Genomic DNA, 288,358 nt, shown 5'->3' with positions numbered 1-288,358 from the left:
TCTCCCATGTTCCGCCAGTCAACTCGGTCCTGTGCTTGCTGTTGCCACTTTATACCCGCAAGCTTTCTAATCTCATCTCTTCACCTGACTTTCTGTCTCACCTTAAACAGCTTGCCTTCTCTGGGAATAAATTTAGTTACCCCTAATGACCAGTCGTTATCCTACCTACGCGCTACATGCCCGGTCCATGTCCATTTCCTCTTCTTGATTTCAACTATGATGTCCTTAACCTCATTTTCTTCCCTGATACACGCTGCTCTCTTCTTGTCTCTTAAGGTTACACCTATCATTTTCCTTTCCATCGCTCGCTGCGTTGTCCTCAATTCAAGCTGAAACCTCTTTTTAAGGCTCCAGGTTTTTGCTCCGTAGGTAAGTACCGGCAAGATGCAGCTGTTACATGCCTTCCTCTTGAGGAATAGTGACAATCTACCAGCCATGACTTGAGAGTGCTTGCCGAATTTTCCCCACCCCATTCTTATTCTTCTATTTCCACGTTTATTACCTGTCCTAAGAAGACGTAGCCTTTTAAACTGCAATTGCACTATTGCCCATCTCAAAGCGCTATTCTCTTCCGAGGTTGTTGTAACGACGGTCATTTAACCCTCAATATGCATTCTATAAACTGGTGACAAGTTGTGGCATTTACCCCCCCCCCCCCCCCCCCTTCACTTTTTTTTTCATGCATAGCCGTTTGTGATTGACCGTGACGACATGACACGCCGACAAGCTGAGATCCTGTGGTATTTCGCCCCTAAAAGCAAATAAACCTACGCTACACGACTGCGCAAGGCGTGCAACGCTCTTGACCTCCAAAACACAACCGGACTGTAGCCAAAGGTAAGCGGACGCGCAACTCCTAGCAACGACTACTGTGGCGCCATCCCTCCGCCAGCTTGGACACTAGACCTACCGGCTGGCGATCTCTTCCACGCGCCGTTATTTTGGCAACGGAGCAGTGGAAAGTTCTGTGCTAGCAAAATCGCTAGCATGTCACACATTGAAAAAAAAAAACAGGGCGAGGAATGCACGTCAATGAGCCTTACTGCGTAATCAACGCGTCAAAATGAAAGTGGAGCAGTTCGTATGCGATGCTAATTGACCGTGAAATAAATTATGACAAGCATACACGGGCGCCTCATCCTTTGTGGCAGATCCCTGCCAAGTAGCTCTATTGACTGACTTTTTTTTTTTTGGGGGGGGGGGGGGGTCTGGGGAAGAATTGTACGTTTCTTATCGCGATTTTGTGCGATAATTTATATTATGGTGCTTACTATCATTACCACGGCGTTCATATGGATTATGACATGATCGGTAACGGTCAACCGCACATTTGTCCGACGGTTCTCACCTGCCCGGCTGCTCAGTAGTTGGCATCATTCTAATCGTGGTTTTGGGACATTGAACTCTAGATATCATTTTTATTGTGATAGACATTATATGGACACTCTTGGCTGGATTTTTTCGCCAGCGTGTACGTAATTCAACCTATATGCATACGTATCTATCTATATTAAAATGCAAGGAAGAAAGCTAGTCCGGAAAAAGACGCCAGTGCGTGGAATAGAACGTCCGACCTCTTGCTCGTGAGTGCGAGGAGTCACCACTATTCACCTTTTCATAAACGCCTCCCTGGGCGCCGCCATAGCCCTCCGTGGGCTGTGCAAATTGGCGCGTCCCCTCGAAAATGCACTGACAACGCTGCGCCCTTAGTCTTTGTACTCCCGCGCACAGCCCATCATGGCGGTGTTTTTTTTTCCCCTTCCTGTGAAAAGGTGTATAGGCAGGAACGAGGACCTTCTTTAAAGTTGAAGCGGCAAGCTATCTATATCTACCACTTACCACTGGCAATGGGCATCTCGGGGGAACTATCATGTTTTCAGCATTACCAGCGAGATGGTCAATGAGCGCGCGTCGCCAGATCGTCACGACGCGGCGGCGCGCGCTCATCTCCAACGCCTACTTGGCCCCCCCGCAGATAGGGCTGGGGGGGGGGGGGTGCATGAGAAACGCATGAGAAACGCGGGGAACGTTTCGATCTACTTGCCGATTTTCCCATGACCTTCCAATTTGTTGCTATCGCATTCATTGCTTCGCCTTTGTGGTAAAGTCGTGACATTTAGGGGCGTGGCCTGTGCGTCCATCGTAGTACGTAACCACCAGTGGCACATACCCGAAATAGCGGTCCTTACAATGTCTGCTCGATAGGGGCACTTGTATATGATAAATACATGATGAAAAGATGTAAGATGGCTGTGCTTGAAGTTTTCTCTAGACATATGGACGGACGAACGGACTGACACACGCACGGACGGACAGACAGAGGGGCGTGCGGACGGATGGACAGACAGAGGGATGGCCGCAAAAAGAGATGGATGGACAGACAGACGAATGAACAAACGGACGGATGCACCAAGGATCACACAGATAGGCGGACGCAAGAACGAATGGACAGACAGACTGACGAACGCTGCGCCCCACCAATCATCATTTACTCTGTGGACATGCTGTGATTTTTTTATCTATCTTCCATTGCGATTACATGTCAAGTGACGGAGAACGATCATCACCCTTCTCAATTCATGTCTCAAAAAACACGCTCAGCGAGTTCTAATGGACATAACATTTATTAAAACATAAATAATTAAGGCTACGTGATACTACCTTCGAGTCTAATTTCTTTAATGAATGCAAATAACCATTCCGGAGGCAATGAGGTTAATTGAAGGTGCTGCTTTCGGACTATTTTCTTGCACGCGATGTAATCTGTCCATCTTCTCGACTTCGCGGACCTTTTCCTATTATTTACAGGCCCTAGCGAATTAGCCGCACTACGCGACGCAGCACGTCTAACGTCTTCATACAGCGAACAACAGCACAGAAGAAAAACCTTTCCCCGCCGCCCATCTTTCGAAGCGCTGCCGAAATGGCCGAGACAGAGTGAGTCAGAAAACAATGAATGCCTGACCTTCATCACCCCTTCGCCTAAAGTCCGAACTTTCTTTTTCGTCCTGTTTCCTAGCTGGCCTACTTTTCTAAGCTCTCAAAAACAACCTCCGAGGGAACGGGAGGCGTACCTTTTACTAACCTGCTTTGCAAAGTCCAGCTTCTAAAACTTTGTTTACACGCAATAAAAAAAACAAAAAAGAAGAAAAAGCACCGTAGGTCCGGTTGTCCGGCGCTAAATGCGTAATGAGTCGGTAGACTGGTTAGAGCAGCGGTGGTCGACACAGCATTTTTGCTGCTTCGGGGCAACGTTTGCTTCCCGGGGTGGGAGACACAGTTCTCACGGTGACAGCGACTGTAGCATACGTCTCACCTGTGTAGCGCGCGTTAGAAACTGGAACGCACGCTGTAAGCACTGTTCTCGGGCCGAGGGCCGATGCCTCGCGGGGGTTCAACAAACTGTCGGGTAGCTTTTCTGCGTTATTCGTGCGCGCTCTTAAATATTGTGAAACACCAAGATGTTAGTACCCGCGGCGTGGTAGCATACCCTTGTGAACTAAAAAAAAATCTTTTCGGGCGGACAAGCAACTCTGACTGCACTGAGACAGAAAGAAGTTCAGGGGAAGATTGGGTGGGAGAAGATTGATGAAAAAAATATTGAAGGATACTTTATAAGTTCCAAAGCGTGTACGGCGAAAGCCTGTGGACCCCAGCCCAACTATGCCATGCCTTTTTCTTTCTGGTTAGAAAAAAATGTTGAACGATTTAGAGTACTTGGTACTCAACTATGGAAGAGCTTGTAGCCGCCGAGTCCCAAAAAAAAGCTAAGGGAATGAGCATTGTTTCTTTCTTTTTGCATATATGGTTTTGTCTACCGATGTGGTTTAGTAGCACTGATGGATCACAAGACCTTTAGAAAATAACCGCTGATTTCATACAGTTTTCTTCCCCATATTTGGCAAAATATATTCAAACAAATGTTCTTTTGAGTTACATAAAAATTATGAAGCATTCCCTTGCACTTCACGCACGTTTCTTTTATGTGAAAAAGCGAAAGAGGGAGTTTCCTTACGTTTCAAAGGAAATTGAAAACGTGCTTTCAGTTTCGATGTTAGGAGCTGGTAATGAGGTGGCAGGAAGTTTTTTCGGGTACAACGCTTGTGATCTTGAAACCTTCGTTTGTTGTCGAAGGAATCCACTAGAGGGCCTTGATTCCCGCTCCTCGCGCATCGAGGCAAGCTACAACCAAGGAGGATTAAAAAAAAATTGCTGGAGTGGAAGCTCCCGCAATGCCTTGCCAGCAGAAGTGAAGCCACCTTTTGCCCCTGCCAAGATGGCGGAAACTTGTTATTTTCTGATAGTGCCCACTTAAAAATCTAGTGGCTTTGATACGTTATGTAAGTGCTACGTTAGTTTTATATTAAAGGATAGTTGTTCCCGACAAAATAACACACAGAAACGAGTATGGGTGACTGAACTTCCCAAGAACTTTGCGTCCACTAAGAGGCTCACTAAGGAAAACTATTAACACTAAGACGCGCTTGGAGCACTGTGTGACCCGAAAAAGTTACCACATTACACTCGTTGGGCGTGCGAGGGATACGCTCTGTTCTTAATCGCTTAACGGTGATTTACCATGGTACTTTACCATGCCCCTAGTAAGATGGCCACCGCAGCCGCCATCTTGCCAGAGGCGCGGCTTCACTCCTAGGCAGTGATTTCCACTCCAGCAATTTTTTTAATCCTCCTTGGCTACAACCCACATTCTTGGGGCGAATCTCCGAACAGCTTGACGCGAAATCGCTCGCCGGCGCGCCTGCCCTTCTGCTGGGAACGCCAATCACGCTATCCGGGTTCTGCAAGCACTGTTCGTTGATGAATACAAGACTACGCCTATTATCCATAAAAGGTGTTTTTGCTACTTCAACTTTATTACGTTTGGCTGAGCAGCAATGTTGTAATACCAAACGGTATTTACCAGAATGTCTAAGTTTTCGAGAAGTAACCAGTGACACAATTGTGGGTCTGTATCATCACTAGGCACAAACAAACCCGTGTTCATATGAGACGATTGAGTCATTGATGAACGTAATCCTCCATTGTTCGTAGAAAAGCTAGTTTGTCATGGTAGGGACGGCGTAAGCTCTCCCATAGTAGAGTACCTGGTACTCTAAATCGTTACCCACCTTTTCTAACACCCCCCCCCCCCCCCCCATTGTGTCAGGTTATTATGGGAGGCTGTTAGCGGGACGGCTCAGTGCTCTCCCATAGTTGAGTACGAAGTACTCGAAATCGTTAAACGTTTTTGTCTAAACACATTGTGTCAATGTGCAAGGTTTATCTGACTTACCGGTGCGGCTTTGGCCCGCGGGACAGATTTAAGCTCTCCCGTAGTAGAGTACTCTGAATCGTTACCCACTGTTTTCTAGCCCGCTGTCATGTGTGAACTCATCAGTGCGAGACACAAGAGACGGCCTATAGTGCTCTACTGTAGTAGAGTACCTAGTACTCTAAATTCTAAATCGTTCACCACTTCTTGTGAACACAGGTCGCCACATTACTGAAATGCCATGCCGTGTCGTGAACTCGTTCACGGCATAATTTTTTTGTCAACACGGTTTTATTAAGTGTGAGGCCCGCGGGACGGCTTTATGCTCTCCCTTAGTAAAGTACCGAGAACTCTAAATCGTTACCCACTTTTTGTAAACCTTCTCCCATATTAGAGTGTACCGTAGTATAAATCACCGAAAATATGTTCTGAACGCTTTTTTCTGTGTCGGTTGTCGCCTTGGCGAGCACAGTTGCACTTGTCGAAAACATTGGTGCCAGCAGTATCCACTGCTGCAGGATTCCAGATCACGTCGCGCCACAGTTTATTACGTAAATTCTTGGATTGACTGACTCATAAATTTTTGTTAAGATAAAAGGGACGTGCAGCCCGTATTAAGAGGCTCTAAAAGGGGTGGGGGTCCCTATTCCGGGACCCTATTGGTAAGACTCGCTAGCTTAGCCCTCCGAACCGAGGACCTCTGGATCTTAATGTCTCAACAGGGCCACCTCCCACTCCTTTTGGGTTAGGTCATAGGTTGGTGGCAAGAGCTGAGTTGAGCTGGCAAGCCCACATGACGTGGTAGATGTCAGTTACCTCCCCGCAATATTGACACATGACCGTGAAGGAAGATTCGAAATGGTTCAAGACCTCCGTTAAATCACTAGTATCTGAAATCCAAAGGCAGATACCTCCTCACATTCAAAGACATCACGACCTACTTCAGGGACAGGCATCGACGATAGCAACCTTATAAAGGGGCTGGTAAACGCAGGTCGCGGGATCGAATCCCGGCTGCGGCTGCTGCATTTCCGATGGAGGCGGAAATGCTGTAGAACCGTGTGCTTAGATTTGGGTGCACGTTAGAGAACCCCAGGTGGTCGAAATTTCCGGAGCCCTCCACCAAGGCGTCTCTCATTTTGGGACGTTAAACCGCACATAACAATCAATCAATCAATCAATCAATCAATCAATCAATCAATCAATCAATCAATCAATGGGCTGGCAAAGACTCATGAACGCATCGTGCGGCAAATTTTCATTAAGTTCTTGGGGCCCACATTAATGTCGACATTTACCACAGACCGAAATCAACTCGTCTCGAATAGAGGTTTCTCAACTAGTACACACCGACTCACATGCTATCAGCAGCTGCTAGCGTGGGTTGCCGCTGGGCCGAATGAGATCAATATAAGCCAGTACCGGCTTGTATTGGCTGAGCGATCATTGTATTGGTTGAGCGATCAGTGTTTTGGCGATGTCTAATGCGGTGTAGCAACGGCTGAGTGGTTACTAATACACGAACTGCTGAGATTTTCCGTAAGGTATACTCGTTCGCCACATGTCCGCTACATGTCCCATCATGCACACCAAAATTTCCAGCGTATCCACCACAAATTTTATGCTGAGGATAGATAGAATTTTCAGTGGGTTATAGTGGGAAAAAATGTTTGCAAATCCCAACAATGTCCTTCATCTTACTTCAGACAGACCAACTCTTCATCTCGAAACCAGTTGAAGAGTGAGGGGGGCGGGGGATTTAGTGTGGAAAAATAGTAGTTAGTTCTACCACAGGTAAGCCGACTCACACCTAGCACTGGCATGTCTGCTTGTATATCTTTCCTAATACTGACTGCTGCTGGCTATCCGTTCTTATAGCAGCAACACTGTCCTGATTCAATCCACCTGCATAGAGCAGTCGTCTGCCAATATGAATTTTTTGTCTAGCCGTGAAATAAGAAAACTATTACGTCAAGGCTAAGCTCGATTTCTCTGCCTCACCGGTCAACTTTTTTTCCAGCTTGGCTCAACAAGGCTTTCATTCTTTGGTGTCTTGCACCATTTTCCTTCTCTTTGTCTCTTCGCTCCCACCCGGAGACATCGTAGCAGACGACTTGAGACTCGGCGGTAAGGTAGGCAGGCAGACGATGCTGCATTACGCACCACGCAAACGCGCTCCGAGGCACCACGGCGTTCTTCTCAGACGGAGCCGGCCACTTGGTTCGCTTCTTTTTCCCACGCATTTCCGCTATCTATCCACTCACACGCGGCGCTATGTACCCCTCCTGCGTGTTTAAGCCGAGCTCGTGGCGATTCCAGCCCGCTTCGTTACCCCAGAAGCACGCCTCTTCCGTTGTCCATTCCGATGCAATCTGCGACCACTTCTCGGGCTCCGTCGTGCGCACCGAGCCTTTTTTTCTCACACTAGCGCTGCAATCCTCGGAAGGGGGGGAGGGGGGAGGCAGCTACTGTTGAAAGAGACCCGAAGACCTTATGTACCCAGTTTCGGGCAAGTTCTCGGCCCCACTATGTGATGTTAAGACGTTAGTACGAGCCATATATTGACTACCTCTGAGTCACGTTGACATCGACTCATATTTGACCAAGCGACGATGTGATTTTATGATGGCACTACGCGGCAGGTATTGACGACCTGTGACGTCACCATGACTCCGCACGGAGAAGTCATCACGCGATATTTTTTCCTACTATACACTAGAGGGAACTCTGGCGCTATAGTGTCTATGGGAGCTGCAACGAACGGCGCTTCAGCGAGCATGGGAATGATGGGTAGTACACACATTTGTCCAATTTTCGTACTTGTGGCCTGCTTCTGGCTCCGTGTGTGTTCGTGTGGCTTAGAGCTGTTTTTTTTTCAAAAAAAATAAATTAGCAAATTTTCAGCGTTTGCGCTTCACAACCTTATTTTTCAGGGGGTATTATTTTGAATCGAGTCACCAAGTTCAACAGGGTTTGTTCTTTCCTTCAAAACAAAACCGTAACCAGCAGTAAACAAAGCCGCAAGTACGATTCGCCGCCCGCAAGTACGAAGACTAGGCAAATATGTGTACTACCCATCCTTCCTCTGATCACTGAACGATCGCAGCGCCACAGTGCCCTCTAGTTAACTTTAGGAAACTCTATGCTCGGCCCTATACACGTGCCTTCTGAGCATGCGCACGTTGAGGTGCCATGTGTTTGGTTACATAGAGGACCCCTTTCTGCACATATATACAACGCATCGGTATCTACGACATTCTGCGGGTGATGGACGGAGCGAACTTTGCATTTTGATCGCACCGACTGCTGCTCTGTCTATAATACGCGCATTACACTTTCATAGGATCGCGTATTTCTGTGCAGCACTGGATACTGCAATATACACCGAATTTCTTCTTAAACGTGAAGTTGGGTGATACCAAGGCCTAGCACGTCGGAGCTACAAATGTCCACGAAGGCCACTGCTGTGTGATTTCCGAATGCTACCAGAGTGGCTGACCGTCTGTGTTAGAACACAAAAGTGTAAGACCGTACGTTCGGCTACATTATCAAGTAAGGAACTTTCTCTTCTCTCAACTCTCTTCCTTGTACAGGGGTTGCCCGGAAAATAATAGCGCCGACTTTTTTTTTTCCCCGCCAGAACTTGGTAAAGCAGGAGGACGTACTTGTGCTGGTTGGGTGTGGTTGGGGGGTGAGGGGATGGGAGTTAGCTACCAGCGAACCAGTCGCCAGTAGTCTCCAAGCGTTTGCGGTGTGTAGATCGAGTTTTCGATGAACCCCAATCAAAGTGCCTCGTCTCCACAATGAATTTTGTCGGAGAAGCGCTTCACGGTGAAGTTTCACTTTAAACTGGATAAAACGGTGTGTGAGACAATTCGCATGATCAAGTCGGCTTATGGGAGTGATGCCATGCGCCCATGAAGTATTTTTTTTTTAGAGGAACATACTATTTCGGGATGGAAGAGAGCAATGGTCAGGCGCGCCCTTCAACGGCAAAATGGCGCGATAATGCGCCGGTCCACGTACTTCTCGTGGACTTCTGGATGACGCATGCCACCCTACAGTCGTGACGTCACTTCTCCAGACTTCTTCCTCTTCCCCTGACAGAAAAGGGCCACGATATGACTTCACCACGGCTCAGTCCGGGTCATTTGAGAGTTCGCAACGACGGAGCTGAAGAGCATTCCAGTTTCTGCACTGCAGAGAGCCTTGGTTGATCGGCAGAGTTGCTGGAAGCGCTGCGCTGATGTAGAAGGGACATATTTTTGAGGCTATTAAGCCGACATGTCGCAGTTGTTATTATCTTATAAAAACATGGCATATCAAAGATGTGAATGATGATGAGTGGGCGAAGCCATAGGATCGTTCGATGTTATCTTAAGTCACCCGTGACACTGATCACTAATGCATGTAAATGAGCGACAAAAGCGACGCACAGTTATATGCAAGGTTTATCGGTGCTGAATGGCATGTCGTGTCAAGTTGGCAATTTCGTTTTGTCTTCATTATTATATTGCTTTGTGGTATCGCATCTAGCCTAAAGAAGGCGAAGATGACGTTTGTGCACGTTACCCTGGTTATTATTAGTTGCTTCCAATCGTACGAAATGCATCGTAGAGCGTATCGAGACATCGTCATATATTGCTCAAGCCAGTCGCTATTCGCGATCGTCATCGTCATCACGGCTACGGCGCGCGCCAACGCCGCCAACGGACAAGCCTCTACGTTACGGAGCTTCGCCCCTAAAACTGAGTCCTACAACTTTTCCTAAAGACCGGGTATATCTTCTTCCGAACTGCAGGGTGGCCAATCAGGCTAAGCTTCGTGCCCGTCACAAGCGCCCCCTGCGGTCGTTCACTGCACTTTCTGCCATTTTCAGTCAGACCCGGCAGTCAATCGTCGGGGTCGCGACCCTCTAAAAGAGAAATAGTAATAAAACGAGGCGCCATACAGGCCCATGACACCTCTCGCAAAAAGGCGCCGCCCCCGATATTTCAGAGCTATCTCATCCGCCTCCACCGCGCACTTCTGGGCTGTACGAATTCAGATTAAGTACGCCGTGTTCGGGACGTGTTGAGGCAGGAACGAATGCAGGTTGGTGCAAGGGTATACCAAAAAAAAAGTTCCTGCTGCGCGCGACAATACTCTACATGTCTTAAGAACGAACGACTGGTGTTGATGGTTGCGAGTGTCTTAAGTAAGGTTACTGTATAAAGGCTGAACAAGGCAGCGGAGAACACACTCCTTAGAAAGAAAGAAAGAAAGAAAGAAAGAAAGAAAGAAAGAAAGAAAGAAAGAAAGAAAGAAAGAAAGAAAGAAAGAAAAGAGAGAAAGAAAGAAGTAATAACAATCGAAAACTACGAAAATGTCACGTCGCGCCTGCGTAGCTCCTTTCAGCGAATCCCGGTCTGCGAACCATATAAGAAAGAAGCTTGAGAGCCATTTCAAAATAACACACTAAAATGGAGCAGATAAAAAATGAAGATATACCAAGCCGCACTTGTATGAATATATGGCTAGACTGAAAACCGAAGAGCAAAACCGTGCAGTGACAGCAACAGTACAACAGATATATAAACGGTAGCGAATGTTCTCTTCCCACCGTCTTTTGCAGCTTCTTCGTACCGGTAACAGCTAGTCCTCGCGTAAGATTCGTGGGTAGGGGGGAGCCACTGCTGGATCATAAACCGTGGCACGGCGAGAGAATGGCGCCGTGCCATATAAACTTCAGCAGAGGAGGTTCATGCGGTACGCCACTGCTCTACATAGGACGCATTCCGCCACCCCTCATACATCCTTGTTTCCACACGGACGTTCAACTGCTTTCTCCGTCGCCGCTTTTCCCTCCAAGAAACGGTAGACCGCGTTGGCGCGCGAGGGAAAACTCAGTGTCCCTCGGTAACCCCAACCTTCGAGCTCAAAGAGAGGAAATTGATGATCTTCTTCTATGGCGAATAAACTCTTAGCTGACTCGTGGAACGTGCAAAGTGACTGCTAGCGTCAGTGGCGGCTTCAGGACGTGTAATGCAAAAACAAAAAAAATATCGTGTGATGACTTCTCCGTACGGCGTCATGGTGACGTCACAGGTAGTCAATATCTGCCACGTAGTGCCGTTATAAAATCACATCGTTGCTTGGTCAAATGTGAGTCGATGTAACCGTGACTCAGAGGTAGTAGATATATGCCACGTACTAACGTCTTAAGATCACATCGTCGCTTGGTCAAAGGTGAATCAATGTCATCGAGACGTCACAGGTCGTCAATATCTCCCACCTAACGGCGTCATAATATCACATCGTCGCTTAGTCAAAGGAGATCCGATGTCATTGTGACGTCACAGCTCACCAAGAGAGAGAGAGAGAGGTTTGATTCATATGTGGGGTTTAACGTCCCAAAACCACTATATGATTATGAGAGACGCCGTAGTGGAGGGATCCGGAAATTTAGACCAACCGGTGTTCTTTAACGTGCACCCAAATCTGAGTACACGGGCCTACAACATTTCCGCCTCCATCGGAAATGCAGCCGCCGCAGCCGGGATTCGAACCCGCGCCCTGCGGGTCAGCAGCCGAGTACCTTAGCCACTAGACCACCGCGGCGGGGCAAGAGAGAGAGAGAAAGAATGGAGGAAAGGTAGGGAGGTTAACAAGACAACGTCCAGCTTGCTACCCCACATGTGGGGAGAGGGAAATGAGGGAGTAAGAAAGACAGACGTCACCGTCACGTGATGATGCCATCACAGATTGCCAGAACTTGTGATGGCATGCATCATGGCGTACGTAGCTACGTCACCAGACGACGTCATCTAACAACGCTGTCCCCCGGGTTACAAGCGGCTTAATCGATGTGGCAGTGTAAAACCACGTGTGGTGCGGAAAGCTTTCGAAGGAGGGGAAGGGGCGTCAATAAAATCGACTGAGAAGCAAAAAAACATGGGCTTTTTCATCGAAGCCTTGTTAGGCAAATGGATACATGGTGGTGGTGGTGGTGGTAATAATGTTGCAAAGGCGGGGTGGCCTAAAGAGACAGAAATTGTTCCGCTTAACAGCAACTTGTAGGTTCTAAAGAGTTAGTTCACGATGTGAATTACTTGCAGAAGCGCGAAGAAACGATAACAAAAAAATTACAGCATATCCACGGAGTGAATGATGGATAATGGCGCGAAGCATCCGTCCGTCCATTCGTTCTTGCTTCCGTCCATCTATGCGTGTGTCTGTGTGGCCGCCGATGCGTCCATCCATCCACCCGTCCATGCGTGCGTCTGTTCGTGCATCCGCACGTTTACCTGTGCGTCCGTCCCTGCTTTCGTCCATGCATACGCTCCTGCGTCCGACTATGCGTCCATCCATCCGTGCAGCCATCCGTTCGTCCGTCCATGATACTGTCTGTGTGTCCGTTCGTCCACCAATTCAACACTCCAAGTACCACCATCTCGCATCTTTTCATCATATATTCCTCATATAGAATCACCGCCATCCAGCGGACATTCCAAGGACTGAACAAGAGGAGGCACACGCACACTTTCTTACGGCTTGTACTTCGTGTCTACTTCCCACCTTTAACCACCTCGAGTTCATGGTATAACTAGGTCACTGTGTTTATGGCACTGCGGTCCAACGCTCGCTAAACATTTCTAAAAACTAGGAGGTTACGCCCAGCGAGTATAACGTAGCAACCCTTTTTTGTCTTCTGTGTGTTGTTGAACGCCCCGCCGCGGTGGTCTAGTGGCTAAGGTACTGGGCTGCTGACCCGCAGGCCGCGGGTTCAAATCCCGGCTGCGGCGGCTGCATTTCCGATGGAGGCGGAAATGTTGTATAGGCCCGTGTGCTCAGATTTGGGCGCACGTTAAAGAACCCCAGGTGGTCGAAATTTCCGGAGTCCTTAACTACGGCGTCTCTCATAGTCATATGGTGGTTTTGGGACGGTAAACCCCACAAATCAATCAATCATGTGTGTTGTTGAACAATAAAAAATTCGCAGTGTGCGCGTTAACTAAAAGCCGAATTCTCCTGTCTCTCATTCTCCCTTAGCAGTCATTGACATGTACATTGAGCACTATCTTTTATTGTTCAACAACACACAGAAGAAATCTCTCGCTGGCACCACCTTGGAGGTCAAAATGTTATATTTGTTACACACTACTACAACGGCTACGAGGGACGAACGGGTGCCGCTATAAGGAGCTTCGTCCCTAAAATAGAAAAAAAACGCACGCACAACAAGAATAGCGCTGTACTACCGACCGAATGTTTATTGAAAATTCACTACTTACAGCGATGCCATCAAAAACGACCTGATAACAAAAACCCACAACAAATTATCCAAGAATGCAAACATGTTTACTGCTATATGAGCAGGTTCTTACTGAGAAAACATCTATCCCGTGTAGTCAGAGTATACGTAACGTAGCACTTACACGCTTAAATTCAGCTTTATTAATATAATACGCTTCAACTATTCCTTTCTCTCTTTTTTTTTGTATTTTCCAAACTTCAAAAAAGTTACTGTTGCCACACTTGAGTATGCATGCGCATTTTACAGTCGAAGTCTAGATGGCTGTCATACCCGTTTTCCACCTTATGTTGCCTAGCCCTTTCGGTACGACAGTGCCAACTTTTTCCTATGTACGCACCGTTCACCGTTAAAGGAAACACTCGGACGAGCACCTTTCATAATGGTAGCCCTCTGTTTGCAAGCGCACGTTAAAGGATTGTTCGTACATGGCACTATAGTCTGTCAAACGAAGTGTAAATTCCCAGACACCAGTAGTCTGATAGACATGCAAGCAATTGTGCCTTTTTTGTAGGAGAGCTAAACTCCGGCACGCCTTGCAGGCAAGTGTTTCCTTTAACAGTGGACCCGTTTACGCACTCTCCTACAACACCACGGTATCTCATAAACAACACGTGTGCACTTGGTGAATTTTGTTTTCTGGTTAGTAGTACACGGCATTCGTTTGCGATAGTTATAGTGTCAGAACAGAACAACGACAAAAAGACAAAAAGGACTTTTTGTCGTCGTTCTGTTTACGCGCTATAACTATCGTCATGTCATACCAACTATAGCCCAAACTGCCACACTTCTAAGTTACATTCGTTCGCGACTTGTCGTAGCATTACACGGCGTTATAAGTTTACGGGGGCCGGAAAATACGAGGTTCGCTTGCTGCTTGTTGGCGACATTTTTCAGGTTACGCGATAACCCACGAACATACGGAATCAAGTGAAACGGTCCTTGTCCCCTTTCTCGCTCGTCGGTTTGGCTTCTTGAACGTTTCAATCTTTGTAACCAAAGTTTCACACACAGCTGGGATGAAGGAAGTTGGATGTCGCACGTCATTGGTCCACGTGAGCTGTGACGAGCGCCGTGATGTCATCTGACCAATCTCGTGCGGCTCTATAAAAACGGAACACGCCTCCGAGCTGATTTAGAATTCGTGCAAGATCGCGCCACACATGGTCGAAATTTCCGGAGCACTTCGCTATCTCGTAGTCATACAGCGGTTTTGTGACGTTAAATCACAGATACGCCAAGACGCCGCCGATGAAGATAGTGATCACGGACAACGACTGGCTTGTGCAGGATATGACGTCACGATATGCTCTAAGACATGCATTTGGTATGGCTGGAAACAACCAACAACCACCAGGGGAATGAACGTGCACAAACTTCGCCTGTGCCAACTTCGAGCTAGATCCAATACCACAGAGCATAACGTAATTCACAACTCCACACAACACAGCATTTATGACCAAGAAACCTTGTATATATATACTGTACACTACACCCTAAAAAAATATCGAGTAAACAGAATGTCTTTTTGCCCCACAACAATAATCGTCGTCAGGCTTGCGTGCGCTTCCTTTCTTGAAAACTCGGCGCTGGCCACTTTCCTATCGAGAATGCAATGTAACCCTGATAATGGGCATGTCGATCGTGGCCGGAATGTACCGGGTGCGGGACGATAGCGCAAGGATGGAACGCAACATAGATGATATATTGTTGTGGGACAAAAAGACACCCTTTTTACTCGCTCTTTTTTTAGAGTGTACTTAGTCACTAATTTACAACCGGGAGTGGACAATGCGACGGGTGATTTACGGTAACACCGCACGGTCCCACTGCTTCGACCACTCATGACCATTCACCTGGTGGATGTGCCTTGTTCTTATTATTATCAGGTGTGGCCGCGGTGAACAGGAATTGAACCGGCGTCGTCCTCGTCTCAGCATGCGTCGCGTGTGAGCTGAAAAGCTGGGTGCACGGAAAGCTTACTAAATGACGATGTTTATAGGGTGCATCGCTAGGATTCTTGTCGCATGTATAGACGCGTCGCAAGCTACCTCGGCTATAGGGCGCGTTCACCGTCAGTATGCGCCGTGAAAACGTGCGGCGTCCTCGAACAGTCTTCGTACTCGTATGTCACGGCGGGGCTCGATCGGTGCTGCGCAAGAGAGCGCCGAGCCAGCTCCGCACTGTACAGAGAGTCGAAGAAATACGCACCCGGTAGAGAGACGTGCTTGTTGAATATGAAATGAAAAAAAAAAAATTCAAACCCAGCGAACGTATAGAAGGTGATGGTGGAGAAGAACGCGATTCAGAAAGGGTAAAGCATTTTCGTACCGCATTTTCTCGTCTAAGGCACGTTTTTTTTTTTCTCTGGAGTGTCGACAGAGTGGCGGTTCCTGCGTGGTAAGGATTTGCGACTCCCACTGTTATATCTAGTATGCCAACAGCTTTATAACGCTTTCGCTTTTTTTTTTCTATTTCTCGCTGTAGTATACACTCCTTTTCTGCAGACATTGAGGACTGGCCAATTTTAGACACCGAGCAGAGTGAAATAAATATACGGGAAGGGACCACTTTTCGAAAACGCGATTCGTCTCTTGAAGAAGACCTTTTTGAAGACAACACCAGTTGAAGGCTTGATGAATATAATGAAGGTCCCTTATGTAAGCTCTCTTTCCGCAAGCCGAACGTGGCATCATAGCTTTGAACCACTGGCCCATCATATATGATACAAAACACGCACAAGCTTTTTTTTTTCTTTTTTTTCATGGACCCTTTCAGAATGAAACTCTCTGCCCGCACCAAAGCACATGTGACCACCTTGGTCACCAGTACCTCTTTAAAGTATTCTGTTGAAATTTCGTTATGTTCTTTGGTAAAATGTACGTGTGCCAATTATTGCGTACTCATTTTTATATATATACACGTTTACCTATTATGCATTTAGATATGCCCACCCTGACACCACCGTAATGTTCTATGCTATATGCACTGAATAAAAACAACCAACGACTTCTTGTCGAAACGGTGGCAACAGCGACATCCCGAATCGAAGAACTTTTCGTGTCTTCGAGCTTCATTCTACCTCTGAACGGATCTTATTTGGATAAGGGAGGCGGGGTTCTTACAAGAACAAATACGGTAACTAGGACGGGGTTGCTTGCAGAGGAGCCAGAGCGTTTCATTTTTTTCGCATGTCTCGGGTCCTCTCCACCTCCCCTTAGCCCAATTCTCTTTGAGGTATGCGTATGTATTGACGCTCGCACGGGGTATATGTGTGTACCGGCGTGGATATGAAGACCGTGACTGTGAACCGCGTGGTGAAGAAACCGGGCAGAGCAACTTAGGGCGACTCGCAGGGCTGCGCCTTCGCCGGGCGTCTTCCCGACAGAGGGCACTGACTCGACAGGAGACATCTCTTTTCGATCGCTTCTGGTGTACAGCTCGGCCTCGATTTTGCAACTGCCTTTCAAGCAGAGCTGCGTGGCAGCTTCCCACCTCGTCTCATGAGAGGCTGCTTTGTGCAGATTAGGGTAAGGGGAAAAACTGAGCGTATATTAGAATATGATGATGATTGTTGGAGCTTAAAGTACCAAAACCACAAAATGGTTATGAAACAAAAAAGGGAGTAGGAAGGGGAATATAAAAGCTTGCGATAAAAATTCGTAAACAAGGGTTGTGCTGGGCTGAAAGTTTGACAAGTGAATTTGTATTGCTCAAAGAAGACAAGGGTTCTGTTTTATAGCCTTGCAAGGAAGACAGGTCCGCTTTTCGAAATGTCAGCTCGACACAATCCCTGCTTACTGATTTTTCATCGATATTATAATGAGGGGCACCGTAGTGACTCTTGAAAGGGCTCTGGAAATTTCGACTACCTGGGCTTCTTTAACGTGCACAAAGTGCATGGGTCTCCAGTGTTTCCGCCTCCATTGAAAATATATCAGAATGGGGTGCTGCAATCCGCTAACCCGCCATCCACCGGTCACGTCTATCATTAATGGTTTGACGGGCACTGCTGGGATTTTTTTTTAGTAAAGTAGAATAAGTTCCAGCATGTACAATGCATATCCCACCCGAAATGCTGAACAATTCATTATCAACCGGTTCCCTCAATACGTGAATTGGTTTACGTATATTACGTATACCCATTAAAAGTTCCAATATGCCCACTCTCATTCTCGGTCGGTACGCCACATTTCCCATCGTACTCAATAGTACCCAGCGTATGTACCGCAAATTTCATGGCGGGATATGCTGGAATCTTCAGGAAGGTGAGATTACTCGCCGCATGTGCACCACATGTCCCATGACTCCCAAGAAAATTTCGGGTGTATCCACCACAAAGTTTTAGATGAACAATGCTGGGATTATTCGTAAGGTAGACTCATTCGCCGCATGTCCTCTACCTGTCCCATCATGCACACCAAATTTACAGCGCATCCACCACAAATTTGATGCTGAGCATAGATAGGATTTTCAGTGGGTTAGAGTGAGAAAAATTGTTTGAAAATCCCAACACTGTCCTTCACCTCCCTTCACACAGACCAACTCTTTATCTCGGAACCAGTTGAAGAGTGAAGGGGGCGGGGGATTTCGTGTGGAAGAGAAAGATGGTGACTATTGGAGGCTACAAATCCGAAATGAAGTCGCCATTGTTTTACTGTAAACCTGAAAGTCATAATTTACGTGCGTTCACAACAGAGACCTGTTTACGTGCCTAGAAGAAGATGCAGTTGGCTAACGGAGCAGTCTCGTGTTTGCGGCCCGCAAAGATAGGGAAGCTGTTGGCGAGATCATGCGCAGGACTGTCAACACATCCCTGCAAAGAGCGTCCATCGAACACCCACGTCTGCTACCCAATATCGCAAGTATATACGCTAAAACACTATCGCTAAACTGAAGGTCCCCAATAAGCGGTAAAAAGTCGCTCTCGACGCTTATAAAAGGAGCTCGCTGGAATCGTTCACTCGTCATATCTCCGCAGCCCGCGTTTGATCCCCTCTCCCAGGTGGCCATCTCGCCCTCTGAAACGTCCTCCTCTCATCGGACTCGTTCTGGGCGCGCACGGGGACTCGGGGAGCAGGTCGATTAGCGACAGTCGCTAATCGAAGCATGCGCCGATAACGCGCGGTTGCCTCGGCTCAAGAGAGGCCTCTCTTGAAAACGGACGAATTTTCCCACGCTTCGCCGACGTCGCGCGTATCTCGCTCGTCAGTAGCGGCGGCAAGAGCAGCAAGCAACAGGAGAGACAGCTTCGGCGGCGGCAGCACACAAGTGTGGAAGCGGTGACGACGTCCCGGGGACGTACAGCTACTGTGCACTCCCCCTCCCCTGTCACACATCCTCTCCACATCTGTACTCCGCCGAAGGTTTGCGAGCCAACTGCTACGCGAATGACGACTGCGACGTCTTGACGGGGAAAGAGGAGCACCCCTTCTCAGGACTTGTCTTTGTCCCCAGTACTGTGCAATGTGGGAATCTATCAAAGAGCCCGTAAGCGTGCGCAGGATTCTTAAGGGGGCGGGAGTGGGGGGGGGGAAGGTACGTCAGAGCGTCCCCTTCCTTTTCAGTTAACGTATAGGGTAAGCTTTCACACCCTCCTCCCCATCTTACGTAACTAGGATGACGGCTGGCTTCCGTACCTTTCCTCATAGGACGAGCGTAGGCAGAAGCTTCTTTTGGGGGGGGGGGGGGGGGTCGGTGACCTCTTTGATTTCGGGGGGCACCCCCTTAAAATAGTCATTTTTTGCACTGTGTGCCATAATGAAATAGAGAAAAAGATGTCAGCGGAGGGGGGGGAGGGGGAGGACGAGCCCGATGTGCCACCCGCCTGGCTACGCCACTTCCCCATGCACATGCTTATCCAAGAGCCAACGGCCATGGCGGAAACAGTCATTGTCATGATTCAATAAAAGGTGAGGTAGGGGTCAATGGCGTTCCGCATAATCAGTAAAACGGTCATATAACTGTGACCAGCCGCCGAAACTCAACTGTACATGGGCCATGTCGTTGTTCAGTATATGGGCAACCGCTGCTTTCATCCACATCGATTTTCTGTACCTACAGTTCATCTAGGTGGCCTGTGGACTATGAATATCGGTGGTCTGAAGCTCATCGCGGGCAGGGGGCCACCGTCGCAGAATTTAGTACCGCAAGGGCTGATTCAGAAAACAATTTAAGAATGGGGAAAGAGGAGACGGGAGGATTGGTTCGTACACGTTGTCAGCAAACCCTATAATTGAAAAGAGAACTTTTCCAGTATCACACACATGGGTCATTTACGTGCAAGATTTGCGCTCAGGATACCGTCTAACATGTCAATACCGATCTTCTATGAGTACTATATGTATGCCGATTCTGAAATACTGTTTTTGTTTCACGATTACGCTTCGACAGATGCTGAAAACATAGGATGCTTCGAGAGAACAATGCTTTATACCAGTCATGCCTGTGTAGTACACGAGCGTACACCACGTCTTTAAAACCCCTCATTTGATAGTACTTCACAAGACTACAAATCCGAATTGTCAGAACGTGGTTTGAGGAGGCACACGTCTTAAAAGTCCAGTGTGGGATGTCTGTAGCCTTAAGGTAAAAAAAAAAAGAGTCAGAAGACATGTATGGAAACTGAGCAATTTTATAGTTTTATCAGGTCACTTGGTCACTAAAGATTTTTCGTATTTCTTTCATCTTTTTCTTCCTTTTCTTCTGAAATCTTTTAGTCCCCTCTCTCGTCCCTGTAGAGAGTAGCATGCCAGTGACATAGAGACGCCTGCAGAAATCTGTTTTTCTAATAAAGAGTATATCTCTCTCTAAGATCCTTTGAAAAGGGCCCACAAAACCACTTGAGCCTTTACAAGAAATTGAGTGGATTCAGCTAATGCAAAGAAACGAGGTTATATGCAATAGGTATAAAAGTAAAGGCTTCGCACAATCTAACCGATGCAACTTGGTAGCGGCTTCCGTGTGGCTGCACTGATTTACCCAAACAGAAATATGCGTGCGCATCCACTGCTACATCCAAGAAGAAGGACTGGGTGGGTTGTGAGACATTTAAAAAGAGGAAGGAGAGGTGTTCGCTAACGATTTCTATTCACGGCAACTCAAATACACACAGAGAGAAAGCGTTCTGAGAGAAGGGTTGGAGAGGTAAGCAGTGCAGTCGAGTCGACGGAGACACCGTGTGATCGTCAGCGCCCCCTGCAGCAGTGACAGGTCGCGCACGCTTTGGATTTCAAGAGCGGACACAGGGATGCTGGTGGTATGGCTCGGATGCACGCGATCTAAAAGACCTGGCGTCCCCCACACCCCTCCACTCCCATCGGACACACTCTGTCTTTGTGACGTGTACGCAATGAAGACGGACCGGTTCCCGAGATCGGCCACTAGCACGCGAACACTGCAGGACCACGTGGATGACGGCTATGGGGCGATGACGGTCACCGACTTCGTGTCTTCATTCTTCTTATTTTTGTTTCGTGCAGCGCTCGCGTCGAGAAGACATGGCTTTGTGAAAGTACAGGGCTCCTCCGGTCCGCGTTCGGAATTGACCGGTAGCGGTTAGAGCCAGCGAGGGAGGGGCGTAATGAGCGAGGTCGTTGGCTCACTTCGTATATCGACCCAGTACCGACGAAGGTTCCGTGTGTTTAGAAGAAGTGCTTAATGATTTCGAGTACATTGTACTCCACCATGGGAGAGCTGTTAGCCGTCCCTTCTATAATATGTTTGGCGACGGAGGTTCTGCGGCCTAGTGTTAATCGATGACGGTCTCAAACAACGTGCTCACCAATATGGCCGCCACAATCTTGGCCACAAGGGCAGCCGCTACATGTCGGCTGAAGGTAACATTCCTTAACAAACTGTCGTAACGCCTTTGCAGTGGTAAGTATTTTGTTACTCAGATAGCCTTTTCAGTAGTGGCAAGTGTCTCGTAGTCACGGTACGGTTTACCGTTGCCTTGCTTCAACACTCTCACTCAACGATATATTATATAGCTGTGCCCTGGTAAGATGCAAAGGTGAGAAGCATGCTTTCAGCGCTACGATCTAGCACACCTTCTGGCGAATCAACTGCACACTTTTTTTTTGTACTCGAGATTCATTCATGGCCGCGAAAAGCATGGGAACTTGAGCTTCTCGGTATACATTCACCGTAGAAAACAGCGCGATAGAACAAAGACGAGAAAGACCCAACAGAACCAAACATACCAACCAAATTGGAGCCATTATTGGCATCCCCCAGTGTTACGTTCAGTCATAGTTACTTTGGGACAAGCACCTTCTGAGAAGTAGCTGGGGAAACCCAGCGCATCAAAAGGGTGAGGACGAAGGACCACAGTGGGAAACACGTCAGGGCTCATCCTGTACCTTGTGGTCTTTCATCCTCGTCCTTCCGTTGCGCTGTGTTTTCCCAGGTATGTATGTGCGAACTCCCCTAAATCAAAGCATTTCTGAGACCTGTGGCCTATCGAACCTCAAAAGGTACCTAAAAAGGCCCACACTCTCGACGACACTATGCAATCAATCTGCCCAAACCGAGAGACCTTGAGGCACCGAATGAAGAGAATGAAACGGCGTCTATTCATTCAGACTGAAACAACTTGAGCACCGGAGTTGATAGAAACAATGCGTTAAGTACTGCCAGACGAGAGCGCCTCCACTGTCGCAGTCACGAGTACAGACAACGTGGTCATTTCGACCCTACAATAACATCTTGAACTGTAGAAACACAAATAAAACTGATTTCAGTACGGCCAAATCTGGACGTCACGATGGTCGAATTGGATATACAGACGATTAATCTAGTTCGTCAGACCAGGACGCCTTGAAGGCCAGGAAAACAGGACAGCTTCGAGCCCGGCCAGAGCATCTTGGGTATCAGATAGAGAAATGCAAATGCTCAATACAAACGCCTCACCCTGCTTTCATGTCAGTTTCCTGAAATTAATTAAAGAGGACTCTGGAGCTGCGATCATTAAGTCACAATAGGTAGTACACAAATTTGTCTAGTCTTCGTGCTTATTGAAAAGTGCGTGTGGCTTTGTTTATTGTAGCGTTTTGGTTTTGTTTCAAACAAAAGGACCATTGTGAACTTCGGGAGCCAATTTGAATCGGTAAGCCTAAATGATTCACGTGGCAAAGTTCAACTGCTGAACATTTGCCAATTGCCGTCTTGTGGCAAAGTAGCTTCAAGCCACCTGTAGCCAAAGGGAGCCGAATGTACGAAGATTAGACAAATTTGTGTACTACCCATCATTCCCAAGCAAGCTGAAGCTTCGTGCGTTGAAGAGCTCCCGTAGACGCTAGCGCCAGAATTCCCTCTAGTGTATTTATAGGAATCTCTTTGGTGTCAGTAGACAGTTAGTAGTTTAACGTTAGCGTGATAGCGGAAGTTAAGGGAATGGCGTTACCGTGCAGCAAACGTTCGTTAGGAACAGTGTCTTTTAGTTTAGCGGGATAGCGTTTACGTAGTTGCGCCACCTATGGGAGGGTTGGTAAGTAAAGAACAATGAAAATGAAAAGAAAACGAGAATGTTTGACTGTGTCACCGCGCGAAGCATTGTTGTAAGCTTATTTTAGTAGTAATAAAGTTAGAATAATATAAAACACGCACCAAACGCGAAAACATTTATCTTACGGTAACGTCAAATCTGAAAAATAGTGCGCGTACGGTAAGCGGTACGGATAACGCAAGTATCTGCGCATGCTCACTTCGATCCCGCTATCACGGTACGCCCGGTATACCGTAAGTTCGGTATACTGCAACTCTCTAGTATACCACGTGGTCGAGGTAGTGGCATCTTTCCTTTCGACCAAGCACGATTGGAACGCGTGTCCACGTTTACGCGAAATCGAGTAGCTTGACACGCGAATTAGCAGCTTCAAGAAAACATCCCCTAGAGATTAGCAGCACGAAGGCCGAGTAGCAAGCTTAGACATACGAGAGGGGGGATCAAAGGATCAAGTGTTTACCTTAGTCCGGTCGCTTCTCACGGTACCGTGTTTGGCGACGGTGGTGGTCGATAAGAAGGCAGATACGCAAGCAGGCTACCGCTGCTACGCATGGAAAGAAGAACGGACGCAGAAAGAGAAGGAAGGTTGCTTCAACCAGGTAGGAAGAGTCGATAATCTGTTGACACGAAACGCACCTATTGATACAGAATAAATTCTGAAATGAGTAGTGCTTGGGAGCACGGACACTGGAAGATAAACGGACACACATACGGAAGACCATCCAACAATTGTGACGTTTGATTGATTGATTTGTGGGGTTTAACGTCCCAAAACCACCATATGATTATGAGAGACGCGTAGTGGAGGGCTCCGGAAATTTTGACCACCTGGGGTTCTTTAACGTGCACCCAAATCTAAGCACCCGGGCCTACGACATTTCCGGCTCCATCGGAAATCAAGCTGCCGCAGCCGGGATACGAACCCGCGACTTGCGGGTCAGCAGCCGAGTACCTTAGCCACTAGACCCCCGCGGCGGGGCCACTGTTACGTTTCTACAACAACAAAAAAACATGTCTTAGAGCGACACAGCCCCCTGAAACGTTGCAAAAATAAATCTAAACAATGGTCTTAGTTTGACTATAGATGGAGTACATTCAGAGCAATGGACCTGTGAACTTGTGAACCCCGAGGGTGAAGACTTTGGAGAAATTGATAATTATTTTAATAGAAAGCTATAGAAGCTGAAATTGAAATTTTATTTCGCAACAAAGACATGTTACGAGGAGGGCAGGTAAAAGCTGTGAGTATATAGCCCTGACCCCCTATTACAGCTTGAGTAGCCCTGACCCCCCCGTACACAAAATAGCGCAGAAGACGGGCGGCAAAGGACAACCAAAATAAATGTGTTTCATAATGTGCATTAAAAAAGAAACAATGAAAGTTTATAATACAGCAATAAAAGATGTAGTCACCATGTCGCATCACTATATAGACACTAATCGCAACTGTTTAGGTGATATGTTAGATATGTCAATGTTATGTTCTCTAGTTAGGCAGTTAAGAAGTGTAGACAGTTGAAACTTTAACATTTGATTTCCGTATTTTGTTCTACATTTTCATACGTACCACACTTCAGGATGATGTACATTATAAGCAGGAAATTTTTCCCCAGCATAGCTATTCTAGCAATCATCATTATTTTTCAATAAACCGAATTTATATCAACAACTTTGTTTGCAATCATATATTGATGCAACCTGAATGATGCAGTGTTCTTTAAACAATTTTGCTGTATGGCAGTGATGTGATACTTTGCAGGCAAGACACAGAGCTTTCTTTCGTAAAATGGCAAGTTTGCTAATGTTTACAGTTGTCGTTGTGGACCATAAAAGAAAGGCAAACAATAAAGAAGAAAACAACAAGTTTTATATGAACATGTTTACAGGAACAGAAAAGTAGCAGCAATGGCGGTGCATAACACCGATCATCCGGGATAGTTTAGTAATAATATGGTTCACGTGATCATCCCAAGTCATGTTTTGTGAAAAATACACTCCTAATGATTTAAAACTCTTGACGACTTGAATGTCTGTGTTATTTAACGAAATGATGTGAAACTGAACTTATCTGTTGCGGGAGTGAAATAAAACAGCTTTTGTTTTATTTGTATTTAGTCTTAAGGAGTGTTCTTGGGCGCATAAGGTAATTTTAGACAGTGAGTTATTCGCTTGATACCTAGATCGCTGTTACATCTGCCTAAAAAAAAAACTCGCATCGTCAGTGTATATAATGTAATGGGTCGATTCGTCAATACAAACTACTTCATTAACGTAAAGTCTAAAGAGAAACGGTACCAAGATGCTTCCTTGCGGGACGCCTGTTTTAATGGACTTTGTTTCGAAATTATTGCCTTCAATTACGACAAGTTGAGTGTGGTGTTGCAAGTATGAAGTGATCAATTTGTGCGCAATGCCTCCTATACCATGATGGTTCAGCTTTTGTAGGATAGTTTTACGGTTAATGAGGTTGAAAGCTTTGGAGCAATCGAGAACAAAACTGAGTACCATATTTCAGGATTCAAAATTTTCTAGAATATATTCTTTTTGCGCGAGTAGCACGAGCTCAGTAGATTTATTGTTCTGGAAGCCATACTGTACTGAAGTAATCAAGTTGAAGTTGTCAATAAAAGAGGTCAAACGTTTCAAAATTATTTTCTCCAAACCCTCCGAGAACACATGTAGAATCGATATAGGACTGTAGTAGGACATGTCATTTCCAATTCTGGTTTGCCTGGTGTTTCACCTCACATGCTACTCCAGATGCCGGGGGATGACTATGATATACACAGCAATAAACACATAGCCCATGCAGTCACATACACGCATATCTGTCAGATAACACATACATTCACACACACACACACACTCACTACACTATTTAGAACGCTTCGTTCAGGCCTGTGGCCCGCAAGAATGCCAGTAGCGCTTTTGTGGCGTGCGAATTACTGTAGCTGTTCTGCCGTGGGCCAAGCACCATTGAGGTGGATTAACCGTTTAATATCATGAAACGTCTTGGTGTTTTGGCACTGGTGAACAAGGCGTCGTCTCCTGGACATGATTGTGTCATATACGATGACTTGATGGTGGCAGAATGCGACTTCGAATGAGAGCTCCGTTTGGCAATCATGCAGCTACTTGAGTTACCGTTTAATAGCTTGTTACAGCAGCTGAGTTGCGAGAAGCACTTCCGCCTGTGTGTCGATGTGCCTTTCTGTAGTACGTCTTCACAAGCGCTACGCTTTCCAGAATTAACTATCAACTCGCCCAAGAAACAGACATTCATATGTTGATAGAGAGGTGTTTGTGAACGGCGTTCGTCCTGATGGTTTTGTTCTCGTGCCACGAAGAGCTTTTAGTGCTTATGACCTCATCTATGTGTTGCATGCGTGTGTCACTTCTTGTGGCATGTATCAGTAACTCTCTTCGGGAGTCAAGTGGTATAGCCTCCGGTTTGGGGAGTCATAGCAATCATGGCACACAGGTAGTCATATGCAGTAACTCTCTTTTATCAGTCATAACCTTCCACTCCCCTGTGGGAGTCATGTATCAGCTTTATAGCTGATTGAGTCTATGAATAATTATCCAAATAATCTGATACAGTAATTTGAGCAGGTATACCACTCCCAAATTGATCTCCCATTCGAAGTCGCATTGGGCAGCTTCAATACCATGGCCTCAAGGTTTACAAATTCAATGGTCAATCAATCAATGTGATGACGTTCCGTCTGATAAAGCTAACGACATTAATTCGGTTATTTGCAATCTTTCGGGCACTGCTTTAAGTTATGTTTATTTCAAATGCGAAGCGTCTCTTTGCGTACTGCAAGGAGTTTTGACGTCTGTCTATCTATCTATCTATCTATCTATCTATCTATCTATCTATCTATCTATCTATCTATCTATCTATCTATCTATCTATCTATCTATCTATCTATCTATCTATCTATCTATACAGACAGGTCTGTCTGTCCGTCCGTCCGTCCGTCCGTCCGTCCGTCCGTCCGTCCGTCTGTCTGTCTGTCTGTCTGTCTGTCTGTCTGTCTGTCTGTCTGTCTGTCTGTCTGTCTGTCTGTCTGTCTGTCTGTCTGTCTGTCTGTCTGTCTGTTATCTATCTATCTAGCCGCCTACGTCTGGGTGCTCTCGTGTTCACCCCTTGAACTTGGGTAAACCAAAATTAGCATCAGAGGGTAACACAGTCTGATGAATACGACTCACTGGTCATGACACGGATAATGACGCAATCCTGTCGTGTACGTCATCAAACGGTTTCCGCCAGGCAGGGGCGGAAAGTGTGGTGTCGCACCTGTGTTACATGCCCGCATACCAGTGGCACCTACCCGTGAGCCTGTATGTGGCACTGGTATGCGGGTATATGCTGCAGGTGTTTGACACTTCATATCTACCCAGGAACAACGAGAACGCACATGGGTAATTTTGCCGCGTGGGTATTAAACAAAACATGACATCCGCTATTACAGTTAGAGTTACAATATATGAAACTATTGTACTTTGACAAAGATTTTAGCAAGGCTATTACGTTAGATTGAGCTGTTTGAGACAGTTCGCTCTTATGTGAACTGTTTCAAATCATTGCAAATCATTGCGAAATGTCTTGCAGACTCGGGGCTACTCATGGTTACCAGAATAAATCCTTAATTTACGAAGAGTAACCATAGCAAAATGTCTTGCAGACTCGGGTCTACTCAGGGTTACCAGATGAAATCCTTGATATAGATAGAGTAACAATGGCAAAATGTCTTGCAGATTCAGGGCTATGAGACCTACTCAGAGTTAGCAGAAGTAATCCTTGATTTACATAGAGTAACCATGGCTAAATGTCTTGCAGACTCGGGGCTGCGAGGGCTACCTAGGATTACCCGAAAAAATTATTTTTGCTTATAGGAACGATGGCAAAATGTCTTGCAGATTCAGAGCTATGAGGGCTACACGAGGTTACCAGAAGTAATCCTTGATTTACATCAAATAACCATGGCAAAATGTCTTGCAGGCTCGAGGCTATGAGGGCTACACAAGGTTAGCAGCAGTAATTCTTGATTTACATCTAGTAATTATGGCAAATGTTTTGCAGACTTGGCCTACGATGGCCACTCGGGATTGCCAGAAGTAATATTTGATTTACATCAAATAACCATGGCAAAATGTCTTGCAGATACGGGACTACAAGGGCTACTCAGGGTTACCAGAAGTAATCCTTGATTTACATAGAGTAACCATGACAAAATATCTTGCAGACTCTGGGCTACGAGGGCTACTCAGGGTTACCAGAAGTAATCCTTGGTTTTTATCAAATAATTGTGGCAAGACGTCTTGCAGACTCAGGGCTACAAGGGCTACTCAAAGTTATAGCAATCTTGGGGCAAAAACATGGTGCGTGGGGGACTTAGGGCCTCAAAGGCTGCTCATGCTTACTACACCCGTCTTTGAGGACGCTTTTTTGAACTCCGGACCACGAGGGCTACTCAGGACAACCGCAAGGAGTCATAGGTGTAAAGCAAAATGTCTTGCGGGTTGAGGGACGCAAGTGTTACTAAAGGTCACTGTGAACCGTTGCTATACCCACTTTTAAACAGGAATCGGAAAGCGGCGAAACTTGTTCAAGACATCTGCCTCCTGCTGCTTCGCTATCAGAAGCCGTCACTGTGACGCGTCGTGGACTGCCAGTCGTCATCGCGGAGACTTGCGTGGTGTCGGTTTACGCGTCATCCAGCCAGCGCCAAGAAAAAAAAAGTTCAACATCCCACCCATACGCTGTCACATGTGGGGATGCGTGACGCGTGTCCCGGTTGCGTCAGAGAGACAGCGGTTATCTTTAGAAAAACATCTGGTATTTTAATGGAAGTCACAAGTTGTGCCAAGAATGGAAAGACGCAAAAAAAGTGCAGACACTAACTTGCGCGAAGGTGACAGAGGGGTAGGGTTGTTGCGGAGACTACGAATAAGTATGCCAAGCTTCATTACTAGGTGTCACTTTTCAAAAGTGAAGGCGCCATTCGTGCATACTAAAGATTACGACAACATTATGCGTGCATGGAGAGTGTTTGGATGCTTTATGACTAACATCATTGTGTTGGGAGGGTGATGTTTTGCAGGAAATATTTATGAAGTGACGTAAGTGAGTTTTGAAGGAATCTTACCTTTTGATTTCCCTCGGTGTCCAATAAGAGCGTAGTTATTCCGAGATGAGCGGATGACTAAAGCGCTGCGGTAATCCAGGCAAGCCGGGAAGTTCTGTGGGCACAGAAGTGATGACGTCACTCCAGATTACTACACCCTGTCCTGTTCTTATGCAGTCCCACTGAAACAAGTGTCACACAAAAATCTTCAACGAAGAAAAAAAACAGGATCGTCGCTTGCTGTTTCTGCAGGAATAACGGCGAGCACAAATCAGGCAGATGTGCTGATTGCGCTGGGCATTGCCGACATGCCGTAGACTGTAGTGTCTAACATTGCAGTGACGGTATGTACCCGGCAGTTTTACGGAGTTAACGGCACGCCGATGACGTCGATCCTCGTGGAACTGACCGCACAAGCACGAACCTGAATGCGTTCACATTTCAGACCCCTCCGGGCACGCTGAACTCAAGACGATTATCAAATCCTGGAAACAATCAGTTCATGGGAGTCCGTAGAACTTGTCTGAAGAGAGTAGCGCCTTCGAATTATGCTGCAGTGATTGCGGTGACGCGACTTACGCTATCCATGCTTCGTATGTTCCAGAGTTATACCGCTAACGCCCAGCTGGGAACGTTAATCTGAATGAATAAGTGAATAAGTTGGCTTGATCATTGCTCCTACTAAGTTCATATACGACGGGGATGCCCAATCCCAGGAATCCGTTAGATGCGCAGTGCAGAATCAGACGATGCTGTGATTTATAGCTGCTGACGGCGTATTACACTGCGGCAGGTGACCTACGGATGTAGACGTCGTATTTACGCTTCAGACAGCTGTATTCCAATCGGTGCACGCTGCATGGGATCTGCGCGCTGTTTAGCAGTAGTTCTTAATTGCGTGGTTCGTTCTTGTCAGTTACGTAGAACAAGCCGCTCACCGCAAGACGAGGAAAGAAAAGTGCCTATTGGGGTGGTCAATTACAACGACGAACTTGACCCCGGGGCTGGGCACGCACAACGACGGTTGAACAGACGACATCGCCGCTGCAGCAGACGACGTTCCGCGCACTTCGCGCACATCGAAACAGACGACGCGTTCTTCGCCAGCAGACGAAAAACCGAGCTGAGAAGGTGTGTGAGGTCTCTGCAGACGCCAGTGCTCCGAAACCAGAGGGCTAGGTGGTTGCCAGACTGGTGCGCATTTTTTTCCTTTGCGTCACTTAGCTTTCCCTTTTACTCATACGCTCAGAACTGGAGGAGAGATAAATAATAAAAGCACGAACAGGAACCGCGAAGAACGAGCGGTCTTTCGCGCACTTTCTTCGAAAGGCCGGAGATAATTCTGTCCCTCTTAGGTACACCCTCCCTGGCCTCCTCACGATGTAGCTTACACGTGCTGCCCTCCTCCCGTCGTTGTGCGGCGTGTCCGTTATCGGGCCTGCGTCAACATTCCCGTGTTTTAACACTTTTTTCCCACGAGAACGGGGCTTCGGGTCGGAGCACCTTCGATTGCGCGTAGCCTTCACTTATCTCTTGTCTCGAGTCCCGTACGCGATAAGGACCGACTGTTGTCGGAGCGTTTAGGGCGTGGGACTGCAGGTGCACTATGATCCCCGCGTTCTTCTATACGGTATTGCACGAAATTACGTGGCATCCGCGCAGTGCTGTAGCGCTGTTTTATATGAGAAGCTGTAGAATTCACGCCCGTGGCTAGTGAATACAACGTCCAGGCGTTAAGGTTACGAGAGATAAAATGTTTTAGGTAGTTATGTTAATTACGACAGCAGCTTTAGATTGTGTAGCTCAACGGGTCTGGCGAATGCGAGGATGCTAGAGAGACGCGAAGCGCAGCTATTGCTAATTTATATGAGAGGCCATGGCAACTCCCTATGCGTGAAATATAGTACACAAGAAACTGCATCACATATCGATTACGGTAATCTATTCGGCGTTTGGAAAGCTAAATCCACACAACAGGGAAGCAAAATGAACTGCGAAATTGTTTAGTAAAACACAGGAAAACAAGAAATGAACCATCTCCCCAAAGGAATCATGACGGGATGCCAAGCAGCAGCAGTTCGCACGCTGCTGACCCGGCTGAAATGGACATTGACGCGGGTGCTGGAAAAACGGTTTGAAACAAAACACGATGTAGCCTTTACACGAGTAAATGTTTCTTCGAAACGCATGGACACGGGAGGCAGGTTGGGGTTCGTGCAAGTTTCATCGCTCACAAACGAGCCAAAAAAGTGTTTCCACTCGATGTACGGTCGAGCGTTGCGGGTGGGGGAGAGGGTGGAGCGAGAGAGAAGTGTGTTGCGAGTGGGTGGAGGAGCAACGCCACCTAGTGGAAGGAACCAGCAGCTGCTGCAAATGAGGGAGAGAGAGTGACGTCGACGTGCAGCTGCGACAAGACCTCTGCTTGGCATCGTTCCAACAACTGCGCCAGGGGGAACGCGGTGCGGCGCGTTGGCACGGAGACACGGACGGACAGCGTTACACAGGCTAGTCACAGAGTTACTTCACATCTAAAAAAATTTGCGTGTAATAAACAGGTGTTACGAAAACTAACATGGGTCTCTTGTGCGTTATCCCACAACGGCTCGCAGACAAAAACCATTTTGTGCATGTCTCAGTGCATGTACTGATGCTCTTCCGCCCGTGCCCGAAAGCCCTTGTGGACCTGTTTTCCGCGGCCTTCGTGATCCTCCTACTTGTGACAAAGAGGCGATGTCACGTGATTTCTAATGGTGACGTCACCCCGCAATGACGGCTCTTTATATCACTCACGTTGACGCCGGTGATCAATTTTCACCCTCCGCGAGGCATTTAAGGCTTTCGCTTCAACGATAACGTAAACACGATAGCCATCTAAGAAGTAGAACTATCACATTAAGAAAGGAAATGAGTGTTCGTTGTTCTCTGTGGGACACGATATTAATGAGAACTAACATGCAATGACGCCAAGGAAGGTATAAGGGACGTTATTTGAAGTAATCGTAATGCAATCTGAAGAAAGGAAAATGGTCCAAAAGGTAACTAGCTGTGCTCAGGGAGCGAACCTGCGACCTTCGAATGCGCGGCCGATGCTCAACCACGAATCCCACTTCCAGGTACAGCCCACACACAAAAACACAGAAGACAAGCAGAACGTGGAACCCAAGTGGAACTGACCAGTAATTTCCCATGTGACTGCCACATAGTGGTCCCTCCAACACATCATATGTCCCGCCTAGCGGAAACCGCGACGAAGAACTTTCTTTATTACTATAAGTAATAAATAATAAAAAAACTCCAAGCAATAAAGTAAAAAGCTAACCCGATTCGGATCGCCATATGCCACCATAGTGTATACACACGTACGCCGGCAGGACAAAGGCCCGAAAAGTCGAAATATATTAAAAACACGACACGCTATGACGTTTGGACGGCGATCACGGCATTCATCTTTCATGTGCGGGGAGGGCAGCGGAATAACATTATTCGTGGTTGGCGTGCTCACCGACTGCAGAGTGCACGCCACGCAGTCGCGATCCCGAACATAATCAACACTGTCGCAAGCTGGCAAGTAACATTGACAAAAAAAAAAAACGAGAAAAGGAATGGAAAGAAAAATATTATGCATAAAAAATGTAGCTGAAAAACATTCATCGAAGCTGCCACAAGGCGGCGCGAGTGAAATGAGATGGGAGAGCACGACACGTATGCAGCGCCCCCGTTCCATATCTGTTTTGGTTGCGGCGCGTGTGTTGATCACGTACCGTACGTAATCGTGCGATGGCCGCACATTTTTACCTGCAGTGGCAATATCAGGTCACGTGACTGGTCGTGGTACGCAAGAGCCCAACACGCGCAAACAGTATTACTCTTATACACCAGCACACCTGCTTGAAAACACTGCGAGATGAAGATGGCTTGAGCCATTCAACCGCCGTTAGGCTAATAGGTAAAGCTGTATACACACGGTGGACGTGGTCGCGGTGGGCTATTCAGTCACGTGACGTGCGACGTCTGAATTTTCGGCGATATGCACCAGCAGTCTTTCCGCAGAACTCTACGTAGCCAGCATTCACACGACTTGGGGAGAATCCACGCGATACAAGCAAAAATGTCGGCGTTGCTCCGCGAAAATTCCAACTGCTATTTGTGTCCACCGTCGTTTCACGGATCACTCAGCACGAACCGAAGTGGGAACGGCTGACGCAGGGTGTGACGTGGTACACAATCCGCAGGCTCGAATCGCGATTCGGTCCGTCGTGTGAATAGAGCTTAAGGGATCTTGCCAGTTTAATCCATAGCCGAGATTATCATTGTTTTTTTTTCAAAGGTCGTAAAGATTACTCTGAATTCGTCGACTCTTGAAGGGTCACTGAACAACCTCTGACTCCTCCCGGCGTGTCCTGTCTTTGCGGCCCACTTCGTGAGACGCCATCTGTTTGTTCACGTGGCATCAGGGTTGAATAAGCCATCGACTGGTCCATGTACGAGTTACAGTTGTTACGAAAATTTCGCCTATCCTGTTTCGCAATGGAGCCTCATGCCAGTACTGCCTTGCCTCCCTTGACCATCTCGCGATAGATTGATTTCACTTCGTTCTCTACGTTTGCGACTGCGCAGGCGGATAGAGCATGCAGCGTGTAGTTGAATAGCGAGTTATCCTGACCTTCTCAACACTTAGTGCTGACAGTCCACGCGTTCTAGGAAGTAATTTGTGGCGAGGAGAACAAAGCGCTTGTAGAAAAAGTAGTGAAAGAGGGAAAGAAACCACTGTCTCGCCTTTGAACTCTGTGAGGTTTAGGAGCCCTTTCATCATCATCATCAGCCTGACTACGTTCACTGCAGGACAAAGGCCTCTCCCATGTTCCGCCAGTTAACCCGGTCCTGTGCTTGCTGCTGCCAATTTATACCCGCAAACTTCTTAATCTCATCTGCCCATCTAACCTTCTGTCTCCCCCTAACCCGCTTCCCTTCTCTGGGAATCCAGTTAGTTACCCTTAATGACCAGCGGTTATCCAGATACGCGCTGCATGCCCGGCCCACGTCCATTTCCTCTTCTTGATTTCAACTAGGATATTCTTAACCCCCGTTTGTTCCCTAATCCACTCTGCTCTCTTCTTGTCTCTTAAGGTTACACCTACAATTTTTCTTTCCATTGCTCGCTGCATCGTCCTCAATTTAAGCTGAACCCTCTTTGTAAGTCTCCAGGTTTCTGCTCTGTAGCTAAGTACAGGCAAAATACAGAAAGTGCTAAGAATCTCTGGATCCGGACAGGCCGCCATTGGAACCTGAACATTGCCCATATAGTGCCTACTTTATCGTGCGATGCGTGGATCATATCATCATCATCATCAGCCTGACTACGTCCACTGCAGGACAAAGGCCTCTCCCATGTTCCGCCAGTTGACCCAGTCCTGTGCTTGCTGCTGTCAATTTATACCCGAAAACTTCTTAATCTCATCTGCCCACCCAACCTTCTGTCTCCCCCTAACCCGCTTGCCTTCTCTGGGAATCCAGTTAGTTACCCTTAACGACCAGCGGTTATCCTGTCTACGCGCTACATGCTCGGCCCATGTCCATTTCCTCTTCTTGATTTCAGCTATGACATCCTTAACCCCCCATTTGTTCCCTAATCCACTCTGCTCTCTTCTTGTCTTTTAAGGTTACACCTACCATTTTTCTTTCCATTGCTCGTTGCGTCGACCTCAATTTAAGCTGAACCCTCTTTGTAAGTGTCGGGGTTTCTGCTCCATAGCTAAGTACCGGCAAGATGCAGCTGTTATATACCTTCCTCTTGAGGGTAGGAGGTAAGAGCCCTTTAAACATCGCTTAAAGGGTACCGTTGGTATGGACAAAGTTGGCTCGAAATTTTATTCCAAGTTGCGCGTGTGGCCATTGCACGAGTTTATGCGGCAATTCCTCTCTGTCCGTCTCTTTTCGCGTCGTTCCGCGGCGTCGCCTTCGTGTTGGCGTCCCATGCCGCCTCGCCGGCCGATCTGCGTAGTTTTCGCGTGATGGATGACACCGTGGGCGCGTGTGCCGCTGACCTCACAGCGGGAGGGAGCAGGCCAGGGGTTGTTCTGGGGGGGGGGGGGGGGAGGTTGTCGAAATGGCCAGCACGCTACGCCTTGCGACAAAAATATCGGCTGCTAGAAAAAAAAACGGGGAAGGGAAATTATGTTATGAAACGGAAAAGCAAAAGAATGATTCTTTCGTGTGTCGGTGCGTGACCGCGACAGTGTTATCAGCCTCGCACCGGCTGAAACATCCAGGAAGAGAAACCTCAAAATTTCGCTGTTTTTTTTTTTATCAAGTTGTGGGTCTGAGATTGATTCGTTCACGTCGACAGACATAGAACTAACATTAAGCAGTGTATCTAGATCCAGAGATTTCGTCCAGATCTCTATCCCAAATTAGTGTGTGGAAATACGGGGCTTTAATGCGTAGAAAAGCGTGCACCCGATCATTCCATTTATTCGTCAAAACTCGACCTGGTGCCGATCATTGGCAAAACGGAGGTAACGTTTTGATGTATCGGATAACATTGATAAATGTTATCCGATGCTCTTTGTTGTGTAGCAGGCGTCTTATCTTCATCCAATCCCAGTGTATATGTCGGCTAATTTATACAAAGTTATATACAAAGTCATATATAATTTTATACAAATTTATATATGACACCTATCGGAGTCCCTCCGATAGGTGTCACTAGCGTTCGGAAGCAATTCTTGCCGTCACAGAACTGGGAAATGACGTGCACGAAGTCGATACATGAAAGATGGCGACAGCGACGTGGGAAGGAATACAATCTGATTGATTGATATGTGGGGTTTAACGTCCCAAAACCACTATATGATTATGAGAGACGCCGTAGTGGAGGGCTCCAGAAATTTCGACCACCTGGGGTTCTTTAACGTGCACCCAAATCTGAGCACACGGGCCTAAAACATTTCCGCCTCCATCGGAAATGCAGCCGCCGCAGCCGGGATTTGAACCCGCGACCTGCGGGTCAGCAGCCGAGTGCCTTAGCCACTAGACCACCGCGGCGGGGCAAGGAATACAATCTGAATTTCCCCTTGGTGTGTGATTTTCACGCGCCTTATTTCAGATGATTGAAGTCTCGAGTAAAAACTGGTTCGCAGCTAAAAGAAACACTTTTGCGTGCACTATGTCAAGAGTTCCCTCTCTTGCAAAAGCACAGTCGCTTAGGCTTGTATAAGAGGCCCCGCCGCGGTGGTCTAGTGGCTAAGGTACTCGGCTGCTAACCCGCAGGTCGCGGGATCGAATCGCGGCTGCGGCGGCTGCATTTCCGATGGAGGCGGAAATGTTGTAGGCCCGTGTGCTCAGATTTGGGTGCACGTTAAAGAACCCCAGGTGGTCGAAATTTCCGGAGCCCTCCACTACGGCGTCTCTCATAATCATATGGTGGTTTTGGGGCGTTAAACCCCACAAATCAATCAAAATCAATCAATAGGCTTGTATAAGAGGAGCTTTGGCTGACTGTTCTGACTCCTTTTGATAGAATAGTGCCGTCCCACCAAACAGTGTTTCTACGTCTGCTTGCAGTTAGGAGGCCCCCAATATACCAAGGTGTTCCCTTTTACAGTGAACGATACCGTACAGAGGTCGGCAAACTCGCTCGTGAGTCAATCACTCGGACTCGCTCAAAATAACTTGGACCCACAAAGGTCGAGTGAGTCCGGGGGACTACTACTTTGGTGAGCTGGAGTCTGAATAAGTGCAGTTGAGTAAAACAGTAGTGAGTCTGAGTCGGAGTGAGCCTTGAGTGCACAATATGTTTCTCGAGTGAGTCTGAGGAAGCTCTAATCTTTATGCCGACCTGTGCAGCCGAGTATGATCAAGACTGAGCTCATCAACTCGTACAAACAAGCGAACGCGCACTTGAGTGTAGTCAAGGCAGTTCGGCTCACTTTATAGTGGCCGCGTGATTAAAGCGATGCTTTCTTGGCTTGTCCTGACCTCTGACTGAATCACTGCGGTCTTTTCATGAATAATATTAATAAAAATAATTTTTGGGATTTCACGTCCCCAACCTGTACGACATCGTCACGAGGGACGACATTGTTGAGGGCTCCAAAATTGCGACCACCTAAGGTTCTGTAACGTGCTCCTAAATCTAGGTACACAGACCTCTATCATTTTAGCCGCCATCGAAAGTGTAGCCGCCTCGGCCGGGATGTGATCCTGCGACCTTTGCTTTGGCAGTCAAGTACCATAGATAAGGCCATCGTGGCGGGTCGGTACATGCTTCAACAATCAATTAGGGTGACCCTATAGGTTTTTTGGCATTGGATAATTACCACTTGGTGGTAGTTCAGACTAAAGTGTGCCTTTACATCTTCGTCAACCTTAGCCTGCGCTACCATTGTGCATTATGCAATACGAATCCTCAAAACAGCGAATTATTCCAGAGGGACACCGACGACTTCAAGACTTCGGTGTTTTTTGAGCAGGGGCGTCAATGACTGCCGCTAGATATATCTAAAAACAGGATCGATCGAACCAACGAACGAACAAACGAACAAAAAGAATTCACTCGGGGTGGCGTCTCTAATAAAGGCACAAAGGAAAAAAAAGTACGGGCGGGTCCGGAGATGCGCGCTGGAGCGTTGATCAATGGTGGCCTTTGTCAGTCCCGGCATGCCACCCTCCGTTGCTTCCCCCCTTACCCCCTTTCACCCCCCTCCCCGCTTTTCACCCACATGCTTGCGTATATCCTTAGAGGGGTGAGGGATGTGCATTGTCAGTGCGGTAAGTAAGTGATCAGACCACCCAGATCGTCCTCTTTAGCACTGACAAATTGGATGAGCTTTATCATGTCAACCAGCTCTCACCCCACTTCCCCAAGCTCCTTTCTTTCCTTCTTGTCCGCTGAACATCGCAATACTGGAACTGCCTAGGTCGCCTGTAGTCCGTGTGTACCGTTTTAGGTGAGTCGCTGGACCGCTACAGGACGTCTGACAAAAGACGTCTTCTAGATTTACATTCCAGGGCACACGAAAGAAGTATTCGACACGTACAACAGAGGAGTCGCGAACTGAAGTTGAATTGTACGTTAGCCCTTCAAGTTTTTGTCAATGCTCTGAACAATCTGTGTCCTCAAAATGAGACGAAAAACATTTCTGGAAGACGCATGATAGACTTGCGGTCTAGTTACAGACGTTATGGGGAGATAAGGCTAGGTTTAGTCAGTTGGCAATTGTGGTTGCAGACACATAAACGACCACGGGAACATTGACACGTGTGCGTCTTTTTGTGTGTTAGTTTACACGTCTATAGAACTGCACACCACACCTGCAACCACAACAGTCTTGCATGAAGGGATCGTGCACTGGTGGACTCCCGAAAAAAAAAGAAGGAAATGTTCTTGGCGAAGCCATCGTAGCAATAAAAGATACAATGAGAAACGCATCTGTATTTAGGTGCTGCCTACCTCACAATTCGCATCTGCTGCAATCAATTTTCCGTCTCCTCTTTTGTAAGATCATGATACAGCTTCAAATATCGCGTCTGAAGACCTCCGAATTCCACCAGACACCGCAATCGGCCTTCTACTAGTCGCCACAATGATATGAGGCGCAATTTCATGAATTGTTTGGTCATGTTTCAAAGATATATTAGCGTTGGTTTTTTTAAGATGATAGTCTTTCTTGGTGACCTTTGACGCAAAAATTTTGGTCTATCTGTCTGTACACTTGTCTGTTTGTACGCTCTTAACAGCACCGGGTATTTGAAACGGCCCACCCATTCCGCCGCGCCCACCAATGTTGCTCAAGATGTATTGTTCATACTTGTGAAATTTTCTATAAAGAGCAATTATTGCGCATGTCTGGGGCACCATAACAACACATTTATATTCTGCATGTGCGTCTTTTACTAGAAAAGGCATGCATAAATAATTCTAAGGACCGTAGCGCTTATCACGCTGCGCTGACCATGCAACGCTTGCACGAAAAGGCGAGTGTTTCCAACGCTTTGCTAAGACGAGATGGTGGTGGCACCTACCCGTTGCCTTGCGTTCTACACCTTATTCTTCTTGATGTGTGTAGTGGTTATAGCCGTACTGTTCAACTTCTGCATGCAAATTATCTGCACGTGCTGTGATATTGAATGCGCTATTTTGTCTACATGTGTGTATTATATGTCCTTTGCTGTGCCCCTCGTACAAGGGGGCCCAAATCCTCGTCAAGCGGAAATGGCCACTTTCTGTTCGAGCCTTGCTCCCTGTCTAATGGAAAATACGCGGGAAAAAAAAAATTTCAAACTCAAATCTTCCTCGATCCCATCTTTTGTTCGTTCCGTTTGCTAACCATGAGAGATGTTCCGGCTGCCACCATATCTGCAACGAAACGGTGAAACACGCAAGGGTGGAACACCCAAAGTATTTGGTGTGTGTGTGTGTGTGCGTGTGCGTGTGCGTGTGCGTGCGTGTGCGTGTGTGTGTGTGTGTGTGTGTGTGTGTGTGTGTGTGTGTGTGTGTGTGTGTGTGTGTGTGTGTGTGTGTGTGTGTGTGTGTGTGTGTGAATATTGAAAAACTGGTTCGTTACAGCAACAGCCTACATATGCGGGACATCTTTAGAACCTATAGGTTTCCAATAAAGTCCAGTACTTCAGCCTGCAGGTACTCAACTTTCGGGTGACGCCGTCGACATACCATAGTGAACACACGTAGGACTCGTTCTCACTTTTTCTTTAGACCCGCAGGTGGCGGGATCAAATCCCGGCTGCGGCGGCTGCATTTCCGATGGAGGCGGAAATGTTGTAGGCCCGTGTGCTCAGATTTGGGTGCACGTTAAAGAACCCTAGGTGCACGTCGAAATTTCCGGAGCCCTTTACTACGGCGTCTCTCATAATCATATGGTGGTTTTGGGGCGTTAAACACTACAAATCAATCATCGCTTGTTTTTTAAGTCACCACCAAGAAAAGGTGGTCACTGGAGAGAGCAGGGGGGGGGGGGGGGGGGCTTATGCGCATGCTTAACGTTGCCACTTCATTCAAACTACGAGCTTTTTTTTTTTGCTATGGTTACATCGTTAAGGATAAACCAAAGAATATCCCAAGGTTATAAATCTGTACCGGGATCTTCTGTATATGATTACTTTAGAAAACTACGAAATAAGCTCCGAGGTGAAAAAAAGTAAGTGAACAAAAAGAAAAAAAAACACGGATGCAATAATTATACAGAATGAACACTGCGATAACAGGAGGCAACATTAAACAACGTTTATATGCATATAGATTTGTTTTCTGATTGTAAAAATATTGTATAGAAACAAAATTTCAGGCAGCTTGACACTATAGTGCTGCCAAGTGCTAAGGAAATGCGAGGCTGGGCAGCCATCTTTATTTCTTTTCAGTTCTCTTTTTCTTTCCTCCTCTTTCACTTTGTTCTCTCTCCCACCTTCCTCTGACATTTTTTTTTTAATCTCTGTCTATTGCTACCTATTTATATTTTTTCCCAATTGTTTTCTTTCCTTTTCCCTCTCTCCATTTCCTGTTTGCTTCCTCTTTTGTTTCTATTTTTAGACGGGATTTTGCCTCCGTTACGATTAGCAGCGACAGCGTACGACGTCCCGCGCTTTAAGCCCGACTATTGGATTATCGCATTGAGGAAAAAAAAAGACAAACAATAATAATTACAACGACACCAAATCTAAGAATTATGTGTGAACGACCGGCAAACGTTTATAAGAATATGGTAAGGAATCGAAATGTCAAGAACGCAAGTGGCACACCCCATTAGTAGTGGCAAACAGGATACAAGCATATTAGCCCCTTTTTGTGCTATAATTTACGTCTTTCTAACGACTCACACTGTTCCATATTAGTGTTCAGTTTAGTTTCACGTTGTATGCTTACGCCTCTCCTGCTTGGGCCCGTAGTGAGGCCTGCATTATTGTAAAAATGAATAAAATGAGAATTTAGAGAAGCATATACTATGAGAGTGGCCGTCGCGAGCTTGCCATTAACAGAAGGAATACGACGATCGGGTGTGCGCTGGCGTGGCACGTGCACGACGGCAGCAGATGGCAGCACGGAGTTGCGGGGACCGATACTGGGTTTGCCAGTGAGAAAGTTTGCGAGGCAGTGCAGAATTACCTGAATTAAACAAAAAAACTAATATTATTCTTCTGTGTGGACACACGCAGAACTTCACCCCTTTTTTATATATTTTTAAAGTTAGATTCTGATCTAGGTTATTATCTGTTACTAATACAAAATCTTTATATTAAGTACAGATCAGTGATCATCACAATTTCATTCTAAAATTTGTAACGTTTTTCAATTTGTAAGTTCCTTTACTCTAATATCGAATAATACTTTATAAGACCACTCAATTATTGGTTCATCCCCCACAGTGGGTGTGAGCCACAAGTTAAGGGCAACAAGAACAGTTGCGGCCCGGGTTCCGGTCAATAAAGAAGGCTCCTGGTCTGGCTCCACGTCTTTCCTGCGGGTATCTGGGCCGAATAGCCTGGAAACCCTTTAGAGTACTGAACGAAAAAGTGGAAATTTAAGGGCTCGCTTTTTTTTCTTTGTTATAGAGAATACTAGTGAGAATAGACAATGACGCCTAGAAAAGTGGAGTGAATGTTATTAGTAGTAATTACAGTGCAAATGTGACGAAAGAAAAGTGAATGAAGAGATAACTTGCAGATAGCAGGGACCGATACTCCGACCTTCGAATAACACATTTCATGCTCTACCGATTGTACTACAGAGGCAGCCAGCTTCTCCTTCCCCACCCCCACCCCCTGCACTTTATGGGGTATATATGAGTATTTTAAAGCTGGGAATGTTAGTCAGCGCCGCTAGTAGCCAACACGGCGAGTGTGGAACACTATATTTGTGGCTGTGGGAATCACGTAGCACGTGATTTTCGCCGCCAACTGGCAGCTGATTCATAATCCCTCGCATTATACTACCCGAAGGCTTCAAGTCACCATTGCCGGTTACTTCTAGTTAAAAAAAAAACATAGATTGTTAATGCGAATATAGAGGTATTTGAAGAAGAAGAATAAACTGATCATTCAAAAAGAGTTTACCCGTTCCCTGTGGCATTGTCTTAGAACGAAAGTCCGTTACGTTTCCCTTATAGTTACCGTTCTGCCATGTTTGATTCATTTGCTCCGTTTTATGGGCAGAGAGGAGATTGTCGTAGCGTGACCGAGTGTAAAGTTGAAAAGAAATTTCTAAGAAAAAAAAAACAAAACATGCGGCAACAGCTTTCACGGTCGCACGCCATGTGCTCACGTGACCTCGAACGCGGAGCTACGACGCGCACGCGTTGCCGGAACCAGCCGCGCGGTGGCGCGCGACGCGGGCGTTAACGTTGGCGCCATCTGGCGCCCGTCGTGACCCCGCCGAGATTTCGCGGTGGCCGACATCGGCGGTCTCGCTTGCGCGAGCGCCATGATTGGTGAGCAGATACGGCCGCGATGCAAATAATTAAAGAAACAACAACGCCGCGTGCGTGCGGTACCGCATGCAACGATTCGCGTGCTGACTTTAGAATAAATATTGAAGTGGTAGAGGGTCAACTTCCTGTTATGAGAAGTCTGAAAAAGCAGTGCCGTTCGAGAGGTAAGCCACAGGCGTAAAGCGCAGAGCTGTTTTTTTTTTGCATAAATAATTTTTATTTTTTTTTATTTGTTGAATTATACAATACAAAAGATCATCAGACTGCTTGGACCCGTAGCCAATGACTAGTCCTGGATCGAAAAAGAAAATGTATGCAGTGATGCAGGCTTACTGTTACATAAAAAAGAAACTAACACTCCAAAACAGAGGGTGTTGCACAGTACTTTATTTCTGCGACCCCAACGTATTCGGAAAAAATAACTCGTTGATTATCATATTCATTAAATATTTCTTGCACAACTTCAGCCAGCAAGCTGTAAGAGTTTTTAGGTGTTACTAAACGCTGCAAGCTCTAGGCATCTCATCAAAAACGCTAAGGACGTACGCGTCGACCCGAAATGGTTCTAAAATTTATCGTCACTCATAACAACGTCACAGGTCGCCGAAATTTGTGACGTCTTCGAAATCCGGACAAGTTTGTGTGACATCTGCAGAGTTATGGAGAACGAAGGACGAGCGTGTCCTTCGTGCTGCTCAATTTTGCAGATGTCATTAAGGCTTCGTAACGTCCATATGTGTCGGTGAAGAAGTTGGACCTCACCCACTCACTCACTCACTCACTTACTCAATCACTCACTCACTCAAGAAATACATTTTGCTCTGAGTACTCACTCGGACTTCCTGTATTTTTTATCGACCTGATTGGCTCGGTCACGAACTCGCCAACATAATACTCAGCCGGACTCGAGGCTTTACCTGAGTCTCGGTGAGGTGAGTGTCAGTAAGTCGACTCGTGAGTCCGTTAGCGTAAAATTGGCTTTTTTATTTTTCAATCTTGCCTTCAATGCTCTTTAACGCCAACACCTCACGTGATCGGTGCTCTTCGGCACGTCTTCACATCTTACGCATGCAAATACACGTTTACAGTGGTTTCAATTCAATAAGGACATTTGCATGAAACTTGCCAGTCGCACGAGATATCTTTATCGAAAACGTCCCCTGAAAAAAGCTTTCGGGGGAAGCTCGTGGTACCTTTCCCCCTTCCCCGTAACTCACGCCTCGGATCAAGAAATATGAGGTACCGCATCGCTGAGATATATGTCAAAAGACTTGAGTGCAAGCTTAAGCTCGTATAAGGCTGATTGTTTATGCTGAATATGAGTCGATAAGCTCGACAAATAAAGGTTTAGCTCACTCAGAATCCCTCGCGATATATATATTGTTACAAGCTGCCACTCTAGCGTCGCCAGCGCGAAGTCGGCGACGGGAATGACAGCACGTTGGTTCGTTCCGTACGCAAGCAGAGACAGTGAAGAGATCAGAGACGTGAGAAAACAAAACAAACTTTACTCCAGTGATATTGCAGCACACGGGATCTAATACAACACTTCAATACAACTAACAAAATACATCAACACTTGATACAACAAAAGAAATATATAACAGAAACAATAGATCAGCTTACGAGAGAGAACTATCACAAACTACACAACTAACAATAATCGACTACGGAGGAGAAAGTTCGAAGATATAAACAGGTGAAGGCATACGTGTGATGACCGGCAGCGTTGCGTCCCCGACGATCGGAAGCGAGAAGTCGAAGAGAGTTCTGGCACGACTGCGATGTCGGCGGTGTTGCAACGCTGGTGGCTCCGGGAGGCTAGTGCTTGCAGGTGACTTCGAGCAGGTTGAGCTAACTCGAAGCGAAGTCCCGATGTCTACGTTGCAGACGTTAATATCGCGTCACAGCTAGACGAACGGCTAAGTTTAGGTGGCCAGCCGATACAGAGCCACACTAAAAACTTCTAGAAGAGATGCTTGTTGATCTGTTTCTACACCATCTTGGTCAGCGACTAGTCTGTCTAGCAGGGCAAAATCCTGCGCTTAAATCCCCCTCGTGTCTCCTCGCTCTCTTCCTTGGGGACAAGAGACCTTTGCCTGGGTCCAATCATGCACGTTTAATTGAGGGGAAACTCCGCCCCAAAAATATTTCGACCCCACCCCTTTTTAATAGGGAGAGGGCCCGCAACTAGAGAGAGTGACAACCTGTCGGGTTGTTGTCATACGGCTTGGCCACCAGAGCGTTTCCCACGCTTTTCTCCATGGGAATGGTCAACCACTTAGCTCTCAGCCGGCGTCTTGTAGTCTAATCCTTGTACGAGGTATACCGCGGCCTTCTACGTCCTTGCAGACGTCGCCACGGTTACAAAAGGATTAACTGTCGGCGGCGACGTTCTAAGGAGAGCACCCCAATTTTGCACTTATCGGTTCCCTTTCATGTGCCGCCGTTTCTCACGGTCAGTCGGGGAGTACGGCGCCCGTTAATTGCCGTGACGTGGTGTCGCCGAAAATAGCCGTCCGTGACATTGCCCCCCACTTTCAGAATGTTATTCATAACATTTGCTCGCACGGAGGGGAATTTTTCCGACAACAAGGAACAAAACACCACCAACAAGGGAGGCATGAGGACTGTCCCTCTCATACACAACATAAATAGGCAGAGTGCATCAAAGTAACAACAAAAGGAAAAACAAACAATGGTTAGAGTACCAGCTTCATTTACACGCAACAATATCAATGCGCCATACAAACAAGAAGAGACAATAGCCGTGTACGGCAGCCATCAATACAGAATACACTGCACGAATGTATACTACGAAATAAAACGGAACAGTTGCGCTCCTCTACTGTAGGGCCATATTTCAATGTGCATTACAACAAGTAAAACAACCAATGCACCAAGCAACAAGAAAATAACTCAAAATACACTTCTTATACAATGAAATACGTACATACAAACAGAAAACAACCGGCGGAAGGGAAAAAAAAACAACATGCTCATAGACCTCAATTCTCAATGCGCGCAACAACAACTCCACTGTGTTGCGCCAAACTTAACCATTTTACGAAATCATCTGGTCTATATTAATATCTTCTTCCTTAAATGCCAATTCACGCCACATCCACATGACAGTAAAGGCATACGGTATCAAACTAAACCTTTGAAACACTAAAAAAAACAGAACAATTTAGTTTTTTTTCCTTCTCGGTATATTCGTACAAATGATTACCGGACTTCAATTTTCAGCCTTTAGTTCGGCGGTTTTCCTTTTCAAAAATTTACTCCGCATCATGTAACTTACAAAATTAAAATGACTCAAATTTGCATCTCCAATGCAACACTCAGTAACAATATTTAACATGCCTGTGCAAAAGTTACTCATACTGAACGTGAACTCTCTTCTCATCGTGCTTTTAATCGCACACGATGGGGTCGCGGTCCCGGCGGTTTTCCATCAGGCCTTAGGCTACTAAACACACGAACGTTATGCTGTGTTTTGCCGTCACGCCTCATTCTGCACTTCGGCCGGCTTTCTTCGGTAATGTGAAAGGGGTACGAGAAGCAGGGGGGAAGCCTGTGCCATTTTTCTTTTGTGTTCTCCCCTATGCGGTATTTAGCCACTCTGCCCTTTCGACTCTGACCCTTCGGCAAAGGCCGCTTTCCCGAAGTTGTCGAACTGAACCGCACGCTGCGTTGGGGTGGCGTACCTCGTTTCCTCCCTCTACACCTGGCTCGCCGCTTGTGCTTCCCTGAACGCCACCATTGACGTTCCTTGAAACGGACTAATGGCCTACCCTCTCGTCTTTCTTGCGACTGAGTGGGGCCTGACCTAGGCTTGCGCAGCGCAGTGCGCTTCCGCTTCTTTCGTTTCCGGCGAAGTTTGCCTGCGCCCTTTCTCTCGATGCCATCATCAAGTCGCGTCGGGAACTGAGAAGTCGGGAAGCTCGTTGGAGCTTGTGTTACATTTTGCCCCACGCTCAAACATTTTGAACTCGGTGTCACGACGGACTGCCGGGCCAAATTATCTTTGTTAATGCTGATGAAACCATTAACTGGGCCCTCTCCGATGGCATCGCTGCACTCCTGAAGCGTCGCGTTCTCGCTGTGTTTAGCCACTGTGCTAACCCTATCTGCATGTGACGATCTCGAGATGTCCTCTCGAGGCATGAGGATGGTTTCCAGCTTCTTACTGGGTCCATTAGGGCTGCTGGCACACACCTCATCCTCGCTAGGACCGTTTTTTAATACTGTCTCTACCTCGAGACCGGCCAAGGCCTCGTTCTCTACATCATTTATATGGATGCATTCGAGAATATGCGGGCCCTTTTCTAGCGCGATTTCTGGTTCTGGCGTTTCATGACGCGCTTCAATGCCCAACGCTTTCCGACGCGCCTTGCTTTCAGACTCTTGTCTTTCTCTTTCGCGCTTTCTTTCAGACTCTTGTCTGAGCTGCTCTTCTTTTGTCGAGACCGAAGTTCTGAACATCCGGAGCATCTCTGCCTTAACTACCTTGTAGTTGTTCGCGTTCTGCTGACTGAGTTGCGCAACAGCTTCATTTGCCTCGCAAGGCAGACCCGTGAGTAGCCCTTGACACCATGTGTCTCGCTCAAATGACAGTCCCTCGCCGGCATCGCCGTGCTCACTGCTGGATCGGCTCACCCTGCTACCCTCACTGAGGCGAATCTCTAATTGCAGTAACTGCACTTCCCGTTCTCCAGCTTCCCTTGCCGCTTCTCGTTCTCTCTCCCTTTCTTTTTCCCTTTTCTCCCGGGCCCGTGCCCGCTCTTCTCTGGCCTGCGCCAGTTCCTGCTGCTCCTTAATCCATTGTCTCAGTTCGGCGCCCTCGAGGTCTAACTGTTTACCGTACGCGATCCACTTATCAAAATTCATACACTCCATACTGCAACTGTCACTATAATGCCACTATAAAAACAGCGCAATCATTGCAGGATGCAACTGCTTCAACTCTGCGGCTCTATCACCACGCTGTCCACACGGTTCTCGTTCACCCCTCACTGTCTTACTCTTGTACGGAACGTCCTGTCTCGCGGACGCCAGTTTTGTTACAAGCTGCCACTCTAGCGTCGCCAGCGCGAAGTCGGCGACGGGAATGACAGCAGGTTGGTTCGTTCCGTACGCAAGCAGAGACAGTGAAGAGATCAGAGACGTGAGAAAACAAAACAACTTTAATCTAGTGATATTGCAGCACACGGGATTTAATACAACACTTCAATACGACTAACAAAATATATCAACACTTGATACAACTAAAGAAATATATAACAGAAACAATAGATCAGCTTACGAGAGAGAACTATCACAAACTACACAACTAACAATAATCGACTACGGAGGAGAAAGTTCGAAGATATAAACAGGTGAAGGCATACGTGTGATGACCGGCAGCGTTGCGTCCCCGACGATCGGAAGCGAGAAGTCGAAGAGAGTTCTGGCACGACTGCGATGTCGGCGGTGTTGCAACGCTGGTGGCTCCGGGAGGCTAGTGCTTGCAGGTGACTTCGAGCAGGTTGAGCTAACTCGAAGCGAAGTCCCGATGTCTACGTTGCAGACGTTAATATCGCGTCACAGCTAGACGAACGGCTAAGTTTAGGTGGCCAGCCGATACAGAGCCACACTAAAAACTTCTAGAAGAGATGCTTGTTGATCTGTTTCTACACCATCTTGGTCAGCGACTAGTCTGTCTAGCAGGGCAAAATCCTGCGCTTAAATCCCCCTCGTGTCTCCTCGCTCTCTTCCTTGGGGACAAGAGACCTTTGCCTGGGTCCAATCATGCACGTTTAATTGAGGGGAAACTCCGCCCCAAAAATATTTCGACCCCACCCCTTTTTAATAGGGAGAGGGCCCGCAACTAGAGAGAGTGACAACCTGTCGGGTTGTTGTCATACGGCTTGGCCACCAGAGCGTTTCCCACGCTTTTCTCCATGGGAATGGTCAACCACTTAGCTCTCAGCCGGCGTCTTGTAGTCTAATCCTTGTACGAGGTATACCGCGGCCTTCTACGTCCTTGCAGACGTCGCCACGGTTACAAAAGGATTAACTGTCGGCGGCGACGTTCTAAGGAGAGCACCCCAATTTTGCACTTATCGGTTCCCTTTCATGTGCCGCCGTTTCTCACGGTCAGTCGGGGAGTACGGCGCCCGTTAATTGCCGTGACGTGGTGTCGCCGAAAATAGCCGTCCGTGACATATATATATATATATATATATATATATATATATATATATATATATATATATATATATATATATATATATATATATATATATATATATATATATATATATATATATATATATATCGATCTTAATGCTCAATCGAACTACGACTCACCAATATTAACGTCAACCGGAGTCACAGACTAATAATAACAATAGTAAATATTGTTGGGGTTTCAATTCCCAGAATCACCATATGATTATGAGAGACGCCGTAGTTGAGGGATCCGGAAATTTCGACCACCTGGGGTTTTTTCGGGTGCACCTAAGCCTGAGCACACGGCCCCCAAGCAATTTTAACCTCCTTCGAAAATACAGCCGCCGCGGCCGGGATTCAAACCCGTGACCTGCGAGACCAGCAGCCGAACCCACTGGACCACTGTGGCGGCTTCGAACTCGAACTCTCGGCCTGGTATGAGTACTACCATTGGATAATCATGTTAGCCTCCTCTAAACAAATTGCACATTGTGAAAATGTCAAATCCTCCGGCAGCTTGTCTACAGAAGTTGAGCAGACTTAATTAATTGATTGATGTGCGGGGTTTAACGTCCTAAAACCGCCATATGATTATGATAGACGCCGTATTGGAGGGAAGCACCTGGGGTTCTTTAACGTGCACCCAAATATGAGCACACGGGCCTACAACATTTCCACCTCCATCGGAAATGCAGCCGGGATTCGATCCCGCGATCTGCGGTTCAGCAGCCAAGTACCTCAGCCACTAGACCACCGTGGCGGGGCAAGCAGACTTAATTACCTGCGCTATTCACGGGGTGTAGATATGCTGGCCAATACATATTGCGCAAAGCAAAACCAATAGACGGCCTACGTGTTTCCGAAGGAAAGCCTTTATCTCAATGTACCAGGCTCGGGCGGTGTGCCTTGGCGCGTATAGCCCGTCTCCCTCGTTCGACGGCGTGGTTCGGGAATCGACAAAACGCGCACAAGTGAATCAACCAACGTTTTTCGGTGGTCGGGACGGGAAGGGAGGCCCGTAGGCGCGCGCTCGTGATAACGCCGAAATCTACGGTCTCCCCTACGCGGCCCACCCCTGTACCACGACGTCTGCGATCTGTAAAAAAACGGAGAGAAAGAGAGAGAGAGAGAAAAAAAAGAAAGTGGACAGGCCTAGTCACGATCCTTGTTGCACCATTTTTTTTATGTTCCCTTATGCCTGTATTCGCGTGGATATACGCTTCCCGTCTCTAGTGGTGCAAAAGAGTGTTTCATTTCGATGCGTATCTGGCTGCAAGTTCATATCTGATTCACTTTGTGTTGCAGTCAGCGGGAGGAAGACTGGCACGGATAGAAAGGTAAGAATAAAAGATGGAATCGCTATAGCAACAAGTAAGTACGTGCGGCGCAATAATAATAATAATAATAATAATAATAATAATAATAATAATAATAATAATATTTGGAGTTTTATACATCCCTACACCTCGAGATGATTGTGGGAAACGCCGTAGTGAAGGGTTCCGGAAATTAAGACCATCTGGTGTTTTTATGACGCTTTCTGCCACCGCACAGTAAACGGGCTTCTACCATTGAAGCCTCGATAGAAATGTCACTACCGCGGCCGGGATTGAACCCATGACCTCCGGGTTGATGGCCGGGCGCCGCAACCACCGTGATCCACAGGGGCGGCCATTCTTCTTATGAAGCCTTATCCTCGAAGATGAAGGCTTGTTCTACGTTCATGTTCTAACCTCTAAGCTACAACGCCACCCTACGATGGGATTATTTATTTATTTATTTATTTATTTATTTATTTATTTATTTATTTATTTATTTATTTATTTCTATACACGGATACACAAGGATGTAATCATCGTAAAAACCAAGAGAAGAAAGTCAGGAGCTCCTGTTCTGTTGGGTAGAGGCAAGCGAGGTTTGGACTCTGCGTACATGATGTGTTATCTATCTATCTATCTATCTATCTATCTATCTATCTATCTATCTATCTATCTATCTATCTATCTATCTATCTATCTATCTATCTATCTATCTATCTATCCATCTATCTATTCATTTATCTATCCTCATTTCTTGCTATATTTCTTTCGTTTTCTCTTTCAATCTTTCTATCTTTCTATGTATCTTTCGTCCTGCCTTGCGTTCTCTTTTTCTATTTATTTATCACACTCGCTGATATTTATTTCAATGGGACCTTTAACCCCCGTGTTCAGCAGCACTATACGCCTCAGTTGCTACAGGCATCAACGACAGTCATCATTCCCCATAAAGCCAGGCAACAACGAATCGTGCCAACGTAAAGTCACGAGCAACCTCAATAAAGAGAGCAGATTTGCATATCAGAAGCGGCTGAGTACCGACAACCTGGCGACGGATAGAACGTGGGAGATTGAAGAACAGCGCATACAAACGCAAAATGCGAGCGGCGCCCCTTTGAGGGCCGAACTCTTTTGGCACTGAGCCAATTGTTGACTAAGCGGAGTTCCTTTAATAACGCACTCAACGGCGTCGATGAGGGTGGGTGGCACCATGTCTTGAACGGTGCGTCTAAGTTGCACTGGGACGGCTTTTGCCCTACCGTGGTAGAGTACCGAGTACTCTAAATCATTACACACTTTTCTTAAGCACGGCGCTGCCGAAAAATGCGAGTTATGAAAGCTTCAAGGATCCAAACCTAATAGGTTGTACTCGTTTGCCGTCCCGCACACAACGCGGTCGTGAGCCAAAACTGTTCGCAACAGGGATGCTTGGAGGATAAAAAATAAATCAATAACATAAAGTGACGTGTGGAGCGCTCCTGCGGAGATACTAAGTGCACACACGCGCGCGTGCATGAAGTGTTGCGAAACACCGTTAAGTGACGACGCCGGCTGTCACACGGGGGCACCACGTGCTAGCCTCACGGCCAGCGGCTCTCGCACACACCGTGTCACGTTAATTGCGTGCAGTGCGGCAATTCCACGAAACCTGCGCTTAGCCTTTCAGCGGCTACGTCGCGGCAATGCAACAACGACAACCGAGGAAGCGACGCTAAGGTGCGATTTGGGTCCGTTGCTTTGGCGTGTGAATGCACAAATCAAAATAGAAGACGGGGCTAATTGGTGACTAGTGATTGATAAGTACTGCACGGTATAGAACGACTTGTACTTGACTGCTATTAGTCGGTGTACCACGCAGCATACATCGATCGTGAATGCAAAAAAATTCACGCGGCTTGGATTGTATTGGATAAACTTTTATTTGGTCCTCCAATCCAATCCAAGCTAGACACGAACGGAAGAGACACGATTAAACAGTCGAAGCGCAAAACTTACGAGTTATTTTCTGATATACGCGCGACCGTTCTTGTGCATGCAACCAACACACTACGCATGCCTCGATATTTCACGCTACACGTGTGCACGCGTGGAGTGTATAGGTGTCCATTAATCGTGCGCTGTTAATCGTGTAAGGGGTACGGTTAATCGTGTAATTAATCGTGATTAATCGTGTAGGGGTACGGTTATTTATTTATTTATTTATTCCTTGTGTAGGTATCATGTGCACTGAAAGCACATGTTATGGAGGTTTGCCCATCAAAGTTTCTGAACCTGGCAATATTGTGCGAACAGAGAGGATTCCGTATAATACGACGGACGCTACAAAGCTCTTCATTCCCTTTTGTATCTGGTTGGGCGTGAAGATAGGGGTTGCTTTAAAAGAGAGGCGTCTCTTCACGCTTATCAATAAGAACCTGTCGAGCGAGTCGGCGGGCAGCTGACATTTCAATTTTCGCGCTAATATAAACTGATTAAAGAAGACAGGACGGGAGCGCCATTCCATGTGCTCTGGCACTATAGTGTCTACGGAAGCTGCAACACATGGCACTTTAACCAGCGTGGGAATGGTGGTGAAGTGTGTTAGAATACTTTTTTATTTTACTTTAACGATGGGTAATGCACGGATTTGTCTACGCTTTGTTTTTGTGGCTTCGTTTGGATCGTTGTGGTCTGCATTCCTGTTTTATTTTGCTTGACAAAGTTAGTCAGCAAACGTCCAGCAGTTCTACTTCACCGCCGAAACATTTTCAGGCTAATTTTAATTGGGTTCAGGAAGTTCACAAAAAAATGCACCGTTTTATCTCGAAGAAGCACCAAAACACAGCGATAAGCGAAGCCACAAGTGTGTTCGAAGCCAAGCCGCAAGCTCGTAGGCTAGGCATACCTGTGTACTACCCATAATTCCCACGGTTGCTAAACAATCGCAGCGCCTCCGTTTCCCCTACGTAAGTGAAGGAAACTCTATGTTGTAAGATTGCTTACGATTACCTAGAAGGAAAACTTGTCCGGCGAGCTGTACGCATGGTAATGCTGGGATACGTCGCATTCAGACTCTCCCCGCTGTGGTGGTCTAGTGGCTAAGGTACACGGCTGCTGACCCACAGTTTGCGGTATAGCATCCCGGCTGTGGCGGCTGCGTTTTCGATGGACGCGAAAATGCTGTAGGCCCCTGTGCTCAGATTTGGGTGCGCGTTAGAGAACCCCAGGTGGTCGAAAGTTTCTGAGCTCTTCACTACGGCAGCCCTTATGATCATATGGTGGTTTTGGTACGTCTAATCCCACATATAAAATCATCAATCACATTCACACTGGGTCCGGACCTCGAAGGAGCTTCGCTTCAACTAGTTCCTCGCGTCAATATGGTTTATTTTATACTGAAGAAACACATATTAACCTATTTCTTTTTGGTCGTCACAAAGAAACTAGTTTCATTTTACTTTGAGATTCAGCGTCGATGTACCGTTTCGCGAAGCGTAAAATGCGATGAACTACGGCTAAACTTGGAAGGCAGATGGCAAGGACAGCGTTCATCCTGCCAACATTTCTCACCCGTTTCTTTCTTTCTCTCACCTTTTGGTTATATTGTAAACTTAAGGAGACATTTGTTCAAAAAAAGTAATACGCACAAAAGAGATCCGCTTGTAAACGTTTTGATTCGGACAAGCCTTATTTGTGCTGTCGTATCCTCTTTTTAGCTGAAGCCTCACTCAACGCCAGCCAACACAAGCCTCGCAGGCGTATATACCACCATTATTATCGCAGCTCAGTGCCTTTTAGAAAGTTCGCCTAGAAGGTGGCGCCAGATTTATGTCTAGGTATTATTGTGCGAAACTATGGTGCGTACAGCGTCACCGCTTTGTCGATCAACATTTCCAAGAAACTCTAGGGTGGGCACAACTTTCGCTGCACGATGCACGTTACTACCAAGTCCAAGCCTTCTCCCCTATTCCGGGACCAAGCAAGGTTGCGCGTGCTCGCAGTCCTCTTAGAGATATAACGGTACCTCCCGCAGCGGATGGCCCAATTAACGAAGCCATATGCCACGCGGCCGCCGATGGTGGCGCCCTCGCCCGATAGCCCGTGGCATACAGCGGTCGCCTCCGCAACCTCCTCCACTCTTCGCCACGCCGCGCCACTTAACCCCATACGCGCGCCTCAGGAGTGCGCTGCATCTATGCAGAAAAACAAAAAACAAAAAAAACACGTCACGCTTCGCTAGAGCTGACGCGCGTGTTCGCTCGAATTTTAATGGTCGGCAGCGTCTATTCGCGAAAAGGTGAGAACGGGTGGTTGGGTACACGTCGGTGCACTTATGGCAGCGCAGCTGTTCGACGGATGCATCGCCACTGCAGGCCGGCGCGTTTTACCATTGGAGCCTTTAGTTATCGTTCCGGTCAGGGCAGTAAAAGGTGCCACCGTGATATAAAGGTGAAGACCACAGAAGATCGTCATCATCATCAGCTAGAGGGATGCTATTGAAGCTGACTTTGTTGAAGCTTAGGGCTATCTTGGGTGAAAAGGTAGCAGAGTTGCACGTCTTCCGCATGTCGTTAGCAACCGTGCATTGTGCAGAAGCCGATGCTCGGGCCAATTTCTGTATTTATAGAAGCCTCTGCGGAGTCACACCGGTCATTGAGAGCCGAGGTAATCACCGGCCTTCGACACCCGCGAAGGCATGTCGATCGGTGACACGCTAGATACGTTTACACATTTAAAACGTGGCGGGAAGCTACAACTGAGAAGAGAATGAAATCAGAACGTGCCTCACACGTGTACGTTCCCTTTAGCAGTGGACCCGTATATACAGGATGGTCCACTGTTAAAGGGAATACTCGAATGCACAGCATCTATACTCCTGGCCCTCTAAGAGTAAGTGGATTAAGAAACAATCTTCATGCAGGTCAATAGTCTGTCAATAGAAGTCGGAACATTTCACCGCCAGTAGTCTTAGGCATATCTAAGCCACTACGATTCCGTAAGATGGCGAACGAAATCCGAACATGCCTCACGCGTGAGGGTTCCCTTTAGCAGTGGACCCCGCCTGCACATGCCAAAGCACACCGACACGTTGAATGAAGCGCGCAATCGTTCCAGTCCGGGGCTCAACAGCGCCGACTTCCACACCTCACCGCGCATGCCACGCGAACGGGTGTAGTGTACACAACGCAGCAGCCGCGCTGCTCTGAATGGTCTCGCGAGTAGGCACACAAACGTAGTACAGCCGTGCCGCGAGCGCGTGCAGCTCCGTGACCGAGCAAACTCGGGAAGACGCGCGCAAACTCCCAATACGCGCGAACTTGCGCACGTGTACGCTGAAACGCGCCCTGGCGGCGTAACGCCTCTACGAGTGCCCCACAAGCTTGCGTCGATGAAAAAAGAAAGGAAAGAACAGGCAGAAACCACTCTTTCGTGAATGTATATAGAGTCAATTCTACACACGCTGCTCTCCAGAGATTGACATAGCGACGAAAAAAGAAACCAGGAGAAAAACAGAATGTACCAAGCGTGCATTCGGTGACGTGCTTTTACAAGAAAGATATAAATAAAAGCAAAAAAGCTCCGAGGATGCGCAGCGATTGGCACCACGCCAGTGTGCCGCCAGAACCGGGCACGCGATAACGCCACTTAGGCCTAATGTGGCGGCGTCCTGTCAGAGAAAGCAGACGACAGGAGGCGCTGCTGAAAAAGGATGGATCCAGGTGGGAGTCTGCTTGGTCGGAAGAAAGCTCTTACAAGAAGACTGTATCACGTTTTTTCGTATTTGCGTACGTCTTTTGTGTTACGCGTATGTAAAGTGAACGCTTGGAAACCAAGGCAGTGTTCCGTTTCAAAACAGCAATCGTGGACAGTCGATGCTCACGGCTCAAAAGACTTCATTGAGTCCATGTTGTCCGAGAAATTGAACGCGTCTAAGTGACGAGACGACGCTTGGAGAAAAGCAAGCTAAGATAAACGATGAAACAACGTGACTAGTATTTTTAGCTTAATTTGTGCTCAAATCTACGAAACATTCAACGTTGCTCCCATCACTGAGCGTCTGGAAAACCTTGTTTACAAACAATCATTCCGGCGAGATCCGAGCAGTTCGCTGAGCCGCCATCTTTTTTTGGACAGCAAAGTAGCCTGCGTCATTTTCGTCTATACGAGGCCATATTTTCGAAGCTGTATGTTTTGCCAACTGCGTGAGAATTGGAATGGGACTTACGATGCCTGCTGTCCAGTCCACCTTAGCGGTCTATTCAGCTGTCTACACATTGGAGCACACCCCAAGTATCAGTTGTAATGGCCGTTATTACGCCCCATATGTCTGCCAGCAGCTTCGATAGAATCGCAAACCAAGCACTGCATAGCATGAAATGTTATGAAAGTAAGGAAAATGTGTCACGTAGACACAGTAGACAGTCCATACTGCAATAACTGCGGCTGTATAAAAACTGTAAAACATATCTTGTTTGAGTGCCGAGCGTATGCCTATGAGCGTGCGCTCTACGAACACTGCATGCATGTGTTAACCCAAAGAACTTTATCATTTGATTGTGTCCTGGGCCCTTTCCCCAGCTTCACGCAACAGTGGCAAGAGATGAAACTTTTATTCGCGTATTTAGACAATATCGGTCGGCTAGACAAACTGTAGGGGCACCTTGAAAACTGAAGTCATGCTGTCAGCACACGTCCCCGCCCAAGAGACAGAACAATGTCTGAATACTTACTTTTTTTCTTTCCATTTTAATTCTTATTATTTTCTTTCTCACTCTCTTCTGCCTTTCAGTCCCCAATGCCCTTCCCCACGCAGAGTATCAAGTCAGCGACACACACACTCCGGCTAAATTCTCTGTTTTTCAATAAAGAGCTCTCTGTCACGTATATACAGATCAGCCGCACTTCATGTTTCAGTGAGTGTTACAAAATGCAGGCATGTTGGTTATGCCATTCATCTTGTAAGGTTGGTATCGACTGAGGCGTGGGGAGTCAAGCTGAAATAACTGCACTGAACATGAGGTCTAGTAATTATTTCTTTTGCTGTAGTCAGAATTACGAAGTTTTTCCATGTTCACTACTGCATAACGCTAAATGATGCAGCCCCCTTTTGGAGTGCTTAGATAGGCGTCCCGGAAGGGCAAGGGTCACCGAAGGGGCAAGGGCTAAGCATAGCCACTAGACCACCGCGGCGCGGGTAATACTGCTCTTTCCTCAAGCAGCGCAGTATTTTTTAATTGTCCCTTTAATGTTTACTAATAATCGACCAGTGTTAATATGTATCGTAACACCTATTCCAATACTCACACGCCAAATGCGTCTGTAAACACAAATAACGTGGCTAAAACAGCACATTCGTGCAAGTTTGAAATTATGTCTACCTGTGTGTAACAAATTTGACTGCAGTCGTCAGAAAGTTTAACACGGCTGCTCCGGCGCATGACCAGGACTACTTTGACTGGTGCCCGCCGCGAAGCGCTGGACGCTGTTACAGAGATAATACCTCGGTATGCACGCATAGTATGTCGGCGCGCATGGATAAAATATCACCGACTGGACACAAAGCTACGCGGCGCTAGCGTCCACCAAACTGTTTCAGTAGACGCAGTGAAACGTTCTTGTTAAGCATACAGATGACTGCATGAGGTATGAAAGATGGATGGATGAACTGATTGACTGAAGTCTTTTTTTATTTGCGTGGCGTGGCTTCGTGGCTTTATGTTAGAAGGTTCCCCCTTTGGTGTGACAACTAGTGCCATCAAGAACTTTATTAGCCATCTCTGTGTTTTTTAGGCAGTACTAACGAGTCAATTACGACCTCCCAATGTTCAGTGCATGCTGCTGTAAAACCTTTTCATTCCACGCGTTCCACGCTTTTCCGCCACCACTCCTTCAACTTGCAGGTCTCTACAGCATATTCACTTGTGTTCCCAAAGACTGTCATTTATACCTGGTATCTCCTTCATACATCATCATCAACATCATCATCATCTTGATTACGTCCACTGCAGGACAAAGCCTCTCCCATGATCCGCCAGTCGACTCGGTGCTGTGCTTGCTACTGCCACTTTATACCCGCAAACTTCCTAATCTCATCTACCCACCAAACTTTCTGTCTCCCGCTAACACGCTTGCCTTCTCTCGGAATTCTGGGAGCTATCCTTAATGACCAGTGGTTATCCTGCCTACGCGCTACATGCCCGGCCCATGTCCATCTCTTCTTCTTGATTTCAGCTAGGATATCCTTAACCCCGGTTTGTTCCCTGGTCCACTCTTCTCTCTTCTTGCCTCTTAAGGTTACACCTATCATTTTACTTTCCGTCGCTCGCCGCGCCGTCCTCAATTTAAACTGAACCCTCTTGGCAAGCCTTCAGACTTCTGATCCGTAGGTAAGCACTCTCAAATCAAGACTAGTAGATTGCCAAGATTGTCACTATCCCTGAAGAGGAAGTCATACAACAGCTGCACCTTGCCGGTACTTACTGTTATACATACGCCTCCCTTTATCATTCGATGGAAACCTCTACGTTCGACTTCAATATGCGAAGCCGACCACTGGCGACATCCAGTGGTGGCGATCCGCGTCGGTGAAAAAATAAAAATGGCCGTGCGAAATGCGCCACACAATGTTTGCACGCTCCCCGAACGAGGCCTCGTCCTCAATTTTCAAGATCTCGGCGCGCTCCAAGTGTTCAACGAGTTGTATACACGCCAATTCATCTTACGGCTGCGCCTGTGTGCGAAGTGGAAGCCTTCGCCATAGCGCAGCGCGACCGGTTTGGCTAGGCATTGCACGCTGCGCACATATCGCACTGAAAGTCCACTGCGCTGAGTGTGGGGGCGTGAGAATCAGTTCGCCATGACCGATACTCGGCACGTGGAACAATGCCACGTGGGGAAGGACAAATTGAAAAGTCTGACGCATAATCAGACACTGAGGCGTTACGCCATAGGTAAGCGCAGCGTATGGTCTCTAACGCACAGCTAATGTAATAATGGGGGAAAATGACTCGTTATAGAGAGGGATGCTTTTGCGGTGTATTAAGATGTATGCACTCAGCTGCAAGCCATATTTTGAATACTGTTCTAATCAGCCACGGTGGTGTAGCAGTTATGGCGGCACACAAACGCTGACCTGTAGTTCGCGGGATCAAATCGTCGGCCGCGTTTTCTATGGAAGCGAAAATGCTTGAAGCCCGTTAGCCTATGTTTAGCTGCACGTTAAAGAACTACCACCGGTCGAATTTTCCGGTGCTCTCCACTACGGCGTCTCTCACGACCAAATCGTGGTTTCGGTGTGTTGAACTCCCCAAAAATTATCACGAATGCCGTTCTTCTGAACGGTCACCACTGTGTTAAAATCAGCCGACGATTTGAGCATGTGCGTATACTGAGACAGCGTCATGAAAGCTGGTGTCCGCAGGAGAACGAAATTTCGGGCCCAAATAAATTGTGAATGCCGTCCTTTGGAGTAGGCTAAAGGAGCTGAAAATCAACGATTGGGACTTCCCTTCAATAGCAGCACCATGGACACAAACCACCGTCTATAGCAGACACAATTGAGCCCAAGTAAATTCTAAATGCTCTCCTTTGCAGCAGATGGGAGGAACATGCAGACTATCACCGGATGGAAACAGAGTCGTCTGCCAAGACAGGAAGACTTCGCGAATGCCCACCCTTATAGCAGAGCACTTCATGTATTTAGGACTCAGTTTTATAGTGAGAACGCGTATTAATATCAACAACTGTCGTCTGCTACAGGTAGTGCAAGTCGATCAGCTCAACTTTGTGGTGTATGCCGAAAGTGTATGCATTTAGTGAAATATTGCATCGTAAACGTTATCAGTACTTGCTGCAATTCTTGCCAAATGACCGAAATCGAAGACGATCATTTCGTGAATACGTCATGCAGATTATAATTCGTGTGGAGACACTATGAGCCATTAACGACGGCTTCTGTTGTAGGCGTAATTCTGATCACTAACACTCCGGTGATTATCGACATTCTTGGACCCTTGATGAGCAGTATGATTTTCGCTGCACATAGAAACGATTGACTCGCAAACAAAACGTGAAGCTTATGAGCTTGTACCACATATGACGGCTCGCGGAGACGACGGAACGATACGGGAGTACATTGTCCCAAATACTTCACAAATGTTTAAGAAAAAAAAATCATCGTTTGTTGAGACTGTGCGATGCATTTGCCGCTGGTATATACTATAATGTAGCGTAAAGCTTACAGTTGGATGACTCATAAAAGCTGTCACAAAAGCAGATGCCATAGAACGAAACTGGTGAAGTCTAGAAAATTGAAGAATATTCGTAAAAACACAATGTAGTGATGCACCATTACTTGAACCATATTCGCGGATATTCTTTATTTCATTGTAAGATTTCGTAGCGCCGAAGCTGTAATCGTGGCTCTAAATTTCCAGTGATACAGCTATTTGCCATTATCTAGAAATATCCACAAACAATTCCCATTGTCCTAGCTAGCTTGATATTTTGTATTTCCGATCTAACGATTGTATGTTCCTGCTGTATATAGCTACAAAAAGTTCAGTTAAAATGAAGGCTCTGAGACATGAAAAATACTTATGAACAGGGTGTCGCTGGAGTCAATGAGCTGACAAGTTCATGGTCTTGTCGCCTGAGTACTAGGAAGACAGGACAACTAATCGAAACATGACTTCAAGCAACAACTTGTTTAAGGATCCCTCATCCTAGTTGTCTATGGTACATGATCAGCAAATACTTCTTATAAGAAATATGTTTTCTTAGTTCGAAGAAGGTTTCAGAAAGAAGGCAGATATGACAGAGCGCAAAAGTATATTTCTTTTAAGGTGCAATACCAACAAGCCCTAGTAGCCGTTTTTTTTTGCAGCAAATAAGTTCCGCTAGATCCCTAAAACGTGTTAGGTCATGTGCCGTATCAAGAATCTATATTATATCGGAAAAGGAGCCATTTAACCGCCTGCACCTAAATGGAACAGAATCTCAGACTGTTCAGTTCTCCACCAAATAGTCTGTGGAAGTTCATAAATTGCGGGCTAGAATTTGACACATATTGGTTCCAACCACGGTCATAACCAGGGGGGAGTTAAGAAGGTTCTCATCCCCCCCCCCCGAATTGTTTTTATGCTTTAACTTTTCGAGTAATGCTACACTATTCACACGCCTTCACTATGACCACCAGTTGCCAAAGTCAGACGTTCGACACACAAACATCCCCGAATAGAATTCGCGGGTACGGTCTTGGTTTCAACTATGCTGCATCGCAAAAAGAAAAAAAAAGATCAACAAAGAAGCGAAAGTAAAAGATCGTCTTGGTGTAGGCCAATCTGGCTGTACTACCACTCACGAAGTGCTGTTCACCATAAACCTAGCTACGCACCGCCTTTTTAAAAAAAATATATACATCTCAGATAGAAAGCCTTCCCCAGAGCTGTAGCTGGGCCTGAATCGAAGTGCCAGTTTTTGGCATGCAGCGGTGGCCTCGACTTTCACACCACATCAAGTCGTCTCCACGCACCGGAAGTTTTTGAGCTGATTAACAATACACGACAGGCCGTTGCAACCGAGAACACTTGCATCGAAAGTGGTATACGCAAAACGCGAACGGCAAAACAAACACAACCCCCCAAACAAAACGTCTGCAACCCCCCAAACAAAACGTGCGCGTCGAGAAGCGAGTCAATCGAATTCTTTTCTCTCCAGAACAGATCCATCACGCTTGAACGAGACACAATAGAGCTATCACATTCTAATCGCGGGTCGTCTGCTCTCACTCGTCTCAATAGAAGGGCGTTGCAGCAGACGATTTGCGCCCGAATGGCAGAAGATTCGCGCCCGCGAACAAGAGTTGCAGACGACGATCGCTTTCCGCCCTCTTTAAAGCGCGCCGGCGCGAAGCAGAATTGAAAACGCAGCGATTGCAGACGCCGCGTCGTAGCAGACGATTCATGGCCCTCCTTTTCAAAACGAGCTTGCCGCTGCTCGTCCTCCTCGTTGAAGCGGAATTATAGGGTTCGACTCCCGGCCAACAACAACTGCAAAAGAAGCCGCACGCGATATAGAAGAAACCGGGACTGCACAAAGGGTTCCGATGAGCCTCCGTCAAATAAAAGAAGAAAACAAAAAGCAGACGGCATGCGGCTCTTCCTTTTCATATTTGACTGATAAGCGGCCGCCATTGGCGCATCTTCTTCTTTCTTGACTTTTGTCGGATCAACGACTGGCAACCACTTTTGTTACGCGAGCAGACGACGCCGCTGCCGCAGCATGGTCTGCTATATGTATACACAGTGAAGGAACGGGCATTCAGTGACAGCGTACGTAATTTCAAACCCCAGAGAGCATTGAAATGTCAGTGGACCTGGAATCCATGTCGGGACATTCCTCTATTACAGCCATACCCGGTTGGGCTGTTGGAAGGATCTATTCCGAGGGCGGTGTTAAGAGGCGGGAAGGAGCGTCAACGGCATGTACATGCGCCAAAGTTAAACGCCGAGGTGTCAAACGAGTGGGATGACTGTATCTATGTGCACCTGGGCGGTCGGGCATGCTGTGAAAACGGAGGCTTAATGAACAACTTCACGGTGGTCTGGGCAGGTTCCATTCGAACTGCGTTTTGACGCTCCAAGGTACTTCTGCAATGGCAAATTAATTGTTTATGTATCTTGCTTGCAGGTGCTGGATTTTGACGTACTTAAGTAGGTCTGTAGCATCATTCTGCTTGTGGATTGTTTTAAGAACCAGTACTTTTCGTAGATGGCGCCTAATCATGCGCTGCCAAGACACACGGCTTTCTTTTTTTTTTTTTTCGCGAAGTCACGAGGCTACAATAGGACTTGTTTGTCACTCTCTTCAAGAATACCCATGGTATCATACGTAAACGAACATGCACATGCAGACACAGTTCAAATGCTAGATGTCCTTGTACTGTGTGACGTCAGTGCATGTAAGGCAACTCCCAGATTCTATACAATATCCGGAGTGCACCAATATAGCGCTTCTCAATAGCCTCATTTTCAGCGCTATTCAACCTACAGCCAACTTGCTCGAGGGTAAGTTCCTGAAATTTGCCGCTCACACAATATATACATATATATATATATATATATATATATATATATATATATATATATATATATATATATATATATATATATATATATATATATATATATATATTGTAATGTAAATGTGAAGAAAGAAAAGTGAGTGAAAAGATAACTGATGAGCAGGAACCGAACCTGCGACCTTCGAATAACGCGTTCGATGCTCTACCACTGAGCTACCACGGCGGCTATCCCCCCAGTCACTTTATTGCGCATCACTAATACTGCTCAGTGGTGGTTGAATGAGCCCCAATATTGCACAGCACTGGATAATATAACGTACTCCAGGCAAACTGTGCACTAATGATATCTGGTGCAGGCTAAGGGATCACTATACTGTTGCCAAGTCTAGGTCAAATGATTTCTAATGTTGCCTAGTGCAGGCTAAATGATCAGTATTATTGCCTAGTGCGGGCAGAATGATTTCTAGTGTTACCTAGTCCCGGCTACATGTCACTAATATTGCCTAGTACATGTCGAATTTATTCCAATATTGTATAGTGCAGTCCAAATGTCACTAATATTGCCAAGTACATGTTAAAATGTTCGTAATATTGTCTAGTGTACTCTAAATGTCACTAAAGTTGCCTTATATATGTTAAAGGATTTATGATGTTGCATTGTTCTCATATATTGCAGTGTACGGGGTAAATGATTGCTAATGATGCCTGCAGGTAAAATGATCCCTACTATTGCTTATTGCGGGCCAAAATATTAATAAAATACACGATGCAGGCTAGATGGTTAATAAGTATGCGTAGTGCAGACCTATTTATTACTACTATGCTACCTGATATTGATTGAATAAGGACTTACATTTCTTGGTGCAAGCAAAATGACCACTAGTGTTGTGTAACACCGTCCTGTGTTGGCTGAATTACAGATTTTATCGCCTAGTTTTCTGTAAATGATCGCGAATCTGTGTTCATTTGGCTACAGTTGGCTAATGCCGGCTATTCGCTTCCACGGTTGCTATATTATTGTCATTCAATATAACTACAACAATTGTCTGCTACACACTTACCTACGGAACTAGTCCTGCGCGAATGTTCTTCAACAGTTCTGACGTAACGACACTTACGCTTACACCATACAGCGTCGCAGATGTTACTGAGTCATTACTGATGTTTATCATCTCTAAAATGTAACAGACGGCGCGAACAGCACGTAAAAGCAGACGACGTTAGATATTAACAAAAAAAAAGAAGGGGGGGGGGGCGTCTGCTTCTTGCCAGTGCGCGCTAGAGCATGCACACAATTTTTATGTAGTCCAGAGGTGTACTTCGTGTTCAATAAGCGATAACGAGTGAAAGCACTCCACGGACGCGTGTTAGCAGCGCGAAAACACCCCGCCTCATCGTACTTTTTTTTTTAAATCTTTATGACGAATACCACGCGTCGTCTGCGAAGCGGTGATTAACCGTTCACCGCGGGTCTATCTCTCGCGAACACCGCACAAGGTTGCTAACACACTACCTCCTCTACGGAGCTCCACTAAACGCGTGCACGACTTTCGAAAGTGTGCTTCCTGCGCGGGGTCTTTCTTGAATATAAAACAATGTAAAGGAAAGTGCTGGACGCAAAAAAAAAAACACATGATTAAAAATACACCGTCTGCCTTTTTGGCAGAAGCCGAAGCCAACGTCAAGTCAGCCAGGCCTTCGCAGCCTGCCAAGCAGCCGGCCCTTTTTTTTACTTTCAATCTAAAAAAAGCAGCTGCCCTTTGTTTTCTTCGAAGCTTGCACGGTTGAGCTTGAAACAAAAGAGGAAAAAAGGGGGGCCAAGTGGACGATAACGTTTACGATGCCGCTTGCTTATTGAAAGGAAAATGTTTTTTTTTTTTTTTTTTGGCGTGTCCGCTATTATTTTAAAGATGAGGCGTGGGTGTATGTGCTTCTTTAAAGATAGCAGACGCAGTTTCGCACCAGACCAGACGGCAATGCCGGCTTACCAAAAAAGAAAGAAAAGCTCACTGGAACGAGGCGCTTATACTGAAGTCACTGTTGCTTGCACGGCTGGTTTGAAAAATTGGGTGAACGGTTGTCTCGCCCTTGATTTCCATCCTTTCTTTGAAAGTGGTGGAGACGGTTTATTGGCGGTATTCGGCAGGTGTAAACGATGCGCGCGGCGTGTGGGCCACCCGAAAAGGATCCGTCCGTTCCAGGGACGTCGCTTTCTGTGCTAAATGCGAGTAAGACAGACGCCCTTGAAACGTCTCGTTCTCCTTCCTTTCTTGCGGGAAAACGACAGTGGTGCGTGAAGACTTAAGCACGGTTAAAAATTGGCTCGGTAGCTTGTTGCCGTAAAAAGGTAGCTGCTACATGATTCATGGTCACGACATTTTTTTTTTACCAGACGTTCGAGAGCAATGCTTGCACTAATTCAGTTAGCAATACGAATAACAGCTAAAAAATAAAAAAAAAACATTCATGCATGTCGGCTGCGTTCCTGCTTTTATGCGACCTTTGATGAATGCCGGTCCCCTGCCGAAACGTTATCTTTCAGGCACCACGATGGTTGTCTGTCTACAGTCGGGTCCACTGCTAGAGGGAACACTTGCGCGTATGGCATGTTTGGATTTCATTCTCTTGCAAAAACATGATGGCTTAGACTTGCATAAGAGTACCGGTGATTGACAGTTTTGACTTCTTTTTACAAAACTGTTCCATGCGTAAACATTATTTTCTTATCCACCTCCTGTTAGAAGGCCGGCAATATGAACGGTACTCAATGTAGTGTTCCCTTTAACAATGTACGGTACTGTACATAGCTTAGTCGAACACTAACAATGATCAACGTATTTTGCGAAGTAAACAATACGATCATATCATGAACAGCGTTTTGGGTCCACTTCAAGCTCGGGATGTCTGTCTAGTTCATCCATGAGCTACTCGCTTCATGTTTGTGGCTGGACGAAGTGCATTTGTTTAAGTACTGCGGGTGACGATAACGAGTGGCCTTAAACACCAGCCTTCATGCTTATGTGTTTGCTTGCTCTTATGCCTTCCCTGTAAGAGTATACTGTCAGACTAATAAGAAATGGCTCTCACTGTGACTTCTTATGTGATTTCTTTCACGTCAGTTGCCGCATCTATTGTTCTCTGAAGAGAAGTACTTGGAGTCAGCTGAAGTACACCAGCATCTCCGAAACGTCACGCACCTAAAACACTAACGTAATGGTTTAAAATGGACAATCGGGTTCATTGCGCGTTCAGTGTGGCTAGACATTGCGCCTGGGCGATCACGTGACCCCTTTCGGCGTTCTCTTTTGCTGAAAGTTCGGTCTCGTTGGGCATTCAGGCTTTGAATCTAAATTGAACCATGGTAGCAATGGGCCGAATAGTTCAACGGTACAGCAATAGTAAAAGAACTGTAATAAAAGTACGTCCAAAATGTGAAACGATATCATTTCAAATTTGACGTCTCTAAGACGTCCCTTGTATATCTAACATGGGAATGCAGACCAATGTGCTGGTTATCTGCAGAACGGTGATGAATATTAGCCCCATGCTTTGAATGTGACGTATGGTCACATTGTTATCACTTGAATTGTACCGGAAGGCGTATTGTATTTCAGGAAGAGAGATGTATAGTTGCGTGGGCGACCAGCGAAAAAAAAACTGACAAAGCACCTAGTTCTTGAAAACCGGAAATCCCGCCATAATGATACAATCTTTAGTGATACAATCAAGAATGTAATAGATGTATAAAAATATCAGCATAAATGACCATAGATGTATAATTGATGACTTGATTAGCACAGGAGTCAAGGAATCAATATACATGAAAAATGATCGGCTCCAAGTTTCGAGCACATATCTACATGTCAGTGTGATATGAATGTCATTTGCCGACATAAATTTTCAATAACACACACAAAAGTATTTTAGACTACAAAAGAAAGCTTATGTTTCTTCATATAGCAAGTGTGGGTGCACATTTCTTTTCAAAATTTGATACGAGCCCACATTCCAGATCACAGGAACCACAAAATCATGATTTACGTGCAACAAGTGAACGTGCAGCATTTTGGAAGTCTTTCTCTAAAGACATTAAAATTAATATTCAAGTAGCCCCAGCTTCTCTCATTCGATGTTTTTTTCAGGGGCGAAGCTCCTTAGGGCGTGGGCTGTGCGTCCCCTGTAGCCTGTATGTAGCCACCTCTAGTTTAGTTCTTGCAGTGTTCACTAGATGGCGGTACCGTCCCCTGTATGTAGCCACCTCTAGTTTAGTTCTTGCAGTGTTCACTAGATGGCGGTACCGTCTCCTGTATGTAGCCACCTCTTGTTTAGTTCTTGTAGTGTTTACTAGATGGTGGTACTTGTAGCTGATGATGAAAAGATGCAAGATGTTATAAACTAGAAAGCGGTACTTGTAGTTGATGAAAGACGCGAGATCTTATAAAATAGGAATGATGTCACATATGGCGCGTGTCATTGGTTGAAGGCAATCGTTCGATTTAGTGCGGCGACGTACGCTAGGGGGAGCGTTGTAATAAAATCCGTTCGCTGTTGGCGCGCGCTCGGAGTCACCGGATGGATAAGGCTGCACAGCGGAGAGAGCGCAAGGCTGCAGCAGCGCGCGCTCGCAGACAGAATCCCGATGTGCGAGCGCGCGAGGCAAGGGACATCGCAAGCCATCCATCGTCTAAGAACAAATAAAAGTTGATTTGTGTATATACACACACAGCGTTTCTCACGTCTTTACATGATGATCGACTGGGCGAATTACACGGAAGATTCACAGTTTACCGATGAATCCCTCCGGAGCTTCGCCCATTCATCATCATTCACCCCGTGAATATGCCGTAATTTTTTTTCTCGGAATAGCCGGCCGGTTTCCTACTAAGCGCTAACAATGTGCACAGGAGTAACAGGGTTTTTCCGAGCGCAATGCTGCACATGCATCGTCACGGGTTTTCCTCCGCTTCGCACCGTTTTTTCATTGTTACTGGAAACAGAGCACGATCTGAGGAAAGAAAGCTACTTTAAGTCACAGCCAGTGCATGCACCGTTACTCTCTCTGTAAGTTGGATTGTGCAAAGTACGCAATGTGGGTTTAATGCAACTACTCAAAAGTTTTCGTTTGCTGGGCTCTAGACAATGATAAACACTATCTGCCAACTGTCAAGCAGAAGTGGCTTGAACGCTATGGCAGACAATTTGGTATCATCTGTCACTCGTCTGAAATTCTGTCTGCATTCGTCTGCTACAATACTTGGGGAAAGACGGCCATTATAAGCCTCAGACAGTGTAAGCACACTTACTCTATGCGTGTGTTATTGCGCAAAGCACGCAGCAAAAGCTTAACTCAAATACTCAAAATTTTTGTTCGGTAGACTAAAGAAATATATATAGACCATCTGCCAACCAATTGACAGACGTTCCTTCAAAGCTATGGCAGACGATTTGGTATCGTCTGCCATTTATCTGCAACTCAGTCAATTTGTGAGCAGCTCGGTCTGCTTTCGTCTGGAACACGAGTTGTAGAAAAAAAAAGGCATTTTAAATTTCAGACAGTGTAATTATATCACTCTATACACGTTGTATTGTGAGAGCATGGCATATGCGCTATTAAAAATTTTTCGTTTGCTAGGCTTGAGAGAGTGACAAAGGCCGTCTGCCAACCAATAGACAGAAGTGGCTTGAAAGGTACGGCAGAAGATCTGGTATCGTCTGCCATTCGTCTGCAACTCGGTCCCAACCAAGAGTTCGGCTAAGTTCGTCTGCTTTCATATTGCTTTTTTTCCGTCCAGCATACAAGTAATGATGCCTATAAGTAAAAACCAAAAAAAAAAACAGTTCTCCCGTAGCGTTCCCCTTGACAGGCCGCACCCACTCAAGCTGGAAGTGAAACTTTATAGTAGTTCAAAGTCACGCTCGCTGTGAGCGAAACCGCATGCAATGGTTGGAAAGAAAGTTTGGGGGAATCAATAAAAGAAATAACACGTGTAAGGTTCGACACACGCCAGGGTCGCACTCACCGACGCGAACAAAAAAAGGAACGAAACAAAATGTGGAACGCAACAACGAACAGAAGCGTTTCATACGGTATCGGGTTTTCGCCCGACCCTCCACCCCGAGACCTACCCTGGCTCCCTCAAGCGGCGGAGGGGCGCGAAAATGGCGTGGGCGGCCAAGCGGCACACGCCGCGAAGCCGAGAATGGCGGCTGCTGCCAAATTACCCAGTTCCGCATCGCACTAAACAAAAAGAAATAAATTGAATCCAACCGCATTTTTTTTTCGGGAGGGGGCGGCAAGGGCTGGAACGAAATCTGGGTTATACACGGATTGCAGCTTGCCGTGTTTTTTTCTGTTTCATGTATTTTTTGTTGTAGTTATCGCTTCGGCTATTACTCGGAGGCCGAGCAAACGTGGAAGATGATTTTTAAAAAAAAGGAGCAAAAGTGCGTTCAGAAAAAGGAAAAACAGCGTGTACTTTTCGATCTCCGGCAATGTACCGTTGTAACTTCGAAATTCGAACACGAACTGAGGTTAGGGTGGAGGAAAGGTTGGGAGGGGAGGTTAAGAGCGATTTCACTAGCGTACGTTGTATCACCTGGATCCGCCAAGAACCGCAGGCAGCGGAACAAAATTATGAAAGAAATAATAAGAGTTGTAAAACAAAAGGAGCCCTCCTCCTCCCTGCACGGAGTTCCGAACCCACTGTTAGTGGCTGCACCGACCCCATTGACTAGGAGAGGGGTTCGCACCCGACTTTTTTAAATTACACTGAGTCGAGATGCGGGAACTTGGGGGCCCGTTTTGGGGGGAGGGGGGGGCGAATCGGCACGGGGGCTAGACTTTACGTGGCCAGTAACAACTGTACGAACTATTGAGGGCTGAAGAAGCGGACGTTACGGAGAGGGGATCGAGGTGTACTTATTACATCATCTGTAACCGAACTCCGAAAACCCCGGACCAACTTTCTCTACATGCAGCCCCACGCCCCGTGTGCTTTCGGACTATAAGTTCCCCCCGAAATTAATAAGCGCTCTCCACAAATCCCGCACTCCCGGAACTTATTTTGCCTATTGCCTATCAGAAGAGGATTGGGGGAAGGGAAAGGAGGGGGGGGGCTTCCTTTCTATTCTCATACATTCGGAATGATTACAAAATCCATTAAGGTTCTGAATCAATATTCGATGATTTCGGCCGCTCGCGGTGTTTTAGGCCGAGATTTCTACAGCGAACTGCTTTGTCGTGCTCTCGCGGTGAGCCTCGCATTGAAAAGTATACCTCCACGTGTAATTACTTGTGGGGTCGTTAATCTGCGCCGTCATACGTCCGGCTGGCTTAGCGTATACAGCGATACAGTTCATGGCTGGTCGAGGTTTAAACGGCGTTTTATAAGTAAGCTTTCCCGTATGCTGCCAACCTAAATTGAACGTATTTACACGATTTTAAATGTACCTTTATTCGTTTCAGATAAAATCTGCCCTCTTTCAGCAGCTGCAATAGAACTAATATATTATTCCTTATAGGGCTGCTCTCCCTTTGCACGGACTATGTGCATGGAAGTTCAGGAACAAAATGTGGTGGCTTGACGCGACGAGAAATCGCTTGACAGTGAATGTCATTGGGCGGCTGCGTTTCCGGTGGAGGCGGAAATGTTGTTGGCCCGTGTACTCAGATTTGGGTGCACGTTAAAGAACCCCAGGTGGTGAAAATTTCCGGAGCCCTCCACTACGGCGTCTCTCATAATCATATGGTGGTTTTGGGACGTTAAACCCCACAAATGAATCAGTGAATATCATTGGCGCCAAACTTTTGACAAGATGACGTGTGTTCATCAGGCTGTGACGTAGGCAAGTCGTCACGTTGAAACGTTGGCTTCAGCGTGTCCTTATAAAGGTAAGTGATCCTGTCCAAACGACGGCTTCGGAGGCATAACTTGGCGAAAACAAGTCCTTTTGTAAGAACGGTGGTATAGAGCATTACTGTCACAGATTCTTAATAATTTTCGAATCCTCGCTCTGAATAAAAGCACTGATGTCAAGAACCCTAAAAAGAGAGTTTTGTGGTGTCTGGGAACGCTTCGGATACATTTTAAAACCATCAACAATTAAAGAAAACAGAAAAAAACGCTTCCGGTTTGGAAATCGACAGCTCGGCTTCTCAGTGACGCGTCATCCCAGTGTGACGTCACGGGAAGCAGAAACCCGTGACGTATGCTAGCGGCAGTACGTCGTTTGTTCGTGGTGCACGCAAACAATTGTCGTTCAGTGAGCCCCCACAGTGATATCTGCGAATAATGCCGCACGACGGATGCGAAATGCGCAATATCCGTGACTACGTCAACTCGTCGCGATAACGGTCCATTGTGGAGGGTTCGCTAACGCTCAACGATGAAAAGTCTAACACCAGGATAAGATATTTTATACGTGTTTTCTGACTCTGGCGTGTCGAGAGCGCTAACGCTGCATAGCAACGTTGCTTTTATGGTGTCTCAAAATAGAGTCGGTACTCCTCTAGAACGAGAAGCCCCGACAACGACAATTCCTCCCTGTCATAGCCTCATCCTGTCAAAGTGTTCACTCCAGCGACATACCTTGACAACTATACAATTACAGTGTGGCTTACGCTGTACCAAGGAGAATTATGTTTAGAAAAGCTGTTCAAAGATTCAGAGTGCATTCGGGAAAGCAGAAAAGCGCCCCAGTCAAATCACCTAACATGCGTGCTTAGAAAAAGTTGTTAACGATTTAGAGTACTTAGTACTCCATTATGGGCGAGCAAAAAAGCCATCCCGCGGGCCTCACACTTGATAAGGCCGTGTCGACAAAGATTTTCAAGGTTCCATGTACTTGCAGGGTGTTCCATTCCTTGATGCTCGAAATGTTTGATTGTAAAATGTGTTTAATGATTTATATTGATTGGTACTCTACTAAGGGAGAGCATAGAGCCGTCCCGGACTGAATTGTGTTTGGAAAAAGTGGTTAACGATTTAGAGCACTTGGTACTCTACTATGGGAGAGCTTAAAGCCGTCCCGTAGACTGAAATGCATGTTTAGAAAGAGTTTATTCTATCATAAGACGCAACAAACCTAAGGAACGAGCGTCTGTACGACAGGCACAATAACAAACAAAAGACAAAGTACAACATACATTACACATTTAAACAAAAGTGTCCAAGTCCATAGGATGTCCATAGTTCATGGTACTAATAACTACATACACTACATACATGCACTAATCGCGATATGGACAATGTACATGATGATATATGTACAGAATTTACAAGACTTGGTGAAGATGTCAGAAAATATGTACAACAGGTATCAATATTCATAAGGGTTACAAACCTTACAGCGTTAGAATGAAGTGCATATATAGAAGAGCTCACACCCATATGGGACATACACAAACACATAGAAATAGTAAACACATACTGATTACATGCACTAATCCAACATTGACAGGTGACCTGGCTATAGGAACCAGGCCAGGTGGAAGACTAATCGAGCGTGTCTGTCAACTACGGACAGAAAGCGGCACGACCGTTGTCGCAGTTCTTCCTGCCCAAGGAAGAACTGCGACAACAGAAACCTCTGACAGAAACGATAAGAGTTCAGAGTAGAGGCGTTCCAGAATCGGAAAGAGAGCACGACGACGATGACCTGCCGCAACAGCTTCGCATCTATTGCGCCACAAACAAAAAGCTCCCGCAGCTATTAGAAGGCGTGCAAAGCAACTACGCGAGCAGCGACCAGATGTTACAAAGCGATTAACACCTAAGCCACGAAAACTAGTGTTAACTGACTTCCAAAACACCTTTGCAATGACACATTGCTGCAGCATATGCTGGTTAAACTCCTTTAACGGGCAGTTAGGACAAGTGGAAGATGGGACCATGCGCCACCTCTCCAGTCTGTCCCGTGTTGGGAGTACTCTCCATCCAAGATGCCACATAAAGTCACGGAGGTGACCAGGCAAAAACGATGCCGTTATAGCGCTCCACGAGACATGTCTCGATCGTGCTAGACGGGCTGGAGGAACCAGAGGAAAGAGAAAAGCCGCCGTTGTATCTACAATGCGACTTTCGAGAATGTCCACATCGGGACAAACTTGCTGCGTGTGTCGATAAAATGCTACTGCCGTTGAGTAAAATGCAGGCGCGTTAAGTGTTGCGGTGCTGAATTAAGCCGTGCATCTGGTAGTAAATGTGCGTAGAGAAAGTTGTTAACGATTTAGAGTACGATGTACTCTACTATGGGAGAGCAGAAGCCGCCCGGAGCGGAGTTCACGACTCAAACGTTACAGCGTAGGTAGTAATTGTGTTTAGAAAAAGTGGGTAACGCTTTAGAGTACTCAGTACCCTACTATGGGAGAGCTGAAAGCGGTCCCGTGGACCGATGACGTTACTAAACTGACGAGAATGATGAGTTTAGAAAAAGTGGTTAACGATTTAGAGTACTAGGTACTCTACTATGGGAGTGGTGATACAGTCACAGTCCGAATGGCGACGACTAATGCGGATGGGTACTCTATTTCCGACATCATCTTGGGCCACAGACGTCAAAAAAGCACCACTTTTAGGGCTGATATTTTTATTGATACAATTCCATAACCCCAAATGCGCTACACGAACGCTTAGCAGTAGTTACCAGCATTAGCACCACTCATGTCTTTTATACTACCTTGCCTCTATGAACATTAATTGATCAATTAACTAGTTAATACAGGCGGTTTTCTGCACCAAAATAACGATATGAGTATGAGAGATGCCGTACAAGAGGGCTCCGGAAATTCCAACCATCGGATGTCCTTTCGCGCAGTACACGAGCATCTATCCTTTCGCCCCCATCGAAATTCGGTGGCATCAAACCCGCGACCTTCGGGGTCACAAGCAAAGCACCGTAAGCGCTGCACCACCACGGCGAACTGTCTTCGCGAACAGCGAGATCTGGTTTAACTAACGTACGTCGTGCATGCTGTTTACTAACATGTCTCCGTTTTCTTTTTTTTTTTAATTGTATACTCGCCGAGTCCATGACCTCAAAGGCAATCACATTAAACGAGGAACGCCACTTTATTAGGCTGATTTGCCGAGACGCCATCTGGATGAAGTTGCACTAGTTGTGTGCGCGAGAAACAAGGCACATAAAACAAAAGGAAAATGGAGGGAACCATATAGGTGCCGTTGCAGGAGGCGGTCATAAAGTCGACATCTTGCACGGCAGCTGCGTCCGAATCGTCGGCTGTTGGAAACCGACGTCAGTGTGCGACGCACGCGCCCTCTCTCGACCACTCTCCGTGGCATCGCCACGTCGGAAACACTCCATTTCCGAAAGCACCGGCAGCTGCCCCAGAAAAGTCGAGCTTTTCTCTTTCCCAAAAAAAGAACGTACAAAAAGAACTGATGGCAAGGACCCCGTCACCTTGCAGTTAGCGAGTCATTGGAGCAATTAGGCCTAACTACACTCGGTGGAAGACAGGAACATACCAGATAGAACTCGACACTAAAAAAAAAAAAAGAAACACGGGAGGTAACAAGGTCAAAGATGTCACCGTTACGTGTGTGACGCGCGTTCTCGCACGAACTTTTCTAGCGCACTTGAACTGTTCAAGGTACTCGAGAGAACACGGCACAGCAGCTATACTAGTTCTTGTAATTTCAGAGTCGTCTGTTGCCAGACGACATGCGCACAAACCGAAACAATCAATTACCGTAGCCCACAAACACCGTACACTGCGAACAAAATCTAAAGAAACTTATTCTTTATTTCTTTCCACGGTGTTAGTGTGCCGCGTCGAAATGGCCTCATATACGTTTAAAGGAAAACAAACGTAAAGAGGAAATGTGACAGGGAAAAAAAAACGGACCCACGGCCCAGCGGGGTCCGCCAAAATTTGTACGTCTGCTCCCGGGGTCGTCGTCTGCTCGAGGGCCAAGACCTCCCCTGCGTCGTCTGCTAGCTACTACACGCGCACCGTTGTAATCGTCTGCTACTGGGTAGGGAGGGAAGGAGGGGCTGCCGGGAAACATACCGTTACATGAGTGACGGCACCACCGCCTGCAGGCCTGACATGACGGAGCAGCTTTTTTGCCCAGTTACCCAAAGACCCACATACAACATCCCGCCCATTTTTGTTGTGCCGCTTTTAAGGGGGCACGCGTTCTTTTTGCAGAACATGTGCGTCGGCATCTGTTGGCCGTACGCACTACATGCCTATACGGGCTGGGGCCGTAACAGAACACTCCGCTTGGGGGCTCGCGGGAAAAGAGCGCGAACGTGGCTGAATACTATTGTGCCTGTCTTCAGAGCTGCTGTAGCGTATAGTCTTTTAGAATTAAATATATTTAGGTCTCAGTGTTTCCTTGGTACTTACGTTACATTAGGAAAAAAATGGCGGGCTGAAAACTTCACAAACACCAGATCGCTATTAAATATTAATACATATTACTTTTCTGACGCAGCTGTGTTCGGTGCAGCTGTGTATGTTTTGTGTTTTGCAAATGTGCTTCTTCTCTCTTTTTCGTTTCTTTACACAAACTTATGTAAACTTATATAAACCTGTAAATTTTTATGTTCTTTCCTTGTAACCCCCCCCCCTATAATGTCTGTATGTGCGCTGTGGGTATTAAATAAATAAATTAATTAATGCGTGGGCTTTTATGCCGACTCATCGAGTAAGCTGTCCTAGCGTACCCTCACAACGTAACACATTCATCGCCATAAAGCAATAAATGTACAAAAGAGTATGATTGATCTTGAAGGTGCTCGGCTGGAAGCTGGCCCCCTACGCTCCAAAGGCGATAAACAGTAAGCAACTCTCCCGAATGTGCCTTAACCGTGAGAATGGGCTCCACCACCCTAGTGCGGAACAAATGTAAAAGCGAAACAGTTTTCGCGGCAGCTTCGCTGAATTTCAGAGTTCTAGAATGAAATACTCTTCCTGGACAACACGTAACGCCGACATGGAGGATTCTACACATCCGCAACGCCACTGTACATTGTTGGCATTGCAGCCAAACTTTCCGAAAACATATTGCCAAACTCACGATTCAGTGGCCCGAACGATGCGGGGCTTTTCAGGGGTCAATCCAGGCGCTGAAGAACTCTGGTATGATGAAAGACGACGCGTCTATTCCTCCCACAATATAGCGTTCTATGGACGGTCGCAACCTAACTCAAGGCTTGCGCACCCGACAACTTGATAAGGAGGTTCTGAATATAATTCTTAATTTTACACCCGCTCAACAGCCCTTTGTTTGTGACAAGCCAAGTGCCCAAAAGCATTGGGCGGACCACATCTGGGTACTTCCCTCGTAGCATTCCATCGGGGAAGCGGGACTCATTCTCTGGTTCTCTAACAGAGGCTGGCGTTGAGAGGCAAGTATGGTTGGTCACAACGTATCACTCCTGGGGTCTCACATGCCCCTTTTTTAAGTACGCTATGGTAAAAGTCAGATTTATTTGTTTCTGTGCGTTCACTACGTCTATTGGTCCTCCACCGGCCGCGCTTCTCTTTCGGCACCTAACGAGGTCTTCCACTGTCTTCAGGTCGAAGGCCTTGCAGCCCTTCTGCACCTAACCTGGCTTTGTCCAAGAAGATTGAATAACAGTTAGTGGTCGTTGAAGTTGTTATAGTAGAAGCTCCCGCAGTGTATAGTCCGCAACTGCGGAGAAAGCATTTGACTATCAAATACGTCGGAAACATGCGCTTTTTCTGGTAGTGGCCACCTAGAAATTAAGTGACTTTGGTCTGTTGATGTACAAGACAGTTGTTCCCGGTGAAATGAGAGAAGTACTGGTGGCTTTTTTGGAGCCTTGATATTTACCGATACGGCCTCACCAAATGGGAGGCCCACGGTACCGCTTCCAGCTCTCCCATAGCATAGTACCAAGTACTCTAAAATGTTACCAACATTTACTACACGATCTCCAATAAAACTTGCCAAGAATTCGAGGCTCTCCAAGAAAAACTAGTAACCCAAAAAGGTTCGAGCAGTATCAAACAAAGTTGCGACGTTGAACTTGTCGGGCATGCGAAAAAGAAGCGCTCCACTTTCTTCGCCGAACACGGGCAGTATATCATGCCCCTACTAAGATGTCGGCTGCAGCCACCATCTTGTAGTGGCCATGGCTTCGTTCAAGGCACACATTTCCATTCCAGCAATTTTCTTTTAAGACCTCCTTAGTTTTGTCACTACCTCTCTGATCTGCTCACATATCACCAAAAGATAATATCACGCGATTACAGCGTTATGTGACGTCAGAGTGGCATTATGTTGTCATGATGACGTCAACATTTCGGTGATCTCTGTCATCTTGCGGTGAAGTCATCAGGCGTTGATGAGTTTAACTTCAGTCCTGTTGACCCCGATTGTGTATTTCTGAATATCATGGGGCATCAAAGGTTCTCGCCTTAACATGAATACAGGCTGGGCCCCTAGAACCATGGCACGTCTGTCATTCCTCTGCTCAAAACGTCGGTCTAGGTCCTCACTGTAAGTTCCGTCTTGCTCCCAAAGTGAATACTACACGTATTAAAAACAAAACTTTTGTTGTCCTTCCTTCAAATATTAAGTTTGCCGGGTCATTTATGTTTACGAATTTGTCAAAGCTTGACAAGAAGTTCACGTTTTCGAAAATATGTGACAAGAACACTCTGCATGGAGAAATAGTGCATCTGAAATACGCGAAAAGTACTTGTCACGAGAATGAGCTAACGGTATTGGACAGGACATCCCTGTGAATTTTGTCTTGGAGAGATTTCGGATGCTGTGGACTGAGTTTACATTTATTTTTAGGTTGTAACCGCAGGCGTGCGCACAAAGAAGGCAGGGGGAGGGGGGCATCAAGGAGGTTTTAAAAAATTACTGGAGTGGAAATTATTACCCACGAGTGAAATTGTGCCACCCGTAATATGGCGGCTGCGGCAGCCATCTTACTGGGAGCATGATGAACTGTTAGTAGCAAGGAAGATTGGTTAGCATTCAGTGATTGAGAAGGTGCGTTTTCCTCGCACGTCCAACGAGTTTAACGAGGCAACCTTTTCGGGTCAGACAGTGCTCAAAGTACCTCCTTGTATTACCAGTTTTCTTTAGTAAGTCTTGAATTCAAGGCAAATTTTATTGGAGATTAAGTCACCGATGCTAGTCCGTGCAGATTATTTCTTCGGAAACAACTATCTTTTTATTTATAAAGCCTGTAGACTTACAAATCAAAGCCACTTGATGCCTTAGTGGGCACCGCCATAAAATAGCATGTTTCTGAGATCTTTGGAGGGCAAACGCTGGCTTCACTAATGCTGGCAAGGCATTGCGGGAACTTCCACTCCATGACATGACACGACAAGAACTTTATTAAGGTCCTCATGAACAGATATTGGCTTAGAGGATATACCGTGGCGCCACTTACGTGATGACGTCACTCATAGGATGCCGGGTTGTGTTGTCTGCTAGAACATTGCATTTCCTACGCTTTTGCTGTGGACACCATGCATTAGTGCTTCCCTTTGTTTTGAAGCTCAGTGCGTAAAGAAGCGGTAATACCTACGGGCAAGTAAACTACGAATCGGTGTCCCCGGTGGCACTCTCGTGTCTGATTTGCATCGTAAAATCGCATCCAAGAACCGGTGCAGCCATGGGGGACGATGCAAGTGGTGTTGCGAAAGCAAAGCTGCCGTATTCCACAACTACTATCTTATCTTTGACGTCAAAACTATCGCAGCGCTGGCCTCTCCAGTGGAGGCCCTCGCGGCCAATTTTGGGGAGCCATAGGCCTCCCGCCATATCACGTCGGTGGCTCCGCCCACGATGGGACCAGAAATCGAAGTTTCAGGCCATCCACGGGGCCCGCGACGGAACTTCCACTCCAGCAATTTTTTTTATACCTCCTTGGGCTCGCCCAGGAGTGGCGCCCCGTGTGTTTGACGCAATGTAGCCTCCGTTTGACCTAGTTATCCAACTCTGCTGATGCTCAGAACGCATAAGCAACCTGTGCAACGCTACTTGGGGACCAAGTGTCTTGTGCCCCCAATTCTCAAACTCTTCATTATGTGGGCTCGTGGCGGCGGGCATCAAAGAGTCCGTGCTTTGACGTCACCCAGGCCTCCCAGCAGGATGCGCCACTGCAACTACTCGTGGCTGCAATCCGAGCATGGTTATCTCAAATTTAGCAATATGGTGCTTGTTTTTCTTTCCTAGCAGATGCCACGAATGGTCGATTGACGGCCGAAGCAGTAATTTAAACAGCTGCTCTGCAGTAAATATCTCATGCGTTGCTCGCGAATGCTAGAGAGGAGGAAACCAGCGATTCTCAGTCAAATACTCGCGTTCACTGTCCCTATCGTTGCACTGCAGAAAAATATTCTAAATAGAAGGGCAAATGTGCTCTTCTCTTTAGGATTGTTGAGGAAGCTAACGTCCTTTACACCGACAGACGATGCACACAGAGGCACAGAGCAGCCCTTCACCATTTCGCAGCACTCTATTGCCACGTTGACGTTGTGTAGAGGGTTCGCAACTATACGTGTTTTCAGGAACATAGCCGCGACGTGATGCGATCTCCACTGATGGCCTCGACTGTCAAATCAACAACGTGGCCTGCGTCATACACAGTGCCGTCAATGAGATACTGCGACGTTTTTCAAGCTGTATCTACATGCTTGTAGGTGCTGGAGAAAGGCACGCTCATTGAAACTTCGAAAGAAACATCCGAACCAGTTAGTATCGCGCGTTGGAAACAGCTGACGACGAGCGAGAAGATTCACACATAGTTTCACTTTCTTACCAGCATTGTGGTTGGCGGCATCGGCATGCTCATCGGCCACGTGGGAGGTTTCTTAGCCCTGTTGATTGGGCCACAACTGAAACGAATTCATAGCTGCACTCGAAAACATTCGTCGCGGTTCTTAGTTGACCCTCGCGAGGCTGTTCGTTCAAGCCAGAAGCAGACGATCCGCGCACAGGAGCAGCGGCTGCTGCAACGCGGTTGACAGGGAAGTCCACGAGCTTACGTCACACGCTAGAGGGCGCCACTCCAAGATCTCGAGTTCAATACATAATGCTTCAAGTTTAGGGGTGATGCACCTTATTACCTTGCTTTGTCGTCGACTCTGTCTGCTGTCACGGTATATAGAAAACCGTTGTTATAGTCAAAACATTTGCGTGTACGTTAAAATTACTAGTATTAAATCTCATATAAAAGTCACATACAGCACGCAAAAGATTCCTGAAGTATTTTAATAGAAATCAAATCGAATATTAATGAAAGGCTTCATGTTTCCAATATTCGGAATTCTCGCTATCGCAATCACGAAGGATGAACACAGTTGGATGAGGAAGAATCGATGCCCACACCGGTGTATGTTATGTCATTCGACACAGCGAATTCCTGCCGACTCACGGCTTTGCACTCTCCCATAGTAGTACCGTAAAGAAACATACTTACATAGTATGTTTCTCTATGGTATTACCAAAAACACACGCTCTTCAAGTGCGATTTCCACGGGACATCTTTATGCTCTCCCATAGGGGAGTACCTAGTACTCTAAATCATTACCCACTTTTCGTAAACTTACATTCCGTAAACTATTCTGCAGCACTGGCACCTGCCAGTAATAAAGGAGTCAGTGCCTGCTTCGCCATTGTTCACCACCTCGGCGCAAGTTTTTCTCGACACGGCCTCACGAAATGCGAGTCCCACGGAACGGCTTTTTGCTCTCGCATAGTAGAGTAGTACAAAATACTCTAAATCGTTAACAACTTTTTTGCAATCATTTATGGATAACAAGGGAGCGTACGATAGCATGGTTCAAGAGGCCTTGCGGGAAATACTGGACACTATAGGTGTGGAAAATGCAGCAGCTAATCTTTTGAGGGATATCTATAAAGGTAACAAAGCAGTTATAAAATAGGAAAAACAGGTATCTAAGCCCGCAGAGGTAAAACGGGGGCTTAGGTAGGGGTGTCCTCTGTCACCCTTGTTATTCATGATGTACCTACAAGGATTAGATGACAAATTAGGGGGAAGTGGACTTGGCTTCAACCTCTCTTTCGTCAAACAAGGAAAACTCATTGAACAGGCACTACCAGCATTGATGTATACAGATGATATAGTGCAAATGGCCGAAAACAAAAAAGATTTTCAGACATTGATTGACATCTGCGGTAATTAGGTAGATAGGGTAGATTTGAGATTCAGTAAGAAAAAAATCAGCAGTCATGATTTTTAATGATAATTAAGGTAGTAAGCTTACGATACAGGAGGTCACGTTAGAAATAATGGATAAATACAAATATCTGGGCGCATGGATAAGCAATGGGACCTAGTACCTAGGGGAACACGAAATATACGTAACAACTGAAGGAAACAGGAATTCAGGGGTGATGAAAAATAGAGCACTGTGGAATCACAATAGGCACGATGTTGTGAGAGGAATTCGGAAAGGGGTCATAGTTCCTGGTCTGACGTTCCGCAATGTTCCGCAAGTTCAAGCAAGATTAGAAATTAAGCAACGTGGAATAGGTAGACTTGCTTACCTATTCATTCATTCGACGTCATTCGAGGGCAGGGAAGCTAGCAGCAAGATAAAATTTGAGAAGCGATTGAGAGAAATGGGGGAGGAGCATTAGGCTAGGAAGGTATTCAGCTACTTGTACATGAGGAACGTCTATACGAAATGGAGGAAGCAAACCAGAAAACTGACGGGTAAGTACTTATAAAAGAGCAGGGGGCCAAACAAAAAAAAAACAAAAAAAAACTATTGGTTAAGAAGAAGGCGCCGGAAACGGAGACCAACATGTGGAGAATTGGCGTGATTAAGAAGTTCGCAGTGAAAATCCATCGAACTTTTAAGCAGGAAATTGCCAAGGAAAGTCCAAATACAAAGAGGTAGACACGGTATGCAGTGCGTGTGGAGAGGAGGAAACTGCCGAACATCTGATAATGCTCTGTAAAGGGTTTCACCCTATAATTCAGCTGGTGGTGCTGAGTTTTTCAAAGCACTGGGGTTTAGGGACAGGGAGGGCAAAATATAGAAGGAGGTTATCTGATTGGTGGCTAAAATTAAGACACGAGTGAAGATTAAATCTTTCGCTACAAAGCACCAGTCCTCAACTTCATTATTTAAAGGGAAAAAAGAAGATAAATCTAGTCGTTGGTTCACTAACTATTACGGCTAGGTGGCTTTAGCCGCCACCTGATTTAAAGGGTATAGCTATATCAATTCATCCATCCATCCATCCAACCACACGAAAATTGAATTTTTGAACCACTTGCGCCATTCCCCACAGTAATGTCCGGTGGTTATTTTTCCATGAATCAAACAGAAACGAACAAGCGGTATGTTATTGCATCTCTCGATACACAGAAGGTTCTTTATTTAGTGCAGTTAGATCAACAACTAGTGATTATTTGTGGGGAGTCCGTCTGATGTCATCGGGATCATTTTGAAAATGCCCTACTGCGGCGCTTGTGTTCTTCTGCATTCACCTTAATTTCTCGGTAAGTAGGGCAGTGTTGTTGATAATATTGTCGTTTCATATGTTCTCATACAATGAGCTTTCACTTCGACGTGAATAGTTGTTTGACTTTAGTGTCCCTTTAAGACAGAGGGCCGGAGTACATCAGTTCGCACTCCAGAATCAACGACGGCTGTGGCATCAAATGGACCGACACACATTGGGGCCCACCCCTGACGACGCAGCCACCACCGCAAGGTCTCCTATGACCCGCCCACACCTGGTTCGCGGCCCGTGCTCCGCGGGCCAGCGATCGTCACAGCGGGGCGCTACAAGCCGCTCCCCGGTGGGGCTGCCACTGTACACGCACGCACGCACCTGGATCTGGGCCTGCAGGCTCTGCCGGCCTCCGCGCCTTGTTACGCACGCTGTACTAGTGAGGCACAGTGTGAATGCTGTATGCCGTGCAAGAACGCGAGACACAGTTGCACAGTTGAATAACGACAGCAATGGGAGCGGCTCTATTCTGGATATATAACAGTAAAGTAGCGGAGGCGAAGCTCTAGTCCGGTACTCAAGTTACCGAGCCTCTTCTCGATTGAATGTGTGCACGACACCACCAAAACCCCAAACATATACATATATATATACGTGGATTAGGAAGAGTCTGGCTTCGGTTGCCGTAGACTTAGGAAAAAATAAATATACGCTTCTAAACAAGCTGTTCATTGTTGACATTTCGATCGGAGACCGATCTTCATCACACTGATCAAGGTCTGATGAAGATCGGTCGCTCTTCGATAGACACGTCACCAATAAACAGTTTTTATAAGGATATATATAGATGTGTGTGTGTGTGTGTGTGTGTGCGTGTGTGTGTATGTGTGTGCGTGCGTGCGTGCGTGCGCGCGCGCGCGTGTGTGTGTGTGTGTGTGTGTGTGTGTGTGTGTGTGTGTGTGTGTGTGTGTGTGTGTGTGTGTGAAGAGAGCGGAGAAACACAAAATAAACTGTTAAACGCCCAATATTCATTCCACTAGTATATATATATTGCTGTTTCTGACCAGTTAATTGGAGATGTCCAAGTTATAGGCCGATGGTCGTTGGGGCCGCTGTCGTCATGGGGGAGGGGGCTCGAGGCTTCAACCCGGAATTTTTCAGTTTGGGTGCGTTTATGCACAAGCACGCAAGAACTGGTTAACCTTCCCCCTGCCCCTGTGAATTAGTAGAATATTGTATTATTTCAGGCGGTGGTGGGAGAGCGTGTTGTGTTTCGTGCACTTAGCTGTCTTGTTTACCTGTTCGTGACCGATATACAAGACAAATAAGAACTGTACTAGTCTGTTTTCACTAGATGCAAACAATTGCAAACGACGCAATGCATAAATCGATGCTAACGGGAGGGTATCACATCTGTATTGTAGCCCTAGTTTCATCGTATGGGATGTGCGCTATGTTAGGCTTGATGTATTTCAGAAGATTTCCAACAAACTGACACGCCACTTCAATTTACAGGCCTTTGGACATCGTGCTGTAGAGGATGCTTCCGCAACAAGCTGTTAGAACCGCAAACCGATCCAGAACAAGTTGCACTTTGATATATTTCCTATAAGCAGCTAACACGAAGAATGGCACGAACCCCAATGCTTCTAAGATTCCGTCACAACTTCCCAGATGCCGGCAGGCTCTATGAGAGCGTTGCAATACATCCCACGCGCAGTGGACGTATTGTGTTTGCAAGTCATACAAAGCAGCTGCTATACACTCCTACCTGGGGCGACGGGCGCGCCGCTGAGATAGCCGTAGCCAAAGCGGCAGCCGAGGTCAAAGTCACGACTTCGCGGCGATTCGTCGTCTGCTGCGAGCAGACGCCCGACAATCATGCACGTCGTGGCACGCGAATCTCAAACAAACCGTGCCATACCCCCGTTCAGTCGCAAAGAGAAGCGAGGAGCAAACAAAAAGAGGCTAATAAAACAGGACTTGGTGACACATTTCGGTTAACCGCGCGAGCAGGTAACTCAGTTGCCGAGGCAGTTGCGTCAGTCTTCGCACACCGTCCTTCACGAGAGGGTGAGGGAACGGCTGAATGGGCGGCCAGCGCTGTTCGGCGGCATGTTTGCGCTGGGGATCAGACCTCTCCCTGCTCTCGCACATCTCTCTATAAGGGGGTAAAAGGGGCGTGTATGTGTCTAGTGTTTGTGTAAAGGAGCAGTAGCTGACGATAAAAGGCGAGTGTTTGTCTGCTCGTCCGTCACTCGACGGCACGTCGTCTGCTCGCAAGCAGACGGTGCCGGCCGGGTAAAAATCTGTATTTTCGTTCGCCCAGATTTCACGTTTTATGCGTTGCGATTCGTATCTCGTTAGCGATGACTTGTTCCTCTCGTTTTTTGGCGAAAAAATAAACACAAAAAAAGTTTGCCCAAACGTCAGCAAATGGAACGACGTCGTTTGATTTCGTAGCTTACAACTGAGCTCTTATCGGGCAGAAGCAAAATTCTAAGGCTAATAATACCTCGCCGCAGATCAGATTATCGACGGCCGACGCCCTGGACGCCGCTATCGGTGCCACTGCGTATTACTGTAACCTGGCTTTGTTTACCATCGACAAGTTCGGCCAAACAAGCAGTTTCGTTCTTGAAACAGACTCCTCCCTTTGTCAATGTCACGCCAACGTAACAGTATTGCTATTGCCGCGGTACTCTACGCTTAAGCACAGCACGAACGCATGTAATCGTCAATGATGTTAGAACTTGGTCTTATGTGTTTCGCTGAAACGTTTCATGTTTGTACGTGGCAACGCATACGGCACATTCAATATGTTTTTCTTACGCCCATACCACGCGTCCATAGTCGGTGTTGAAATGGCTATCTTCTGAATAACCAGCTGTGCCAACTGCGTTTGTCATCGTGTCGTTCGCAGTGAGAAACTGCGTGAAATTACGGACTGATGTTTAATAAAACCTGCTTCCTATGTAGCTCGCAAAACAATTTCCGTCTGAGCATGGATTTGAACCCGGAAACAACGCCTTTTCGAGTCTGTTCCGCTTCATCTGAGCTACGCGAATTTCAGCAGTCCCCGTGTACTTCCGGTAGTCCACTAATTGACAACCTAGCTTTGAGCTGCTGGTTAGCCTCTTGTTTAGTTGTAATGACGGAGCTTCGTGACCTCGATAAATTGTCGGTGTTGAGATCGAATCGCGAGCCAGGACCACCTTGTGAACTGGGAAGCTCCTTGCACCCGTAAGTTCAAAGGAATTTATTTGCAGCGGTGCGCTGCAATAGAGGCATTCACCTCGCCAAACGACCTGCCGAGTAGAAAGAGATAGAGTGAGAAAGAAAAGGCCGGGAGGTTAACCAGATATTGGCCTCTGGTTTGCTACCCAGCGCTGGGGGCGGGGAAGTAGGGGCAAGAAAGAGGGGGTAGATAGACGCACGCGCACTCATAAGAAAACGAAAACACACACACAGGAAGGGAGTCCTAGCTACAACCGTTCAGTAAGGCCGGTCGATCGCAAAAAGTGTAGCAGCGCTTTCAGGGCCCTCTTCTGTGAAGTCGCATCCTGTCGATATTGCAGAATTCCCTGCTCCGACAGAGGTTGATCATCTAATTTGTTGAGTTCCTTGCGAAGGCATAGTCGTTGTTTACTATACGCTAGGCAGTTACAAAGAATATGTTGGATTGTTTCCTCTTTGCCACAGTGGCCACAGGCTGCGGTGTCGGCCATCCCAATGCGGAAAGCGTAGGCGTTGGTAAACGCAACGCCCAACCACAGCCTACATAACAGGGTCTGCAGGGTCTGCTCGGCAAAGCCTCGACGGGACTTGAAGACTTAGCGTAGGGTCAAGCGAGTACAGTCGGGCATGCTTGAAGTGTGGCTGATTCCATTGTGATGTGGTTTGCTGGCGAGCAAGCCTGCGGAGCTTTCGTGAAGCATCTGTCCTAGAAAGTGGTAGTCGTAGTTTATGATCTCCTGTGTGGGCTGAGCGGGCAGCTTGATCAGCCCGTTCATTGCGGATGATTCCGCAGTGACTGGGCAACCACTGAAATGTAATTTTGTGCCCTTTCTCAGTCAGGTGATGTATAACCTCTGATATCTCTAGTACCAGCTGTTCGTGTGGTCCACGGCGTAAGGCTGATAGCAGAGACTGCAGTGCCGCCTTCGAGTCGCAGAAAATAGTCCACTTACGTGTAGGTTGATCTACTACAAATTGCAACGCGGCACGAAGTGCTGCCAATTCTGCTGTCGTTGATGTTGTTGCGTGAGATGTCTTGAATTTAATTGTCGTGGCCAACCTTGGTATCACTACTGCTCCTGTAGAGCTGTCCGGCTGAACCGATCCGTCAGTGTATATATGTGTGGAGTCTTGGTATTTCTCATACAAGAGAAGTAGTGTGAGCTGTTGCACGTAGCTGACCAGGTCTATGACCTGCCGAGTAGCATTTTGTAAAGCATATGCTGCTTACGAGGAAGGCTTTCAGCGACTAAAGTCGGAGCGTGCTGCAGGTAAGATGCTTTGGACAATCTGTCAGGCTGATTGAGTGAACTCTTGACAATGTCATATGCGCACGACTTGAGTTGAAACAAGAGGAAAACAACGGCTGGTGATGTCTCTTAACGCAGCTGAAGCCTGGCACCGACTTGGAAGCAATATGATAACAACCATGATCCTTCAGATAAGGCATTAATTGATTGATTGATTGATTGATTGATTGATTGATTGATTGATTGATTGATTGATTGATTGATTGATTGATATGTGGGGTTTAACGGTCCCAAAACCGCCATATGATTATGAGAGACTCGTGAAGGGCTCCGGAAATTTCGGCACCTGAGCTTGTTCAACGTGCGCCCAAATCTGAGCACGCGGGCCTACAGAATTCTCGCCTCCATCGGAAATGCAGCCGCCGCAGCCGGGATTCGATCCTACGACCTTCAGGTCAGCAGTCAAGTACCTTATACAGTAGACCACCGCGGCAGGGCAGGTAAGACCCCCCCCCCAAAAAAACCTATAGAAGCAACCAGAAGGCTCCGTCAGTTCTTGTGTTGGTCTCGTTTGCGCCTTATTCCTTCCACTAAACATGCACCAGCTATCCCAACAAAATGTTCCGCTTGTCTTCGGAATCTCCCTTGAGCTAAAACAAAGAGGAAAACAATCACTGATGACGCCTCGTCTAACTAGTTTTGAATTAACGGATGGACATATAGTCAGAGCAGGCGTTGATGTGGTGAGATGGGCTAGTTAATTCACACGCGGCTTGTGTATGCCCCAACAGGTGAGGTCTGATAAACAGCTCTTGATAAAGACCGAATTTGCAGCAACAACCATGGACACTGGAACGGTTGTCGCCGAGACTTTCATATCTATATAGAGCACCATGGCTAGTCGATAAGGAAAAGAACAAGGATACAATGCTGCTCACACGGACATCCATGGGAAATTACGACACTGGCCATTGAGTCGGGAATGCCCTGCAGCTATGACAGCGTGACATACTTCACTGTCTAACTTTAGTCGCTGACCGGGCCATTATCGGTTACCTTTAGGCGACGAATCGTATCAAAGAGCGGCCGGTTGATACGATAATCTGTTGAGAAGACGATTCGGGAACGAATAAGAGCAAAAAAAATAAAGAAAGGAATAGGAGTGAATTGCCGGCAGCGGCATGAAAGAAGCCGTACAGGCGTAATTGCTGCGACCACTTAATTACGACCTTAATAAGTCGACGCGTGAATTAATGTAGTGCATGCAACTTCGCGCGTGTTTGGACCGTACTTAACGTTTCATTCGGACATCGGGCACGCCAGTCATTGCGTGCAGCGTGCGGAAGCTCACCGACATGGTCTCTCTGTAGCTATGTGACATATTTAGAGTAGCACTAAACCGTAGAGTCGAATTGTCCAAAGTTGAACGAAGTGCAGCCGTTCAGATTAAATCCGTCTATCGTCCTGAAATTTCAACATACTCCCGGTCACCCCTGGCACATTTTCGTGCGCGACTTAGGCTGATGACCTTTGTTTCTGCACCAATATTTAGCACATATTGGCCATCACATACATAGGTGTGTCCCGCTGAGGGCAAGCTGAAGTTTCAGAAAAAGTGGGACCGAATTCCTGCTCCCCTGCCCCTTATCTGAGGATTAGAGAAGCCATTTTTTATGTTTTTTACTTTTTTTCTAGGGAGTGATGGAATAGTGTTTGCAGGGGCACTGTCACTTGGCTCCGTCGTTATTCGCACACTTTGTTTCTTCGAGCTATGAACGTCCAGTATCACCTGTTATCAACAAACTGTCAGGCTTCCGTGCTTCCATTCTGGCTTCGAAAATTTCCATAATGGAGAAAAAATTGACGGCACTAAGTCAATCATATGAAAAATTGGCCGCGTATCTGCGAGCTTTGCTGCAAATGTTGTAGAAATACGATATAGTCTTTGCCGTTCTCGTTTTTTGTCCATATCGTCGCACTTTAAGTGCAGCGTAAGCAACACTAGGGTCCTTAGAATTACGTATTTATGTATTTTCTGGTAAGGAACATACCCCCGAATACTCACGTGTTGACGTTACACCTCAGATATGCGTAATATTCGCTTTTTGATCGATAAAATTCACAAGTATGAACTCGGACACCAGTTCGATATGACTGGGCGTTCGGCAAGGGCTTAAACGTCAACCGGGTGGTGGAATTGTGCGACATACAGAGCAAAATTTCTGCGCTAAGATATGCCACGCTCATGTAAATGACGTCTGTTTTGTCATCGTTGTTATTGTATATCTAAGAAGAAAATGTTCCGGTGAATGTTATTGACGTTTGTGGCAATAAATTTTTCTAAACACGAAAGACTATCGTTTTTAAAACTGGAATGTAAGGAGCCTGGCGAACCTTCTGACCACCATTGTGAACAGAGGATTCCGCGGATAAAAGTGTGCATACGAGGCCTGCAAACTGTGTGGTCCCACATTCTGAGACACTGCCATTCCACACCGCGGCACGTCTTGTCAACGTTTCCGTTCGCGCGCAAAATTTCTGATCGATCTCTCGCCATGTCCGCACTAAACTTCACGCCCAGCTCTTTCAGTAGTTCAAGGAACGACTTGTCAAAGTCTCCACGCGCGTCCACCTGCTGGAGGAGCACACAGCGAGTCATTCATGCAACGGTTGAACGGTCGAATCGGTGCCCAAAGTGGGAAACGTCCTTCGATTGAGTGATTGATCTTTTCGCCCATCCATATGTCCAGCCTAGTCGAGACTGACTTCGATTTATACAGATAGAGTCGAAGACAAAATGCGAGTGGACGAAAGGGTGCCCGTTTCTGAAACAACCAGCACGATGCTTCGAAACCAAATTCCCGAACGTCATGGTTTGCGTGTCGAATCGTTTTAGTCGACAACATCCTGCAAGACATAAAAGAGAAGAACCACGCAGTTTCGTGCGCAGTGTTTCCCTCTATGCGATTCGACAAGCGGATCCATCATAAACAATGTCAGTTGCATTGCTACTGAAGTATGCCCGCTCAGCAGCGGTTGTGCCAGACCGTCGGACTTCTTTCCGACATTCCTTTGCTACACAGACCACCGTGGCGTATACTGTAACTCTTCGGAGGCCTCCATGCATTCCGTGCGAAACTTTGCCGCCACTGGGTCAGAGGCGTCGCGTCCTTTGAGATGACGCACCTTCTCTTTCTGGAGTTTCACAGAAGCCGGCGGCAGTGGAGCACGCCTTTTTTTTTTAACAAACGAACCCACTGACCCATTGGCGTGCTTCGAAAGGGAACAAGCCACCGCTTGCTGACACCACACACAAAAAGAAAGGAAGAAAAAAGTAAGGCTTAACGGAACTCCACGTCTTCGACGCATAGTTTGTACTCCGGAAGTCGACAAAGCCCTCAAGCAGCGATAAACGTCGTCACAGACAGCGGGACGTCCCTGCAAGACGAGGACGGAGAAGTGAAAAGAGTATCCGTGCGAAGAGGATTCCCACACCTTGCGCTCTTCTTCGTGACGAAGAAGAATTCCGATGCAAAGGCGCCGCCCCCTTCAGAAGCAGACGATGCGGTCCGTGTTAGCCCTTTCCCTGTCGTCTGCTACGTATCGAAGGTAGGGAAACCTGTTTTCGGCACCTTTCCGTTTCTTCGAGACGCGTTCGAACGGTGAGGATTGTCGACCACCACGCAAACAGCGCGCTTTGCGGTTTTTAGACTTTTGTGGGTCCGGTCGTGTGGCACCGAGCTGTGCTCGTGGGGTTCCGGTGCGCGCGGCGTCCTTCTTGTGGACATTGTGCGGCCATGCCCCCGCTGAGCAAGCCGGGGACACGGTGCGCCTATCTCGCTGTCTCGTTGTTCAGCGCCGCCCGTGCGGTGAATGGATGCAAACGGGGCGCCATTAGAGGAATTAGCGTTAAGTCCTCGTGCCAATAAATCACGCCCCGTCTTTTTTCGAGTGGGCGCGCCCGCTTTTGGTGTGATGGATACGCGCAGCAGACGACGCGCTGCCCTGGTGGTCGTCAGCAACACACATCTTGCAGACGGACTGGACTCTCTCACGAAGTCGTCTGCTTCGCTCCTTCTGGTCAAGCAATGAATGGTCGCTCAGAGAGTGCAGCGGTCAGTTCTTGAAGAGTCGTTTGTGCACGTTTTTTGGCTCGGTGCGGGGGTCACCGGCTCGTTCCTAACTGAGCACCTACTGTCGTAACGCTATAGGCCCATCGGTTATCGCATGATTATCCACTGGGGAGTGAACGAGGGTAATGGATCACACTGCACGTAAAAGTGACGTTCCGCTGCTCGACAGCAGTGCTCAAACAGCCAGCTTTGAGCGTCCGTGGGAAAGCTTGCCACTTCAGAGGACTGCATGTGTTAGCATTGTTAGCACTTGCGAGGTTGCTCGCTGCAAGTTTTCAAGTTTGCTTATCATGAATATGCAAAAGTTCAATAAGCAAATGACGGCTCGGTTTCAGAAACGTTCGATAACATCTCCCCACTGTGCATACATAATTGAAGTCAGCTATGCCTAATTCCACCGCGTACACGTTTTAAGATTCCAGAATTATGGTTACGTTTGTGCAGGAGCCGATTAGTGAGATCGGATAAAATTGTCGTGAGTGCAACATTGGACGGTTTGTTCAATAGCACCGCACGTCAATATGTGCAGGGAAAGTTCAAGTAATAGCGACACCTCATTTGAGAGACATGCAACACGTTATGCAGACTTCTGAAAAAAAAACATGGCTGATTTCTCCGTCATAGAAATTCTTTATAACACGAAATTGATACGCTTCTTCATAGAAGTAGTACCTCTTTTGTAGTGATGAACGAGAGCTTGTACAATCTCTATTGGCGTTTCGCAGCTATCGCACGGCTTGACGTGGACACAGCCACATTGACGCCTAGTGGCGCGTCTCGATCGCGACGACTACCACCCATGATCGCGATTTAACCGTTTTGGTAACTGAAGTCTTTAACATATACCTGAACACAGCGTATCGGTCATCGCGCAGAAAGATCAACAAGCACACACGAGCTACTCGATATGCACGTCTTCAACTATATCGTCAGGCATGGCGAGCAATAGCACGGTGTGCGCTCCCGAAACTTGTGCCAGCGCTCACACAAACTGCGGTTCAGCAACGAGGGACGCAGAGGTTTGTAGCTTCACCCGCAAACGCTGGCCGGCGTTTAACGTCCTGCTGGCCTTAGTTTCACTCCACCAGGGCACGGCGTTCGCCCATAGACATGGTTGCCTTGCTGCAGTTCTTACTGCAGCAGTTTTATTGAATAAGACGTTGCTATGTTACACTCGAAGTAGTCGGCGGTGTAACATTGTTGACGCGTGTAGAAGCTGCACGACTTCAACAACCAGCTGTCACGTGATGGGACGAAGCGAAGGGCAAAGAACATAATTACGTCGGCTACTCCCCGATGCTCGTTCAATCAGGGTCTCTCTCACTGCTATTGAGAAGCTTGAACCATGCCCTCCAAGACTGCGCGCCGCAGTGCCATCTCAGACGTCATGCTTTAGCCGCGTCATGCTGCATTACTTCTCAAGCTTACTCACAGATGGTCGCTTCGAGCTTCACTAACAGAAAGCACAGAGCGATAGAGAATGTGTAAAGATATAGGGCGCGCTCGTATACCTATGCTAGCCATTGCCTCCATAGCTCAGTTGGTAGAGCACCGGGCACTTTTCGTCCTTTCCCAAGGGGTCAGAGATTTGACGCCTCGCGAGGGATCTCCTGCTTGTCCTTTTGCAAAGTCATATCCGTGACGGAAATACGTCACTGAAGTCTTGGTAGATCCCGGCATAAAACACTTTCATGTTTGAAAAAAAAATTTCGAAATGAGAATACCTTGCACCAAGCCATATAAGCCGCGCTAGCCTTGAAACAGCGAAACTGGACTATATTGAACACTAATCTACTTGCTTCTATAGGCTCATTCCACGCCTTAGCTAGGTGATGCAAGTTGTTCTTTGGTTGGCTACAGGTCGTTGCCAGGCAGGCGATGCTATAGGTTGTTTCTACGTAGATTCTCAGTGCCGGGAGTGACTCGCCTATCGGCATACCAATTGTATAATGTATTTTGTTACAGACTCAAGTTGTGGTTAGTATTATTGCTCAGACTCAAGCGTCTGTAACGCAAAATACAATGCTCGCCACAGTCGCGTGATTCTAAGCAATAATACCGACCTCAACGTGAGCCCGTCACAAAATACGTGTACTATAGGTATGCCGAATGGTGACCGACTTGTGCCGTCCTTGATATACGGAGTAGTATCCCATTACCTGAACAAGGATAGACCACCGTTTTCATTAGAAACTTAACGTCGCTGAAGTCGCCGGGCTTTTCAGGACCTGTACAAGACACTTTCAGAAGGCTGCGTCTGAATGTATGAATACAGGCCGTTTACTTTGTTCGTACTTTTCTCTGCTAACTTATGTTTCTTTTTTCCATTTGCAGAATAGTCAAGCTGAAGTGCCTCTGATTAGTCTACTCGCAGTTATATGCATTCAGTACAGCTCTCGTCACTATGACGACGTCAGTAGATGAAAAAAAAAGGGGGGGGGGGTCGAACCGACAACGTTTTGGTCAGCAGCCGAATACGATAACCCCTGCTCCCACCACGGTGGACATTCGCTTTATGTGAGCGTCATAAGGGTGATCCTTTTAGCATTGATTGATTGATTGATTGATTGATTGATTGATTGATTGATACGTGGTGTTTATATTTTCGCATATTCTTGTCTGAAGGTAGCCCTATAGTGCACTCAGTGTTTTTTTTTATGTTCTTGGAACATTATTTCAGTTGAATTCAAGCATGATGATCGTCCTCTTCATTTTTTTTGTCCATATTTATGAGTCCACTACGACACGGACGTGGTGGTGGTAATGTTGCAGGTAGGGCCTACGTGGCTAGTAATTGTTCCGCCTGAGCGTCTACTGAATTGCAGGTGCTCTGTCACGACGTATCATCCGGCACCGTAGCTTAAAGGAAGGCGATTGAAAGTCGGTGCACGTTGCTGCACGTTGCCGCGGGCCCCTCGGGAAAACGGACAGCTCTAAATTTCCTTCGCCCGTGACAGACCCTTTCCAGGCAGGGTACACATCGCTGCTGTTCGCTCACCCGGTGATATCCGACTCATCTAGTCCTAGGCTGGCTAATTCATCAGTTAGCTTTTCCTCGTAGCACACTTAAAAGACGGGACAAAATGAATGGACGTTTCGTCCCCCACTGGCGCTAGCTTCCAACCTAAACGAGCATCGAAAAGCACCGATACATTAAAAGGGTGGTTGTAATTAATAACCGTCTATACATATGTGGCTACTTTTAATTTCCATATCTCATCGGGAAAACTGAGCTTTACTGGGGGTCATTATACTTGGAAGGAGCAATGTACCTGCGAACTTCCTAATTTCTTCGCCACATCTCACCGTTCATCGTTCTCGGCTATCTCCTTCCTATACCTCGGTCCTACCAATTGACCATGCGTTGTCTATCCGTCGCAGTATTCGATTTGTCCTGGTGCATCTTTTCACCAGCGATTCTCGGTCGAGGCTTTCACCGTCGTAGATCGTACTGAGACTTACTCACAGCAAGCGGGTAAATTTCACTATAGATATGTCCCACTCCTCCCGAAACTTACACCGCTCATTATGCCCACAACTCACCGCACAACTTACTCCCACTATCCCCACTTCATTTATCCATTTCATGCCACTTCATTCAACCGTTTACTTTTACTGCGTCTCTCGCATGCTATTTCTATTGATTTATGCAATCTTAGCTACAACTCTTACAATACCACTACGTGATGCATGTTGACGTATCTTACAGTATTGCAGTATTAAGTATGTTAAAGTATATGTGCTCTGTCAAAATGGCTGATTGGGCGAGTTGGTTGAAATACAAGTGCGTAACGTAGAAAAAGACTAAAACACGGACCGTAGATGTCCGTTAGTACTGTAAACGTCGCATACTGCCAATGTAACGGCCTTCAGGGACCAAGTCAAGCTGCCCAGGGCAGCTTTTAGCCCTGAAGAATATCTAGAATTTTCCGGTGAAATCAACTTTGACTCTAGCTTCGAAAAAAAGAAACCCTACTGCATGCCACCCGCTACGGTGTTGCCTCACTGTCCAGCAAGCAGAGCTGGCTGAATTTTTATTGGCGTGTATCTAAAATAAGGGGTACCTCTGTGAGTCCTCTAATCTCTGAGTGTACGTCGTAAATTCCTAATGAAAAGAGGCGCAAAAGCGCTGAATGTAATGAGTCAAAATGAAATCTCGCGCCGCTGAAGAAAAAGGCTAACAAAACACAAAAAGAAAGAACAACCACGAAGCGTGATGAGGAAGACGTGGCCCAGCTTATTGTCTCCTATATAATTCTACCTGCGAGTAATAAAAAGTTCGGCCTTGAAAACGAGGCGCGTGTGTCGTTTCTTTTTCCGAGTCGCGACGGGCGCGCTTCGCACCTACTGACGGCGTCGCTGTGAGAGACCACTTAGGCCTAACATGGCGCCTTCGGACAAAGCGAAAGGCGTAAGGAGCAGCGCCCCTGTGTGCGTAAGCGAGCACGAGAGGCGCCGTTCTTGCTGAGACGGAAACAAGTGCCAAGCACAAAACGGCGTTTCTTGTAAAGGAAGCGGGAATCACTGCAACGAGTCTACTGTCTTGTTTTGTTTGAAGAGCTGGATGGATTAAACCCCGGCAGATATATTCTGCGCATGCGTGGAGGAAACTGGTTGGCAGGGTGTAGGATATTCTTCGCATCGGGCAATTTGCCCGCGCGGTGACCATCAGTTATGTGTGACGAGTCACACCATGTGAATGCATTTTTTATATAGATCTGAGAAAAACTGAGTATTCTTTTATCTTTCAACATTTGAATGGTAGCCTTGACATATAGTTATGAAGGTGTGTGTGCAGAAAAAGTTGTTAACGATTTAGAGCACGATGTACTCTACTATGGGAGAGCAGAAAGCCGTCCCAAACCCAGCGACTTTAGCACAAGTGCACAAATTGACACAAGATAGAAGGTTAAACACATGGTTTAATTTTGCTTTCAAAAATAAATATTAAGTGTTAGAATTATATGGTACATTAAAAAGTAAACGTACAAACTTCTTCAGGTGTATATGAAGTCTTTCAAGACTTGTATATGTCGTCGAACCCCATACCGAAAAAAACTAATGTAAGGAAGAAAAAAACAGTGTGTTGTAAACAGGAATCTTTATTTTCAAAGGTGATATTTATATGTGGAGCGCCATGATATAGACCGCACCAGGAAACTGCCCAAAACCAATTCGATGTGTGGATCTCAAAGCATATTTTGCGTAAAGGTAACTCCCACTAATTTTATACTTACTATTTCAATTCTTAGGGAGCCCCGCCGCGGTGGTCTTGTGGCTAAGGTACTCGGCTGCTGACCCGCAGGTCGCGGGCTCGAATCCCGGCTGCGGCGGCTGCATTTCCGATGGAGGTGAAAATGCTGCAGGCCCGTGTGCTCAGATTTGGGTGCACGTTAAAGAACCCCAGGTGGTCGAAATTTCCGGAGCCCTCCACTACGGCGTCTCTCGTAATCGAATGGGGGGTTTGCGACGTTAAACCCCACATATCAATCAAAATCAATCAATCGATCGATTCTTATGGAGGTTTAGAATAGGACACCGCAAGCCCTTGCGGTGCGGTCGCTGACACTGCACATCCATCAGAACGCGAGCCATCGTTCGCGCTTGCGGTCCGCCCGCAGAAAATCTGAAATAGCGTGCGGCGCGTTGCGGCCCGGAAGGCCCGCAACGCGCGGGTGTCGAGACTATGTGTAGCTTCCGAGGTGTGCTTGGATCTGCGGGGGAGGGGGTCTAAATTCCCTAGATTTTACCGGGGAGGGGGAGCAAACGCTATTTTAAAACTCATATGGCGCCTACTACGCCAGCAACGCCTGCGAATGCTATTCTAAACCTCCCTGTTGACGAGTAGCAAGAGCGAGACACGGCTATGAAAGAAAAATATCGGCAGTAACAACCGGCAATATGTGGCTGCTCCTACAGTTCATTTGGTAATTTTCGGAGTTGATATGTGAAATCATCAAAAAAATGTTCTTTTGCCAATATATGTATGTCATTCGGTGATCAGCAGCCATTCGTTAATGTCTAATGAAGACGGAATTGTTATTTGGAAAGGAATATCGCGTGGATCTGAACTGTGCGACTTTTAAACATGAAGATAAACGGCATGTTTATTAGATAAATAGTTATTTTACAAGCATCCAAGGATGTTTTAGCGTGTTGGAGCGGGTAGACTGTTCGCTTGTGGACTAGAAGGTGGCGAGTGCGAATCCTCTGGACGGACATTTTTATTTTTTGTATAAATTTTTAACGCGTCACTGCGCTCGATATCACTTCTTTTACTTGTATATTTGTTCATGGCGAACCGGCACACCCGTTTTAACGCCGTAAAGCCGTTTTACGCTGTGTACCCAGCGCCTCCCAGTAACATGCCGCTCCAGCGTCCCAGTATCCAGCGCAATACTGGGCCACGGCATGGCACTGGACGCAGGCATCTAATGGCGCTGGGTTTTGCAATAGGGGACGGCCATTCCATGACGGAAATGACCTGCTTCAACCATTGGTAGACTCCAGTATAAGACACTACCGCGTTAAGAATTACGAGAGAACCAATAAGAATTTCATGTAACTGGTCATTGCGAGAGCATCAACTTCTCGCTGGGTTCACCCCCCCCCCCCCCCTCCCAAAGGACGAAACCAACAGAATGCAGCGAGACTTGCGGAGCGGCAGGGCACTGCAGGGCTGGCCCTGCATTGACCAAACGAATACGGAGTGGTGGAAGGAGCTTTTGGCCGGCGACAGCCTTGACAGCTTCCTGACGATGACATAGCTTCACAATGAGGTAGCTAGTGTGCTACGAAGGCAATTTACGGTACTTTTTTTGTACTGTACTGTACAATGGACAAGCCAGAGCAGCGTCCTCGAGACGAGCCCATCCGACGATGGTGGAATTTTCGGTGGCGTGTGGAATTCAGCGTGTCCAATTCTGTGCGCGAAGCACCGAAAGGGCGATGCTTGTCCGGTGTCAGAATCGAAAGTTGGGCTAGTTGTCCTCTCTTCCTTTCTGTTTATTCGCGCGCTTGAACTGACAGTTATACCTTGTCTGGTGTCCGTTGTTACGGCTACATTACATGGCCATAGTTATAGCACGAGAACAGAACGACGACACAGAGACAAGAAGGACACGAGCGCTCGCGCTATAACTATCGTCATGATATACCAACTAGCCCAAGCTGCCACACTTCTAAGTTACATTATATGGACCAATGCTCGGGTAAAGTATGTGCAACACACGCAAAAAAAGTTTCAACAACTAACTAGTAAATCATAACTGTGGCAGAAGAGCACGAACCCTTCAACTAGTCGGTCAATTCAAAGTAGACATTGTGAACCTTGGGACGTTGCTTTGTCGTCAATTCTTCATGTAACTCAATTTACATTATATAGCTCGAATAGCGTACGGTTACTCATCCGTGCGATACCCAGAGCTTTGCCCACTTCTCATGATCCACGTCGCGGAGATGCGGAGATTTTGGAAGCGAGTGTTCATTCATTTCACTTCGAACAAAGCACACCAGTGCGGTATCATAGCGGCACCATAGAGAAAGATACTGTATAAAGAGTGTTTAGATAAGATGGTTAACGATTTAGAGTACTTGGTACTCTACTATGGGAGAGCAGAAAGTCGTCCCGCTCTGTCGCGAATGTTTCGGAAACACCAGAGTCCTATCATCTGGAGCAACAACTGCGATGGCCAATCGAGCCTTTTCGCGGCCCAGCAAGAGAGGGTCTGACCAACCGCTTTTACTCCTTTTTCAAGACATGTAATAGCCACCTCGGAAAGACGTAGAAAACCCAAGATTGGCATCAAATTTCTGCAAAGAAGAAATTTTATTTATTTGTGCCATTTCTCATATCCGCTCTACATCGTGTCCTGCGGAAGAAGTTTTATGCTTTGCAACAAAGATACGTAAACTCTGACTAGAAAGTGTTGTCCTTTTGTATTTGTTTTGCACAAAGGTGTAAACTTATGTGGTTTAGATGCACTGTACACTTGAACTTTAGATGCACTGTACATTTATTCACTTTGCGGAAGTATGGGTGTGTAGCTTAGTTGTAAAGGCACTCGCTTTGGGAGCATGAGGGTACGGGCTCAAATCCCAGCATCAGAAAATGATTATTTTGTTATTTCATTAATGTTGAAGACATTATCGGGTCTGACCAGCCACTCGTGGCGCTGAAAGCAGCGAAGTAGCTCTGCCGCAGAGCCCCTATGGGAGTGTTGATTGATTTGATTGATTTGTGGGGTTTAACGTCCCAAAACCTCCATATGAGTATGAGAGCCGCCGTAGCGGAGGGTTCCGGAAATTTCGACCACCTGGGGTTCTTTAACGTGCACCCAAATCCGAGCACCCGGGCCTACAAGATTTCCGCCTCCATCGGAAATGCAGCTGCCGCAGCCGGGATTTAATCCCACGACCTGCGGGTCAGCAGCCGAGTACCTTAGCCACTATAGGCCACCGCGGCGGGTCCCTATGGGAGTGTCCACTCTTTACGTAAGTATGCTTCTCTATGGCGGCCCCACCAATTCAGAATACGACACAAAACTGTGTTTAGAAGCAGTATTTAACGCTTTAGAGTACTTGGTACTCACTTGCGGGAGGGCAAAACACTGTCTTTACCCCACACCTTACAGAGTATGTGTATGTGTGTTTAGAAAAAGTTGTTAACGATTTAGAGTACGAGGTACTCTACAATAGGAGAGCGAAGAGCCGTCCCGTGAGTGGTTTACTAAACACTTAGAAAACACAGGAATAATAGATGTATAAAAGGTTTATTTTCTGCGAAACCAAACAGGCATCGTTTCAGAACGGTACAAACCACCCAAAGAATCGGAATATTTCCGGAATAATGTGTCTTGAAAAAAGGATTAACATTTTATAGTACTTGGTACTCTACTATGGGAGAGCATAAAGACGCCCCGTGGGATACGACTACTGGCAGATACGGTTATCGCAATTATAAGAACGACTTTTGAAGTCTCGCCTTCGGCTAGCACTGCTGGCACGGGTGAGCATCTTTGTGTCACGATAAATAATCATGACTGAGGCTCTTATACTTTCACGGTACAAATCTTGATAATCTTTCATGGCAAACTGAATATGACTGTTATTCATACGCAAGTAAAAAGAAGTATAAATTACACATATTTTCCGTAAAAGCACCACGGGTTTTCAAGATATCCGCTTGGCTTCATTCTGCGAAAGCCGTCGGAACAGCGATTCTGATGCCCATTTCAGGCTACCGCAGGCTACTGCATTTTCCTGTTTGGCGGACCTTTTAGATGCGCAACAGCTCATTCTCGGGTCTGTGTTCGCCCCAAAAGCCTCCTTGGTCCGTCCCTTGGCGACCGTCCACTCCCCAACTGCGCATGCGCTGACTCCCCAGCGAGGAAGTGGGAGGAGGTGGAAAAGCGATGCCTCCGCCTTATTTCTCCTCTCCCGTTCTTGCGCGCTCGCTTCGTTGCCCACTCCTAGCAGCGCTGGGTGTTAACTTTGCGGGACACACACGGTAATAAACACAAATGGAAAGGGGGGATGGTAACATAAGCGGTACATAACTTACACACAACTCCACACACAAATAAAAAACAGACGTATTTGCGCAGCTCAAGACTACGAGTAGCTACGGCATGTTTATACGGAAGAAGAGACAATGAAAGAAAATAGCGCTTTTTCTGCGCTGTGCAAATATGTTGATTCCCAATCACCAACTAGCCCAAGCATCTGTATTATCAAGAAAAATACACGAAAACATACATATGTAAACACAAGTGAACACCAGCGCTGCTTTGCCTCCCCAGATGATTTCCTTTAGTGGGAGATGGTGTTACTTTTTTTAATACTTTTGTGCTATATCACCGTTGTGTACTTGTTACTCTATATTAAGCTACACGGTTATTCTAGTACTTTATTGTACTATTATCTCTGGTGGTCTTTTTCATCGATATGCTGCGTTTGAATTGATCCTCTACGGGGGCCTCGCGGTTATGGCACTCAAACTTCTAACCCGACGGTCGCGGGATCGAATCCCAGCCGAGGCGGTCGCAATTCGATAGGGTGAAATTCTACAGACCCCTGTGCGCAGATTTATGTGTCCGTTGTGAAACTTCGGGTGGTTCCCATTGCCGGAGCACTACGTCCAACAAGCTCAGAACTGACGGCGAGGAAGCTGTGTTCTCGTTTTTTAAATTCGAATCATTTCTTAGCGAACTTCGGCAACTTTGAACGTATCTATCTATCTATCTATCTATCTATCTATCTATCTATCTATCTATCTATCTATCTATCTATCTATCTATCTATCTATCTATCTATCTATCTATCTATCTATCTATCTATCTATCCGCTTACGTTTGGGTGCTCTCGTGGCAGCCCCATTAACTTGGCGTGAACCAAAATGAGCATGGGAGGGTAAGATGGTTTGACGAATATGACGTGCTGGTCAAGACATGAATAATGTCACAATCCCCTCGCGTACGTCATCAAACACATGCCCACAGGTGGGTATGTGCCACTGGTATGCGGGCATGTGCCACAGGTGATTGACACTCACTATCTATACCCAAAGACGACGAGAACACACATGGGCAATTTTAACGCGCGAGCGTTAAGAAATACCCGACATCGGTAGCGTCGACCCGACGAATGCAAAGAATAAATGTCAGGGTCCCAGCTGGAATTGAACTCAAGCGTTCTGCGTGGCAATGAAACATTTGCTCACAGAGCTACGCCAAGTCTCGGAACTACTTTTCAAAGAGACGCTAATCTTCGTGAAACGTAAATAGTGGTTGCAGTGCTGCCTACCCAATTTTATGAACCTTACATATGTGCTCCTTCAGTACAGCCGTCACGTCGGGTTAGCGTCAATCGTGGATAGTTGCCATGCGCTGAAGTTGATTTATGTAGCAGTGTCCAGGGCCAGCATCGTCGTGAGCCTCAGCGCTTCATATCAGCTTCTGGTGTTGCTAATACGCATGTTCCAGTTGGCATCCTTGCACAAGTGCAAACAACTGGTTATGTAAACATCTTCAATTCTTCAACGTATGTCTGTGCGTGCAACATTTGCACATATATTCAGCGTCATTTCAATACGTGTCTCTCAATAAAAAAAAAATCACCATAGTCACCTTCCCTCCGCATGCTTCGCATAACGTTTATTCCCAGGTATGTGGCATCTGCAGCAATTTTTTTTTTCTGCTTCGAGCGCTGTATTATGTGCTCCTAGTCTACCTCCCTCTAGATTTTGCTCCTGCTACCGCCTTATGACACTGTGGACGTTCACAAAGAAAATCTCCGGCACACCACGCGAATTCTCATACCTCCGCGTCGCCATGACCTCCCGAGTGAATTTACTCGTCAAGAGGAAGTGTCACTTCGAAGGGTTCGCGTAAATGCAGCTGTGATGTCTTCAGTCCCTGCGAAGTGGGGCTATACCCACACAACCTTAAGCTGCCCACTCCGCCCTACGCCGGTTCGGGAAGCTGACCTTAACCACTTCTTTTGAACAAGGTCTCGGCTGGAAGCGGCTCGTCCACTCCCTCTACGGCGTGCAGGACTGCAGCACACCAGGCTACCTGACTTGCAGCAATGGACTTATGGTCCGAACCACAGGTCCCTCCTCGACTTTACGGAGGAAACGAAGCTCCATAGTTTTGTTTAAGATGTGTTGATGCCGTATAGGAAAACTTCCGCAATAGAAAAAAGCTGCCATCGGTGTTCCCCGTGTAACAAGTTGAGCGTTCCGACTCAAGTACAGTTTCTCCGAAATTCGAACAATTTCGCCTGTTCTTCTTATCTATTACGTAGCCACCGATGTGACACAAATGACATCGAGTCAGTCAGCGTTACATCCACAAGTTATCAAATTTTTCGAAAGAGACGAAGAAGGACTGGCGTATATAGTTGGTTGTTTCACAGTATTACTGTATTATTAAATTAATAAACGACCCATATCAACTGCTATGCGTGCGCATAGACAAGTCGGCGAGCAGACGACAAGGTGCGGATGAGTACATGTTGCGGGGCTCAGCGCTCTTGCTATTGGCTGAGGGGACCTGTAGCCTTCACAGTGCTGAATGGAACTTCTGAAAGAGATTATCTGCATTCTCGGGACGATCACATGCGGGGATGGTGGCATCTCGTGCGCACAGTTCACCATGCCCAATGGTTGAAACGACTGCTCGTCCAAACGACTGCACCTCAAACGCTGCACACCAGAAGCGGCACCGCCAATTCAGGATACGACCCAAAACCTTATAGGTGGTATTGCCCGAAGTGTGTAAAGAGTGGTTGACGATTCAGAATACTCGGTACTCAACTACGGGAGAGCTGAAAGCCGTCCCTTAAGCCTCACACTCGACGAGGCCGCATCGACAAAAATTACGGCCGGGCCGGGCCCGGTAGCATCATAGCGGTGGCAAGATACAGTTTGCTTAGAAAAAAAATGGTAAAAAGGCACTGACACAAAATTTCGCGGTCGAGGTAACTGGTCGGGCCGATTCCCAGGAACAATCGTATATCATCTGCAAATCATCTGCGAATATAGTTGGGAAGTTATTTTCAAAAAAATTATAAGTTTGCGTGAGCCCACGACTTCATCGTGCCATTGACACCCTCGAAGAGGACCCACACCCTACTTCCCTCACGTCGCCACGCTGCGGCCAACAAAACAAGTTTTGATGACGTCATAGCCGCCATGTTTCTTTTGCCGTGTTAGTTTCCAAAACCTATATTTCTTGGCGGCTGGTTGCGAGTGCGTGGCCGTGGCGCACGCTTAGAAAGTTTTGTGTTTGGCGGCATTCCAGTGCCGTTTCCTATTCGAAAGTAATTCTTGATGCGGATCGTGCGGAAGTGCGTCACAGTTCTGTGTGCTGACGTGGTCAAGAGCTGCACACGCTAGGTGGCGACAGTTGCACCCAGTTTTTCGATCTCTCTCAAACCGAAACTTAAATTGGTCGATAATGATGGGCCTGTAATTAATTATCTGTTGCGTGCTGCAGCAAACGATGCATCGTGCCATGACTAACAGGCCCCCAGCAACGCATCTCACCAGAAAAACGCGAGGCGAATGTTTTTGTGTCGGTACCCCTTTAAGGATTTAGAGTACTTGGTACTCTACTAGCCGCTCCCTGAAATGGGGGGGGGGGGTAACGATTTAGAGTACAGGGTACTCTACTATGGGAGAGCTTAAAGCCGTCCCGTTGGCCTCAATGTTCAAAGCCGCACTAGTAAATCGGCAGCGTGTTATCTCTTTGCAGAAAACAAAAAGATACAGTGCGATTAGGGGTTAGAATAAGTGGGAAACGATTTAGAGTACAGGATACTCTACTATGGGAGAGCTTAAAGCCGTCCCGGGGTGTTCGGAGGAAGCATCAAGATATTCAACTGGTTAACGACGGTAAATAAATTAACGTAGCAAGCTTCGAATGGTCAAATATCTGCCTTCGACTAGCACAGCTGGCACTGGTTAGCACATTTGTGTCAGGACAAATATTCATTACTGAGCCGCATAAAATTTATAAGGCACAAACCTCATTAATTTGAGATGTTAAACTGAAATTAACTCTTATGTTTCTGTAAGTAAAGGAACTATGAATTACTTTTATTTTCCGTAAAAGCGTCATACATTTCCGAAAAATCCACTTAGCTCCACCTCTGCGAAAGCCGTCCAAGCAGCTCGTCCGATTGCACAGGCTTTCGCTAGGCAACGGCCTTCTCTGTTTTCGCACATTCATATACAATCGCTTTACAGGTCTTTTACATGCGAACACACCTTGCATACGAAACATCTTATGGCGGAGTTCATTCCGGTGTGCGGCGTGACCACGCTTACCGCGCATGCGCAACGGCTGGCCCGTGCACTGCCAGAACACGCTCACGTGCTAGCACGCTTCGGCCTGCGTAAGCGGCTGTGGCCTCTTCCCCTTACACTGTCTCAGCAATCCCGTGATGGCGTCGGGGAACGAGATTCTGCAGGCGCGCGATGAACAAAAGCGTTGTATCCTACTCAGAACGCGCTGGCACGCGCTAGCGCGTTCGAGCCTGCGTAAGTGGCTATGTAAGAGGCTGTGGCCTCTCCCTCTTACACTCTCTCAGAACTCTCGTGATGGCGTCATGGAACGAGACGATGACGTCGCAGAACGAGAACCCACGTGCTCTTGCGTGTCGTGGCGATGAACTTGTGTGGCGTGCTCCAACAAGAGTTCGGGACGAGTAACAGCAACCGAAACTACAGTTAATCCATGGTGAGCTCCACTTGCACGGACGCGTTAACATCGGGCAAGGAAGGTGCCCGCGATGAACAGAACTTCAGGTCAACCCATGCGCTGCTTTGCATGTTAGTCATGGTTCCATTTAATGGGAGATGGTTTAATATTTTGGGGGCGAAGCTCCTTAAGCCATGGGTCGTGCATGCGCGATGTATGATGTAGTAGTAGTGGTAGTAGTAGTAGTAGATAGCCACCTCTAGTTCAGTCCTTGGAGTGCCCGCTGCATGGCAGTACTTCAATAGGATGAATATATGACAAAAATACGCGAGATGACGGAGCTCGGAGTGTTAATAGATGGACCAGCGTACGGACGCACGGACAGACAGACAGAAGTATACGAATGGATGGACGAATGCACGGACGGACGGACAGAAATATTCACGGAAGCACAGACGGATGGACGCAAGAACGGACGTATGGACGAGCGGACGGACGGACAAACGCAAAGATGGACGCACGAACGCACAGGCGGTCGCGCGGACGGACAGACGCACCGACGGATGCACAAAGGGACACACGAACGGACGGACGGAAGCGCGGGCAGACTAACGGATGCTTCGCATCGCTCATCATCATTCATTTCGTTGGATAAGCTGTGATTTTTTTTCAAGTGCTTTGCCTTATATCATTGTTGTTTACTTGTTACACTAGTTAAGCTGCGCACTTGTTGTAGTGCTAATTATTGCACTATCGAGCCTGGTGGTCTCTTTCATAGTTTCGATTTGTATTGACCCGTCACAGTGGGCTCCTGGTTAGCACTTGACCGCTGACCCGATAGTGGCTTGTACTCTCGCACTGAAGGGTGCCGCGTGGCCTAGGGCGTCGTCAGAGGCGTCTGAAGCACCTTGGTCAGAGGCCTGCGCTGCAACGTTGCGGTAGCGCTCCAGTGCTACCGTGGCGTATTCCACCCGTCCAAAACGCGTATCCCTACTACCACAGTGTCGCGGGAACGCAAGTGGCGTTGCGATTGCTGCTGTGCATCGCATGGCCGCCATGCCAAGGTAGTTCGATGAGGCGTTGGGGCGTCGTTGGATGTATACGCACTCTCTCTATCCCGGCGAGCTTCTCCCCCGCCTTTCCCCCTAGAACTGAACGGTGAGTTTGCTTCCGCTCACTGGCCAATAAACCTCAAGGACGCCATGTTTACTTAGACATGCAAATAAAGGTGGGGCTGTCTAAAGAAGAAACAAAAACATTCTCGTAAAGTAAATAAAAATTTTCGTTACCTACGATCTACCGCAACTGTCGTGGTCCAATAATAAATAAAGCGGTATTTGTTTGAGCTAGGCAAGTGGCAAAGTTTGTCGATAAATCTAAGTACTATTTCTCTCAGTGCTATAGCAGGCATGTGTTTTGGTTCTGTAGCTTTCGCAGCACTTGCAAGTCGCAAGTAATGTTCCATAGGAATAAAAGCGCTGGATTCAAGGGCAAGCGTAACAGAGTGAAACAAAAAAGACCATTCCGAAATTCTAGGCTTCTCTGTACAAACGTGGCAGCGGTCACTTTCAGGCTAGCTAACTTGCATGACTTGGCTTCAATAGAGATTTTCCATCCAGTCCAATGATTGAGCTTGGCAACCTGATTACAGACTACCTTCGTTTCTTGAGCGATACAAAGTCTCTCGTGAAAAACTTTTGATATTTTCCAATAATCCTATTATTTACACCAGATAAAATTCGCGCGGACGTTAGCTGCAGCCCACTTTTCTCAAACGGAAGTGAAAGACATCATACGAGAAGATAAGGAGTGCACAGATGCCTACTAGAAAGGAGAGCAAAACGACATCAATAATATAAGGTTGAACTGCGGTGGAAAAGAATACAGACACAAAATCATATCTGCACATGCGCAGATACCATAGCGCCACTTGTCAATCCTGCTCATTACACGCGAAAGATAACGGTTCGAACCGCTTTGCTTTCTCGTTACGACGGTTAATCGAGTGCTGGACTGACGCATGTCCTTTCGCTGCTGTCGACACGCCCACCTCATATGTCACAGAAGCATGGTTAACTAAGTTACTTGGCTACGGCTCACTGCCAACATAGGCATAAGGCTTGCGCGCATCGCCGGGTAGGTCAAGGGGGGCAGTCACCCTCTCCCCATAGTCACCTGAGAGGGGGGGGGGCGCAAAATGGTTCCCATACATAGACTTGATAAGGATGGGCTGCCTGTATACTACCGATTTATTAGTTTTTCATGAAACTTTTCAATTATTTCAACCTGAATAACACAGACTTATGCTAAGACACTCAACTTTGATCGGGGCACGAACGGGGAATGACTTATTCCACTTACCGCGTTCAGGTGTGACAACGAGTGATCCGGCCTCGGCAATTGCTCGAATCCTTAGATGCCAGGCAAGTCGGACTTCTCCTCCCGTAGTGGCACAGGTCGTGGTAGCTTTCGCCGCGGCGAGCAGTCCTTACCAGTCAATGGGAGCTCACACGGCCAGTTCACGGTGTACGGTTAATAGGCGACTCAGACCCCCATAGTCTAGAACGTCCCTTCACTCAGAGCTTTACCTTGGGCACGGTGTGTGAATATTCAGGCCTTGACAATGGGCGCGCCTGAGCAGCCAGATGACGTTCGCTCTCGCGGCAGCTCTCTGCTGCGAGCCGTCAGATGGCGCCACGCCTAATAAATGTTTTCACTACCACCACCACCATTCAACGTACCCAGCGAAGTAGTGCTGAAATTCTTGTGCCTACCAAACATTTTTGCTGCAAGCGATGCGAGATACACCCGAAGCGCTAACCAGCAGCATGACAAAGACAATCAGTAGCATGCGCGTTTGTGCCGAGTGTGCTGCCGAGACGGCTAACCCCGCTCGCCGTAGCACAATCTAAGAAGACATCGATGAAGCTGGCCCCGCCGCGGCGGTATAGTGGCTAAGGTACTCGGCTGCTGACCCGCAGGTCACGGTATCAGATCCCGGCTGCGGCGGCTGCATTTTCGGTGGAGGCGGAAATGTTGCAGGCCTGTGTGCTCAGATTTTGGTGCACGTTAAAGAACCCCAAGTGGTCGAAATTTTCGGAACCCTCCACTAAGGAGTCTCTCATAGTGGTTTTTTAGGACGTTAAACCCCACATATCACATCAATGAAGCTGCAAAAGACAACTGATAACGGCCCGAACATTATCTGGACGCGATGGGAATGTCCTTTTCAACGCGTTGCGGGGAGGGTGTCAGCACCTGTCTAGTATATACTTACACTGTGGCCTTGAGTAAGGATCGTTGAAAGCTGGACGCGTTGGTAAGCGTTCACTTTCTAGCAAACTGCGCAGCAGACTGGATACAAGAAAGGAACGAAACGAGACAGGCGAGCGTAGACTGATAACTGATTGATTTAAAACGTAATTTATTGAATTTCGTCGAAAACGCAAGGCGCTCGTCAGTCTAGTTTCGTTCCTTTCTTAAGTCCCCGGGGCTGCGCAGTTTGCTGAAGAGACTTGAGAAAGTCGATGGCAGCGCCGTCTCTGTAGGTAGTGCAAGGAACCACACTTCAGCGATAACCTGTAGCGACTCCTGAGAAGCGCAACGTCATTTTTCAGTCGATCAGCGGCGCTGTGCTCAACGGCCCAAGTGAAGAACGAAACACGGCTTGAGGCTCGTTTATGAGTACGGGAGTAACACATCGTTATTCTTTTAGCACTTTCTTGAAGCGGATTTACGCGTAAGCTCGGGCCACTTCGTATTAGTCTGCCGTCGCTGCTGACGTTTTTGATATCTCTGGACGGTTGAGCGGCTTACAAGTTCACCGATTTTGTCGCACTTTGACCCTTCTGCGCCCACTTGAGCACGCACCGACGTCAGTGGTCATTGCATCGGCGCTGTTCTTGCTCAGTATCAACAGGGCCACGACCGCGTCATCGCTCACGCGAACCGCCTTCTCTTTACGCCCGAACGCAATTACTCGATAACTGAGCGAAAATGTCTTGCGCTCGTTTGGGCTGTCGCTACATTTCGACCATACTTTCCGCGTCGTAACAGACCACCACGCCCTCTGTTGGCTCTCCTCCTTGAAGGACCCAACTGGACAACTTGCACGTTGGCCATTGCGTCTACAAAAGTATGACTTCATGGTAGTGCATGAATTTGGACGCATGCACAACGACGCTGACTGCCTTTCTCGCAAACAAACCTGTGGATCAACCAGATGACACGGATGCCGTCAAGGACATCTGTGCTCTGTTTACGTCCGGCTTATTCCACATAGGCAGCGAGCAAAGGCAATAACCCTGTTCTTCGAAACCTTATAGACCGCCCAATCTACGCACCCACCGACACTTATCTCCGGATGTTCACATAGGATAGCGGCGTTTTATACCACCGCAGTGTTCAGAGTATCGGTCCTGAGCTCTTACCAGTCGTTCTTAAGCACCTGCGACAGGCTGCGCTCCAGAAATAATCACTCGAAATTACGACCACTGTAGGCGCTGCTTCTGGACTGGACTCTATCGCTATGTGCGTCGCTGTGTCGCTTCTTGTGTCCTTCGTCAGCGGCGGAAGACGCCTGCTTTGCCTCCTGCTAGTTTGCTTCAGCCAATTGAGATCCGAACAGAACCATTCTTCCATGTGAGCCGCTACCTTCTTGGCCTATTTCTTGATTCTACCAAGGAGAACAAGTCGATTGCTGTCGAAATAGATTATGTAACTAGATACGCCATATGCGCCATTGCACGAGCAAAACCAACCAGCTGTGCTACAGATGTTGCTTACTTCCTCCTCCGCGACGTCATCCTGCACCACGGCGCCTCTCAGCAGCTACTAACGAACCGTGACTGTTACCTTTTGTCGAAGTTGGCACGTCAAACCCCACCAACATTATTATCCCTTTTTGTCGAAGGTCACCGATGACCTGCCCCCTACTGTTCTATTGAAACAAATATCTCTACCGCGTACCACTTTAACTGACATGCTTGCCATGTACGTTTCTGACGTTCATCGTGACTGCGATACTGTACATTACCTTTGTTTACAATTCCTCCCGTCACGACACCACCGGACTTTCGCCATTCTACCTCTTGTATGGCCGTGACCCTGTCTTGCCCTTCGACACGTCGCTACCCTCTGGCGCAAAATTCTCAGCGACTGATTACGCCCGCGATGCAATCAGTTTGGCCGCCCACGCCCAAGAGGTCACTCCTCATCGCCTCACAACGTCGAAATCTTCTCAAAAGCGGCACGCAAACGATCATCAGAGCCGAGAAACACTATTTACTCCTGGTTCTCTTGTCTTCCTGTCGGCTTGGCCTAAAACCTCCTCGCTCGTTACTCTGATCCATACAACATCTTTCGCCAACTGCCTCACGTGACGTACGAGATCGAACCAGACGTCTTGTCTTTGCTCCCTCGGGTCAGCAGCGATGTTGTTCGCATCGCCGGACTCCGTATATACGCGCCTTAACTGACGCTCCATGATTTGTACCAGGACGGAGCTAAGCCCACTAGGAGGGGGATGTCACAGTAAGGCGAGCGAGCTTGTAAGTACGACCTGACTTATCACCGCTTGAGGAACGGCTGTACAATTATTGTAAATGCACCAAGCCCGGGGGTCCACCGTCGGGGGGGGGGGGCAGTGGGGGCTGTCGCCTTCGCAGGTTAGAAACCAGAAAGGGCATGCCCGCCCCCCCTAACAGCTGATACGACCCCTCCCCCCTCCTTTTCTCGCCTTAGCGAAAAGCCCCTGACACCAAACCTGCACTTGTGTGCACCCTTTCGTTGCGCAAGAAAATTCTTTATTGCAGTCGTTATCGAGATACAAGTCATCCTTTCGCAGGCTGTTTTCATTTCGTGCTCATCACACTGCTGTTCCAGTGTAGGTAAGCCGACGCGACAGGCCCGTTCTCGACTATTCATTGGCGGCCGGAAAATTTCGTTGATATCGTCAATATCCGAAGTGAAGCACACTTATTTTTATAATGGAATAATTGGAAGCGCAAACCAACGGGACACAAGAGAAGAGACAAACAAATGCGCTTGTTTGTCTCATCTCTTGTGTCCCGTTGGTTTGCGCTTCCAATTATTCCGTTATGAATTTGTACCAACTAGCCTACCTGTCAACCCTACTGCAACGTATTTTTATACTGTGTGTTTCTTGCGCCTCGAAACGTTCCCAACCGGCCCAACTTCACCATCTTTAGTGAATAGCGATGGCATATCGTCGTGTACCTACAGAATTGACCGAGAAGGTCAAGGCATGTCCCGTCCCTCGTTATGTCTTGCAAGACGCCCGGTCTCTGAGGAAAGCCTTTCGCCCTTTTTTGAAAGTACCAATGTCGTACAATAATAAATAAAAAAATGGTGGGCGCTGAAAAAAAAAACTGCCGCTACCCTCGGCGGGACTCGAACCCGCAATCCCCGGTTTAGGAGACCGATGCCTTATCCGTTAGGCCACGAGGGCTACACGCTGCGTGCGATTTAATTATTCTTCGTGATCATTCGTTAAAAATTATACAAGCCTTAAAAGACGTCAGCCCTCAATAACGGAATCACGTACGCATCGGTTGCAAGGCCACATTAATGCCTCAAGTACTTGAGGACTAGTGGTCGGCACTTTCAATTTGGCAGTGCGTTCTTGTTGTAAATAATGATGATCGGTCAACAATTGTGAAAAAGAAGCACGTCTCTCCAATCAAAATGTGGATTTTTTTTCGAGTACCTCGCTTTAATGTTACGCACAGCCAATTGAATCCAATAGAGACCGAATTAATACGGACAAAAATCATCTTTCCCTCTGTGGAATTCGAACGCACAACCTTAGACTTAAAGGGACCCTGCAATATTTTTTCCAAGTAACCGTGGAATAGCTTCACTGAAGTTTATTGTCTTAACGACATTGAACTACAAGCACGCACAAAAAGAATATGACGGCCTTTGTGGGCTGCCCTATCGTTCCGTTTTCACGACACTCGCACCCTGCTCGAGGCATTTTTGTATAAACGAATCTAAACCTGGTACAAGTTTTCGTTTTAATAGGAGTTAACTATTATCCTCATCGTGAACAAGACTTCCGTACGAAAGCCAACACACCGTTTCTTTCAATCTTTTATTCGGCTGACGTAAATTGTTTCCATCATACCTTAAGTTTGTAAAATTAACGTTATATATACCTCCCTTGTCACTATCCCTTAAGAGGAAGGTATATAACAGCTGCATCTTGCCGGTACTTACCTACGGAGCAGAAACCTGGAGGCTTACAAGGAGGGTTCAGCTTAAATTGAAGACGACGCAGCGAGGGATGGAAAGGAAAACGGTAAATGTAACCTTGAAGGGGCCCTGAAACACTTATTCAAGTAACCATGGAATGAATTCGCTGGAAGAGCTTATTGCCTCACGAATTGAACGCCGCAAAACTTTTGAACATCCATCCAGTGCGAGTGGAGTTACAAAGGTGTGCCGCATGCTGCAATTGCATTCCTTCTTTTCTCGTACCGATGAAAGCGCTGGAAGCTAAGCAGGGAGGGATGGCACGGCCACAGAAAAACGTCACGCGCGCTTCGCGACCTCGAGCTCTATTTTCTTGAAATGCGCGGCTTTATCAGTGTGATCGCACGCGCACTCTCTGTAACGATCCAACGCGCCATGTTCAAATCAGCCAATGGCTGATAGATGGGTCGTTGACGTGTGGTTTTTGGGTATATAACGTGGTTTGTTGAGAGAAGAGAAAGCAATTTTGAGCTAACTTTGATAATTTATCGCGAACTCCAGACCACGTGCTGTGCTATAATATTTGGCTCGCGTGTTGTCGGGAGCCTCTATACTACAGATCGGCAGCGTTTTCTGACCATGCTCGAAAGGTGTTTCAAGGCCATTTTAAGACAAGAGAGCAGAGTCGATCAGGGAACAAACCGGGGTTTAGGATATCATAGTTGAACTCAAGAAGAAGAGATGAACATGGGCCGGGCATGTTGCGCGTAGGCAGGATAACCGCTGGTCATTAGGGATAACGGGCTGGATTACCAGAGAAGGCAAACGGGTTAGGGGGAGACAGACAATTAGGTGGGCAAATCAGATTAGGAAGTTTGCGGGTACGACTTGGCAGCAGCAAGCACAGGACCGAGTTGACTGGCCGATCGTGGGAGATGTCTTTGTCCTGCAGTAGACGTAGTCAGGCTGGTGATGATGATGATACCTTCCTTGGCTACACCATCTACTTGTTTTCGTTAAGTTGTGCCAGACAAAGTAACCTTCCCTCGATTTTTTTTTCTTCATTTCCCTGCAGAGACACGGACCAGCAACAGACAACGGCAAAATAGTGACTCTTACGCAACACAAGGCTCAACGTTTCCCTTCAAAGCAAATTTCGGCGGAGATATGACGTCACGTGCAACGTTTCTCCTCGGGTCACGTGATCCCAATCGCCTTAAGGCTAAGGATAGACTCTTTCCAGCGGCGGCAATACCCCCTTGTAGTTGCAATCAAAAAGTACTGAACGTCAGCCCTCGCGTCCTAACGGATAAGGCATCGGTCTCCTAAACCGGGGATTGCGGGTTCGAATCACGCCGAGGGTGCGTGGTAGACGCGCGTAGTCTTTTGCAGCTACGCTTTTTTTCACCGTAGAAGGCCGCTACCTACAGGCACCCGGCAATGCCGTTTAAGAGATCTGATGGTAGCGCCAGAACACACGACCTAGCGAGTAGGCGCAGCAAAACCGAACTTGCACGTGCATATTATTTTCTTTTTTAGTTGTGAGCAAGGAGGTCACAGCTGATTATGTAAGCGCCCAGGAGGCGTTCTTTGAAAACGTGCCAAAAAGAGCACTGACACTTCAGCGTGTCACTGTGTTCAACGAGCGTTCTATTTTCTTAGTATCCCTGGCGGTCGGTACCAACAATGCTGAGGCAGCCCAAAGAGCTTCGTCGCACCCTCTGGTCCACAGTCGAGTGCCTATAGTTGCGGTATGTCAGTGTCCTGCCTTTGCTAGCCTAAAACATAATGCCCCACATTTTCGATCCTACAGAATAAGATGATTTACTTAATGAAAAGAGGCTTCTTCTACTTCAATAAAATTAAAACGAAAAATCACGCCACCACTTGCTAAAGAGAACCATGTGTACATGCGAAGCAGAGGGCGCCGACTCTTACACTGGCGGTGACGTTCACGCTGGCGCTCATCGTGGCGTTGCGCAGGAAAGAAACATGGGCAGGCGCAAAACACGCAGTGATGGACCACTGTTTCCTACTCGAAAATGCCAATCGCTGCTAACGGGCAATGAGAGACAGACGACTTCGATTTGGCACAGACCCAGAGTCTGCTTTTAGGTAACGCGCGCACGCACGGGAGAAATACCCCACCGGCATTACCTTTAACGTCAAGATCCGGTGTCTGTAAATAAGGGGTGGCCAGTGAACAGTTCTGCAGCGTGAGCAGTCAGTTTTCAGATGCGAAGCAGCTCTTTGACTGACCTGTGTAATGCTGTCCGTCCATGTCTCCGTGCCAACGAGCCACACCACGTTGCCCCCGCCGCAGTTGTTGGAATAATGTCAAATAGGTCATGTCACAGCAGCCCGTTGACGTCACACTTTCACCCGCAGCAGCTGCCGGCTCCCCCCAACACACCTATAGGTGGTGTTGCTCCTCAGCTCACTCGCAACGCACTTCTATCTCGCTTCACCCACGCCACCGCCCGCAACGCTCGACCACACGTGAGTGGGAACACTCTTTCGGCTCGTTTATCTGGAATGAAACTTACACGAAACCCATCCCAACTCTCATGTCTTTGCGTTTCGAAGAAACGTTCACTCGAGTAAAGGCTACACCGAGTTTCGCTTCAAACCGTTCTTCAAGCACCCGCGTAGACGCCCGTTTCAGCCAGATTGATTGATTGATATGCGTGATTTAACGTCCCAAAATCACTATATGATCATGAGAGACGTCATAGTGGAGGACTCCGGAAATTTCGACCACCCGGGGTTCTTTAAAACGTGCACCCATATCTGAGCACATCGGCCTACATTTTCGCCTCCATCAGAAATGCTACCGCCGCAGCCAGGATTCGAACCCGCGACGTGCGCGTCAGCAGCAGAGTACCTTAGCCACTAGACCACCGCGGCGGGGTTGTTTCAGCCGGGTTAACGGCATGCGCACCGCTGCTGCTTCGCATCCCATCATGGTTCCCTTCGTGGAGATGGTCCATATATATATATATATATATATATATATATATATATATATATATATATATATATATATATATATATATATATATATATATATATATATATTCAATCAAGGAACTCGCTAGCAGACACTGCCTACTTCGGCGTTGCGAGGGGAGAGAGAGGGAAGCGGAGGAGAAGGAACGCGTATGCGCAATCGGGGTGTAAACGCTGCGGTGAGGAATGCCTAGAGGAGGAGGGGGAGCAAGCGCAGGTAAACCAGACGCTCCATGCGTCGTCATTGCGAGAAAAGAGAGGGTGGAGCATAGGATAGGAGAGAGAAGGGGAGCGGACGCACACGCGCAGTAAGTGTGATTACGCCGCACACCAGATTGAGCTCGAGACCTAAGCTGCTTCGCATCTAAAAAATAAACAGCTTCCAAAGTGTGCGATGCGATGCTGTGACAACGAAACGTACGTGCGCCTTATCGTCTAACAGAGCTACACACCGCTAGGGGCACTTGTGACCTGCTGCGGGACCACCTGCGCGTTATTAAGCGAATGTTGCCATGGCTTTGAAATATTGTCCGATTATTCCTCTAAAAAAATGGCAACATATCCACGGAGTGAATGATGGATAGTGGGACGAAGCATCCGTCCGTCCATTGGTTCTTGCTTCCGTCCATCCATGCATGCATCTCCATGCGTCCATCCATCCGTGCGTCCATCCATGCATCTGCCTGTGTGTCCGTTCGTCCACCTATTCAACACTCCAAGTACCACCATTTCGCATCTTTTCATCATATATTCCTCATATAGAAGCACCGCCATCCAGCGGACATTCCAAGGACTGAACGAGAGGAGGCACACGCACACTTTCTTACGGCTTGCGCTTCGTGTCTACTTCCCGCCTTATACCACCTCGAGTTCATGGTATATACTAGTTCACTGTATTCATGGCACTACGGCCCAACGCTCTCTAAACCTCTCTAAAACCTAGGAGGTTACGCCCAGCGAGTATAACGTAGCAACCCTTTCTTGTCTTCTGTGCGTTGTTCAACAATAAAAAATTCGCAGCATGCACGTTAACTAAAAGCCGAATTCTCCTGTCTCTCATTCCCCCTTAGCAGCCACTGTCACGAACATTGAGCATTATCTCTTATTGTTCAACAAAGCACAGAAGAAATCTCTCACTGGCACCATCTTGGAGGTCAAAATGTTATACTTGTTACACACTACCAGACCGGCTACAAGGGATGACAGGTGCCGCTATAAGGAGCTTCACCCCTAAAGAACACCTGGCGTACAGAACCCATAAGGAAGTATTATAGTGTTTGGGAATGTGTTGTGCATCATTTTATTACGGCTGTCTTAAAAGGCACTTCTAGCTTTGATACCGAGGGGGTGGCTTCTCACCGAAGTGTCAGCACGAGTGTGACAACACGAGGAGACAAACTTGCGATGCACTGGCAGCAGCTCTGCCACTCGCACGTGGCAGAGCTGTTGCAGTCGCACGTGGCAGAGCATGAATTTCGTAATCGTCGGTGACTACGATAGTGATTTCTGCGATTTAGGCTGCGTGCAGAATGCCGAGTTCGCAAACTCAGAGGAACTGTGTTGACACGTCATTATGTTGTCCATTGCGATGATGCTGGCTCGCATTTTGAGTTTCCTAAAATTAAATAAAGGGTACTCTGGCGCTGCAATTGATCATACGCCATGGGAACGATAAGAAGTACACAAAAATAACCTATAGTATTCATGCTTGCTGGCTTTGAACGCATTTGTGGCTGTGTTTATAGCTGCTTTGGTTTCATTTGGAATATAAGAACGAACCGTTATGTCACGGCGATCGACAGATATATGTAACACGATTTTGTTCATTAGGGATCCAAAAGCACATGCAAATCCAATACTCGTGCTTGATTGCCTGAAGGTTTTGAATTTATGTCGCTGTTCGGCATCCGAAGTAAAACAACATCTTAGTCCTATAGTCCGTCACACTTACCAAAACATTAAATACTCTAACATGAGCGGCATGCTTCGAAGAGTTCCAATGGGCCCAGTTTTCTATAAGTACACTAGAGCGAACTCTGGCGCTAGTGTCTACAGGAGCTCAAACGCATGGTGCTTCAGCCGGCATGGGAATGGTCAATGATACCCTGATTTGTCTAAACTTGATTCTTTCGGCTTCGTTTGGCTCCGTAGGGCCTGAAATCCACTTTGTTGAAAGACAGAGTTCAGCAAACGTTCAGCAGTTCCACCTCACATCAATTCAAAATCGGCTAAAGAAGTTCGCAATAGTCCTTTTTCTTATTCGAATCAAGCAACAATTTACTAAACCAGGTGCGTTCCGATCCCGCCAGCACAAAGACTAATGGTGTCATCGATTGGCAGATTTTGGAGTGGCCAACGAACTCTGCGCCGGAGCCCTCCACTCTGGCGGAGCGCAACAGGAGGCAATCTACCAATGGAACACACGTGCTCCATTTGTTGCAAATGGCAGGGTCACAACTAAATGCGATACGCTTGTCTCTTTTCTAGCTTGAGTGGGCAAGCTGCACACCGCGACGATACGCAAGCAACATGTGGGCTCAGACGCGAGGTGCTACCAACGCAAGCGATGTCCGTTGACGCGCCCAAAGTTGACATTGTTTCAAGTCACAGGGCGCTTGCGACTTCCGGTCGAATCTGCCGATTTTCGCGGAGTAGAAAAAGTTGCTCCGTGGAGTGGACCTTGCGACGGAGCTGCTCTAGATCTGCCAATAAAGCACACTGAATCTGCCAATGGAATAGACTTGCTCCAAATGGAGCAGAAAAAGTATTACCGGAAGTGCTCCGAATCTGCCAAAGAATGACACCATGAGCAAATCCAGTGTACTACCCATCATTCGCAAGGTAGCTGCACGATCGCAGCGCATGAGTTTCATCTAGTGAATGCTGTATGAAACTCTACGCCACTGAGGTCCTTGGTTCGAAACTGACGCCATGGTGAACGGATGGCTTCACAGTCCAAGCAAACAGCACCTACCGAATCCTTCGGCGATAATGGGCATCTACAAGCATGGCCGCCACCACGACACCAACAGCTACGCGTGTAGAGACGAAAACGTGGCCTCCGTGATCAGTTTCTACTAGTACTGCCACAAGCAGCACTGAATCACCTAATATCAAGGTCGGTCTCGAAGTAAACTTTATTTACAGTGCGTGGCATTCGTAAGTGCTATGCTACAACATACTCGCACTTTTTTCTTTTCCAAAATTCACAGCGGAGAACTTCGCGGCGTTTTCGCCATCACCAATTCGAGGCCGGTCATCAATCTTTTGTAGCGATGTCACTGAGCGCAACGCAGGCTTGGCTCTAGCTTTCGGGTGTTTTAAGTTAAACACGACTTCCAATTCATTTCTGGATATCTGAAGCCATAACAGGACGGCGCTTTTGGGCCTCTTACTTTTCATTCGCTCACAGCAAGGCAGATGTCAATGCTATACCAATTTTCTTTTTCCTTTTGGGAGCTTGACTGTTCACAGCGCTTTTACAGCAAGCCAGCAGGCGCTGGTGTATACTGTGCAAGCATGGCTTGCACGACATGGCAAGAAGAAAAAAGGCGACACAAGGCTTGGTACGCGCAAGCCTTGCACAACACAATGCAACTTCAAAGACGATGCCATTATCACGTAGGCCTATTCACACACAACACAGCTCTTTGAGAGACAAAGAAAACAATGAACATGCTTATAATGCCACTTGAACATTGCTCAGTTCTGAAAGCGCCGTGATCACAGAAAAACAACAGCAAAAAGAAGTGCATCCCCTCTTCACACTGAAGAAACGAGACCGAAAAAACGAAGTCACGATATTAGGTTAAGCTCTGCGACGAAATAAACTGTGGCCACTTAGTCATTCACATTAGCCATGAACACCCCACAGCTGGGGGCTTTGTTTTCTTTACAGTGATATTCAGATGAGGCGTTGACACCTCCAGCTCTGAACAAGTTCCGTCAGTGTTCCAACTGGGAAATATTCCATTAATGAAACTACGCACAGGAGCATTTCCGAAACTACGTTCGGTCGACTTCTACAAAGTGCAGCGTAGGTATGATGACCTAAGACATTGGTTCTTTCCCACACGCCATCCTGTGATCCTCGCATCTGTAGCATCGGTTTGGCGCGCGCCAGAGAGAGTCGTGCTAAATCGTTTACATCTTAAACCGTGTTCAAATGGCGAACACGAGGCAGACGAGAAACAGGGAGCTCCTTTGAGCGCAATGTACACGAGAAAAAATATGCACACTCTGGCAACAAGAAAACTTTAGCCGCTTGATAAGTGAGGCACAAAAAAAGCATACCTATAACGAAATGCTTTTATGCTCAGTTTTTATGTTGAAAGAACTGTAGCGACCGCTGTTGTATTCAAAAGATCTTGCAAAACTTTTCTCAGGTTAAAATCACAACGAGCCTAGTTTAGCACCGCTGTGAGGGGCCAGAATGGACTAGGCTTCAGTAATTATGGCACGAACCAAAAAAAAATTGTGCTCAGAAGGAGTCCAAAAACGCACTTGTGCGAGTTCACCACAACTGTACGTAACGAGAAGGCGTCCTCGTGTAGAAGACCAGTCCAACCATGTTGTCTGATGACGCACACAGGTTTAACCTTTTTCCCAGCAGCGGCTTCGTAATCCACCAATTAACAATGTCGCTTGATGATATGGCATATGCCCCGCACCAACCGACAGCTCCCGTGCTAGTCCACCAGTCGACGATTTTCACCTTGACAATAATTTTTCACGTCAGATCTCCGGAAGTTGGCGCCACAAATCGCTACGGCACGACTTCACAAGTCGGTACGGAGGATCATGCGCAGACCAGTCAACGACGCGACTAGATGACGCCAAGAAAGTCTCGAAGTTAAACTAAGCCGCAACTCACTTGACGTGCGACTTCACAATGGCACTGCAGGCGGAAACGCCCAGCGTAGGCCGACGGCCAATGACGTTCAGTGATGACGTCACACAGGTCCAGATGCCACGGGCTAGTCAGTGTCGTCAGTTCGCTGGCTGGCAAGGCAGTGCGGAGTTGCAAAGAGTGCGTCCAAAACCACAGATGGGTGTCCGAGTGGCTTGTGGTGGCTTGCTGCCGACGAGCTGGCTGCGGATAACGTCTCAGGAGTTCAACAGCATTTCGGGAAAAGCTATAGCGGCCTTTGGGAGAGGTGCTGCTGCAGCGCCGACTGGGAGCCAGAAGAGGAACCGGAAGCCCCCGACGACGACGAGGATGAAGATGTCTGACCCAGGCAGGGACGCGGAGAGCCGTGCCTCGATGATGGCCCGGGCTGCTGGAGGAGGGCGCCACGAAACGCACTGCCCGCAGCACCACCGCGCGTTGCCGCCGAGGACGACGCTCCGCCTGCGAATGGTAAGAGAAGAGCGGTCGAGCAAAAGTTGCACGGGATATTGCGAAAGAAAGAATTGCGCTTGAATTACGAACCCGTAACTACACACGAAAAGGTGCACGTGTTGTGTACCTGTGTAGTTGAACTCCATCATGAAACATTCAAGCACCGACAATTCAAAATGTTTGACCGAAGCATATGCGAGAACGTTGCCGAACTGAAACTGACTGAAGGCATCGCTGAAGTTGTAGCAACGGATAGCCTACATTATTTGCCGGCATTACTTGATTATTATAGTACCATTCAGAAAACAATGGTATATAGCGATAGCCAACATCTACCAATACACACTTCGCAAAAATCTGTAAGTTGGCTTTCTGTAAAAATTTTGCTCTTACCGAGAATTCTCCTCTATAAAATGAGTTTTACTTTTCACTCTTATAGCACTCCCGGTTCCTCATTCCAATGAGTGTGCTCAACAATTACTTTTCAAAAATCAATATTTCTGAAATGTCACGCGTTCTATGACATTTAGAAACGAAGAAACGACATTAAGGAAAAAAAAACGAGCGCGTTGAATGAACATTAGACAAAAAAAAAACATGGCTGATCCCCCTATATAGGAATCGCTATAACAAAAAAGTTAAACGTGTTTCTACAGAGGTATTTGAGCACTTATTGTACATTGCTGCAGCAACAGCAACAAATTGGAAGGTCATGTTAAGAATGGCAAGCAGCTCAAAACTTCCAGCGCATACCTCAACAACTGTCACAGCTCGATATTTAAAGTGCCCTTTTCAAACAGAAAGACACACTAAACGAGCGCACAAGTATACACAAGACAAGCGCAAACAACTTTCACAATTCTTCCATTGTCGCGTGTCAAGCAGCGCACTCCTTTCGTAAATGCGGCCGGGGCATCGAGCGAAGTGAACTTCGTCCTCTCCCGAATTATGAGTATGATAAGCGCGCATGCAGGAGAGACCCCGTTTCGTGGAGGCGGGCTCATAGGAACGCGAGAGACGGCGACCGCGCCAAACGCAAGCCCATCGCGTCATCTCACTACTACTAACGAAAACGCCCTAAAGTTGCAGATATCTGAGGATCGCCGCACGGTGTACGGTGTTTATGAGTGGCTTGCCATTTGCAAATTGCCATTTGCAAATCCAAAAATGTATGCTTTGTGGCGTAATGGTTAGCGCCCCGCGCTGCAAATCGAGAGATTCCCGGTTCGAGTCCGCGCGACAAATCTTGCCATCTCGTTTGTTTTTGTTTTTTTTTTTTTGTTTTTGTTCTGCGCAATCTGTAAGTATATAATTTACAATGCCATATCCGTAACGGGAATACGTCAGCGAAGCCGTGGCGGACGTTGGCATAAAACAATTTCGTGTTAAAAATAGTCTGCCCTGCTAGCCATATTTCTTCGCATACGCGCAGTAACACTTGTACAGTGCCAACTGGACGTACACGACTACAAGTAAACATCATCAATAAATATCAAGCAACTGAATCAACTGAAGACATCAAGGTAATTCAATACGAATCTCTCTCTCCCCAGCTCGTTGTGCGTGGCAACAAGTCTGGTTCCCGATTGTGTAACTCAATGCATGACCAAGTGTTTAGTTGGTTTTTGCGTTCAAGTTTTAGAGCTTAAGACGCTGCAGAACGTTATGGGTAGCAACATTGGCAAAAAAAGTAATGTACGGTTCATCCCTCTGTCACAGGAATCAGTATAACATGAAAGTGAACCACGTATTCAACGGAGCACAGCTGATTGTTGATCGTACATGAATGCATGAGACCTTGCACAATGCCTATTTGGCATGTAACAGTTATTTATTTATTTGTTGTATTCTCAAGGCCCGAGGGCATTACAGAGGGGAGTGGTGCACGGGAAATCACACAAATAGGGTAGTAAATAACACAACAAGAACACAATACAATAATGCAATAAAACAAAAGACTAACATAAAAATAAAATAGCACCATTAGAGGCAGATGCATGTTGACACGTGGTGGCATGTCTCCGTGCCGCCGACAACGCCAAAGATCATGATTTAACACTTGTGGCTGCTCAGGTAGTCAGCACACAGCTGGACAACAGAATCTCCCGCAACGATGTCATCCACCAGCACATAACAGCGGCACTCGATCTGTACCCCCTCCAATGAGTCGTCAGCCATTTGAGGAGAGAAACGCGAAGGTATGCGCCACCCACGACCGTGCCTATACGTATACCACACAGCACTTGAGAAAACGGAGATGCTAGCTTAGTAGCTAGAGCCGCGAACGCGAGCAGGCGTTCCGCTTCCCACTGGTGTGCTTGTTTTTTTTTGTTTTTTTTTTCTGCAGTGAAAGCTGAAACCACCAAATCGCCCCCTGTCGATGCTGGTTACTGAGTCACATGATGTAGTACTTCACAGATCCCAGATGGCGACACCACCTCCAGGATTATTGCAAAGGGTAGTAGGCGTGACAAACATGAGGCGCGCCTTTGGAGCCTCATGTACGAGCATCAGCGGTGCAGTGAGCAGAGTGCCCGGCTCTCTTCATCGTGGATCGAGAGGTCTTTGGTTCGACTACCAGTTTATCTAAATCAACAAAGTTTTTTCTTCCGCTTTCAATTTGTCATCTGCATTTCGCTAACGTGTTTAAACCTGTTAACGTATTATGCCAAGAGTTTCTTGGAGAACCCCGACATCAAACACACTCGGGTTAAAAAAATAAGAGAGAAAAACAACTCTGCGAGTCGACAGAAAAGAGAACAGAAATAAGGATGTATTTTGTGATAGCACACGGCGAAGCACCCTGCTGTTTGAAGCGTAGTCGGGCTGCCTGAAAACCCGTGGTTATAAAACAAGAATCGGTAACGATAAAAGTACTTCGTGTGCATAAGATAAAGAAACGACATAACATGTTCTTATTAGAATGCGAAGATATCCAAAAGTATGTACATTTGGGCACCTGCCTAATGGGTGAAGTTAGTGATAAAGTAAGCCGGATAATCAGAAACAAGATTAAATATATTATTCTGTAAAATGCAGCGAGTTCGGTTATGAATATTCATAAGGCTTTATTCTTGAATGATTTAGTTGAGGTAGGCAAGACAACAGACCAAATTACAAACTGAACTTGGCAATTCCCAGATCCCGTCGGGCTTAATCGCGACCGGCAGTGTATTGTGTGACACAGCTATTACTTTCCTTTGCCCACTAATATAATTCACCACATTAATTAGAGCAAATTGAAATACTGTCCAGCCTCGTACATTGCACGCAGGACTCCTGGGAACGAGCAATCCTTCCCCCCCTTTTTTTTTCCGAAAAAAAAAATTTCACAGTTTCGCCGCAAGGGCAAAGCAATGAATGCGATGGCAACCACTTGGAATGTAACGCTGAGAACGGCTAGCAGAACAAAACATGCAGCGCGCTGCTCACGCACAAGTGACGCACGAAAACAACACATACAGGACGAGAGCTAACTAACAATGTTTCCAGCGCGACGCTTAACACACTGTTTAAACAAAAAAAAGCCAAAACCATCTCCCCAAAGAGAACCCCGACGCGATGCGAAGCAGCAGTGGTGCGCACGGTGTTGAACCGGTTGAAACGGCGTCGACGCGGGTGGGGTAGTGTTTACTAGAGTAAACGTTTGTTTGAAACGCACAGACACGGAAGAAGGGGCGCGTTGAAGACGCTTGCGCTTGGCTTCCTTGGCTCGCGTCTCGTCGGTGTTGCCCATGCGCCGTTTCAGACCCTTTCACTGTTTACAAACGCAGACCCTTGATAACATCCGGTTTCGTTCACCGATGTGCTTTAATAGCGTCAATGGGCAAGAAGAGCTTTAAGTAATAGCCCGCTCAATTTCTGCACTTTCCTTCCCGTAATTGGCGAAATAAAATCAAATAGAAGTTCATTTGAGCTACATAATATTTACAAACGATTTCCTTGTATCTTACGCACGTTTCTTCTATGTGAAAAACGAGAGAGAATTTTTCCTCACCCTTGAAAAAAACTTAAAAACGCGCTTTCAGTTTAGACGTTAGGAGCGGGTAAATGAGGTGACCGGACGTTTTTTTTTTTTTTTTTGGCGGGGGAGGGGGGGTACAACGCTTGTGACCTTGAAACCGCCCATTCTCGACCCGCACCACCTCGGTGTTCTTCCACTGCCAACGCTTGCGTTCGGCTTCCCTGGCTCGCGCCTCATCGGTGCTCCAGGCGCAACGTCACCATTCGCGAACGTGATCGGCTTAGCTAATACGCAACGCCGGCCGGGAAAAGTACGCGCACACTAGCGGGAGGCATTTCCCAGGGGCGTCCCGCCCGTCGACGTGTTCGCGCGGCAAGCAGCGGCGCGCTGTCCACATTGCCGGAGCCGCGGGACCACGGCCGGGCTAGAGGGCGGCGCGCCTACCCGCGGCTTCTTCTCGCCGACGGATGGAGAGAGAAGCGGGTGAGACGATGCCAACGAGAGAAGAGGGCTCGAGCATCGCGAGGGGTGGAGAGGCTGAAGCGAGTGAGATGACACCAGGCGAGCAGCGGCAGGCTAGGTACAGTGACGTCACGCTCACGCACTGCGAGTGACGAGGCGTGGCCTACTTGGCACCGCCTCGGTGCGGAGGGACAGGGTTACACAGGCTAGTCAAAGAGCTGCTTCGCATCTCAAACGACGCACGCAACATCATCGCAGGCCCAGATTTGAGTGCGAACTGACGAGTGTCCCAGTTGTTATTTCGCAAACGGGGCCTGCCCAGCGAGCGAAGTGACCTTTGTGACCCAGACAACTAACGCAATCGTTCCGGTGAAAGGCCAAGGCACACCACTCTCCCCATCGAAAGGTGAGCGCGCACACAAGCACCAGAACACCCCCCCCCCACCCCTTCTCGCCAATATTCACGAAGTACGCATGAGAGAGATAAGTGCGCGTTGGTGCATCGCGACGAGCTGGTTGCCGAGCCCGGCGGCTGTTTTTTTTTTTTAATGCGAAGCTTGTATAAGCGAACTTGACGACTTTGAGCGTATCTATCTATCTATCTATCTATCTATCTATCTATCTATCTATCTATCTATCTATCTATCAACCCGCCTACGACATTTAGCTCTCCTGGCCGTTTCGATAATGGTATTGATACTGAAACTCGTATGCCATAGCATGACTGTATGACGAGCATAAGCGACTAGTCATAACATTAAAATCATGACATACATGTCACGAATGTCATGATTTACATTTCATGGTCTTGCTTCTCTTGCGATGGTTTCGCGCCCCGCCGCGGTGGTCTAGTGGCTAAGGTGCTCGACTGCTTACCCGAAGGTCGCAAGATCGAATCCCGGCTGCGACGGCTGCGTTTTCGATGGAGGCGAAAATGCTGCAGACGCGTGTGCTCAGATTTGGGTGCATGTTAAAGAACCCCCAGGAGGTCTAAATTTCCGGAGCCCTCCACTAAGGCGTCTCTCATAACGATATGGTGGTTTTGAGACGTTAAACCCGACTGACCAATGATGCGACGGTTCAGTTCACATGACACATTGCATAACTGGTATGGCATGACATGACTGGATGGCGAACATAAGTGACAAACCCTAACACGGAAATCATGAACGTGAATGGATGACGAAGGTATATCACTGGCGCAAACATGGTAATCAAGAGATGCGTGTCATGTAAGAACATGACTACACGCCACGCTCATGATGCGCTCGCGGCCGTTACGCTAGCTTCACAAATATCAAATTCGGTATTACGTGACGCGAACGGATGGCGAAGGTAAACGATACGTCCAAACATGATAATGACGACATGCGTCTCATGTGAAATATGACATGCTACACTCATCCCGCCGGTCGACGGATCGAATCCCGGCTGCGGCGGCTGCATTTTCGATAGAGGCGAGAATGCTGTAAGCCAATGTGTTCAGATTTGGGTGCACGTCCCATGTAGCCGAAATTTCCGGAGTCCTCCACTACGGCATTTCTCATAATCATATATTGGTTTGGGGACGTTAAACTCCACATATCAATCAATCCATGCTCATAGCCTGCTCGCGGCAGTTTCTCTAGCTCCACATGTACGAAATTTGGTATCATGTGACTTGAATTGACGACGAAGGTAAATGACACGTCCAAACATGGTAGTCATGACATGTGTGTCATGTAAAACATGACTACGTACTACGCTCATAGCGCGCTCGCGGCCGTTGCGCTAGCTCCACATATACCAAATTTGGAATCACGAGACGTGAATAGACGACGAAGGTAAATGACACGTTCAAACATGACAATCATCACATACGTGTCATGTAAACTTGACTACATGCTGGGCTCATAGCGTGCTTGCGGCCGTTTCGCTAGCTTCACATATACCATGTTTCGTATTACGTGACGTGAATAGACAACGAAAGTAAATGACACGCCCAAACTTGACAATCATGACATGGAAGTCATGTACGGCATAATTTACGTCCGCCTCGTACGTTGTGCCAATTTTAAAGCGACATATCGACCTTCTTCATTCGTGCTTCGCATATCATCCATTCCCACTGTACGTGGGGTCTGTCAATTTTTTTCTTGAGTTTTCGTATATTATCGATACGTATACATATACGGTGCATGACTGCGGCGACGACAAAAAAAAATGAAAACAGCCGAGACTGTCCATATATTTGCTATCGCAATAAAAGCGTACAGCATGTTCAGCTCCTGGCCCAACCACGTCTCACAAAGTTCGGATTGAGACCAACCATATAGCCCAGGCTCTTCTCTCGCATTTACCGGAAAACGATGCAGGAAAAACTTATAGAACACACGACGGCGTGGCAAAAGAAACCAAGCCGACACTGCTGCCAAGACGAGACCCAAGGCAAGACGAATACCAGAGTGTCCCCGCTGACGCAAGTTGCCCATACATACATAAAAAAAAAACGCGCGCGCCAAACCACGGCACGATTCTCCAACTCCCGCTCGTGCCTAGCACAGGGCATCGCGAAATGAAATACAAATTAAACAAAGAACCATTAAAGATCGTAAGAGTGGACACCAGCTCGCCGCTGCCGGTAGAAGGTGTTGGCCACGAAGCATTTCGCCAGACTGCGTTATGTATGAGCCATTGTTTTTCGAGGGCCACCGCTTGTACGGTCTCGCTTACCCGCATTGACGCGTGGCACATTTTTTTTTCTCTTCTTCTAAACGTGAGCGAGCGCACGTTTAATCGTGAGTTGGACACCGAGTCAACGTGACAGCCCGGAATGACTAAGGAATTCAAAAGCAAGCCAAGGAAGCACCTAAAGCAAAACACATTACATGTCCAAGCAAGCCAAGGAAGCACCTAAAGCAAAACAAATTACATGTCGAGGTACAGCGCAAGTAGCCAGTATGTGAAACGAAGCATCTGCAAAGCATTCGTAAATATTCACAGGCCCACGTGCTAAGATGCAAGCTAATACACAAAAAGAAAGAAAGGGACGGGAAAGAGCACAACAAGCTTGGGTGGTCAAACAACTGCGGGTCTATAATAGACCGAACGCGATAGGTGTGTGTGAAGCGTCCACAGAAGGCCTGGCACGCACCCCACGCAGTCGTTATAGGTTAGCGGCCCTAATCAGCAGCTGCACTGAGCACTTAGTATGAGGCTAGAACGAGCGTTACACAAACAATTTTCCGTATTTGTTTACCACGAGAGTGATCAAACCGGTTTCGTAACCGACATTTCATTGTGGACATCGCGCAAACGTATACGGAAAGATGAAAAAAAAAAGCACACGGGACAGGCGCCAAACTTCGAAATCCCGTTTTTTTTAATCACCCATATCGCAAGCATGACAACTCCAAAATAATGGCACGAAGGTGAAAATGAAAGCTTGCCGAAAGAATTTCAAACTATGTACGCGCACATAATCATGCACACAGCATGAGAACTAACATGCAAGGCAACAACGCCAACACGCAGCCCGATAACAAAAGAAACTGCGACACATTCTGCTACCTGATTAGAGAAGAGGAACGCCCACTAGCTCCGGGTGATCTGTACTTTCACAATCACCCTCGATGCGCAACGAGCATGCCTGCACTTTTTTCGAACAGCCGTATTTCGCTTCGTAATAGTTTAGCGCCTGTCCTATATAAGCGGTTGTCTTCTCTTCAGTCTATGAGTTTGCCGCGCTGCGTCCGCAAGGAACGCTCTCCAAATCACCCCAATTTGCGGTTGCGACTTCTGAATCCACAGTCAGCCCGGATTTAACTGCCTTTTCTTTGTTTCCACACATATTCCAAACGTATCCTCCGTCTACCAAAATCGAGTTTCCTATAATTACACTAGGGGGAACTCCGGCGCTAGTGTCTGCAGGAGCCGCAACCCGCGGCGCTGAAGCCAGCATGGAAATTAATGGTAGTAGATGGATTTACATAATCTTTGTACTTTCGGCTATGTTTGCCTTCGCGTAGTCTTTGGGTGGGGGGGGGGATTCTTAAATCGGAAAATGAGCCCCGCAACTGTCTGCATCAAAGTGCGACACCTCAGCACTAACTCATGATGGAAGACATAAATAGGGATAAAATATTATGAACCATCTCTCCCACGGGAACCATGATAGGATGCGAAACAGTAGCGGTGCGCACGCCATTGAACCGGCCGAAACGGGCGTCAACGCGGGTGCTGGAAGAACAGTTTGAAGCGAGACTCGCTGTAGCCTTTACTCGAGTAAATGTTTCTTTGAAACACAAGGACACTGGGTATGGGTTTCGTGTAAGTTTTATCACAGATAAATGAGCCGAAAGTGTGTTTCCACTCGACGTGCGGTCGAGAGGGTTAAGCGGTAGAGAAGTGCGTTCCGAGCGGGCTAGGGTGCCTGAATGGTTTCCCTCGCCCGCCGCTCCGTACAGGGTGGGGACAACCGCGTCGTCTGCTAGAGCGTCCGCCATTACATATCTCACCCCAACGAAACACACTGCCTGCGCGCGCGTATGAGGAGAGTTTGAGAAGAGTTTAGTGCGAGAAATGGTATTTCGCGCTATAAAAAAGCAGTCTGAATATGTGCGTCTGTCATTGGAGACTGTTTGCAGGATAAATCTACATTAATTCATGAAGCGCACGCCTTTTCCTGTTACCTAAACTCACCGCACTCCTCAGTGGCTGTGCAGCGTGCCAGCCACTCAGTAGTGCTCGCATTGTACGCGTTGAACTTACTTCATCCTGCTTTTTCCCCCGCCTTGCGTGCCCTCGCAGCTCTGAATAATCTTGCGGGAATGAGATTCAGATTTGTTACACAGCTATTTTTCTGTTATAGCTGGTTGAGATAGTGAAACAGCGTAAACATCAATTGAATCTCTCGTTTTTATGTGACCACTGAGAAAAAAATCTTACTAAGTTATTGGAAAATACAAGATGAAATGCAGTAATAACGATTTTGATGCCCTATACCTGTTCAGTTTTTCTACTTTCCATAGATATATGTAAGCGAGCAATCTAATTATCCGAGAAGTATCACTCTCGTATTCTGCCTCTGTGACGCTGTGTCGGTATTGCTTCGACCGCAATAATATTAACTTACCATAAACATTCTCCAAAGATCACAACCTTAGTCAGCTTAAAGATCACAACGCTGTTTTTATCTAAGAATGTGATATTGTATAACAAATAAGAAAAATGTCTATGAACTTAAGGAGGAGGATGAAGAAAGGACAGGGAGGTTAGCCAGTTCACAATGAACTCAAAATATTTTAATCAAACAATAAGTGTTCTGAAAGAAAAAATAATAAAATTTATAAGTGACTGGTCCAGTTCGGCTGGTCACGGAAGGCTTACCCCAGCGCACGTCTTGCTTCCGTGTTCATTGACGCCGTTTGAACTAACGTGGCGCAAATGCACGCGAAGCCTCAGTCTTGCATAATTCGCAATAAGGAGTTTTGCTACGGCGTCACTGTGCTCGGAGCAAGTCTTTACGCAAGGGCGCACCATCTCGTTCAAATAATCGGTCACGGCCTTCAACGGGGACCTTAAGCGCAGCAAGCCCTCACTCCAACTTATGATGCCCCTGAAATGCTCTTCACACGACTTGAGTGTCAGCAAAACATCCTTGCTGGGATATGTGAGGTTGCCACCTTCACTCCTGTACTCCTTCAGAATAGTCAGAGTTGCGTGCTCGCTTTCAGTTGAGCCTAACAAGGCAGAATTACAATGCCCGCATCCCGCTACAACACTCAGCATACCTTTTAAAAGGAAGCCGCCGATGTAGAAAAGGATGTTGCATTCGTTTTCTTGAAGTTCTTCAATGAACAAAATTTCCGAGTCATCAATGACATCAGCTTCCACCTCCCCGTGCTCTTGTTTGCCTTTTGCAAGCATGTCGGCGAGGTACTTAGCATCGTCGACTTCGTAGCTTGACGTTCCGGGTGCATGAAGGAACTGACTCACGCACACAAGCTTCAGGGCACACTTTAAGTCATATGCGTTAGGAACAGGCTTCCTGATGCGCACCACCGAAAACAAATTTTCGAGGCAGTCTTGCAAGATTCTGCTCGTGAGGAAGAATTCGTATCCTTCACTGCGCAAGAGAATGTCTTGGAGACGAAGAACGACTTTTGTTGTTATTAGTAAACCTGCTTGCGAAGGCTTCCACTGTGCCTTGCTTCCCATCTTCATTCCTTGAAAAACTTCGAGGGCCGAGTTCAGTAGCTCAATTGATTCGTGGTACCTCCGCATGTCTCGAAGGCTGAGAGCAACTGATGGGTGGCGGGAAGACATTAGCGTGTACCAGTTGAATACTAATTCTAGAAACCAAGCTGTTGTCTCTGCCTCCGGCTCTATCGCGTCCTCTTTAATTAGGTACCGAATCGCTGCAGGAGCTTCCCTGAAGAAGCGGACAGCAACTCCCACTTTCATTTTTGTGAAATGGCCTCGCGAAATGTGTAACTCTGAGAGCCTCGGGGCGACTTTCAGCTCTCGTTCAGCATCATACTTAATTACACTGCGCACATGGTCCACGTTCACTTCTTTTGATGGCAGATTGTGCTGGCATACTGTTGCATCACTCAGAAAGAATACTTCCGATGAAAGCAACTGTGACTTGACATTCTTCAGCACGTGTGCAGCATCTGCTGTGAAAAACAATTCTTTGTCTTCCAGACAGGGGTGAGGCACTGAACATACAGTAATGGAATTCCTGTGGCTGGAGAATCCGAGCTCGCGCCACATAGCCCGATTAGAAGCCCCCATGTCGCAAGTGACGACACGGATTCTTAAAGAGATTTCCGCGCAGAGCTGCACTATCTTCATGACGTAGTCCTTGAGGATACTACCCTCTACATGACTTCCGGTGAAGTGGTAGGCAATCACTTGCTTCCATCTCGTATTCAGGCCTCCTACCATGAACACTAGTGCGTGATGTGCAGGTTCGTCTGGATTTTCTGGCATAGTTTGCCCCCCCAACACCACATCCTCAGCGTGATCGAGCTCGTACCCGCGAGCAATCTCCATTTCATCCAAGAACAAAGCACAGTCTTTTTCAATGTCTTGCATGTTCTCTGCTTTGATTTTGAGAACATCGATGACTTCCGTCAAAATTCCGGGAAGAAACTTGAGGCCCTGAAGGCGACGTGCAAGGGTTTTTCCGGATGGCAAGGGGTAGCCCAGATTTCTTAGTGTCTGGTAACCAGTTTTTCCACAGGAAAACTTAATCTGAAGCGCCTGCTTGATTGTTTCTGCAGACCAAGTGCTTCCCTTATTACTCTGGCGCCCAAGAGCCTGCAGCTGGTCATCATTGAGGAATTTCAAACGCTGTCCGAATAATTCCATTTTGGTTTCCAATTTTTTCACCTGTTTTTTTAGTGCTTGAATGGTTGAGGTGGCTTTCCGATGGACTTGATGTAGCTGAGTGTATTTTCTGCCCATATCGGAGAGCTGCTTATTTAACTGCTTGTTTTCACGTGCCCCGTCAGGTGCATCGGCCGAGATCACAACTTCTTCCCTTTCCATAATGTGCGGTACTGAATCAGGCGTCTGAGAATTGCAGCTTTGCGGTTGCTGTGCGCCAAGACTGTCTGTGCGTGAATTTAAATTCGCCTGTGCACTTGTGAGTGGCGTACAATTAATGGCCGTAGAGTTGTCACCGCGTGTTTCTTGGCATGCATCAGGCAACACAGCAGGTCCTGCCCTGTCCTTTGGCGCCTTCCTTTGTGGAGGCAAGCCTGCAGTGCAAAAAAGGACAGTCACAAGCTGCAAGTATTACAAGGTAGCCAGCTCTAATCACAGGCCTGTACTGGATTTTAGCAGTATTATAGGTTGCAGACATATGCCTTTTCTCAGGTCGCAGGCACGTACCCCGACTTTCTTAATATCCTCAAACGAGGAATTCCACGGATCATCCTAATTTTTGAAACTAAATCATTTTAGCCTTGTACTGTTGCCACCTGTTAGGTTCATACAGAATCTTTGACGCACAGTGAAACAGTAACTTACCCCTGAAAGGGAACACCGTTGGCACAGCGTTCGGCTTCAGTTTTATCCACTGGTCAGCTCGGTGCTGCTCGAAATGGCTTGCTTCAAAATGTGCCTGTAAGTCCGTTATGAACCATGAATTTTAGCTTAGCTTAGCCTAGACAGAATTACTAGAAAGACACAGTATACCACACAACTTTTATTGAATTTCGTGATTTGCAATAAACGAATGAAAAACACTTTTCTGTAAATACGCAATTTAATAACAAGCAGCCTATTTTGTTTATACATATAGTGACTAAAAACTGGTACAAACTTCAAATACTGCGGCTGCGCCACACGTTTCCATAGCTGCACTTTTAGAGATCGCAAAAAAAGAGAGAAAAACTGCAACTTAGACGTGAAGCGTTTACAGCACCGACAAAGTGACCCACAGACACGTATACACATTTAAAAAAACAAGTTTCAAAGTTCTCGACGAGAAAAGAACACATGTCGGGATACTCACACTGCATACACACGAGGACTTCGTAGGCTGCCACTTGTCTCGCTTAATCTTCACCATCCATAGCAGCCTTCTTTTGGGCTCTGTCGGAAAATGGTAGAGTTTCCAACCATTTCTGGAGTTGTTCGTGCACATGGGCACGCAGCACCCAGTCATTTCCCTAAAAAAGTATATGACAGAGCGGCCACAGCTCCTTCTTTGCTCCCGTCGCTATGCGAAGTGAGATCTGCAATGGCGGCGGCCGTCAGGAAAAACCGGTCGCGGCGGCGAGCACCCCGTCAAACAATGTCCCCACCCTGTACGGAGCGGCGGGCGAGGGAAACCATTCAGGAGCGGCGGGCGAGGGAAACCATTCAGGCACCCTAGAGCGGGCGGAGGAGCAACGCCACCTATGCGTGTTGGGAGGAGCCAGCAGCTGCTGCGAGTGAGGAAAAGAGTGACGTCAAAGCGCAGCTGCGACCTGACCTACTTGGCATTGTTCCAACAAATGCGTCAAACGCGGTGCGGCGCGTTGGCACGGAGGCACGGAGACACGGACAGACCGCGTTACACAGGCTAGTCATAGAGCTGCTTCGCATCTAAAAAATAGATAGAAGTAAAGTTTGATAGAAAAGTAAAAGATTGGGAGACGGACGGAGAAGTCCGCTGACGAGGTCCCCATCTACGAGCGGTTGTCGAAGATTGGACATCGCGTACGAGCCAACTCTCAGCCACGAAATCAGCCGAGCGTCTGGAGCCGCTTAGTCGCAAGACGAAGTTCCACAAATGTTCAGCAGTTGCATATCACCACCGTAACGTTTCAAACCCACCAATTCAAGTCGTTTCACGAAGTTCACAAGGAGAAGCGAAGCCACAAATGTGTTCAAAGCCGGCAGCGCAAATCCGTGTACAACTCCATGAAGAACGATCACTGCACCACAGCTCTCTTCGATACTCGGTGCGGCGCGTTTGCACGGAGACACGGACGGACTACGTTACACGGGCTAGTCAAAGAGCTGCTTCGCCTAAGAAAAAAATGTAAGCTCCGCCCACAGCGGTCAGCGTGCCAGCCAGGCAGAATGCGCATAAATGTCCCACTAATTGCAATCGCTTATTCACGTGACGTGAGGACCCTTGACGTAATCATTTCGCGTGTTCATTTCGAATATTTCGGTCGAAAAATTTTACTTGGTAAATTTCATCGAAAATTCCGAATTCGCTGCTCAGCCAAACATTACCATTTTAACAAAAAACGATGAACTCATACTGTGCGTATTCACATTACGAGCGAGAAAGTACTCATATGGTTCGAACTGAAATTGTCCTCACTGCTTTGTTGCGCAGGTGAACGACATGCGCATTGCAGTGCTGGGATCGGAGCGTGTATTATTTATTCTTAGGCTGTACCCGACTATAGTAAATATTGTAGGAAACTCTATGTCTAGCGATTCTGGACCAATTAAGACAGTTGTGCGAGGCACCACGTCACGGCGTAACCTCGCAAAGGCTCGACCTTGGCCCTGTCGTTCACTTTCCGCTACGAAAGAAGAAAAAATGTTTCCCGTAGAGACAGCGGGCAAGGCCAGCCATTGTGAAAAAAAGGCAGGACGGTCGGGGACGAAGCAGCTCGTCGTAATGTGCTTTCGAAAGAAGTGCAATCGCACTTATTAACCACAACACCGTTCATACTGTAACGACGCAGTTTCGGGCGTTATAACCACATAGCACAGTAGGAACAATCACACAGGCTAATAAGAAGATCTAATGTTTCACGTGTAAAAACAAAGATATGATTACGAGGGAAGCCGTCGTGGAGGGCTCCAGAAGTTTTGACCATCTGGTTTTTCTCTAACGTGCAGTGGCATAGCGCAGTGCATTTCGCTTCCATCAACCGCCATGGGCGGGGTCGAACCCGCTACCACCCGGTCAACAGCCGAGCACCCTAGCCACTAACGCAACGTATAGACTATCTTACGTAGGACATATGGGGCACAACGTATCGACAATCTTACGTAAGACATACGGGCACTGCCATCTCGGGCTGTTAAGTCAATGTCTTCTTATTTTGTATATTGTGGTGTGAATTATTAAAGCCACGAAACATCGTATGCACCGAGTCAACCGCTTCCATGTGTATGCGTCTATCGGAACACTGTACCTGTACGTTTAGTTGTTAAAGATGCACAGCACAGATATTAACAGCCCAACACGGCCGCACAGTCTATAGAGAGAGGTGCACAGGAGATGAGCTTAAACTAAACGACTGACTCCGGCAGGTCAGTCGTTTAGTTTAGCAGGTCAACCAACTCGCCCAATTTTACAATCTACTACGACGGAACACGGCCCGCGGTAGTTGAACAGCAGTTGAAATGTGTTGTATTCGAGCAGACGGTATGCTGCTTCTTGAAATGACGCAACACTACTAGACGTTACATGGCATTCCATACGTGTCACGAGGGTGTCCTGACGTCGCAAAGCATTTCTTGCCGTTATATAACACTGGTAGGCACGTCACACAACACTTCCAGGCAAAACGCAACACTGCTGACGTCACGTAGCACTTATAGACGTCACGTATGGTTTTTGTAATGTCAGAAATCACTTGAACTTCCCATTGGCCATGCCGAGACGCTTAAGTGGCTTAAAGGCAAGTGACTTCAACCTGAAGTTTGAGCCTCAACAGTTTTCTCTGTGAACCCGGATATCAAATAAATAGCTCAAGCAGGCCTTTTTTATAAAGCTTATAACGATGATACATAGCGATAGACACATCCAGATCCAATTAAAAAGCCCCGCTGTCAAGTCTCGTCTCCGCCTCGTTCCCTCGTAACTTACATTAAGACGTCACACCATCTGCGCACAACAGTCTATCAACGAAACAAATATCTACAGGAGAGCACAGTAGACACGATTTCATTCAGACCAAGGCCAGGACCCACAACGCACGACTCAATTAAAAACGCTCATTCCCCCCCCCCCCCTTTTTTTTTACCCAACCACGCGTATGCATTATACGCGTATGCATTCACGTCCGAGAAGAAAGGCTACGCGAAGAAGACTTCAAAACGCAACCTCGCGAAGTGTCGGATGGAAAGGGGTTGCAAAAGCACTACCGCGTGATCTAATTATCCGAAAAAAAAAAAAGAGCCGTAGAACAGAAGGCCTGGGAGAAACGTTTCGCCCATACATGCCGACCGAATCGACCGGGCGACGCGAACTAATTCGACGGGGGTTTCATAGAGGCCGTCGACAAGGCGTGATGCGACCCGGCAGCGAGTCGAATGCATTACGACACAGCGCCGCGAAAAACTGCGGCCGCAGTAAGAAAGAAAGGGGACAGATTATCGATGTCTTGATAGGCCTCAGAAAATCGAAAAAAAAAGAAAGAAAGAAAGAAAGAAAGAAAGAAAGAAAGAAAGAAAGAAAGAAAGAAAGAAAGAAAGAAAGAAAGAAAGAAAGAAAGAAAGAAAGAAAGAAAGAAAGAAAGAAAGAAAGAAACGACTTCGTCTGGCTCCGCGGACACCCGGGCGAAGTCGAATCCATTCACAAGACCCGCGCTGAGAAGAAAGGATAGCTCCGACAGCTGCTTTCTCAAGACGTCCCGCACCAGATTACTCAGTCACCCTCCCGAGACCCCATTCTCTTCCCTCTATTCGCTTAGCGTTGTAATCCCACCATCAGTTCGTTAATCCCTCGCGGCAACCGTTTAATGACCCACCAGGACTTAATCCGCGCCCGTAATACGTCTTGCCTTAGAGGGGATTAGGAAGTCATCGGGATCATCAATGCACGTGGCCTTCGTAAGAAAAAAAAGAAGGCGAGAAAAAAAAAAGGCGCCCATGCAGACGTTTCGGACGCCGTTCGTCTTTAATGAAACGCTGTGTGGGCCATTCACAGAGATGTATTGTGGGGGTAGATTCACACGCGAGATGCGATTACGACCTTGAGAACGCATGCATCTACGTGGAAGGAAATGTAATTGAGAAAATTAGTAACGAAGGGGACACTGAAGTGGAGACGCACTGACGTATTACTGCTTGCAATAACAAAGTATTATATATATATATATATATATATATATTGCTCCGAGAACTCGCTCAGACTTACGAATAACGAAAATTTTCCACAACCGGGATCGATCGGTCTCGAACTCAACAAAAAGAATACTCACCCGGACTCGGACTCACGGCCCGACCTCAGTATGAGGGAGTCGACCTACGAGTGGGTTTGCCGACCTATGCATGGATGTCAGTGCGGCATTTGGGATTCCAAGGTCGTTTTATTTTGCGCTTACATTGGCTGCAGTGGTTCGATGAATTTTTTTCCAAAGCTGCAGTGTTTCAACAAGTGGTCTTCACAAAGTCGGCAACTCACATGTATAATATGTGCAAAAGTGCTCTAGCCTTCTACAAGACAACAATTGAATCGTTGACCTAAAGTAGCCAAGGCCAGTTTGCCAAAAATCAGTTGCAGCCTTTGAAAACGTACTGACACCCCTTTTCGAACGCCAGTTCACTGGGCCATGCAAATCTCCTGCATACAGAGATAGCTCTGGGCGAATGCGAAACTCAACAAATGCCGATGCGGTGCTTCAAGTCGACATTAAAGTCAAATTTACCATGGCGCAACTACCGGCGCACGACACTATAGCTTGACGCCAGGCAACGGTACTGGTTCTTGTGACTTCACGCGACCGTCTGGCGGGTTGTGATGACGTCAGGCACCCAAAACTTCCAAGACGACCGCTTGTGCGTTACCAACAGAGCAACGGCGCAGGGTGGCCGCGGGAACGTCACGATATTTTGCGCGAGCACGTGACAAGAAGCTCATATCGTGTTGTGACGTCACGGTACAGCAGGCACAGAAACTAGATTTTAATAAAATTACTTTTTCGGGGAGCACATGCGGTTAGCAGCAAATCTCCCAGGCTCTTGGGGGCTTGCCCTTTCATTTGATGTACGAAAAGACAAACAAAAATTGGGGGACCCTTAAGCTTCACCTTTAAGATTTGAACGCGATAGCGAAATTCGGCCCCTAGCGCACCTTTCAACCGCTAAGTGGATACTTATGTTTTGTTACATACACATGCACGCACACAGTATATTGGACCAGCGGGCGCTATAGTATCGCCGAATGGGCTCGTTTTCATCGTGACACCTGTCGAAAGAAATGCGTTAAAGGGGCCCAGAAACACTTTTTCAAGTAACCATGGAATGAATTCCCTAGAAGAGCTTGCTACCTCACGAATTCAACGCCGCGAAAATTTTAGGAATCCGTCGAGTGCGAGTGGAGTTACAAAGGTTTGTCGCATGCTGCGATTGCAGTATCTCTTCTCCCGTCCCGACGAAAGCACTGGAAGCTAAGCAAGGAAGGGTGGCAGGGCAAGGAAACTACCGCGCCTCGTGACCTTGAGCACTTTTTTCTTCAAATGCGCGGCTTTTTCAGTGTGATCGCGCGCGCCCGCGTCGACAAGTAGCGGCCTCCCGCGGCCATCTCGGTAACTTAATTTTTCAGTCGCAGACGCACAGACAATTTTTCGCTCACAACCAACGGCGCCGAAGCCCGCGGCGGGTTTTCTGCGACACGAGCGCTATCGCGGTAAAAAAAAAAACAACGTTAGTGCCAGTATCACTTGCTTGTCATGATCGATCATCATCAGCTTTTCTGCGCCCACTGCACCACTGCAGATCAAAGGCCTCTCCCATGTTCAACCAATCAGCCTGCGCTAGCTGCTGCCACGTTGTATCCGCTAACTCCTCAATCTCGTGTGTCCGCCCAACATTCTGCCTGCCTTTCGCACGTTTCGGTTCTCTTGGAACCCAGCGCGCTATGTACTCTTCATGATTAGCGATTATCTCACCTCCACGCTACATGCCCCGCACATCACCGCCCATGTTCCATTTCTTCTCAATTCCGACCACGGTGTCCTGAAAGCACGTCGACTTCCTGACCTATATACCCTTCTTGTCCCATGTTCGTGAACAACGTCCCTCTTAACTTAAACGACGTCCCTTGCCGACCAGACGCGCTCCCATCGAAACCTCCACTTCGGTAGTGCGGTTAGGCGCAGACCGTTAGTGTATCAAAGTGAACTAAATTACATCGCAGCAACTAATTTATATAAACATTCATTCTTCCCGCAGGCAATCACAAAGTGGAATTCATTAGCATCTACCTCACTCTTGCTACGCGAAAAATTCTCTTTTTTCCTTTTGCATGCGTGTGTTTATGTACATCAATTCCTGCTCGGACTATCGGCAGTATTGTACACAATAAAGTAACAATAAATAAATAAGCATACATCGAAAAGGTTACTGACATAAGTTGACATCGAAAACTTGCTAGACTTGACCTTTCCTACGAGGTAGTTTTTTTTTCTTCTTTTTAGTGCAATGTTAGCGAACGCAGAAGGAAGAGTGAAGCGAATGGAAAATGTTCCGAGACCACCTCCCTCTCCTCCCCCACTCGAAGAAGAGCCGGAAACATGAACCAATTCCCATGGACCACCACCACCACATTCGGAACGTGTCCGACTGCAGGAGCGGAGTGGGGGGGGGGGGGGCGTAATGTCGCGTGGCAGGGTTATAAACACAAATCACATTCGAACGAGGTGCTACGCAGCGCGTCACTCATTAAATACGCCCGCTCCACGAAAAAGACGTACGGAGAGAAAAAAAGGAAGCGAGTTAAAAGAAACGCGCACAGGCGGAAATCCGCCCAAGAAAGAGGAACCGGCGGCGACGCGAACGCTTCCTCAAATATATAAAATTTAAAAAAAAAGCGCGACGCGACAAACATTTCAGCGACGTCGTCCATTCAACCGCATCCGTTCTCGTGCGCATTGCTCTGTACCTTTAAAAAAAATCCGCCATGTTTACTTCCTGCGCGAGTAAAAGGTATGTTTTTTTTATCATTAAAAAAAATATACTCCCGGTTCCGTCATCGCAGCGACATACCACGGCTACTGTCGGAACCACGCGAGAACGCAGAATCGTATGCAATCAAGCACGAAGATTGTCGTAGACTGCCAAAGAAAAAAAAAAAAGTCGCAAAGCAGACGACGCGCACGCGCGTCGTCTGCTCCTCTCCGCCCACTGCGCACGCGCAGTTGCGCATCGTCTGCTCCCTCCGAGGCGTAGCAGACGACGGCGGCGACATCTGCCGTCGAAGACTGCGCAAAAAAAACGAACAAGGCAAGAACGAGGCAGCCAGATCCGGAACAGCCGAAAAACGTACGGAGTGTAGCCCGGTTTCGACTCCAGCAGCAAGAGCACTTCCGTTTTTCTCACGGCTAGGAAAGGAACCCCGAGCGGTGGGAGGAAGCGGCCGAAGAAGAAGAAAAAGGAGAGAGTTGTCTCACTTTTTTTTTTTTTCAATTTCCTTTGCTTCTTTCGATTCAAGGTCCCCTCGTGCACAGCGGGACGGGCGAACAGACGATTTCCCTTCGACACACAGAGCCTAGTCACCAAGCCAATCCAAGTGTACATATGTGCATGTAGGCACTGCAAGCATGCGCGTAAAAGCAAACGCGACTGATCGTAACTTGAAACCGCGCTCGCAGCGCCGCCTGCGCGCCCCCAAAATGAGTAGTAGAAACAACTTTCCGGGTTTCATTGGAGAGTCTCGCCCTGTACTGGGGGCCCGGCTTCTTTCACAGAACGAGATTGCTATCCGACGCGGTGTAACGACGCGACAACGCTGGCAGCCTTGATTCAGACTTGACACAGACGAAAGAAAGGCCTAGCCTTGTAGCTAATGGACGACAGTCGTTCTGGATCACCGCACCACAAGCACACCGAAACAAACCAGTATACACCCTTAGGAGAACTTTACCGAGTCTATAACACCCATACACAATAGGAAAACGGTGTTTTTGCCGATCAAAACACCCATGCCGCGGGGTGTTGCCAATGGACTAAAAACCTTTATCACCGAAAAATCGTCAACGATGAAGCTGCCAGACAATGGAACATGCCTTTAGAGATAGCATCAGCATAGAAGGCGCACGTACGCGCCCAACCACGCACGCAAACATAGCATTGTAAAATACCTTACGAATAGCATTGTAAAATACCTTACCTTACCTCGCGCTACACAGCCTTACACCGACCATCCGAAACGGCTTGGCGTATTAAGCCATCGTTCTGTACCGGTGGAAATATTCCTGTTTTGCATAACTGCAGATTAAACAGACGCAAAGTGGGCCTAAATTTATGGTGGCTTAATTGATAGCCCTACAAGAGACAAACATTTTCATCGAAACTCGCCTCATATCTATCCCATATCACTTAACATCAGGCACGCTGTCATAGGGGCCACAGTTGTTTCGTCACCGATAACACACTTGGCTCCAAAAGGGTGTTTTATGCAAAGCACTGCCTCTTAACGGCGATTTGAGGAAGGAAAACCTCCTTACGCCATCGTTTTTTGCACATTATGGTTAGGAGAAAGTTGCTTGATTGCAATCGCTTTAAGGTTTCAAAGTGATTTACAGTGTAGGGTGGTTTAATGGCGAATTCCATTAAGAGAGCAGGAGCTCCCAAAACCACGCTTAAAGTGCTCCCCCTTCAGAGCCGGCGTGTTTCAGTGGTCGAACAGGTGCAGGAGCACAGTCATCCATTGGTAGAGCGAGAGTGCTTTTGGTGCACCGAGAGCAGCAAGGAGCAGTTTGCAGTGCTCTCATGGAGAAAACATACATAAAGAGCCGACACTCCAGTAGGGCCCTGCGGCTTAGCTACTGCGCTGCTTTCAGCGCCACGAATGGTTGGTCAGACCCGATAATGTATTCAGTATAAATAAAATAACAAAGTTTTTCTCTTCCCGACGCTGAGTTTGAATCCGTACCGTCATGCACCGAAAGCGAGTGTCTTTACCACTAGGCTACTCACCCATGCTTTCGCAAAGGGAATGCATGTACAGCACATCTAAACCAGATGAATGTACCTCTTTGTGCAAAACAAAATGCAGAAAGACAACACTTACCAGTCACACTTTACTGTTTTATGTTGTGATGCATTAAACGTCCTCAGCGGGACATGATGTAGAGCGGATATAGAAAATTGCACAAGTTCATAAAATTTATTCTTAGCAAAAAAATTGATTTCAAAGTTGGACAATAATTGTCCTCCTGAGGAGGCTATTACATGTCTTAAAAAGAGTCATCTATCGGTTGGTCAGACCCTTTCTTGCTCGGCCGCGAATAGGCTTCAGTGGCCACTCTTAGTATAGTATATTACTTTATGGAGCTCTCGGCTGAAAAGGAGGGCAGGCGCGATACGACGAGTCACGTGGTCCTTGAACGTCATGTTTTCCGAATTTTTTTTCTTCAGCCGGCGAGCGCGCCGGCAATGGTGGCAACCGTGTGTAGTTCGACACCGCTGTTTCGTACGGATGGCTACCACGACAGCTGGACGTCTGCCGAATGAGTCATAAGCATACTAGGTATTAGGATAATGAAGAATATGTGGCATACAAATTTCACGCATATTTTGCTGCTGCTGCCCCACAACGAATATCCCGGGACTTGGAATGCTTCAGTCACGTGGTCTCCTTACTCGTCACCTTCTCACCTACCCTCCTTAGCCTGCCCCGCCGCGGTGGTGTGGTCTAGTGGCTAAGGTACTCGGCTGCTGACCCGCAGGTCGCGGGTTCGATTCCCGGCTGCGGCGGCTGCATTTCCGATGGAAGCGGGAACGTTGTAGGCCCGTGTGCTCAGATTTGGGTGCACGTTAAAGAACCCCAGGTGGTCGAAATTTCCGGAGCCCTCCACTACGGCGTCGCTCATAATCATATAGTGGTTTTGGGACGTTAAACCCCACATATCAATCAATTACTTTCAAGAACGAAGAGGCTTGAAAAGCGGAAAAAGAAACACGTATACTTAGTGCATCCCGGTACGTCCAAATTCACCATGTTGGCTTTTTCAGCCAATCAGAGACGTGGCAGCAGTGCTTCGAGCCAATCAGAGCCGACAACATGTCGGCAAAACCAGCGCTGCTAAGTTGAGGACCACATTAACTGGACTATACACAGACAAAGCGCATCTAATTGCTGAACTTAATGCAACATAAAAAAACATAAGGGGTGGGGTGATATCTAGCGAAAGCACTGAAGGCAAACCACACGCGATTCTACCGGGGTGCTATCTAATATATGCGGTAAAACACGCAGTTTTATCAAACTCAATATTAACGTTTTCCTAGCTTCGTACATGTGTCAAAGACAGTACTACAGGGCTGAGCTATATGGCCAACAATATGACTCGCTCGCACCAGCTTTCATGTGATACCGTTCCGATCAATTAGAAGTGCGGCGGCCAGCCCGTGGGTGCAGGTTTGAGGCAGCAGCGGGTACCGAGTACAATGCACAGTACGACAAATAGGCAAAGACGTAGCCAAAATTTTATTTTTCGGAGTCGGAGAATCGGAAGGGTGATCCATACATTATGTACCGGCGTGCGTTCGTATGCGCATGCGCGCGGATAGTATACACATGGAAAATTTTGGAATTTTGGAGAAAAAGTTTAGCCCCCCCCCCCCCCTTTCCCCGGCTACGCCATGGCTCAACGTGACCAAAACGATCGTACAGGCGGCACATGCACTACGGTACTAGACCATGGCGCGCATCATGTCAGTTGGGTGCAGTGTGGCAACATGCGGAATGAATAGTAATAACCTTCGCACTGCACGCAACGATGTCGCCTCTTGCATAGCAAGACACTGTAATGATGATAATGATGATATGTAGGTTTTAATGGCGCAAGGGCCATGTCTTGGCCAAAGAGCGCCATGAAAAAGATGCAAGAGTGGTAATGACATGTGAAATGTATCAACTAAGATGATGCCACAGGGCTGTATAAGGGCCTAAAATTGCTCGCCTTAAGGCGGATAAAATAATATATTAAAACCATGTGAGCGAGGTGAATTGATAAGCTGAATACTAATGGCAATACTCATGGTAAAAGAATAAGAAAAAATTTCTGATTGACATGTTTTTAGCACATATTTAGCACATTTGCCTCATCAGAGCGAGACACTGTAAGTCGTGTGCGCGTGTTTACGTCGCAAAAATGTGGTCAGCGTCCCTAAAAAAGTCAGAAAAAAATAGCAAAATAAAAAGAGCTCTAACAAAGGCCCATAATCCTCCGACGAGATGTGATAACGAGCCACCTCTTTGTAGGAAAGCCGTTTAGGAGCCGAGCCAAGCCCGACATAAAGACATTTGGAGGCCGCGTAATTGCCCGCGGGAGGAGGAACAATCGCATAGCTCTTGCCTTTGGTTGCGCACGCTGTTTGCAGTACATACGCGAGTACACAAATAGAAGAGAGTACGACCATTCCAGTAAACACCGCGAAAAAAAAAGAAAAGAAAGACAAAAGCGAGGAGAAATGATGCGGCAAGGAAACGCGCTCCGTTTAGTGGGTCCGCGGCGGCACCATGCATAATATAGAGGGAAACGGCAAAAAAACGGAATGCAATTAGAGGTCAACGAGAAAAGACGTCTCTGGGGAGGGGTATGCGTTGCCTTTTCTAACGCAGAAAATCCCGAAAAGACACTAGTATAGGCGAATAACGGGTGGGAATTAAGAGGAGCGAGCACTGATCAAGAAAGGTGGGGGGGGGGGGAGGGGGGGTGGTATGCGGTGATGAAGCTATACGATGATGAAGCTATAAGCACGCCAGTAACGGAGCTACGGTACATGATCCGTAAAGGTATCATATGCAGTAACTCTAGCCATTTAACGGACTACCCCCCCCCCCCCCCGCGTTATTTAAAGGGACGCTGAAGTGAAACATTGAATCGATTGATAAAATTGTACTCTGAGAATAACACTTTGAAGCTCGCACGTTTGGTCCCTGCCAGCGGCATCTTTTCGTCGACTTTTTTTTTCTTTTTCCACATTGAAATCGCAATTATTTCCAATAACATCCGCTCTCCTTGCCTTAGCCTCACTGCATGACCGGTAGTTCTCATCAAAATATTACACAGTACAGCAACACTATAGCGTCCTTAAGAATCGCAACGAAATGAAGGAGTGGCGCTTCCTTAGACGCTCAAGTTGTAACGCGACACCACAGTTGTAACGCGAGAGGTAACTTTTCATTGCATCCGTGAAAAAAAAATTACGGTATTCTGTTGTAACGCGAGAGTCAGTTTTAGGAAGCGAAAATTAAAAAAAAAACGCGTTATACTATAGTTAGTAGGCTAACTTCTTTCCCCCGTGCAAAGTTACTGTATATGCTACATTTATACATTAACCCTACCCCCCGTGTAGCCGCCAGCGCCCCCAGGACGAGAGAACGTAAGCGCTTACGGGAGTGCTGACACTTTTTCGTTCATGGTTAGTTCACTCCACTACACACATATCCTGTGAACAAAGGAGGCTCTGAACAAGTGTGCAAATGCTCCGATAGTTTCAAAGACGATAGTCTTTTTGATTCATATGTGGGGATTAACGTCCCAAACCACGATATGATTATGAGAGACGCCGCAGTGGAGGGCTCCAGAAATTTCGACCCCCTGGGTTTCTTTAACGTGCACCCAAATCTGAGTACACGGGCGTACAACATTTCCGCCTCCATCGGAAATGCAGCCGCCGCAGCCGGGATTTGAACACGCGACGTGCGGGTCAGCAGCCGAGTACCTTAGCCACTAAACCACCGCGGCGGGGCAATCCCAATGAGCAAGCCCGCGAGGCAGATGCGCGACATGAAGCTGCGTGACACCGCTACCAAGACCCTGCCGTACGAGAGCGGTACGGCATGCACACATCGTTTTGCACGTCTTTACATGATGATCGACTAGGCGAATTACACGAGAGATTCGCGGTTTATGCCCCTGACACACGGGCACCCTGAAGTCCTTTAGACAAGGGGACATCTTTCGGAAAGGCGTTCGGGCGCAGTGACACACAACAAAGGAGTAACTCCTTTCCGGCCAAGATCCTTTTCGCAAAAGCAGATCCCGCATCTACTTTTCTGGCAGGAAGGGAGTACTCTCGCATACAATGTGTATAATTTATCAATAGAAGAAAACGTGTCGCAACACTGCGGTGCCCTGTCAGTATTTTTTTGCGCTGAGTAAATGTTTTCAATTTCAGCAGCAGTGCATTTTGTTCAAAAGTGAAGGCCTATAGTGTGTCCATACTCTCAAACGCCTGCATTACGTCACTAGCGCGATCATGATAGGGTTGGCAGCGGCAGTTGCTGTGTCGGGCTCACTCGAAAACACTGCTTAAAGTGGCCGTCGCCTAATAACGGCAATGTTGCTTCGAACCAACGTTCGTTGCGCACATTGGCCCAACTTTCGCGGTTGATGGCTCGGGGGGACAGTGCGGAAGCAGTCAAAATGAAGCTGTTTATGACGAGTCTTTGTTTGAGGCTCATCACTCTTGCATTCGCAGCGTTTAGCTCATCTTCGATGGAGCCGAGGGCGACAAGAGTCAGGCCCACCTCAACTGTTGCTTTATCTCTGTCTCTGCACTGAGACATCGCAGGACCACGATGAAACGCGGCACGCCGTCACTGACCCAGCTGGACACAGCCATGTAAAAAGCACGACAAAAAACAAAAACAGCAAAACACCGACTGTTCATAGTCGCCAGACGAACTTAAGTTGCTGTTAAAACGCAAAAAAGCGAAAGAAAATTACAGGTATGCGCATTATAAGCCACCAGACAATAAAAAAAAAAACGGTTTTATGCTCCGGCGTCGCTGAGTGTGATGTACATGCGCAGATTCTATTTAATATTTCCAATCTTGCTGCTTCCACAAACAGCGCCATTTTTTCTGCAGCGTTCTTCTGAGGCACCGCCTAAAGCAGTAGTCCGGTGCCGTGTGTCATCAGCGCCACTCCTTTCTGCAAATGGTCCCCTTAGGCGACAAAAGGGGTTTACTTCAAACTACTTTACTTTTGCCCGTGTGTCACGGGTATTACCGATGACTCCCTCCGGAGCTTCGCGCACTCATCATCATTCACCCCGTGGATGTGCTGTGATTTTTTTATTCTCTAAAGTTTGTTTTCTCCCTCTCTCCAGACGGAAGACTATCGATTTTCGACGACCTTTGCAAGCGAACAACGCAGATCGCGGCATTTTTTATATAAAGTAATTTCGATTTCACCACATTGCACTTACTGACGTCACGCTACAGTACTAATCCTGGCGACCTGAAGCAGCAGTCCGGCAAGTTGTGGTGACGTCAGGTACTAACGCATTCAAAATGGCCGCTTGTGCGTCACCAATGCGGAGCTGCCACCGAAACGTCACGATATATCCTGCGTGCAAGCGCGTTACGGGAAGCTCATACCATGTTGTGACGTCAGCGCACAAAGATCGGAACTATATACTTCTACTGTGCACTCACGCTTATCAGTGAGTTCTCTAGGCTCTTCAGGGCTTGCTCGGCCTTTCATTCCACACAACAAAAAAGACAAATGGAGGTTTATGTGTCAATAAAAAATTCCCGTAACTCTGCTGGTTCTTTCACAGATTTGAGCTGGCCCGGGCCAGGACTTTTTTTTTTTTCGGGGGAGGGGGGGGGGCACTTGTTGAAGACCTTGAAAGACACTTATTTTTATTCTTTTCAGGGGCGACCTCTCCTGGCTATACGGGCCTGCTTTTAATTAATACTTGCAGCGATTCCTTCCTGAAGAAATAAAATCTGACATTTACTTGGAAAGGTAGTGCAGGACCGCATTAACAAAAGAAGAAAAAAATCAGAAAAGGAAACAGCTGAACGATGAATGGGGAGGCGCAAAATAAACAGACGAAGTAGCGCACGCTTAAGAACAAGGAAATGAGGGCGAGAAAGACAATGAACGAGCCAGGGCGACGTGCCACTACAGCAGGGCTAAGAAAAACTTTGCGGCGAGCTTATTCGCCGCTGGTGCCAATTAAGCGATTACACAATGACGCAGTTGGAACGACGCTGGTTTCTCGACGCTTACGACTGTCGCGGCATGCTCTCGGAGCGTACTGTGGGCTTTCCGCGTGCTTCTTCAGAATAACTTTTTTTTTTCCTCTGAAGTTGCCGTGTGGCAAGTGCGAGTCCCTCAACAGCCTACTAGGTGTCGTTATTTATTAATGAATTTATTATTCATTTACTTATATATTTATTGGACACATATTTCGGGCACAATGTCCACGCGAAATGGGTATTTTTACGTAATACAATGTTCAAGTTAATCAGTATAATTTTTAAGGTGAACTAAAGGGAAGTGATGAATATGTTTAGACAGTATAATTAAACTGTGATGGCTTTAATGAGGCCAACTTTACCATCGTAGGTTTGTTTAAGAGGAGCGAAAAAGAGCTAGCAACGACCTTCTTTCTGCACATATCTTCTCGCGGCGATTGGCGTAGTGATTTCGGTATCGTGGAAGAGCGATTCACAAAGAGCAACATCATTTTTGTCTGTTGTGTACAATTTAAAGAGGTCAGAAATTCGTAGACAGGGGGTGGGCATAGACTGGATGCGACCTTTTGACATGCAAACTTGTCCTATTCCAGATTGAAGCCTCGAATATAACAAATACGTTTCCAGTGCGCGCGCACACACACACACCCTCTGTCTGTGAATTTTTCACCATCTCCCTTCTCTAATGGGTATGACGGCATCCGATTTCTGACGAAAAATATGCGCCTATCCTGAGGCCAGCAGTGTTCAACGGCCTCACCAAGTCCCATTAGTCAATTACGCATACCAGCAGCACTCGTTACGTATTGACTAATGTTGGCGGCCGCACCCCCTCAGCAAGTCCAAGTTACTGGCAACGTGGGGGGGGGGGGGGGGCGCTTTTTCGCAACGGCAGCGAAAAATTCATAATGGCAGCAACAGAAATCTTTCACCAGAAAAAGAAAATCCACGCATATCCACGAGCTGTATGATCACGAGTGTGCGAGGCTAGGTCCTCAAATCAATGTGTATGTGGAAGTCGTCGACAAGTATAATGGATTTGTGCTTCTAGATTTTATATTTTTATGCCACAATTACAATTTTATAAGTCTATTGTTAAACCCTTTTTTTTTTTAGTCTTACATCCACTAACCTCCACATGTCGGACACGGACACCGACAAGGCTAGGCACAAAGGAGCCTTGTCACTAAAACGCTGTGCGTACAGACTTCTGAAATCATCTGGTTCTCGTTCATGGCATGGCACATTTCAACAGCAGCTCACAAACACAACAAACAATATGGCTACGCGACCATACCGGGAGAAGCGTGATACGGAAGCACCTCCAACAACGAGTTATCGAACGCGACAAACACATATCTCGGAGGCCTTACTTTTGTCGACTACGGCGTCATAGGTGCCACCTTGGAAGGCAGATCTCGAAGCTCCTGCAAAGGGACCCTGAGAATCGTCGTGGGCGTCTTGTGTAAAGTTTGGGGTGCAATCGTTGTGCGGGGGGGGGGGGGGGCAATCAGATTTTGCTTAGAGACTAGCAGACTGCTAAACAGGATAGCATGGGATTCAGCAGGCTAGTGTTCCGTGGACACGGCGAGTGATGAGAGTGCAGAAAATAAATGCAGAAGGCGTTTTATTTCTAGCAACTATGCGGAAACATGAAATTATCTGACATTGGAGAAAGCATTTGCTCGGAATTTCGCGGTAGTAGTGGTCAAATTACCATATTTATTCAATTGTAAATATACGACAACTGTAGCCCCAGAGCTGACTTTTCGATGCGTCCAGGAGAAAAAAATATAATTTCGGTATTCGATTGTAACGAAAGGGTTGACTTTAGGTAGCCGATATCTGGAGAAAACCGCACGTTACGTTCGAATAAAAACAGTGTGGCAGATAAAATGACCAGCACTTGCCATGGAGTGCTTAGCTTAGAGGAAATGACGATGGTTATAGCGCGAGAACGGAACGGCGACAAAGAGATAAGAAGGACATGAGCGCTCGTGTCCTTCGTGTTCTCATTGTCTTTTTGTTCTCGCGCTATCATCATCATCATCATCATCCTGACTACGTCCACTACAGGACAAGGGCCTCTCCCATGATCTGCCAGTCAACTCGGTCCTGTGCTTGTTGCTGCCAATTTATACACACAAACTTCTTAATCTCATCTGCCCACCTAACCTTCTGTCTCCCCCTAACCCGCTTGCCTTGCCTGGGAATCCGTTTAGTTACCCTTAATGGCCAATGGTTATCCTGTCAACGTGCTACATGCCCGGCCCGTGTCCATTTCCTCTTCTTGATTTCAACTATGATATCCTTCACCCCGGTTTGTTCCCTAATCCACTCTGCTCTCTTCTTGTCTCTTAAGGTTACACCTACCATTTTCTTTTCCATTCCTCGCTGTGTCGTCCTCAATTTAAGCTGAACCTTCTTTGTAAGTCTCCGGGTTTCTGCTCCGTAGCTAAGCACTGGCAAGAAGCAGCTGTTATATACCTTCCTCTTGAGGGATCGTGGCAATCTACCTGTCATGATTTGAGAGTGCTTGCCAAATGTGCTCCACCCCATTCTAATTCTTCTAGTTACTTCAGTCGTGTGGTTCAGCTTCACGGTTATTACCGTGGAGCCGAGATTAATTTTAAGACCTACTTTTCTGCTCTCCTTGTCTGACTCCGTGATCATAACCATCGTCATGTCATACCAACTAGCCCAAGCTGCCACACTCCTAGAGGAAAAAAGCTTGGTTGAGAAAGAGCGCCAAACCCAAGAGCACCCTCCTCGACAATCTTGTCGTTACCAATTTATCATGTTCCAATATTAGTGATGCTACTGGCTTAGGTTTTTTTAGAGCAGATTTTGGAGCAGCAACACTGGTTCTTGCAGCACCCCTCGCTAGAAGCAATTTTAAGACGTGCTGTGTCCCCACGCATGATACGAGCACGATTGGCTGCACGCTATTCAAGCAGAATAATAATATAAGAAGCACAGAACTATAAATATCACCCATGGCTAACCTGACTTAGTACAGAAAGCTAATGGTAAAATATAGAATAATAACATGAATAGAGGTGACATGATTATCCCAGATTAGCTTTAACAAATTTTAGCAAAAAATGTCACAGAAACATCTGTGATGGCACTTCCGTGTTTTATCACTAGAAGAAAACACACATGGCTTGTTAATTAGGTTCATCAACTACACTTCTTTTACTGCAGCATAAGACCATCAGGAACTGCGTAGGGTATTTCGGATGTTTCGAATAACCATTTGAGAACAAACATTTTTGGATACAGGGATTTACCATATCACTCTAAGTGTAAGCAATGCCTTTAAGCATGATCCCAAGCAGAAAAAGCGTCACTGTATTTGAATGCATGACTACCAAGCAAAAATCTTTCTGAATTAGTGAACTCGAAAGTTGGCTGCATTAGCTTTGGTCGCTGAAGTACACGTGGAGAGCTTCGGTGACTTCTAGTAGCCGTCTCAGTGTGCACCCAGCAACGCGCATGGCTGCCACATTTGCGAATACAGAAAAGTGCCGCCCCGCCGCGGTGGTCTAGTGGCTAAGGTACTCGGCTGCTGACCCGCAGGTCGCGGGTTCAGATCCCGGCTGCGGCGGCTGCATTTCCGATGGAGGCGGAAATGTTGTAGGCCCGTGTGCTCAGATTTGGGTGCACGTTAAAGAACCCCCATGTGGTCGAAATTTCCGGAGCCCTCCACTACGGCGTCTCTCATAATCATATGGTGGTTTTGGGACTTTAAACCCCACATATCAATCAATCAATCAGAAAAGTGCCGATTTTCCGAAAGCCAAAGCTTCCAGCCACACCTAACAATTCAGATGATTTCATGGCACAGTCGCAAGCCTCATGCTCGGCGACGTACAAGAACGTCTGAAATTTCGGACGCTGTAACTCTTCAGTGCGCAGTCATAAAGACAATAGTATTTTTTCGGAATACTTCAACGCAAAAATTATGGTCTGTCTGTGTGTTTGTCTCTTGGTATGTTAGTCGCACCATTCAGCAACCCTGCGAAAGTTTAGGCACGTTCTCAACACCCAGCCGGTCTGCTGGCTAGTTCATACTTGTCAGCATTGTCAACGAAAAAGCAAGTCTTACGCATATTCTAGATAAACATCAATACGTAGCTATTATGAAGCGTTCTTCTTTATTTCTAAAATGCATAGGTATACAATTCTAAAAACCGCACTTGTTATTACGCACACTGATAATGCGATGCAAAACAAAAAAGTGGGCGTTTCTTATGCTTCACTAGAATGACATGGTGTTGCCACCTACCAATGGCTCTGCGTTCTACAAACACTTTCGTTTCTTGAGATTGCTGCCAGATGGCGTCCATATCTCACACAGCGTAGAATTACTGTAGATGCTACCATTAGGTAGCTAAGTAGCGCATAGGTCTGCCATCTTATCCACCGAGGCGTTCACGTCATGCAGAAAAGCCACCCCTTCCGAATGCAGGAGCCGAGGCGGCCTAGCGGCTTCGTACGCTTTCTCGCTTGTTCATAAACCCTCGCTAGCGCAATGACTTTCGCTTCGAAGGGAAAAAAAAGGAAAAACTCAAACAAATAATGGCTTTAAATAGCACTGGTGCCATAGCTTGTTCGATGGCAATCACCATAGGAAGTAATAGTTTCGTTTTAGAAAAAGCAAGCAAGAAATTTTTGACCGAATTTGTTCGGAATCAGATTCCCGACAAATTATGCTCCACAAATTGCTTGTTTCACATAGTTTTCGGCCCAACGCTTTAAGTGAGTAAGTAAGTGGCAGATTAAAATAATTGCTAAAACTGTATTTTACAAATAACATAAGTAAACGAGAATTTTCGGCATATCCACGTAGCTGTGGCATAAAGTAAACACTCGGCGAAACTTCAAATGCAATGCCGCACAGTGCTCGGGCTGAATCATACTGTTTTGACAGATTTGTAGGTAAGGTGAATATTCAAAACATTTACTCGCGCAAAATTTTATTGTTCCGTCCCGTTCTGTGGCTGTGTTTCAATTCTAAGACATCATCGTAGACAGTCTACGTAGACAGCTCAAAAGACAGCATCGAGCACACGTTGTCCAAGAAATGGAACATGTCTAGATGGCTTTTACGCGACAAGGCACCACCTTGTGTCGAGGAGAGAGAGCTAAAATAAACAAATGTAACTGTCGATTTTTCAATCTTATTTCGTCATACAATTTAAGAAAAATTGAAAGTTACTCACATTGAGTGTCCAGAGAAGCATCTGCTTGCGTGCAGGCGATCATTCCGCGAGATCTAAGCAATCCGAGCAATTCGCTGAGCGGATTGATTGATATGTGGGGTTTAATGTCCCAAAACCGCTGTAGTGGAGGTCTCCGGAAATTTCGACCACCTGGGATTCTTTACCATGCACCCAAGTCCAAGCACATGGTCCTACAGCCTTTTCGCCTCCATCCGAAATGCAGCCCCCATAGCCGGAATTCGATTCTGCAACCTACGGGTCAGCAGCCGCACACTTTAGCCACTAGACCACCGCGGCGGGGCAGTTTTGCTGAGTCGCCATCTTGTTTGAACAGCAAAGTAGTCTTCATCGCATTTGTCTACGATGACATCTCCTCAAAGCTGTCTATTTTGCCGGCTACGTGAGAATTGTAATGGGACTTAAGATGACCGCTGTCCACTTAGCTGTCTATTTAGCCGTCTACGTTGAGTATTGGGACATGCTCTATGTATGTAACAAAGGGCACGCAAAAGAATACATACTATGTTGGTTATCGCCTACATAGTCCAGGAATATTACCACGAGCTTCTTAACCATATAATTTCAGTGAGGCGTGACGCCTATGGTGATGTGCATTGGGAACGTAATGTAACACTAGTCGTATGGAACCGCCGACACATTCAACCTGCAGCAACAATTTTGACGACTGACAGACGCACTGTCATGAGCAATATACGAGCTGTAATGTCGATTTTATGCTTATTCGACTACCTGCAATGTATCGAACTGAATTCGGCATACGTAATTGCCATAGCTACCTTTCGCTTGAGCATTTTTGCTCATGCCAACTTCACTACTTGCAGTGTAGCTTTTTTTTTCTGACACGCCTTTCAAAAAGCAGAGTTTATTTTGAACTTCAAAAATTCAAGATGGTGAGAGCAAAACGCGGCCGTTGACAACTCGGCCCAATATATCTAGTTTAGCAAGTTGCATATTTGGCAATTCCTTTTTTGTCAGTCACCATGGACGTGCCACATGCAACGGAGAAGAAAGATTTTCCGTTGTCTTGTCAATTCGTGTAGTGGAGAGCGCAGCATCCTGTCATGGTCGCAACTATGCAACACTGAGTCACGGCACAGCACCGCACAGCCATCACTAGCACTAACATTTACTAAAAACAGACAACACAAGACAAAACCACAACACTAATGAAGTAGTACATTCTGCAGTCAACCGAATCGCCTCGCCGCAGTGCTTGGGCAGCGGTGGCGCCAGTGATACGGCGGTCACCAGAACCCGCACAGCCATCAATTTGGCTTTCCCGTTTTGCGCATGTGAGTGCACTTGGCAAATGGGGGCGCGAGCGACGAGTTTGATCAGAGGCGCAGCTCTGCTACCTAAAGGTAGCATATACAGTAACTCAAACACAGCGCCACCTCCTCACAGACTTTCTCACGCGGAATATCTAATAAATATTTTATTCTCTCTCTGCAGACAGCAGGCTATCATCTTTCGACAACCTTTGCCAGCTAAGAATTCAGACGTGCAGACAACTTTTTCGTACTGTCTGATCACATGTCAGGTGAAAAATAGCATCACTTAGAAGTCCCACCTCAGCTGCATTTACCATTTCATGGGCTTGGATCAGTGCTTTGTTGCTACCACAGCAATGTTCGGAAGCCAGCTTCGCCACAATGCTCAAGTGGCATGGGGGTGGGAAGCAGACCAAAAGAAATCAAAGGGGGCCAAGGGGCCACTATCACAGCACATGCGACAATGTCCTCACCAGTGGCACAGCCAAGGAGGAGTTTGGAAAGTGCAAATCCCCCCCCCCCCCCCCCCCCCCCCCAAGAATCTGGGCTGCAAGCGTTGTATGTTGGCTTGGCGACAAGATTAATGCTGCAGCGGTGGTCACACTTGTACCCACCGGAACCTCGACGAGTCGATCATTACGATAATTTTCACTAGGCGAAAATTTCTGTTATTGTTGAAGCCAGACACAGTTCCAAAGTCTGATAGGCCACGTTCAAGCATATTACAGTTTGACTCTTCGTACATGTGATAAGATATGCTCAAGCCAGATAATAACATATCTATTGAACCTTCACACGTTCAGCTAACATCTAAACACACACACACACACACAAACATGACAGAATATTTGGCTCATTCACCGAACTTCACTTGTATGCGAGTGTACAATATATTGATACATATCTTTACTACGCCCTAATAACTAAAGGCAATCCGAAGTGTCTAATGACAAAGGTGATTGATTGATATGTGGAGTTTAACCTCACAAAACCACTACATGATTATGAGAGACGCTGCAGTGGAGGACTCCGAAAAAATTTCGACGACCTGGGGTTCTTTGACGTGCACCCAAATCTGAGCAATCGGGCCTACAGCATTTTCGCCTTCATCGTAAATGCAACCGCCGCAACCAGAATTCGATCCCACAACCTCGTAGTCATAAACCTAAAGCAGCGTAATAAGAAATTATATGTGGGCAGCTTTAGTGAGCAAAAGTTTTACTTTTCTGCAATGTGGAAAACAGTGCTAAAATAAGGAACATAAAGCTTAAATTTTAGGACACACACAAACACACTTCATCTGTTTGTCCCTTTACATTGACATAATTGAAAACAACGTTAGTTCGGTATGTCGCCGCGGGAAAAAAAATTGCCGCACCATAAGTTGCGCTCAAGCACTGAATCGAGAGCAGCGTGCGTGATACGAAGTTCACAATCCCGGCCAGGAGATCTACAACAAAAACCCACCTAGCTTACATAAGACCGCTCACTGGTAGCAAAGGCGAAAACTTGTGTCATAAAACTGTAAAAGTTCTTAAATTTACAGATGAGGTAGCAAATGCGATATCTATAGCAAGCTCGATAACGATGACGCTTATTCCAACAGGAAACTTAAGAGCAGTTCATAAAGGACGGAATGACACGTGACCTGTCGAGCACCGCGCAGCCGGAACCACGCGAGTGATGCGCACACTGTAGCCACGACGGCACCGTTTCAAAGGCAGCCAGCCCGCGCAGCGTGCCGGGGTATTATAGTCTTTCTTGGGATACTTTGACACACAAATTTTGGTCTGTCTGTTTGTCAAGTCAAACGGCTTAACACAACCAAATCCATAGCACCCACCAATATTGCTCAAGTTTCCACACTCATACTTGTGCGACTGTCGACTAAACAGCAAGTATTGCGCATATCTGAGGCACAATATCAACACTTCAATATCGTGTGGGGTGTTTCTTTACACTATAAAAGTCATACATAAGTAATTCTAAGAACCGATGCGTTCATTACGCTGCGGTGACATTGCTATGCAATGCACAAAAAGACAAGTTTCCTACGCTTTGCTAAGACGACATGGTGCTGCCACCTACCTTGAAATATACAAAATATGGCCTGCAAGATTGTGCATGCACGCTCCGCACTTGCTATAATAAAGACCATCCTTTCGTTTTCTGAGATTACCACCAGACAGCGCTCATGTCTCACGCAGTGCCTCCAGAATCCCATTCACAGATTTTCTCATGCGAATCACCAAATAAGTGTTTTATTCTATACATTCTGTCCAGACGGGAGACTATCGTCTTTGGATGACATTTGCAGTCGAACATGCAGATACGGGGCAAAAATTTTTTTTTCCTCTTTTTTCCTTTCACCCTTCGTTCATTCATTCCACGTCCCTTCTGTAACGATCTCGTCGTTCGCTCCACAGCGCTCCTCTTTTCAAACGCGAATTCCCTACCGCGTTTGTCACAAATATTTTCCGGCAACCACATCATAACCAGTCTTTCATCTTGGGGGACTGCACCAAAAGCTGTATGCGTATACATGTGGTTCTATGGGAGGGTAAATCGAAGTCGAAAAAGACCGCATCGTAACCAGTCCTGCATCTATAAGTGGTCATTATTAGCCAAAATATCTGTTACGTCTGCCGATAGATGTTATAGACAAAAATCTAAAAAAAATTTACAATGCAGCAGGCGCTATAGCGATTTTTATGCTTTGCCTCGATGGAAGCGCATGTAAGAGATGGTAACACGCCGAAAGTGTCATCTATCGAGCTTCGGCTTAAACCGCATCCTTCTGTGACGCCATCGTGCCGCATCCTCATACAATCTCGCTCCATGGCTGCAACTCACCGAAATCCCGGGACACACAAACACACAAGAGAGAAACGGCATCGCCCACACGCGACTCACCGGTTGACGATGCACCGTTCCAGGGAACACTGTAACCGTATGCTGCAAAGCCAGCCTGGGCTCCTGCTTGGGCTCCAGCTCGCTCGGCGGCTGCCAGCATAGATCCCCGGCCCCGCAGCGTGGCCCCTCCCCTGCGCGTTGAACCTCGTGGCCTACCCCGACTCCTACCCGTGCCCCGGCCCTTCTTGCCACCTGGAGATGGAGCCCCGGGACTGTCCCCTGAGCAGGCAAAACGAAACGAGAAAAAAAATCTTTCAGGAAGAGGTTCCGGATGTAGACCATCGCATATTAGCTTCATGAGATGCAAAAATCAAAAGATCTATGGTTGCTGTGATGTCGTGAATGGCCTTGTGCTTTACGCTCAATAACACACTCACTTCACCCTTTACCAACAAAACTGCCCTGCACCAGCCCATCAGCTCTGCCAAATGAAGACTGTGCACACATAAAGTGAGCACAGATAATTGTCTGGCGCATTAACGACACCGAGCAAGTCTCACCTGAAGCGCTCAGCGGAGGCAACGGGGTGCTGGACGGGCTGCCATCGTCCACGATGAGGGGACCGTCGCTGCTGTCATCATCTTGCGCGACAGCCACACTGCTGAGCGAACGCTGCATAAGTGAGTAGGCATAACGAGCTTTTACACTTAAACATCATTGGAACAAAGTCATAGATGCCCTGAGAATACTTCATTATACCCTAGAATTCCTTGTAAAACGGATAATTCTACCAGCATACACACTAAAGCCTTATTACAACAAAGTTGCATTTCACACGAATTCGTTATATCTGAAAATTTGTTATACATGTATACTCCTAACACTATATCTATTGCAAGAATATTCTTAATTTACTTCGTTACATCTGGGTTAGTTATATCAAGCTATATGACAAGTATATGACAAGCCTATTCTTCACCTAGTTCGTTATAACCAATAATTCATTACATCTGTGTTCGTTATATCGAGGTATGAGTGTACTACTATTGGTTAAGTTATTTGTTTTTAAATTAATCCCCATTAGACAAAAACCATAGGGACAAGACCGGATAGCTCTCCCACAGAGCCCCATCATTTGAAGCTGTTTGAACAATGTAGCCAGTAGGTCACCTTGGCTAATGAGGTACATTGTTTCACCTGTAGCCTACTTTATCCCTGCTATAATGTGATACACAGAATACGCTGTTGCAACTACAGTGTCTGAGCAAAATGTTTGTGTTTAATTTTGTTCCACCAAGTTCTGTGCAACTTCCGGGCAAAAAAAAATTTTTTTTAGCTTCGTTCAAACACACTTGTAACAATGCACAGAATATGCTGTTACAATAGGCAGAATATATAATGCGGTTATAGGCAAGTCGTCTTGTTATAATGCATAGGATAATACTACAGTATGCGACAGCGTGGCATAAACACAGGCACCCACCTCACTGTATGGGCTTGGTGGGACGGAGTCCAGGCTGACGATGGACTCTGAGTCCTGTTGCGAGGGCAGCGTGGGAGGCGGCGTAGGAGCCATCGCCGCAGGGGCGCTGGTCGTCACATTGTGTTCCACGAGTTTCTTTTTACGAGGGCCCCGCTGGTAAGGAAGAAAAAAATGTCAGGAAATGAGACAACATGCGGTGCACTACAGTCACACCTTAGAACAACAAACCGGCATGGCCCCTTCTATAGCCTCAATCAGACACCTAGGGTGCAAATCTTGTGGTGTACATCTAGTGGGCTGTCCAGCCTCCACTGATTGGCTGAAGCTCGGCGAGCAGCGCGCCACCCGTTTCCGGTCTTTCTTCCGAAACGTCATTTTGACGTCGCATAGCTTTCACAACTCTCGACATGAATGAACAAGACTGCTGCCCTCAGAGATCTGCTTTTGGACACACATCTCGGAGGCCGAGCGTGAACTGTGATCACGCTAGCACTTCAATTAGGTTTAACGTGGCCACCCGCCTGACACATTTCAAAGTGTGGCAGTTTGGGCTAGTTGATATGACATGGCGATAGTTATAACGCATTCTGTTAGTCGTTCTGTTCTTGCACAATAACTATCATCATGACAATTCAAAGGTCGATACGCATTGCCTGCATAGTTCTTCTAACATCTCAACACGTTGATACACAAGTTCAGACTTGTCAAGTTTGTTTAATAGTCCTGTCACTGCACATTCCCCCCACTTTCCTTCTATTTCTGCTCGGAACGTGCTGGCGGGTAGGGACGTGGTAGAGAGTGTTATGACGCCACGTACGGCGCGCCACTTTTTTGAGTAATTGAATGCACTCTGCCGAAGTAGACACGTCCACTAGATGAACACCGCGAGAATACCTCTCCTGTGGGACCCCCAAAGAAATACCGGCCAAAAGTGCAGCACTGTAAATCAAGAAGTACGCACACATCGAAAAATGTTTGCTCGTACGCCACCCTGCACCTCTGCAAGTGCACATCTATCGGTGTTGCAATCAGATTGCCTCTAGATTCATTGAAAACATTCAACCGGCAGAAACGACACCGCATTGACAGATGCTGTGAAAGAGGCCATTTCATTCTGAAGGGAACTCGTACCCTGTGGAGGAAAAATATGTGAGGGGTATGACTATCTAAAGAAAGGAATGGCTTGCGCAGAAAGAGTGGTGCTAGCGTACAGTAATGATGAATATCTTAAGCTTAATGACAGCACGTCCGTGTAATGTGGCAAAGCATTATAATTGCGAAAAGAATTAAACACTGCATGGCAAGGCATGCTGCTTAGGTCTTATACAGGTTATATAAGCAATAATTTTCTCCTTTTTTGATATACAATCGCGAGTTTCAGTACAGAGTACGTAGTGTACCTAACGGCGTTATGCAAGTAGACTCCTGTTATACGAAACCTGAAGAGACTAGGCAAATGTGTTTCATTTAACGGGAGCTTCGTTTACCGCAAGATGAACAGGGTTGCACAATTCAAGTACAAAACCACTCATATTAAAAGACAGTTGTTCCATTTAGGGTAGTTTCGTTACCTGAGAGTCTACTGTACATAAAGACACAGTTACGGATGCTACATTGAAAGCACTAACCTTTTCGCCTTTGTCGCTTCGCCTCTTGCGTTCCTTGGGCTTCTCGACGTTGTCCTCGAGCTGCTTCCGTTCCTCCTGACGTTGCCGGACTGTGTGAATGTACAGAAGAAAAACAAAACAAAATCAGCAGCAAGAAAAAGACGAAAAAACATGCTTAAAGGGACCGACAACTGGTCAGAATGCAAGATTAGATTCTGGCAGAAATGAAACGGCTATGTAATACACTTAAGCCTCATTATAACAACCTCCTATCTGCCACGAAAATAATTTGTTATATCCGAAACATCGTTATAAATGATTATTTGTGACATTGTATCTATGGGAAAGCTATCGGTCACTAACTTCGTTGTAGCCAACAATTTGTTATATCCTAATTCGTTATATCGAGGTTTGAATGTATGCTGACAGATTATAGCATCCTTTTCAAGTTGTGAGTGGAATTTATTATGTTAAATCCTGCTTACAGGTAATGAAAAAAACCGATATGTCGTGAAGCGTGGTAGAAGAGCCTTAAACCTGAAGTACAAAGTTAATCACCTTGCTGTGCATAGTCACGCAGTTTAATGCTGTCATGCATGCCGTAATTAGTTTACTAATATGTGAGATTTAACGTCCCGAAACCACCATATGTATACGAGAGACGCCGTAGTGGAGGGCTTCGGAAATTTCGAACACCTGGGGTTCATTAACGTACACCCAAATCTGAGAACATGGGCCTACAACATTTCGGCCTCCATCGAAAATGCAGCCGCCGCAGCCTGGCTTCAAACCCGCGACCTGCAGGTCAGCAGCCGAGTATTTTAGTCACTAGACCACTACGGCGGGGCATGTCGTAATTACTTGTAAAAATTATAACATGCACATTATTATCCATCCTAGCTCAACTCTAAGCTGCTTTACGAGGTAGAAGCAGTTGCACGGTGAGAGGCGGTTCTGTTTTTGTGTGTCGAGCTGCGGTGCACGCGCAGTAAAATGTCGTACTCAAACATGAACTGCTCTAACGCTCACTGTTTGCATTGTAGCCGTGTGTGTACGCAACTTCATGTTCGCTGCAAGTAGAAAAATTCTGGTTACAAATGTTTCTGTCGCACTGAGGAACTTATTATAAAAATTGGACGTAAGATTCTTAAATTTGACAATTACACTTGACGGTGACCAATTAATTATGAAAATTAAAAAATAAATTCTATCTTAGAAGACACGCAACATACAAGAAGCGGTATGAGCCTTTAAGAAAAAGCATAAGAGCTGAGGCAGGAAAGAAGAGAAGGGTGAGGTTAAAAAATGAAGCAGATCAAGACATGTTCCATACTCGTGCTTTAAGGCTGTTCCGTTCTTTCAAGTAGGAACACTACAATACAGTTAAAATTTTGGATGAGTAACACAAATACCAGGATGTATCAAATTTAACGAAACAAAAAAAAAAATTAGTCCTACGAGTATGCACTTATAATAAGTAAGCTTGTGCGAATAGTTAATGTTATATTCGAGGCGAATATTAATTTTGATTGAATAATTTCAAATCGAATTTGAGTGGTATGTATCACATATAGAACAAAAATGGGAATATTTATTATGATCTAACTAACCTGCACAAAGCTTTTTTATTTGAAATATAGCAAATGTCACTTTTTTTTTCGGTCAAAGGAAGTCTAAACAATCTTTAGTAGTAGCGGTATTTGAGCTTTGGTAGGATGCTGGTGATGACCTGTAAAATAGGTAACATTTTAAAATTTATCATATTTAGAACATGTAAGCCATCATAACAAGCTTTAAAGTGTAATAAAATTATGAAATGTTCATTTAAAGAGGCACTGCAACACTTTTTCAAGTAGCCATGAAGCCACTAAAGAAGCTTATCGCCTTACGAATTCATGAGTGCAAAATTTTTAGAATTAGTCCATTATAAGCAGAGTCACAAAGACTTGTCGCACATTGCAATTGCATTCTCTCTTCTCGTCCGGACGAACGAGCTGGAAGCTAAAGGAGAGATGGCACGGGGAAAAGAAAAACGCCACGCTGGCCTCGTGACCTTGAGCACTATTTCTCTCTTCCATTTTTTCTTAGACTACGCGCCTCTCAGTGCGATCACCTACGTACATGTGGACAAGCGGGGGCCCCAGTAACGACCGAGCGCGTCATGCTCAAGTCAGCCAATGGCTGTGACAAGTGATTTTTGAGCTTTGAGTGTCATTTGTAGAAAGAAGAAGGCAATTTTTAGCTGAAATTCAGAATTTACTGTGTATTCCAAGTCTTGTGCTGCCGCTATAATATTTGCCTCGCGTTTTCTCAGCAGCGTTTTCTGACCATGCTAAATAAGTGTTGCAGGGCCCCTTTAAGTTTAAAAAAGAGCTTCACGGCAGAGCGAATTTTCCCTGTATAGGTGCTTCCACAGCTTAGCAACACAACACTGCAGTGAAACTACTTTTACAGGCGGTCACATGCAGACTATTTGTTCATCGCGAACATTTCTAAATTTTCAATTACCTAAATTCGAATACTCTACAATTCGTTTGAATATTTGAAGCATTCCAATATTCACACAAGCCTAATAATAAGCTTTTGAATAGAATGCAAGATATAATGTAAATTATGACCTAATTAAAAAGAGGCTTGATTCCAGTTTACAAAGCCACCTGCTCAATATTTTAGCCTACAGGAAAAATAACACGGGGGCTGATGAATAATTCCACAGTAGACAACTTTGATAAATTTGGAATGAGACTAAAATGCGTGCATTTCACTTTGATTTTCATCAGTGGTATGAGCATACTTTCAGTATTAATTCTAATAGTAAGAAGCCTCGTTAGAGTTAACTATAAACTCACACTTCCTCTCCAGCTCGGCGTCGTCCAAAAGCAGCGACACAACCTCCTTGGGTTTGAGTGTGTCAGGCTTGAAGTTGCCACCGCTGATCACCATGCGTTGGATCTGCAGACATAAAACACATGATTTTCATGGGGGTTGTTCTTGGCACGAAAGCAAAATAGCGCAATATTTTCAATCTTATTCTGCAAGTAATGTTAGTAGGCTTCCAGAAATATTCTGTAGGTTAGGGTCCTTCCGTAAGTGTTCCATATGCTGGCATCCGTATGTTAGGGTCCTAAATGTTTCGTATGGTAGTATGCACAGACAAGTTTTGTTACTAGGAACCTTCCGTAAATCCCCTTCCGAACATCCATTGGCTTAATTAAAGAATATTTCAATACTACAAATTTCAGAATACCAAGTGTTTCAGAATAACATATAGAATTTTATCCCCCTTATATCTCCACAACACTTAAATATTGAACAGGGATTTTATAAAGTTACTTGCAGCTGTGGTAATAGCGCCCAGCTCCCTACCAGCCTTTATCATCATCCGAATGCTGTCAAATTTTTTTATGCGTTTGGCCTATTCAAATGGGCGATAGCAATACCACCACCATCATCATCTGGTACTTGTTTTTCGCGCCAGGCTTTGCCCCGTCACCATTGTTATCGCTGGGCAGCTTTACCTGAGCGCATGTTACGCAGCTGTTTTCTAGCCTTCTGGCTTGTGGCTGAACATTCAAGATGAGCTCCGGAAGCGGCACAAAAGAAATGCTAGGACAGTGACCTACGGGATGTAGTCGCCGACTGAACACTACGCACAATGCGCCGAAAAAGCACGCACGTGACGAGTGATAGGATTAAACCATTTGATGAGACAAGGAAATGCACCAAGAGCAAAGACGGCGTTCAAACAGCGCGCGTGAACCAACGATATTTAACGCCAGTGCTTCACCCTGTGTAAGAAAGACGCACATGCATAGGATTTTGTCTTTCAGCAGTCAAGCTGCCCACATTAGGATAGATCTCACTCTTCCTCAAATAAATGTGCCCTGGATAAGTAATTTTTCGTGTCTGTTTTTCCCGCTTACTAGAGCGTAATGGGGTCGTGAATGTATACACAACACAGGTAGGCAACCCATGTGGTTGCGTTTACGACTTTTGTGCAAAATTTCAATATTTCCACTACAATGACTTCTCAAAATAAAAAATGATTTTCAGAGAACCTTGAGATTCGTTGTATAAAGATTACCCTGCATTCCGTATCCCATATTGCGGGGACCTGTCCTGCAGACCGTGCACCTCCATCACAGATTGAAAAAAGGAACTAAAAAAGTCTTATCGCAGCATTCTTTAAATGGAACTGATGCTTAAATGAAGCTATTGCTTCCAATACAATGTGTTACCACACAGTAAAGTGAAGTTTTATTTACATATTTTCCCAACTCCTTCAGATTTTGTTCAACAAGAGTTGACTGCATGCTGATTTACAATGTAATTCTCTCGGCTTAGAAAAACTTGCTCAAAAAAGGGCACACAAAATATTTCCTATTTTGGAACCACATAATGCACCATGTTAGCATTTGCAATCTGGACAGAGGAGTACATATATTTAGCAAGCTTCCTCAAAATCAAATTAGAACCTGAAAAGAAGCCTTAAACCACAGTGTCCCCAATTACTAAACGGTTTAGGTGCGAAGCACTTAAGGTCTCAGCTTGGCGTTTGATGTTGTCACACTGTGTTATGTGGAAGCGTCATTTTTCAAGAACTAAGGAGCTTTCATTTCTGTGAAATCCGTATGAATTTCCTAGTGGCTTCGTGCCACTAACAGGTGGTTGTCTATTTCCCCTTTCTTAACCTTTCCGCCACCTTGCTAGTCTCCGCAAAACTCGCTTGCATTACTTGTGTCCATGTGCTTCGAGTTGTCGATGAATTTGTCCTCCCACTGCCAATTGCTGGCTTTCTGGTTAGCTTGATCGGCAGAGCGACCGCTCCAGAAAGGCTTTAGTCCCCGGACCAGGACAATGTTTTCGGCAACTGAGAATCTTTGCTCTTTTTTGTGAAATCCGTACAGTTTTCCTCATGGCTTCGTGCCACAAAGAGGTGGCTGTCTATCTTCACTTTCTTAATGTGCCATGTAGCATAGTTATTCTTTATTATTTATTCAAAAAAAAACCTTACAGGCCCCAGAACAGGGCATTGGGTAAGGGGGGGAGGAATCGGAATGGTACAGACAGGTAACGTTTACAGGCAGGATCAGTGCAAAAACAACGAAAAACTATATATATATATAAATGAGATCACATTTCAGGCTATACAGGGCGAGGTAAATTTGAGGGAATACAGCACTTGTTGATATGAACATGGCGACAGAGGGATACATTTTAAAATAAGAGACAAGGGGAATATAAAGCACCGTTACGCAATGCACTCAGAATACAAAAACAGGGTCACATGGTGAACAAAGTGAGTAGCTGACGGCGAAATGTATCGGGATTAGATATGGAGGCTATGCAATCAGCGAGGTCATTCCAAAGACGAACGGCCCGAGGCAGTGGTGATGAATTGAATGCATTAGTTGACCCGTATATGCGCATGAAGCTGAACTGATTATGCAATCTGCGTGAAAAAGAGTGAGGTGTTTGAAGCTGAAGCCGCGTTCGTTTATTAGAGGTAATATATTTCTGGAACAGACAGAGAAGAGCAATACTGCGACGGCTATCCAATGACGGCAGCTGAAGGTCTGATTTAATTTGCGTTATGTTTGACGTGATGTCGTAGTTTCGTGATATGAAGCGGGCACCTCTATTTTGAATCCTTTCTACCATAATAATCAAGTAGTTTTGATGAGGAGACCAAATTGCTGAGGCAAATTCTAATATTGGCAGAATAAAGGTAAGAAAGGCTAGTTTTCGAATATTAGTAGGGGAATTTCTCAAGTTGCGGCGTAGGTAGCCCAGTGAACGTGATGCTTTGGCACAGGTAGACTCGATATGTGAGGCCCATGAAAGATTCTCTGTGAGAAGAACACTTAGGTATTTGTAGGAAGAAGTGTGGGAAAGCATGGTATTGTTCAAGTAATAGGAGAATTCAGAGTTTACGTGTTTACGGGTGAGGGCCCAATAGTAAGGGCCCAAGGACGCTGCCTTGCGGTACGCCCGAACTAACAGAAGAAAAAGGGGACGCAAGATTGTTAACAACAGTGAACTGCTGTCGAAAAGAAATAGAAAAAGTTAGCGGATATATGCCACAAAAGTTGGGCAAGTCACACTACTCGCCACCAGTCCGCTAAAAATGGAAACGGCAACAGTTTGCCCAGCTAAAAATGGAAACGGCAACAGTTTGCCCAAGAAATAGCCAACGACATTAGCGGAGCTGACACACCCTTCTCTACATGCCTTAAAAAGGGGTGGTGCCACCATTTTTGTGGCTGGCACGTTCTTTGCTGCAAGCGTTTTTTATAGCTCCAGGAAGCATAATACATGCACCAAGACTCATTTGTTTTCGCTAAATAAATTAATATCGTCTTTTTTATGTGGACAATTTTCGGTTTCTGGGCGCCGAATTGGGCTGTGACCCTGCTGTGTAGCTTGGTCGCGTGGCCAGGCTATGACCTACGCCGTGCTTATTGTTGTCTGCTCTCGCTGGCTTTCTCACACACACTTTCCGCACGAGCACTTGCAAAACAAAGGTCTAGAAGCTGCTGTGCTTTGCTGGTACCTGCGTGACGGACGTTTCCCAGGGTGACACCCCCCTCACTACAATAGGCGTGCGCACGGGAGGGGAGTAAAAGGGCGGCCGCTCCCCCAGTCACCTACGATGGATAGTGCAAACACAGCCCCACACATTGACATAATAGGGAGGGGATGCGCTGCGACGAACCTTTGTTCCCCCTGAAAGGAAAGCCTGCGCACGCCTACGCTACCCTACAGATCTGGAGCGACGTCACTACAGCTTTAGTTGGCCTTTCCAGAGGCCTACGACAGTTCCAGACGCACTTGCAATGGGCTTCGGCTGGCAGAACGAGCATTCAGGTACGCTCTGGAGGGGAATTAAAATATATTCTAAACCTTTGTCGTGTCTGGCCGTTCACGTTGAGTGTCCTAGCATAAAAGAGGCTTGTTTTATCCTCGAAATTTGATGGCACCAACACTTTGAGAAACTGAAACCAAACATGCAGGAAAGAAAAGAAGTGTCTCAGAATAAGCCACATTGACAGAATTTTCCGACAACATCAGTGGAGTGGAAACACCCTTTTCTACACGCTACATTTTTCCAATTTTTTTTTTTTCTTTAGACGTCTTTTTTTCAACAACAATTTTTCTGACTGTTTCCCGTGTACCTCGAAAACTGAAAACTAGGTCAGCAACTACTACACTGAAACCTCAATATAACGAGCCCAGATAGAACGAAACAACAGTTATCCTAAATATAACGAAATATCGGTTATAACTAAGTAAATACGGAATACAGTAGCAATACCCTCACTATAACAAATTGGCCCCTTACATGAACATAAGTTCTTTATAACTGAAAATTCATTATAAAGGTATATTTCTACCAATGTACTTATTGCAAGACTATTTTTCATTTACTTAGTTAGAGCCAATATTTTGTTACATCGCAATCTCAGCGTAGTGTTAGAAATACACCTGTATAACAAATGTCTTTATATAAAAAACTGATGCAACAAGATGCAACTTTCTTTTATTGACATTTGTGTGTGTAGACTACAATAAATAGGTAGACAGTGGCTGCTCACCTCGCTCTTTTCTCGAGCCCTCTGAAGGATGCGTTCCTCGATGGACCCTTTGCAGAGGAGCCGGTACACGGTCACCTGCTTCGTCTGGCCCAGACGGTGGGCCCGGTCCATGGCCTGTTGGTCCACAGTCGGGTTCCAGTCACTGTCGTAGAAGATCACCTACCACCAAAAAAGTCCACATCGTGAAATACAACCAGAAGTTCAATGAACTTCCTAACTACCGAACAAGGATGCAGGCGAGAAAAAAGATGCAGTTCTCAAGATCTTCAATAATATTTATTAGTAATTGCCGGGATTCGACAATATGTGGGTTTTTAACATCCCAAAACCACCATACGATTACGGGAGACACCGTACTGGAAGGCTCTTGAAATTTCGACCACCTGGGGATCTCTAACATGCACCCAATTCTGAGCACACGGACCCACAGCATTTTCACCCCCATGTAAAATGCAGCCGCCACAGCTGGGATCCAATCCCGCGACCTGCGGGTCAGCAGCCGAGTACCTTAACAACTAGAACACTGCAGTGGGGCAATTGTCAGGGTTCAGTGTTCCAAAACCACTGTTTGATTATGAGAGACACCGTAATAGAGTGCTGCGAATATTTTGACCATCCGGTGTCTTTTCAATGGATACCTAAATTTAGGTTGGCCTCCAATGAAAAAACTTCGCAAAATATTTATTTCGCGTGGTTCCACAAGGAAAAAAGAACAAAAAAAACACAGCGACAAATAATCGTTTTTAAATGGTACAAATGGGCATCCACAAATGGAGACATCAGTTGCAAATATGGCGAGAACACCACCAATAGATGGTACTTCTGGCGTTCAGCGCTTTAATTTAAATTGATGCTAATTCTGCCTTTCAGCACTTTAAAATAAATAATTATTTATTTTTCAAATGATTCCTAAAGGCCAACAGCGTAGCTTTTGTTCACAATAGTACCCATCCCAGTGGTCAAGTGGATGTTATGATGCTAGACCGCTTATTCAAAGATCACAGGACCAAAACTCCAACCCGGAAGACGGAATACGATAGAGGCAAGATTGCTCAAGGCCCGCATACTTACATTTAGGTGCATGTTAAGAACCTCGAGTGGTCGAAATTGCCGAAGCACTCCACTAAGGCATCTCTCTTAATCACGTTGTGGTTTTTGGGACGCTAAACACCAACAATTATTATAATCTGTGCACAACACTGCGCATGCAAAAAACAAAAAAATGACAAACTTTAAAGAGTTTGGTCTAAGCAGCTACATGTAGCGCACTCTCTGCCCCACAATTTCGTTTCACTTGCACGCCAGCTCAAATGTTGCCTTCTGCTTCTCGCTTTTGGAGTAAGTCTAGAGAAGACTGAGTGACAGAAGCGCGAGTTTTCACAAGACACCAGCGATCCGCTGTCGTGTAATTTCCTCAAGTCATGTGCACGAATGTGCGTGCAGGTGGTGATGAGGTTAACGAAATTCCATATGAACAGCCGATCCTGCCAAGCCTGACATACAAAAATCTGAAGCCTTGCTTTCAATTTTGAACCCACCAAATGTCATAGAGTGCATCGATGCTGATGAAAGACTGTTGACAAAACTTGCGAAAATTATTTATCGTAAGCAGGCAGCATATATAACTTAGTCTTGCCCATCGCAAGACTAAGACCTCTCCGAGGGCGCCCCACTTTACTACATTTTACCACGTCGTGTGCAACGCGACTCAATTTTTATACCTGAAAACACATAAGTTCTATCAGCCCAATAAACCTGCCACTATCCTTAGTTACATTTTACATTCCACAGTATCGATTGCACCGCCACAACTGACCGTACTGACCAACAGATGATATGGCCTGGGATACCACAAGGATGACTGATCTAGGCGGTATTGCCCAAGGTATCCAAGGGATATCCTAGACAATGTAACCTATGACGCTGAATACAGTCGCCGACCAATGTTCCGGACCTAGCATGGACCGCAAAAAAGTCCGAAATAGTGGTCAAGCCGTGAATATGAAGTTTAGTTGGATCAGAAAAGCCTAAAAAAATTCCCCAATAATACTACACTTCATGCTGTTCTTGGGGACGAGCGAATTTGGTTCTATTTGGGCTACGGAAACATGGTTGGCAAGCGCGCTGGCAATCGCTGCCGCCTACTGTTGGGGGCGCCAAAGTTGGTGGCTCCATGCAACCAAGCAAACAAAACTTGATGCCAGTCGCAAAGAGGTGCATGCAACGTCTTGTATGTTTGGTGGGATTTAGCAACATGGTGTGGGCTTCTTTTACCTGCACCGACACCCCGCAGTACGCGTGAGCCTCCAGCATTTTGCCGCCGTCAAAACGCTACCGTTGCGGCCACGATCGAACCCAAGTATTCAAGGTCAGTGGCCGAGCACCGTGATCAGCTGGAGTGCTAGTAAGCAATCGTGTACAGCAGCGAGCATGTGACACGCATGACGGCTCAAACACACTTGGCAAACCGCTAACACAACCACGTGTGCAATGACCACCAAGGAAAAAGTTTGCAGTCTTGCAAGCCAAGGAAGATCAGACATGGCCTTTGAAACTAGAAGACTGCACACTTTCAATCTTGGAGGCCACGCAACTAGCCACTGCAAGCCAAACTCGACCAAGCCAACAAAAAGCCAACATGGCAGCTTTCAAAATCGAGCGGTATACTTAAAAACTAATGATTTAGTTCGAAAAATCGTTCGGGAAAAGGGATTGGTGCAATGGGAACCTTGACAGCGGATTTGTGAAGCCCGAAATATCCAACAAGTCCGTAGTTTCGGAGTTCGAAAAATCCGTCAGCGACTGTATCCCCTTTTGGTCACTCATACAATTTGCTGTCATCCTGCCACTTAACCTGAAACCCTGACTTCTTTCATTAAATTGCTAGTTGTGATGTCTCAGGTTCACCTAATGCAACAATAGAGTTTTCTAAAATTAACTAGAGGGGGACTCTGGCGCTACGATCATTCAGCAATTATGGGAATGATGGGTAGTGCACAGATTTGCCTAATCTTCGTGCGTACGGGTTTTGAACGCACTTGTGGCTTTGTTTATTGCAGTGTTTCGGTTTTGTTTCAAATGAAAGAACGAACCATTTTGAATTTTGTGACCTGATTTGAATAGGTGTCTCAAAAGTTAAAGTGGCAAGGAAGGGTAACTGTTGAACTTTTGCAGATTTTTCTTACGTGACAAAACAACTCAAAGCCAAACAAAGCCAGAAGAGCCAGAACGAAGACTAGACAAATCCATGTACTACCCATCACTCTCATGTTTGCTGAAGCGCCATACATTGCAGCTCCTATAGACACTAGTGCCAGAGTTCCCTATAGTGCACTTATAGGAAACTGTGAATGCAACAGTGGCTCGTCAAAAAAACCTGAAAGGAAAGCTTTTATAATTGATAAAGTAGGGAGGACGTTTCCGCATTACTACATCCCCCACTCACCGTGTCGGCAGCTGTGAGGTTGATTCCAAGACCACCGGCACGCGTGCTCAGAAGGAACACAAAGATGTCCGACCTGCGAAAGAGAAGCCGTAGTGTCACAGGTGACATAGATGCTACTCAGAGCACCAAAGCAGGGCAAAAATAGGCAGCTGTGCTTGGCTGGATGAATAAAATATCAATTTTTCTAAATAGGCATTCAAAATTTTGCATGTGCTTTTTATATTAGACTTTGTCTTGCCTAAATTTTACGCAGTTACTACATGATCGTGCAGCTGCTCCTGAAAACTTGTATCTAAGAAAAGGTAAGGATTACTTCACTTGCTCAAGTTTGCGTTCATCTGTACGTGTGAGTACGTTTTGTGCGTCATTTGTGTGTGAGAAGCGCGGGGCACGTTTCGATCTGCTTGCCATTTTTCGCGTGACCTTCCAGCTTGTTGCTATCGCGTTCATGGCTTCGCATTTGCGGCAAAGCTGTGACTTTTTCTTTTCTTTATTTCTTTTGGCTCTTTTCGGAGCCACCTAAACAATGCACTTGCTGAATTGCAATAATAACCCTGTACTCCTGCCACGAGCCTCTCCGTAAGCGAGAAATACCAATTAAAAATTGTGATTTCATGTTTTTCAAAACGGAAACGCTTTCGCGGTCCCTTGGAGGTCTAAGAAATCGGACGTCGGCCGTACTCACCATACATACAGGCATAAAAATTGATGCCTAGCAGATGGCACCAGGAGCTATCGACACTGCATGTGCTCCCGACAACAACTCCTCTCAATTTTACAAGGAATTTTTCTTGAACATTCACTGCAAACATTTTTACGAACTTGCCACTAACGTTTCAATAACACGAATAAGACAGACTGGCCGGCATCATCGAGCGGCCTTAACGTAGAAAGCTCAAGCACACAGAGCTGCACCCGAGTCGCTGTGATAATAGTCTCTCCCATGAATACACTGTAGGGAGCTCTGACGCTAGTGTCTATGGGAGCTGCAACGCACGGCGCTTCAGCCAGCGCGAGAATGATGGGTAGCACACGGATTTGCCTAGTCTTTTTACTTAACGTATCATCTGGCTTTCGATCGCCTGAAGCTGCTTTGTCCCAAAACAACAATCTGCAATAGTTTATCAGTTACGATTCACCTCCTGAATCATTTAGGCTCACTAATCCAAATCCGGTCAAGAAGTTCAAAACGGTTTGTTCTTTTATTCAAAACAAAAACCGAAACACTGCAATAAACAAAGCCACAAGTGGGTTCGCCGCCTGTAAGCACAAAGACTAGGCGATTCCGCAACCAAACATTTCTGTGGTGGCTGAACAGTCACAGAGCCAGAGTTAATTTTAGGAAACTCTATGAGCTCAGTGATCATACACAGACTTCCCTAGTCACGGATTACACGGATTACCTACTAATACACAGATTTGCCTTTACACGGATTACCTACTCATACACGGATTTGCCTAGTCTTCGTGCTTGTGGCTTCGAACACACTTGCGGCTTCATTTACTCTTGTGTTTTCTCGTTTGTTTTGGATAACAAAATGGATCACTCTAAACTTCACAAAGCTACTTAAGTTGGTGAGCCTAGAAGGTTAAAGTGGTAGAGTTACAGTGTACTAAAAGAGGGCAGTAGGCTTACTTGGCTACTCATCTGGCGTTGCATAGGATAGGTGGGGCCACAGGCCACTACAATAGAAGCTTTACTTGAAGAAGCTGCTCCACACTGGCCACGCGATTCTTTGATACTTAAAATAATCTTGCAATCTTGCTTATATTAACCGTCATCTTACTATATTGAGAGCATACGCTACTCTCGGCTTGCTTCATTCCATTTTCTTATGTAACAGAATTTGCCTGATGGCAGCCAACACAACCAATGCCTTTTTTTATTTTGGTGTGCTTGAGTTCATTGCATATTCACTACATCTTTTTCGAACCACCTCGCAGCAAAGGACGATGCAGTACTTTCCAGAACACACGGTATTATGCCCTGTAAACCTAACCTTTTGTATCAAGACCGTGACTGAACTTCACCTTCCAGCTCCAATTTAGAAAATAGAGCACACCTGCTTCTTTGCCTGGCTTAAACGTGCAGGTATTCTTGCTGGGTTTGTGCTTTCGCTATGCTAGAATTAAATATTGTAGCTTAATCATTTTTGCTTGACTTTGGAGGTTGCACAAAAGATAGTAGTTTTCTGGGGCGATTATAAACCGTAATTATTAACCATCATTCGCTAAGAGAAACGAGAAAGAGCACTGCAATAAACGTTCCCCCCCACCCCCTCCCGTTCTCTGATGGGGAACCTTGTGGACGCTTATGATTGTCCATCTCAAGTTTCTCTTTAGAACGGTCTTTTCTTGTGTCAGCTTTTTACTAAGGTAGGCTGGCAGATTGGGAAAACATAAAGCGTGGAAACTTGGGCAAGTTGGATTGGGAAGAATCACGACACAGCATCTCCGCATAGAATGGGTCTCCCGCGAGGTATACCCACAATTATTTTCCATCGATAATGTGCACATAGCCTCTGAGCAACATGACGCAGCTCGAAGTGGAGCTCGTGCACTGCGCTGGTGTCTTCCAGGGGCTCATCCGCCGTGCCAGGTTCTTTTCGCATTCTTTACACCTGTTCCCATTTTTCTGCACAACAAACAATGCCAGCTTCGACTTGCCCTTTACGTAAACGTAGTCCGTTTGGCACTTAGACGCATGGCCCAGGTTTTTCTGATGTTGCGGCGTCGATCAGGCACAAAAAAGGCACACTAATTTGACGCATGCTGCCGAAAAAAACTAACTTGGTGCTACAACGTCTATCGCAATGAAATGTGCATCCGGTGCAGCCACTCGTAGTAATCTGACCGTGCCGCCGCTTACGACGAAGCACGTCGCTACGAGTGCACTAGCGCGTCGTTCCTGCCCGCAGTCTCACTGTTGTCGGCGGAGTGAGGGCTAAAGACGACTCCGATGACACGCCGCGCTCGTAGTAACCTGATCGCGCATCCACCTACTGCTCCTAACTAAAGCCTAATTATATCTTAAGTGATCATCGAGTCGTGAACACGTCACGAAGTAGCAATTTTGGAGAGTCATGTACTCGCGACGCACAAGCAGCAGACGACGATCTCCCGGAGCGAGCATCGGGCCTATGGCGAGGCGAGTTGACGAAACATGGCGGCCACAGCCAATCAAGGGCCTCGAAACGACCTTCAAACATTTGGTTTTTGTGCGCTTGTTTTTAAAGGGAGGAGCCAGCCGAGTGGGGAGGGTTAAACATGGAGAAATGCTCTTTCCGATTAGTCCAAGAAGCCGGCTCCCGGCCCTGCCATCGCGAAGCCATATATATTTAAATATCGCTGTTTTCTCCCGATTTCCAGAAAAAGTTTCGCTACCTAGGTGGGTGAAATGAATTTTTCGAAGCACTTCTGCGCAGTTTTCGTGATCCCGAAGCCACAACTCCCCATGGACCCCATGGTAAACAAAAATGGCGGTACCCACGCTAGCATGGCAAAAGCAGAGGTTTACAAATTTTGAGTGCGCATAACACGCATACGAGCATATTTTCGACAGGTAATCTTTGGCGGGAGGGTAAAATAAGGCCCGCACTGTGGTAGAAAATTCGTAATGCGGGATCGCTGTCCAAAAGCATTTCGTTGCCGCAAGATGGGCTTCTATGAACGTCCGCCGGGGATCAGAAATATTTCGCTGCCGCGAGGTTTTCGTACTCGCGGGGTTTCGTTATTGCGGGTTTCGAATGTACATTTGCGGAGTGACCCCACCACATAGCCTCCGTCAAAAAGTGATCCCACTGCGCTCTTCTAGTACGCTGCAGTGAAGTGCAGTGCAGAATATTTTCCGATTGTAGTTTTGTGACAAAGCAGCGCCAAGCCATGCCAAACCATGTGAAGCCAAACGGAGCCAGAAGAACGAAGCTTAGACAAATCCGTGCACTACCAGTCATTCCAATTCTGGCCGAAGCGCCACGCAATGCACAGCTCCCGTAGACACTAGCTCCCTCTAGTGTACCGTATTTACTCGAATCTACCGCGCCCTCGATTGTAACGCGCACCCGGTTTCCACGACAAAAAAATTAATAATAAGACATCGATTGCAACGCGCACCCATTTTTCTCGTTGGGCCGCACGATCACACCACTCGAAAAAACGACTCCTTTCGGGAGCGTCTTCCATTTAAATATGCGGCACGGGGGAAGCTTGTGCCCATCTGACGTGTAACAGAGCATTGCCGTCACTGTAGTTCTACCGTGGACCAATGTCAGCACGCGAACTTGCTTCGCCCCCTTCTTCTCGGCAGTTGTGGTGCCAGGCATGTCGAAGTAAAGAGGCGTCTGATCGGCATTCCCGATTTGCCCAAGCAGGTAGCCCTTGTTGTGCCGCAAGTTTAGGACGAACCTCTGAAAACTGTGTAGCTTTTCATCGTACTCTTCCTGAAACTTTTCGCATATGCCCCCTCGCCTTCGGAGGGAAAAGCCGTTCCTCTTCATAAAGTTAGTTAGCCAGCACCTGCTCGCTTTAAACTGGCTCCGCATTAGCCCTTTTTCTAAGGCTAACTGCATAGCCCGTACTTGGAGCAGTTCTGTCGTCACGGGTCGCTGTGCCGCTCGCTGTTCAAGCACATACTCGCCGAGCAGCTCTTTAATTTGCGGAAACCGACCCTGCTGTGGTCCACTGAAGCCTTTGCGTGAAGCTTTGCTGTCGACAATCTTCTGCTTTTGTTTCCGCCGGTCCCGCACGCACGTTTCGGGAACTCCGAACGACCGCAATGCGGCCCGATTTTCGTCCGTTTCTGCACACGCGATGACTTTTCTTTTAAAAGCAGCATCATGGTGCACTCAAGTTTTTGGAGTCGGCCCTTCCATGCCGTCGATGCTAATGAACTACAAGATGATGAACTCCTCAGTACACGTACGAAGTGCCGCACATGGGAAACACATAGGCAGAAATGGCCGACGCGGCATGCTGACGCACGCAGGGGGCGGCCATTTTGAAAATGCCGATGGCAATAGAATGACCGTATTCATTTTTTTTTTTTCGTACTCGATTCTAATGCGCATGCGATTTATGAACTCACTTAACCGGAAAAAAGGTGTGCGTTAGATTCGAGTAATTACGGTACTTATAGTAAAATAGTGGCTATTTGGGCTGGTTGGTATTGCATTTTTTGAGAGAAATATACTTCCTTAGTGCTCAGAGAACGTTTCAAGGGGAAGATATAGCATAGAGATAGGACAGAGCTTTACTTCCTTAGGGTGCAGAGAACGTTTGAGAGCGCTCTGTCCTATCTCTCTGCTATATTTTCCCTCTGAAACGTTCCCTGCACACTAAGGAAGTATATTTTTAAAGGAAACTCCATGCCTGTGATGGAACACATGTGAAAGGGCACCACTCAAACATCTCGAGCCGAACAATCTTAGTCTTCTGCGTCACCTTTAAAGTGGTCTTTCCAACTGCGTTGTGGAATGTTAACAGCAAAAGCGTGTGGAAGCGAGTCATACCTGGCCTGGAAATCTGCGACCATGTCCCTCCGGTCGGAGATCTTGGAGGAACCGTCCAACCGCATGTACGTGTGCTTCCGGTGCCACATGTACTCCTGCGCGAGAGTCGTAAATGGTTATGATGACGATAACCAGTACACAATAACGGCACACACACTGACACAATCCTAGTTGTCTCTCCTTTCCCTTTTATTGTATTCAATTATTTCTTATTATTTTTTTAGGCTTGTTTGGATATCACTTTTCAGGTTCAAAGAAAGGTTGAACCAAATGGGTCTTTCAAAATGACCTAAGAGAATGCGAGTTATAAACAACAAAATACATCACACTCTAATATTTGCCACGCCTTGCCCATATAGGCTGGTATACACACTTTCAAATAAACATTAACTGGTGCAGTTAATATACACACTTACCCTTAAAGTATAGCTTTCAAGTATTCTGGATATCCCCTGAATGAATGGCTTCACAGCACACTGAAGCCACCGTCAACGTACACTACATGTGATAAAATCGGCTATTTGTTCACTTCGATTACTTTGAATTCTCAGAAATTTTAAATTAGTGTTGAAGTAAATTCAAATACTTTAACATTAATTTTAAAATGTTTGCACGGGCCTTATTTATCACAAGCTTGTCTATTGGATGCAGCATAATTTACACTCAGACCTCATTATAACTAAGTTGCATCTAGCACAAAAATAAGTTGGTTATAACCGAAAATTTGTTATGAAGAGTATATTCCTAACACCATACTTATTGAAAAACTGTTCTTAACTTACTTCGTTATCACTGATAATTTGTTATATCAAGGTTCGTTATAACGAGTCTGTGTGTATTGCATACCTGATTCGGAATTGCAATTACAGTAATACCTCGTTAGCTCGAAAAATGGGCAAAGTTGAAGTTTCACATTTTCCTATATGTCCCAATAATATGTTTCCCTTTGTCTCAAAGTATTTTGGGGCCGAATTGCCGATAACTCGTAATCTTGACTGGGAGTGGAACGAGAATTCCGCCGCCGGACTATTTCACAAGATTCCCGCGATGCTGCCACACCTGAACTCCATCTTTTTCTTGTTTAGCCGCACCTGCCACTACATTGATGCTTTCCGCCAATGCAAAGTTCGCCAAGTCTCAGCCCAGCGACATATCAACATTGTCAAGCAAACCTGTGGCATGTCATGTGACACATGCGCTGAGCAGGGAGGCCCCCTCTGCGCACGTTTGGCATAGTTTGTCTCGTTCACTTTGTGCAGTGCAGATGATTTTTCCTGAGGTGTGATTACCACTTATCCTGCAAACCACGCAGTACGTATTTTTCACCGACTCCGAGTACAGTGCTCATGATTTTCCCTGCAGTGTGATTTCCGTTCAGCCCCGCCGCGATGGTTTAGTGGCTAAGGTACTCAGCTGCTGACCCGCATGTAGCGGGATTGAATCCCGGCTGCGGCGGCTGCAATTCTGATGGAGGCGGAAATGTTGTAGGCCCATGTGCTCAGATTTGGGTGCATGTTAAAGAACCCCAGGTGGTCGAAATTTCCGGAGCTCTCCACTACGGCGTCTCTCATATTCATATGGTGGTTTTGGGACGTTAAACCCCACATATCAATCAATGATTTTCATACATCTGCGCAAACCGAGCGTGATGAATTTTTTGCTGACTGTGAGGAGCGGCAACTTAACGGGAGTGCGGCGAGCATAACATCTGAGCACTGCAAGTCGCTATCTCTAGAAAAAAAGGCTCGAAATCAAGCACCGCGCAGGAATTCGGCATCCTTTTGTTTACGCTCTCGATGGTACTGAAAAACAAGCAGCAAGTGCTGGATGGATTTCAGCAAAACTTCTCCAGCCAGCGGAAGCGAGTTCGAGTGTCGGTGTCGAAGTTCCCGGACGAAGCAGTGTTGATAGTACGGCTGCGCAATGCCAAAGCGGCCAACTTTTCCGTCACCAGAGCAATAATCATGGAGAAGGCAGACGCACTGGGCTTTGCCAATGGGGCACACGGACTTCAGCTGCCGCAGCGGCTGGTTTGACCGCGTCAAAAAAAAATGAATAGTGTAATGTCCAAGTCAATGCACGGCGAGAGCGGCACTGTCGATGCAGCCACTGCAGACAATCGGCGCAGCAGCCGGCTCGCCGAGTTGCGGGAAAGTTACGGCAACAGAGACATTTTCAACCTTGACGAGGCAGCACATTTTTATAGATTGTTGCCGAGCCGCAACTTCACGCTGAAAGCTGGAGCCTGCTCGAGAATAAAACAACGAAAGGATAGGGTCACTGTCCTTTTCCGGGCAAATGCCACAGGTGAAGAGAAGCAGCCGTTACTCAAAATAAGCAAAACTCTTGAGCTTAGGCTCTCTAGAAATGCACGACTGCCAAATGGCGTTATCTATCACGTTAATAGAGCAGCGTGGATGACTGCTACTCTTTTTGAGGAGTATGTTTGCGCTGTAGATAACAAGATGGCCATGAAAAACAGAAAAGTCCTGTTTATTGTCTACAACTGCCCAGGCCACGGCAAAATATAGAATTTGGAGGCAGTAAGAGTCGAGTTTCTGCCAGCAAATATTACGGCTGTGCTACAGCCGATGGATCAAAGTGTCATCAAACTGGCCCGAAAATCTACAGAAAGAGCCTTCTCCACAGAATTTCCTCGTCTTATGAAAACGGCAAAGGCTACGAAATTGATCCTGCTGGGAGCAGCACACCTTCTCAACAGCGCTTGGCAGCAAGTTCGCGCAGCAGCCATTGCCAACTGCTTTGCGCACGCTGGGTTTTCATGTGCCGCCAGTTTGCCAGAAGCAGAGACGGCAGACAGATGACTTTACAGACTGTGAGAAACTCTGTTAAGGGGGGACACGGGTCTTAGAAGGCCGAAAATCGCAAAAAAATTGACTTTTTCAAGCTGACATTTTCGGAATCTATATCTATTTTTGCACAAATCTGCTAAGTTTCTAGCTTATATTGTCATTATTTTCGCCGTAAAATCAATTTGTAACACCAATATGAGGTGTGTATGAGCACAAATTGACGCTAAAATCGCGCTTTTTCCGTGCCGAACCGTTGCCGGTACACAAGGGCTATCGTGGCCATCTCGATCTCGTTTGGAAGAGCCGTTCTTCATCTTCAATTTCCCGCCACCACTGGCTCGCTTTGCTCATTGGTTTTCTAGCAAAAGCGCGTCATCGAGAGGTACAAGCGCGCGATTCTATTGGCTGCTTGGGGCACGTGACAAAATCTAGGCATCCGATTGGCCAAGCGGCTTTTTTGGCGTCTGCTTCACCGCAGAGACGCGCGTGAGCGTGAGCCATTTTGTCTTGGTGTTGTCAACTGCCTACAGCTATGGGTCGTGCCATCAAGAAGTTCCGCACCAAACACAAATTTGGAAAGCGGGTGAGGCGATCGCTAGCCGAGAACTTCAGGAAGCGCCTCGCAACGACTCAGGACAACGAGGATGGCGAACTCGCAGCGGCCAGCGGAGCGGTCGTCGACGCCAGCGCGGCAGGCCTAACGGACGCTAGTCCTACGAGCCCGTCAGTTGCCGACAACGTCGCGGAAAGCGGCCGTGTGCGTCACGACACGCAATTTCTGCAGCCACAACAGATAAAGGATAAAAAGAAGAAGGCAGAAAAGAAGCTGCGAGAGATTTCATCTGTTGCGGCGACGGAGCGGAAGCGCAGCCTTATCGCTAAACGTGCCGACGCTGTGGGTCCCCCACCCGATGAAACGACTTTCACCATCCTGGACTTGGAGGCGGTAAATGCTTTGATAATATTGCATTTAAAGTGCAAGATTTGCAACGGAGACGCCGAGATCAGGAGAGGCGAGCAGGAATACGGCCTTGCCGTCAAGCTTGAGCTAGTGTGTGTGAACTGCGGTGACGGGTCGTCAAAGTGGAGTTCGCCGCGCGTCGACGGACAGCAGAAAATAAATCCATTCACAGTGACGTGCTCGCCACCCGCGCAATGCAGGCAACTGGCAACAGGCAGACTGCTTTTAACGACATGTTTGCAATGATGAACATATCGCGTCGCGGCCTCCACACGAAAACGTGGCAGGCGTACGTGAAGAAGAAGCTAACACCTGCCGCTACTCTTGCTGCCTCGAAACTTATGAGTGAGTGCGCGAGTTCGGTTCGTGACATCTACGCGAAACTCAATGTGGACAACCCGGGAAACATCGCCGTGTCATACGACGGATCGTGGATGACGCGCGGACACTCGTCGCATATTGGCGTCGGTACCGTCATTGAACTGATAAGCGGCCTCGTTCTTGACTACGTTGTCCTGAGCAACTTTTGTGCCGGGTGTGAGTCGGGCCCGAAGGAGGGGGACCCCGCTTACGAAGAGTGGAAAGAGAACCACGTGTGCCAGCGAAACACAACAAAGAAAGCTGGGGAAATGGAGGTGGAGGCTGGCCTCATTTTATTCAAAAGGTCACTAGAGCGGCACAGTGTCAGGTACACAACCGTGCTTTCAGATGGCGATAGCCGGACGTACCTGGCGCTACAAGAAGAGAACGTGTATGGGTACATTCCCATCACCAAGGAAGACTGCGTGAATCACGTGAAGAAGCGGATGGGTACAGCCTTGCGCAATTTGGTGGACAAGCACAAGAAAAGCACTGGCCTGGAGAGCCTTTCCGGAAAAGGCCGGTTGACTGGGGATCTCATCAACAAGTTGAGTTCATATTATGGATGGGCCCTGAAATCTCATGACGATGTGGATGCCATGCAAAGGGCAGTGATGGCCACTTATTACCATGTGACATCAAACGATGAAGTGGCCAACCACACATTTTGCCCAACAGGGACCAACTCATGGTGTCGGCAAAATGCTGCAGACGCTAAGGGCGAGCCTGCACCCAAGCATCCGCGCAGCTTGCCTCCTCATGTCTGTGAGGCATTATTGCCTATTTATCAGAGGCTTTCTGACAAGAAGCTACTGCAACGATGCCAACGGGGCAAAACACAAAACAGCAACGAGTGCTTACACTCCATGATATGGGCACTTGCGCCGAAGGACCGACATGCTTCATTGTTCACTGTTGAAGCAGCAGTAGCCGAAGCAGTCATGAAGTTTAACGCTGGTAATGAGAGAAGCTCTGCAGGCATACTGAAAGAGCTTGGCCTCAACCCTGGCATCCACAGTTCCAAGCGCATGGCCGAAAAGGATTGCCGTCGTTCCGTGGCGTCAGCAAGCAAACGCTCGTCGGCTGACAACTTACAGCGGAACTTGAAAAAAAGGCATGCTCATGCTAACAATCAATCTGATTATATGCCTGGTGCATATTAACTCGCTAAAATTATGTGTGCCTGTGATGTTTTACATTCTGTAACGCTAAATAAAGTTTTAACCTGTTTTGCTCATTTTCTCAGAACATGGATTTTGGCCACTTCCCTTGTTTGCTTCTTCTCTAAAAGTCGACCCAGGACAGCTAGAGCTACAATTCTTTTTGCACAATGTAGCTAAATGTGCATAGAAAGCAACGCTGTAAGCAGATTTTCAATCTGCAGTTCAAAATGTTTTTTATATTAATTTAAAATTTTTTTGTTTTTGGCTAGGTGTAGACCATGAACTCATTAGTGCTGTAAATTGAGAAGTAGTTGTTCAATTTCCAATCAGCTTGCAGCGTTGCTCTCCTTCGGCTTTCTTGTATCCATATATGTGTTTAAAATGATGTTATGTTGCATAGGTAATACTTTATTGTTTCGGCAAACAATAGAATGAGAGTACTAATTACCTCTGGAAATAATTGACCTGTGTAAAATATAACTAGATAGTTAAATAAAGCTAAAAAAACTGAACAAAGCAGTGCAGTTTCATCTACTTTGGCCAAGAAATAACATATGTTATCTCTAAAAACCATGTCCCCCCTTAAGCGGTCATCAAGCTTACAGGTAACGGTGCCACCGAAAACGACACATTTCTGGAGTACACGCTGTGTGAGCAGGATGTGGAGGTGACCGGAGCAATGCCAGACGTCATTTATTATTATCTATCAATTATGCCCCCCTACTTGGTCTCTTGACCGCAGTGTACTGTAAATAATATCAATAAAATTTCAAAATACCTACCTAATATCATAAGAAACTAGCAACCCGCAAGGGGAGCATCTAAAACCATGTGCGCTGAAGCTTCAGTGATGCTGAATGCGCAGTTTTCATACTGGGGGACCCACGCACAGTGAAAAATCTGGGTGCTTAGAGCGCCCCCTTTCAAAAGAAAAAAAAAGTAAAAAATCGTGGTGTAGTAGCCGTAACGATCTTGAGAGCAGCCCAACAAGGGCGAGAAACAAAAGACCTCGTTGTGTGCAACTAGTGATTTCGTGTCCGCCCCGTGAATATTCTGCGCCGTCAACAATACTGTCATCTTGTGAAACATCACAAGGGCCTCTTTGTATGTCATACAAGCGGCGATGTTGTGAAGTGCTTAAGTGGGGACAAGGGTCTTTTTGAAGTCGACATTTTTGGAATATGCAACTATTCTTGCACTTATCTGAAAAGTTTCTAGCTTCTTGTGTCATTATTTCTGGTGCAAAATCAATTTATAACACCCCTGTGAGATGAATCTGAGTGCAAATAAATAAAGATACACTCAAACCTCGATATAACAAACATAGTTATAGCGAATTATCGGTTATAACGAAGTAAATGAAAAAAAAATGCCTTGTAGTAGATACAATGTTTGGAATGCACTTTTATAACGAATATCAAGCAATACAAGCATCTTAAATTGGTGTTCAAGCAAGGACACGAGCCCTCCAAGTCCCTTATTTAATTTACTCAGTCTCACATAACAAGGCTTAACTGCAGTGAAGGTTGGGCAAGCAATATGCAACGTAGACTCACTTCGAGGAGGTCGATCATGCGCGTCATCTGCGAGTAAATGAGAACCCGATGGCCCTCGGCCTTCAGTTTTCGCAGAAGCTGGTCCAGCACTTGGAGCTTGCCGGAGTCCGTCACCAAGGTCTCCTTATCTGCAGTTGACAAAAAAAATTATAAATTTCAAGTCAGAAACAACAGAGCACCAACTTTTCTTTCTTTAATTACGAAAGCTCCCAAGAGATAACAGTCAATTTTGGTGAGACGATTGTCTGCCGATGCCGCTATTGTCGTTGCGCACAGTGAGAAAACAAAATATCCAGGATTGAGCAAGTTCGAACCCAGGCCTTTCATGTGACAGTTGAGTATTCTACCACAAGTACACGCTGGTGCCTAGAAATCTTTCACAAAGACTGTATACAGTGAAATCTCAGTAGAACGAACCCCACATTGATGAACTTTTCAGATTGATTGATATGTGGGGTTTAACGTCCCAAAACCACCATATGATTATGAGAGACGCCGTAGTGGAGGGCTCCGGAAATTTCGACCACCTAGGGTTCTTTAACGTGCACCCAAATCTGAGTACACGGGCCTACAACATTTCCGCCTCCATCGGAAATGCAGCCGCCGCAGCCGGGATTCGATCCCGACACCTTCGGGTCAGCAGCCGAGTGCCTTAGCCGCTAGACCCCCATGGCGGGGCAACTTTTCAGATTAACGAACTTTTCGAAAATCCTGCGCCGACTGCTACTAGTATCAATGTAAAATTATTTCGCTACTACGTACTTTAGAATACCCAACTTTTCAAAATAACAAGCATTAATTTAGTTCCACGTTATATTAACAACGCCTCAGTACTAAGAACTCATGTTCTGCAATCGGTCGCGACCACCAGAGCGGTACGCAAGCAGACGACACAGCGAACGGACCCCTTGCTTCTCATAACACGCGCGAGGGCGCGATGGGAAAAAAAACAAAAGGACGACTTTCTTTTCTTTCTTTCTTTTTGTTGAAACACCGATGCTGCAGGATTGCAAGCGCCGAGGCGAGGCAAGGGCAACACGGGAGGGCAGCGTGTTTGACAACTGTATGCAAGTTTCCGCTAAGCAAGAAAGTTTGTGCTGTGAGCGTAAAAAAAAAACAAAAAAAAACACAGACTTCTTTAAAGTAAATGTGCATTTTTTGGTGTTCACTGGTGTATTTGTTTTTTCTCGTGAAAAACGAGTTCAGGGACCCATTGTTGTAAAAGTAAGTCGTTTTGGTCCGTGAAAAATAAGTATAGTTAATTCTTGGGATTTCACAATAACGACCTTTCAAAATAACAAAAAACTGCCGCAACCCCCTGAAGTTTATTATACGAGATTTCATGCCAAACAAGGAATTAGGTTAACAGGAGTAATATATGTGCTGGATGAGTATCGTATTTATTCGAATATAGGTGGCTGTTTTTTTCCCGAAAATGATGTTTATAACCAGCTATCGACTTATATTAGTGCCCAAAAAATCTTGACTCATATTCACGATCAGACCAACTAAAAGCGCCGAGCTTATGGCGTTCAACTGCCGCGCCCGCTGTTCTTCAAGGGGTTCCTGCTGCATACGCATGTTATATATACCATAAAATCTGAAATAAAGACCCCCTTCCTCTTTTCCGACTACATAAGTAATGGGTAAAAAAAGTTATTTATGCGATAGCCGCGTACCACTTTCGCGAAATGCAGCTGCTCCGCCATGTTTGATATGAAACCCATGATTTTCTTAGGTATTGGCCGTGATGTCCCTAGCCCGCTAGCCGTGCTTCCGGTACTGCCTTCCGGCGCGCAGCCGCACTGACACTAGCCAGAGGCCTCGCGTCGCCGCTTCTGGCTTTGTTCATTGTACGATCGGCATGATGGGGTGACGACAGTGAGGGTTCGCATTTGCTTTAGGCGCTGCCCTGTGCTCCCTACCGGGCTGCAGAAATTAGGCGCCTTCTTCTAACCACCACCTCCACCATTGTGTTGTGTGCGGTTGCGACGATGTCAGGTCGACAAAGCTACACAGGTGACTTCAAGTGCCAAGTGATATTGTACTTTTTGCCGAGGTCTCGAGCAATTGTGCCTTGCAGCGCGAGTTCTGTGTAAATTAGACGTTGATTAAGGGTTGGCGAAAGCAGGGGGACCGTCTGTTTGCGTGCAAATGTCGGCGTTGTGCCTTTCGCAGCCCAGCAATCGGCAGTGGTGGCAGCAAAGACGACGTTATTTGGGAAGTCGCGGATGCTTGCGAAGAATCCGATGACATCATGTTGCACATCTGACAAAATGACGGCCCCGGCAGCGATTAGGGTGCTGAGTTATGTAAATAAAGGTGTGCTACGTTTCGATTTTTCCATTTCTGAATTAAAAAAAGAAACAACGGTCGACTTATATTCAATTTTTTTTCCCCTTTCGTAGAACACTATAAGTAGTAGCGGTCGACTCATATTCGTGCCCGACCTATTTTCGAGTAAATACGGTAATACACTCAAGCCTCAACGCAACAAAGTTACACCTGCCACGAAAATACTTCGTTTTATGTGAAAATTTGTTATAAACATATACTGTATAAACATGTACTGCATCTACGACAGAGCTATTATTAATTTACTTCGTTATATCTGGGTTCGTTAGATCGAGGATCGAGTGTATAACAACCAGGTGTCACATGATGCAAATAGCATAACGAGCGTGCAGTTCAAAGCTTCCCATTCATTTAAACTCAAACCTCATTATAACGAAGTTGAAGGGGAGCCACACTTAATTCGTTATATCCATTATAACAGTTTGTGGCAATGTATGCTCAGATGGACGCACACCTATAAGCATGCTAAGAAGGAAACCGCCTCACGGCATGATATACCACTACGCGACCACGCGTGCGACGTAAAATAAACACAGTAGAATCTCATTAATTCGAACACGCTTAACTCAAACTCGCGCTGTGGTCCCATCAAAGCTATGTGTATTCCAATGAGCGAAAACTCCCTGTAATTCGTATGCGCAAGCACTTGCGGCGGTTAATTCGAACATACCGCGCTCCGAAAATGCTCTCAGCACCATGCCCAATCCTGCGGCGGCATCTTTCAATGCTGCGCGCGAAGAAGGAAAAGAAGAAAAGGAAAGAAAAGAGTGTGGCAGATTGTTTGCCCTCTCTCAAATGCCGATCTGCGATGTGCCTGTGCCATGCTTCTCCTTTTTCTGTCTCTGCCCGTAGCCACCCTTCTCCTTTCAAGGCCGCGCACACAGAGAGAGGGGAAAACAAAAAGCTGTCGTAGAAAGTTGACTCTCTCTCTAATGCCGATCTGCTTCTCTCTGCGTGGAGACGCTCCTCCTTTCTCAGTGCAGAGGGTAGCAGAGAAGACGCAGTCGTTTCCGTCGTCCTTCGAGAGTGTTGGCGCTGGACTTAGCCGCGCGCTACTACGCTTTGCAAACTGCGGGCGAAATCGATTGATTCGCTGCAAGGCAAACGTGTGCAGACGCACATCACCGATTACTTCAATTAATGACGGATGCCCTCTGATTTGTGAATAAATCTAAGTCTTCTGTAGCTTCCCCATCGTGTGTACTTAAAGGGACACTAAAGGCAACTATTGAGTCGACGTTGATTGTTGAAATGACGGTCCAGAAACACTCGTAGTGTTGCTTTTGTGCCAAGGAAGGGCCTATTTTGAAATAAAATGACGTTTCGGTGGTCCGCATCGGGTTAGCGCACTTCAAATTGCCCGCCTCAAGAAGCAGACTCACCGGATTCTCTCACGTCACTGTTGCCGTGCACAAAGTTGCCGAGCTTTACTGCGCTAGTAGCCGCAGACTGAAAGCAGCGGGAGCCACAGCAGCGACAACAGCCATTTATCAATTTCCTGCCATTGGCTTCGACACTGCTGAAGTTTTTTGTTTCAACTGCGCCCTGCTAGATGGCACCACCTGTCCCGTGTAACCACGCGAAAATTGAATTTTTTATCCACTCGCACCATTCCCCATAGTAACGTTTGGTACGTCTTTTTTCCATAATCAAACAGAAATGAACAAGACACATTTTATTGCGTCTCTTGATGGACGGAAGGTTCTTTATTTAGTGCAGTAGATCGATTACAAGTGATTCATTGTAGGCAGTCCGTCTGATTTCATTGGGATCATTTTGAGAATGTCCTACTGCGGCGCTTGTGTTCTTGTGCCTTAATTTCTCGGTAAGTAGGGCGCTACGGTTGATAATATTGTTGTTTTAATTGTTGTCATACATTGAGCTTTCACTTTGATGTAAATTGTAATTTGACTTTAGTGTCCATTCAAGTGAGAGGAAAATCGCTTTGCACCGCGGAGCCGCTTCTCAGTCATGTGACTGACTGAGCGCTTCCTAAATCCTCTCCGCTGGCTGTGGGAGGAGGCCGGCTCTCTCGGCCGCGCGTGACGTGGCTGTAAGCTCGGCGCGGGAGTTTTGAAAGAGTCGCGTCGAACGAGCGTCAAACTCCACAGAAAACGTTATACTTAACGCGAAATGGTCGTTTCTTTATAGACTATTTGATAGACTAATTTAGCTCTTATAAACATTTACCGGTCAATTTTACTTTGTTACAACGATGTTTAAAATGCATGGTTCTCAATGGAGCTTTCAAGGGGTATTTCATTTACTTTATTATATCCATTATTTTGTTATATCTCATTACGTTATAACGAGGTTTGAGTGTACAAAGGCCGAGCCTTAACTCTTAATCGTCATCAGCCGTCGTATCGAGAAATTCCACATAGTGCCTTACAGCTGTACAGCGGGTACCTCGCTTCTCCGCACAAAAATCGATGATGGTATAGTGAGTACTTTCATACTTTGCAAAATTATGACGATTCATGGCGTAGTGGGTATTTCACCACTGTACCTGCCGTAACTGCCCCAAGAGAGTTTACGACAGGTTCTAGAGAGGCTGCTTCCCCAGCTTTCACTGTGACTGCACTGCGTGTTTTGTGCAGGCTGAACATCTTTTCCTTTCTCTTAAGTCGTGTCAACTTTCATTGTGAACGATTACAAGATACGTGGCTACCAAATAACACAGATCGTTAGCCAGCATGGCTTACCCGTCCTGTCCAGCACGTGATTAAATCATCAAAATGGGTTCAGGAGTTGAGTGGCCGATGAAGAGGTGCGCACAAATAAATGACGGCGTAAGTACTTCACATATCGTTATCAATAAAAAAAAACCTTACTAAACAAAAAGCACAACCATAAAAAGAATATCTAGATACAAAACATGATGCATTAATATATTATAATCCGATGCAAGCACAATAGGATAATGTAGTCACACAAAGATATGAAATCAAGATGCTAAAAAATGCAGTGCTTGAACCACACTTCTAAGTTCAGAAAAAGAAAAAAGGCCGCTTCAGAGTAGTGGTGCCAAGCCTGAAAGTGCGAAGTTCGATGGCAAGGTTTGATTCTTTTTTTTTTCTTTTTCTTAATTTCTTCGCTGATTTGTCCATTATTTTGTTGATTGTCTATTATTGTCTATTATATTGTTGATTGTTTATGTCTTCATTGATTGTCTATTATTCTATTATTTTGTTTTCACTTTGTTTTTACTTTCTCTTTCTTCCCTCTGTTTCTTCTATTTCTCTAACTCGGTGGAGTTATTGCATCCCACGCCAGACAATTCTGTGAACGTCTGCAGAGAGTGAGGCTGAGAATGAGAAAAAGGACGAATAGAACGAATGCCAGTTGATGACGACTGTTTCTTTTCGCTCTGCACAAGCCAATGTTAATATCTATGTAGAGAGACTTGGTAAACCGTCACTCACCCGGTATTGATATGTGCGACCATCCATGGAACGGTCTCGCAGACGCAATGCCCCCTTCTGGCGGGTCCCGGGGCTCGAATCCTGGCGCTGGAGGTTCGGGGCTTATTGAGCCAGTCCGCCACCACCGCTGAGCTTCGGCGCTGCCACACGCCTGCACCCCTTTCCACCACCAGAGGGCACGGTTGGACAGGCACTCGATGTTCGAGGGCTCGGCCGTCACCTGCATGAACCCAATAGTTGAATAAATCAATCAATAAATTGTTTATGTTCAACAGCAACTGAGGGGTGGAAGAGGAGTGGGGTCTCCAGAAGAATGACTGGGGAAGAGGGCCTTTGTGGCATTGCGGCACAAAAACTTACTCTTATGGCCTGTTTGCACTAGTGACAAGCCTGCCGTAACGACACGGTACCATAGAATGCCTGCCGGCCCCGCAAGCGCTGTCCAAGCTTCGCTGGCAAGGCGATAGCGTGCACCTCCGTAAAACGTGGTTCCACTATACTAAATGTGGTTGCCATCCGCCCCGAATCTATCAAGTGACTGTCGTGTGCTATGTAGCGTGAAAATGCTGATCTGACTGTGCTTTGTAATTTTGCTTTAGATTCCTGTCCTTAAGCTTCAACAGCAAAGTATTCGTCTCAATTCGTACCTGTTTTCGAGAGCCATACTCAAACAATCGATGCTATAGGCTTAGCGAGTGGCAATGGGCCCTTTCGATATATGAGGACGTAGATCATGAGTTTCTTTGTTTTTTTTTAATCTTCCATAGCTGGCGCCACTTGCTGTGGTGCCACCTCTAGGAAACTTTATCCGCTTTTGCATAGAGCGGAATGCCTGACAGACTATACACTCTATTGACTACTAGAACCATGCCTGGCAACAACACGTACCACAGCTGCACATTCAGTGTGAAAAACCATGGGGGCCAAAAGCAAGCATGTTGAAGCGTCCCGTGGGAGACGCAGACAACGCAACACGACAATGCAGCTCCTCAGTCACTCCGCGGCTGCCCGAGATTGTTGTGAAAATGGGTCTAGGACCCATTCTCCGAACGACAAAGACCGTTCGTGCACGGCAGCCCGAGAATGGCAAAGGGCTGACGGCGAGCCGCCGTGCTGCTAGCGCGAGTGGGACGTTATTTTACTGCATGCAAAAATCAAATGTTACTTTAGGTGCCCTTCATATTGAACGTCAGAGTGAAGGTGACAGCAAATCTTAATTTGGCATGCGTGCCAGTGCAACACAGCCGAGCTAACAACTCGGGAACCTGCGCCCTTTCGAGGAAATGGGGGCGAGCAAAGCTGGATGTGTGTATGCCTCAAGTACTCTTCCATCTCTCTATCCAATTGCAGGATGCTCTCTTCCATCTCTTTTCTACCCCACATCAGTAATTAAATGTCTTCCATGCGCTTAGCAGCTTGACACTGCAGTTGCTACAAGCAACGACAGACATGCATTTTAGCCAGGCAACAATGAAATGTGGGAGCATGAAATGTTAAGTCACCTCGATAACTTCAATAATAGACGAGACAGTCTTATCAAAAACCTGCATTTTCATTTTTGGGGCTTAAAATCCCAAAACCACCATATGATTATGAGAGACGCCGTAGTGGAGGGCTCCGGAAATTTCGACCACCTGGGGTTCTTTAACGTACACCCAAATTTGAGCACACGGGCCTATGACATTTCCGCCTCCATTGGAAATGCAGCCGCCGCAGCCGGGAATCGAACCCGCGACCAGCGGGTCAGCAGCCGAGTACCTTAGCCACTAGACCACCGCGGCGGGGCATCAAAAGCCTGCAATCGAGAGAGCGTCAGTTATACAAAATGCATGTTACCAACCATCTATTGGGGCCTCGTCTTTGTACTTCTTTTTTTGTGTGCGTGTGATCACACCCACGATGCCAACCAGATTTGTGAGAAAATACAAACTCACCCGCGGCGCAACACAGGAGACAAGGAACCTAGGCAGGTCTGCAGGAAGGCACTCCCGAACCTGAACCGGTCGTGGCCGGTGCGGGAACTCTGGCAGCGGCGGAGGACTCGCTGGCGGAGGATGTGGAGGATGTGATGGCTTCTGAAATAGCATCAGCATACAAATGCACGGCCACGTTACGCCACCGCAACCGTCTAACTTGTTGAAAGGGTACACACAAGAAAGCTACAGTCCCCGAATCATGTTTCGTCGATGTGGCATTCAGTAGTGTGCCCCTTCTGACCAACGTACGCCCAACGGAAGACAAAGTGGCACTGTTCAGGTATAACAGACTGCCGAAAGTTTCACAGAGATCGTAACGCCCTTTGTTGTTTACTTATTTGTTTATTTATTTATACTTATACCTACAGCGCCCTCGTTAGGTCAAGCAGCACCAAAACAGACAGCGAGCCAAAATGAAAATGACTGCCAACACTATGGTCAAATCCTTATATAGTGAACCCAAAAAGAATCGATTACTGGATGGGGTCAAGCCAATTTCAACCATTTCATACCTGTATTAATGAGAGAAATTATATGGATACAACAAACTATATCGAATGTGGCATACATATTTCTGCATGTCACACCCAATGGCAGCGGACCGACCACTCCTGAAGCAGAGTGGTGCGCTGCTGGACCACTCTGCTTCAAGAGTGGTCCACTGCCGATGGGTACTACCAATGCGTAAGAAGCCACAGCGAAGTGCTTCGTTGTTTCCAATGAAGCACATTGTGGTTTATTCACTTTCAAATGTCCTTTCAATTTTTCTAGAGCTTAATGTAGAATCTGCTTAGGGGTCCTCTGCAACCTTTTCTTGCAATTTCATTTTGAAGTGAACCCCTTTACAAGAGGCATGCTCCAGGCAGCCATTCTGTCTTATTTGAGCTGCCTCTCATAAGCAGGGTACCTCGTATGCATTTTACTGTACACACTGGTGTCTCTGATACCCATTGCTCTCTTACATCAGTGACTCCTATAAAGTGGTTCGACTGTATTTAAAAAAAGTGGTTCGACTGTATTTAAAAAAAACATTTGCAAAGTATTTGATTTGCTCTCGAACTTCATTCGAATTCGCTTCAAACCCAGAACTTCGCTATTCCCACAGGTCCCAAATTCTCTTTGCTTCCAACGTCTTTTCCAGCCACTCATGCCACCAAAATATCCTCGTTACTACTCCCAAAAACTTACCTTAGACTGGGCTTCCGCACTCGTCGACGGTGTCGCGTGGTGCGGCGTCACCGGAGTTGCCGGCACCGTCGCCTCCGCACTGCCACTCGGAGTCAACCCGTCGCCGTGGGGGTGATGATGGTGGTGATGGTGGTGGTGGTGATGGTGGTGAGTGTGGCGAGGGCTGCGAAGCTTGCGCCGCCGCATCTCCCGGTGCGCCGTCGTCTCAGCCATGGCGTGGATGCGCTGGTCGGCAAAGCCATAACAACGCCGGTCCGCGGCAAACACCAGCCGGCTCAGCGGGCCGCCCTGTGCGAGCGAAGCGGCTCCCAGCGGGGCGTGCCGGCTCACGAGCAGGTCTTGCGGGCACACTCGTCCGCCGGAACTACAGCAAGCGAAAACGCGGGTAGAACGCCACCGCCATTACAGTATTGCGGGCTAGACTGGATAGGAGGACTACACTGGAAAAGCAGTCGACTGGGCTTCTGTAATGATACATCCCCTTTAAGACCCTCCTATACATTCAGTCCGAATGTTAATTTAACGCATAAACTACATGTCGAGGATGGATAAATATATAAAGACATTCCTGTAGTATATTCAGTGAAGACTTCAACTAAAACTTCATTAACTACCAGTTAAAGAATTTATGGAGCTCAGAAAAAAATATACATGCCTCCCAAAGAAAACGTGCTTGAATTGACCAAAGCACATTATATGATAGACTAATTTTTATTTTATTTTTTTGTACAATATACTTATGTAATGGATGTTATCAGCAGTCTCCTGCCCAGGTTTTTTGCAAAGACAAAAAACAAATTCAAAAAATTTTCCCTAGCCTGCAAATAAACACACGAGTAACCAATATATGGCATCCTTTTGTAGCCGAGTAAGAGCTTTCGAAGTTGACAATCTCAACGCATTTCCATCCACAGTTTCAGTTTGTTGTTGTTCCGCTCGTTCGTGCACCTGTTTACAAATCGCCTGCTCGGAAACCTTTGCTTTGGAAAGCACCGTGCACGCTAGCAACAGAAACGCACACTGCATCTGCCATGACCCAAAAACGCCATGTGCAGTGAACACCACAGTTGCCTGCACTGTGTAAATTATTTTTCTTGCACTGTGGTTCCAACGCTGCGTTCTCGACTACACAATGCCGTTACAGACGCTACGTACGCAGCTTGGCGTCTATAGACTACAGTACGTGCGCCGGCCACAGCTTCAAGGTGGGGGCGTTGCGGCACAAGATCCCAAATAGACGGAAGACACTGAACACTGTCTGGACGCTGCATGGAGCGGAATGTCCACATCTAAATTATTATTTTCTTATGCCGCGCTACTCCTTCACAGACGATCGAAAACCTCACCTTAAGTCCTTCTCGTCCCCGTGCCATACGTAGCGGTGATGCCGCCGCTGTGCCTCCTTCAGTTCCTTCACGATGGCTAGAAACCTGCAGGTCATGTCAATGTTCCCGACGCATCTAGCATTCGCAAAAAAGGCTTAATCTAAAAACAAATTCATGCAGAAATTGCGATACATTTTTTTTTTTCCCCACGAGAAACTGCACACAATGTGAGCTATACTTGTCGACGCTGAAAGGCTAGTCTACATTGAGCAGGACCGTGTGAAAAAAGTACATTACTGACTTTCTTTTTTTCAGGTAGTTAGCAAGCCCTTGAACAGGTACAAACAAAAGTTTTCATTTGTAACTCAATGGCGGGGATGAAACCTGGACAGGCGCCAGATTGTGCTACACTCAAACCTCATTGAAAAAACTTGGTTGCAACCAAAAATTCCTTACGAAAGCATATTTCTAACACTACAGCGGCTGCAAGACTATTCCCCATTTACTTCGTTATATCCGGGTTCGTCATATTGAGGTTTCAGTATAGCTGGTACTGCCTGATCAATAGTCCTTCTACGTCTCTTTTTTTTTTTTTCCCCGTTTCTGCAATGTAACGCTCTAGATAGGTGGGAATGAGATCGGATAGAGACAATTTCACTCATTCACTTCCTCAAATACATTCGTCTGCTGTGCGAAATAAACACAGCACACTGGAACTGTCATGTCTGCTCGGTGCGCTTCCAATGATTTCCTTCGTTTTTGTTATTTTTTTTTTCCCGTATCCCATTACAGAACCTGTGTTAAGTGCTCTCACCAGCATCTATAAACCCGTGGGTTTCACCAGGAGTCCACAGGAACCTGATAGTTTCTGCAAACACTCATTCAAACTATTTCGCAATGGCTCGTGTATAACTCCTTCTTCACCCGTACCGACATTTACATATACAGACTGCCACTAACTTAATTATGCAAGTGCAACCAATGTCATTGCTTCTTATCACTGTCACATTGCATTGTTGGCTCTAGATTATAATGCATAATTGATGAACTTTTGTTTACTTTTCCTTAAAAACTGGTTCTGTCACATGACTGCGCAACTTGTCGCCACAATGTAATGCAGAGACTTAGAGCAATTCCACGCTCACCTACCGCACCTTTCACCTTGATTACTGTCGTTGCTCGATCGTTGGCAATGAAAACAAAATGAAATGGTACTTTATGACAACAACAGCCCAGAGTTATAGACTCTGACATTTGGAAATCACAGTACGAAACGAAAGTGGCGAGGCAAGACCGAGAGGCAGCCATAAAGTGACCACAAGACAAATGAATAGAAAGGTGAGTCAGCAACAACCAAACAAAGAGGAAGGCAGTGGCCCAGCACGCACCTCTCCAGAAGGCTGCACAGCATGACCTTGGCGAGTTCCGCGGGGGAAAGGCTGACGAACCGGCAGAACGAGAAGCCGCTTGCGGGTCGTCCTTCTGCTGAGAAACATGAAAGAAATGCAAAAAAATAGAAAATGTTGAGCTAGTCCTGACACCTTCACGTCACTGCCACAAGTTGCAGACACCTCTCCACGCTGCCGCTCACTCACCCTGCTTAAAGATAGAGTGATGAACGTGGCTCGGGTGAAAGACGTTGGGCCACCACCGGCTGTGGTGATCGTTCCAGCCACTCAGGACGCCTGCGAAAATGACCGTCGCAAACGTGAACAAAAGACACTACTGCTTTAAGTCAAAAGCCGGGGTACTGACACAAACATTTTGGCCTCATGTATTTATTTATTTTTTTTGCTGCAATTTGTTCCTGCGAGTCCGCGCGAGACAGAAAATTAATTACAGGCTCCTTATTATCGGCTAGTGCCACTTTCAGTTTGAAAAACAACAGCCCACCTGGCGCAACTATCACCACATAGCAAAGCTCGACCATATCAGTGCACAAAACTGTGATGCACCTTTACGTGGTTTGCATCAAGAAGTTTTTTTTTTCAGACAGGCAACAGGAAAGCAATGTCGTCAAACTTGGCAAACTTCAACTTTATTATCATTAGCTGTTGATATTTTGTAGATGATATATGCATGTTCAAGGGAATCTATCCTACAGGCTGTCACAGCCGCGAAAGTTTGAGCCAGTACCCCTTTATATGCTTCATAAGTCGTCATAAAATTGGTCAAAAATATGACAGACAACAGCCACCGTCCCATTACACTGAGGTCGTCCCATCACAGATTGCAAAAATTCGTGATGTACTCATGACGTCAGAAATTCTAGTGTGACATGATGTCATGATGCCGTTGTAGTGCCCTCCTTTGGGTGTTTGGGTGGCATACAAAACCAGACAGAGCATGACCTCAAAAAAAATAATAAATAAAGTAAAGATGACTCTTAGCAGCAGCACTTGAATACATCAACTGAGTGTAAAAAAAAAATGCCTTTAGCCTTTGAATTGGCTTCAGTGAATGCACAAAGGTCCCAGTGAGTTTTACCTTTATTTTTCATGTGTTGAGCCTCTTCAAGAAGCTTGTGTGAATAGTTGAGCACATCGAATATTCGAACGAAAATTAACATTAATTGGCCCGCAGCTGTGACAAATCAGTGCAGTGCCCGAAACTCCTACGGGAGCTATGCCAAGACCCGCGGAAAACGACATAACAGCCGGCAAAATGCAGCAGTGATAAACGTAACTGCTGGGTTCTACTGTAGTGCTTGTACAGCGCTCATAGGCTGAAACGCTAAGTCGTTTCATTTCAGTATACCGACCGCTGTGAGCAATTGCTCATTATAATTGCGTCAAGTTGCTGCAAGCCTGGCTGCTAATGGTGATATTGCCCCCAACGCAGGCGTCAGAGTAAAAATTCTGCCGAAATGCCACAAACTATGCTCGCTGGAGACGAAAAGTAAGCGCATCACTTTGCCCTAGACTTTTTCGAGGCTCAACCCATGTGTACCGCACTTCGAGCCTTTCTTTTATGGGGCACGATTTTGCCCAATACGCTTCTCGATTTCACCGACCGTTTCCTGCTTTCTCACCACTGACACAACCCTGTGACACTATAATTAGGCCAATGTGCAAAGGAACCAAAGGACAAACAACACAAACGCTCCTTCGGGTACGTGAAATAACACCGGCTTGGCCTAGATTCACTCCTTCTTAGCGAATGGCGTCTTGCGCAATGCTTCGGTCTCGTCAACTCACCCCGAGAGAAGAGAAATCGAGACAGCTCGAAGGTGGAGCCCTTCATGTGGAATGGCGAGCGGACCTCTCTTCTCTCGAACAGGTCGGGGTGGTTGCAGACCTGCAAGAATGAAACCCCTCCGTAAACGTGAGAGAATGTCGACGCGACAATAATTATTTTCCTTTTTTTTTGCTTTCCCATTTTCAACTGACAATTTTACGAAAATCTCCAAGTCATCTTTCTCGCAAAGTTTATTTTTTTTTCTTTATTTAAGCCATAAACTCTTAATTACCGACCACTTCTCTCGCTTTTTGTGTCCCCGCCACCGTCCTTTTTTTGGCGAAAGTGCACGATGCACAATGTCGCAACTCACTATAATGATATTTAAAACAGTTATAGTGCTGTAGTCACCATGGTAATTTTTTTTTTCTTGTATTTGAGATTTTTGCATACATTTGTAACATTTGGTAGAATGGGGGTGGGGACAAGAAATAGCGAGAAAGGGGGTCAGGCAAACAACAATGTGTCAGCTAGAGCCGAGAAGAAAACCTAGCAGGAAAGCAGACTAGCACACAGTCATTTACAGAGTCACTGGATGTGGCATAGCACTTCATGCACCTTTCGGAACTGCATGACGAGGTTCATGAGCGAGGAGGTGGCCGACTGGGCCTGCGACGAGGCGGCGCCCGACGACTGCATCAGGTCCTCGATGGAGATCTTGTTGCGCAGGCCCTGGTAGAGGGCCTTCTGGCGCTGCGCCAGCCAGCAGTACACCTGCACCTCAATCTGCAAAGGACGGAAAACCAGAGCAGCTGCTACTTCATCGGTCGCAGCGCCCGATTCGGTAAAGACAAAGGCAACGGCACCTGAACAAACTCAACTTTTGCTGAACCAGTATTGGCGTGAACGGCCTTACTGTTCTTCCCAACACTAGAACAAGAAATTGCGATTAAAGTTGTTTTGCAGAATTTCTTGAATAATACAGAAGCTGTTGACATTCGTTTTAAGCAACTATTGGACAGCAATATTTTGCAAATATCCACAGAAGCTTAATGAAAGCTTGTGTAAAATTGGAAACTATTATAAGATCAGCGTGGAATGGATATGCGAAATGAACACATAAGAAAATATAGTTAAACAAAATTTACCACAAACAGCTTAGTGATGGCGTTAGCTTTACAATAAGACTTCACTGCTACTAGTTTTTTTCTGGTGAAAATGCAAAAAGAGCGAGTGAAGAGAAACCTAAGAATGCTCTCAGATGTTAGGTTTCCAAGAGAAGCTTAAAATTTGAGTGCCTCTTTCTGCCAACAGATAGCGCTTGCCTGAAATGAGACAGGAGTGTTACAGTAAAAGCTAAATATAACAAAATTGCATCTTACACAAAAATAAGCTTTCTAGATCCGAAAATTCGTTATACAGGTATATTACTAACACTGACCTATTGCAAGATTGTATTCATTTACTTTGTTAGAACTGCTATTTTGTCATTTCTACGTTCATTACACCAAGGCTTGAGTGTACTAGCACAACAGAGCGCAAGTGGCAAAAATATGCGAGGAACACACCAGTGAGGTGCCACTGAATCTCGTGCTATCAGGAGTTTTGCTGCCTCGTAGTTTCCACACTCCAAAACGTTACTGCACCAAGTGCATGCATCGCAACCTGTGCTCGCTCGACAAGACACTGCACGTGCGACGCCAGTCTCGAGACTGACCTTGTCCGAGAGCTCGTTCTCGACGTCCTTCTTGATGCGCCGCAGCATGAAGGGCTTGAGGATCATGTGCAGGCGCGACAGGTGCTTCTCGTCGATGGTGGACTTGTTCTCGGCGTGGCTTTCAATGTCGCGCGAGAACCACTCGTTGAACTCCTCGTGCGAGTCGAACAGTGTCGGCATGATGAAGTGGAGCAGGGCCCACAGCTGCGAAGAAAAAACTTACTTGTAATGTCGTGACGCGTTAGAACAGTGGCAACATTTTGAGCTGCACTATAGTGGGGCCAACTTGAGATTAATTTTGACTACCTCGGGTGCTTCTAACGAGTGCCGCCTAGATCTAAGTACACCACCGTTTTCTTTGTAATTCAGCTTCATCAAAGTACAACCACCATGTCTTGAACCTGTACCCAGGTTGCTGAGCCTAGCAGACGACAGAAACTTAATACTAACCATGAGCCATTAAATTTGCTGGCCGCTTAACCTTTCTTTACTCGAATCTAATGTGCACCTTTTTTCCGGTTAAGCGAGTTCATAAATCACATGCTTGTTAGAATCGAGTACGAAAAAAGAAATGAATACGGTCATTCTATTGCCATCGGCATTCCAAAATGGCCGCCCGCTACGTGCGTCGGCAAGGCACGTCGGCCATTTCTGCCTATGTATTTCCCATGTGTGGCACTTCGTACGTGTGCTGAGGAGTTCGCCATCTTGTTGTGCATTAGTAGCGACGGCATGGAAGGGCCGACTCCAAAAACTCGACGAGTGCATCACGATGCCGCTTTTAAACGAAAAGTCATCGCGTGTGCCGAAACGGACGTAAATCGGGCTGCATCGCGGTCGTTCGGAGTTCCCGAAACGTGCGTGCGGGACTGGCGGAAACAAAAGCAGAAGATTGTCGACAGCAAAGATTCACGCAAAGGCTTCAGTGAACCACAGCAGGGTCGGTTTCCGCAAATTGAAGAGCTGCTCGGCGAGTATGTGATTGAGCAGTGAGCGGCACAGCGGCCCGTGACGACAGAACTGCTCCAAGTGCAGGCTATGCAGTTAGCCTTTGAAAAAGGGCTAGTGCGGAGCCAGTTTAAAGCGAGCAGGTGCTGGCTAACTGACTTTATGAAGAGAAAAGGCTTATCCCTCTGAAGGCGAACGGGCATATGCCAAAAGTTGCCGGAGGAGTACGAAGAAAAGCTTCAGTTTTCAGAGGTTCGTCCTAAACTGGCGGCACAACAACGGCTCCCTGCTTGGGCAAATCGGGAATGCCGATCAGACGCCTCTTTATGTCGACATGCCTGGCACCACAACCGTCGAGAAGAAGGCGGCAAAGCAAGTTCGCGTGCTGACATCGGGCCACGGTAAAACTAGAGTGACGGCAACGCTCCGTTGCACGTCAGATAGGCACAAGCTTCCCCCGTACCTCATATTTAAACGGAAGACGCTCCCGAAAGGAGTCTTTTTCCCGAGTGGTGTGATCGTGTGGGCCAACGAGAAAAATGGGTGCGCGTTGCAATCGATGTCTTACTTTTTTTTTTTTTTTCCGCCGTGGAAACTGGGTGCGCGTTACAATCGAGGGCGTGGTAGAATCGAGTAAATACGGTACTTCAAGCTGAAAAAATTAATGACGTGACGAGGATTTGTACCGTAACCATTTATTTACACATACATCAGCCAGCGAACAAACGAGAGTGAGGCGTGCGCTTCACTCCATTTATATATAGACATACAAGCGAGCAGACGGAAGAATGTGGTGCAGGGAGGAGAGAGAATGAACGGCGAGAGAAGAAGCGGCAAAGCACAGCATCTACCCTCTCCTATTCTCTCTCAGACCACATGCTCCAGTTGCTAGGAGCAAGGATAAGCACGCGCCCACAGCTGTTGCTATAGGAGAGGGAGTGAGAGCGGAGAAAATACCTGCTGGCGCACGGACACCGATAAACGCTTGACATGCCCAGAGTAAGAAATGCATTCACATATAAAACACTGTAACGAACATGTCGTAGCAGTAGAGATGCATGAAAGACAGTTGTGAGGGTGGCTGAGAGAGGGTGTTACGTGACGGCATCATCATCAGGACTTGGCCGAGAGAGGGCACTACATAATGGCACCATCAACATCATTGGGACTGGGAGTTGTAGGCGTTGCGTGTGTGGGAAAGAGGGGAGTTCGGCCTGGTTGGGGAGAGTGGCAAGACGTAGCGGTGTGTTGTGCGCGACTTAGGATTAGCGTGTGACACAGTTGAGGGGGCAGACTGCTCTTTGGGACCAAAAAGTGACAAAACAAATCATTTGCTAAAATTGACGTAAGTATTTTGCTATCTCTCTGCAAATTTTTACACACCAGGAAGTGATAATTTTTTTGTAATGTCATTCTAACTGTCCAGATTCTTGGTGCTGTTAACATGCAGAACCTGCAAAAAAATGGGGAACCAACTTCGATGCCTCTTTATAATTTGCCGGCACCTGTGTTAGAAGCTCTGCTACGAATTTATGAGCACTTTTATGAGGATTGCAAAACATGCACACCATGATTGTTGATTTTTGAAGAAGCTGTGTGTTTTCAGTTTTTTCAATTTTTCTCAAAAAGTAAATTTACAACTGTTCAATTTTGAGGCCTCAATATCTCTGCAGCTATGGCAGGTACAACAATAATTCTTTTTGTAACCTGTATGTGTGTATGTGTACACCTGTATGTGTGTAGGGTGCAAGTATGGGAGCAGAATTTAGAGAACAAGCCTTTTTAATTAATTACTCATCAAAATTTTAACACAATTCCAACTGCTTTTGAAAATGGATAGTTCATTTTGCTGTAAAATAATAAGAAAGGCTTAAAAACAAAAAAAAACTTTGCATTATTTCAATCTATAGTCATTAGTCTATGTTAGAATATTTTAAATATCACTTTTTTTTTCTATGGTGGCTTAAACAATAGGGGGCTAACTTAAGTTATCTCAGGAATAAGATGAGCTACAGAAAAACTAATTAAACATTTGAAATCAGCAGAAAAAACAGCATAATTCTGTGCAGTTTGATCAAGATCACTGAAGAAATAAACAAAAAATTGTCTAAGAGCAGTCTGCCCCCTTGAAGTGAAATATTCCGCAAGGTTGGAGTTCTTAGAGTGCAGTTTGTCAATCACAACCACATCATTGTTTCTTTTTAGTGGCCCTTTGAGTACACAGGAGGAGGGCAGGGCCGACTTGGGTCCATCAACACTGCAAGTGCGAACACAAGCTACTGACCTCGGCCATGGTGTTCTGGATCGGTGTACCAGTGAGGAGTAGACGGTTGCGGCAGTGGAATGACAGCAGGATCTTCCACCGGACACTGCACCAGGGAAAAGAATAGCCCACCATCGGTTAGGGCACCTTTTCCACGGGCACCACTGTTGTTCTTAACGACGGTAGTCTTTTTTGGGGGGGTTCTTCAACACACAAATTTTGGTCTGTCTTTCTGTTTGCCTGTTGCACGATTCAGCCACCCGGCGAAAGTTTACAGCTTTTGCTTAATGCCCAGCCATCTTGATCTGGTGGCTGCGTTTAACCTTGTTAACTTTGTCGATCACAAAGCAAATATTACGCATATCTGAGGAGCAACATTGATGCGTAAGTATTAGGTAGTGTGTTTCTTTAATAGAAAATGCACAGATATGCAATTCTAAAGACCGTAGTGTTTCTTATGCTGGGCTGACAATGTGACAATATAAATGAAAAAGCTAATGTTTCCAATGCTTTCCTATGCTTCGCTAAGATGGCATGATGATGCCACCTGCCAGTGGCTCGGCGTTCTACACAAGCTTTCGTTTCCCGACAATACTGCCAGATGACGTTCATATCTCAAGCAGTGCTCCCAAACATAAGACTATAATCTTTCGATGACATTTGTAGCGAAGCACGCAAATACAGGATCAGTTTTTTTTTAAGGACGATAGTCTTTCTTGGGGACCATCGACGCAAAAATTTTGGTCTGTCTGTCGGTACATTTGTCTGTTTTACCACTCTTCACGGCACCGGGTACTTAAAACGCCGCAGCACCCGCTTATGTTGCTCAAAGTTGAGCGTTCATGCTTGTGCAATTGTCAATTAAAAAGCAATTATTGCACATGTCTGGGGCACCATAACAACACGTATATATTCTGCATGTGCATCTTTTACTAGAAAAGGCATACATAAGTAATATTAAGGACCGTAGCGCTTATCACAGTGCGCTTACCATGCAACGCTTGCACGGAAAGACGAGTGTTTCCAACGCTTCGCTAAAACGAGACGGTGGTGGCACCTACCCGTCGCCTTGCGTTCTACAACTTATCTCCGAGATGGGCGCGCACACTGCCAGATGGCGCTCATGTCGCACGTGCGAGGTGACTTGATGCGCTCGTTCACCTCCGCTGCACGTTCGAGGCACTCTAATGCAGCGCCTTCAGAATACCATTCACAGATTTTCTTGCGCAGAACATCAAATAAATGTCTTGTTCACTCTCTCCACATGCAAGACTATAATCTTTCGACGACATTTGCAGATTACATGCAGATACGGGGTCAATTTTTTCCTTTGTTTTCTTTTCTGAGCTGTGGCTGCGAGTGTGACCCCAACATCAGCATGCCATTATCACAAACTGCTATCGTAAGATTTACCCTGTTGAGCCAAATTTATGAATATACTGAAGAATGCCGAACATTTGGCTGCTTTTTCATAGACTCCAGTACAAAAAGTTTTACAACTGCTTATAGTGAATTGTAAACAGTCATGGTAAAGAAATTCTATCATAAACATGAACGTGTCCCGACCGTTGAAAAGCCATCATCAGATTAACCCTGTTGAGCCAAATTCGTGGATATACTGAAGAATGCAGAACATTTCGCTGGTTTTTAATAGACTTCAATACAAGAAATTTGACATCTGCCTAATGTGAATTGTCAACAGTCATGGTAAAGGTGCTATCATAACCATAAGTGCATCCTGACCATTGAAATGCATTGGGACCATCATAACCACATAGTAGTCGTGACATGTGGTCATGGTAATGACAGTCTCAACTATAACTGCGTCAACTATAACTGCGTGCTCACCATTGCAACACATTCTGACATAGTCATAATCTCATAGTCGCGATTCGTAACATAGCCATGACAGCAGCCGGCAATCCTGTCACACGCCTGCCGTCAACAGGAATTGGTCGGCATGCTCGGGCTTTCTTGCTGCGCCTTCCAACTGGATGCAGCCGAACCGTACACAGACTCTTCAGACAGAGTGGCAGCCCTTCGTGCGCGCAGTGTCCGGCAGACGAGACGGTCAAACATATCTTGTGCCAGTGCCCGGGATACGCGGATATTCGTCGCCGTCTTTTCAACACCTACGCGCAACTCGGACTTCCACATGTGAGTCCAGAACACCACCTCTTGTTCCCCTCGGCTAACGTTTCAACACTCCGCCGGGCGTTCCATGCGCTGCTGGACTTTTTGGGCAATGCAAATATTTTTACGCGCCTATAAAGAGGCCCGTTACACACGTGCCGTCGTTTGTTTACATCGCGCCACGCCTCCTCGGAGTCCCACGTGACTTTGCTTACGTAGGCTGCTCCAAGCTGCCTGACTGCTTTTTTTTTTTCTTCCTGTCCCCCACGGGCGCGTTGCCCCGTCGGAGCAGACATGGCTCCCCTTCCCTCCTGGTTGGAGAGCGCCCTAACTTCTTTCTACTTGTCCCGTGTTTTTTTTTTTTTTTTTCCCCCTCGGGCGCATTGCTTCGGCCGCGGCTTCTCGGCGATCTTTCGGTGGATTAAGGGTCTACTGGTCACTTTCGGAATAGTCTATCGTCCCTAGCGTTAGCTACTCACACAATATGCTCTCCTGTGCTATTAGCATAATAATAACAGCACATATAGGTACTTTTAAAGGTATCTCGGGACCACAGTCTAGTGCCCCTCGAGGACAATGGCAGCCGGAAGGAAGCAAATGTAACATGTCGCATTGAAGCCCAAACGAAGTAGGGTCATCTCTGTCAGATTTCCAAAAGCTTTAAAATGAGCGTTATTTAACATCTGACGCGCGGGACTTACGTGTTCCAAGAGAAAAAAAATGAAAAAAGGTGGTTACCTGGGGTGACCACCGTACAGGAAAGAGTTAAATTAAGCGAGAGGGGCTACTTCACCTGGAGGTGCTCTTGATGGCCTGTGCCTCGTCGAGCACCATGTACTGCCAGTGAATGCGCTGGAAGTACTTAACGTCCTGCACCACCAGCTGGTACGAGGTGACCACCACATGGAACGAGGCACGCTCCCCACCCAGCTGATGCATGCCATTCCAGAACTGGCGCAGCACCTTGCGGTCGCTCGTGTTGCCCCAGTACGGCACCACCTGGTGAGACCGACGACGACGAGGCAGTTTCCTTCTTTGAAACACTGGTGAAACAGAGTTAGCTACAAGAGTCGGTATACTAAAGGCTCGTTACTTTGAATTTCAAGGGACTGCTCAGCGCGCTCATCTGAATCAACTGCGTTGCAGCCAAGTATACTTCAATAACGGGAGTTTGAAGTCATTGAGGAATGCTGGCAAGGATCAGACAACCGGTCCGAATATCCAACTTTTTAATTACCAATCTCTTACTATATTTTCAGAGAAAAAAGTTAATGGGCGAACAACAAAACCGAGTGAAAGAAGAAGACAATGCCATACAGCCTTGTGGTAGTGACAGGGGAAAAAAAATGCAGAAGTCAATCGTGAGGCCACATTCTGAGACAATCGCTGTTGGAGATATCACCGCCACGTTTATTTTAGTTAGCACTGATTGCCTAATTGAGGAATGGCTAACGAGTAGTTACTTTCCCTCACTAGACACTAAAGATTTTGGGCCAGAGTGACACTTTTGCAGAGTGACAGAGTGACACTGCCACAAAGTAACATGCAGAGTGACACTGTCGCCAAGCTTAATCAGCTTAGAGCCCAGTAAACATCGAACTCGCATTTGGGCAGACTTGTGCTCAGTGAAAAAAAGTAACACCGCACAATGATTGTGGCATGTGCGGTTGTCAATAATCTGATCTTCGGTGAAACGTACAGACATTAATACACACATAATCCTGCATTCTGGTGTTACCACTCGGTTCCAGTACACATGCGAACGCAAGTGCCATTTATGCATACAGGTGCAGCTCGCACCAGGTGATGAACACCGGTGGCAGTTTCAGCAGGTGACTCCCACTCATAATGAAGGCAAATAATTTCTTATATGTAGGTTATCATATGCATGCTAGAATGTGCACCTATAATGGTGAGGTTAATGACAGCAGATTTTTCAAAGCATGGTTTAACAGTCTACATGAACAGATTGTATAGCTTTCGCCTCCCTCTAAAAGGTTACCAAGGTGGTGCCGACCGTACCACTTACCCTGAACCTGGGAACAAACTTGGTCAGCTCCTGCTGCCAATTGTGCAACGTGGACGCTGGGGCAATGACTAGGAATGGACCCCAGATGTTCTGAACCTGCGGGGCAGTAAGCAGTCGAAATTAATCAAACTAAAACTCAACGTGCCAAAACTGCGACCCAGTTTGGGAGGCACCCGGTAGAGGGGGAGTACAGAACGAGCTCAGTGGAGTACTTTTGCATTTTTGTACTTCGAGATTCTATTCTGTATGATTCTGCTTGCTGTAGTTATGAACATGCCATACTATAATGAAAGTGATTGAGTGACTTTTTTTAAAAGAGAACTGACATCAAATTTACTCATGTCAAGATTTTTACGTCAACAAGTGGCTATCGACCCCCTAGTAGCGATTCGCAGCCTAAAACGCATCTGAGGTAACGCATCTGAGGTACGAATGAATATCTGTAATATTGATCCGCAACGACCGTGGTTCAAAATGGGTCGAAAGCCCACCAAATTTTAGTGCTGTTAGCGCTACCTCGCGACCACGTCGAGACCGCTGCGCAGCTGATGCCACTTCCACAAAAAATGGTGACATCACGCACACTGGCATTTCCTCTGCTAGGAGCGCATGTGCAGTCAGTCCAGCTGTGTCTCTGATGATGTAGACTAAAGCCCCTCCATGCGTTTTCCGTCGGCTAGGTTAGTAGCGCCTACTCGTTCTTCCCCTCTCCCTTCAGCCCCAGCTCGAGAAGGGGCCTCGTACTGCCAGTGAAACCCAACATGTTCGCCAACAGGGATTTACCCTGTAGCAGCTCGGCACAAAGTGAAGCGAGCAAATGCGGCTGTTCTTCACAGGCCTCCAGTCGCTCTGTCCATTGGCACATTCGAAGTCAACCCACTGGCTGCGTTGACGTTTGTGGCTTGGAAAGGCATGAAACACGACCCAATTTCCGCACCTTGACGTACAGACTCCCACTTTGCAGTGATTCTCCGACATTCTGGCACGTATTGTCACTCTGAATGGATCGTACTCACGCCCTGAAGCACAGGTCAAATCAGTCGATGCAATACGATGAATCACACGCACGCTTCAACACAGCAAGGAGAGCCATAAGTGAGAGCTTGGCTGGGAGTCGACTCCAAACACACTTAGATCGTCGATGTCATTGTTACCAGCGTATCGTCACTCAGGATGGTATTTGTGGGATGTATCACACCGAACACGTAGCACTAGTGTCTATGTCGCACGGCAGTCTATCTTCCGTTTTTTCTCCTTAGCTTTTCTATGCTGTTTGACATCGAATTAAAATAACTTGCACGCGACGGATGCTATTCAAATTTGGCCAAGAAGACCTATGCATACCAAGCGATCGAATGATGGGCTCATCTCAGTCTTGAAACTTGATGTCAGTGCTCCTTTAACACAGGTCAATTAAGGAGTACCAACCAGCTTGAACACATATGTTGTTAACCACAGAAAGAGAGAGGATCAACCCTATTTGTGAAAACGAAGAAAATAAAATGTAGCAAAAGGGCAATAATATGCAGACAAAAGAACTAACCTCCGCCAGTGCGGCTAGAAATGCGATGGTTTGTACAGTCTTGCCAAGGCCCATCTCGTCGGCAAGGATCCCGTTGATGCCCTTGTCGTAGAGGCTGTACAGCCAGTTCATGCCCTGTTCATGTGGCCGAAGGGGAAGACGCCAGTACACTTGGTGAGTGGTTTCGCGCACAAAAAACAGACTTCAATCAACTAAGCTATCCAGCTTAATAGTAACATGACAAAGCAAGGCACAAGCTATGAGACATTATAGGAAGCTGTCACATTAAGTCATAATTATCATCAGCCTGACTATGCGAAAACCTCTCCCATGTTTCAACAATCAAGCCAATCATGTACTTTCTGCTGCTACGTTATACCTGTAAATCTTTTAATCTCATTTGCTCACCTCATTTTCTGTCTCCCCTTGGCACATTTGCCTTCTCTTTGAATCGAGGCAGCTACAGTTAATGACCAGCCATTATCTTGCCAAGGCGCTACATGCCATTCTTTCTTCCCGATTTCCACTAAGATGTCCTTAACACCCGTTAGTTTCGCGACCCACTCTGCTCTCTTCTAGTCCTTCTTGCCACGAAAGAAAAACGATAGGTGCAACCTGAAGGAGACCAGCAGAGAGTGGGTATAGGTATATACAAGTGTTTTTTAAATCAGCCTTATTAGGATAATACTGAAGCCTGGCGTGAAACTTCGAACCTTCTAGTCTCCTGCCCAACAGCTGTGTTCGAAGAACCACACTGCACTCATTACTAAGATAAGAGGTTGTCAAGCAATGTTGCAATGCAAGTTAATTACAGTGTATACCACTTATAGTGCAGAACCACTTACAATGCAGTCTTTTTCTACTCCCGTTAACCCTTCCATAAAAACCCATGTATACACATACCGCTTATTGTGCAGTCCCCCAAGATGAAAGACCAGTTATAATGCGGTTGCCGAAAATTGTTTGTGACAAACGCGTTAGCGAGTAGCGATGGGTGCTTCGCTGGGGAGCGAACGTTGTGAAGGAGGAGGGGACACGTAGTGAACAAACGAAGGGCAGAAAGAAAAAAAGAAAATGAAAAAAAAAAGACTGCGGCACGCTGCACGGGCTCGCCGAATGAGGGAGGAGGACGGTTTCCTTAGTGACCGATAAGTCTTTGCACCAGCGCCGACATGGCTACAGCGTACTACGTCGCTAGCGTGGCTTCGGCCGCGCACCGCTCAACATAGCACGTGCGATTCCGTCTTGATCAACTACATGCGCTTAAGGGTTTCCTGTCGGGGTAGAAGTCGTCGTTATCGCGCTTGCAACAAATATCGCATTTGCTTCATTGTCCGTAAATTTAAAACCTTTTACAGTTTTATGACTGAAAACCTTTTACGGTTTTATGACGCGAGCTTTAACTTTTGGTGCCAGTGCGCTGTCATACGTAAGCTTGGCGAGCTGTCGACCGTCGTCGCTGATCTCCCGGCCGCGAACGCTAACTTGGTATCACACACGTGGTTCTTGGTTCACTGTTAGTGCGATCTTCTTGACGCCGAATACTCATGTTTTTGACAAGCTTTCTGCGACAACATACCAAACGGCAAGCTAGGCCTAGTCGGTGTAGGTTGCGCTTCGATCGGTATCGGTCGCGTGATTCTAAGTTGCAGTTTGGTACCGAGTCAACAGAACTCTTTGCGGTGGCCGCACGTGACAGGAAGGGATACATATCGTTAAATGAAAATGAGGGCGGCACGTGTAGAGCTCAAATAGTGGTTAAATTCTTTCAACATAAATGTTAGCAAGCACGCATTCCATGTTTCGATTGTCGGACACGCGAAGCTGCATGCTCAACACGTTTTGCACAAGTTCGGACCTCCCGCTACTTACGTTTTAAGTGGTCTGTACTGTATTTCTGTTAAAACTGAAAAGACTCTACACAGATGAAAACAGCACAGCATAAGAGTAGTGACATTTTGGCTTCCTTCAGGAAGCCTTGCCAGTGATTAGTATCGAGCTTGTCAATAGATTAGCAAACAAGTTGACCACTGTTTAATGAACATTTTGATAATGAATAATGAATAAATTAGATCAATTTGATCAGAAGATAGTAAGCAGATAAGTAAACAAATTTGTGGACAGGACGACAGGATAGCACTAAGGTCAATGCACAAGTTAGTCCAAAAACCAATCGGTCAATACACTCAAACCTCCTTATAACAAATTTGCACCTCACACGAAGTCAAGTTCGTTGTACCCAGAAATCTGTAATAAACGTATACCCCTAACACTGTACCTATTAGAAGACTATTCTTCACATACTTTGTTATATTTGGGTTCGTTATACTGACGTTTAAGTGTACTTTGTTATATTTGGGTTCGTTATACTGACGTTTAAGTGTAGTGCACAGGGTAAGCGTGGGGCGTCGGGCAGAGCTTGCCAACATTTCCTGAAACACTAGGCAAAATGTCACCAAATGCAGCATTGCATCAATTAGCCAAGATAAAGCTTACAAATAGAAAATCAACTCTTGTTTATAACACGCAGTTAACGCAGTGTGGACACCAAGGCATTCTCCGAGGATACCTTGAGTTGATAACTCTTCAGTTTTCCTTCGAACATGCGCGGCTGTGAGAGGTCCTCCGTTGTCAGGTTCGGGTCGGCCGTCACTCTGAAGTCATCGTTTACTGCAAACGAAGAAGGCGGACAACTGTTCTTTCTTCACGAATGCAACAAACACTACAGCATAAAATGTAACCTTGGCATGGAGCACAACTGTCCCTCTGAACGAAAAACTTTAATAAGTTTTCAAAAAGGGCATGGTAGCGTGGACATCCACTTTTCCCACGACTGTGCGCGTCAACGACATTGAATAGATTAAGATCGACGAATTATGCTCTCAGGACTCAATCTGCACAAATTTCACCCCAATAGGTGTGCATTCAAACAGAAGAACAAGTAAAGACCAAATGTTCGTCTTTAAATTTGGCTTCGAATTCTCTCTCTGTGAGGTCAAGGATTTCTCAGTGAATTTATCGTACTGCGACGACACCAGTTAACCAAGATTTCCTGAGACTAAGGCATTATTTCTATGGCCCCGTTAAAAGGCTTTTTCATTATGACCAATTAGAAAATACTACTATGTAGAGCATAGTCGATAATGCCAAAATGTAATGTGATGTTGCATGATGCGTGAATTTTACTGTCGTGTCTCCATCAGCATTTTCAATTTGCTAGTTTTCTCGATTATTAATCTCTTGTTCAAGCAAGCGGTGTGACCTTGGGACTGTGAAAAACTTCAAGAAAGTAATATACTAATTTGAAAAGAAATTGCTTTCCTATTCAGTGTCCCTTAATGTCCAAAGTACCTGAACTTTCCTAAATTTCCAAGGCATGTCATCCCCGGTCGAATTCACCAATAGCAAATGAATTTACATAAGTAAGCCACCATGCAAAATTCTGTTGAGTGATCGAGATGAAAAGCTCTGCGCAGATGCTAATCGATCAATGAAATTGATTTTGGCCCCAGTTTACATGCTGGATGGCTAACTATGGGCCAAATACTACATATGTAGCTGGACATACAAACTACAGACTTTGTGCTTAACATGAAGCTTGTATTTTGACACATGTAGCTTGATGCATACAGCTTTATAAACTGGCCATTCAGCCATGAGAGTAATGAAACGTTTGAGCGAAATCTAGAACAGCGACACAAACTCACAATCGTTCTGCGTCGACGCTCCTTTCTTCGTCGGCGTCTTCAGACACTTGACCTCTGCATCGAATCCTTCAGTCTGCAAGGCGGTACAGTGGCATTGTCATCAGTGTCAAAAAAAATATTTGCTCCGTCATAACAAGGATCCAAACGGGCATATCAATCAATCCATCACATCCTATACTTCGTTGTGACCTGTTTCATTGCAACAAGGTTTCATGTATAAGCATACTACTACAAAGTATACCTTCCGATTGTGTTTGAAAGTGAGAAAAGTCATTTTCTGGCGAACAAATCTAGAGCTTTACCATGTCTAGGCAATGGAAAGTTGATGAGTAGCCCACACTGTTTTGCATAGAGGGGAAAAAAAATCAGATATTAATGTCAGCTTGCCTTATCACCTAGCAAAGCCATCATTAGTCATAGCACGTTTCCTGTGTTGATCAAAGACTACCTGCCGTAAACAGTGGCGCAAATACTTGGGCAGATATTGCTCCATTAATCTAACTTCACTTAACCCTTGCACTGCCTGTAGCACAAAACAATTTGAATTTTTTCTTTGTTCTTTTTCTATAACTGTATTCTTTGTCAGTCCGCTTTTTCTTGTGTATGTCTACTTTTCTTTTAAATCCATTCGTGCGCTCTTCATTATTATACGGGGTTCAAAGTTTCTAAACCACAACAGAATTGTGAGAGACTACAGAGTCTCTCACAATCATTTTGGCCATATATTTGGTGTCTTTTAGCGCACAGTGACATTACACAGTACACGGGCCTCTACTGTATCGCCTTCATCGAAATGTTACCGCTGCAACCGGGTTTGAACCTGCGACCTCCGGGTCAGCAGCCTAGCACCATAACATCTCTTCCACCGGGGCTGACTCACGCATTCATCCATCAATGCCTTCAAGTTAAATACTGTTAAGATAATAATTAGCAATATAAACAACACAAACAAGCTTCCTTATTTCAATTGGCACTTAGAGTCAAGATTACAGCTCGTTTCCATTTTCAAAGGTTTACGAAGATTACAAGTTCTGGAGTACTTCTCTTGTATTGTCTCTCAAAACCCATTTTCTTTTGGGTAGCAAATAGGACCGGTCAATACAGATCCATCACACAACCAAATGAACATACAGACTGCTCTCCTAAAAAGCCAGAGAGCTAATTTGACGATCGCAATGAAAACATTTTTCACGTAGCCTGCTTATCACAACAAAACTTATGGTTCTATGTCCCAAAACCATGAAATGATGAGGAATCAATGATGAGGAATCCCTTAGTGGTGGCGCTTTGGAAATTTCTATAATCTGGTGTTCTTTAATGTGCACCTTAATTAAAGCACGCAGGCTTTCAGCACTGTGCCTCCATCGAAATGTGCCTTCACAGCCGGGATTGAATCTCTTCACCTTTGTTCCATAACCGCTGGAATACCATGGCAGCGTGACATTACCTGTATCGGAATAGCAAGCACAAGCTTTGACTAAATGCGGCAATGATTCGAATGCTTACCTTAGCCTGGTGCGCCCTGTACGCTTCCTCTGCATTGTGCAGAGCCTGCGCCTTCACGGCCTCCTTATCTGCAAGCGGCAAGAAGCGACGCGAGTTAGCCGGTCGAGAATGCGGGAAAAATAGTAATTATCGACAGTGACATGATAAAGCAAATGAAAGGATCTTAAAAGGGATACTCAACATATTTTCGACGTCAAGATTTTCAGCTAAAATGAAATACTTAAATCATTTCCGGCAGAAAGTACAGGAAGATAAGTAATGTAATGCATTGTTCACAAATTGCTGGGTCTAGCGGCCGTGCTGTGATCTAAAACAGGCATGCGAACAATGCGAGCTGTCGTCCGCGTCTCTCAGCCAGCTGATCTCCCGCTACTATTTCCGGTATGACCACAAACAGCATCCTCAGTGAACAATCCTCCGGCTTGGGGTAAAGCATCAGTACTGTAGTGGAAGTAGAAGAGTGGGATGAAAGGAGAGGTGGAGAAAGGGAAGAGGACAAACTTGAAACATGGGCTTTCTGCACGCACCTCGGCGACTGCGACGTCACAGCTCCCGCCCGCGTGCAGCTGCCGCGCTCTGACAATCCATCATAAATACAGCCAACCGTTTAAAAATGGGTGAAATGAACCCTGATTATCGGAACAATCTCACCTTCCGAGTAACTTTCGATGTTTTCATCAGCTTTTCCAATTTCAGCAATTTCTGTTTAGTATCCCTTCAAAAGGACCCAGCAACACTTTTTGAGCATGGCCAGAAAACGCTGCCTAGCGGTGCTGCCCGCTCGCAACTTACGTTGTAAACGGTTTATGTCGTAACAGTAAATCAGGAGCCAATGTTGTGCAACCAAGTCTTTAGAACTCACCGTAATCATCGTCCTCTGCATCTAGCAGCGAGCTGGAGCGGGAACACGACGCCGACTCGTCGAGGTTCTGAAGAATCTCGTCCTGACGGGGATCAGGGTCCCCCCCAGATATCTTGCGGCTCATGAAATGGGCATACAGCTCCGTCTGCAATAAACCAGGATTGATTGGTTGTGTTGAACACCTAAGAACAGTGCGGCAGCTATAGAAACATACTGAGTTCGGGCGGGGTAGAAGTGAGGTCAAATTCGGTTGCCCGCAGATTCATTTCAAACCCAACAATACCTTACCGATGAAATATGCAGGCAAGAAAACATATATCTATACGAAATTGTTAAAAGCACTTTGGTTGTTTGCCATTTTTCAATGAAAGATCAGTTCTTTAGATCTTTGCTCAACTCACACGAGCTTTATAAGTTGAATACATTTGAGTACAAAAGGACGAGACAAGACGACAAACAAGACAAGACGACTATGCTAGCAGTCGTCCTTTTGCGCTCATATCTATACACGAATGCGCCCAACACAACATGTTATTAAGCACTTTACCTTAGCTTCGTCCAAAATCAGTGGTCATCGATGCAGATTTGTGACAAGACTATTGGCAGCAACTTCATTTATGGGGCCTAATTTCCAATTTGGAACAAGGCAATACACTCATACGTCGTTACAACAAGTTGCTGTTTGCATCAAGACAAGTTCGTTACATCCTAAAATTCGTTCTAAAAGGTTTGTTCCTTACGCTATAATAATTGCAACTCTGTTCTTCATTTACTTCGTTAGAACCAATATTTCGTCCATTCGGGTAGGTAATATCGAGGTTTCAGTGTGCACAATAAACTATGGTCAGAGAGACGTGGAAGACCAACGCCTAATGACGAGCCACAACTACTGCTTTATAAAGATAAGTATCGAGGTTTTACATCCCACGATCCCATCTCGATATAGCGAAGGGTTACGAAAATTTCGACCACCTGGGGTTCCTCAGCTTACACCTATATCCAAGCACATCCGCCTCCATGAAAATGCAGCTGCGGTGGCCGGGATTCGATCCCGCGGCCTTTGGGTCAGCAGCTGAGCACTACAACCACAAGACCCCCGCGGCGGGTGCTTCATAAAGAATTTCTATCAAAGCTGCAGTTTAGTCTTCGGTTCGTTGAATGACAACAGTGTTACTGGCCCCAGATTTTCGTACAGGTCATTACGAAAGCAAGTGTTGTGACGAAGTTCCCTATAATAAAATACTAGCGTCTGCCAATATTTGATATTACGAATACTTTTCTAATAGTGTTTGCTATTAGATTCGATTTGCACTGTAATTCTTAATATTTAAACTATTCGATCTTCCCTAAGACCAATGCTGTGAGCATTCAATTGAAAGTGACCCTTACAGATCTTCAACATCATTGACCTCATCCCATTCTCGTATTGCGGCAAAGCTGCCTTTCAGCCTGCGCTGCGGTCGCAAACGCATTGACTCGAGAAAACGCTGGTTCCAACACGGGTATGAAAGATGTAAATGCAGGGGCTCAATAAATACTGTTCTCCACCTGCTATTCGGGCAGGATGTCCGAAAAATCCAAAGCCGAAAATTTTTAGCAATCAATATAATTTCAAACATTCTTGTATGTTGACATCAACGAGGCAGATTTGGAACTTCTAACTTGAAGGTAGCCCAACCTCGTCAGCCACATCAATTGGGCTTCCCCAGAAGTTGAAGAGAGGAGCAGAGACCGATAAAATGTAATTTTGCCTTTCACGTGAGAAGTGTTGTCGGCAACACTATGGCTGCACTGAATCGTGCATTAAAACAATTCGGCCTCTGCATTGCCTCCGTCTTGATAAGACAACTACCAATGACAACCCCACCAGTGCTTTCATCAGCCTGGCGTAAACAGAAACTTTCAGGCTGCGCGGTATTAAAAATCTCCCCCCCCCCCCCTCCAACTTTTCTTCTCACAATACCATTTTGAACTACAGTTAAACCTCTTTATAAGAGGCATGCTCCGGGCAGCAATTCTTGTCTTTTATATGAGATCTCTCTTATAAGCAGGGTATCTTATCTCGTATGTATTTCCTTATCGACCCGTATTTTACTGTGGGCACACTGGTGTCCCTTTTACCCATTTTTCTCTTATAAAGCTCCCGCTCACCTGAGTGATGAGGAAGTTGAGCTTGCGCTGCTGCCTCTTGGCCTCGCGCAGCTCGATGTCCATGCGCAGCTGCTCTTGAGCCTCGCGCTCGGCACGCTTGCGGTGCTCCTTCTCAACCTTCTCGTAGCGCTTCCAGTAGAGGGCCATCTCGCGGGCAAGCCGGCGGCCACGGCCCCCGGCCACGTCCCGGCCAGTCTTTTGGGAGCCCAGCGCCGAGCGCCGCACCTCCCGCTGGCACGCCACTGCCAGCTGCAGCGATTCGAAAAGAAACGCGAAAAGTGAGGTTACTGTACAATTTTGGCTAGCGAAAACTACCTAAACAGAACTGGCAGATCAGCTATACTCTGAGCTAATTATAACGAAGTTGCATCTGAAACTGAAATAGGTTCACTATATTTGAAAATTTGTTATAAAGGTGTATTCTCAAAAGTATACTTATTGCAAGGCTATTCTTCATTTACTTCGTTATAACCACCATTTCGTTATATCTGTCTTCGCTTTCTCGAGGTTTAAGTGTACCTCTATTCTGGTTTGCTGAGCATTCAGATACGGTTGATAATAATAACAATTCTTGCAACAGCTGTTATTTTCTTCCAACAGCTGCACAGTTCGGTAATTTGAAATCTTTCCTTACTCTGGAAATTTGAATATTTGTAAGCAAGCAATATATCAGATATTGAATTGTTTGATCCCCTTACTAGGCTTCTGAAAATAATCAAATTCTTTGTGTATACGAACAAATATTATAAAATTCAAATTCACTTCAATTAGTATTGCAGTTATGAAAATTTTAGAAATATTTGAGATGAACGAATAAGTGAATATTATGCCACGTGTACTACCCCTGTTAAGGTGGTTTCACTGCAATAAAATAGTGCTAAGCTGCGAAAACAGCTATCCAAAATAAATCTACACTGCCACGAAGCCCCACTTCAAGGTTAAATGAACCTGTTACACTCGCATCGGTTCATCATTTTTTTTTAGTTTAAGAGCTTGTTGTATCAGCTAGCGTATACGGTCGAACCCCAGTACAACAAAAGTGACAGGGGCGCGGAAAAAATTTCATTGTAACGAAATTTTAAAAAATCATAGCTGATTTAAACTTGCAAAACAGAGGAACCTTTATTCCTAAAATTAAAAAAGTGGCAACCGCTCTTATTCTTTCCCAGCAGCATCATAATGCCATTCTCTCACATGCATAGCAACATCCTGCCGAAAAGCAGGCTGGAACAATGGCCACAGCGGCATTTGTGAACGAACCTAACAGTTGTACTAAGCACGCCGACACCAGTCGCACTCCACCGTCACAAGGCATCCGACAATGCAGAGACAGAGGCGCGTTATCGCGGAGCAGTGATTTATGCTATTCGTATCCTCCACTAGTCAGGGCTGGCTGACTTTGTTGATAGCGTGGACGAACAGCCGCTCTGACCAGTGACCTCACTTGTCAAGTGACCAGTGACCTCACTGGCAACGGAAAAGGCATAATAGGAAAGTACGAACGCGACTAAGCTTGAGCTTCTGATTGCCTGCGGCTCAGAAGCAAGCTAGTGGCAAAAGCAGGGCAGTACCATTGCCATCACTATCGAGAAATGGCAGCCCCCATAATTGATCAACACCGGTACAGTGAACAGCGGCTGTTTCTAGTGATGCCAACGTGCGCTCTAGACCTTGTATATGCATTTCTATGTTCTGAAAATGCATCAAAATATCTGAACCTGGATTTCCATCGTCCCAATTTCGATGAACTGCAATGTCGGAATAAAAAGTGTTTGTTGTGGCGGGAGTATTTATGCATCGATTCTTGTGAACTGCTGACAAGGAAACTAGACTTTTCGTTGCTGCGGGAATTTCGTGGAAGCAACGTTTGTTGTAGCGGCATTCAACTGTAGACAATTTTAAAACATATTTTATAGGTTACATAACTTTAAATCCTGCTACTATTCAAAGTTGTTTCCACTTCCTTTGAACTAAAATAATGGTATTTTCGCAGGCCTTGTTTCAATTTTTTTTTTTAATATTGTGCATGTAGGTTAGGTCATGATTATGGTCATTTTTCTTTATACTTTTGTGATACTAAGCACCATTTGAATTGTATTCAAAATTATTTAACCAAAATAACTTAGAACTCCCCATTCACACAAGCCTATCAAAATCGTATGAACAGTGTTCTACGGTGCTCGTTTCCCAGAGTAATGCATTCAAGGCCCTTACGATGTTCCAAAAACTAACAATTTACTAATAAAAATCCGACAGATGCCCCACTCGTTTCACTATTTTCTGATGGCAATTGCGAATTTTAAAAAGAAATAAGCAGGAGACACTAACCTTTTTTGCATTCGTCAGCATCTCCTTGTGGACATTCGCTTTCTGCTTCTGCGCCTGAAAGCAAAACGAGCAAATGTGAGCGCTCGGTCAGCAGCCCCGCGCATGAAGAAGGGAAACACAAATGCGTAGAAACCGTACGTCAGCAATCAAATGTGGAGCGTTAGTAACTCACACTCACTCGAGCAATATATTCTGCTCTTAGGGCTCACTGCTACTCGGATTCGCCATTTTCTTCCGTTGGACTCGCTCGAAATCACACTCACTAAACTTTTCCTGAAACGAACTTGGTCGGACTCATCAAATTCACTAAAATAGTAATCCGACACGCTCAGACTCACGCCCCGATCGGCGTCCCGAGCGACTCCAAGTGAGTCGACTCGCAAGCGAGCTTGCCGACCTGTGGTAGAAACCTCAATCGATTGTTGATCTTTGCAAAAATAGTTGCGTCCAAAACCCTCTTCATATTTACAAGAATCCACCAGAGCACTTTGGTCTGGGCGAAAGCACCATTATGAGCTGTTTAGAGGAGGCAAGAGGGTTTAATAAATAAGCGGTTTCATTATCTGAGTTAGTAATGCAATGAAAACTTCGATGATTATGTATTTTCACAGACATAGTTGTATGCAAGATTCCTCTCCGGGGGGGGGGGGGGGGGGGGCGAAGGCTTACAGCAGCGCCCTCCTTCTCTATTATGTCAATGTATGGGGCTGACATTATTATCCCCCCCCCCTCCCCCGTGTGCACGTCTATGTTCACAGGCTCACATGAAGTGAGAGCTCAGTTTTTACGAGTACCGTAGCATTATTTTTAAATTAGTTGGACATGAGAAACTTCATTCAACTGTGTTTTTAATGAACTGACCAGCCAGATCCTACCAAATGAGATGTCAAAGGATGCCACAAGAGCAATCTTATGGTCCCAGCTTTCCTAGAACACAAGTTGCAAAGCTTCGAAATTCTCATATGAATGACTGAGAAAGAGCACATTTCCTTCATTCACACTTTCTTGAACATTTATAGCCTCCCAAAGAAACGTGTAGCATCGTATTGTACTCACTAAACACTGTGCCTCCCAGTGAGACAAAAACTCAACAAAATAACTTGTACCAAAGCTCTCTAAAGGTTGGAGTTAGCTATTGACTGAAACTATAAAATCAGCACAGAACAAAACAGGATTGACTGCAATACGAAAGGCTATTACGGCTAGAACAACCCAGAATGTACGAAAGTGGGTGAGATCTTACATCATTAATGGCAAAACCTAAATACATTTCTGTAGCAAGCTTTCTTTAGGTCTCGTTTCTCGTTTTATGTGCAGAGCGACCCACCGCAAGGCCATTCACCACACCTTCCGAATGCGCACAGACCCACAAGTGGGTCACACTTGTGGGTCACGGTCATCTAGACCCAGAAAAAATTTCTTCAGCTTATCTATAACCTCTTGATGCAGGAATCATACCTATGCGTCCGTGTTTAATGGAGTTATCACATCGGCAAGCAGACGCACGATCACAACAATGCGGATGCATATTAGAAGCACAGCCCGTGACCCACGTCACAGTGAAGATGTTAATGCAATTTTTCAGGCTTGCGCAAACATTCGAATATGCCAACAAATATTAGTGCATTTGAATTCGCTTAAATTCAAATTTAAAATACTGAAAATTACGAAGTATTCAAAATAAACAAATAGATGCATCTAATTCCACATGTAACCTCCTGTAAAGATGGTTTCACTGCTATAAGAGACTGTTGAGCCGTGAAAGCATGTATCTACTACATATTAATTCGCATGTATTCTTCAGTAAAGATGTTTTCACTGCAACAAAAAAATGTTACAGTAAAAACACTTATCCTGAAGAATTTTGCACTGGTGCAAAGCCCCACTTCAAGGCTAAGTGAACATATTAGCTTCACATTGATTAATTCAAAGTTTACAAGCTTGTTATTCTGGCTCATATGCTCTAGGTGAAATAATTTTTATACACATCATATTTTACAGGTTATCACTAGCATTCTACTGAAAGTCAAATCCTGCCATCATTAAAAATTGCTTCTACTTACATTAAAATAAAAAAATGGCATTTGCCCAGGTCTTGTTTCAACATTAAAAAAATATATTGTGCAAGTTAATTAAATTATGACCAATATGCCCATTTTTCTTTATATGTGATATATACTATTGAAATTCGATTCGAGATTATTAGAACAAAATCATTATTCGCTTCGAATTCCCTTCAAACCTAAAATTCACTATTTGCACAAGCCTACGATTTTTGGTGCCAGAAAGCACCCTCCCCCATCTAGACGTACCAACACAAAACTCGGTGTGTTATGATGAGAGAGCCAAGTCCATAAAACTACTACTGCCGACTAACTTGTCAAACAAAACAAACTATCGCACGTGCAGCCCGCTTTGACGAACCGAGAACTCACCCTGGCAATCTCCTTCTTCGACAGGGCCACCCAGAGGCGTCGTCGCTTCAGGTTCATAGAAGCCTCAAGGGCCGCGGCGCTCTTTTTGCGGCCGTGGGACCGCGACGCCCCTCCAGACATGTGGTTGGGGCCCGGCCCATCCCCATACATGCTGTCCGGGCTGCGGCGCGAGTCGTCTAGGCTGGCGGCCTCCCCCTCAGAGTTGTCCTACGAGAACAGATAAGGACAAGAAAATTAAGGATATCTCTGCATGCCAACTGGTTACCACAAAGAAAAAGAAATAAAAGAACGGGGGAAAAAAATAAATTCTGCGGTACCAGGTGCCCCAACCGTGCTACGCTTATCGTGGCGTGATGCAGTGGAGAAGACTCCCAAATAAATTTGATTGCTTGAAGCTACTTACTGTGCACCAAAATGTAAGTTTAGGAACGTTTTCACACGCTAGCGGCGCCAGAATGCAGCCACAAGGGCTGGAAATCAAACCTGCACACTAATAAGCAGCATAATCACTTCTGGGACTTGTTAGCGTGAGGCGAGATGAACGAACTTTATTCGGACTGGCACATTGAGGCGCAAGCGGGCCTACGCTGTGCTAGGCCCGCCCGCTTGGCACAGCCCAGAGTCTTGCACCTAAAACTAGGAACATGGGCCTCTTATCACTTCGCCATCACAGCCACAATTCGATCCCACAACCTTTTGGGCATCATTTAAGCTTTGGTCATCATTTAGGCTATCTCAACTACTAGGCCACTGTACGGCGCTCTTCTAGATATGATGCGAACCGATGGCGTGTCCATTACTCATCTTCTCCCTGTAGACCAATGCAGCCGTCCTCCGCTGCCCAAGAACATCCTCGCGAGTGCTGTCAATAAATTGTGCTCACCTGGTTAAACGAGTCGTCATCATAATCAGGCTCCATCTTGATCCTTTTTAGCTTGGCTGCACAAGAAAGAAGACCCAAGAGAAAAGAACTGAGTTCCTACTTTCAAGAAATTGGCCCCGTATCTGCACGTTTCACTGCAAATGTCGAGAGACTAGTCTTGCATGTGGAGAGAGTGAACAAAACGTTTATTTTATGTTCTGCACGAAAATATCGGTGAATTGCATTCCGGAAGCGCAGCGTTAGAGAGCCTCGATCCGTGCGGCAGAGGCAAACGAGCGCATCGAGGCACGTTAGACCTGTGCGCTATCTGGCAGTTATCTTCGAAAATGAAGGAAGGCGTACGCGCCTGTTTCGGAGGCAATGAGGTGTACAACGCAAAGCGACGGGCAGACGCCACCATCGTGTCGTCTTAGCAAAACGTTGGAAACGCTCTCCTTTTCGAGCATCGACTTGCACTGTCAGCGTAACGCGATTAACGCAATGGTCCTTAAAATTATTACTTACGTATGCCTTCTCTAGTATAAAAGCACACATACAAAACATGAATGTGTTCTTATGGTGCCTATGATATGTGCAATAACTGATATTTAATTGACAATTGCACAAGAATGAATGCTGAAACCTGAGCAATATTGGTGGGCGCTGCGGATGGGGTTGGCCGTTAGGCGTATCTCTTGGTGCTGTTTGAAGTATCGTTACGATGGATAAACAGACAAATGTACAGACAGACACAGACCAAAATTTTTGCGTTGAAGTTATTGACTTTAAAATGAAGCATTTTAGTTCACTCTTCAGAATGCCAGTCGTCCCCCCTTCCCCCCACCCCCCGCTTTTTTTTTAGTAGGCTTGTCAAACGTTGTGCAAGCTAATTATGTCAATCCAAACATGCCTGTTTTCCTTATAATATGCGATACATATATATATATCTTATTGGATTGGAAAATATTCAACCAAAATCAATCTCTATTAGCTTTGAATTCGCTTCTTATCTAAAATTCACTATTTACACATCACACGGAACTCCTGCAGTGGCATGCGTCGTGCCATACAACTGTGATGGCTTCTATCTTGCTTCAGAGAGACAAAGTGAAACCATGAATCAATTTAAATCAATAACTAATTCTTCAACACTCTATTGCAGGCCTATTTCTCAGAATCGCCACTCGTCCGCCCATCATGAGAGGTAACGAGTTAAGGCTCAGATGATGATGAGTGAGTGACACCTGAAGCGCGGGCGCGTCGAAACGATGCTGACTGGACCTAAAGCGGCTCTTCTCCCTTCGTGTTCCCACTTGATGCCAATTGGTTTCGTATGTCTACGAACTACAGAGACAGTTATTCCAACACAAACTCTTAATGAGCCGTACGGGCTTCTTTCTGGAATTCATACTGCTGGCTACTTATGAAATAAACCGTGTGTGTAACCATACAAACGATTCTAGAGGGTCTTGTTCTCAAAAGACACTCGACACCAGAATTGAAACTTCAAGATCTTTGTGTTGTTTTATTGTCCTGTATACAAGGGCACTTCTTAACGATTATTAATGCTGGACATAAGGTTTAAAAGATTTTAAGTTAAGAGAGAGAGCTCAACTGAGCTGGCCACGCTTCGCGACATTGCCACAGGTACCCACAACGACTCATTAAAAAAAAACACTATGCCTTTCTTTTAAAGGGGCCCTGCAAAACTGTTTGAGCATGATCAGAAAACCTTGCTGATCGGCAGTAGATGCTCCCGAGAGCACGGGAGCCAAATATTATAGCGCAGCATGCAGCATGGAATTCACAATAAATTATCAAGGTTAGCCAAAGGAAAGCCAAGTTGCTTTCTCTTTTCTCGACAAATCACGGAAGGCGCTCGAAAATCACTCTTAAAAAGCCCATCTATCAGGAATTGGACGATTTAAACGTGGCACACTCGGTCATTACAGGGTTTGCGGTGAGAGGACGCGACTTGTCCACGCGTGCGCATGCTATCGCACTGGAAACGTTGCGTATTAGAAGAAAGAAAAAAGTGCTCGAGGTCACGAGGCGCGCGACGCATTTTCTTTGCCCCCTGCCAACGCTCCCTGCTTAGCTTCTAGCGCTTTTGTCGGGACGAGAGAATACGATTGTTGTGTGCGACAAATCTTTGTCACTCCACTCGTACTGGACGGATTTATAAGCATTTTTGCGCCGTTGAATTCGTGACGCGATAAGTTCTTTCAGTAAATCCATTCCATGGTTAATTGAACAAGTGTTTCAGAGCTCGTGGGCGTTAAACAAGGAAATGCCGCTAGCATGGCAACGCAACAGTGGCGCCCCCTCACCCTTCTTGCGCTCCATGGCCCTCTTCTCTTTGGCCTTCTTCTTGTTGCCCAGGAAGGCCTTCTGGTGCTCGGGAAACGGGTCGTGCTGGGAAAGCATGCCCACTCCGTAGTACTGGTACTGCCGCAACTGGACATGAGGAAAGACAGAGCAAGAAGGTCGTCATGCAGGATACTCACTTATTATGAAAAAAAAAAAAAGGAGGCGATGCCCGCAGGCAGGGACACAAAAAGAGGGAATTGTGACCGACCATCCAGAGTAAAAAAAAGTTCTTTACAGCAAAACAACACGCGAACAAATAAAAAAATTGCCACCCGCATTTCCCCACGAGGGCAATTCAAGTAAATGCGTTGCAGAGTGGTGGGGGTATCGCATGAATGTTGCGTAAGTGGGTACAGTTTGAGAATGCATAATTGTTATTACATCTTTATTAAACGAAGGAGAACCGTCGCCTTCAACGTCAAGCGAAAGCCAAGACGCCCTTGAGTGAATTCAGAAGGCCCGATCCGGTGCCTACATATATGGGATGGTTAGTGAACAGTTGTGCAGCACAAGCAGTCAGTTTTTACTGGCAGACGCTGCCTGCAGTGGCCTTGCGAGGCGAGAAAGTGGGGGGAGCAACAGTTGGCACGAGACGCGAGCATGCACATTAGGGGTATAGACACCACAGCTGATGCCAGATTCGAAGAGAAATGGGATTGTAGCAAAATGACAAAATTGGACCAACAATGATTCCTTGGACAACTGCCATAAGATTCTGCATCAACTTCTTAAATTTTGCTATTTGCTTAAAGGCAGACTATTTTCTTTTCTATGCAACATTGTGTAGCTAGGGCTTGCAAAAATTTGGCGAACAAGGCACTCACCTCAGGGTCTGCATTGAGCTCAGCCCGGGCAATCTGGTGCAGCTTGTGGAGGCGCAGCCAGTCCTGGAGGTCATCCTCTGTGGGCGAGTTGTCTTCCTCCGAGGACGACGTGTCGCTGAGCAGCACGTTCTTGAGCCAGCGCCGGCTCTTCTTGACGCTGTCAAAGTTGTACATCTTCATCTTCTCGGCACGCCGGTCCGTCTCCGACTGGGTGGTGCTCTCGCCGCCGTTGAGAACGTCGCCGTCCTCGTCGATGTCCGACAAGCTCTCGGCCTCGGTCTCCTGGGCGTCGTCATTGAGGGGCGTCGAGAAGTAGTTGTGAATGAAGTTGATAAAGTTGTCGAGCTTGACGGCCCGCTCGATGCGCTGCAGGTGCAGCGGCTTGGCCAACACGGGTGGCTGGTCGTCCGCGGCGGATGTCGATGGCTCGTCCCCTCCGCCGCCTCCAGCTGCACGGCTAGTGGCCATGGCTGAGCCTGCGGGGAAACCCAGGACGTCCCCAGCGCTTTAATAAATGACTGTGCTTTCCATGCCAAGACCGCAAATGTGGCAACAAGACATTCTGTAGTGGCAAATCTAAGATTACTTCTGATCAGCCAGTGTTCTCTCATGTGCAGCTCTAAAGCCGAACATACGGGAGTTTTTTTCACCCAAACAAAACCCATCTACTGCGATAAGCTGCTGAACCTGCACTACCATCCAAAGGATGCTGATAAATATATCTAACTTCAAGGCGAGCACTTATATATCCAGAAATTTTCAAGAATTGTTTGTTGTCAAGTCATCAAGTTCTCACTTCTCTATATGAACAAGGTAAGAGATAAGTAAAGCGTCAACGCATCGAAGTAGCATATGACAAAAAAACAGCTTTGTTATGAGCATATTCTTCCTACTGCGATGACGGCAACACCATTTCTATTAACTCTGATATACCTCCGTTCTTTGCATCAATTTTGTCCACTACATGTTTCCCTGAACCATAGTGGCAAGAAGCTGAGAAAAGGCAAAGTGGAATGCCAAACATGTTTTATTCATCATTGCCCAAAATGATCACACCGAGGTGGGAGAGTTCGAGTTATCAAATGTTCTGCGCTGTTATCATCGAAGACAAATATTATACGACTTGGTCAATGCAAAGGTGGTGGCCCCACCCTACCACATAGATGAGATAAATCGATTCATCGCAGCAGTTTCGCACTTTTTATGTGCTAGTATCGTCGTAGATAAACTCATCCGACTTGGTTAATGGAAAAGGTACTGGTCCCACCTCGTTTTGTACCTGATCACGCAGAGGTAGGAGAGTTCGAGCTATCGACACAATAGGTGTTTTCATAAGGATAACATGTGTCCGTCCCACCTTGTCAGTGGTCTTATCATTGAAAACAAACGGTATCCGACTTGGCTAATGCAAAAATATTGGCTGCACCTCATTTCATGCCCGATCACATAAAGATGGGAGAGACTGAGTTATTGACACAGCAGGTGTTCGCGCATGGTTAACGTGTGTCCTTCCCACCTTTTCTGTGCTCTAATTGTTAAAAACAGATGAGATCCGACTTGGTTCGCACAAAGATACTGTACTGTGAAATAGTGCGAAAAATGCGAGGACACAGCAAGAAGATAACGCAGGTGCTTCTTGCTGTTTCCTCGTGTTTTATGCGTTATTTGGCAATGCATTACCAACTATGTTGGCTTTCTGTGCTACTTCAAAGATACTGGTCGCACCACATTTTATGCCTATGTCACAAGACTAAGGCAAGAGTGTTACGCAGCTCTATATACGATGTCCACTACAGCAAAAGAGCCTCTCCCACTAATCTTGCATCAGCGCATGCCTTTCGCAATCCCTCTCACACCGCGTTCCTGTTAATAGTGTTGTAACACCAAGAAACAATGTAATAAAATGTTCAATGCTCCTATGGTATTATGAGACTCGACTAACTTTAGAGCTGAGAATATTTTATGCGTGGGTTTCAGTGCTGTCACATCGGGCTCGAAACCTTGCCGTTTTGTACCTTAAACAATAAAGGAACAGTGCTACGGCATACCCATGGAAATTGTTGGGTTGGTGCATTCTATGCTTCATGACCCCATCAACTCGTGTCGCGACGCAGAAAAAAGAGAAAAATTTGTTTAACAACCCAAGAAGGCGACCCCCGTGTGTATCAAATATAAGGTCGTCTTCAGGTGCTCCCTTTCTCATCCGCTGTTTGACACAAATGCACGAAAGAATGCTTCCATCCCCAACCTCCCAGTATCTTTGCTGACCACATATATCGTGCAGATACGGCCCACCATAAGCGTCTGCTCACAAGACTCGTAAAACGGCAAGACGGGCAAAGAAAGACCGATTTCGTGATCAGTCTTTCAAGGACAGCTTTTTTTGTATTTTTCTTTGTTGACCTTTTTAGCCAGTTACATGCGCACAGCGACAATACCACCTTCAAGCGACGGCACAGTTTCAACTGCTGCAGATCACTAGTTCACAGAACTGAGCTGTCCTGGCGCAAAATCACTTACCAGCTTACCTGCGTGCCACAAATTACGACAAAAGACGGTTGGCATATTCGCGGCACAAGGTGTCGAACATAAAAAAAAAGGAGCAGGCAACACAGAGAAGTGTCAGCTATTAGCTAATAAAGAGACAAACACTCCAGATTAGTTATGACAACCTATTGTCCTTTAACGCAAGCATAAGTAATCGGGCTTTTCACGCACTTCATTCCAGTCGAAAAATGGTCGTCATGGCCGGGAAACCCCAAAACCACATGCCTGTTTGCAGAGGGCCTTAGCAAATAAGTTACCAAGGTACCCGCATGGTTAAATTCATCCGTAGCCCCCCACCACGAAGTGCATCGTAATCACATGAAGGCTTAGACCTGTAAACCCTTAGGAATTGTTAACTTCAGTTTTATACAGTCGTGGCAAGCTCAGTATTTTTCCTGTGCTTGCAATCGTGGTTCCCTTGCAGTAGCAAACCTTTTTATACAGAGTTAATGGTTGTATATAACAGGGCTCGTCAGTCAGGCAATGAGTTTGAATCAAGAGGATGATTTGTACGGCCGTCCTTAAAAAATATGCTATGAACTGCAATATCACTTTCGTGATCACACATGCTGAGTGCATCTGAATAAATGTTATGACACAGCATCTATGCTAAGCAGTAGAGAGGGTCTACAAGAAGAAAAAAAAAGTTCAGATTGTCAGTTTTTGTACCACTTCTGGCCTTACAGCAATAAATACGTGGCCAGAAAAAATGTGCTAACGAATGCGTCCGTCGTTGACGCGATCCGAGCCTGTCCCAAGGTTGCAGCGACCGGGGGAAAAAAAAACGGCGAAAGAAATCGCCAAAGCCGACGCAAGCACACACATCCAAAACCACGACACAGGCGTGCAAGCCCTGCCTCAACCCAGAAAACACTTTCTATTTCTTTTTTATTCGCATCTCGAGCCGTGTTCCAAAACCAGGCAGCGCGCGTTGAGCCAACGATCGAGGTCTTTTCCGTGTGCCCGAAATCGCGGGGCAGCACGCTACAACGCACGCGAAATACCCGTAAATTGATTTGCCGCACAACAACCCGTTCCGCAAACGTCGCGACAAGGACCCGTACAAACCATACCTGGCTTCCTCTTTTTTTTCTTTTTTTTTTACTTTTTGCTTCGATCTGACCGTGTAGATGAACGCACTGCACGTTACTTCACAAAACGCTCTCGCCCGTCGCAGAAGAAAAGGTGTTCGCTCATTGTAACGAAAGCACACGACGCTCAGACGTGCGAGCAAAAGAACGGTACTTCCACGGACAGTCGTGTGTTAGCAGCCTCGCCTAGCAACGATCGAGACACACGGTACGCCGGCTGTTTTATTTCCCGTTGCAGGGGTGACCCTTGAGAAGCACGCTGCGATTCCGGACCGGCCGAAGCGCTGCGCGCAGCGCAGGTGATCAAACTACGCTAACGAACACAATCACAGGAAAGTCCGAACAGGGTTCCGAGAAGGCTCTTCCCTGGTGTTTGAGGGGTACGCACATGTTTGATAGGTGCGAACGGCAAGAGTGGATAAGCCCCCTCCCATCCCGATTCGTGAGGAAAAACAAAAAAACAAACGCGAGTTCTGAGCTCTACAAGCCCGTCATCGGAGATAATACCAACACCCGCCTAGGCCTGCGCGGATTCCGACTGGGGTGCTAAAAAAGAAGCGGACCCTGCCCGCGATGTGCCCGGACTGGACGCGGTACACCAGCGGTTAAAATCGAAGCACTGCTGGGCAGGGTTCGGGGCCGGTGTTTTGTCGCGGCGATGTTTTGGCGGGGCATGCGATCGAGCAGGTTTCACTTTTTCGAAGGGGCCCGACGGGTTTTAGCCCTTACTTGCAGGCTCCCAGTGGCGACGGCTTCCGGAAGGCCATGGAATCGCGGCGGTCGACTGGCGTTGCGCACAAAATGGCGATGAGGTGATTCGCAGATGCGGTGCGAATAGGGTCCCATGACTCCCCTCGCCTTCGCTTCGGTAGCGCAGGGCCGAGCGCACGCCATATCCATTTTTAACCTCGAACCCCACTACGAGAAATTAAGTAGACGTTTCGCTCGTCTCAATTAAGCAACAATAAACGTAACTTTTAGCAAGAACAAATAATGTTTATATTAAGTTGTTTAACTCTAAATTTGTACTTAAGTTTTTAAGCAGACGACTTTTTAAATAGTTATTGCTACGTGGCGCTTACGCTGCTTAGCCTCAAACGCAAAACGTTATGTAATATTAATAACAAAAGCAATAACTTAATAACAGTATATTTTAAAACAAGCAAACTATTATTAAAAATATAACATTCTGAATTAAAGTACATAATACACTACGTTTGTTTATTGACAACATTGTTTTTGTTTTAACACTTTTTTGTGTTTATCATAATAGAGAAGTTACGCAATTATACAGTGCCGTGAAATTCTTCAAAAACCATTGTGAGAAACTTTTTTACTGTGCGAAGCACGAGTAAAATTTTTTGAATTTTTTTTTGCACAGAATAGTTGGTTTAATTTGCGAAGTGCTGTCATCCATATTACCTATACTTTTAATAAAGTTACGTATAACTAAACTAAAATAGTGTATAACAACTTGCAATTTCTAAACTTTGCACTTTACATCACATTTTAAATAAATTTTAATTTTAAGATTACCCATTTATAGACAGAACAGGGCGCCTGGTGTGGAGAGTTTGCAAATGTAACAAAATCACGTGCGCCCTGGCTGGCGTCCGTGAGATCCCCGTAGTTGCTGCTTCGTCTTGGGTGGGGTGCTGTCCTTCGGCGAGCCCATAAGGTCACCTTTCTTCAAGCTTAACTCGTGCTCAAAGCACGGAGAAGTCGCAGCTTTTTTCAGCAAAAAAGTAAGGCACATCTCGGCATCAAACGAGAGTTCACACCGACGGAAGCGGCTCGGGTGAGTACAGTAAGTGGAACGCTAATTTTTAATTTTTTTCCCACGACGCTCTTTTTTTTCTTTTTGTTAGCGCAACAGGCTTCTTCCGTGCCTGGCGCGCTGTCTCGCTAACCCTAACGCCACTGTAGCGTGGCGCCTCCCAAGGCCGACGTGTTTTCCGATTTTTATCGTCGCTCGGGATTTTCCAACGACCCGGCGTATCTTCCGTTACTGCGCCGGCATTAATTACAAGCGGTACTGTTTAGTCGGCTATTTAAGTACATATTTGAAGATTCAGTCGCCGCTTTGTGCGAGCAACTGTTTTTTTTCGTCGCGAGATTGTCTGATCAGATAGCTTTACCGTCGCAAGCCTAATTACGCTCTGTTCCAGTATTGTTGGCCAGTAAGTGCGCTTGTGCGATTTAAGCGCGCGCATGGCCTCCTAGAACATTCTACACCATGCCGGCATGTTGAGCGAAGCCCGCCAAGCGCTCGAGAGTTCGCACATGATGTCCATCTTTCGGGACCAAAACGCTGTGGTGCGGAAAACATCCAACTGATAATAAGAATTCTCGAGCGTGTCTTCTACTTCAGTTTTTTTTTTTTCCTACTCTGACGTCACTCGCTTCCGCGATCCACTGGTAATGACGCCCCCGCTTTTCTCCCATTCTTTTGTCCTTGGCCAGAGATGACGTCACGCGTCTACGTTGGACGCCTCAACTACGAAGTTCGGGAGCGAGATCTGGAGCGCTTCTTCAAGGGCTTCGGTCGGATCCGCGAGATCAGCATCAAAAATGGCTTCGGCTTTGTGGTGAGTTTTTTTTTTTTTTTTTTCATTGGTCCTTTGTGCCGCCCGTGAATACGTGAATTCGTTCCTGGGAGGACGTATTGCCATTTTAGACAGCGCCATCTGCGTGCATTTTTTTTTCTCGCCTATTTTTTACCAATCTCGTATCGTCAATTTATGTTCAGGGTCATAAAAGCTTGTAAGAAAAAAGCCAGATGAAGTAAACATATGGCGCCTGGTTCTTTTATTGCAATGCTAGACTTTTCATAAAGGCAGGCCACGTGTCAGCACTCTGCACAGTGTGTTTGTGTAATATGTATAAAGAAAAGAAGCTGGTACACGTACGAGAAAGCAAGCAGTTCCTTTATAAATTTACATTTCGGCCGTGCCACGGCCTAAATGTACATCTATAAAAAAGTGCTTGCTTTCTCGTACGTGTACGAGCTTCTTATACATACTAGAGCAACTGAACTTTCCCACTATATATATATATATATATATATATATGTTACACATTCTCTACCACTGAGCTATCCTGGCGGCTATTCCCTGGGCCGCTTTATTGGGTTTATGTGTTAATTTAACCGTGGGAGTGACCGTCAGCGCCATCTGTAGCAAACATGGCGAGTGTGGAACACTTTCTGGCCCTGTGTGGCGTCACGTGGCACGTGAACCTAATACGAGCTGGCAGCTGACCAGTAGTCACTGACCAACACTAGCCCCGTTGGCTACTGATGGTGCTGACTGACACTCCCACGGTTAAATTCACATGTAAGCCCAATAAAGTGGCTGGGGAAAAACGGAAAAATTTTGTTAGCCACCGCATGAACGTATGCCTCGTGAATACCTAGCTGGTACCTCGCTTCTCTGCAGAATGAATAATGGTGTCACAGGTGCTTCCAAACTTATTGGAAAATTATGGTGTGTTGTAAGGTTTACGCAACTGTAAGCATAAACAGTTGTGTTCAAGGACTTGCAACACGGGCGCACGGGAGTGTTAGGATCCCCCAAAGTTTCTGCTTCATTAGATGCTCGAGTACGGTTCTTTTTTTGAGGTTGATATCAAGACATATTATATGTTGGTGGTTATGAGGGCAGATTGAAGCTGTGTGCAGGTCTTGAGCTTCCCTCTTGGAAGTCACTAGGAGCAAAACTACTCTTTGAGCCGTACGCAAGTCCGTTATTGCAAAGGATCTCTTCAATATTGTGTGTGATGAGCTCACCTATCATCTTTCGGGTCCAACTGATGCTGCTGGAAACCATGTTGCTGATGTACTGCTTCGGCAGCATTTTGTGTCCCCTCCTTTGAAGGTGGCAGCACTCGACTTCTTTCTTTTACACTCCAATGCAGGAGTTTGACGATCACAGGGATGCGGATGACGCTGTGTACGAGCTGAACGGGAAGGAGCTACTAGGGGACCGGTGAGTGGTCCAGCACTTTCCATGCATGTGTGCTGCTGGGCAAGTCTTGGGGCAGTAATTGGTCATGGCTAACGGGACGTCTGGTCCATTGCACGCTGAAAAGGCGGACAGCGAGTACGAACGGAGTTCACAATGGTGTTGCCCCCATGCAGATCAAGGCTAAGTACAAATCTCCTATAGGGAACAAGTGCAAACTGCAGTCCCTTGTCATAAGGGGGTGATGGAGGTGCGGAATGTGGGTTTGCATTTCCAGAGTACCCATATTGCACCTGTAGCGTACAGGTACTGCACGGTGCCCCTAAGCTTTATCTGAGTGTGCTTTCTGGTATGACGAGCCCTGATTAACGCTGCCTCTTGAGCGCTTCCCTGGTGTCTGAGGTTTCTTTGCCTGGTGTAGTCGGTGTTGTAGCGTTGTCTCTTTCTTTCAGGGTCTCTGTAGAGTTGGCTCGTGGAATCCGGCGTGGAGCAGACTACTATCGCTCACGTGCTGCATCCAGATCCCCGCCAAGGCGTCGGTTGGTACTTCTGTTGCTGTTCAAGTTCCGCATTTTTACTTAGCATTGCATGATCGCACAGATAGTGGCTTCCCAATAGTACATTCGGTCTGTTCTAAAACCATGCCCCAACTGGCTCTGAACTGTGTACATAGCAGGCAGGAAATCTCTGCACCAATAATGATAATTGCAGGTAACTACTGCAGCTGCTCTTCAGTTGCGTTTTTAAAAGGAACTATTGTGTAAGGGGTGTGGGGGGGATCTCAAAATTAGGTGCGCTTTTGCAGCTAGCTGAGGCAACTAATGCAGTAGCCACCGTCCCCATGGACTCACCGCAGGCAGCTTCTTTTCAGCGTGACCGTGTAGCCTTGCTGCCCTAACCATGCTGGTGAATCTGTGCGAGCATTGCACCACCTATGGTTAAACCTAAAAAGCAGTCAATTTGCTAGACACATGTGCACCGCAAAGCAAAAACGACTTTACCGACTGTGATAGCACCCCACACTGGCTTGCAGCACTTGTCTTGCCTTGTTGACACTGTGGCAGAGAGTTCTGTGATGACTTATCTTTCGGGACCAACTCTTTGTGCTGGAAAACTGGTGCCAACGTTCTGAAAGAATTCTCTCCACGGTGCCTCGTTTGATTTTTTTTTTTTCTTTTTTTCTGTGTTTGCGTACAGTCTTCACTGGCATGAGGCAACCTTTACGGAGCATGTGGCTTCTCATATTGCGATGTTATCCTTTCACATCTTTTTTTCTTCACGAGTTGCATTTCTTTTTTCCAGCTATGGTCCTCCTACGAGAACAGAGTACCAGCTGACAGTTGAGAACTTGAGCAGCCGTGTGAGCTGGCAGGTGAGCCAACCTACTAGTTCGTTTAACTGTTCTCGTGTGTGTTTTCAAGTGCTATATAAGTTGGTAGTCAGCCTGTGTGACACCTGCAATGTCTTTTCAGACTAGATTAGGTAAGTGGGAGGCCACAGTCTTGGGTAATGGCCATTGTAGGTGCATTTTTGTCGTGACTTGGATTGTCTCTGGAATTATTCATTATAGTAATCAGTTTTAGGCAAGTGCAACTAATGACCTATTTACTGCTATCATTGGTAAGTTCAAATTCGAGGCTAACAGCTCATCTATGACTGGATGATATCCAACATCTCTCCATAGCTAACAGTCTACAGTACATGGCATAGGGCATCAAATCGTTCTGGCGGACATGTCTTTTGCAGCATCAATTTTTTGCCTCTTTCATGTCATCCTTGGTTTTAGCCGTCCAGAGTTATCTTCTTGCTCGTTCATACCACAGGTCTTTTAAGTGAAGATTTAGCTCTGATATTACCTAGGATAGTGGGAACTCTTTATAGTGCCATCAAAGCCACCATAGCTTCAGAGTTAGTGCATTGTAATGGGGAAATCGCTAAAGCGACACTCGGAGTGGCCACAGATGCCCTCAAGAGCTTCTTGGCCACAATCTTTTACACTTTATATGCTTGCGTGTTTGTGCTGAAGTTGGGGAGTTCTATGCATCAGCCTGAACTGATCGCTCTAGGCAAGCACAAGCATTCTTTTGTAGACTATGTGCAGCATTGAACCCTTGGGCTGGTTTTGTAGGGACTGGTCAGAAGGGTGAAGGTTATCGTACTTACTCGCATAATTTGTGTTGGTTTTTTTTTTTTTTTTTCTTACATAATTTCAACCTACGACAAGAGAGCGTGCAAATTACACAGACTATCACAGCCCAAAATGTGTGCAATAGTGTTTAGTCCAATGTGCAGCGTACATCTAAAAAGAACAATAAGTTGGAGCACAAACAAAGTGCGCATGTTTAACAGAATTAGCACATACTTTAACCACTCAAATCTAGTCAAGCGCAGTTTAGTCGAGATCGCTGGCCGAAAGGCAATGCTGAGCTTGAATTTCATAGCGCATCACATGGGAAATGTAAACATGCGACTGACAGATGGCGAAACGTAAATTTCCAAGATAAGCTCAGCAGGCGCTGCAATGCCGATATAGTAGACGCACGGAACCGAGGGAACAATTGGCCATGCTGTGACAGGACCATACACTTGTACGGTGAAAGGGAGGCACATGCTTGAGCAATTCACGGGTTTGAGTAAAGTATGGCATTCTAGAGACCGCATCTTGGGGAGGTCCTCAGAAGGCACTTCGCACTTGCAGCCTGTTTAATGTATGCCTGTGCTCGCCTGCTTGGCTAGGTGTGTGCCAAAGCTCCAATATCCTCTTGTGTGTGTCAGCGAGTTGGCTTGGGTGGGTCGGGTAGCCCAAAATATGAGAGTAAAGCTGGCAAAATATTAAGGGTGTGCAATGCAAATTATGCGAATAGATACGGTATAGCATAGAATCAATTGTGAAGGCTTGCCAAAACAGTCAACTCTTTGTAATTGCAGTATGCTAGCAGTAGGATCCGAGTACAATAATGAGTTTGCCTTGCAAACCAGTTGCAACAAGAAAAAGTTCTACAACACTTTTAGTAGAGGCTAAATTCGAAATGTTACAATTTTTTGTCGGCGAAGAAACGCCAATAACAGGCCATGTATGTGTTCTATTCTCGCACTACTCAGAGGGGGAGCAAGCCTTTGTGCGCCCCGGTGCGGCAGGCTTCCCTCCTTTACCCCCCTTGAGATGAAGGCTTGATGAGGGCGCCCCCCCATCCTGGTGTGGAGGACCGGTAAAGCGTGGTGGACCCCCCTTCCTCCTAGGGTGTTTGCGGTGGACCAACCGCTCGGAGGAACCGTGGCAGCCTTCCTCATCGTCGTACTCGACTGGCTTTTAAATGCAAATGGGGGCATAGGCAAGTGTTGCCTCTAAAAAGAAAAATGAGGGGGCCTATTGTAGATGACGACCAGCGGGGGCGTCGTCTTTTCTGTCATTGGGCAACTGCGCGGCCTGGCCTGGCCTTTGGACCCTCCGCCACGGATGGAGTGAAGAGAGCCCCCCCTTTTGTGGGAACGGCCTGCAGCCCCCCTCCGGCCTGGTGTGGCATTTGCCTCGTGTGAAGGGCTTGGCTTGGTGTTCTGGGCTGCGTCCCCACCCCCCCGCCTTGGTTGTCTGGGCCTGGGTTCTTGGGGTGGAGCCAGGTAAATCACGTACGACGCCTTCACCTTTTCGCAAACAAACAAAAATACGCATCACCTTCCAATTTGTGCTGCGCGAACAGCCTCCTCCTGCTGTGGACTTCGACTTGGGTGCCAGCTGTGGCCACGGCGGTTTTTTTTTTGCAGCTTCCAGGGTCTTGGAGTACCTGGTGGCCACATCACTGTGTTTTGTTTGTTACAGGCTGCATTGCGTAGCAAATCTTGTTGAGTGTGCAAACCTTCGTCGCCATATCTGCCGCAGGCTCCATTCACATGATTACCCTGTAAAAGACTGCCAATCAACGGCAGGCTTCACGATCACATGCAGTGGCTGATGCACAGAGTTCCACGTTAGTTTACGACTGACAATTCCGAAAAAACGAATCCGTTGGCAAACATCAGCTTCGGTGACCCGGTGGCCGAAAAAGCTCTTGCTATGTTGTTGCATGCACTTACACTTACGTGCAACCAAGTCCATCAGAACCATAACTCAGAATTGCTGTTCGATGATTGCAAAGTTTGCTCAATTCTGTCCTTCAATTTGGCACACGATGACGCAGCGCGGTCGACGTTTGGGCAGTCTTCAAACGTATATGCGACAGAAATCGGCACACTGCAGCCTCGCAGGTTAATAACGTCTGCACTTGAGCTCGTTACGCTGGGCGGCAGATCTGGCTCATTAGTTGCAGTGTCAGGTTCTTGAACTCTCCGGCAACTTCGACTTGCGGGCGATTGCTGAGCACTTGCAAAATGATGGCAGCTTTCCTCATTGTGGAGAGTGTTATGTCTGCTGCGTTTCGGCGGTGCAGGCTGTGAAGGCACTGTTGGTGCCATTTCACGCAGATTTTTTGGGACAGCAGAGCGCTAAATACAGCAGCTGTCAACACAAAATTAAATGTGTGCAGTATTCAGCAGAATGCAGTACCACAGACACATAGGACAGAATGGTGGCGATAGCAGTGCAGCACAGGGATACTGGAACATGCGATGTCGATACGACCCTCTCAAATTGTGAGGTAATCAAAGTAGACCCTCGTAGATGACTAGTTTGCTTAGTTTTTCATTTCTGAGGGCATATGTTGTATGCTATGGGTACTGGAGGAGATAATGGCTGGTGATTTGGTGTGCACTCCTTGAACATTGTCCGGATTACCGAATGCAGATCTCGCAGCTGTCTGAAATGTCCGTCCTCTTTATTACACATTACTCTATGTGGTACCGTGCGGCTGCCCGAAATATGGTCTGCCACTGTATTGGTTCCCCATTTTGGTCATCTGCTGCAGTAGCCAAGCTGTCCCGCGGCTGACTCGAAGGTCGAGGCTTCAATAACGGCCGCTACAGTTTCATTTCAATGCAGGTGAAGTGCTAGAGGCATGTGCACTGAGATGTCTGTACACATTTAAAAGCGTGAAATTGTTGAAATCTTCGGAGCCCTCGGCAATGGCATTCCTCATAATCGTATGTTTTTTTTTGTGTGTGTGTGCACGACACTTTAGATATTCTTGCTGTGCTAGCTTAGACAGCGATGTTGCAGTGTCAAGCAGGTTCAGTCTTTCTGCATTTCCTGCAGCTGTATTCCTGTGTGCAAAATATAGTGCACATTAATACTCTACCTGCTCTAAATTTATCTATCTTCCAATGGTTCCGACTTGCTACAACCTAGAATTGCCCTTGTTCCTCTACGCTGTGGATAGAGCCTGTGACAGATATGCAGTTGAACATATGTTGGTCTGGTGCCTGATGCACATTGAAAGTTTCCATTAGTTGTTTGAGGTGCAGTGTCTTGCTGGGCAGCTTGCGAGTGACTCAACTCTGTAACATTCTTGTCTTTTTTTTTCTTCACAAAGGACCTGAAAGACTACATGCGGCAAGCCGGCGAGGTGACCTATGCAGATGCCCATCGCCTTCGCCGCAATGAAGGGTAAGTCACGTTTCTGGTTGACCTAATGCTCATGTCATGGGTGGGCATTTGCCTTACGTCATTGCTTCCCTGTCATTTTTGCAGAGTTGTCGAGTTCGCCACTTATTCGGACATGAAGAACGCACTTGACAAGTTGGACAACACTGACCTCAGTGGACGTCGAATCCGCCTCATCGAAGAGAAGAGGTTTGTTCAATTGTCTCCTGGGATATCTGCACGTTCTCCATCGGTTGTAGGTCTTATCATTTTCAATTTGGTTGCACTTGCTGCAATGAATGGCTGTGGTGGGCAACCAACCTCAACAATTGCGCTGTGTCAAAACATTATCTCGTTTATTGCTATGGCTACCCTGTATTTCACGAATGTTGCGTTGCCTGAGATCCATTTCATGATTGAAAGCAGCTTATTAATTAGCAAGTATGCGTTGTATGTGCATGATAGTTGTTATACTCTGGGAAGCGTATCCTCTCACAGCTCCAGAGGCATTAGATTGGTACGTAATATTCCAACAAGTGTCACCACAGTGCCAGGCCATCAATCTTGCAGCATATATTGTGCTGCACTTTGTCACCAATACTGCACCCCTTCAATACACGATTTAAGACAATAGCAGTGAGGTAATGCCAATATTTCCTTGGAAATCGAGGACATAACTGCCGGGCCCTTGCAGAGAGTGCTGCCAGATTGAAGACTTATCCACTGTCAGTATGGTTTCACTAATTGCTTGGAGTCTTTTACAGGCGCAGCAAGTCTCGTTCTCGGTCGCGCTCCCGCTCTAGGCGCCGCCGCAGCCCAAGCAGATCTCGTTCAAGGAGCCGTCGCCGTAGCCGTTCCCGCAGTCCAGTCAAGCGCAGGTCTCGTTCCAGGTCTAGGTCCAGGAGTGCCAGCCGCCGGGGTCGCAGCCGATCAAGGTTTGTTGGCCAGTTTTTCTTGGCTTGTACTTGTGGCTTTTGTGTAAATTTCTGGACAGGACATCGATGACTAATGTTTGGGAAAGTGCCTCACAAGGACAAGTGGTAACAAAGAGAGCTCACATGCTCGTCTTTTGGTTGGTTACCAACTAGCCCAGCTACATATTCTATTGGTCACTATCTGCCTTCATTACGTACCATCTGGGGGTAGTCCTATAAGGCTGATTTTATATTGCTGTAAACTATGCAAGGTGGCAGCATATTCTTGCTTCATCAACACTGTGGTTTCTGTGATGACTTTATCTTTCGGGTCCAACTCTCTGTGCCGGAAAACTGGTGCCAACGTTCTGAAACAATTCTATCCACAGTGCATCCTTTTATTGTTACCCTGTTGTCTCGACTGGCAGCCTTTCTGATTAGCCAAAATAATTTTTACTGCGCAGGTCCAGGAGTGCTAAGCGACGAAGCCATTCCCGGACACCCGTCAAGCGCCGATCGCGGTCTGCATCTCGCTCACGATCGCGCTCCCGGAGCCCGGCCCCGAAGCGACGAGCCTCCAGGTCTGCCAGTCGGTCACACTCGCGATCCCGCTCCAAGTCAAAATCGAAGTCTAAGAGCAAGTCTCGCAGCCGCAGCAAGTCTCCGGAGACCAACAACCGCCACCACTCAGCTTCTCGCTCCCGGTCCAGGTCCCACTCTCGGTCGCGGTCCAAGTCCCCGATCAAGAACAACAAGGACAACTCCGATGACAGCAGTTGAAGCAATGGGCAGCACTGCTTTTCACTTTTGCACGACTAATCATGCTCTCTTGCCGTTGTCCTTAATTCCTCCGCATGTTCTCGGGACCTCCCTTAGACCCGCCTTGGACTCTGTATATAGTAAACTCCACATTGTGACCTGTATATTTCATTTACTGACCTGTAATAAAACCATCATGTATGTCACTATAAATTGCTATTCCGCACGCTCTATTTTCTTTGGGCTTGACATTGCAGCAAGGAAATGAATCTTCGAAAACCTCCAGGCCTGTGTGAAATGTGTAGCATAGTCACCATGAAAGCCGGTAGAGTGGCTTTTGAAAACCTATTTTATAGGGACACGAGAGGAACAATGGCTTGGTTTAGGTATACAAGCTGCACTTCCAGAACTCCAGCACTACATGCTTCACTATCATTAGTTCATTATTTGTGAAGAAAAGGTTGAAGTTTCATTTTAATGTTGCTGCACTATCTTTTGTAAGAATTGCACGATTCATGGCATCGCTCGGTGAAATTTTGAGACGATGATAATGCTCCTTAGATCATTGTCACGTGCCCACTTTGGGGGATCGGTCATGAAACTTCTTTGCTTAAGGCAGCTGCTCCCTTCTCATGGCTCTTGCCCAATGTAAAGATGGGCCGAGTATTAGGTGAATTTTTGTGTGTGTTCGTATTACTATTAGTATATGCTTGGGATAGGTAACGAAATAAATAATTACTGCATAATATATCTTTAAAATGAATTTGGCTCGGTCATCGTTTACTATGGCATAGTAAACATCCCTGTGAATGTAGCCCAGAGTAGAGGCGTCAAACGATAGCACAACTGATTTGGATATTTCCAGGCCCAAGTTACGAAAAGGTGGTGCTATAAATCTTCTCAGGGAGAGAAAAGACTTTATTCACAGCACAGAGTTTATCAAAATTAACCAGAGGGCACTCTGGCGCTGCGATCGTTCAGCGACCATGTGAATGATGGGTAGTACACACATTTGCCTAGTCTTCGTACTTGGGGCGGCGAATCGTACTTGCGGCTTCGTTTATTGCTGTGTTTCGATTTTGTTTTGAAAGAAAGATTCAACCCTTTTGAACTTCGTGACCCAATTTGGAAAGGTAATTCAAAAAGAAATAGGGTGGTGAAGCGCAATCAGTGAACATTTGCTGATTTTTGTTTCGTGAGAAAACAGCTTCAAACCACACAAACACACACGGAGCCAAAAGCGGTGCCAGAAGTACGAAGTTTAGCCAAATGTGTGTACTACCCACACGGAGGAAGGAAAGGTGACTACCCATCATTCCCATGCTCGCTGAAGCACCGTGCATTGCAGTGCCCATAGACACTGGCGCCAGAGTTCCATCTAGTGTACATTGGGAAACTCTATGATTCACAGGATCTTGTGTGGGGTAGGTGTCGGCCTCGCAGGGCGCGGCCCACCCTTCTAATGCTCTAGTAAGGCGGAGGAGGTGGCCATTGCACTGGCAGTATCCCATCCAAACTCAAAACAAATAGTTACAGACTCTCGAAGAGCCTGCGAGAGCTATCTTGCAGGAGAAATCTCTCCATTGGCTAATAGACTTTTAAAATTCAGCATCGGGAACCGCGATCCTACCCCAAAACGTCTTATATGGACTCCGGGACATCAGGGTCTACAGGGTAACGAGACTGCACATGCAGCGGCCCGCGTGCTTACTTCCCGGGAAACTCCCCGTTCCCCTGATAGACCTGAACGTCCCACACCTTTAACACGGTTTCGATAAATCAAAGAATACTACATTTAGCAACGCCGCTTGTATCCCGCACCAGCGAAGGGACTCTCGAAAACGGAGGAGCGCATCCTGCGGCGCCTACAGACAAATACGCTGCTCTGTCCAGCCATACTCAAATATTACGACCCAAAAATAAGTGGGCAGTGACAGTACTGTGGGGAAGTGGCCAGCACTTACCATATGGTCTGGGCCTGCCAAATGAACCCAAAATTAACCCCTTTCCCAACCCCACCAAAGAGGACTGGGAGACGACCCTACTCAATAGCTCCACACTAGAGGAACAGCGAACTCTAGTCCAGCGGGCTCGGGTGGCGGCCTCGACTAATGACGTCCCGGACTAGGGATGTCAACCAGCCCGGTGGGGATAAGGGCTATCTGGCACAGCCAGCATCAATAAAGGTTTTTTCCTCCTCCTCCTCCTTCTAATGCTCTATTCTATGCAGTCCTAGAAACACTGGGCCAAGAACTCGAGGGCTGAACCTGACCCGACAGAGGATACTTAAGTTCCCGCGCTTGCGGGTCACGAGTTCTCGTTCTCCTCTGCCTGGCCAGGGCATAGGACAGGATAGAAAGTAATGACTGATTGTTTCCTCCTCCTTACAAGAAAGACAACGCTTGACTTGCTTCATTTTTATCGATTGGGAGCTCCGTACGATCCAGTACACGCCTTCCAAATTTCTTACGTCACTGTGTTTGGGGCGGGAATGTCAAGGTGGCGTTACCACGCTTTTTATTTTAGCGCTTTTTCTCGCTTACCAGGCGTCGTGTCGCAGCAAGAGTGTTTTCAGGATTGGGAAGTTGTGCTATACTAATACGCGAAAAGTTGTTTTGCTCTGAGTGTCCCTTTAGCTCTCTTTGGGTAACTTCCACAAGCACACTTTCAGGGTACCAATTACACTATTCATTGTATTTTTTGTGTAGTACGAATGCATTCACTCTCATGACACTATGCGATCTTTTATCCTCCCTCCGGGAATCGTGGTACCTGCTACACCCTTCCGAAGACTTGTGCATTCTTTCTTTAAAGCTGCGGCTGACGACGATGAATTAGGCCTTAGGCTTTTTCAATGGGTTGGAGCGTTCTATAACCCACCCGTTACGCAGTTGTGTTGCAAACTGCCTAAGGCCAGTTCGGAACAAATTCTGTGTTTCCTTGTTTTTCATCATCTGCTGCTTATGCAGCAAGGACCCTCCCCCACCAGACCTCCTTGGACAGTCGCCTTCAAGTGAGGCCTGGGAGAACATCCTCACGACCACAAGCCCAGCTCCGGGCCATCAAACGAGGTGGCGACGAGGCATGGCCTGACAGCCCTCGCCACTTAGTGAACCGTCAGCTGCCCTAATAAAGTTGTTTACTACGGCTACTAATTTTGCGCGATAGTGGCTATGGACAACCACGGCGCAAGCGACCCTCGTGATAACGTAACATTTTTCGCTGTAAATGGATGCGTAACCGTGTGCCCCAATCTGCATTTTCATTTTCTTGTATCTTAATTGTTAGGTAGCAGAGCATTGTGGGGCAATTTCGGACAGCTGGGATAGCGTGTACGTGCCGGAGTGCAGCCAGGGGGTGGCACACTGGGCATGTGCCTCCCCCTTCCCCTGCATTTTTTTTTTTTGCCATGGCATAGAAAGTGAAAAATGGTCATTTTAAAGGGGTGCGCCTCCCGAAACAAGGCAGTGCCCCCCCCCCCTCCTCCCGAAAAAAAATTGTGGGTATGTATAGGCCAGGGAGGCTATACAGAGACAAGGTCTCCTGGTACCTTCTTGTCCGGTCTAGCCCGGACCACAACCATGCCGAATACGAAAATAAGATAATTCATTCACATCATCATCATGCGCTTGCGTACGGGCATTACCACAGCATTACGCAGCTTTCCTATTTGGGCAAGGGTGTATGCACCGCCAGCCATGTGTGGAACACGCAACAGTCGGTGAAATCTGAAAGAACAGGCCTTTTTTTTTTTTTCAACACACTTCGAACAGCTAGTGCACGTACACATCCAAAGGACCGATCACTCAATTAATCGTGACTTATCTCAAGTAGAGAAACGTGTACTGTACCATTCTGTGGAGCGGTGTGGTACCCGCTCCACATTCGTAAGGCATTATATGTGGCCCCGCCACGGTGGTCTAGTGGCTAAGGCACTCGGCTGCTGACCCGCAGGTCGCGGGATCAAATCCCGGCTGCATTTCCGATGGAGGCGGAAATGTCGTAGGCCCGTGTGCTCTGATTTGGGTGCACGTCTAAGCACCCCAGGTGGTCGAAATTGCCGGAGCCCTCCACTACAGCGTCTCTCATAATCATATAGTGGTTTTGGAACGTTAAACCTCACAAATCGAATCAAGGCATTATATGTGCGCTTTGTCGTGTGGGCCAAAATCGCTCTTTTAATCTCGTAACAACTTTCGAGATAACATCACCACTGTCGCCATGGCTTATATCACATAGTGGTCGCTTACCAATGGCTAGACGTACTATCAGCGTCAAATGAGACCCGAACAGCGACAAGCCTTCGCAATTGTATGGTGCGCACCGTCTACTCATCACGATTTGACAGGCGCTCACGTCCTGTTCGCAGCTCTGCGCATGGTGATAAGTGGAAGGCACGCGCTACACCCTCACAAAGGCTTGCCGCTGTACGGCTTCCTTTGACGCTGATAGCACGTGCCCGGTGGTTGGAGGCAAATATTTCCACGCTACACCTGCGGTAACTGACGCTAAGGTTGACGTCATCGCTTCGGTCATCTTGCAATGCGAGGTTAATCGCACGAAATCTTACCTGCTGCAGAGGAGGTAATATTTGTTGACGATAGTAATACCGGTGTCACACGGGCATATTTAATCGCAATCAGGGTGATCCCGGATCGACTTTTTTTGATCGTGATGAAATTTATGGCCGCTGTTACACGGCTCAAGCATATCCAGTCCGAGCTTGGGCCGTGTACAAGCTTGGGCATCTGACCCAAGCTCGTCCGAGCTTGGGTCAGATGAAATGCACCAGGTGGTACTTGCGGGCCGCATAACATGTCGTTGACAAAACTCGGCGTACGGAATTTCAATAGAGCCATTTATCAGCAATATTTCGACCGTGCGAGAACCGCTCGAGCGTCGAAAACAATTGGGTGCCACGACAAAAGTAATTTCATAAATCCATCGTTCGGTAGAGTTTTCTTTGCACTTGCCTGTATTTCTGTGCAAGAATCTTAATCTTCACTGATGGCACCTGCTCGTAGCCGTCCAGTCGCAGCGAAACGGCAATCTCGTTGTACGCGACAGAGTTTCCTTTGTGGCGCCTTAAGTCTCCCAGTTGCTCCTGCCAGCGGTCAATTAATTGGTATCTTCGTTCGACCACGAAGAGTGCGTACGCAGTGACGTAGTCGAAAAGCTGGTGACACTCGTGATCAATTAGCGTCGAGGTTGCTCCATCTGTTCCGATGGCGCGAGAGTTGAACTTGTCGTCCGCTTATCATTTGCTTCTCCCATAACTACATACTGTCAATACAAATGCTTAAATATGCAAAATTACAGCTATATTTATTCAAAACAGAATTAAAGTTATTTTTAAAATAAATATCTTGCTTCTTAAATCTACTTTTACGGAACTGTGCTTGATTTTATTGTTTATTTTACTTTCAACAAGCTTGACCAGCCAATTGCGCCATGGAGACAGTCAAGCTTGGCCAGGGGATGCATTCATCCAGACCGCGATAGTCTTGATCCCAATCGAGCCTGATCGCGATTAAAAGTGACCGTGTGACACTGGTTGCGGATAACGTTCCAAAAAATATTTTTGTTAGTTTCAGTGTTTTTTTTTTTTGTTCTAAATTCCCGCGATAGGGGTTACGGGCATCGGCGGACAGCCACCCCATTGCCTTTGTGATCTTATAACGGCTTTCGTCGTTGATGTCACCTTTGGTTGGTTATTGGAACGAAATCAGTCTGAGGTCTTCTAATATGGTGTCATCATACATGTACCGTGGAGGAAGCTTCCTTCATGATATGGACATTATTGAGATGTTCGGCGTGTATCATCGATGGTTGAGCGTGAGTACGACCAAACAGTCTTACATACACGGAGCTTACATAGAACCAACGCCTCCTAGATTCCCGTGCCTGCCGGGTTATCAGCGGTCACTTGAGAAGCGGCCGTCGTCGGAACTATAGTGATGACGCCACTTAAATAGGGGTGTCTTCAAATAAGTTTTTACGTTTTTGGAGCTTATATGCAACAAAAATAACGTAAAAAAGTTTTTAAAAGGCGTAAACGTAATTATAATTACCCTACGTAAGTGCCACCGTTATAGATGACAGGCGTTGTGCGCTCATTCAGCAGGCAACCCCTTCAAAACAAGGCGTAGCCTCTAAAATTGTTGTTGTTAGTGGTTCATGAGGAAAAGAAAGAAGGCACTTAATTTCTGTCTGCCTACAGGCGACACGGCGCAGCAAACGCCAAAATAGCCAATCTCTAAGGCCGAGTACAATGACCCTTACCCCTACGTAGGTAGCGCCGCCATAAATGACGAGCGTTTCGCGCTCACATCTTGCAGGCAAGAGAAATCTAAGAGGCTATGGTGTGGTCGTTAGGAAACAACGCGCTGACTCGCTGCAATGCGCACGTGCGGTCAGGCTTTTGGTACACTTTTGGGGAACAAGACAGGCCCTTAACAGCTGCCGCCATCCATTATCAAAAGCCTGCAATTGTAGTCAGTGCTGCCAGATGTTCTGTGGTGCTACTAATAGTGCTACCACTCTCTATGTTTTCTGTAGGTTGTGGGTTCCTGTTTTTAAAGACGGATATTGCTCAACCATTTGTATAGAAACAAGCAGAATTAAAATAAAAAGGTTCTTCGAAGTAAGCATGGCTGCTCGATTTACCGAGGCTTCCGAGACTACAGTGGCTGTAAGCTACGGCCTTCGAGATTTTTAGTCAACTGCTTGCGTGTTTTCTTACAGAAGCAGTTCCCAGGCCATATAAATACCGCAGCTGCACTCTACACGACTCGCACTTCTCAAAATTTGCTGCAGTTTTTTACCGAGAATCTTGTAGCTCTTTTTTTTTTCTCCTGCCGTTTTCTTTTTGTCAGGTGACACCCGTGACGTAGGCCAGACGCTCGTGACGTCACGGCGCTGTTTGTGTTCCAGAAAGATTCGGAGAAGACGGCGGTGGTAGCAAGGCCTATGGTTAGCAATCTGCGGCGCTAATTATTTTCGCTTTGCGAAGACCCGGTGAGTACCGCACTGCCTCCCAACTAACCGTTCTCTTACCGAGGTCAACGCCAGCGGCTGCGTTAAAGAATAGCGATTAGAGCGGCTAAATTGATGACGCGCATATTTCGAGAAGGCTTAGCGCGGCTGCCTTCTTGTGTGTTTTTGCCTGCTTGTTGATCAACTTCGCGGCTTCCTTATTTGTCGGCGCCGCTATTGCATCCACGTCGGGGTGGCTGGTTTCCCTAGCAAACGAGTGATTTAAGTCGTGCAGAGCCCGTAATTTTGCACGATTTGGAACGTTTTAGTCGTAATTTTCCTCCGTCCCTTCCCCCCCCTCTGTTCCGTTCGTGCCTTGGCGTATGTGACGCAAATATTAACCTTTAACGGTGCTGTAGGACTTAATCGCAATCACCGAAATTTTCTCTGAACTTCCCTGGCAGCTCCGAAAGCGCTAATTATCGTTTCCTCGAAAGGCAGGCATGGCTGTTAATACGTTTACTATATAAACATAGCTGAGGAAGTTAAGTGGGGGGGGGGGCTATCTTTTTTCTTCCTTTTCTCGTTTACTTGGCTCTGGCGACGCGAATAGCTTGCGATACCTATAAAAAAAAATAAAGCGGAAACCTAGCAGCTGGCGAAAAGTAGCGCGCTGGAAAAATACCGGCAGAACGGGAAAAAAAAAAAAAATGGCCGCTAGCCGCTTTTCTAATCGCAAGGCCCACCTACGCCTCCATAGGGGAAAAAAAAAAAGAGTACAGTCAGCGAGAGTCGGAATGTAGCAGCTGTTATCGGGCCGACTTGTTTTCCTGTTTGCGTAGACTTGCTCGAGGGCGCTGACGTCGAGAGGCCAGATTTTGTGGGTTCGCTGCGGCGCCTCTGAACTGCTAACGTTTTCTCTCCGAGTCGTCGCCGATCGAGTTTTTCGATAATTAGGGGGCGCGCGTCTCTGTTTTTCCCGATGTCCCAGAGAAGAAACGAGGCGGCCATGACGACACGGGTGTTCATCGGACACCTCAGCTACCAGGTGCGCGAGAAAGACGTGGACCGCTTCTTCAAGGGCTACGGGCGCGTCGGTGACATACACCTCAAGAACGGCTTCGGATTTGTGGTGAGTGCCGGCGGCGTTGCACGCTTTTTCTCCGCGTTCACGTTGAGCGAGGGCGTACAGTATTTGGGGAGTTTTAGAATGGCTAACCGCGATCGCGGCCCGCATATGGCCCGCAAACGCAGGTTTCGAGGCTGCGGTGTCGCTGCGATCGTGCGTCGCGGTTTGCAGCAGGGCAAACGCTATTCTAAATCTCGTGTGGTACCGGCATACCTGCAAACGAAATTCTAAAGCTCCCTATTAGGGAGCTTTAGAATAGCGCTTGCGTGGTCGCTGCCACTGTGCATGCGTCGTAACGCGAGTCGCCGTTCGCGGCCCGAACGCAGTAAATCCGAAATAGCGTGCGGTGATCGAGGCCCGCAAAGTGCTGTAAGTAGCTTCCGTGCATTTGGGGCTGCGGTCGGGGTGAAAGTCCCTAGAATTTTTCCCTAGGAGGTGCAAACGCTATACCTAAAGCTCATATGGCGCCCGCTATGCCCGCAGTCCCTGCAAGCGTTATTCCGAAACTCCCTATTATTGTGTCACGTTGAAAACCAGAGACTGGTTGTATGAGGGTGCCGGCGGCGCCATATTGCAGCGCTGGCCTCAAACGAATTTGCGAGGATTGCAGGAGTAAATGGCAGTATCGCCGCGTAGCTGCCAGTTCGAAGAACGTTCGCAGCACGATTGGGTTTATTACTGTAAAGAGGGCTTAACAGAGTTCTAGGATTGATAATCTATTATAGCCATTACTTGCTGTTTCCGATAGTCAACAGAATCCACAAGAACCACGCAACAGGTCTCTGCAAAGAACTTTATCAAAAAAGAGGCTGTAGTTTATTGACTGTTTCGTTTTCAATGCCAAAAATGCATGCTTTGTGCGTTGAGGTCGTAGGGAGCTGTGCCGAGATGAGATCACCAGTTTACGATTGGTGAACGTGTCATTAAAACTGTTCTGAGGTCGAGATCCTTGCTAGTGCGCGGCTCACGGATGTGTTGGTTGCCGGCGGCCACTGTTTTATTTCAGGAGTTCGAGGATCACAGAGATGCGGATGATGCCATCAAGGATCTCAACGGCAAGGAGCTGCTTGGCGAAAGGTGCGTTGAGGGGTCGGCATGGTCTTCCTAATGGTTCAGCATATAAAGAAAGTGGGCAGGCTAGCCTGATCGTACTTCACCACGACCAAGCTGATACTGCGACGTCCTGTTGCATCATAGTCTGAATAAAGAATTGGGATGTCAACAAGAATGCTATGACATGGATAGTGCTGCTTATTGATTGATTAAAACTTTGTTTTGGTCCTGAGAAGACGCAGGGGAGACTCTGCGCCACCCGACAAATCCTGCGTAGGGACCATCAAGCCGAGCTTGGCGGCCGGTTCACAGAATTTGAGCAATTCTACTGGTATTAAGCATGCAGTAGGACGTCCCATAGTCGGGCACTATCTGGATCTCCTTTACATAACGATTATCATAAACAATTCAGAGCAGCAGTTGCACCGGATATTATGATATAAATAGGAAATAAAATGGATGAAAGTGGAAACGTCTCGTCGACAGAGGCCAAGGCTGCAACCTTAACATTGCAGCTTCAGTCTTTGCTCACAACAAGTTATTATTTTATGCTCTTTAATTGATCACATTGATCTCAGTTACTTCAAGTAACATCCCTCATACTTGCCTTGGCATTATTGTCTTGTCCTTTATGTCTCCAGTAAAGGAAGGCGAGCCCATAAAGTTCCGTTTTTTTTTCTTGATTAGTAGCATCGTGTAATAATGTGTACTAGTTCGAAAAAGGTCCGCCGCTGTGGACCAGTGGCTAGGGGGCTTGTCTGCTGACTCGAAAATCGAGAGTTTGATCCCGACAACAGCGGTCGCATTTCGGTGGAGGCGAAACGGTAGAGGCTTGTTTACTGTTTGATGTCGGCGCATGTTGAGGAATAGCAGATAGTCCAAATTTTCGGAGCCCTCCACCACGCCGTCTCTCGTATTCGTATCTAGGTTTTGGTACGTGACACCCCCGCACGTTACTATTATTATGATTGAAGAGGGAGTGAGTGTGATGCTGTTTTTTTTTTTTTTTTTTGTGATGCCTTTGTTTCTTGGCGCAGGGTTTCCGTGGAGCTGGCACACGGAAGTCGGCGTGGACCGGGGGGCAGGATCCTTGCACCGGGTTCACGGGACTGGAGGTCGCCGCCAGGAGGTGGAGGAGGGGGCCGCTACCAGAGTGGCTCCAGGGACAGGTCAGCCGAGATTCGGGCGCTTCTGTTTAAGGCTGATGTAGTTGCGCACCCATGGGGCGTGCCACGTGAGGGTGCTTATTGCAGAACTGGGGCGCTATTCTGACTTCACCTTGCGGATGGTCTGCTTTGGCCTCCGCTGATTGGCTGGAGCTCGGCGAGCTCCAGCCCTTCCCTTGAGTTCACAATTTCAGCTTGCCCTGCAATGAAATGTAAACAGGGGAACATCGCCCACCTTTTTGTTTATACATACTTTTGGCTAGGCAGTCATTGCATTATGCTGCTGAATGCACGGACTCATTCTTGGTTCCTGGCTACGGTGGTTTTGATGGGGCTGAAATGCAGCTATGAGATTTTTTTTTTTTTTTTTTTTTGTAACGAGCCTCGCGGTAACCATAAAACCATTTGGGCTCCTACGTGGAGGTCTTGGCTTTAAAGACAAGAAAATCGGGTTTATTCAAATAACCGCATGAAAAAAAGGATTATTGTGACACCAGGCATATAAGCCAAAAGGAAAAGAGCATAAAACTTTTATCCCAGGGAGGCTTGTGGACCTTTGACAGGGGCTGATGTGAACAAGTTCAAAATAGTTTAGTTTGACATGCACACAGCGCTATGAAGTGTAGGGTACAAAATTTTATGAAAGCAGTTGATTACTATGGTCTTGGAACCTAGGTACATGAAAAATTTTTCTTTTTACTGTGCCTCTGGTCGCTTTTTCATAACGCTATCTGGAGCAGGGTTTCTCAAACTGAACTTCGAAAATCGGCCCAGAAATCGCTTTTTTTTTATCTCATCGTTTTCGAGTTCCCCATGCCCTTCCGCACCTCTCAGCAAATTTTGGCTTGAAAATATTTCCCACTTATTTCTCAAATTGTGGCCAATAAAAAGAGCAACTGCGCGCGAGCGGACCTTCAAATTGGAGTCTGAACTATCCGTACTTCACCCGCCGACAGCACGGGAACTACGTGCTCCACCAGCGCCATTTTGGTCTTGTTCGAAAGGTCGCGTTTCTAACTTTTTTTTTTCTTTTCAAGTAGACAACTATGTTGCCTTCGTGGAAGCAAAGAAAGTGAAGACAAAACCACGTGCAGCACGTGATTTCATTGGTTGTTTCACGCACGTGACCAAAATGGCGCTTCCCAATTGGCCAGGAAAACTTGCTGGCAGTGGCAGGAAACCTTGCCCTTGGCAGTCGACAGAACCATGACAAAATGGCGCATGCCTGTGCGCGTCATGATGAAGAAGCAGACGCCGGAAACGCTACTTGGCCAATCTGGTGCCTAGGTTTTGTCACGTGCCCCAAGCAGCCAATAGAATTGTGCGCTGGTGTTTCTCCATGACGCGTTTTTGCTGAAACATCAATGACCAAGGCGAGCCACTGGTGGCGGGAAATCGAAGATGAACCACGACTCTTCCAAACAAGACCAAGATGACCACGATAGCTTGCGTGTAACGGCAGCGGTTCGGTGTGGAAAAAGTGCAACTTCAGCTTCTATTTGTGCTCAGTTTCATCTCACTGGGGTGTTATAAATGATTTTGTGCCAGAAATAATAATTCGAGAAGCTAGAAACTTCTCTCAAATAATTGCCGATTCTGAAAATGTCAACTTTAAAAGGCCAGATTTTTTTTCAATTTTCGGCCTTTTAAGACTCGTGTCCCCCCCTTAAGGAACCCTAATGGCTTTTGTAGAGAGCCACGAAACTCTTAACCCCTAATTCGCTTCTTTAAATAAATTTGTTGCTAATAGGGGCAACTTGTGCATCGGTTTCACTCATGGCCACTCGCAAAACCTTAAGATGTCACCCATAGAACCCCTGGTTTCTGGGGAGCCCAAGTTGAGAACCCTTGTTCTAGAGCTAAGGCGAACAGAATTGAATTCCTTCATAAGAGGCACTGATATAAGAGACAAATGGGTATAAGAGACACCACTGCGGCTACAGTGAAATACGGGTTGACAAAAAACATACATACATGGTACCCTGTTTACAAGAGATCTCGTATAAAAGACAAGAATTGCTGCCTGGAGCATGCCTCTTGTAAAAGGTTTTAGTCTGTAACACAATTCTTACACATTTCAGTGTTGCCTGTGGGCCTATCGCTTTATTTCTTCTATTTTTCTTTTTCCTTCTCTTTCTTTCTCTGTTTGCACCTGCAGTAGGTTTGGGCCTCCGGTGAGGACCAACTACCAGCTGGTCGTCGAGAACCTGAGCAGCCACGTCAGCTGGCAGGTAAATAGCCGACAGCAGCCAATCCGACATCTCGGAAGTATCTCATTCATTGTCATGCCATCCGAGCTGTGTGCGTGTTGTGCGTGCATGTCCAAGGGCAGCTCTTGTTGCATGCTATTTCAGAGAGCAGCATAAAAAAAGAAAAACCTGCTGCAAAGTTGTAAGCTCGTTGAGAGCTGTGGGTGGTGGGGTAACGATTCTCAGAAGCGTATTAAATGTCGAATGCCTGCTGGAGGTCTCTGCATCTGACGGCGTGTGTGCGGCTGTGGCAATTGTTGCGCGGTTTAATGCGAAGCATTGTGTGCAGGACTAAACTGGTTTTGGAAGGAGCTCTTGCATTCGTCTCGTATAAGAACACCATTTTTAGGGCTGGAATTTGGAGGGGCAGCTAGAGTGAAAGGAAAAAAACAAAAACAAATGCCATCATATGTGTGTGAAGCTCTAATAAAAAAAAATGTAGATTCAGTTTTAAAGAGTTTCACGGGGAACGAGTTCAAAACTTCTTGATGAGGGGTTGTGACGCATGATACCAAGATGGCAAATGGTGGCCGATAGTAGTCATCGGTGCAAGACAGAAGGAGCTGATGTTTCGTGCGCTCGAGGATTAACCAGAAGGAAGCTTTCTGCTGGCGTTTTCTATTAGGCCCATAAAATTGATTTTTTTTTTAAACCAGGTAGCATGTATCAAAATATGACTGACTGATAACGAAGGAAGGCTGTTTGCAAGTTTGGCTATGAAAACGCGATCCAGAAAGAAGCGAAAGGTTGCACCTTTGGTTGTATCATTCCTGAAATACTTGCTGCGCCAGAGTCTGAAAGAGCGCATGGGATTTTGATGGTGCGCAGAAAAAAATAACTCGTGTCAAGGTTACCAGCTGTGCGACTTGTGCACGTGTGGTAGTGCAGCTGTTTGCTCGAGTGATGAGGCCAGTTTGCAGTAGGGTGACCGGACGAAGCATTTTAAGTCTTATTTCTTTTTTTTTTTTTGACGTGCATTAATCACAGTTTCTGTTGCTAGGCACAACACTGGCTTGTCTCTTTGTCAGTTTGCCGACATTAAATGTAGTGCTTCCTGAGATTACACGTAATGAATAAAGCAAAGCAGGGTTAATAACGAAGCTTCTAGTTCAAAGCTGTTGCCTTGTTTCTATTCATAGTAAGTGGTTGCAGTCGGAAAAAAAGTCTGGGCTCTCTCAAGCAAGAAGTTGAAGCACTTCATGCACTTCGTTGGTGCATTGTTCTCAGTATTTAATATATGAAAGTCTAGGCTCCAGTCTTCTTATATGTTACAGTTACCTTTGTCATTAAATGAGAAGTATTGGCCCTCTAGAATTTGTGTACTATATGGCGGTAGAGCTTATGCAGCAACAGCAGCGCAGCCGCACAATGAACGCCGCAGATGTCAATTCCAACTGCATGGGCTCAAAGGTAGATGAGATTAGTCTCTCGCAATTGGGGTGGCCATCTCGTTTGCTTAATTGGCCACCAATTATTGAGCTTAGTGCTCACAGATGTAAACGCTTGCTGTTATAATGCGGTGAGCCAGAACATGGCCGAGTGTCTGAGGTAATTTAAAGCGAGGTGTCCTTTGTTGAGGGCAAAGTTTTTCCCCAAGTACTTGGCTGAGTCTACAGCGCAAGCCTACACATTGTACATAATGCAAAAAATACACAGAATTGAACAGATTACTGGGATGTAACTGTGTTGTTAGTTCTGGAAAAGGGATAAATTGGGAGTGTGAGGCTATGAAGGAAATCATTATATAACACAGGTATATCAGAATCCATTGAATCATGGTGCTTCAAAGAAAAAAAAATTTGTCGATGTGAATTTGCAGTCTATAAAAAAATAAAAATGATTTGAAATATTTCAGTTGCTGACTTAGATTAAAAGTGCCTTTCGGCTGCTTGGCCAATGCGTGGACTAGATATGCAACACTCAGCCGTGTTCTGGCTCCCCCTTGGCTTCCTGAGTGACAACTTGTTTCTCTCTCTCTCTCTGTTGCTGCATCACTCTCCTCAACCCCCCTCAACCTGCCTACCCTTCCCCCAACAAAAGAAGGTCGCCGTCTGACAGATGGAGGTTGTGTCTAGTGCACTGGCTTACTGCTACGGATGTGGCTACCACCACAAGCCCAGTGGTGGGCTACAACAGTGTGCCAAGGGATCGTAAGAGCAGCTTTGGCAAGCAAGTTCCGTAGCTCGGGCAGAGAACCCCCTCCCCGCCCGGAGGGCATCGCCCGCGCCGCGCATTGGCTGGCTTCCCACACAACACTCTAGGTGTCAGGGAGAGAGCAAATGCAACACCGGCAGTCACGGATCACTCTGTGGAAGGATGGATGGATTCGCTTCTAAGGAAGGCTGCTGCGGCTTGTGGCTTGGCTACTACCGGCCCTGTAGCGCAGCAGCGGCCGTCACTGCTGGTGGTCTCGCCCTTCTCGCTGTGGTGGTCTCTGTCTTTGGTGGTCTCTGTGCGCAAGGGTGGTCACTCTCTCGCAATGGGTGTGCTCTCTCGGTCTCTGGTTGGTGGGGGGGTGGTCCGCGGATCAGTGACCACCCCCGGCTTCCCCCTTCCCCCTGGAAAAGGTAAATCTCCCACCCGGGACGCCGCGCCCCTCGTTACCCCGGCCGGAAGCGCGGCCGGCGGTTGTGGGGGCCGGCGGTCCCTCTCTTTGTGCGTGGGCTGCACTGTACAACGGCTTTTGCTGGGGCAGCTTCGGGGAATGGCAGGTCTACGACTACAGGTATTGCGGGAAAAGTTTTAGCAACCTAATCGCGTGTCTAGATCAAAAGGTGGTAGTGGTTACTAGGTGTTTGCTTATTTGCCTCAGTATTCAAAAATGGGCCTTAGCATCTGGCTTTGACTTGACTAGTTAAAGCTCTCGTAATGCCCGATGTGAACAATTGCAAGGTGCTCGTGACATGTCCTTGGGTGCATTCACCTCGAGCGTTACAGTCATGCAAACCATTCACGACTAGTCTTCAAGTCAAGGCACATGTTTGAATACAGGGATTAGACAGACTTGGGGTGATTTAATTAGCGAAACTATTGTGTAGTTATTGCCTGGTATTATACTGGAACAAGCTCGTTTGTACCACTTATGGCGTGAATCCAGGGTGCAGGTCGTAGCTTAGGGTCAGTGCACGCTTTCGGACATCAACCCACATGGGCCATCCACGCATTAGAGCTTACCTTTCATGAGGTGCTTGTGGCAATTGTCTTCCCTATTGTCACATGGATGGCATTTTTATTGTGTTGAGTTGACAGTCCGTGAATCAAAGGTGTAAAGCTTAATTTCAATTTGCTATCAAGTTCTGGGGAGTGTAATGTTCAATCACATTTCAAGTGGAATATGCTAGGTGGCAAAAGCTTGTGCAATGCAGCCCTTGTTTCACACTGTTTGAGAGATTCCTCTTTAATGTTAAATGCAAAAGGCTTTATGCCCTCTAAAACAGACCCCGAGAGAATGAAAGAACTACCTCTATACACCTTCATCACTCTGCTTGCCTTAAAATTTTTTTTCTTGCACCCCGGTATTTCTTCAGCATGCGTTAGTTTTCATAGAACGAACTCCTCGAATGGGAATCCTCCGGGTGTGATAGTTCTAGGTGGTGTGTGCTTGCGAAAGATTGACGGGCACACGTTCAGTGATACGCTCGCTAAAGATAGTCTTTTTTTGTTTATGCACCTTTAGTTTATGCACACGCGCTTCATCGAAATGCTTAAAAAGTGTAGGAAGGATACCGGCATATGCATACTGGGAATAACTTCCTTTGTGAGAAAGGTGATGCTGCTTTTTTGAGATTTATCGCATACTTTTGCTGGTGTTCCACTTTGTGCCGGAGAAAAGAAATGTCGCCTGTGAATTGCATTGATCGGGTGCCAATTAATGGGATTGCCACGGCAGGTGTCTGTAATCGCTTGTGAACGTACAAAGTTTCAACAAGAGCGGTTGAGATGCAGATCCCAGTGTAAATGTAATTGCGGCTAGATTTACACGCAAGGTTCCTCGTTTCTAAGACTGGTTATGGATAAAGCCTTGTGGATACTGAACTGTGCGAGGCAGCTGCAATCTTCGTAATGTGATGCTAGCAGAGCTTCTTGGTCGACTAGTACTGATCATTGCAGTGAAATAATAATGGCACCTAGCATGTTCTTCTTTAAACCTAAGCTTACTGAAGAATGTGTCCCGAAAACAGAAAATGTTTGTGTCCCATTTCTGACTCCATATGTGCATTCTTTGCTCTCCCTTTCTTGTCCTCCTTACCCTCTGCCCTTTCCTTCCATGGTGGACGTTCCTCCCGATTTCGTAGGACTTGAAAGACTACATGCGCCAAGCGGGCGAGGTGACCTTCACTGATGCGCACAGCAACCGGCCGAACGAAGGGTACGTTCCAGTCATAAACTGTGGCGTCCGTAACATTGCCCCTTCTGGTGTATTTTTAAAGAATGGTCCATCTTAAAATACTTCAACGTAGAAATTTTGATCTGTCTGTCCGTCTGCAGTTGTCTCTAACGATACAGCCACACGGCATAAGTTTAACCCAGTGTTCAATGATCTGGTATCTACGCCCATACTTGTGAACATTGTTAATCAAACAGCAAATATTAGCGTATTTGAGGAGCAACGTTGAAACAGTTGAACCCCTTTATAAGAGGCACTGATATAAGAGACAAATTGGTATAAGAGACGTCAGTGTGCCTACAGTAAAATACGAGTTCATAAGAAAAGGCATATGTGGTACCCTGCTTATAAGAGACCCCTCATATAAAAGACCAGAATTGCTGCCCGAAGCATGTCTTTTATAAAGGGGCTCAACTGTGCGGAAGTTTTAGGTAGTGTTTCCTTGTTAAGGAAAGATTGGTAATTCTGAAGACCACTGTGTTTATTATGTTGCGCTGACAATGCGACGTTATGAACGAAAAAGCAAGCGTTTCCTACACGTCTGACACTGTGCTGCCACCTACCCATAGTTCTCCATTCTAAAAAATAACTAGTTTCTTCACATTACTGCCAGATGGCGCCATATTTCGAGCAGCACTCGCCGATGCGCTCGTACGGAACGTTACACAAATGTTTTATTTTTTTTTTGTCCTGACGGCAAGCTTTGCAGGAAAGCATGCGAATGTGCGGCCAAATTTTTTGGCTCTAATATCGCTCCTAGGGTGTGCATTCAACAAAATTCTCACCTTTGAGGTTAGCTGTTCTTGCTTGCATAACTGGTAGCTTCGTAGGGGTGGGTATTTGGAATTAACCTGCTAGCTTTAAGCACTAAATTTAATGAGGAGGGGGGGGGGTGAGGGAGTTGATTTGTGTCCACGCAGGGTGCGATTCAATGAAGACTAAAAGCAGATATGCTTGTGTACTTGAATTAGGTGCAGTGCTGACCCACAGGTCGCGGGATCGAATCCCGACTGCGGCGGCTGCATTTCCGATTGAGGCGGTAATGCAGGCCCGTGTGCTCAGATTTGGGTGCACGTTAAAGAAACCCAGGTGGTCGAAATTTCCGGAGCCCTCCACTATAGCGCCTCTCATAATCATATGGTGGTTTTGGGACGTTAAAGCCCACATAATTGATCTCCACATAAGCCATAAATTGATCTTGAACGTACACCTAGGAAGCGGATGTTAAAACTGTAAAGTTATACAAGCATACTGGCCATTGTGGAAACACTTCAGACAAATTACTTGGGGCAGTGCGAGTCCTCTCAATGTTTTCAGTTTCAGAAGTTCACAATCTTCTAACAAAAAACAGATATGGCTACTCTATGCTCCAAGTGGTCAAAATATGAATGGCATTTTTTTTTCCCGGCTTCTTGTACTGTTCTGCCCTTTGGACAACCAGATAGTGATTCCTTGTCCTGTATTCTGCACAGGCTTGTCGAGTTCTCCAACTATGCGGACATGCGGAATGCCCTTTCCAAGCTGGACAACACTGACCTGAGTGGTCGCCGGATCAAGTTGTACGAATCTAAGAAGAGCCGCGCGTCAAACAGGTAAACGTTTGGCGGTCGGCCTGTCTTGCCTGCTGCAGTATGTTTGTGCATTAGCTAGTCTGTGTGTAGAAGCCGGGGTGTATATGTGCTTTTAACAAAAAAAAAAAACTCACTATTTGGGCCGTTTTTCCCGCTGCGAGCGGAAATCGTAATCTGGCTCGCCTGCATTTCTTTTCTTGAATACTGCAGTCCTTGCATTCCTACTGAGGTTGCTCTGCAAGGCTGTTTCTGTGCAGTGGCATGTTACGACTGAGTGTGTGACAATAAAGCAAAGAAAAGCTTGTGGGTAGACCTGTAGTAGCAAAAATGATGCAGCATGTACACACCCTTTTCAGGTTTTTAGTGTCCTCTGTGCAGTCAGCAGCCATTGTAATGTTTTGGATGAGGGGGTCGGAATAACTTGTTGTGCTTATGAAACTGTCTTCTGACTCGAGAGCATTTGAACATGCTTTGCTGGCAACTGGAGTCATCAAAAATGCAGCAGTCGGTTTCTAACCCTGGAATGTCTTAGCTGCTGCATAGTTCCTCTGCCTTCATCAAGTAAAACATGTGGATTGGCTTTGGGGTGATCATGCGTGCTTGCTTGTGTTCGTTTTCTGGGCTCGTTTCTTTGTAATTTGGGATCATAGTTGTCCTGCAGCGGGAATGCCGTGTACATTTTGGCCACAAAAACCCCAATGCTCATGCATAACTTCTCATTTTGCAGGTCCCGCTCAAGGTCCCGCTCCCGATCTCGTTCCAGGTCCCGCCGCTCGACCTCGGACTCACGTTCGCGCTCCCGCTCCAGGTCCCGCTCTCGCTCCCGGTCAGCGTCCAAGTCCCCGCCACGCAGGAAGAGCCGCTCCGACAGCCCGCGCAACCGCTCCCGCTCCAGGAGCCGGAGTGGATCGCCACCGCAGCGGCGCCACTCGGCCTCCAAGTCGCCGCCTTCCAAGCGGAACAGCCCAGACGACTGAGCTTGATGTCGGGCCCTTTGCATTTCTCTCCTCTTTTTTTTTTCTCTCGCTGCGAGCAACGAAACCATGCTTCTCGCTCGGCAGGCTGCCTTTATTTTTGATTTTCTTTCTCCTCCTTTCTGTGCTCTCGTCTTTGTCTTCATCGTGGATTTCTCATGCATGCCACCCCATATAATGAAGCTTGCCAAGCTTTTACCATTGTGTCGTCTGCTACCAATCTTTGCCACCTGTTTTGAGAGGGTGATGAAGTGGAAGCTTATTGTAGCACAATGTGAGAATTCTATCTTTTAATTCTCACAAAGTTGGATCTTGCCATCAGCACAGGCATTGAGGGGCCCATGTGTTGGGTGTTTTTGTATTGGAACTTAAAAGAGAGATCGTGTGGAGGTGGTACTTGTGCTTTGAATGAAAACTCTAGCCGCCCACCTGTTCTACTTTTCTCTCTCGAATGCGGTAGCAGCTATTGCGAACAAAGGGAGGAGGTGATGCATATTCCCACTTGTACTCGTCTTCGGCCCATTTCACTTCGAGTTACCGCACCGAAGTAATCGCACTTGAAGCAGCCGTACAGTGTTCCAGTATTTTTCTCACTAAGTGTTTGAGTATATATGCAATTGTGCATTTTATTTTTAGTTGATTACTAAAGGCTCTTTATGGGCAAGGTGTTGATTTATCTTTTGTAAAGACGTCATTGGTTGAACCATGAAATGTGTTACTTTCTTTGTAAGATTTTTTTCCAAATGTGTAATAAAGTATCTCCCATCAAAAATATATTTTTGCTTCGATGCATTTTAGGAAGTGTGCTGTTGTGGCACTTGGGCATTCTGATGGTATCGACTTGAAAACATGTTAACGTCAGAGGGTGGAACAGCTGTGCCACTGTGCGCTGTACTGTGTTGCAGCGCCCGAATTTAGCCTCGGGTGCACGTGCGCCATCACTGCAGACAATGGTGGGAATGGCACGTTAACCCTTTTTTCTCTCAATGCGTAGAGACTGCAGTGATGGAAGTGCTGCTTCAATTGCTCACATAAGAGAAATGCTGCTCCAAACAGCAATTTTCGATAGTAATTCCTCCAACCCTGCTCCGAAATGGCACTCAGAGAATGAGAATGATGAACTCTTACTGTTCCACTACTGAAAAAAATCTGCGTTATCCCAGTGTGCAGCATTATCAGCTGGGATGTTGATGCAACAACTGGCATGATAAGCATACTTTTTTATTTTTCAGCTAGAGATGCAGGCTGGGGGGGTGGAATTCAGTGTGGTGAAATGTTAAAATGAACCGATTGCTTTTATCTCGTACCAATTATCTACCGCTTATTTTGCGACAGTTATACTGGACTGTGGCCACTTCTAAGTTGTGGTGCTGCAGGGTGTCTAGCAACCTGGAAAACCTGTTTGGGAATTGTACCTTTCTGGAGAAGTCTGGGAATTTATGAAAAATCTGGCCTGGTCACGGAAACTGACGGCAACCTGTGCGATCGTCACAAGAATAGTCATTACCATTGATCAAAGCTTAAAAATCCACTCCTTCAGCTGCAACTACAGTAAAAAAAAAGGAAAAGCAGTGCGTAAGTGTTTTTACTTAGTGTAGATGTGACAGGATACACCTGCCAAGGGATCATAGTTTGCCGATGTTTCGGCACCCGCTACGGGAGCTTTGTTCCCGTATTTAAAGGGGTCGTGGAACGGTCGCTTTACTACGACAATGCGGCACCACATAGTACCTTTTTTTTTTATTTCTCTATGGCGGCATCATTGGCAGCCACATGCGCTAACTATCATCGGCTCAAGTGGACCTGCATAAAAGCTTTGCCTATCGAGGAACGCGGAACTCTATGGCGTATCGAGCATCGCCATCTGCCATACGCGATCCGCGTCCCACAAGGACGCTGCTTAATATGACGTCAGAGTTCAAGTTAGTGCCGATTGCGAATGACAAAGACGCTGACGAGTGTCCCAGTTGCACGCACGCAAGTACCGAAAAGTTCCGCGTTCCTCGATAGGCGAAGAATTTCTTATGATGACGTCACCTAGTTAGTGCGTGTGGACGCCGGTGGTTTCGCATTGTCGCTTTAGAGCGAGCGCTTCACGACCTTTTTAAGGACGCCTAAGTACATGACGTAAGCAGCGGGACTAAATTGTCGGAAGCGTCCGATCACTCCTGTTCAGCGTAAGTGCTGTTGCCTGTATGTGCTGGTATTCCAGGGGCAGGAAGATGCAAGGTTTTCTACGGCCAGAACACGCGCCAGCTAGTTTGGTGGCCTGTGTTCAGTGAGGGCATATGAGGTCACGCGTAGATTTCTGATGATATATTAGTGTTGTTTAACTATGTTCTTTTTTTAATCGGTGGAGACTTCGGCGCGCCGCTGCCGATGTGTTCTCTCGGTGCACCATTTATGTGCGATTATTATTTTTATAGTAAACGTGCTTTCCTTTGGCAGTTTATTATGGGACCAGTAAATCGTCGGTCCTTTCATAGAATTCTGCGCTCTAGCAAACACATCGCAATCGGTTCGCCTGCCGGTTACAGTTAAATAACTGGATCAGAAAAAAAATTTTGTTCAATGCTCTTAGTAACAAGAAAAAGTACTGTTGGGCTCAAAATGAAAGATAAGCTACTTTCAAGCCCACTGTAGTCGAGTGAATACAGGTTGGTGACTGCGCCAACGGCGATGTTTGGCGAGGACTATACACCAGCATATATCCCGAAAACGTGTCACACATACTTTTTTTTTTCCTTAGAGTGGCTATGCCACCGCCCCCTTTCCGCATTAAATTGCTGGCCGAGTTTTTTTGCAGTCACTGGATGCGGCCCTAGCTACCGCAAGCTTCCACAGCTCCGCTTTTAAAATCTCGTGCAATCGCAAAAAAAAAAAAAGACAGGAGAACCTAAGCTTCGCTCTTTCTGCAGATTACAGAGTGAGTGGGGTGGGTCGTGTGCCAAGCTCCGTGGTAGGGTACGCGCTACATTTCAACAAATCAACATCATCGGGGTCTCGTGATAGGCGAGCACGCGGCATTCGCCACAATCTCGAGCTAACCTACGAGCTGCCAGAGGAACGTGCGTCAGAGATCTCGTTCGCCAAGAGCATCGCAGCTGGTACTACGTGTCGTTGGATTCTCAAGACAAAAGGCGTCCAAATTTAGACTTTTGCCGTGGCCATGGCTGGAATGGCGTGGACGCTGCACCCTGCACTGTTCTACGAGAAGTACGGCACGGTGCTCGTACAGCTCTGGGAATCGGGCGACGTCAGTACCCTGTTCAATCCCATGCGAAGGCTGTCCAGGAGCATCGGCGACCGGATCACGTCGTTACGTCGCCCACTCGGCACTTCCGCGACTGCCGCGCCCAAGGCCGGGACGGTCAGTGGCGCCGCTGAGGCGCCAGGTCTAATGGATGATGCAAGCTCCGCCACGGTGGACGTCACGGAGGACGACGCCATGTCAAGAGTCAACCGCGAGCCGGGAGACACGTCGTCCGAGCCCAGTACGTCGCAGCAGAATGAGCTTGCCTTCCAGGGCGACATCTACACGCAGATGCGACGCAACCGTCGGCAGCGCGAGCGCCTCCAGAAGATACGCGAAACGCGAGAGAAGTTCCTGGAAGGTGGAAGCACCAGCAGCGCTGGAAGCGAGTTCGGCAAGAAACGACGCGGCTTCCAGCAACACGGCAGCTCCATCTTGGTCTCCAAGAAAAACAAGAGCGTCAAGAAGGCGTCCGGAGGCGGTACTCCCCTAACGGACATGGAGGGCGTTGTACCCTTGCGAGCCGTCGTCATAGATGTCTCGAGTTCACCTGTTGTGAGTAGCTCATCGGAAGACGAGGGCGTCCAGGACAAAATCGATGAGAAATACGGAGCCACGATCCAAGTCGAAGATCTCCTAGAGGAAAACGACAGCCTGCAGGCGTTCCGGGACGTCCACGGGGAAAGTAAGAGATCCCACGGTACACCTCCGCCGACCGTGCGCGCGCCGTCGGAGTCGCAGACTGACACCGAGTCCGTCGCAAGCACTTCAGCGGCAGGTCAAGCACCGGTCGCCAGTTCGCCGCCACTCAAGGAGCTGGCGCAGCCGTGCGGGGCAGCGAAGCCACCCGGGCATTCTGCTCTGCACAAACATAAGGCTTCCCGTAAGAGAGGCACCGCAGTATCGCGTGGCAAGCTGGCGACAGAGCCGGAAATTCATCCATCCGTTGCGTCGATCGACAAGTCGTCCGCGGTAGTTCCTGGTTCAGTGGGCTCCGTGACAGAAGCCGACTTTTCTTCGGTGACGAGCTCGACCAAGGAGCTTGTCGCAAATGTCAAAGACCCCGAGTCTCAAGGTGAGGTCAAAAGTGTCGCTAAGAAGGACGCGTCCAAGAGATCGAAGGGTAAGGTCGAAAAGGACCGCAAGAAAGCGAAGTTCAAGTCTAAATCCGCAGTGGGATCGGGGAAGACTTCGCGTGTGCTTTCGGCGGACTCGTGTACGCCTGGCAATCTTGATTCAGGCGCAATTAACGAAGATGCTAAGCCACGCCGGAAACACAAAAAGGTCAAATCCCCTCCTAAGGCCAGCGCGAGTTCACTGGTTCCGGACAGTAACGAGTCCCCGACTTCCACCAGCGTTACGATGACGCCGCAAGTTCCTGAAGCTGTGCGGAGGAAAGATGGCACCAGAGAGGTTTCAATGTCAACAACTTCCATTAGCGTACCGGGTAAGCTCGTAGGCAAGGACAGCATGCGGCCGTCAGTTGTCGGGCAGGCCACTCAATTGGCCACCGACATCGCCGTGGTTCATTCGAAACTGCCGGGTGCCACCCGTGCCAAAGGCGAGCCCGCTTCGAATACGGCCCCATCACAACTTCGTGAAACAGAGCAGCGGATTGCGAGCCAATTGGAGGATCGCATCGCCGAAGGTAAACCATCCGCGTCCACTCAGGCCGAAGCAGCCTCAAGCAATGAGGCTCTCGGGCCATCGGGTGCAGCCAGTCGAAGGGACATTGGCGTGCACAAAAGGCGTGTGAAGAAGCACAGAGCATCCAAGTCACCGGCCAGCGTTGACGTCGACGCACCGTCCGGAACAACCCTTACGTCAACCAAAGAAGTCGAACTAAAAAGTCCTCGTCCGGCATCTACCGAGAGCGACGAGAGAGTCTTCGATAAAGCCGGGGCACTCCATGATCAGCACCGTCACCATCACCGGAGGCACAGCAAGTCCAAGAAGCATGCCAGGGAGGGCGACAGCAAGAGGCGCTCCAGGAAGGACAAGAAAGACCGCACCGATGACGTGACCAGAGCCGAGCTCCTGCCGGCGACGACTACCGACGCTGACGACGGCCCGTCCAAGGTCGAGAGCTCGGCAACTACGGCGCTGAAGTAATCTAGCGTGGGGCATGCGCAGCCGCCCACCACTGATGGGGCGCTGAGGGGTGCCGAAACGTTGCAGTCACTAAGGCGGCCAAAAGCGTCCACCCATGACAAGTGTGGTGGTCCAGGTTGGTGAAGTGACGGTCCAAGTGGACATGACTAACCGCGACATGATGGTCAGGCCGTTCGGCCGCAAGGGCCCCAAGAAATAACAAACTGAAGGACCATGAAGGACAGTATGACTGAAATGGCCCTGAATTGAGAGGTCGCGACTACGGGGCACACGTCTTGGGCGTCGTGTTGCGGCCAGCGTTCACAGAGACAGTAAATATATTCTTGTAGAATGGTTTTGCGGTCTGATCTTTTCCGGAACAAAGGTCTACACCTGGGCTCACAGAAAAATGTGAAGCTCAGTGTTGACACATGCACTGGCTTAATTAAATCTGTCTCCAGGCTGCACATACGAAAGTTGGTTGGAATGAGGCTTGAGCGAATAATCCTAAGCATCCATGCGAAATTGCCAAGCAAGCCCCCTGAAAGTCTGGCCGCCAGATCATTGAACAGAAAAACTTGTATGTGCGTCTACGTAATTACGTTAGTTGAAATGCACTATTCAATAGTCATCGTAAGATGCGAAAAAATTAGGGGACCCTTAAGCTTCGCTTAAGAGTTGAACACGATAGTGATATTCTGTTCCTAGTGCATAATTAAAGCCCCTGGGGTATGAAATCCTTTCGAGCTTGCTATGCACCTATTATATGTGACCGTGCTGTAATGTGTGTGCCTTTTGTAGTTGGTGACTGGCTTTAAAGCATGGAGTCATTATGGTAATCACATATTTTTCTTGTTCTTGTTGACCTTCAATTGTGTCTCATAACCATTATGGAAATTTAGCCAATAATTGAGTGGTCTTATAAAATATTATTTGGTTTTCGAGCAAAGGGACTTACAAAATGAAGACATTAAGAATGTTAGAACGAAATTGTGATGATAACTCAGCTGTTCCTGTTTTATAAAGTTTTTTATTAGTAATAGATAATAACCTAAAACAAAACCTAACTTTAAAAAAAAGAGACGTTATGCGTATGTCAACACAGAAGAATAATTAAATTTAGTTTTTTAGTCTTTTGGTTTCTGAAGCCCAATGACAATGTGCGCTTTCTTTTCTTTTTTTAGCTATTAGATTCTTGGCTCCAGGTTGGGTGTAACCCCAAAATTTAGGATGTACATTTACATCTACAATGTACGTTTGTACAACGCATTATTAGGGCGATATATCATGTTGTATTTTCGCTGGATATATAAGCAGAGGCGTGGTTGTGTTATATGGAAACTACCCGGGATCGATCCACACTCAGACCCAGAATTTTTTATAACTTACTTTATTTGCATTCTTCTCAATTTTTTACTCACGCAAATATGCTCAATTTTTCGGGCATGTACACGCAAAAATCATTTTTTCGCTCACAACCAACGACGCCGATGCTGACACCGCAATTTCTGTGAAAGGAGCTCTTACACACCATCCCGTTGAATTTCGGAAGGTCCGACCTACCATGCCGGTCGATATCATGCGAAGCACGAGGACGGGAGGTGTTACTGTGATGTAATGTTTTTCGGGGAGGGAGCACCCGTTGAGGGCCTGGAGAAAACACCTGGTTTCATTAGTTTTTTTTAATGAAAACACCCCCCTCTCTCCGAATCTCGAGGGAGGGGGCGGGACCTTAGCGGCCCGTTCGTGCGGCTGCGGTTATGGAAGTGAGGTACAAGTACAAATATTGAACGCAGACATGTTCAGCGGTCTCGTGTTTTATATAACCAGCTGCTTACAGTTGCGTTACGATGCCAAGAGCTAGCTGGGTATTATCGACACCAGAAGCGGTAAGCCGAAATGTAGCACTGGCACTTGCAAGGATTGTAGCCCTGAAATGGCCTCGAATACATACCGTGGCGCCACCTACGTGACGACGTCACTTGAAAGATGCCGGGTTGTGTTGTCTGCTGGAACACCGCATTTCCTGCGCTATTGCTTTGGACACGGCGCGTCGTGCTTCCCTTTGTTTTGAAGCTCAGTGCTTAAAGAAGCGGTAAGACGTGATAATACGGGCAAGCAAGCTACGAATCGGTGTCCCCTGTGGCACTCTCGTGTCTAATTTGCATCGTAAAATTGCGACTAAGAACCGGGGCAGCCATGGTGGACGATGCAAGTGGTGTCGCGAAGGCAAAGCGGCCGTATTCTACAACTACTGTCATATATCTATGACGTCAAAACGATCGCAGCGCTGGCCTCTCTAGTGGAGGCCCTCGCGGCCATTAGTGCTACGTAGACCGACTTTTATGGATGGCACCCAACTACAATTGACGTGAACCCGATGTGAGACCTGTATCATTGGAGTGCAAATGTAATGGCGCCTGATAAATGCCCACATCATCTGCAGCGTCATTTCGCAGGCTCGCTCTGTAAAAAGTTATAGCACACTTACCCAGCCTCCGCATGCTTCGGATACCAATGCCCATGGTACGTGGGATCGGCCGAATTTCGCTATAAAGCATCCAAATGTGCTGAAGTGTTTGAATTTTTGCAAATTTCTTTAGATTTCGGGTTACTTAAACATATTATCCAGGAAATGCAAAAAGTTCCCGACTGAAAATTCCAATCTCGCGCTAGGCACACTGTTAGATTGTGGAGTACTCTAATGGCGGCTTCGCAAAAGTGACCACCATTCTCCAACATGGAGTTTCCTAAAATTAACTAGAGAGGGGACTATGGCGCTGCGATCATTTAGCGACCATGGGAATTTTGCATGGAATTATGTGTATGACATGGATTGGCCTATATAGTCTTCGTACTTGCTGGCGGAGAATCGCCCTTGTGGCTTCGTTTATTACTGCGTTTCGGTATTGTTTCGAAGGAAAAAAAAAGGCGAACCTTTTTTGAACTTCGTGACCCGATTTGAAGTGGCAAGCCTAACTGCCGAACGTTTGCCGACTGTTGTTTCGTGGCAAATCAGCTTCAGGCCACGTTAAGCCAGAAGGAACGTAAAGTATGAAGGCTAGGCAAATCCCTTCACTACAATGATTCCCATGCTCGCTAAAGCGCCATAGGTGGCCTCTCGCATAAACACTAGCGCCAGAGCGCCTCTTGTGCATATTTAGGAAACTCAATATCCTCGAATTCATTTGTCGCGAAAATGACGCACAGTTAGGCCTGAGGATGGATGGATGGATGCTATGAGCGTCCCCTTTATAACGGGGTGGTGACAAGTATGCCACCAGGCTCGACAAAAAAAAAAAAAAAATCTTTTTTCCCTTTTTTTTATGTTGGCCTAATGCCTCTACTTCGATAAATTCTATCTTAATGGAAAAAAGGTAAATTTTCAGCTTAAGTTCTCTGCCATTTACGGTACACTGTCCATATTTTATTTTTCCAATATTTATTTTTGTCCTTTCTCTCTAATTTTCTGCCACCAATACTCTAACCGTCTCTTACTTATTTCAATCGCGGGTGTGTTCAGCTTTCCATTGTTGTCCCTAAAACCCAAGGCTTCCTGTAGGTTCGTGCCCAAACGTACACCTGGGTGGATATCTCCACATTCAATCAGAACATGTTCCGCCGTTTCCTTATCTTTCCCGCAGCATGTGCATTGTTCTTCTTCTTTACTGAATCTTGCTTTATAACTACGCGTTCTAAGGCAACCCGATCTCGCTTCAAACAGTAAAGCGCTTCCCCTTGAATTATCGTAAAATGCCTCCCTCCTTATTTCATTTTTGCCCTTTCGGTAGTTACTCAAAGCCGGTTTTTTCTCCATAGCTGCCATCCAGTAAATCCTCTCCGCCTCCCTGACTTTTCCCTTAACGCTCTTTGTTGACATATGGCTCACAATACCAGCCGTATATTTACTAGTGAGTCTTCTAGTTCTTTTTCTCCACTGTGTGTCCACGCTCTTCCTATACAAATAACGGAACACCTTCTCTGCCCATCTACTCTCCTTCATATTTCTTAGCCTTTCTTCGAACCTTATTTTGCTCTGCGCTTCCCTCGCCTCAAAACCTGCCCACCCCATATCGCCCTTTACAGCCTCGTTTGTCGTCTTCCCGTGAGCACCCAACGCGAGGCGTCCCACAGTCCTTTGATTTACATCCATTCCCGATTGCACCTCTGCCCTCATGCACACCACTGAGTTCCCAAAAGTAAGCCCTGGAACCATTACACCCTTCCACAGACCTCGAAGCACCTCATACCTATTGTATCCCCACAACGCTCTGTGCTTCATTATTGCCGCATTCCTCTTTCCTTTTGCTGCCGAGGCTTTTTCCTGTACCTCCATGTATCTATCACTCTCATTTACCCATACTCCAAGGTACTTGTATTCACTTACCCTCGGTATTTCTTGGCCTTGTATGGACACCGTCTGATCACAGGGATCATTGAATACCATCAAACCACACTTCGTTACACTGAATCCTAGTCCAAGAGCTTCACCTTCCCTTCCGCATATATTCGCCAGCTGCTGTATATCATCTCGACTGTCCGCAAATAAGACGATATCGTCCGCATAAAATAAACCTGGAAGCTTCTGCTCAATCATCATGCCGCCCTGTTTGTGTGACAGATTAAAACCAATGTTGCTACCTTCTAGCGCTTTTTCCATACTCACCATGTACAGCATGAATAACAGTGGGGACAAAGGACATCCCTGTCTCAGACCCCTGCTAACCTCAACGTTCTCTTTGCTACGCATTCCTTCCCACTCTATGCAAACTGTATTTTCTCGGTATATCTCCCTCAAAAGCTGTATACAGTCGTCGCCCATGCCCATTCCTTTCAATATATCCCACAAAATTTCCTGATTAACGTTGTCGTATGCCCCAGTGATGTCTAGAAAAGCCACGTACAAGGGCCTATTCTCTATTTTAGATATTTCTATACACTGAGTGAGAACAAACAGGTTATCGTCTAACCGCCTGTCGACTCGAAATCCGTTCTGAAGTTCTCCCAAAATATCGTTATGTTCGGCCCATGTTTCTATTTTCATTTTTACTGCTTGCATCGCCAACCTGTATAGTACCGATGTAATGGTTAGTGGTCTATACGAGCGAATCTTGTCCTTTTCTCCCTTGCCTTTATAGATTAAGTTCATTCTACTTTGTCGCCAACTGTCCGGTATTTGTCCGTCCTTTAAGCTTTTTTCTACTGCTTTTAACAATGCTTCTTTAGTGTTATGTCCTAGTTCGTTAATGAGGCTAACGGGAATCCCGTAATGAGGCTAACGGGAATCCCAGTTGGCGGGGCGCCGCCTGGCGGGATGCCTTGTTGACGTCACGGCAAAGATGCTTCGACGCCTGCCGTATAGTGCACTTACACAAAACGAGCTCTCATCCTACGTTGTTTTGCTGTTTACTGCGATCACTTTTCGCTTGCCTCAAGGTATAGAGACGAATGACGAAAACAGCATCAATGACGCTCACAGTAAAATGAAGAAAAACTTTTCTTCGGTTCAATCGCCAACCGTTTACCGCGCTCCACTGTACACACTTTAATTAGGTTTATGTTGTCGCCCGGCTAAACTCGAGCACGGGTTTTATTCTCGGCCATGGCAGCCGTATTCCGACGTGAGTGAACACAAAGTGTGCTTAGATCCAAAGTTACTCTATAGCAAGCTGCGTAAAGTTGGGGTTTCTACACATCAGACAGCGTATTTACACTAATACGTCGCCTTCTTTACGAGCGGTTCCTTTCAGAGGTATATGGTGTTTTCACCTCCGAAAGTTTAATTTGTATCGGAGACACACGCCTAACTGGCTGCGGTTTATTTGTTCTTTCCTTTTTTTTTCGGCCTGTGTACCAAGTTCTACAGTAGTGAAAACGCATGCAGTATCGAGGCTGGCAAGGTATCTATGAAGTGCTTGGCCGAGAGTACAACCGCAGATGTTGTATTTTTTTCATGTATTGCCTCACTCGTCATATAGTTTCACGCTTCCCTCGGAGTAATTTCGGGGCTCCATCTCACTGAAAAAAAAAAGGTTAAGGTTAATTGCGGGAACTTAATGCAGCATCGTAGCAACTGCGCTGTTACACTCGTTAGTACTGGTTTCGATAGCTCACTCGTGAATGAATAAATCCTTGCATTCGATTAAACCCGAGCTTCGTGAACTTGTATGTGGATATGACGTGCGAGGCACTACAGTGACTCAATGAAACGAAGACCGTTTGATTACTACGTTGGCCACGTCACTGAGAGCACTATCTAAACCGTTCACACGCTCACTCCGACTTTTAGTCGTTTCCTTTACAAAATAATGTTATCAATAGTGCTCCCATGAGAAATATTACCGCTTGTGATGCGTCATTTGATCGGACCAGTGATTCATGTAAATCGGAATATACGACTGCATAATTCCTGGTGACTCGCTGTTTAGAATAAACGTAATTCTGGTGCACTAACATCTCAATATTTCTCTGAATGTTTTGTGCGTGACCGTGTAATTTTGTTTAGCATTCTGGATATATTTTATATTTCATGGCAGATTCATATTACTTCTCTTTTAGCAAAAAGCGCGATGTATTTAGTGAATTCGAAAACATCCCGATTTATTTGTTATTCTCCGGGACACATGTTCCAACTGCGGAGTGTGTGCCAAGTTGTAATGAAGTTAGAATCATCAGCGCAAAGCCTTTCGCGTCGATTTGGTGGCGTAAGTGGTGATAACAAAGAATGAGCCTTGCTATAATGCGCAACTATTTTCACGTTGAATCTCCCGTTCTGACGGGAGTTTGTCTATTAGGTTATCGCAACTTTCTGCAGCTCACTTAAACTTCGCTAGCAGCGTAAACAGCCGCCTTCTGCCTTAGTAGGTTTGTATCGCAGCAATGAGCAGTTATCACCACTGTACCGCGTCAGAGATGGCTTCCGGCGCCCGCAGACAAAGTCGATATTCGGCCACTTAGCAAGCCAGTCCTTGCCGTGACGTCACATTCACCCCGACTGCCGTGCTGCCAGTGTTCGTTCTCGGGGCTATAGTACACAGACAGACAGACAGACAGACAGACAGACAGACAGACAGACAGACAGACAGACAGACAGACAGACAGACAGACAGACAGACAGACAGACAGACAGACAGACAGACAGACAGACAGACAGACCTGTCTAGATAGATAGATAGATAGATACTAGATAGATAGATACTAGATAGATAGATAGATAGATAGATAGATAGATAGATAGATAGATAGATAGACAGATAGATAGATAGAAACTGTCAAGTCCTTTTGGCTCGCTGAAAAATGCTGACATTTATATTATAAAACGGCTTCTATAACTTAAACACGAATGACTCTTTCTATGCGGAACACACACTTTAGCTGTCAGGGTTCAATGAAGTAATATGCTTTTATGTAAAAAAAATAAAGGATGAAAAAGCTCAAACGTCAAACAATATAGACGTTACCCTGCAGGTCCCGTTCGCGACAGATGCATAATTTCACTTCGACGAGGACGTACAATGACTTAAATAAGAGCAACGTATAAAAGGAAGCTCCCGATAGCCATAGATAACCACTGCACAAAATGTTCCTGTAGGCTTCCGAAATATTCCTTCGTGGATATCGTCTACAGACACACTGGCTGCCGCTCAAGATAGCTGACCTGTTGCGGATTCTCCGTGACGTTGGCGAGCTCTCTTAGACCGGCGAAGATGCCCGCGCCGAGGGCAGGACACGCTGTCCGGAAGTTGTCGGCATCCAGATCGTAGACGACGGCGCAAAAGTTCGTAGTGCTGTCGTTTTTGGACAGCAAGAGATGCGTCAAATCTCGGCCTTCCAACATGTAAAACGGTGCAGCGGAGGAGCTGCTGCCCGGCACGCCCCGCTTGCGGAAGATGAGGCACGTGCCATGACGTCTTATCTGGCAAGGTAGGTCGGTGCCGCTTGCGCAGACGTCCACCATAGACGTCGTTGCCGGGCGGCCCGTAATTGGCGAGACGACGCCCGAGAGCCATTTGATGACGAAACGTGGCGGTATGGTCCATCCGAGTGCCAGAAACGGGGCCATACTGAAGCCGGCGCATATCTTATCGGCATCGATACCGCGGGCGATGGACAGCTTTATCAAATATTCACGCGATTGTGCCCAGCTAAGGCATATGTCACCATTATGTAATAAATTGGGCTCGATGAGGTGAGTTTGCAGGAAAACCCATTTGACTTGGTGGCCCACCACATTCAGCACTTCTTCTGCCACAGAGTAGTTATGTGAAATCACAACGGCGATGTCACCGGAGTTCACGACAGTGCCAGAGAGGCGATAAGCGCGCCGAATGGTGTCGACTAAGCGGGGAAGTGTGGCCCAGTTGTGAGGCCGTCCACATCCTGGCTCTGGTGCGACCCAGTCGATGAGAATGCCGTTCGCGGAGCTCTTCAAGACAATCTTCATGAGACTGGTGACAAAGCGTGCCATGGCCCCGGAGTCCCGACCCAGCCTCGAGAAGAACACGCTCTCCGGAGGGTATCCGCCGACGGCCAACATTATCTTTGTGTCATGAAAGCCAAGGCGATCCAGCATGTCCCTCCACTTGTACAGACCAACGTCCGTGCTGTCGAATTTATCGACACGGCTCTCCACGGCTCCTGAGGCGACCACTCCGAGCGACCAGTACACAATGGAGGTACAGTAATCGAGCGGCATGTCTATCGGCATCATGGAGTAGGCGCGTCCCAGGCGAGAGACGTTGAAGACGCAAAAGATCTGGTGCCGAGTGCGTGAAAATCTCGTGGGCGTGTACGTGGCAGGGGACAGCGAAATATTGGGGTCCTTCAAGCGTACCGGTCTAATACAGCTTGCCGGGACTCCTGGGAAAGGCTCTGGGGTGATGACAGAGGACGCTGGAAATCCCGAAGACGTCCACCTACCGGATGTAGAAAGCGTTCTAGGTCGGAAACCGCGGTCAGTGGAAAAGTAGGAAAGGATGAGTAGTCCCACCGGAAGGTTCAGGGTGGCAGCGGCTACGACGCAGAGTGCCCACGCTTGAAGTAATGTCGGGCGTCTCCCTGCGTTTATCAGCGCGGCTTCGTCAACCCTTGGGTCATCCACAGGAGTTGACGATTCAGCAGCAGTCTCTTGACGACCTCGGTCGGGTCCAGCATCACGTGAGGGCGATGGTGTCCCAGCGCCAGTGGGCGAGAGTCGAGGCGTGACTACGATAACTCCGGGAGCACCTACATACGTGGGCACCCCAGAAAAGCCGTCGTAGGGCTGTGCCTTTGGCGACCCGGTGGTTGAAGTGGCCAGGACTCGGATTTTCGGAGGCCTTCCGCTCTGCTCGGGGCTCAGTGATTCATTGTTCACTGGCGTTGACCTCTGGGGTGACTGGGCTGATGCGCTTGTTGCGACAGCGGCGATTCTTCCAGAACCATACCGCGGTTTCTTTGACGGGTCCTGTACGCCGTTGTGTCGAGCCATGGGAATGCGTGCGGTGGGAGGGGCCGTAGCGGTTGGGGCTAGTGGTTTGTGACTTGGTTTTGATACCAGTAGTTCTAGCCGCTTTTGCCGGGGATCGGCTGCTCCCGTTGTGGAAACGGCTGTGGTGTCCGGGCGGCCTCTGCGTCGTGAACTCGGGAGCGAATCTGGCGTGGCCACTTCGGGAGGTTCTTCTTGGGGCCGCTTGGCCCGCTTCGAATTTGCCGTGGCCTCCTTGTCCACGGGCATCTCCGCTTCGTTCGGAGAAATGGCCGTAGACAAAGGAATGACGTCAAGTTGAGTGGTTGACACGATGGTTCAGCCTTGCTCGATTACGAGAATTTTCTTCTTCCTCTGATGTTACGAGCCTGCACTGGTGAATTCACCGAAAATGTAGGCCTATGAATGAGTATTTCGCATAATGTTTGTGGAAATGTACGTTACACAAAGACTGAAAACGATGTTTTACAAGCTAGATTGCATAAAATTTAACCATGTCATGGGGCGCCTAATGTGTTCGCGTAAAATGATTCGAATACGAAAAGAATGAAGTGAGGGTGTTTTAATGAAACTAAAACAATTAAGCTCTTGATTGCGTGAGCATTCTCCTACAGGAATAATTCAACAAAAACAGGAGTTTTGTTTAACCACGCCATTTCCTGTCCAAGATAGCGAATGTATTGTCTGATCCGAACGAGTGACAAACAGTTATTGCATTCGTTCCGTTCTATCGAAGGCTTTTTTTCAGGGGGGGTGTATATATTGAATACGGAAAAAGTCTCACTAAATAAGTAATCAATTCTTGGCCGATCCCCAAGAGTGACTAGGATTCATGGCTGTGGATTCATCGTCATCATCCTCATCTTTCGCACACCTTTCATCATGAGCATTATGTGCTAAGAAAAAAATTATTGCCTGAAGAGCCTCGCCGTATGATAGACTTAATATTATCTCTTCCGGTGGGTTTCCCCTTTGGGAGAACTGAAATGGGCTTTAGCTGAAGCAGCGCTTGCGAAGCCGTGTACCGGCTTGCTATGGACAGCAAAATGAACAGAAGGTTAAGCTTAGGCTTACATTCACTTTATTTTCAACCGCATTATCCTGTTAAAGAGGTGGTGTCATCAAATTTCGAGGGTAGAACAAGCTTCTTGTGGGTTTCCTCTGTATGCTAGGACACTGCACAGGAACGGTCGGACACGGCGAACGTATAGATTATATTTTAATTCACCTCTAAAGTGTACCTAAATGCTCATTCTGCCGACGGAAGCCCATTGCAAGTGCGTCCTGAACTGTCGCAGCTCTGTAGAAAGGGCGACGAAAGTTGCAGTGACGTCACACCAGATCAGTAGTCAGCGCAGGCGTGCGTGTGTTACCCAACAAAGGTTCTGTTACGTCTGTACAGCCGCTTGTGACTGTAGACGATTTATTAAAGGACAGGAAACGTGAACAAGTTCAAAAGCGTAGCCCAGGCGTTGGAGTCACTCCTGGCCAGCGTTCGACGCCAGGCTCGCGCTCGTGCCACCGCGCCAGTGCCCCGCGCGCACTTCGTTAATGTCGTCTTCTAAGGCGACATGTCACTCTTCCTCCCTTAGACGAAGTCTCCATAGCGGTCTGGAGGTCGCCTAACCTCTGGTGGTCGCAGTTGCCGAGTGGCCACTGCCTGTGACGTCGACGGTTGCGAGGGAGTGTGATCTTGCATCTCGGGCGATTCAGGCGGTTGAGCAGCTGAGCTCGATGGCGTCTCTTCTGGCGTTGCGTCCAAGAGATCGTCAGCTGCGCTCCAATCTGTCCGCGATTGGGTTGTTTGTCTGGTCTGACTCGTTTTCCTCATGTGATTGAGGTGACGCCGAACCTTTCCTTGGTCGCTTTTTACAAGCCAGGATCGTGGTCCGACGCGGCGCAGTATTTCGCCTTCAATCCAATCTGGCTTTTTCAAAAACTGCCGGATAAGCACTCTATCCCCTATAGCGAAGCGGCGTGATTTTTGCAATGCCTCCTGGCTCTCAGGACTTCGCTTATCCGTCTCCCGCTTAAGAAGATCGAGAGGGCAGAGCAATTCTCGTCCGAACATCGCTCTCGCCGGTGTCATACCTGTGGTAGTGTGTATTGTCGTGTGCTGCCGATACAGAAATCTTGCAAGTCGGCACTGTATGGACTTGTCTGCATCTTTCAACAGCGCTCTTTTCAGCTCCGCCACATAGCGTTCTGCCTGGCCGTTTGTTGCCGGATGATATGCTGGTGAGGTTGCAGCCTGTATGCCGTTCGACGCATAGAACTGCTTGATCTCGTTGGAGATGAATGCTTTTCCGTTGTCGGAGATGACCTTTCGGGGAATGCCGAACGTTGCAAAGAGGCTTCGGAGCACGTCGATTACAGCCGCGGATGTTGCTTGTGTCACGTGCCGGACTTCCACCCACTTTGTGTATGCGTCCACAACAACTAAGTAGGTGCGTCCGAGTAGTGGCCCCGCGAAGTCAACGTGCACCGTGTTCCATGCTGTCTGGGGACGGTCCCACGTAGGAATAGGAGCTTTGGGTGGGCTCTTTTGCGTTGCTTGGCATTCACGGCACTGTCGCACCGTTTCCTCGATCACCTTGTCCATTCCGGGCCACCATACGTAGCTCCTTGCGCACTTCTTCATGGCTACCATGCCTCTGTGACCCGCATGCAGAAGTGCCAGAACACGGGATCGTGCTGAGCTCGGTATGATCACTCGGGATCCAAGTGTGATGCACTCGCGCTGTAGTGCTAGTGCGGTCGCTCGTCGTCGGTAAGGAGCAAACTCATCTCCAGTGAGTTTCTCCACTGTACCATCTTGCACTGCCTTGTACAACCTCTGCATGATGCTGTCTTGTTGTGTCAGGCGTGCTATCTCGGCAGCAGTCAACGGAGGTCTCGATAACGCTTCGAACAATAGTACGTCACCTGGAGGCCAGGGTTCATCGAGACGTTCTTGTAATGGCAAACGGCTCAACGCATCCGCGTTTTGATGGTTCTTGCCACGCCTGTAGATTATGCTGTAGTCATACGCCGATAACTTGATGCACCATCTGGTCATCCGTGGAGAAAGGACTTGAGCCGTTGGCTTTTGTGGACCCAGTATGCCGAGCAGTGGTTGGTGGTCAGTGACGAAAGTCACCTTTCTTCCCGCAATATACTTGTGGAACTTGTGGGCTGCAAACACCACAGCAAGGCCTTCTCTGTCCAATTGAGCATATTTGCGTTCTGCCGGCCCTAGCGTCCGAGATGCAAAAGCGATTGGCGCCTCTCTATTCTGGTCATCACGTTGAGACAGAACAGCTCCTATGCCATATGGTGAAGCATCACAAGAGACAAGAAGCTCCTTCTGTTCGTCGTAGTGTGCCAGTACGGTCTGACTGAGCAGCAATGCCTTAAGCTTGTCAAAGGCTTCTTGATGCTTTGTCTCCCATCTCCACGTGGCGTCCTTCTGAAGAAGCTGGTATAGGCAGCTGGCAACTGTTGCCCTGTTCTTCAAGAATCTGTCGTAGAAAGCCAGCATTCCGAGAATGATTGAAGCGCTTGTTTGCAGTTTGGTGCTGGAGCGTCCGTTATGGCTCGAACTTTCTCTTCGTTTGTGTGGACGCCTGTCTCGTCGATTCGGTGTCCCAGAAAGAAAACTTGTCGCACCGCAAAGCAGCACTTGTTTTTTCCCAGGCGCAGATTGTAGTTTCGTAGCCTCTTCAGCACTTCTTCCAGTCTCTCGGCGTGTTCCGTGGCGTCTTTCCCACTGATGATCACGTCATCTAGGTATGCGCACACGCCTGTGATGCCTGACAGCATTGTCTCCATAAAACGTTGAAAAATGGCTGGGGCTGCAGAAATTCCGAAAGGCAATCTCTTGACCCTGTATAGTCCCTTCAGCGTGTTCAGGGTCAATATCTCTGCTGTCTCTGGCGTCACGTGAAGTTGCTGGTACGCTTGTGCTAAATCCAGGGTGCTGAAGACCTTGCCTCCCCTCAAGTGGCTGAGCACTTCATCAGTTGAGGGAAGTGGGTAGTCTGCCTTCTTTGATACCTGGTTCACTGTGCAACGGTAGTCGCCGCATATTCGCAACGAGCCATTCTTCTTTCGAACCAGTACGAGAGGCGTTGCCCAATCCGAATGCTGTGCTGGCTCGATTATGCCTTGACTTTGCAGTCGATCCAATTCTGCTTCTACAGCTGACCGGAGCGCGAAAGGAACCGGCCGTGCTTTTAGGAACTTTGGTTTCGCTCCTTCCACGAGGTCTAGTTGTACCGCTGGACCGATGTGTCCTGATATGTCCTCGTCGAATACAGATTGGTACTTGTCGAGAAGCTTCGAAACAAGTTCATCGCCGGATACATCATTGATGCCCGTGATCTGTATACCCAGGTGAGGAAACCAGTTTCGTCCAAGGAGGTTACAACCTGCTCCCTTGATGACAACAAGTGGTAGTGTCATGGTTTTGTTTCCGTGCGTAACAATCACCGTTGCACATCCGAGAACTCGAAGAGACTGTCCTGACCATGTGCGTAGGAGCATGTTGTCGGTCTGAAGCCGTGGTCGATCATCTGTCCACGTAGCTTTGAACGTGACCTCACTGATGAGTGTGCAGGCTGCACCCGAGTCGACTTCAAAATCCAAGAACTTGCCATGTACGCGTAGCCGAGTCATGACCTTCTGTGTGCTGAACGCGTTGGTTACGGTGTTGAGCTCGTAAAGGGCCACGTCTGATGAGTCCTGCTGAGTCGACACTGGTGCTGAGGCAGCTGTCGAAGTTCCTTGTTGGGGATATTCGATGCTGTTGCTCGTTTTTGCTTCTTTCCGCTTTTTCAGACAGGCTTTTTCAATGTGTCCGCGTTTCTTGCAGTAGTTGCAGGAGACTGTCTGGAACTTGCAAGTGTCCGGATTATGTAGCGCGTTACAACGCCAACAGCGTTGTTTCTTCTTTTGGGCAGAGGCACTAGAGTGACCTTGGTTGTCTATCTTGCATGTGCTTATGCAGGATTCGTGAAACTCTTTAAATTCGGTTTTCACGCGTTTCTGGTCTTCGATGGCGTTTTCGGCTCGCAGTGCAAGGTCGAAAGCTTTCTTGAACGTCAAGTCCTTTTCTGCGAAGAGCCGTTGCTGGACCTGCTCGTTCCGAAGACCGCAAACGAAACGATCACGCAGCATGACGTCCATAGGCAGCATTGTCGGATTCGCTGCAGTGTCTGCGCTTGTCCCGAAATTGCAATCTGCTGCTAGCTTCTTGAGCGCCGTGACGTAATCACTGACCGTTTCGTCGTGCTTTTGGTCACGTCGCTGGAATCGTGCCCTGCAGAAGACCTCAGACGGTTGTGGATCGAAGTGAGCCTTGAGCATCTTGACTATGTCCTCGTAGCTCACTTGGTTGGGCTGCTTGGGTTGAACGAGGGCGCAGACGATGTCATAAGTCTGTTCCCCGCACAGCGTTAGCAGATGAGCACGTTTCTTCGATGCGTCCGTAATCTCGTTAGCCTCGAAGAAGAACTGTAGCCTCCCATACCAGGATCTCCAGGAGCTGGGGCTGCCGCTGAATTCGGGTAGCCGACCGAAGTCGGGCGTCGCCATGTTATTTCCTTGACGTCGGTGGAGTGCCGATGAGTCGATCCAGTCTTCCTCGTCGCCAACTGTTACGTCTGTACAGCCGCTTGTGACTGTAGACGATTTATTAAAGGACAGGAAACGTGAACAAGTTCAAAAGCGTAGCCCAGGCGTTGGAGTCACTCCTGGCCAGCGTTCGACGCCAGGCTCGCGCTCGTGCCACCGCGCCAGTGCCCCGCGCGCACTTCGTTAATGTCGTCTTCTAAGGCGACATGTCAGGTTCATAGCAGCTCACCGCATGGGTCTCACTTCGCACCCCCTCCCTAAGGTCCCTAGAACTTGCTTCATCTAGGGACGTTACCCCTCCTTGAGTCGCAGCGCCCCCACCATATTATGCCAATGTGTGGACACGGCCAAGCTAGGGACCTTAGGCTAGAATGCACCTGCGCGCTCGCTTCCATACCTGTGCCTTCGCAGAACGCAAATGCATGGCAGCATTTGATAAAACAACTGCGTTCGCTAATCACCCTGACTATAGAACCAGACTCATCCTTGAGGTGGCGGCTATAGCACATCGAAGCTGCGTAACCAAGCCATTCATCACACTAAAAAAAAAAATCGAATACTTGAATTCACCACGTGGTTTTTCTATGTGAAATTTCCTGCTGCTTAGTTTTATTTTGTCTTCCTCTCTGTGCATTGACTGATATGATTGTGATGCCTTGTGACAGATGCTTTGCAATAAAATCTTAGTGGGAATTTAGCGCCTGTCCTCGTTTTCCCTTTTGTCCGTTGTTTAGCTTTTTTTGTTCATGAGCTGTAAAAAAAAAACATGGAATACCTTCCACGCTTTTACAGCTGTTTTTCATGTTTTGTGATAGAAATTATCAAAGTGCCTGTGGATCCCAAGGAAGTGCTGGGCACTTATTATAAAACGCTAGCTACACCTGTCATACGAATGAGTCATTATATGCGAACCACACACTTGATGTGTGAGTGCTTGTTGAAGTCACTATATACTTTTATGCAAGGTAGTGCGGAGAAAAAAAGTATATATGTCAATCACAAGGAGTTATCCGGCTGGTCAGGCTTGCGCAAATCGCGTAATTTCGCCCGTGATGGGGTTGTAAAACAACGACGCAATTGGGAGCAACGTGAAGAAGCAACTTCCCGACAATCATAGAGGACCGCTGCACTGCATTATCCCGTAGGCTCCCGATTGAGTCCTACGAGGATACTTCCTGCCGACACACTAACTGATGCTCAAAATAGCTAGCCTGTTGCGGATTCTCCCTCACGTTGGCGAGCTGTCTTAGACCGGCGAAGATTCTCGTGTTAAGTTCGGGGCACGCTGTACGAAAGTTGTCAGCATCAAGATCGTACACGACGGCGCGAAAGTTCATAGTAATGTCGTTTTCGGACAGCAAGGAGTGCATGAAGTCTCGCCCTTCGAACATGTGAATTGGGGTGGGAAAAGAGACGCAGGCCGGCTTGTCACGCTTGCGGAAGAAGAGGCCCCAGCCGTCGTGTCTTGTAAGGCAAGGCGGGACGGCTGCACTTGCGCGGCAGACTTCCACCATGGACGTCGTTGCCGGGCGGCCCGTAATTGGCGAGACGACGCTGGAAAGCCATTTGATGGTGAACTCTGGTGGCTGCCCGAAGGTGGCTTCCCAAAGGACGTAGCCCCAAAGGAAGGATCAGGGTCGCAGCGACTAGGGCGCAGAGCACGCACAATTGAAGTATTGGCGGGCGTCTCCATCCATTGATCAGCGCGGCTTCGTCGACCCCTGTGTTATCCATAGGAGTTAACAATTCAGCAGCAGTCTCTTGATGACCTCGGTCGGGTACAGCGTCCGGTGAGTGCTTTGGGTGTCCCAGCGCTAGTGGTGGATGCTCTAGGTGTGAAGAGGATAACTTCTGGAGCACCGATGTACGTCGGTACCCCATAAAAGCCGTCGTAGGGCTTTGCCTTTGGCAACCCTGTGGTTGAAGTGACCAGGGCTTGGATTTTTAGAGGGCTTCCAGTTAGCCCGAGGTGCAGTGGTCTGGTGTCCTTTTGCGTGAACCACAGAGGCGAGAGGGCTCCCACGCTTGTGATACGGTTGATTCTGCCGGAACCGTATCGCGGACTCTTTCACGGGCACTGCACGCCATTGTGTGGAACACTGGTAATAGGCGCAGCAGAAGAGGTAGCGGCTTTTCCCGCTGGTCCTTGTAGGGTGGCAAGGGTGTAGAAGTGTCACTGTCACTGCCCGGTGTAACCTAGGCACGACCAAAGGGCGCGCTATGTGGTCTCTCGGTGGTTTCGGCCACCGGGTTAGGACTTGGCTCTGAAAACTTCGATGATTCCAGGAGTTCTAGCCACTTTTGTTGTGCGTTGGCTGCTCCTTTTGTGGTAAAGACCATGCCGTCTGATCGGCCTCCGTGTCGCGATCTCGTAAAGGCATCTGGCGTGGTAACACAGGGGTTTTGTTTTCCGGGAAGTTCATCTTGAGGCACCTTGGCCCGTTTTGACTTTGTAGTGGCTTTCTTGTTCATGGATGCTCCGCTTCCTTCGAAGAGATGTCCTCGATGAAAAAGGCACGTCCAGATGACCGATATGATGGTCTTCGTCTTCTGCTTCTTCTCCGATGGCTCATACCCAATGGAGGGGATCGGCGGAGTAGTGGGTGAACTTTTTAAAGTATTCTTTTAGTATAGGACTCATAAGCTAGAATTAACTAATATAACAATTTTACTTTCGAAATAATATTGATGAGATGTTTCCAAAATGAAGACTTAAAATAGATATTCTTTTGGCATGAATAATAAATTCCTAAATAGCGAGGAAAACATCCCTGTGACTGAAGCCCAGAGTAGAGGCGCCGAAAGAAAGAACAACTGATTCTGATATTGCCAGACACTTATTTCGAAGAGGTGGTACTATGAATCTTTTCCTCAATGACGAGAACGAATGACAAGATAGAAAGTAATGGCTAGTGATTTCCCCTTCGTTACCGAAGAGACACAGAGGGGAACTCGCTCGACCTGTACTATGCAGGTAAAATTGGAGGGAGGTAACGCGGCAACGAAGTTTGGTTCTAGCCACTTCCGTTATTCTCGACCTCGATGAATCAATGTGTCAGAAAAATAAGAGATGCTTATATTCCTGGGAAGCTGTCAAGACAGGGTCTGATAAGTTCTTTTTCTGATTGTTAATGTGCGGAACCTTGCAATTGTGATGTACGCTGTTAGCGGGGAAACTCGAATGATCGGCACCGATAACGCTGCCTTTGGTAAAGATTCAGCACTTTTGACTTTTGTGGCCTGGTACCCCGAATAAATGAATACATTGAAATGAAGCAAAAACAAGTACTTTGAAGAGATTTAGTAGAAGTGTTTCACTGGACGCGCAAAGGGAAGAACGTACAGATAACGAGTCAGTCAATGTTGCAACTGCTTAACTTCATTAGCTTAACTTAGCGACTTAAATTTCGTAAAGCTAATATTATGGCCATAAATTCAGCTTTCAAAAACTGGAATAAAATCAGGTAGTGGTAATGAAAAAGACCACTTGAGGTCTGGGCAAAATATTCTTATGTCAGACTTTTGCTCACAAAGCGGACGGTTCAGTCTTGCTTGCTCTAGTGCTTCATCCTTTACAAGTGGCTCGTACCCACTAATGCGATCGGCCACTTAAACCGGTGGTTAATATAAGGGGGGAATTCAAAATTTAGATAAGGAAAAATGAAATAACCGGTCGTGTCGAGATTATATAAGTATAGAATTGTCATACGAAATACCATAAAACTAGTGTAAGAAGTTTAGAAAATATTTTTCTTTGTGAATAACTTACAGATTAATTGAGGCGGCAACGCAGACGTTCGTATTGGTTGGTGTGTTGATTGGTTGGTTTGCTGTTCTTTAAATCCCTGGTGTAACCCAACTTGCTCGATATTAAAGGTCTTCTTTGTATGGTGGCACGAGCCCGCAGTGGCGTATTCACCGAAGCTATAGGTCTGTGAAGAAACGGTCCGCACAATATTATTGCGACCACATGTGACGCGAAGGCTGAAAGCAATATTTGTCTTGAGTAGACGGCGTAATATTTAACACCTCATCATGAGGTCCCTATTTGTATTCGCCTAAGACGATTTGACGGCAAAAGCCATGCTGATAGGCTATTTTATGGTTCACTAATTACTTACTACCAAAATGTAACTACTACAAGTTAATTGACTTGCTGCATAACTTGTTGTAATTATAATATAATTGACGTTCACTGATGGAAAGTTCACAAATAACTCAGTGATCACTTATTTTTGGCTTTGGTTATCACCGAAGCCGGCATAGTCGGGTTTTCATTTGCTTTTGTCTAGCATTGGGCTTCGGAAGTGTGTGTGTGTGATCACCTCTCGGTGCATTCGATTCATATCATACACCTGGGTTCTGGAGCGAACACAAGTGAATGATGATGATGATAATCGCTATGCTGAGGCGATACCCTTTGTAACGGGCTGGTGTCAATGACTCTAGGCTAGTGATGGATGGATGGATGGATGGATGGATCCGGATGTGCCCTTAACATCTGGCGGTGGCTCACGCCACTTATTGATAAAGTTAAGTACTATCTATCACTATGTGTTGAAGGATCGAATCTCAGTCACAACTTGATTGTAGTCACCAATCAGGTAGCCTCCTCCTGGTTATTTCTACCCGTTTAAAGTCTATTTTGCCTTCACTGTCCCTAAACTCCAATGCTTTAAAAAATTCGCGCCATTATCTTGGACTACAGGGTGGAGCCCTTAAACGAACGTTATCAAATGATCCGCCATTCTCCTCCTGTTCACACGCACTACATAACATGTCAGTGCCTTCGTGTTTGGCTCGGTACGTCCGCAGTACTCCCATTCTGGCCTCGAACAGCAGAGAACTACCCCGAGAATCAGCGGAGATCTCATCTTTTGTAATTTCCTGCTTGAAAGATCGGTAGGCCTTCAGTGATGATTTCGTAAGCATTAAAATCTTCCACATGTCCCTCTATGTTTCCTTCACGTTCTCCTTAACCGATCATTCTTTTTGGCTTGGTATCCTGCTGTTGTCTAAACACTTGCTTGACAAGTTTCGAGTTCGATTCCTCCATTCAGTATCAACATTATTAACGTAAAAGTAGCTGAAAACTTTCCTAACCTCAAAGAACATCCTTCATTTGTTGGTTAGAGCTGTCGATGCGGGACAAACCTGCAGTGTCCAGGAATGGGTAGACGACCCCGCACCTTTAAGACATATGGCGGATCCCACTCAGTGATGGAGTCCAATTCACGACAAGCCATCAGCGAGTATGGCAGTCTAAGCTGGATTTTTTAGAGCCGAAGCTCCTTAAGGGATAGACTTATCCAGCGGTGTACCGGTGTCCATAGTCGTATCACAGCACATGCTTTGCAGCTGTGAAAAAAAACCCACCTGCGCCGTTTGTCCGTCCGCCCGTCTGTCCGCGGGTCTGCCTATCTGCCTGTCCGTCCTTGCATCCGTCCGTTCATCCGTCCATGCGTCATTCCATTCGTGTGTGCATCCATCCATCCGTCCATGCATCCGTCCATCTGTCCGCCGTCTATACTATTCGGAAACTTCAACGTACACTTTATGGAACTCGGGAACTATCGCCGACCACTCGTAATCATTCACTGCCCCGCTGCGTTGGTCTAGTGGCCAAGGTACTCGGCTGCTGACCCGCAGGTCACGGAATCGAATTCCGGCTGTGGCGGCTGCATTTTTGATGGAGGCGGAAATGTTGTAGGCCCATGTGCTCAGATTTGGGTGCACGTTGAAGAAACCTAGGGGGTAGTAATTTCCGGAGTCCCCCATTACGGCGTCTCTCATAATCATATGGTGGTTTTGGGATGTTAAACCCCACATATCACTATCGTAATCATTCGCCCCGAGGAGATTCACGACATTTTCTGCCTCAAGTAAATTGAGAAGTTGTTTGCACATACCATGGCTCACCAGGCGCGCCGACTGCTGTGGCGCACGAAGACCGGGTGGCTCATTGTACGACGTCACGTAGGAACTCTCGTTAGGCACAGACGTCAGTGCCATGCAGGCTTCGCTTGGGCTGTGAAAACTGCTTGCTTTAATGAAGACAACCGTAGCCCGTTATAGGCGCTTGTCCTGTGCCCTCGTTCATCGTATGTATCGTCTTTTTGCGCTGCGTTTGAAAACCATGTAGCGTTGCTTCATAGGTGTGAGCACGGGTGGGGGTGGGGTGTGTGGCATGGATGGCTGCATGCCGCCCCTCTTATTCACCTAAAAAGGGTGGGGATTCAGCCCTTGACATTGTCATAAGAGGGACGGGGGCGCTGCAACTCGGGGAAAGTGGCGCACAGTCTGCCCCATACATTCACGCAACAGGAACGGGGCGCTGCGATGAACTGCGGCAATGTAATGGCAGCAATGGTAACGTCTCTGGTGGTCGGAGATTCTATTGCACGGGCCCTACGGCGGTGCTTTACCTCTAGAGTTTGTATTACCTCTAAAGTTCGTCGCGTAAATGGCTCGCCTCACGTCTATTCGATGCTCGGCCTCAGCCGGTACAAGGCACGACAAAGGCCCGAACACACCAACGCGTCGCAGCGCTCCATATGGAGGAAAAGGGCGTACAGCTGCACGGAGCTGCGCGCTCCAAAGGTAGAGGGTGTTCTGACGTACCGCAATGTTGAGTAATGCAAACGTACCGTTGAAAGCCTGATGCCATGTGCGTGCTGAAACGCTGCAGCACTTACGTGTGGTCAGCTCTTTGCAAAGGAAAAGGGTGTGGCGCCACGTCGAAAAAAACCACGTGCTGACACGCTACAGCACGCAGAAGTGGTAACTTCTCTCCTTAGAAAGAGGGCGTGGTGCCACGTAACAGAAGAAGAAGAAGAAGAAGAAGAAGAAGAAGAAGAAGAAGAAGAAGAAGAAGAAGAAGAAGAAGAAGAAGAAGAAGAAGAAGAAGAAGAAGAAGAAGAAGAAGAAGAAGAAGAAGAAGAAGAAGAAGAAGAAGAAGAAGAAGAAGAAGAGCACTCGCTGCAGTCGTTGCAGATCACTCGTTGGCGGCGCCGCTGAGCGGCCACCCCGCGCTCCGATGTTCGTTTTGTAAAGGGGGTTTATTGAAGGACTGAGCAAGCGGGTGGTAGCTCTAAAGGAACGCAGGCGAACCCAGGTGACGGTGCTTGATCGCCGATCTCGTGCCTTCTTCTTGTGCTGATGATAGCTGACCTGATGGTATCAACGTCTTTCTTATTCACTACAATTACCCCCGGCGAAAAAGTTGAAGCCATCCTGGCGATCTAACACGTGGGGACAAGCGGGTCAAAGTACGGCTTCAGACGGTTTACGTGAACGATATCACGTCCACGCCGACGATGGTCGCTCGGTGGCGTGAGGGGTTCAATGGCGTAGTTCACGGGTGAAGTACGCTCGACCACGCGGTAGGGACCATGATAATTGGAGAGTAGCTTGGGTGATACACCAGGGGCGCAGGGCGGTACATGAAGCCATACAAGTGCTCCAGGAACGAACGTCGGTGCAGAACGATGGTCGTCGTCACGGATCTCCTTCTGGCGCTGTTGGTCGGATGTAGTAAGCCGCTTGGCTAGCTTGCGGCACTCTTCTGCGTAACGAGCGGCTTCCGAGACAGGCTTGTATTCGGAGGGATCTGGCGAGTATGGGAGTAAAGTGTCGATGGTGTGTGATGGTTCGCGACCGTACAGGAGAAAAAATGGGGAAAACCCTGTAGTGACTTGCGTAGCGGTGTTATACGCGTATGTCACAAATGGGAGAACGAGGTCCCAGTTTGTTTGATCAGAAGCGACATGCGTAGC

General features: G+C 46.8%; 4 protein-coding genes and 1 non-coding gene across 8 annotated transcripts; 2 read left to right on the top strand and 3 right to left on the bottom strand.

Annotated features, from left to right (window-relative positions):
- Window positions 1-111,912: 111,912 nt before the first annotated feature.
- TRNAR-CCU (transfer RNA arginine (anticodon CCU)) lies at window positions 111,913-111,985 on the bottom strand. Its single transcript has one exon. It is a non-coding gene; the product is annotated as a tRNA-Arg (tRNA).
- Window positions 111,986-120,509: 8,524 nt separating this feature from the next.
- On the bottom strand, window positions 120,510-230,426 carry LOC119164509 (chromatin-remodeling ATPase INO80). 2 transcript variants are annotated; one of them, XM_037416708.2, is made up of 34 exons: window positions 230,239-230,426; window positions 225,872-226,347; window positions 225,008-225,134; window positions 222,699-222,754; window positions 221,816-222,022; window positions 219,381-219,434; window positions 217,053-217,301; window positions 214,902-215,046; window positions 214,040-214,107; window positions 212,534-212,606; window positions 211,396-211,496; window positions 208,848-208,961; window positions 207,305-207,400; window positions 206,069-206,274; window positions 203,164-203,248; window positions 199,932-200,135; window positions 198,833-199,000; window positions 198,235-198,334; window positions 196,633-196,722; window positions 196,426-196,522; window positions 195,059-195,142; window positions 193,713-194,076; window positions 192,483-192,623; window positions 190,549-190,768; window positions 184,769-184,896; window positions 177,916-178,010; window positions 172,409-172,481; window positions 168,964-169,122; window positions 164,218-164,320; window positions 161,390-161,478; window positions 159,762-159,914; window positions 158,839-158,950; window positions 158,339-158,557; window positions 120,510-121,090 (listed from the first exon to the last, which is right to left on the bottom strand). In XM_037416708.2, exons 2-34 carry the CDS (start codon window positions 226,337-226,339, stop codon window positions 120,876-120,878), a joined length of 4,863 nt encoding a protein of 1,620 aa, XP_037272605.2. In that variant the 5' UTR covers window positions 226,340-226,347; window positions 230,239-230,426; the 3' UTR covers window positions 120,510-120,875. The 2 variants fall into 2 exon arrangements, with proteins under 2 accessions (XP_037272605.2, XP_037272606.2); XM_037416709.2 differs by having other exon boundaries at window positions 196,426-196,519; window positions 230,239-230,371.
- On the bottom strand, window positions 130,768-134,303 carry LOC142769065 (uncharacterized). Its single transcript, XM_075871916.1, has 3 exons — window positions 134,014-134,303; window positions 133,527-133,620; window positions 130,768-133,255 (listed from the first exon to the last, which is right to left on the bottom strand). Exons 1-3 carry the CDS (start codon window positions 134,164-134,166, stop codon window positions 130,860-130,862), a joined length of 2,643 nt encoding a protein of 880 aa, XP_075728031.1. The 5' UTR covers window positions 134,167-134,303; the 3' UTR covers window positions 130,768-130,859.
- Window positions 230,427-231,168: 742 nt separating the features above from the next.
- Window positions 231,169-240,869, top strand: LOC142769060 (serine/arginine-rich splicing factor 5-like). Of its 2 annotated transcripts, none has more exons than XM_075871907.1 (9): window positions 231,169-231,307; window positions 231,973-232,097; window positions 233,425-233,495; window positions 233,924-234,010; window positions 234,774-234,843; window positions 238,934-239,007; window positions 239,092-239,193; window positions 239,748-239,918; window positions 240,362-240,869. In XM_075871907.1, the coding sequence occupies exons 2-9, from the start codon at window positions 231,975-231,977 to the stop codon at window positions 240,675-240,677; spliced, it is 1,014 nt and encodes a 337-aa protein (XP_075728022.1). In that variant the 5' UTR covers window positions 231,169-231,307; window positions 231,973-231,974; the 3' UTR covers window positions 240,678-240,869. The 2 variants fall into 2 exon arrangements, with proteins under 2 accessions (XP_075728022.1, XP_075728024.1); XM_075871909.1 differs by having other exon boundaries at window positions 231,173-231,316.
- A 6,666-nt stretch (window positions 240,870-247,535) lies between these two features.
- On the top strand, window positions 247,536-260,934 carry LOC142769061 (serine/arginine-rich splicing factor 6-like). 2 transcript variants are annotated; one of them, XM_075871911.1, is made up of 8 exons: window positions 247,536-247,673; window positions 248,623-248,763; window positions 249,767-249,837; window positions 250,851-250,982; window positions 253,138-253,210; window positions 257,524-257,597; window positions 259,088-259,174; window positions 259,950-260,934. In XM_075871911.1, the coding sequence occupies exons 2-8, from the start codon at window positions 248,641-248,643 to the stop codon at window positions 260,161-260,163; spliced, it is 774 nt and encodes a 257-aa protein (XP_075728026.1). In that variant the 5' UTR covers window positions 247,536-247,673; window positions 248,623-248,640; the 3' UTR covers window positions 260,164-260,934. The 2 variants fall into 2 exon arrangements, with proteins under 2 accessions (XP_075728026.1, XP_075728025.1); XM_075871910.1 differs by having other exon boundaries at window positions 259,088-259,207; window positions 259,914-260,934.
- The last annotated feature ends 27,424 nt before the right edge of the window (window positions 260,935-288,358 follow it).

The sequence above is a fragment of the Rhipicephalus microplus genome, chromosome 8 (assembly GCF_043290135.1).
Source record: "Rhipicephalus microplus isolate Deutch F79 chromosome 8, USDA_Rmic, whole genome shotgun sequence".
NCBI lineage: Eukaryota > Metazoa > Arthropoda > Arachnida > Ixodida > Ixodidae > Rhipicephalus > Rhipicephalus microplus.
Note: the sequence above shows the minus strand (reverse complement) of the source record. Positions and strands in the feature narration are given on the sequence as shown.

Bases quoted from the DNA above. Each gene is read 5' to 3' on its own strand.
- LOC142769060 (XM_075871907.1), top strand. From the start codon at position 231,975: ATGACGTCACGCGTCTACGTTGGACGCCTCAACTACGAAGTTCGGGAG. The intron at 234,011-234,773 runs GTTGGTACTTCT...TCTTTTTTCCAG, and splicing joins AGATCCCCGCCAAGGCGTCG to CTATGGTCCTCCTACGAGAA. The intron at 239,194-239,747 runs GTTTGTTCAATT...AGTCTTTTACAG, and splicing joins CGCCTCATCGAAGAGAAGAG to GCGCAGCAAGTCTCGTTCTC.
- LOC142769061 (XM_075871910.1), top strand. From the start codon at position 248,641: ATGACGACACGGGTGTTCATCGGACACCTCAGCTACCAGGTGCGCGAG. The intron at 248,764-249,766 runs GTGAGTGCCGGC...GTTTTATTTCAG, and splicing joins AGAACGGCTTCGGATTTGTG to GAGTTCGAGGATCACAGAGA. The intron at 253,211-257,523 runs GTAAATAGCCGA...CCGATTTCGTAG, and splicing joins GCAGCCACGTCAGCTGGCAG to GACTTGAAAGACTACATGCG.
- LOC119164509 (XM_037416708.2), bottom strand. From the start codon at position 226,339: ATGGCCACTAGCCGTGCAGCTGGAGGCGGCGGAGGGGACGAGCCATCG. The intron at 208,962-211,395 runs GTATCCTCGGAG...CCACATGAACAG, and splicing joins TGAAGAGTTATCAACTCAAG to GGCATGAACTGGCTGTACAG. The intron at 194,077-195,058 runs GTGAGGTTTTCG...CGCTTGCTGTAG, and splicing joins GGGGACGAGAAGGACTTAAG to TTCCGGCGGACGAGTGTGCC.
- LOC142769065 (XM_075871916.1), bottom strand. From the start codon at position 134,166: ATGACTGGGTGCTGCGTGCCCATGTGCACGAACAACTCCAGAAATGGT. The intron at 133,621-134,013 runs GTGAGTATCCCG...ACGGACTTACAG, and splicing joins AGTCCTCGTGTGTATGCAGT to GCACATTTTGAAGCAAGCCA. The intron at 133,256-133,526 runs GTAAGTTACTGT...TTTGCACTGCAG, and splicing joins AACGGTGTTCCCTTTCAGGG to GCTTGCCTCCACAAAGGAAG.